Source organism: Corvus cornix, chromosome 3 (assembly GCF_000738735.6).
Source record: "Corvus cornix cornix isolate S_Up_H32 chromosome 3, ASM73873v5, whole genome shotgun sequence".
NCBI lineage: Eukaryota > Metazoa > Chordata > Aves > Passeriformes > Corvidae > Corvus > Corvus cornix.
This window is the reverse complement of record NC_047056.1, coordinates 47,444,405-47,732,762: the sequence shown is the minus strand read 5'-3', so window position 1 is coordinate 47,732,762 and position 288,358 is coordinate 47,444,405. Positions and strand designations below refer to the sequence as shown.

The following is a 288,358-nucleotide window of genomic DNA, read 5'->3' as shown; positions in this document are numbered from 1 at the left end:
CTTTTCATTTTATTTTTTTAAGTTTTTAGAAGGTGGAGGTTAGCAGTGCTTCCTATAGTAATGTCCAGGTAACAAATTTAGCACCCTCCTAGTGAACAGCAGGGAGGAGAAAATACTTCATTAGGAGCATTTAATTTGCCTAAGAAGACTTTTCAATTGAAGGGAATTTATTATTATGAAAAATCAAAAGGCATTCAGCCTTTTTGGTGATAAATCAGCTTGTTCCAGTCAGGCAACACTTCTTCCAAAGACGAGGGCATTGATACGCTATTTAAACGGAAAGGTGTAGCTGGCAAAGGGAATGTGAGCTTCTAGCTGTGTGGTTGCCAAGACAATTGGGGGTGGGGGGGGAGGTTTAACTTGAGTAATCAGAACATGAAAAATTCAGAGAAGGGAAACTAAACTGGTGAAGGGTCTGGAGTGCACATTCTGTGAGGAGAAGCTGAGGGAGCTAGAGTTGTTTAGTCTGGAAAAGAGGAGGCTCAGGGGTGACTGTATCACTCTCTACAACTCCCTGAAAGGAGGGTGTAACCAGGTGGGGGTCAGTCTCTTTTCCAAGGCAACCAATTATAGGGCGAGAGGACACAGTCCTAAACTGCACCAAGAGAGGTTTAGGTTGGATATTAGGAAGAAGTTCTTCACAGAAAGGGTTATTAGGCATTGGAATGGGCTGCCCAAGGAGGTGATAGAGTCACTGTCCTGGGAGGTGTTTAAGAAAAGGGTGGGCGTGGCACTCAGTGCCATGGTCTGGTTGACACGTTTGTGTTAGGTCGTAGATTGGACTCGATTTCAGAGGTCTTTTCCAAAGGACTGGATTCTGGGATTCTGTGAACTTAGGGACTAGATGGGTAAGTTAAGCCAGTCAGAAGCCGCTGATGCTGTTGTTTCACTTGTGGTGGCAAAGACAGAAGTTCCAGTGTCAGTTTTTCACTGCTGAGTGATGTAACTGTTCCTGGGCAATAGTATGATACTGGTGAATAAAGTTAAGACAGAGTAACAGAGAATGTGGTTTAAATCCTCTGATTGTTACGCTGGTCCTTAACTACACTTAACTGCACTTGGAATTTTTTTTTTTTTTAATCTTTCCAATGTTATTTCTGTCTGCACAGTGTAATGGTGGGAGCATTGGTGTGGAAAGACACAGCTGCCCTCTGAGACTGTTTACAAATACTGCAGTCTCAGTAGCTGCTCTGTACACTTCTAAAACTAATACAACCTAACAGGTGGTACAAACATTGGCTGTCCCAGGCGAAAAAAAAAAAAAGCTCTGTTAAATAAGATAGTAGTATATCTATATAGTATCTTTGATTCTGTAATTACGTACTAAGGCTGTGAACTATAATTATTTAACCCACCTCCAGTTTACAATTTGACAACACTGCTATGTAAGCCTAGAGTTGTAAGAGAGGATAATTTCAGGCTTGAAAACTCCCAGCGTACATGTGTCCAAAAGTCCATTCTGCACTCTCAACTCTGTGATTTTCAATTACTGCACACAAAGGTCATGATTTTCAGCCCTATTGTTCTGCTCTCCACTAGCTTTTCCAGCTTCTGATTTATTATAGTAGAGAATGAGATAAGAGCCAGTAAGTTAAAAAGTGTGTATGTTTTGGTGGGGGATGTGAGCAAAGGCTACAAATGCTTTTAGTAAAACAGAAAGATCTCTTGGTGGCTGCTTTTCTGAGGTTTATTAGTTCACCTGCCTTCAAATGAGTCCTGCAGGTGCTTTGACAAATGAATTGAGAGATTTCCTAGTAAATTCTTCTGCTTCTTGTAAATACTTCTGTGCTTTATGTAGATGATTTGTAACTTCCTATAACAAGGTGTCTTTGTAAATCACACCAGAGACCCCTGTGCCTTCCAAAAGCCAGAGTGTGGCTTGGATGAGGAAATGAATAAAAGCTGAAGAAAAATACTGACAAGTGTTAATAGAAAATTAAGGTGTTGAAATTCTAAATGTGTATTGAGGAAAGAGATGTCTCTTACTCTTGCTAGTTTCTCCCACTTGTGTCAATATGTGCTGTTTGCTCGTGGAGTTGTAAGACCAGTTATCTCTTCTGCCAAGTGCCAAGGTCCTAATTTGAATCTCCTCCTCATAAGTCTCATTTCTGTTGTGGATTCTCCCTGAACTACTACTGATAACTGAAGTAATACATCAGACACTTGAGTTTGGCTCATCCCAATGCCACCTCTTCCTTGAAAGATAGTTTAAACTTGCCATAGAGACTTGAATTATTCACAGCTCGTGTTGACGTGATAATGTATTTGATCTCTCCCAATAGCTGGAGAAGAGAAGACAGCTGTGGGTGTTTCCAATGCATGAACAAAGTGGGGAAGATCGTGTTCAGAAAAACTAAATAAACATTACTTATACAATAATCAGTTTCATTTCACCCTGGATATACTTAGGGTATTTTGTATACAGCTCTGAGATAGGCAAGTGTAATATTTTTACAGTGGGAAGAAGTGGGGAACACAGCATAAAGTGCTCAATTTGAGGAGCTGGAAATTCCCAAGCTCAATTTCAGGAGCTGAAAATTCTGGAGTCCCTCATTTCAATCCTTTCCTTGTTCAAAAACATGTTTTTGTTTTTTTAAAGATCTTGCAGGTCAGAATTCAGGGCAGGAGGTATTTAAAAGATGCGTAGATGTGGCGCTTAGGGACATCGTTTAGTGGTAGACTTGGCAGTGCTGAGTTAATGGTTGGACTCTGCTTTTAGAAGTCTTTTCCAATCTAAACAATTCTATGATTTAATCAATTCTGGAAATGTTTCCTTCTCTATGTAAAGTATTCCCATGCATTATGTATATGTGTGTACATGTATGTGTCTTAAGGGTGGGAATAGTACTGCTATCACTTACTATGTGAATTTCTTTGTAGATATTCTTACATTATAATTTCTTCTGAATTGGTGACTGTCAAAGCTGAGCTCTACATTTTAAGATTCACCTAGTTAATTATATTCAAAATTAATACCATTAGAAAGCTAAAGATACTGATTTTTTTGTTTGTTCCTAACAGAAAAGGGGTTTACAAAGAAGAATTTTCAAGTTTTAGACATCTTTTGCAAATTGTTTAGGTGCTTGGTGTTCCAATGTCATAAAACATATTCTGAAATGTTTCTGAAGTCAAAAATGAAAAGATAGATTATTTCTAAAGGAGCACAGAAGAAGTTTTGCTAAAATCTTCACTTATTTTATAATTGAGAATGTTTTGATATGTGTTTTTTTCTTATTTACATAAATGGATGTAGTGGCAGGAGTAGAGGCTTTCTGGTTCCTTCTTAGAGCTCCTAGCCTGTTCTCTGGCTGGACCGTAGTAATTTCCTTTTTGCATCGGTAACTTTTTAGCACCGAGTAATTTCAGAAAAATCAGAGGAGTTGAGCAATATTTTACCTGCACTTGCTCTTCCCTGTTGGTACAGGAGGATAATTTTTTATTCAGCTGTGTTTTTCTCTGTGTTGTCCAATTTGGGAAAGAGTTTTCTATTTGGTCTAACATTTCTCCTGTTTGTTTTGTACTTTAAAACTTTGTCTGTGGCTAAAATGTGCTAGTATGCAAAAGTTCCTTGCTTTCAAAAATGTTGGTGTCACCTCTTAAAATTCCTGATGGAAAGAACTTAAGAAAGCTTGTTAAATTTTTAGAAATGTTATTTTACCTGCTGGGAAAGTTGCAGTGCGTCTGATGATATAAGTGATAAATGCAGTCCTGGGAGACCTACAGGTTGTCAATAACCTTTGATTGTCTGTGGAAGCACATAAAGTCTTAATAACTGACTCCTTAAAGAGACAACTTGTAGTCCACTGTAGTTTGTAGTAAGGGAGGGCTGTTATGGTCTGATGGATATTTGGAGGCTTGTACAAAATGAGGTGGCTCTTTCAGGCTTGACTAGAGTTGGCAGATACCCATAACTCTATAGATTCTTTTATTGGCAAAAGCACAACTTGGCTAGGATTGATGTAAATTGTCTTTGTGTTAAGATCATAACTAAGGACATATTTCATTCGTTGGTCAAACCAAATGTTTAGTTCAATTTTTTCGGTTTTATTTTGTTTCAAATCAGAAATACAAAAGAGCTGATACAGATATGAGTTACAGAAAAATATTTTAATAAATAGATACAGACATCTGACTTAAACAGCATTCATTATTAAAAGACAGGCCTTTCATTTTGGGATTTCTAGTTGTTGACAAGATCATGTATTTAATTTTAAAGGGAATTTTCAAATGTCACTGCAGACCAAATATAGAACTAGTGCTAACAAAAGACCTCCACTTCTTTCATTATACTCACATGCATATATACTTCCAGTATGCTTTCTATTTTCTCTTATGCAGTGTTTGCTAAGGAATGGGCACTTTCTGATGATACTTACCACACAGACAGATACCCAGGCTTGGAGGCTGCCTCAGATTACTTTTTATTTTCCTTCTATTGCGTGAAGTTGAACTAAGAAGATTGTCTTTCTTAGCACAAGAGAAGAAAAAAAAATGTTCACTATATCAGGTTATCAATGTTGTCATTTCTACAAGCTTGAGAGGTGATAAAATTTAACAAAAAGAGTAGTGTCTTTTTCTGAAGCATTTGTTAAGGGAATGAAGACAAGAAAAATACAGAGTCATAATTTTGAAAAGATTTATGGAAGAGCACTGCTTACCTTTTTTGATGATCCTTCTTAAGCACTCTAACAGTGAAAATGTGAAAGCACAAACACTAGTCATCTCATTCTGTAGTTCAACATATAATTTTAGGGAGAAATTTCTAAATACTCTGAAAAATCTAAGCTTATACTAACTAAAACTATTTCCTATTAAAATAGATTGTTTTCTGGTGAGTACTTGTATGCATTTTACTTAATTTTTATCCTTTTGGTTTTTAACTCTTTGATGTGAACAGTGTTTCTTTCTGTGCAGAGGAGAGAATGTTTTCTGTTAAGTTGTTCATGTTACTGAAAGAGCTTAGAAATAAGAGTTTCAGCCAAGGACAGGGTTGATTTTTCACAGTGGCCATGAGAGAGGGGAGCCTGGAGCGGAGTGGGCATGGCCAAGATATTTCTCTATTTGATGCCATCTTATGTCATGGCCACTGACAGGGACTCTTGCTTCCCAGGATGAAAGGAGTGTTCCTTTTCTGGGGGAGCAAGTGGCAAATGGAATGGTGGGTAATTAATGCTGCTCCCAGTTGGAATGTTTGTCCACCATTGGTTTTCATTTTCTCAGGCTTGGGGGAAAAACAGAGGATCTGGGGGCCATTTTGTTCTTTGTCTCAGGGGCTGCACAGCACTGGATTAGTTGGTCAGTGATCATTTTTTGTATGTAAATTACCCTCTTTTTTGTATACTTCTGTTATTAATATTGTTGCTCTTACTGTTCCTTTTCTTATCTCATTGCTGTTTCCAAAAATTGTTCTTATATCAACTCAGGATCTCTGCCTTTTGTCTCTCTCTGAGCAGAAGGGGTGGGAAGTGGAGCGGAGAGGCTTTCATTTTGGTGGGAACACTAATACCATTCCTAGGCCACAACACAGAATAAAATCCTTCTGAGTTCATTTAAAATGAATATAGCAAACAAACCAAAGCAAACTCATTTATGTTGACATTTGTCTTGACCAATCTGTATGCATTGTGTAGTAACTTCAAACTACGTTTAACGAATGAGTTAAACAAATTTTCACTTCCACTTTGCATTTTCAGTGTCTGGTTTTATACTGTGGGTACAAGACATATTTATAGTAAAGTGGGGATTGAAAGGTGGTGAATTTGGGGCTTGAGACAGTTTAGTGCTAGATCAAAAACATGTCAGCCATGTATGTGGTGAATAATCTACTCCTGTTCCAAATTGTTTAAAAGCTCTGAAAGAATAAAATAATCTTTGTCCTGAAAAGATTCCAGTTGGATTGGGTCCTTTCTGCTTGCTTATGCTATTTGGTATTCAGGCAAACTTTAAATTGGAACAATGCCTCTGTCTTGTTACAGCACAAACACCTGCATGGGCTTGGGTTAGATGGAAGGATGCACAAGCCTCTTCATGCTTGATCCACTTCAAACTGGTACTACATGGTGTGGCATAATGAGCACAGCAGCATCATGTGAGCAGCCCATGTAAAGAAACTGAACGGCAACTCAGAAAACCTTTGTTGTAAACCTTAATAGAAAACAAAGCAAACCCACTGTGGTCAGTAGAAGTAAAAATAGCTGTATAGATGACAGCACCACAGTATGAGCTTGTCTATTGAAGAGAACTGAAAGCCATGTTCGTAATGCATGCTTTCTGGATTCTGTCTCAACCTGTACAAATAGATCACAGCTGGAGTATTTGCAGACCCTCACATCTTTGGGGCATGCGCAACAATGACGTTTAGTATAGATCCACTTTTCCTTTTGCTGGCTCAAAAGTAATTGAAGTACAGGTCAAAAAGAACATCTGACTGAAAATACTTATGTCAAGATAGCAGGACAATTGAAACAGGAAGAGAAGGTGGAGAATAATAGCGCGACTCAGCAGTCACCAAAGCATGGTAACCTTCGTTGCTGATCCTGACCTCTTTACCTCTTTTCCTTTCAATTCCCCATGTTATATTTTGGGAACATGTTAACTGAAAAAAAAAAAAAAAAGGAAGAGAAAACAGACACTAATGTAAGGATACTAAAATAGCTCTGCAAAATGGGATATTGCTATTGCAATCTGAATGCAATTTAAACATTTTTTTAAATGTTAATTTTCTATTTTTAATCTTTTTTCCTAACTGAGCACAGATAAACCTATGAAAAATGACACTTGGCATGCAGTGATTTGAAGATCACTGTCTGTCCCTTGATGTCTTCATTTGACAACATCTATATGTTACCAGGTTGCCATGACAACTAAGTACAGTTGTAATTGCAACCCTGGAAAGGTAATTCTTTCACTCAAAATGTGGCATACATTTAGTCTGCCTGAAGTTTCAACAAACCATCTTTTAATGACAAGTATTATGAAAGGCCTGAATGAGGTGGTTTCTTTAATGTCAATTTTTTTATTATCTCGTATAGCTTAGCCAGAAAGATATGTTGGCTTTTATTCAGTGGAGTCTGTATTTTTTAACCTTTTTATGTCTTATTTAAGTTTCACATATATGGTATCAGCTGTGAATCTGAAATTAACATATGAAAGCAAAATACCACATGAAGTGTTCAGTTATTTGTATTGCCAATTCTGAAAGCAGATCTTGATATATTCCTCACACTTACTATCCTTTGGCTTTGTATGGCTGACTGTATGTTTTTTAAATTGAAAAAAAAAAAAACCAAACAAACCAAAAAGGAAAAAACAAACAAAACCAAAATAGAAACTCAACCAAATACCAAAAAGGCACACCCATCAAACTTGAAAAATAATTGCAAGGGTTTCTACTCAGCAGGCAATATAGCCTTTATAGTACCACAAAGGCAATCTTAAGAATCAGAAAAACTGCAGTAATTTTAAAAAATTTCCACCTGATTTTTATGCCTGTGGGAAGAGAAAAAGAATCAGGGAATTATGTGTGCAAGCTGAGCCTTGTTATTCATCTACAGTCCTGGATGCTGAGAGTTAGCACCGTGACTGCATTTTGCCCTGTTGACAGCCTAACCCATCTTCTGCATCCATGATGATGTGCAGTCTCTCAGTATCCCTTTCCATGACACAGGGAAAGTAATATGGGAGTCAGCAACACCACTTAGTAGTGGGAAAAGTCACCTTCCGTGGATGTTTTGGAATTCGTTTAGTGCTATAGCATTGGGGTTTATACTGTCTGAGGGATATAAACTAGCTCTGGAAAGTAAAAGCAAATGTGGTACTAAGCTTTCCACATTAATTTCCTCAAACTGTGATACCACTCCGTGAAGATGTGGTAGGAGCATTTTCTAGGTTTCTGAGTTCTTGCTCACTAAACGATAGTACTGTTATTGGGATTTCTAGCATAAATCAGGCAAGTTTAGCCATCAAATTTGTTAGAGGTTTAGTAAAAGCTGAACATAAATGGTCCGGGTTTAACTTCATATGGGATAAATGCCTGCATTTATCTTTTGTCTCAGCAATCTCCAACACTAAAATCATCCTCCATAAGACACATGGAGATGTTTGGGATTCTTTTTTTCCTTCCCTCAGAAACAAGAGCAGGGTGAGGCTTTGAATGTGTTTTGAAAGTCAAGTTGATTTTACTACAACAGCTTTGACTTTTCAGCATACACTTCAATTGTCAGTTGAGAAATAGTTTAAATGCATCGAGGCCATTCACACTCCCGTGTTGTAGTTCAATCCCAGCTGGCAAACAAACTCCAGAAAGACACTCACTCACTCCTCCCCAAGTGGGTTGGGGGGAGAGAATCAGAAGAGTAAAAAAGAGAACTTGTGGGTTGAGGTGAAAACAGTTTAACAGGTAAAGCAAATAACACACACAAGCAAAGCAAAACAAGGAATTCATTCACTAATTCCCATCTGTAAGCAGGTGTTCAATCATGAACAACAATGAAGGAAGGAAGTGAAGGAAGTCCTTCTTGGGAAGACAAATGCCATAACTCCAGATATTCCCCCTTCCTCCCTCTTCAGCCTTCCCCTTCAGCCCTGAAGAAAGACTTTGTGCCCCCCCCCCCCGCCCCCAGCCGACTTGCTAGTGGGGTTGGCTGACAAGCAGAAAAGTCCTTGACTCCCTGTAAGCACAGCTCAGCAATCATGAAAACATACCTGAATTTTCAAGACCTTTCCCACCACAAATACAAAGCACAGCCCCATACAAGCTGCTGTGAATAAAATTAACTCTCCCCCAGCCTAAACCAGCACGTACAGATATGGAGAGTTTTTTAATAGGTCTCCTTGCAAGTCTAAATATCCATGATAATTTCAGAAGGACAGGTCCTCTGCAACAACTGTGGCACAATGCCAACTGATGTTCTTTATCTGTTCTTTTGCATTTGGAATTATTCAAAGTATTTTTTATTTGGCTTTTTTTTTTCGTTGTCTCCTAATGAAAGAGAGGAAAAAACCATGGTATCATTCAGGAAAAGAGAACTTGTATATTTTGAAACAAGTCACAGAGGCATCACTTGAGATGTCCTAAAGCTCAATATAACCAACGTACTGAGCTAGGCTTCCAGTATTCTAACACACAACGTAGCAGTATATATTGCAGAGAAAGAATCATGATTGTTTAATTTGAAATTAGCCTTTTATCTCTGAGGCCTGTGCTTTGCTGTATCATTTGAGCATTTTGTGTGATCTGGTGAACAGTGTTCTTATTGTTTTTGCAGATCACTAGTTTAAAAAGCCATACACACCTACACAGGGTAGAAAAACAGGCATTCTGTGATTAAAAGACATTGAGCATCAAACACGGAATACCAACTGGTAAGGCAAGAGGATTAGGGATGGGACAGCAATCCTCGTATCTCTCAATGCATCTTGCTCTGAATATTCATATAGGGAGATACTCTCGTGCCTCTGAATAAACAAACTAGGGTGTGCTAGTGTAATTCAGCTCAGAATTTGCTGCTTAGCATATATGAAAGATATGAAGGTGTTTTATGTTGAAAGTTAATTTTTGGCACTGGATATTTATCTAGTCAATCCCTCAGTTACTTTTTTTTCTATAAACTTTAAATATTCACTTAAGCACACAGGGAGATCAACAAGGATCTTATATTCTGGTTTATGCTGTATTTGTTAGTTTTCTTTATCTTGAAGCCATTGAGATATAAATTTGGCCCAGTGTTCTTGCAGGAAGACAGGTTGTTTATTTTGTAAACACATTATGACTGTCTTCAATTTTTTATTCCAGTTGCCAGTGTTTCCTGCCAGAGGCACTGTGTTATGCCTTCAAAGTTTAGAAGTTCTCTCAATCCTGTAGTAGCTCCACACCATTAGTTTGTTGGTTCGGGTCTTCACCTTCACTGTTATGCTCTGAATTTTCTCTTTGCATATGAAGGGACAGAATCCCTTCCTTCCCTCTTTTTTGTATCTGTTTGGTTTGTAGTTGCATGTTTGCTGAGTACACGGTCTTGCCCTCCTTTCATGAGAGCTGTGCTTTCTGACTAACCTGGAAATCACTTACATGCTATTGTGCTCTGCCCCCATGATTGCTCTGTATCTACAATTTACCTGTTTAGGTTGCGTGATAGGGTGTAGCTTATAGATATGTTTATGTTGCATAGGATTAGAATGTAACTTTTTCATAATTTGCACAAAGAATGCAAAAGTAGGAATCCCTTTAGTGTGTTTTCTCAGTTGCCTCAAGGTCCTTCAGATCCCCTCTGTTTTAAACCCACTTGCTTTCCCCCTTTCCCCCTGACCCTGTACTTAGACAGGACTCCACTTGCTAGGAAAGCAGGCTCTTCATTTTCTGTGTTGTGCCAATGCTCTTTAGGGGCTCAGTTTATTTAGTGTTATGGTGACTTCATCAACCACTTCAGCACTCCTCTGCACAAAGCTTTAGACAAGCTGTGCCCACCGAGGCAGCTTGCTTAACCTCCTGCCCTGGGGTCAGCGCAGCAATGTCAGGAGATAATCGCTTCACCTGAGCCCACTTCCCACAGAGACGTGTTACAGTCCCCTTTCCCACGGACGCACACTCCTCCTTAAAGCAAATACATGTCAACATCATAATGGTGCCAAAAATTCATAAATTATATATAGACTGCCTCTATCATTATATTTCTTCTTTGTCAAGGAAACCTCATTAGGATAGAGGTGAGCTAGTCCCCTGCGTGCCTTTCTGATGTTCTGGCATCTCAGTCACAACACACCTTATAATCCTCATTAATTGAGACTTCAGCATTCACTCAGTCAGTGGCCCCCTGTCATGAAGTTATTTTAGGTCTGTTTTCATCTACCCCATGTAAATCTCCTTTCTTGTTACATGTAGGAAAGCTGTACAGAAAGAAGCATTCATAGTTCCCACTTCTTAAGTGCATTCATCTATGAAATCTGTGTTTCATGTGTTTCACACATGAATATTAAAGGAGAGGATTTACATGAGGTAGGTGTGAATTAACCTGTAATGCTTTTACAAGTCTCTGCATCTGTGTGATCATTCAGGCAAAGGGGTTGTTGCAGTGTCTGTATGAAAGAGAAGCCACTTACTTGCAGTTTTGTTATTACTGTAAAGCCGCCTTGGAGAAGTTTGGAGTTCGGAATGTGTTTGTCTGCCAGTCAGGTGGAACTTGTAGCTAAAAGAGGGTAACGACTACGTATTTTGTGTTGCCCATTCAGCATGTATGAAGAAGTTGTTTCTCAGGTAGAAGTGTGATATAGATAGAGCGTCTTGCGTACTCTGTAAGAGTTCTGGTGTTTAATATGCATATTGTGATTAGTACAGTCCTCACAGCCTTTGGTTATAAATGTAGAAACGGACTCATCTGTAAGAATCAAAGTTTCAAAATGTACGATCCATGCCTATAAATCTGAGAACCCATTTTGGCAATGACAAATGTGTTTGAAGGGAAAACAGTATTTAAATCAGAGGGTTGCACATTTTCTTGAAATTATAATTCAATAAAGAAATTGATGCTAATTAATGTTTAAATCTCTCATCTTGTCAGCTCTGTGTGGTGCCTTGTTTGAAGTGAAATGTTTTTCGACACAGCCTCCCTAATGCAAAATTTGTTTTCCTTAATTCTTTGATGTTGTTGTTAAAGGGAAAGACATAAAAAAAGCACTTTTTTTTTTTTTTAGCAATAATAGTAAAGGAGGGGAATTGAGTTGATTTGATATTCGTATTACTTTATATGCAAAGCCCCAGAGGATTATCAACAACTCTGACCTATCTTCATCAAGAATGGAGGAACACTGATTTATATTTTGTATTATAGTTGCACCTAGAGGCCCCTTTCAGAATCAGTTTTATCAAATTTCATGTTACACATGTCAGTGAGCTCCTGTCAGTCATCTGTCCTCCAAAAGTCACAAGTAGGCCAGGCAATGACTATAAGTAAAACTGGTGTTGTGATAAGTGCCCCTGTCTGTATTGCTTTGTGGAATTGAATGCAGCAATGGTGGCAGCATCAGCTCGAGGTGAGTTGGAGGAGGAGAAAATGGTGACCGTAAAGGCTTCCTTCGAGAACATTGGTACTGTACCAATTTTCACTGCTTCTGCACAACATACTCCTAATGCAGAGTAGTATAAACACATATGTGTTTGCTTTAAATGCTGTGATAGTGCAGTGCATTGTAATCTGCTGTTTGTCTTGCACCTGGCAGATGCATAAAACAAAATATTCCAGGTGCAAGTGAAGCAAATAATAAAATATGCATTATGAAATAATAGTATGAGGGTATGTTTCTTGGGGAATGTATGTGTGCATATAGACATTGTATAAGTCATAAGTAAACCAAAATTATATCATGCAAAAAAGCAGTGTTAAAGTAGCTTTATTAAGGTCAGCATACTTAGCTTTTAGGAGCTTGGAGATGTTGTGAAGGTTTTCCTCCTGGTCTCTGTTTAATCTTTTCTTCCCCTCTCCTGTTTATTCTTTGTGCACAGTCCCTATACCTGCTTTATTGCGCATTATTCAGTTCAAATAGAACAATTTATATCCTTGTGAGGGTCTTAAGTTGTTTTATCATTATACATGTGATATTAAAAATTGGTATCATTATCATTTATAGATTAATTTTTCTGGAGTTTTATCACAGAAAGTATAAAAAATTTTGTGAGTAGTAGGAAGTCTAGAACTGAGGCAAACAGATTAATGTCAAAATAGGAATTTATTTGCCTGATCTGAGATGTCTGGGATCATGTTTCTCTGGGTACTGTTTGGTTCAAAATACAACTCCTGCTTGGATCCATAGCTAAGAAGTTTGGATCTATATCCCTTCTACAAATAAGGACCAGAGTCTTCAGCTAAGAACCTCAGCAATGTAAAATGCAAACATTTAACCATCTAGGAAAGTTAACATTCTCATTTTGTCCAGTATTCTGTCTTCTCACTCAGTGAATATGTAAATGGAGAATTAAATTCACCATGGCAACATCCTTAAGACATGACTCTTTTTTCTGCAATATCTCTCCAGCTTTCATAGGGACATCTGAGCACGAAACAAATGTCACAATGATTTTTGTGGGTATAAGTAATGTTTACAAATCCCCAAGGGGAGGTACATGATATCCAAACGCATTTCACATAGAGAGTCAAGTAAAACAGTATCTGGTCAATTTTAAAGATATATTAAGCGGCTAGCAGTCAGTGTGACACATCGTTTTATTATCTGCCTTATGTCACTGTCAGGAATGAAAACTGTGGGACTACCCACAAATGATGACTGAGTTAACAGGATACTCAACAGTAAGGGAAAGTTATTTTTCTTTAAGTCAGACAGAAGATACGGAAGGACTGGTAGGGGTGGGTGGCTCTTGGGTTTGGGTTGGAAGGTGTTTTGTATGTTTTGGTTTAGGGGGATTTTTTGTGATATTTTTGGATTTAGTTGGTTGGAGTTTTTTCCTTCTTGAGACACAGTACAGAAGAAAGTTGCGTAGTCTTACAAACAGAATAGCCTGTATTTGAGCATATTGTCTTCTATTTTAAAAAGAAATCAAATTTTGGTAGTGTATACTGAAAGGTTTAAAGCTTTTTCTCTGAAATTACATATAACAAAAACAGTTATAAAAGGAAAAGTTACATTAACTCTGGTGTATCTTTTTTTTAAATATAATACATTTTTTTCAAGACACTCTGATCACTCTTGAGTAGTATAAGAAATCATAAGCTGGGCTAAACTTGGTTACCAGATTTGAAAAAAATAGACATCTACACTAAAATAGACTCTTCTTCTCTACATATAGCACAGAATTAGCTAGAATGCATGATACATCTAAAGACTATGTCAAATGTGGTGTTTGTATTAAAAGGATGTTTCATTTCTAGTGTTCTTAAATGATAATCAATTGCATGAAGCTTAAATTTCTAGATGGATTGATTCATTCTGTCTGTATTATTAATGATGAATTACAGTTGCAATGCTTGTTTATATTAATTATGCATCTTCAATCAATAAACATCTTCTAGAAAATATTTGAAAGTGCTATCAAATCTGTTGGTATTTTCCATGGATTAATTTGTATTGTATGATGCTGATTTTCTGCTCAGAAATTTTCTCTCAAAATAGCAATTATTATAATGGGAACTTTGTGTGGAATATCTTTTATTAAGAAACCTGATAATTACTGCTTTCCCTATGATATGATATATTTTTCCTTATAAGCCCTGTCATTTGTCAACTTGACAATTTGGAAATTTTCAGTCCTCCCTCACATCCTAAGGCAGCTCTAAATGTAGTATGATAGTGCTGGAGAGCAGTGAGTGTAGAGAAACCATCTCACAGAGCTGTCTGAAAATCAATAATACTCATTAAAAATAAACTCTAATCTGTATTGCTACTCCCAGGTATTTTCTCTCCTTGGATTAGGTTATGTTGCATTGGAATGTTCCTTCTTTCTTTGCTAGCTGTGTGCTGTAAAAATGTTAAAGCATTCAGGCTATTTTAATCATCTTTTTAAGTACTGCTAATACTGTTGGTTAGCTGATCCTCAGTGGAGCACTATTAGTCAAATGAGTCATTTCCCATGCTCTAGCAGTAAGTGTCATATTTAGAGATACTAATAGCACCTTCAGTTTGGGTAGATGTTGCACTCTTATTTCAGTGGTTTGGAAAGGTCTCAAGTCTTGCTTCCTTAGGAAGAAATTATTTGCGTGATCTCCAGGCCAACCTCTGCTGGAAAAGTGGGCTTTGGCAGTGGGTGTGGGGGGGTGGTGCAGAGTGTGCTCCCTTCTTGGTTGGTCTCCTCTTGTGTCACACATTTGTGTGTTTCAGTCTGGGACTGCCACTTGGGTCAAGGGCAAGCTTTGACAAGGCTGTGACTGGAGCTCCAGGCTCTGTTCGGGCCTAAAGGAACTAATTGTAGTGTTAGCATGGTATGTCAAAACATTTGTACAGTCAATATTCATGGGCTCTTTAATATAACGTGGTTTTAGAGTTTCCTCAAAGTAAGTCAGCACAGAACATCACTGATTGTACTTGTAATTACTACCAGCTCTGCTAGCAGAGCCATGTGAACACCCACTGTTTGCAGGAAATTTTAGGGTTGTCCAGCCCTTGCCCTGCCCAATTCAAAAATGTCATTGTTGTCAGACAATACATCACCGTTAGTGTGACTGCTTTGATGGCAGGGAAATTCCCTCTTGTCTCAGGGTGATATGTTAAATAGAAAATATTAGTAATGTCAACCTTAATAAAATAAAAGGTTTTCTGTATGGGTTCTATGGGTTTTTTTCTTATATTACATATGGAAAGAACTTTTCCTTTAAATTCAGGCACTCTTTGGTAGGATTTTGATAAAGAAACTTTTTGATTGCTACAAGATCAGTTTAGCTTAGTAGCATGACAAATACAAGTGGCTGTCCATTTCAGACCTTGTCCTGCCTCTGTCATGTTGCCACCAAGTGCTGCCATTTCTGAATTAGTGAGAAAATAATGGATCTGCCAGAGCAGTTTAAATATTTAGGAAATGCAGCCAGGCAGGAGGAGTATTCTATCAGTGTTGGGGCTGCAAGCGGAGAAATGCTTCTCCTCAGTTTTATCTTTTGCACTGTATAGTTAATGTTGAAGGTCTGGGTATATTGGCTTGCTGTACCTGTCTGATATCTATATGTAAATCTGTTTTGTATCCATAGTTAATATTTCATTTGCCTGCAAGCATAAAAACTTTAGAAGCACATTGCTTTTCTCTTTGATAATGTTGGAAACAGGCTCAGGGCTTTTAGTCTCTGATTAATCAGGAGAGTAAGGAATTTTGCAGGAATGCCACCTGAATTTAGTTAATTGCATGTGGAGGATAAATCTGTATTCTAAACGCAGCCTTCAAAGGCCCTAAGTTGAAAGGTATCCATGCTGTGCCTACATAATTCAGATGAGTATCCTGTGTGGAATATGTATGTTACCCTCAAAGCTAAAAATTCATGTATACTTGAAGCTAATATTGCCTGTGGCTGTGCAGGTAAATAACAATTTACATCAGTATGCTTTGTATTACATCAGCATGTTTTGTGATGAAGAAATAAAATTGCAATACTTTTCTGTTTGTGAGCAAAACTAGTAAATTCTATGACTTTTTAAAATCAGTTCATGCATATTTATATTCCATTAAAAGTTTTGGGAGGTTCTTTTCTCATATTCTCCATATAATTCTAGTACTGACAACATGACCTCTGGTTCACCTCTTTATTGAAAATGTGGCTAACAAAATATATTTGTAGATAAATAGATCTAGACATTACAAATATATATATATATTACATTTTCAATTCATTTAAATGCAGAGGTAATTTTTGAAAATACTATGAATATGACTGACTACATCTGTAGAAATGATACCATGCATGAGTACTTCTGGGCTTTAGAGGAAACTAGGAGAAATGTGTGTTCTGGAAATCAGAACACTTGTTCATGTAATTTAATGTTTTGCTACTGAATTATTTGAAGGAAAAAATAAAACTCAATGCATCTGAAGCAATTACTCAGAATGAAGAAATAATCACAAGATAATTGTATAATGCTTTATCAATGATTATTTTCTTCTCGAGATAGATTTTAATGTTTTGGGTTCTTTTTAGCCAGTTTATATGGCAATTTTTTGGAGTTCAACCTGCCAGATAAACAAGCAGAGAAGGTTAAAGGAAACTTGCCTTTTGGTATAGGTAGCTGCTTGTATGGTAGCTATTTGTTGAGGGCTGCCAATTTTGCTGCAGGCTTCTATCATTTGTGGTAGGGTAGGTTCTTGTTCAGGTAGACTTCAAATGACTTTTCTACATTCTTCACTGGCATTCGCATATGCAAGGTTGCGGAGCAGAAGTGGTCGGGCTTCATCATCTTCACACTGCCTCTCCAAGGCTTGTGTCAGACGATTGATGAATGCTGTATAGGGCTCTAATGGCCCCTGCTTTATTGATGTATAAGTCACTTGTGGGTATGTGTCCCAGTTTGAGCCAAATTTGTAGGAAAATGTCCAGAATGAACGTATCCTCTAATAGAAGGCAGATTTCAGCAACCCCTCCCCAACCAGGTTCAGAAGGAAATTTCTCAGAGGAAAGGGAAACAAACAAAAACTATTTATTTAATAAGCAAGGTGCATGCAGGCACCAAAAAAGAATGAATAATATTAAATAATAAAACCTCTCACTGTGGAGAAAACCTGAGTCCCTTCTATAAGTGTGGCTCTGCTCTCTCCGGAGCTGGGATGCTGCATGAGCCCCTCCACGCCACAGTGTAGGGCCTCCTGGTGATGTTCTGGTGTTGCTGAACAGTTCCAGAAGAGGAAAAAGCCACAGTCCCAGGGAAAAAACTTTCTTGCCTCAGCTAGCAGGATAGCTAAAAATCAAAGAAGTTTAACTCTCCGTCTCTCTCCTGAGAAAAGAAGCCAAGAGCTGGGAAAAGCAGGAAGGTGCTTTTCTTGGCTCTGCAGCAGCAGTGAGAACACAGGGGAGTGTGTGTGTTCTTGAACACAAAACTGCTCTGAAGAATTCACTCAGCTTCTCTCTCCCCTCTCCTGAGAAACAGCTTAAAGGCACAGGAAGGCACAGGATTCATGTCTGGGCATAGAGCAGGAGATAGGGAATACAGCATCATAAAGTCACCCCAAGACAGTATGTCAGGAGACATCAGGATAATTCTTTTTAACCCTCTTAGATTAAAGGAGGTAAAAATATTCAGGGGGTGGATGTACTGGTACCCCAGAGATTAAGAAAGGCTACACCTCTTTCTTTTGTCATGGGAACACTCCTCTGTGGGTTGGAGGAAAGGAAGCTCAGGTGGAGAGAGCTCCTTTGGCAGCAGGCAGGCATTTGTAGGCTTCTGCAGTTTTATCTTTTAGGTCCAATGATACAAGGCTTTGATTTGGAAAAGTACATTTGAAGGTGCCTTTACTATGCATTGACTAGATTGAATGAGGAAGATCCAAAGGCCCTTAAACTTCAATTAAAATTCCTGGAAGACAGAACACAGTCTGGATCTCTTGTTAGGGTAAGCAGTTAGGGTAGCTTGTGAATAATTTTGCATTTTTGAGAAAGCACAGTCCTCAGGCCCAAAGATTTTGAATCTTGATTAGATTCAGGCCTCATGGGTCGGTCTTATGTATTCGGTGCAAGAAGTTAAAAGAAATTGCTGTCTCTTGAAAAATGAGAGTCAGCCTTTGCCGAAGAATCCCTTTAATTACATTTCTAGTATGCATTTTTTCTTTTAAATTCATTCAGCATAATCTTCATTGCTGTCTCCAAAATAAAGCTTAGTTTAGTTAACTGGCTGCTGGAAGCGAGCAGGCTCTTACATAGCTGCCACATGACTCTTTCAGTGATAAGATGGGGAGTGGGCTGTGTCCTCTGTGCAGAGCTCTCAGGACATGTGTATTGCTGCTGGCAAGAGCTGCTGCACTTTGGTTTAATACTTGATTTCCTTCTGTCTATATTCCAGACAAGCTCTGAGTATTTGTGTATGTTTTCAGGCACAGCTCTGTCAGCATATTTTGTCACTATGCAACCCCCCTTTATTTCTTTGCAATATCCAAGCATCAGTGACGCAATGGTTTTTTGCAGTGAATGTTAGACGGCAGTGATTTGTTTGAAGCCACCAAGTAAGTCTTCAGCTTTGGCCAGAAATGGATTTTTAAGCTAGATCATGGTGATAGACTGGCAGAGTAAGTAGTACAGAAGAGTCATAAATGATATTAAAGTAATAACTTGGCAATTCTATTCTTGTTATTGAACTGCATGTCAAGTTGCAATAAAAATTATGATTAAAAAATACTTTTAAAAAATCTTTCATTAAGGAGAATTAAAAGGCTGAGAAGTTCTGACCAAATTTAGTTTCATGATTTTAAATACTTTAGAATAACTTCACAATATATTATTTTAAAAAAAGATAGGTCCTTTGTGAAAAATGTTATTAGTGGAGTCCTTGAAGCAAGTGTTAGAAAATGGCTTTTCCATTACTTTGGAAGCTGCATTAAAGTACCATGAAATTCAGAGCTTCTGATTTTATTACAGACATTTTTATACTAGTATTTAAGCATTTCCCTTATAGACCTTACATCTAACATCCAGCATTTTAAGAGAACTGATATACCTGGAGATGGGTCACCAAGTGATCATTTAGCAGCAAGTTATAAATCTATCAGATTTAAGTGTTGTAAATACTTGTATATCACTAATTTATATTAAAAACATACTAGGTTTTAATTAAAATTCTAGTATACATAGAACTTGCTTATATAAGAGGAAGTTGTAGATTTAGCGCACCTGAAGCAAGTTATCATACCTTCTATTATTTTTTTTAAGTTAGGTGGATCTTTTACAAGTTAAATGAAATTATTAGCTTCTGTCATATAAATGAATAAACTTCCAGAGATCGTTCCAATTATAGTCATGATTTTTGTGAAAATTTCTTTCCTGTTGCAGTGTCATCTGCAGTCTATAGAAAAAAAAAAAAAAAGACTTGCATTTTATTCCTCCCTGGAGACAGTTTAAAAGAAAGAAGAATTAGTAGGTAAAACAGAGCGAGTCTGAAATACAGCACTTGTGCTGACTGCCCACCCTGCCCACCAGTCTCTTGTTTTCAGCAAATTCACTGAAGCAATATTTTTTTAGGCCTACAGATTATTTAAGGTTGCTGTGGCTGATGACTCCAAGAACACAGCTGCTAACACCTGGGTTATAAATAGGGGAAGAGCAGATACATACCTGTCTCCAAGCCAAAATACTCTACTCAAGGAGCACTTTCAGAAAAAGAACAGACTAGGACAACAAGAGCAGTTTTGAAGAAGTATGCTCAAGTGGCACTGCGCCAGGGCAGGGCAAGAGGGGTTACAAAATAAGAGCAAACGCTTTTCTTAGTATCCAGAACTATGGCTTACAGGAATCCAAAATGAGGGAGAAGCTAGGCAACTCAAGGTTAGATGGGCACTGCTACACGTTTGCTATGACACTTTTTTTTTCTTGAATATTGATAGTAGAACATGGTATTACAGGTCACTTCCTTTTGTGAGATGTTTGTGTGCCTGCCTAACACATGAGGCAGATGTATTGTTCTATTCCTCAATTACTCGTCAGGTGACTGCTCTTTGAATATTCTGGTCAGTGTTAACATCACAGAAAAGTATCTTACAGCCATAGTGTTTTGTTGTCTTCTTTCACCATGTTAAAGGACAAGGCACGGGTAAGGCTGGTCGGTCTTTGGATGGTAGATCTACAAGGAGCTTGAGACAATTCATAAAACTGGTTGGTGAAGGCTACAGGGGGTAAATGATTGCATTAAGAGAACATCGCATAAGGTTTTTTCTCTTGGAAAAGTTATAAATCTCAGGTTTGATCGTTTGGAGTTTTGACATTCTATTTCACCCTTCATAAGGTTCTTTCAGAAGTAACAACTACTGATGCTCAGACCAAATTTGATGTTAGGTAATTTTGTCTGTGTTGCAATGCTTCTAAAGCAGTGTAATCACATCCTCTCACAAAATATGATCTGGTGTTATTGCATATTTTATAAAATAATTTTTCCTTCTTCCCTAAAGCGTATGTCTTGAAGGAGAATAGGCAAATTGTTTCTGACAGAATAATTTTAGGCAAGCTAGCAGGGAAATAAGGTTGGCTAATGCTTTCCATCATTAAAGTCTGCTTCCTGTAGGTTATAGTTCTACCAGACTTAAATTTCTGGTTTGGAGTTTTCCATGCTTGCTCTCTGTTTTAGGACAGGTGTAAACTCTTTGCATGGAACAAGGTTTACAGGTGTTACATACACACCTATAATTATAAGACCAGATCATTGGAAATACATTTGGGTTGAATTGGTGGACTTACTGTTAAAATTTTGTGGACTCTTGCATGGTTTAAACGAAGTTAAACATTTTGGTAAATTAATGTGGCAGTCTTGTGTTTGGATAATGTAAGAACTGAAAGCTGAGAAGTCAAAAGTTACCAAATACTGTATTATGTGTAATGTTCTTTCCAGAAATTTAAGGTCAGTCCTTAGTATGGTGAATTCATAAGCTCAAAATGAATTCATTTGTTCAGTCACCACAAGCTAGGGGAGCCACCCAGAGGAAAAGCAATGACCTCTATTTCATTATATTCTTTTATTGGATCACATTATTGTGGTTAGGAAGGAAAATTATCTAGATTTAAAAATTTTTCGTTTGCTATGAGATCATATGAAATATCATTTGGAAATATAATTTCAATTTACTTAAATGCCCTCTGATGGATTGAAAACTGAAAGGCAGTAATCCAGAACTACCAAATGCAATGACAGTGCACTGATTATAGGGAGCAGGATCTACTGAGGGCAGCTCCAGTTGTTGGTACTCCTGCCTATGCTGAGTGAATGGTTTCAGTAGTTATTTCTTGTGAAAAAAGGCCACATGTTTATGAAACATGTTGGTTACACTAGACTGAGAGAGGAAATAAATAATGGAACACAAAGCAACTATTAATACAGAGAGACAACAACAGATTTAAATTTGTTATACAACATAGGTAAGAAAAACAGTTGCAGATTTAGTTTTTTTTAAAAAATCATGTCCTGGTGGGGGTATCTCTTTTTGTAGTAAAGATATAGTTTGGTGCTATCAGGTTCTAGTGCAAAAGCATCAAAGCTGCACAGCTTGGAGTTAGAAAGTTATTTACTGAAATAGAAAATCACAAGTTGAACCTACAATAATGAATCATTGGTTAGAGATTGGTCTCTGACTTGTAGAATAAAGAGGTCTAGAGTGCCTCAAGTTCACATCACTCACATTAAACCCCTTGATGGTGTTCCTGCTGTGTACACATTGGTCTCCCCTGGACTATATAAGGCACCTCTGCCACTCCTAGACATACTTATGAGAACATTGGGCCTGGACAGAAGGGGAGAAATTCAGTTTATAACCTTAAATAGAAGATTAAGCCACAGCCCACCAGAGTGGGCATAATGGCAAGGGCATGACAGAGAGCAGCTTCTCTGATAGGGGAGTTGATGCTGGCAGAAGGTGACATTAAGTATGCCGCCTCATTCATACTGCCCCTTGGAAGGAAAAGCTGAAGTAAGTTCCCACAACATCACCTCAGTAGTGTCTTGAGTGAATACTTTCTTCAAAGAAAGAGGCACAGATAGTCAGTGGGATATCCATTAGAAATCTGTGGTGTTTGGTGACATGGTCCCAGTTGTTTGTGTGGGCTGGAATGACTTTGAGTCTGGTCATTCTCTGTAATGATACGTGAGTAATGGGCTACGAAGAACTATTAATAAGTATGCTAAATTAAGATAAGAAACCATGATAGCTTGTGTTGGACTAGTTCCAAAAAATTTATAACCTGATGGATCATTGGTCTTTTATATACATATCTCCAATGTCTTCCACACCATTGAGATTAACAGTGTATGCGATATGCCTTGAAAAAGCCATGAGTGACTATGTTGGTAAGAAATTCCATCACTCTGATGATTATTGTTCTTCCCAAGCTAATGTAGTTGATGATTATTAACCTGAGAATTATTAGGTATGGGATCAATGATGTGTGCCATCTGTAACAATGAAATGGTAACTTAAAATGGCAGAAAGCATTGTTGTCTAACACTGAGTATTAATAAAAAGGCTTCCATTAGAAATACTGTAATTGACAGAATCAAGGAACTAATGAGATTTCACCTCTAGTTCTATTTCAAACATCTAGGTTTTGTTTTGGGATCTAAAATAGAGATCTAAATCTAGATAGAAATTCCCAAGGAGTATCAGTGCATGTTGTCAAAATTTAGCGAAGTCAAACTTTCAAACATTTTTACAAAACCAAGAAAGTTTTTTGTTTGTTTGTATTTTTTTTTTTCCTTATCTGTTTGATTTGGGGTTTTTTTTGTTGTTGGTTTTGGTTTTTTTCATCTCCACTGTACTTCCCATTCTTTTTTTAGGAGCAAAGGTTTTCCTGACATTAGAAGCTGTTGTGGGATAAATAATAAATTCTTTGGACAAAAAAGTCTGTTAAGCTCTTTGGTCAAAATTGCTATTGAAAAACACTAGTGTAGTCATAGAAGCATAGAATAGTTTGAGTTGGAAGGGACACTTTGTTACAGCGGGGATTACTGTAACACGCATATGTCAAACCAGGAGTCCCGTGGAAAGGAAATATATATGGACAGATTCGTGGTAGATGTTTCAGAGATGTTTATTTCTCCAGCCGCATGGCCGGGGCTCTGCTCAGGAACTCCTCCAGTCACGGGACCCAAGGGTCCTTGGCCACACCGGGGAACACAAACCAACCAATGGGGAATGAGGCTGACCAGGGGCAGGGAAACCCTGTGTCTCCCCCCCAGGGCCCCTCTCCCAGGGCTCCATGGCAGGGGGAGTGTTGCAGTGGGGATACTGCAACACGCATATATCAAACCAGGAGTCCCGTGGAAAGGAAATATATATGGACAGACAGATTCTTGATAGCTGTTTCAGAGAGATGTTTATTTCTCCAGCCGCATGGCCGGAGCTCTGCCCAGGAACTGTTCCAGTCACGGGCCCAAGGGTCCTTCTGCCCGCGCAGGGAACACAAACCAACCAATGGGAACGAGGCTGAGCAGGGGCAGGGAAACCCCGTGTCTGTGCCCTCAGGGCCCCTCTCCCAGGGCTACACAGTGGGGGAGGGACCCCAACACCTCACCCGTTTTATTTTAATAAAAGGAGAATGAAAACAACTGGATAAACATAACAAGAACAGTTTCAAAACAAAACAAGCCACCCTCCTGAGTCTTTAAATGTCCAAACAGATTCTGTGGAACATCTTAGGGCTGACAGAAGGGAGACAGGACTCTCTGAGCATGCTTTGTGGGGAAACTGAGGCAGGAGAGGGTTTAACTTCTTCCCTCCCCCTTTTCATCCCCCACTCGGCATTGGAAAGGGATTTTTGGGGAAACAATTGGCAAAAGCATGGTTTTGTGAGGGAAACCATGGATGAAAAAACGGATTGGGAATACACTGGGGGTAATAGGACATAGGGTAAAAGGGAAAGGTGGGATTAGGAAAGGGAAACTGTAGGGGGGGCTTACAATGGAGATATTGTCTAACATGACTACGATTTTTTGCATATATACTGCCTTTTACAGAAACACCATCAGGCCCAGTGACCTGCGATGCTTGTAACCCTTTTCTCCCTAGTACAATATTAAATTCCACCACCTCTCCATCTCCCAAGCTTGGGATGCATTTTTCAGGGTTATTCTTTTTAATAGCAGTTCTATGCACGAATATGTCTTGCTGGTTGTCACACCTTGTTATAAAACCATAATTTTGCTTAACATTATACCATTTTACTATCCCTAAGGTCTTAGTTACTATGATCTTTTCCTTTTTCCGAGTGGCTGCTGTTTTCTGTCTCGCTGCGTCTTTGCTCTCTCCTTCGGTCGCTCCCGTGTTGGAATTGTCAGGGCTGCTGGTGCCCGCGCGCTCTTCCCGGGGGCGCGTTCGGGGCCGCGCGGGCCGGGCCGGGCCGCACCGCTCAGTTCTCCGTGCGTCGCCTCCTCTGGTCGCAGCTTCGCTGCCGCTGCCGGGCGCTGCACCCACGTCTCGGCCGGGCCCCCGAGCGACGACTCCCCCGCGCTCCGCTCCAGCGCGCGTCTCGGCTGGGCGCGGCTCCGCTCCACCGCCATCGCCGCCCGCCGCCGCCCGCGCGCCGCCCCTCTCGGCCGGGCGTTCCGGGCGCTCGCTCCACCACGCGCTGTGCTGGGCCGGGCAGGCACCGCCGGGTCCCGCCGCTCCCGCCGCGCCTCGCTCCGCCACCGACACTGCGGCTCGCGTGGCTCCGCCCTCGCATGGGAACTGCCTCGCTGCTGCTCGCAGAGCGCTCGGTGCACGTGGCCTGGGTCGCACGGTCCCTGCACCAGGCTTCCCTTCGCCAAGACACAGCTGACATTGTTCAACAGTCTCGGTAACTAAATAATATTCACGAAAATATTCTTCCATCGGCATATATTTTGACTCCAGTATTAACTGTGTCCAAACGGTTTTCCAAAAGCCCTTGGTAAGAATTAAATCCCAAGAAACATAGAAAAAGTTCTTAAACAACCATGCCAGGAAGTGTTTCAGTTCTTTCTGAGCTTGAATCAAGCTAAAATTTACAAATCGTTGTTCAAGAATCATTTTAAGTTTAAGATAAATGTCCATATGCGGCTCTGAGAGCCAAGAGTCTTCCCACCGTTCCTCCATAGTTTAGATACGGAATAGCAAAGCAAAACCAAGAAGAGGAATCCAAAGTTTCCAGGGTTTACTCACACAAATCAGTCGCTTAGGGATCGGGGATCGTTCTGCTCTCAATTCTCCACCATTTGTTGCAGTGGGGATACTGCAACACGCATATATCAAACCAGGAGTCCCGTGGAAAGGAAATATATATGGACAGACAGATTCTTGATAGCTGTTTCAGAGATGTTTATTTCTCCAGCCGCATGGCCGGAGCTCTGCCCAGGAACTGTCCCAGTCACGGGACCAAGGGTCCTTCTGCCCGCGCAGGGAACACAAACCAACCAATGGGAACGAGGCTGAGCAGGGGCAGGGAAACCCCGTGTCTGTGCCCTCAGGGCCCCTCTCCCAGGGCTACACGGCAGGGGAGGGACCCCAACAGGGGAGAGACCCCTACAACACTTAAAGGTCATCCAGTTCAACCCCCTTGCAATGCACAAGGACATCTCCAACTACATCAGGTTGCTCAGATCAACATTGAATGTTCCCAGGGATGGGGCATTTACCACTAGTCTGGGCAACCTGTCCCAGTATTTCACCACTCTCATGGTACAAACCTTCCTTACATCTAATCTAAGTCTACCCTCCTTCAGTTTAAAACATTAACCCTTGCCTCATTGTAAGAGGCCCTGCTAAACATTTGTCCCCATCTTTCAAGGCACCCTTCATGTACTGAAAGACTGCAGTAAGGGTCTTCCCAGAACCTTTTCTTCTCCAGGCTGAACACTCCCAACTCTCTCAGCCTGTCTTCACAGAAGAGGTGCTCCAGCCCTGTGATCATCTTCATGGCCCTCCTCTGGACTCACTCCAACAGGTCCATGTCCTTCTTACGCTGGGAGTCCGGGAGCTGGATGCCACACTCCAGGTGGGCTCTCACAAGGGCAGAGCAGAGGGGCAGAATCGTCTCCCTCACTCTGCTGGCCGCGCTGCTTTGGATGCCCATTGGGACTCTGAGCCATTGACCGCTACCCTCTGCATGCAACTGTGCAACTACTCCTCATCCACAGGATAGTACACACATCAATCCATATATCTCCAGTGTAGAGATGTTGTGGGGGGTCATGTCAAAGGCCTTACATCCAGATAAATGGCACGTGTAGCCCTTCCCTTGTCCACCAATGTAGTCACTCCATCAAAGTAGGCTGCTGGGTTGGTCAGACAGGGCTTTCCTGTGACGTACTTACAAAAATACAAATTTTTGTAATTTGTATAATACAAATGACCACAAAATTAGAGTGGTCATTAAGCTGTAGCATATTGCTTAGGAAAAATACTCCACAATTTGATGGCAATATATATGATGTTGTTATTGGATATTGAGGCAGATTTTCCAAGATGAGAGTCACTATTACAAGGCATTTTCTGTGACGCTTTCATTTAAGATTGTACTTGGTCTACATGCAGTTGCCAGTGAGTCCCTTGTTGTTGTGTGAAAAATACACTGTAAAAGTTTCCTATGAATATGTTTACATCAGTCACTTTGTATGAAAACAGAAATTCCATCTGAGTAATGAGCTACGGAGACAGGGCAAAAGAATGAGCAGTAGGATCTGTGCCAGTAGTATGTCTTATATGTTGAGGAGAATGACTTTCTAAGATTAATTCATTCTAAGCAAGAGGAATCACCTTGTTTTATGACTATGCAGTAATCTCAAGGTCTGTACATTACATTTTGTCATTATGAAAGGCTTCTGAAGTCATATAAAAAACATGACCTGTTAGAACAATCCAGTGCGCAAAGCCTATTTGCAAAAATTGTTTTATAAATCATGATTCATTGTGTGATTGTGATCAGTATGTACTAGAAAAAAAAAATCTTTTTCAGTGTTGCAGTCTTTTATGGCCTTCTTTTTATACAGTTAAATTGCTTTACTACTTTGTTCTTTATCTGAGTTTAAATAGTTCTTACATCTTTGCTTGCATATTTTCACAGGATCTATTTTATAGCAGTGAAACCTTTAAAAGAAAAAGGAAGTGTTTTTTCTTTCTTTTGTGCTTTATAAAGCCTTTCACTTGCACTCATGCATTAATGTTTCAACCACAAGACTAGGCATGTTTTAGTGAAGTATCATCCTGCTCATTTTTGACCCAAATTGTGGACGATGCCTATTGGTAGAAGAAGATTGCCTAAATCATCTGCACCACTGGTCTGGGCTATGAGTTGTAACCCAGAGGGCGGCAAACCAGTGCTGCTAAGCATGAATGAGAGCTGAAGTAGAAATCCTTCCTCGCTGCTTCTTTTCTGCTGCACTGTGCCTGAGCTGTCACAGAGGTGGGAATGATTTGGAACATCATAAAACTGTCACTATGCCCCTTTCCTTTGAGTTACTGCCTGATACAATTGCAACTCTGTGTTTCTCCCCTTGGGTTTTGTATCAAAGGTAGAATTTAGTCTCTTCTTGTACGCAGAGTATAGGTGTTTTCAGTCTTTGTGAAAACTTCATTTTCACTGACTCTCAAATGATTTAGAAGTATAGTTCTGGTCTAAAACGTGATGACAACACAGATTTGTAACTTTCCTTTACATGACATGAGATCAATTTACACCCCAATTTTTTTCATTCTTCTGTGCTTGAAGTACTTGAAAATATTTTTCTCTGCCAGCAAGTGCAGATAGCTTACAGACCCTCTGTATTTAAATACCCTGTGTATTTAAGAGTGTTGCCAGTTACCAAACTTCAACAGTGTAAGGAACAGCAGATGGAGAGCATAATAACTTTACTATCTCGGTAGAAAGCCAAAAAGCATCAAACTGTTTGACACGTGCTCAAGAGCACATAGAATGATACAGTTTTTTTCCCTAGGGAAGTTATAATCTAAGATCTTATTTGACCCACAAAATGTGAAAGGTACCTTGGACATACACCGTTTTCAATAAAAAACGCGTTTGCTATAACCTGTTTACATTCAAATCAATACATTCAGGGATCTATATCCAGCATAATTAAAAAATAAGTAGTTATAACACTTCGCTCTAAAAATCTCTGATATAGAGAACTCTATTACTGAACTGAGTAAGACTTACAAATCTTTCACTTGTGTGCAGAATCTTGAACTCTTCTGCCGCAGACCATCAAGCTAAATGTCCTTCTTCTGCATACTATGATTAACAGTGTGCAGGCCTTTGAAACTCTGAGCTAAGGTTTTCTAAACATATCAGTGAATGATTTTTCTTTCTTTGTATTCCAATGACATGACCTCTGAATCAAATCATGCAAGGCTTGCCTTAGAATTAGTCTCTGATGCTTTGAGAGCAAGCCAGCAAGAGATGTGTAAATTATGCAGAGAGCAAATCCCGACTGTGTGTCGTTTACTTGCACAACAAGCTCAACTTTAATTAAGCCAGGGCCTAAGATCCTTTGCCAAGTTGCTTTCAATACAGATTTTACAGTTCATAGAGCAACATCCTCACCTCTATGAAGCCTTTTTAACCCTTCCAAGCCCTGCCTGTGGTAGAATGTGTGTGATAAAGGGCAGTCGTAATTCATCGGCTGACAGAAGCACTCTTTGATAAATATAATAATTTTGCAGATTGCAGACTTGAATTTAAAGATGTGGAATTTTAGATTTCTTTGGTGTAACAGGTATAATGATTGACATGACCTACCGCTGTAGTGTTGGTATTAAATCTACAAGATTATCACCTCCTAACATCAAATGGGAAGGATTAGAAAGAGGTGACCTAAAGGGCACACCTAGGATTTGGAAGTGAGATAAATTCTCAAAACTCAAGAATACTGAACCTCCCATGTGAACTGTGAAGGTGTTTCCCACTGACTGGAATCCATTCTAGGGTTGCACATTACCGTGTGAATTCTTTCCTCCTTGAGCAAATAAAATATTAATCCATTTTGCTTATATTCTACAGAGCTATATTTTTCAATTCTATTACAGCTGCCAGCTAGCAACTGTCAGTGTTTCATTTTAGAGGGATTATGGTTAGAGTAATTTATATTCTAATGTGTTAAACATTATTTCTAAAACTGGTAGGGTTTGATTTCCAGTAGTAAAATTCAGTGGTGTTCCTAATAGTAAGGTCCACCTAAAATCCTCATTTTAACAAAGAAGAAATTGAAAAAAATTGATCACATTACAAAATTTAGTGATAGCTGCAAATGGTTAAACTTGGCACATGCTGTTAGTGTTTTGGACTCAATTTATGAAAATCAAAGAGAATTTTTAAAGAAGAAATGCAAGTAAAAGATTGGAAGGATTTTCTTTTTTTTTATTGTTGTGTTTTTTAAAACCACTGTACTAGCTCTGATAAAGGACTTAGTGCAGAAGGCGAACTCAGAAGTGCGTATAAAAACTAGTCAAAAGTTGAGGGGTGGGGCAGGAAGGATGGTGTTTTGGTTTATGCTTTTTGGTATTTGGGGGAGTGTTATGGTTGTTTGGGGGTTTTTTTTTCAGTATTAGATACTTCGGGAATGTTTAAGAGCTCTTTCTCATTGTCTCTAATAAACTTCAATAGCTTCTCCTTCCTTACGCAGTTAATCTCAAGTTTCTGTTAGACCTCCGATGAGAATGGGGATTTAGATTTTTAAATAAGACTAAAGGGAAATTTTTGCTGTTGACAGTCTGTTGTAAAGATGCTACTGTGTGTCAAATACAGCCACATTTGGTTCTGTCCTTGGATTTCAAATCCTTTCATTTATTTATTAGCAATTTCAAAAATAATTTAAGCCTTATTATACCTAAAACCTTTTGAATTAAGCTCTCTAAGGCTTGATAGTGATGGTTAAAATTACAAACTGCTGTGAGTCCTGGTCATTGAGGAGCTGAAAGCCATTATCAGGTAGTGGTGTTTGTAGCACACTGATCATCTTCAGATCTAATGCATGCCGTGATATATTTTAATGCGAGATTTCCCTTTAGTGTGATCTCTGGAATGAGATTGCACTAATATTAAATGTGTGTAAATATTAATGCCTGGTTCAGATTATATCTTCAACGTTATCTTGCCAGCGTTGTTCCCGCTCTCATTTCTGTAAGACACTCAATGAATTGCTTAAGTTATATGTTTGTGTTGGTATTTTAAAAACTCCATATGGTGCTGAACATTAAGTAAGAAATATTCTACTGGTTCCTTTCAATTTTCAGCTCCTGGTCATGCAGAAATTCAGCAATTGTTAGTTCCCCACTAGTCACCCTCTGTTTTACTGAACTTTTCTCTAGGTTTTTTGGTTCATGAATTTGCTATTGATAGTTATGTAAATATTAGGTATGGGTATATGGTGAAAATCCAATATTTAGTTTTCAGATATACAGGCACAGTCTCCACAGAGACATCATGCCTTTTTGTTTCTTTTTTAATGACTGCACGCATCTCCATATCTTTTTTCCAGTTCTTTATTTTCCTTTCAGTAACTTCCTTTAACATCTCTTTTTCTAGTCATTATCTGATCTTGTCATGAAAACTGCAATCTCATCATTGTGTCTTAACTCATTAGTCAAAAAAAAATTTCATGGTTTGCTTTTCCAGCTTCATAAAACTCTTGTTCTCCTCTCCCAAATTTCATGCAATATTCTTCTCTCTACTCAGTATAACTTATGGGCTAACTCATCTTAGGAAGGTGAAGCCTGAAGAAGAGAAAGATAATCAGGGATATAATTGTAATTTTTGGTTAAACATGGGGGAGGAGGGTTTAAGAAAAAGAAATTGGTTTCATCTTGGAGGTGTGCACACAGAAAGAACAAGTAACAGCAAATATTTGGTTGGACATACTGGTGTAAAAAGGTGCCCCAGTATTTCCAGGACTGTTCACTGAAGTTCAAGTTTTTGGATGAGCTGGGAGAGACAAAACGCTGGCATAGTTCTTGGTTCTTTTGCTGGGCTTGTATGATGGGGAACAGACAGAGAGTTATCCACTACTCAGGTAATATTAGCCCTTTCTTACCTCAGGCTCATACGAGGAATGGTTTTAAATATGCCCTAAAGAGACTATCAGATATCTTTAGTGTATTGGATTAAACGCAACTTAGATCTCATGTGCATTAATGGCAACAGGGCGGGGAGGAGGAGGAGGAAGGAAAAATAAAAAAAGAGACCTTCATAGGATTATGCCTGTATCAGCAAAAGTTATGCCCAAGAAAGAATGTCACACTAGTGCTACAGGAAAAAAAAAATAAATTAATTAAAGTGACATTATGTATGAGGAATTTTTATTTGTATTGTTTTTATTTGCTTTAATTTTTCATTCATGCATCACCCTTAACCTTTAGGGTAAAAGGTATTTCACATTAGCATAAATATTAAGCAGATGCCATTTCTGCTACATAAAGAACTTTCAGCTAATCATTTTTCCATGCATTTAAATAGGAATATTAGAATGAGGGTAATTACTTCAGTTTTCCATGAGTGATCCATCAAGACATTGAATTTCACTGTATTTTGTTGCACAGATTAGTAAGTATAGAATTAAATTACAAACCAGTGTTAGAATATTTGAAGTGTTTTGACAAGTTTGATTTTTTTTTCTTAACGAAGTTAGGGTTATATTTTGCAAAGATACAATATATATTTGTCAGGAAAATGTACATCAGATTGGATGATAGGAGAAAATTTTAGGTTTAAGATAGTTATATGAAGGAATAACCTAGAAGTGTATTAGAATGTGTGAAAAAATTATCTAGAGAAGTTGCTTTAGAAATAAAATTTTTCAGATTAATATTGTTGTCATTATTTGATTTTACGTCAAAGATAGCACTCTTGGCATTGGGGAAAGGCAGTATAGCATTGTTGAAGCAAATGTTATTGTAACAAAATCATACAACTTCAACATAAATATCTCTGGGAGTTTCAGATTTAGCTATCATCAAATAAAAAGAGCTTTTATTTGCTTTTCCACTTTTTGGCCATTACACTCAGAGAAATTTTATTGTCCAAGTCTTTACAAGGGGATTTCACATTAAAACATCATACTGAAATAAGTGCAAGAATGTACTGTTTATCCCCATTCCAAGTGCAGAAGCAAAGCTTTTTTTGTGCCCCTCTCTGCTTGACTGTATGCTTGAAAGCCAATCATCAGCTAAGCAAGTGATGGGACTTGGAAAGAAATTTGCTTTTTGAGGCAAACAGACTGCATTGCCAGAATAATGTATCAGAGGAACTGCTTATTGCATGAGAGCAGATCTGATATTAACAGGATGCTTTGTTGGTTGGAAAAATCCTAAGTAGGCATTGACTTCTCTTGCCAATATCAAGATTTATTGGCAAGAGACATATTGACTTCGGCAAATCCATGACATTATTATATCTCGAAGACTAATAAATCTTGTTACCAGCCAAAAACATAAGTCAATATAATTATGCTTGATGATGCATGTTTTCCCTAAAGATCTCAGTGTCATGTTATACTTCCAAGAAATATCAAAAGATCAAGGGAAAAAAAAAAAAGGAGAAAAGTCAGTATAAATAGCCACATTCACATGAACGTATGTCTCATAGTCTCTGGGCATTCACGAATTGCCTGTTTCTGTGCCATTTCATATGCTTTTTGAAACAGTTTTTTTCCTCTTCAAAAGTTGGACTCCTTTTCAGCAACAGGATTTAATTTTTATTATTGAAAAATAACCAGATGACACATACATGTGTCCACAGGAATTTCTAAATTCACAGATAGTCTTGTTTCGAAATTATGTTGTAAAATACGTGGGCCTATTGGGCTGCGCAGGACTGTGGTCTGTTGAAGAGACCATGTTTTATAATTCACAAAGGAAAACAGTGCTCCAGTGTACAATTTAGGTAAAAAATCAAAAACATGCTCCTCAGTAACCTGATTTATTTTGAGCCAATTTATTGTTTTATGAGAAAGAAAGTAGTTTTTATTTTTAAAAACCTTCTGCTGTTGATTATACCAAAGATTTCTTTTCATTGGGCGTTGTCTTGGATTTTGTTCTTTACAGCAGAAGGAAGGTGGGGAGGCCCAGGAAGGCTGCTCAGCTGTCCTGTGGTGGGAGGGAGCCCCCCCCACCACCCCTCCTGGGGATGGCATGGTACCCAGCTGGGATCTGAAACATGGATGCTCCTTGTTGGGAGGTGTGAACAACATAACTGCTCAAGATTCAAAATTTTTGCACCTAATATTTCACCATGGGAACAGCCTCACTCTGGGACTGAGTTTGTGGTTGTACATTAACTTCTGGTTCTCTGGGAGCTGTCATGAAAATTTCTTTGCATGGATTAGTTTTGACTTCTTTCTCAATTTATAACTGATTTTTAAAAGTCTGAAGAAGCTTCTGTCTGAAAATATGTAAACACTTCTCTACTTCTCAAACTATTACATATTGCAGTTATATCTTTTTAATTGTCCTCTTGCTCAGCTCATCATTTCTTCATTTTCTTTTTTGAAGCATGGTATTTTCTAAACCTGTTGACATAATCAGCATTAGCAGCTTTTGTTTCTGATTTACAAAGTAAGTGACAATCCCCTTATTGTGGAAGCTTTGCTTTAATCTGTTGACTTGCAAAAATATATTACATCAAATATGGAAGCTGTATCACAGCAAACATGTACATTTCTGAAGAAAAATAGGACGGTTCACAAAATGTAACCATACATTAAATTACATGTTTGTATTTTTAAAAAGAGGACATTAAAAAAAAACCCTGATGTGAAGACCTACAAGCACACAGCAGGAATGGTAACAACTCTGCACAGTTTTGTAAAAAAAAACCCCAGTTATTGAAAACGCATTTTAACGAAATTGAAAATACTGATGGGGTTGAGGAAGAAGATAAGTTTAAGACATTTATTGAAGAAGGAGGACAGTGTTAAGAACAGGTGGTCTGTCAGATCTGATGTAGTTGGGGTCGCAAAACAGTTTCCATATAATGTGAGAGGTTGTAAAGTATTGATGGTTCCATAAAATCAGGCATCAAAATCCCTTCCCATATTCTTCCTGTTTCTCCTGGTAATTAGCTGGAGGATTGCTTTGCTTCAGAACAAGTATGAACTGTCAAGTACTTCTCAAAAGCACAGATTAGACCAGGGACATTTAGCGTGTTACAGGATCATATCAGTCAGTATTTTAATATGTAACCACATGATGTACTTATATGTTATTTAAAAGTTGAGACAGTTGGCCTTACATAATTCAAAGCAATTTACAGAGATTGAGGTTTCAGTTTAAGAACATGAAGATAAATTTAAAAATCTGCATACAAACGCTCACAGAATTACAACAGCTTTTTTAACCCTGTCTGTCCTGTGCTACTCAGAGGCTTTCAAGGTGGCACCCCCTCCTAGAACTGGGTTTTTCTGCTAATAGAGACAGTATTAGCACTGCAGGAAGAAAACAGTTGCCACTTCATTTGTAGACTCAAACAGCATGGGTTTTTTTCATATGAATTAGTACATGTTCTCCAAACTAAATTTTGTTGGATTACCCTTTTATAAGTACACCAAATATTGTACTTCATATTTTAAAGACAGTTTGAGAAATATAGTTTCCCTCTTAATGTGTTATATTTGTCCCAGCACAGAGCATAGCACAGGCAATTGTATCAAAGAGAAGAGGTAATTAAGTGTTTAGTAAAGTCTAACTTGGTAACCTTCTGTTGTGATAATCCTTCTCCCTTTCTCTTCTGACTTGATGCACACTTGTCTTTTTTTAGGTGGTGATTCTCTCTGGCCTCTGCATTCCTTTGATAGAGATCACACCTACAAGTCTGCACACTAATCTGGGGGGAATCTGTAGCAATATTGCATGATCCTGTTGTGGTTTAGTGGACCATCACATTCTGGAAAATGTGAATGTATCAGATTAACTAATGTCTTCTCAGAAGGTCCTAGGAGTGCAAAGGAATGTGTAGGAGATGAGGATGAAGAAAAATTTATGGAAAAGCTGTACCAGAAAAAGGGGAAAATATTTATACTGTATACAGATACAGTCAAACTTTTTGTGAAGGTAGTGGGGATTAAAAATAACCCCCAAAACTGTACAACAAGAGCGTTCCATGAAAATTAAAGACAAATCTTTATCCAGCTGAGGGATATTTTCTGGAATCTGTGTATCTCTGATGTTACCAAGGCAGAACTGTGATCTGCTGAGGTACATGTGACACAAGAATCTCATTCTTTTACAAAGCACGTGGGTCAACTCTGTAGTAGGTGCTAGTACAATTCTAATGCAAAGGCTGTAAACTGCTGAAATCTGTAATTCAGCTGCATGTCTATAACAAAATAATTTTTCATATTTCTAGGAGTTCTTCATAGCAAACTTCACCAAGTCCTTTTAATTTTCATTTCCAGTTGGTTATAATAAAGATAGCATTGGATGGCTGAGACAGTATTACAGTATTACATTATTTTAATTTTACTGACATATATTGTCTTTTTCATGGTGAAACACAAGATTTCTCAGTAGATTATGAAAAGGTGAAAGCAAAGATGGCACCTGCTGTTCTTTAAAGACTTTAGAGTAGCATGGCTAGAGCCAGTTTACACTGCAAATACCAAACCACTGCTATGAATTTCCTGATGAATTAGTGATTTTGTTTTTTGCTTATGCTGTATGGATAGACTCAAAATACAGAATCCTGTACAGTATCCCTGATCTACTGATCAAATCATTTTGTTTATAAACAATATAAGATGTATATGGTACTGTGCACATAACTAGACTATAAACCTTTGCTGTCTGCTCTGGTAGGGGTTCAATTTGTAATCTTTGGTTCAAGCTATTGCTCATTCTTTTTATATTCTCTGCTCTCGGTTGGCTGAGTCCCAACACAGTTTGTTCTTTAAGCAGGCACTGGGAGCAATAGCCATTAACCTTTTTAAAGTGGCTTTTTAGCATGTCATGAGTTTAGATGTCTTGCTTCTTTCTGCCATTAACCTTTCTGATGGGACAGTGCGCTGTGTTTTGCTTACTTCAGCATGTCATGCACATTTTCACCCCTTGCCCATTTGCTGGCGCTGTATTTCATTACAAGAAGGATGGGGGAATGTGGTGGGGAAAGGACAAAGGCAGTGCATGCCAGGCCTTTTCCCTACACACAGGAGCAGATAGTATGACCCTAGTTAAGAAAAACAGCCCATTAAAGACGTATCCTTGCTTAGGTACAGAAGCAGTTCCTCTGACACTGTCCCTGGCATTTGCTACAAGGCCACAATTGTCAACCATAATAAGCCATTGCAACCAGAGCCCTCAAAACAAAAGCTGTTCATCTGAGGCCAGCATCAGTGAAAGGTTCAGTTATTTTTGCTTTACTGAGCATGAAATGGAATTGAAAGGCAATATTAAATGGGTTATTAAACTTAAGACATGGTGTCTTTTGATCTTCTCTTGCAATTGCCCTTACCACATGCATATATAATGTATTCTCAATAGGGTTAGTCTTTTGTACGGCCTCTGAGTTTCAAGAAATGTTAGCATTGTAATTATTCAGTTGTTATTTAATGATAAACTAAAAAGGTTCCTTTGGAAATTAAATGTTTGTTTTCTGGTTATTTTCATCCTCTTTCTACACAGGCAAGTATCTACCACAAGTGATTAAGAATTAGAAAGAATAAACATGTTTCTAGCACAGTTTCCCTCCCTCTCAAAAATCCTTAAAGTGAGAAAGATGTACTTTTGTTTCTCTTCAACCTTAACACTTGTGTCTCAAGGTTTTGGTTTATTTTACATATATATGGCTTCCCATATGTCCTACTGAAATGGTTCCAGGACAATTGACATGTGTTTCCTGAAAAAAACCCAACAAAACAACATGAATTTAAAAGGAATGCCATTCTCTAGTACCATCTTTATCAGAACCTCTACTCCAGTAAACATTGAACAGTGGTTTCAACTGACTGTAGCTGGCTTGAGGGCAGGCCCAGGGGACTTGCATGAAGCACATTTCTAGTGCTGGATTCAGCGTTTGTTCAGCTTACCTAGAAACCAGAAAAGGCTGGAACATCAAACAACAGGAATTACCAAAAGAACATTTGCCTGTTAAACCCAACAGCTGGTAAAGGTGCCTGGTAACAGCATTTCCACTGTTTGCTCAAAAAACTACAACCAAACTGGGCTTGGAAACTTCCTTGTAAAAATTTGTCATTTACTTGGCAACAAAAGTATTTTCTAGATATTAGTTATCTCCCTGAATAATTGAAAGACTTATGCAGACTGGTCAGTTATCATCAGAAAGGACATTAGCACAAAGCAGAAAATGGAGGAACTGACACTACAGCTTACTGGCAATTAAGCAGAAGATAGAGCATGAGTTAATTTTGCTAAATGAAGCTTAGCTGATATCCAATTTGTGTTTAACCATTTACCTGGGAGTTCTTGCTAAAGATTTGCAATACTGAGAAGAAGGGAAAAAATATTTTCCTTGTGGAATGAAAGAAATATTATAAGATAATTCCCAAAAGATATTGCTAGAAATGTAATCACTTCTACTAGGATTTGTCTGTCTTATTTTGACAGTTCATATTGAAAATGTCATCTTGACTTAGGAGTGGCTGAGAAATATGGTGTAAATGGGCATACCTGTATTAGAATTTTTGGTATGTTTAGCTGCAATGTATGAATAGTAGAGAAATTTCACTTTTTCTTTAATGATTCTAAAATATTTTTATTATCTCTTTAGTACTGCACTTAGCTCTGGAAGATCTGTCAAACAATAAAATAAAAAGAAGTGTCAATACAGTCAAAGCACTCACGGATAACCTTAGAGCAAGAAAATATTGAATGGAATCAAAGATGCCTCGGGGGGGGGGATTTGGTTTTAATCTAATGAGTTGGTTTGGTTTATGTCTGCTGACAGACAGGTCAACTGCCACAGCTTCATTTTAACACTTTACAAAATCATCTTTCAAATTGCTAGAAGCACAAAAAAACATGTAAAGTCAATTTTCGCTTGAAAATAAATTTCTGTATCAGAAGAAAAGGTTAGAATTAAATGCTTTATCAGATCAGGTTTGAGTTGCTTGGACCAATACAGGTGATGTAATGTTACTCTAAAAATGCTCTGAAATTAGGATTCTATCTTATGCAGAACTAAAACTACTTATTTTCAGATATTTAAGGTCCTATCAATTGTTGGTGTGTTCTATGCCTAGGATTTTGGCTTATCGTAGTGGTCTTTCACAGGAAATATAGAATGTGACTTCTGATTGTGGGGGCATCTCAACCTGTATCTAAATCCTGGATGTACTATTCATAACATTTTTCAGTCATAGTGATGCCACCTAAAACACAGAGACTAGACAAGAATAAGAGAATAAAAGTAGGTATTTATTTGAAGGGCCTTCAGAGGTACACCCCGGGCAGTCAAAAGGCTACACCCAAGATGGATCCTGGGTCATGGGTACTTCACCCTTTTCTAAGTTTGGTGTATTTGCATATCAGGGTTAATTCTCCAGTTACAACTTCAGTTAATGATGTAATTACCCTAAGTTTGCACCCCCTCTCAAGGCTTTAGTTTACACATTTTGGGGCCTGGAACATTCTAGGTGTCCTTGGAGAGCAAACCTAGAGAGGCTTTGTTATGTCTAAGCAGCACGAGAGAACAGTAGTTAACAGGCCACACAAAATTTCAGAGTTACACACTAGGCAGTACAGGATTTGAAAAATATAAAAGTTAAAACCTAAGGCATCAATTGCATTTTACAGCTATACATACGGGGAAAAAAGTATTTGTGCCAATGATTTTGTGTATTTTCTTATTTTTATTTGCAGTAATGAAGTCCCATGTTCTATTTTTTTCACACTAGGCATTTTCTTTCCCACTATTAATTCTTTCATTGTTCTTCAGCACAAGTGCCAGAGTCTGGGGAAATGCACAGAAATGCTTTTTGTTCCAAACACTGACACTAGTGATCCAACTTTGTTTTAAGGAAATGGGTAAATCCAGCCTTTCTTCATGGCTCAATCGATTTCCTTTTGAAAGGGAAAACCTATGCTTCTTTTACCTTCAGACAATATGTCAGTATTTCTACTGTGTTATATAGACAATAGATTTAGAGGGATTTTTCTTTTCCCCCATAAACCAACTAGACCCACACTGTCTGGTTGGTCTGAAGTTCATGTTTGAAGTATGCTACAATTAATCCTTCAAGAACTGGTTTTAGCATTGCAGTTTGTGCTTCTGGCTGCATATGGTTGGTTGTTCTCACTACTTCTGCTCTCTTCTCTCACCCTGATGCTGCAGTATAGATTCGCCCTGGTGGTGAGGGCTCTGTGCAAGCCGTGGTACTCGGTGTGTTGTGTTCCAGTGACCCTGTACAGCACACAGTGAAGAGCAGGTTTTGAGTGCTCGCCCTAGTGCTGCCTCTGTGTCTGAGCTGCATGTCATTCACACCGAGCTTGCTGAGGTGCACTGAAAGAGCAGCAGTAGTACAGTGCACAGAGGTGTTGGGAGTGCTTTGTGATTTCGTACAATAATACTTTCCAGTCTAATTAAGACATGAGATCTTAGAGGTTTGCTCTAAAACTGACAGAAAGACAAAGTTTCCAGTTTGTGGGAAACCAGTTTGGGTCTAAACTTTGCATTAGGTCAAATGGGGCTAGGATGCTTCAAATCCACTCTTAAGCTTCATTGTAAAGCATTAATTTACTGTAGGAGATGCAGGGAGTTTGAGCATCTCTCTCCCCATGCAGCCCAGGGAATCCTGTAATGAAGCCAGGCTTGTTTTCTTTAAACAGCCTTATGTTCAAGAAACACAAAATGTTTTAAAAACCCAAAAACTAAACCAGAATCCCACCCAAAAAAAAAAAAAAAAAAAAGGTTTATAAAGATTTTTACAGTTTCATTTTTAAAAGATCAGTTGTGATTCCCTGAAAAATCTTCAGGCCAGTTCTGCCTGATGTGAATTGCAGCTCTCTGACACTGGTAAGGGCAGGGTCACAAACAGGTGAATGTACTGTCTTCATCACATGTAGAAACTATATGGTGACATCCAAGAACTGGACACATTTATTTTGTTTTTAGCTCCCCATCTTATATTTTATTTATCTGATTTTCCTTTTATAATTCACAAAGCATATCTATTAATCACACCAATAAAAGATGAATAATATTTAATCTAATTGCACATGTTTTTAAGAGAACCTCCGTTTGATGTCTGAAAACCTCCACTGAGGACAGAAGTAAAAGTTTATGTTGGTTTTCTGGTCTAGGATGGTATTCTAAATATGAGAGAGTATAATAGAGAATATAAACCAGGATATGGTTGTCAATCCATCATACCCCTCACTGTGTTCCCTTGGTAGAACAGTGGCTTCTGTAACCTGTCAACAAATTTAAAGGCAGTTTAAGCTCAGCAGCTTTAAAAAGATTGGAAATTGTTTTCTTTTTTATTTTTTCCATTTTTAGGGTATTTCTAAATCTCACTGGTGTCTGTTCTTATATGCAACAGGGATTCTTTTTCACTCTGAGGCAAGGCCTGAGGCTCTAATCGATGTCTGCAGGTGACCTGCAGTAAAGGCTTGTCAGAATAATTACATCTTGCTGTGGATAGGGATAAGCATTCCTTCTCTTTTTTAAGATTCTTCTCTGAAAACTACCTGCCCTAAGCTGACTATTCTTCACAATGGGGGCGAGGAGCATAAAGCAAAATTAGCTATGCATGTCCTGCTGTCAGCCTGAGATCTCCATCGTTGACTTCTGTAAACCTCCTTGGCAGGAAAACAATCTATTCTTCCCATGCTTTGCTTTATGAAAACAATGCTTGTCCATTAAAGTAAGGAAGAATAAACAAAACAAAAACCCTCTGTCATGTATCAGTTTATATCAAATTGTCCCAGAAACCAAACCCCACATGTTTATTAAGATGTGTCTCCCTGTTGCTGTGACCACCTGGTGTTGGCTTGAATTGCAAAGAACAGACAAGAAGTGATCGAGTGTGGATTTTTCCTCTTTTATGTATTATACTTTAGTTTAGTCTCAGTCTGGCTCCTAAATAGAATAATCAATGCCATTATCTCTTCCTCCCTTATCTAAATCACATCAGGAGATCAATAGCTACAACAAAGGCGGCCAGTGCTTTCTTTCCACTGGGACTCATTACTTTGTTGCCCAAGATGGGGGTATAGATATTCTCAGGAAGGTTATCTGGTGTTCCCTGGTAGTTAACAACAGCTGTCAGTTATTAATGGTGCTCTGCAGCCTCACCTTTACAGTGCTCTGACTGATAGCAGGACATGTTTATAACAAAATGAATCTCTGCTGCCTTTTTTCCTCATCCTCCTGAATCTTGTTCATTCTTTAGTTTCCTTTCTCCCGTCCTGTCTGCTGCTGCAATACTGGGCAGTATGTTTGAGAATATCAAGTGTTGGGGGCCTTCTCATTGAGATTCCTCACAAGTGCAGGTTTGCTTTTATACAGGCTAACATCTGCTGCAGTATTACGAAGACTAATTAAAATAAATTCAGATCCTAAATTAGTCCTTTCAGTAACATTTATTACACAAGACACTGGGTGATAAAGTCTATTATATGGTTAAGCTGAAGCAGAAGTCATATTTTTATTGGATTTGCTGGCCAGTCAGGAGCAATCTCTGCAAAGAAGCTTATATTTGCAATACAGTATTTTCCACTAGACTAATAAGGAAGTCTACCACAATGTTCTCGTGTTTATGTATACATATCAACTAAATGTAAAAAATCATGTATAAAAAAAGAAGAAGAAAAATACACTTCTCCTGTTAGTTTGGATTACACACTCCATTTTTCTTATCAAAAACAGCGAGTCAGTTTGCAAATCCTAGGTGAACTGAAATGACAAACAATTCACACATCAAGTCATCAAATCCTCAAAGGGGTAGGTATCCGCTAATTTAATGGCCTCACTCTCTGCAGTGGAACAGCCTCAGTTTAAGTGCAGATCCCACCCTACACAATAATTCTGCTGTAGGGAAGCTGGCCTGGAGCTTGGGTAACCCCAAATTTCTGTGTAGTGATGAGCAAAGAGAAGCAAGGCAATGGTACCTGAAGTACAGTTTGCATGTGTCAAGTGGTTACAGCAGTTAGAAATACATGGATAACCAGGACTGTATTTATTCCTTGTTGTGTGTGCCAGAGAAGCAGAACAGGGTGCTAAAACAACAACATTGTCGCTTTTCTGACCTGCAAGGCTGTAAATGAATGAAAATGAGGGGAGAGCAGTTGTGAAACTGTGCCCTCCAGAAATGCTAAGCTAAGGAGCCAAAACATAAAGCAGTCATGCTGCATCTTTTTTCTAATACGACATCAGAATTTGCTTGTTTAATCTTATAGACCTGACCTTATGCCTAGTGAAAATAATGAAAGTTTACTGGTTGGATTTGATGGGAATAGGAGCCACCTTTCTCTGCAGGAAAATGAGGGGGTTTCTGACAGATGGATGAGAAAAGAATGTGGATATTTCAGGCCTTCAGACCATAAGTGAACATTACCATGATGTGAAATATGTAGCCATAAAAAAGCTTATCTTCATAAGGAGCTGAATTACTTGTATTTCCAGTTGTGCTGCATATTAGGAGAGGGGTTTCTCTGACTCTGTGTTAATAATTCCTTTTAAATTTTTGTTGGATAATTTTATCTATAGTCATGCTTATTTTTTGATGAAATAGACTGAGAAAGAGCAGAAAACATTTTTATTTTTGTTTGGTTGTTTTTCAATGTACCTATGAAAATATATATCAGGAATTCAGAGTGTTGGGGGTATTGCTTTCCTTTGCCTGCACAGCATTTCAAGTGCAAGATATCTTGGCCTGGACCATTCCCATTTTAGGTGCTTGTTATGGTCATCTTTTTCTTTAAGTATTTGGACTTTTGCAATTTAAAAATTTTGCCTTTGACAATTAATAACTTGGCATCTGTACTGCTACACAAAGACTTGGCATGCATGGATGGGAAATAAGTTAGTTGACAAATACTTGCATTTTTTTCTGTATGAAAGAGAGGGAGGCCTTCCATAAACTGTTTGCTTTGATAGCTTTTAGTCAGGGCCTAAAACACAGCTCGAGGACATATTTCCAGTAGCTCTCCATTGGTTACTTTGTTTTCCATACATGAAAGAGCAAAGCAGTGCAGGAGTTAATAAAAATACAGGTCTGTAAAAACGGCATAATCTGTTGCAGACAACTCAGCAACAATATTTATGTTTTCTTTTACTCTGACAGTCCCCAGATTATAATATACAGATTGAGTATTTCCAAGGACACTACAGGGAAATGTGCAGAGAAATCAAAATGGACTTTGGTAGGACATAAACAAAAACTGTCCAAAAGATAACCTTGTAAATAACCAGGCTTCAGAATAAGAAAATCTTGGCAAAATACTTAAAAGGAACATAATGAATGAAAGAAATGAGAACAGAACTGACTGAATCTGTCTTAAATTATAAAAGCACAAATGAAATGGGTTTTTTTGTGTTTAAATTTCTTGAGAAATCTGTGTAAAATTTCTTTTTTTTCTGATTTGTTTGTTTATTGTTTTGGTTTGGGGTTTTTGGTGGTGTAAATAAAATGACTTGTATGTAGTTTGTTGCCTAAAATTAGTCTAGCAAAAAACGTGAACTGGTAGTTACATTTTGGACTGGCCATCTTTGTTACATGGGTGATATTGTGTCTTCATCTCACATGAAAATGAAAGGCTTATACCTGTTAGAGCACAGCATCCTTTTCTTCATCTGACAATGTTTTTGAGATTTTCTCTGCTGATTTCGGGACTTTCTATGCCATCCACTGTCTTTGCATTACTATTGCTGTCAGTACTGTTCAAGACCAAGGAAAGATGAAAGCAAAGATCTTAAAATCAAAGTATGCTCCTCTTAACTGACACAAACACGTCTCTGCAGTGTAAAACTGGGAAGCTATATTAATACACACCTTCACCTTTGCCACACTGGAAAGTGAGTGGTTCTGGATTTTGGATTCAGTCTCGCAGGAATAGTCCTGAAAGTCTGGTCATACAGTTCCCAGCCCAGTGTTTGGCTACAGTTCAGCAAGAAGCTGAGAAGGGAGGAGCGAGGCAGAGAGACAGGCCCACCACGCAGGAGCGCTGGTGCTGATGAGACGTTTCACTAAGATGATTAATGCCCATTTACAAAATTGGGCTATTTACAAAATTGAGCATGCAACTTAAAAGACTGCCTAGGTTAAAAGGAACTGTCCCTGCCTGCTGACACCACTTTTATGCCACACTGTTCCACGATGCTGTAATTATGACTGAGCCTTGTGCATTGGCCTGTCCCAGGTGGCATTAGTCCAGGTCCTGCTCACTGCAACTGCTCCTGTCTCTCCTGGTGTGTTGTGCCAGGCTGTGGGAGCAAGGGGACGAGGGAGCTCTTAATGGAAGGCGAGAGCTTTCCATTTATGGCTATTATTTCACTGTGATTCTGGGGTAAGAGCCATTATAAGGGTGTTTCAGAGCACAACAGGAAAAAACTACCATAAGTAGGAGTAATGGGATAAGGTTGAGCAAAGGCAAATGGAGGCCGTTTCCTGACAGTGAGATCTATTAGACTGTGGAATAGGTAAGTTTCCCAAGGGAAGTGATAGAAGTCCAAGCACTTGAGTCATTTAAAACCATAGTAGACAAAGAGCTCAGAAGTATGTAATAGGGAATAATCTACCAGTGGCCACAGAATAAAAGATTAATGTAGTATGTCCTTCCATCTCTAGTTTTCTGGAATACATACAGACTGACAGCAGCTTTCCAGCTTAGTTTCCTCCTAAACATATTTTGGAAAGCCCCATTTTTAGAGAAAGAGCAATAGCTGCAGGTGTCTCTTAAAGAACTACTGCTTGTTTTGTAATGTTGTTCCACAACCCTTTCTGTAGATGTTTCCTCTTCAGGTGACAAGTTTCAGGCTTTTGCAGTTGAGTGAGCTCCAGCGCAGGGGACAGCTTCCTTTTCAGAAATGACATTTTTCCTCCTTGTACCCTTGTGGTTCATCACACCCTGTACCCAGATATGCTTAGCACTGTTAATATTAGTTAATGTTAGTTTCAGGCTCTTCTTGTACCTTGTTTAACCATTTCTATAATTAACCTAAAACATCAAAATAAGGTTTCATCTCTGTGCTAACCATCTCCTTCACCTTACAACCATATCTTGGCACAATGGAATGGGCCTTGCAGGAAGAGCTGTTCATGGTCGTACAGTGAAAGTCAGGGGAGGGAAAGCACCTCATGCATGAAGGGACAGTAGCAGTGGGAAGCACAAAGAAGGTACCTGTGAGAAGCACAGCAAAGTCCAGAATTACTAAAAGAGCAAGAGATGGAGAATGATGTGGTGCCAAAGGAGAGCATCCAGGGTAGGAGCAAAGGAGTTTGTAAGTGTGCTTGAGCATGAACATGTGATGCAGAGGGATAGTGATGTGAGCAGTGCAGTGACCTAGAGCAATAGACCCAAGATAATCAAGTTTTTTATAACTTGGAGGTAAAATGAAATGTGATGAACAGGAGTCACTGAGGGGAGGGCAGAGAAACTTGTGAAATACTTCTGATTTTGGAAATTCCACTGCCTCCATTGGGCAGTATTGATCTTATGATGCACTGAATTAAAAACTGCATCTAACCTATAGCCTTGTCCTTCTTTCACTGTTGCATTCATGCCATAAGCTTACATTGAACCACAGAGTGCAGAATTCACAAGCAGGTTGTGCAATGTATTTATGACTCGCTCCTCCTCTCAGGCTTCTACCCCTTAGTGGATATTGACAGAAAATACTACTAGCAGAAGAAATGGCTTGATCTAATCTGCAGTGTTGTTTGTGCTAGAAAATGGAGAAGAAAATTGAAATGGATTATGTTCAATAAGCCCTAAGGGTGGGCTAATATACTCAGAAATCTTTAGCACCCTGTAATGATTTGCTGTCTTCAAAAGGTTGGTTTCTTTTTAACTGTGAGTTGTATTTTTTAAATGTTGCAAAATTAATTTTTAACAAACCAGATCTGAATATTGCTTTGTTTACTCCATATTTTTTTACCTTCTTTCCATGGTTTATTTTTTAACACTTATATGTTTCATGTTTGCCATTTATATCTAAACACGTGTTGCTCTCAAGATTCTCTAGCTAAAAGCCTGATCTGAAACTGAAACACATTAACCATCTCTGAACTATGTACATATCACATTAAATCTTTTTTATCTTGCACTGTGTTTTATTTATATATAAATGATAGGTTTTATTTATAAAATAAATACATAAATATATAAATAAAGGGTTTATTTATTTATTTATGAGGGGTTTACTTACATATTTAATTTTATTAGCTGTGATGGTTGATTCTAAAATTTTGACCTCTAAGATACTCATTTGAGCAGCACATGCATTTCACTGATGTAAGTGGTCAAGATTTTGAAGACAATGCACTGAAATGCAACTTGGTATGCCAAAAGAAAAGACAAAAATTTTATTGATCTTTTTCTAATTCAAAACCTCTATTTTGCTTGATGTTTAATCTCAAATTAACAATAGCATCTTAAGACCATTTTATGTCTTTTCTGCTATCTATATTAAGCAGATGTATTTGTTTCTCACTAGTTTGTTTTTTTTTGCAGAGCAAATCCATAAATGTTCTGTCTCAGAATTGATTTGTATAGAATAATAATAAAACTTAAGTATCAGCATTGTACCTGAATAGCTCTTGCTTTATATGTATCTTGTATTTGTAATGCTCTTTTACATTTAAAATTATAAAGAACTGCTAAAGGAGGAGCAAAATTCCAGTGACTATACTGGTATTTATCCACTACATGAACACCTTTATTGTATCATTTATATGAAAGATAGGTATATTAAAAAGCTTATGTTATGGTAGGATGTAGAGTGTATGCATACTATATACAGTCCAGTAGAAAGCTGTGATGAAATGTGTAAATGGATTAACACAGCGTATGTAACCATAGTCTATCAATATATGTATTTCCATGTTATTTCTTGCAAAGTGTTTTCCAAGAGGGAAAACTAAAAGCAAGTGAATGGAATACTGATTCCGCTGGTGGTGATGGCATCTGATCTAGAGAGATGGCCAGCAAACTCAAATTGTTATTGGCTCCTGCCTTCTAGGCAGCTATTTTTCAGTGCAGGATTTCCCATAGAGACCAGAAAAACAGCTGGCAGCTATCAACTTGTTATTAAAAAGACTTTTAAGTGTCTTCTTCTGTCTAGCTGTGATATAGTGCGACTTACTTTAAAATGTAGCTAATGAATGCACAAACTTATTCAAGACCTAGAACTCCATTTAGCTGGTAAAATCCTGCTATGGCTTTAATTGTTTTAAGGTTTATGTTGGGGATGTGAGTCTGTGAAGAGCTCAAAAGGGGGTGGGAGGAGGGGATGGACTGTGTTCTGGAAATTCTCTTTCCAAATTGTGACAAGAATGTTTCGCTGGACACATTTGCACAGTCATTAGTGAGCAGGGAGCCCCATGGTAAATATTACAGAAGGATAAAATACAGCAAACTGCAGAAAAATATACCTGAAAAAAAAACCCAAAAAACAAAATTGGGTGTTGAAGGACATGTTGGGCATTTAAAGCAGGGGAATAACTGAAATCATTATTTTTTCTGTTAATCAGTTGGAGCAGCACTGCAGATGTAAACTCCGTGTCATGCTCACTCTACACTGTGTATGGAAATGGTGTATCTGCAGCAGAGTCAATACTGAGAGAACTGGATTGGGGTGATTTTGAAGATTCATTTTAAAAGCACGTTCTGTCCAAAGCAGAAAGCTGTGAGAAAATGTAGTTGCCATCAGCTGGATTTTTATTTCTATTTCTTTTGAAAGGTGCCAACTTATTCTTCAGTTTTTCATACTTACCCCTTTCATCTTCTTTATTTTTGTTTCCCTCCACAATTCCTGGAGCTCTCTCTGTATTGCCAAGTATCTAATTCGGCCTTCATATCTGTTTTAGCCATCTCTTTCTTATAGCTACATTTCAACAAGCTATCCCACTAGAATATCCTGTCTGAAAACTCAGCCCAACAGCTGAGAAGAGTGAGCTTGGATGGACGGATAGATAAACAGTTTTCCAGGATAGCTCTTAGAGCCGTCTATTTTAGCAAACTATTTAAGCTGTCAGCCTCTGTGTATTTATAGCCTACTTATCACACTGGTATCTGAACACCTATCAGTTTAGCATTAGAAATCCAGTCCAAGTCTCAGTCCAATTGTGGAGACTCACTGGATGTTCCCTACTTGCTTTAGATGAGTAGAATAAAAGATGTGATATACAGCCATGCTTTGCCTTTTCCTTCTTAGTCTATTACCTGAAAGCTTGATCTAGGACTTCCTAAATTACCAGAAAATACTCTTTTTGATGATTCCTTAGAAAGGGTAGTTTGTAGTTGTTCATAGCTCTTATTTGAAAAAGTTTTACCTCTTTCTGAAAAGAAATTTTCATTAAAAAGTCTTGCAAAATTTCCAAATTAAAATGTCAATTTCCATTTTTCCCAGAATTTTTCTCCTTTCTTAGTTTTTTTTTACCCCTTCCCATTTCTTTTATCTGTGGAGTTGGTTTTTTTGTTGTTTTTCACATTACTGCTTGGGCAATATGTTAAAGAGAAGGTGAAGATTTTTTTTTTTTCCCAGTAAAGAAAATGGATAACACTTTTCACCTGCCAGTCAGAAATACTAAGCTTTGAAAGTGAAGCTGTTCTACAGAATACTGAGCTGAGAGTCATCTAGAGAGAGGAAAATGGAAATCTTAAACAAAATTGAAAGTTTCACTTCTGATACCTTGGCATTGGTTTGGGTTGTTGTTTGGTTTTTTCTTCATGTAACAGAAGTGTAACTTGACCACCAAGAGTGGGAGTAAGTTTTTCTTGCTTTTGCTGTTCTGATTCCCTGCTTTATCCCACTGTGGGGGAGTGGTAGAGTGGACTGGGTGGGGGCGTAGCTGCCAAGCACCCTCAGCCCACCACAGTCTGTAACTACCTAACTTTGGAAACAATATAAAAGGTTGAGTCTCTCCTGTTGGAGATAAGAACTTGGTGTCAGCTCCTCCCTGCTACACAGCTATATTTGCTACTAACATACTTGCTGTATTCGTGGGCTTATTGCAATAAAAATATAATGGCGAGAAAAGGACGTGCATATAAATATAAATCTGTAGAGGTGTTAATGACAAGTTGCTCTCAGAGGAAACAGCTGATCAATGTATAGGGAAGATGAAGGGGTGTGATCACGATCAGACAACAAGGTTAACAGTATCAATCAGGTCTCCTAAAATAGACGGAAGAGTTGCAGTTTCACGTCTTCAGCTACAACCTGGCCTTGTTTTCTGACTTCAAATATAAAATAGCAATAAAGCATCCATCTACCTGACATTCTTTTATGCTCTCTTTCAATCATGGAATGCAAAATGTTTCCTTTCAGGCTTACCCTGGTTTGACATTCCTGTTATTGCCTATCACTTTAAGGAGTTGAAAGGCTGGGGATTGATTTCATTTTCTTTTAGCTCTCAAGGTTTTTTATGTGGAATCTGTTTCTCACTTGGTTTGCATTTCATCTAAGATAATGCTGGCTATCAGTGCTTGAATAATAATTGAACTGAAGCAAGCTGTTCAGCCGAAGGTCTCAAGCTGGGAAAGCTGTGTATGTCATGTGTGGGTGTTTCAAAAGAATTTAACATTCCAGAATTAAGTTGCAAGCAAACACAAAGGTAGGGGGAAATCCATGCAGCTCTGGCTGTACAGCTGCACCACTGCTTTCAGTAGTTCCTCACTGAAATGAGCTAGCCCTTCACGTTGTTTAACAATTTTCATCAATGGTATGTAGTAAAGCATTACAGCACTGAGAGGTGGAAAATTACAAATTGGTAATTTTGAAATATGGATGAGCCTTGTGGAATTGTTTCTCCCGCCCCCTCAGATGCTTAGCTTCTGTTGAATGGGAGTTTCATAGGTACCCTGCTTGAAATGGAACTTTTTTTTTTGATACCATTAGTGCTGCTTAAATATAGATGCTGTTTGTAGCTTTTATAATTATGTCGCTACACCTTTAGTTGACAATAATACTCTGTCATTACTGTTCCACCATCTCTGGTAATAAGTATTTGAAATTGTGGCTGAACTGGCAGAAAAAGCAAGCTTATTTTACAGTATCAGTCTGTAAGTGGGTGGGTGATCACACAATTTGAATATTGCTTATATTGAATGCCACTGTTTGACACATCCTACTAGAATTTGGCAGATCTTGGGAGTTGGAGATGTACAGTTTTGGGATGCAGTTTGGTTTCACCTGCAGAGATTGATGATAAGTACCAAGTACTCAGAAAGCAACAGGACTGAGCTGTGACTTGGGGTAGAGGAGCAGAAAATTTTTCACTTTTCACTTAACAGATGTGTAAGAAACACTGGATGCTCTTTTTTTTTTTTTTTTTTTTTTTGCATTATATTGCTCTTTGAGCCATTCTAATAGTCCTTATACTCACCTATACAAACAGTTTTTTCTTCATCTTGGGAAAAATTGTATTAATGGTCCAAATAGAAATCACATCTTGTAAGTCACAATCTGATGGCTTGGAAACATGGGTTAATTAAAAATTCACAGACTGTTTTTGAAAAGCTTTAACTTTCTTCTGGCATATTTAATCCAGACATGGCAGTAAAAAATTCACCAATACATAAGCACTTTTACATATTTTACTATTTATTCACATGCACAGCTACTGTGCTGCTAGTTAGACAATGTGACTTCTATGTGCTCTGGAGATGAGTTACAAGGAAGGACGTGTTAAATATTAAGGAAAGGTCTTTCTATGAGAATTCTTCCATTTGCATAAAAGATGCCACAAGACACAAAAATGGGAGTTAATCACAGAGGTTAAACTATAAAAGAAAAATTCATGCTTAAAGAGAGAGAGAGAGATTTCTGTTGTTAGCTATCTATGAATTTATGATACTGCTGATGGATATCTTTTAAACCTCAGAATTAATGAGCACCCTGAGGACAATGAATGATAGTTGGTTAAAAAGGAATAGAAAAGTGACAGGGCAGTATTGAATAGAGGGGTTTTTGCTCTGCAGGGGTAGGCATGCTAAAATCCTTTTGCTGATAAATATCAAATAGCTTCTGTTTTGAAAAACATTATGCTTCAGCCAAATGAAAAATTACACCAACAGGTTACAGTGTAGCCAGTACAGCTTAGTTCCTTTATAATGTAAAAGAGGAGAGGTAAATAGCATCACTTAAAACAAAACCCCTAGCATTTTCTTTACCTTCGAAATTTCAAGGAGAAATGCTAAGCTTTTAAATGTTGGATTGTACCCAAACTGTTAGTGACTTCCTTGTTTTGGGAAGAGGAGAGTGGAACTGGGCTGTACTGGAACTGTACTTTGCTGTGTACATAAAGTTAGGAGTGTACACATTGAAACATCCCTTCCTGGGCAGGTGACCGCAGAATCCTGTAAAAGGTACATTTGGAGCCTTCCTGAACTGTTAAAACGTTGCAATTCAGTATTAAGTACTTGCTTAGTATTTCTTTTCTTAGGTTTAAAGTGCTTCTCATCAGTTTTGAGCTCTGCAAATCAGCAATGAGGTTTGCTGCTTCCAGCACTGCTCATGCTGATCCACATGATCTTGATGGGTTGGTGGAGATTCTGACCAGCCTCAGACTGGCATTTTTTTCAGAGTCTGAGTACAAAGTAATTAGTTACACCTACAATAATCCTCCAGCTTTACAAAACTCAGAACTCAAAATTCAGCTTTTTAAAAGTTGCAAACATTTGCATGGGCATCTCCTGGTGCTGGATGGTCCCTGTCATGGCGCAGGGGTTTGGATTCAGCTTCCCTCTCTTGTGTGGGTAGATGCTTCTGTGGGTGCAGATTGTTGGGTTGCACCTGGTCTCTTGCCTGGCTGTACCAAACCAGTGGCTGTAAAAGTGTCAGCAGCCCATCAGTAGGTGACTTTTTAGGTTGTAAGTCTTCTACCTACCTTATGGAAGAAGAGAGTATTGCATTTTACAGAGTTGTCTTGGTCGTAGGACAATGGTGTTTTTCTCCATATCATATGCCTTCATCTTTGCTCCATTTGTAGAATCTCAGGCAACTGCCTGCAATTTTTCGACTTACACAGCATTTAATTGTGAAAGCAATTTATTTGCTGAAGTTTTTCCTTGCCTCTAGAAAAAATTTTAGCCTTTAAAACATCAGTTCAGCAATTTGTTGAAAAACTCTGTATGAATGACAAACTCCTTTTAATCTCACTTGTCTGTTCATTTGTCTGTCTTGTCAGCCCTTGTCATGAGAACTCCTCTTCCATATGGGTATTTTTTCTTTATCAGTGCTGAGCAATAAAGCTAATATAAAGCCCTGAGACTTCCCTGTTACGATAGGGTTAGACAAGTAATTTCAACAAGCCTCATATTTTTGAGTCTCCGGCTGGTCAGTCTTCACTTTGCCAAAACAAACTTGTGACAGGTGAACAAACAGACGAATATGTGACTGCAGTAAGTAGGAAAAAATCTTCCCTCTCCTTGCAGATGGGAGTTCGAATGGTGAAGAGAAGGAATGTATGCAGTGTTCCTCTGGCTGAGTGATGTTATCAGGGCAAACAACAATGCTGCATCTCTTAATCGCAGCAGCAATCAGCAGAGAGGTTAATATGTGGATAATTGCCACCTTTAGATATTGAATTTGGTGTGACTGCTTCTGGAGTACTGTGTCTAGTCCTGAAGTCCTTGGTACAAGAAAGAAATCAGCAGTTTGGGAAGGTCTCAGGTGAGACCCTTGTTGGGACTTTCTGAAGGATCTCAATTGGTTCAGTTGGCCAAGGAAATGGTCAAGAAAGAACCATATTATTTTAGATTAGTATTACACAAAGGACAGAAATGTGATGTTAGAGGGCCTTGCGGTCCAGCTGACAAATGTATCTAACAAACAATTGGAAGGTAGAAAAAATTGAGAGAAATACAGTGATTAATACTGGTAAAATGTGCCACAATCAAGGACAGATTTTCTGAATGATGTCAGGGGTAGAACTTGATTCAGTATTTTCAAATTCAAACAGACATTAGTTCCAGGAATATCAGAGGTTCCTTCTAACCTCTCATATGAAAGTCTTTAAAAAAATCATCCATAGTACGCCTTCCATCTTTCTCTTTAATTCTTCTGTTCTTTTTACTGTGGGATAACACTGTATTTCCAGACTCCCCAGCAGCTTCTCTTTCTGCTAGGCACAGAGTCTGTATTGGATATCTGGGCCAGTCAGATCCTGACTGGGTTTGATCTGAGTGCAGAAATAGTAATATAAAATGTGAGAGTAATGATTTGATTTTTTCTGGGCTTTGAAACTGCTGTCTTAGAGGACAAAGGAGAATAGAGGCACATGAGGGCACTTTTTATCCTTTTTTTGGACCCGTCACAGATTCTACTTGAGAAACAAGTCTGTGCTAGTGTTAGGTTTGAAGTGTTATCACTAGACTGCCCTACTAGTAACGTAAAGGTGCATAAAGCTTTCTGTTAAGCTACCTTAATTAAACGTGGAGTTTTTAAATAATCATTCCTGAAGCCCATTCCTTCACTTTACAGTTCACTTACACTCATTGCATGGATTTCTTGAAAACAATCCTTACTTCTCCAGGCAGTCTCCTGAGCCTTCTCCAGGCCTATGGACGGCAGCTATGCTGTGTGATTTTTTTTTTTTTTAATAAAGGTGGTTGAGTGCCTGCAGTACTTCATGCTCAGAATTGAGAAAATGGCAATATGCTCCCAGCAAGCATCAGAATATTTAATCCCCAGGGCTAGGAGGTGGGGTGTCTATTTCTATATTTATTTCTCAGGAGGTTTTAATGTCTTGGGTTCCTTTCACAAAATAGGGATGTTTGCACTAGGTATATTTTTTTTATGATGAGGAGAATACAAACAAGACAATAATAACTTCTATTTTCATTAGCTACATCTCTGCCTGTCCTGACATATTCTGATGAATAACCCCTAGAATTTCAGCAGCAGCAACAGCAGCAAAAACTACCAACCTGAGGTTTCTTAGCAGGTTGAGAAACAGGGAAGGAGGAAAAAAAGGAATATTCTAAAATTATATTGACTAAGGCAGAATTTGGGTCTGCTTCTGATTAATGTAACCAAAAATACGCTTGAGAAATGAGTAGGAAATAATTTATGTTCTCAGACATACAGTTTGTATATCCTCTCTCCCAGTTTTCAAAAATATGAAACTCCTGAGTATGAGAGCTGCTGTAATTTTAAAGCTTCATCTGCTCTGTGTGTAAATGGTATAAACCAGCTACAACTGGTGCGATTTGTTTCAAACACCCTCATTTTATGGAGAGTTGGCTGACAAGTGGCTTTAACTAATGGCAGCGGCCAGGAGGGCAGCTACGCCTACAACTTTCTCAGCAGTGCTGAGTTGTTATTTGGTCTGAGACCTCAAAATAAGTATGAGCAATTCCTGCAAAAACATTTAGTGGCTAGACAAGCCTTTGCCTTATTTTTTTTTTTTTTCTTTAAAGTATTTCCAAATTTGATCCATACAATTATATATCTGTCCCAGTGTTTCTGTCTCCAGCAGTGGAGAGTATTAGATCTTGGAGAAAAGTGCTAAAACTCCCACAGTGGACAATTATGGAATAAGCTGTTCTAAGGAAAAGTTCTTTCCTAACCGCAGGATGCCTTGAAGTATTTCTGTTCTGTTTAGTGTAATTGGAGATCTTCATATTAGTCCTATAAATGCCAAATCCCTTTATTAATCCTTCTGCAGGATTAGTTTTTTTAAAAGTCAGTTCTGCACAGTGGCTGTTCAAAAAAATAGAAATTCAACTTTAAAAAAAACCCTCTTTCTGTTTTCAAAGCAGGACAGGATCTAACTGATAATTTAAAAATGTATTTCTCTTCATGACTAGCCTGCTATGTTCCAGTTGAAAGACAAGCATGATAATTAATGCTGGTCGTAGGAAACTGAATAAAATATGTTTCTGCTAGAGAGAATATTCTTGAGACTTTTTAAAATGTTGCTATTTTTTATTGACCTGTTCCAGTTATTCCTATAATTCTTTGTACAAGACCCACTCCCTAATCCTTTGAAAAATACCTCAGATGCTCTCTTCAGAGCATTATGCACCTTTTTTTTTTCTGCAGGTTCATGATCTAAGTTTTAAACATATAATTCACTACTAATCTTTATTAGAAATAGGATAATAAATTCAGGCATTAAAGATAAATATTAGGTAAATTATGAGGCTAATGTGTTCCCAACTAAGTAATTTTCTGATAAGCATTGACATTTCAGAAGACATTTAATTATTGATGTGCAGTAGATCAGGAATGATTAATCAAAAGGGTATTGTAAGTTCAAATGGATATAAATTGTGAGTTTTATAATGCTGACATTATTTCATTTACTAGGACTTTAGGTTAGTAGTCATCTTGGATTAGACAATGTAGGGGCACACTGTGGGAATATTAATTTTTTTTTCTAACTTCCCACAGATTCTGAATTGGCAGGAACTGGGCAGAGTTTCCAAGTCTAAATCCTATGTCGAATTTCAATATAAATGCATGCCTGAAAGACTGTTTAACATGTATAATGGTGTCAAACACAAGCAATCTTTTAAAAGAAAGTTACATTGGCTTCAGTTTTCCAGGACTGCTGGGGAGGTGGTGTTTAACCTTCTAATGATCTTAACAGCAAGACCTATGTTGTACCATAAGGTGGTGAAAAATACCATCAGCTATTTTTATCTAAGATGGCATATTTTGAGGTTACACTGCATAGTTTAGATGCCGTAGATTTGATTTTTCTAACACAAATTTTTCTCTGATAGTGCAGTGTTGATACTGCTTTCTCATGAATATGTAACAGCATAAGAAAAGAGCTGGACAGTATGTGTTCTATAGTAAGAAATCTATTTTCTCATCATTATAAAACACAAATATGTTCCTAACAGAACTATCCATACTGTAAGTATGTTTAAATCAGCTGTTACACACTGGTTTTATGCAAAAATACGATTCTTTTCTATTCAGTTTCTGAACACGCTGTCTATTGTGCAGACTACGTGCTGACAGATCCATTCCTGTTAGGATTGGGTCTGTGGTGATGATTGCTCAGCCCTTGTGAAGGTGTGTAAAGATGTGGCCTTTCAACTCTGAAATGAGTTTGGGTTTCAAAGTCAAACTCATCTCTAAGATGCCTTTTCCAGCTCAATAATCAGCTTACTAAAAACTTCTAGGTTAGCACAGTACCAAAGTAATCGGGCATCTAAAGCTTAAAAAAATAAAAAATCAACCAACCAAAACCAAAAAACAAAAACAACAACAACAACAACAAAAATGAAAACAAAAACAAAAATTAAAAAAAAACACCAAAAAAACCCCAACCTCCAAAAAAATGGAAATATGTTAGTGCCCTTCAAGCAAATTATTTTTTAAGTGAAAATTTGGATGCAGTTTTACTAGAGCATCTGTATTGGGAAATGTCAGCAGATAAGACTGTTTGAGCAGTTTGGTATTTTCTCTCAATCTGACTCGCTCAATTATTCCAAGCAGATAGGAAGCCCACTATTAGGACCTTTGGTTATCTGTTCCCTTTAGTGTATTGGGGTAATACCGCTCTTCCCACAGCTTCCATGGCAACTGAGGAATATTTAGAGGTTCAGTTCAGTGGCACACATCAGTGACGGTAGGAAGAAGACAATGGCTGTCTGACAGTAACATCTCTGTTCCCAGTTACGCTAGAGAGCAAGCTAATGGAAGAAGAAATACCCTGTTTCTACCTCAGGTGAGAGTGGTCCTGGGTTTGCCAGCATCTCGTGCATGGAAGTGTCAGAGACTTCTAGGCATTTTTGATTTCCCAACATACCATTGAGCCATTACGAGAAGTCATGCAGATACATATCAGTGCATTACTTTTTTGCCTTTTTTTTCTTGGAATAGGTGACAATGACAGCTGTAAAGCCAATATTTTGTTTAAAAAGGTCATGTCCCTAATATGGCAAACTTCAGCCTTTATGATAATGAAAATTCATGTAATTGTTTTTATTACTATGATATCTGTGCAAAGACTGTGATAGCATCTTCAGTTTGGAAGAATTAAAGATCAAAATATCTTAGAATTTGCTGAAAGGTCTTCAATAGGTTTTGTCTATGAGCTTGTAATTTTCAGTAAATTTTTTGTAGTGCTGGGCTGAACACTGCAGTATGACAACTGTTCTTTTTCTTTTTTCTCATATATCTCCATTAAAAGAAGGAATATATTTTGGGGTGGAGATCAGTGAAATTTTTAAAAATTGCATCAAGTTGCAGTTTTAGAAGACACAGAAGATTTCTGTATCAAAAAAAAAAATCATCCAACAGCCTAAGTATTGAACCTGGCTAGAAGTTATCTAACCAGCTGTAAGGCCATGATTGTGTAATAAACCTTTCTGTTCTATAGCTGCTGGCATGGGATTTTTTTAAAAAATTGTTTGACTTCCAGTACGCTTTCTTCAGGCTTTTGGTGCCTTTGGTACACCATGGTACAATAACATAATTTTGAGCTGGAAAGTTCTGTATGAGTGCATATATTTTAAAGATGTGCGAGGAAGATCCCCCTTATAATCTTAGTCATGTGTGCAGATGCCTTTACAGAGATTCCTAATTGTCTGCTCTGATTCTTTCATGACCAGCAGGTCTGCTCCTGATGTCTGAAGCTGAGTTATTACTTTCATAGTGGCCTTTTCCTGTAGGCATTAGTCGATTTTTCAGGGGGGTGTGCTCTTTTCTTAACTGAGTGCTTGAGTTACTTTGGTGCAGGCCAGCATGGCTGAGATTTTGCTCAGGGTCTTAGCTTAAATTTGGATAAACAATGATTTTGTTAATTGCAAAACAATCATGTAATACAATGGAGCTTTAACTAAATTAGCAAAGGATAGAGAAATACTATTCCCTCATGTGCATCATGTGGTTCACCTGGTAATGAAAGGACCAAACACCAAGGACTCGCTGAAGATGAAGGGTAAGATGGTGTGTGATGAGGACATTTTATGCTTAGTGTCACCCCAAACCCAGTTCTGATCTCTAGGGTTAAAGAATTCAACTGCCATGATTAACCAGTGTCAAGGAAAGATTGGAAACAGCAATCAATACTCAATGGGATAAATCTTGACGGTTGCATATAAGTTTGTGTATAGCAATTTTAAAATTGCATATTTTAATGCATGAAATGCTAAGATTGGTTTGTAACTTCAGAAGACACTGCAGAAGTTATAAGATAGTTACTGTATTTTATAGAGTACATCTTTTCTTCTTTTCTGTTTGTTTATTTTAAGAACTTAGAAGCTTAAAAAAACCCCACATACTTTCTTTGGTAATGAAGTTGTTCTGTGGGGAGTGAACTTTGTATCCTAGAGCAAAACCCACAAGCTACACACTGCGTTTGGTCAGAGTTAACTTCAGATTTTTGTTTAAGCTTCTCTCTGCAGGGATCAGATGTCCACAGTATTCTGAAGTGGGTCGCATTTATCTAAAGAGGTTTTTGCTATTTTCTTGTAAAAAGGCTCATGAGCGCAGAACTCATGAATTTGGAATGGGCAAAATACAGAAAAGAGTAAGCATTTTGCACTTGAGACATATTGGTGTATTCAAGGATGGCCTTATTTACCAGTAGTGATTTTCTACTTCCTTTCCTCTTACACTCCATGAAATGTGGTTTAATACTTCTGATCTATTGCATGGTGTTTATGGTGCCTGGCTGCATGGGGAGGTGCAGGGGTCAGCGTGCCTAGCTGAAGGCAATCTAGTAAGGACTCATTCTGGTGCTGCTGAGTTAAAATTAATCTGCTTAGGGAGAGAATTTGTCTTACTACTGTTCTTTAAACAGATGAGAAAAGGCTACTTCTGTGAAGGGTTAGAGGCTCTTCAGTAGTCAGAGTTGTCAGCCAAGTGAGTGCTCTGTTTGCTTTCCCTCTGCAGGGGCCTGTGTGCAAAGTGGAAATACAAGGTTGAAATGGGATCTCTGCAGTCATTTATGTGAAAGTTGTACGATGATGCCCCTAGATGAAAGAATACATAAAAATTCATAAGATACATGAGGAGCAAATTTCATTAATATTTATCAGCCTTCTTCTTTGTGGAATATACAGATGTTAGCTCATTGTTGCATTTAAATGCAGTATACTCAAGACAGGAAAGGAGTAATGGGCAGTAAATTCCAGCAACCTAATGCTTCTGAGTCCATGGCCACGCAGCCAGAATTATAGTATCCCCTCTTTTAAAACAGCATTTCCATCTACTCTTTTCCTCATGTGAGTTTGTGAAAATTAACCAATTTTATTATCATCCCAACTTAAGTATGGCATTAAAGCACTTTGTTTTTTAAAGGTTTCCCTTCAGACTTTACCAATTGCTTACCATTGCAATGCCAGCAAGACTGGAAAATTAAACTATGGTGTTATTATTTGTATTAACATACCTGGGTTTTAATCTACTGTACTCTTTCTGAGAGAGGACAAAAGTTCAACCTGTAGCTCATCATTCAGTGCTGCTCTAGAAGTGTAGCTGAAGGGGGAAGTGTTATTTGGAGTTACAAATGTGCTAAAGCCTATCAAATTCTGCTGTGGCTATTCTTGTTCTCATGCTAGGGGGTAATTACTTGGAACCAAGGCTCTTGGCAGATACACTTTGTGCCACACCAGAAAAACAGGCAGAGCAGTGCAGTGTAATAAGCAGTTTTGTGTAACACATTGTTGCAATTAGCTAGTGCCAAGACCTATTAACAGCGCTTTCTCCCATTTTTATCTCCCAGCCAAAAACAACAGTAATACCACTGGAAAACACAAGAGAACAATTACAACCAATCCGTCAGTTCTAACTAAATGACAACACATAATCAGTTCCTGAGGAGTCCTGCACTGTTTGTGGTGACTGACAGGGCTACCCTGAAGTAAAAGCAGAGTGTGAGCAGTCCTACTGTGGCAAATCCACTTGTGCCTCAAACTTAGCAGTTTCACCTGGTGAGGTTCTCACCTGAGGCTTCCTTGAACAAAACAGCATTCTGCTCTCCCGGGATATGGGAAAGATACCACCACCTAATTCTGTATAAAAAGGGCCTATCTTGGTTGACAAATTCCTGCAATGCCACCAACTTCTTGTGATGTCCTGCTATCTGCAGTCATCATTTCCTGTTGTAGGCATTTGTTTTCATGACAGCCTCCAGGAGCCACATGGTTTTGCTTTTTCCTTCTCTCTCCTTAGCTATTGCAAGTCCTGGCTGGGTCAGATGTTGGTTTCCAACAGTGCGCGCCTTCTCTTTGGAGTTTTTGGTTGAGCAAAATGCAATAGCAATTGAGAGAATTTCTCCTCAGCCTATGTTTTACGTCAGATATTTGTGCAGATCCAGGATACACTGAAGTGCCAGAAACATCTGTGTGAATTCCTGCTAAGTGGGCCCTCCCATTTCACACTGGATTACTGTGAGAGTCAACTGTCAGCTGTAAGATAGCAGCTAGACCCATACACATTCTCCAGGCTATCCGACAGACTTCAGAGAATTATAGCATTAATCTCAGTGTCAAAGGTGGAAAAAAAAATTAAATAAAGCAATCAAAATTGATGCACTTCTCTCCACAGTGGAGGCTGACTCTAATGGCCTGTCAGAGGCACAGTCTGGTGTGAAACTGTGTGTGTCAGACGTGGGCAGTGCTCGCTGCACAACAGGCTGTTGCACAAATGGTACCAGAGAAGCAGTTTCAAAAAGGCCTAAGGAAAAAAAAAATCAATGATCTAGAAAAACAGAGTTGAAGAAATGATGATAGGACTGTAAGAGTCCTGAAGGAATTGAGGACTTTGACCCTCAGAGGATTTTAACTAAATGGCTGCTTAGTTGATTGGATTTACTTGAGGAGAGAGGGGTGGAGGAGCAGGGAGGAAAAAAGCTTAAATGAAGCTAGATGGAGAAAAGATTCTCTAATAGATCAGACTGAACAATAGTAAGAGCTTTATTACAGCCTTGTTAAAATTCCCCCAGCTGAACAGTTATTCAGTTATCATGTTAAGATCCCACTATAATGTGTTCCTAAGGGGATTTTTTCAGTCTCAGAGGTTGTATCCATGCCGTAGTAGAAACAAATCAGTATTTCTCCAGTTTATGTGCTGAGGGAAGGCTGAACTCTTTCCTTGTGAGACATCAGCACAGCTGTGCAGAGCTCATCAGCCCAAAAAGAGTCAGGTATAAACCATTTCGATCAGACTTCTGCAACTATCTTTTCATCCAAGCCATAGAGTGTCTTTAATTTCTTGCTCTTTCCTGTGTAGACCCAATTTGATTCTTTTTTCTGCTATGAAAATGTCACTCTGGTTTTCCTTCATTGAAAGGCATGTGTATGTGAGTCATCCCAGCAACTCTGGATCTCATTTCTTAAAATCTGCTACTAAAAATTACAGCTTTGTATTATTCTGAATACATTCCACTGCTCCAAACATCAGAGTCTCCCTCCTCCCTTTGGCTGTAGCTCAAGAGCATTCTAATCTTACAGTAAGGCACTTCACCTCAAGTGATGGCTCTCCAGCTTCAATGATCTTTCGCTTTCTCCAGCCGGGAAAATAAGTGGTGGAATCCCAAATGTATGTGATTGCCTGCCTGCGCACCAAGGTGTTGCTAAAGGGGTACTTACTGCCTTACTTGGTACATTCCGTACAGGCAAATATGTGACGCTGTCGCACTGGGTCTAGGAGGAGGGTGGGTAGGTGTTCCTATGCAAATGCAAAGATAAAACGTAATGCAGAGGACGGTATCAGGTGAAAATGTGTCAGCAGATGGCAAGCTGCTACTGCTACTAGTACTACTGGGTTTTTTTGTTTCCGTAGCAAAAAGCCTGTAGAAAAAATTACCTTTGGTCAACTAACTAAGCACAGAATGCCATGTGGATTCTTTAGGGCAACCTCTTTAGTTTTACCTCTTTATGAGAGTCATAATGGCTGAGTTTGTCATGTGGTATCAGCAGGGAGGTTCGACTAGATGACCTCCAGGAGTGAATTATCAGTGATGTTTATACAAATTATTTCCTTCCATAATCTTAGCAGCAGCACTCTGAAACTGCTCTTTTTAAAATATAGCACATGTATAAACTATTTATTCTTAAAATTACTAGAAGAAATTTTTCTGTGTTTGCTTTAGTGCTTTGTAGAATGCAGATGGACCATTATGTTGACAATTAGTTTACAAGACTTGTAAATATGGGGGTGAAGTCTATGAATTTAAATACTGATATAGGAATTAGCTTTGCTTCAACAAAGACAATTCATGATAGTTCTTTTGGAAATGCTGCAATCTGTTAAAGCTAAAATGACATTAAAATACACATATTAAATATGTATTAGGTAAATATTAAGACTGAAATATGCAAATGTTGGAGCCTGTAATTGCATTTTTTGTTTTTCCTGATGTGTCTATTGATTTTTTTGATGACACCGAATTTTCCTCTTCTGATCTTTTAATACTTAAAAAAAAAAGTAGCAGTACCAGGGTTAGTTGCATTATCATCAAATTCTCAGTGGGTTGTTCCATTGAACTAGTGACTCACCTCACCTTCAGTATTTACAAAGAACATTTGCTGTATCTTAGATATTAAGGGAAGTAAATAGGTATATAAAACCAATTTCCAGTCAAATGTCATTTGAGACTTTGGAGTAAATAATGCATTATTTTATGCACTATCGTTTATTATTTGCACTGAATAAAAATAAGACTTTGACCTTCAGTGATTCAGTTTTTTTCTAGGACACAATGAAGACTTACTAAATGTAATTTAATGGTCTAGGACATGGGCAAAAAGATGTGCAGATACAGACTGCAAGGAAAATGCTAATTATCTTTAATTTAATTACAGAAAAAGATCATGATGAGAATACGTAAAAACGCTTGAAATGCAGCCAAAACATTTTCCAAAGAACATTAAAAATGATTGCTGTTTACTAATCACAGATGATGTAGACACGAAGCTGCAGCGAGAAACACGTTTAAATTTCACCTATGTGGGTAGCAGCAGAGAATCTGGGCCAGATGTACAGAAAACTGGGACCTTAGTGTTATAGAAGAGTAATTTGTTTGAGGCTGATGCACAGACTTCCCCATTACCTCCAAACTGTGCCAGCTGAATATGTCAACAGCCTCCATAAATGACAAATGTCTCCACACAGACTTCCTCATCCCTGAGTACTGATGCGCACAAAATTGCATGATCTTTGTGAGGAGTCCTACAGCTTTCAGTGGCCCCCTTTTGTGTTCCCTATATAAAGTCTGAAGAATGCAGGTAGGAAAGAAATGGTGGTGCATGACAGCAGCATTACCTATGCAAAAACTGTGGGTGTTTAAGGATTACTGTCTCTTACATGCAGCTGGGAGCTTCCTTCATCATGGCAAAGATGGAATGTTTCACAATCCTGCATTTTCAGGCAAGAAATACATGGTATCCAGGGGTGAAGGAGAAAAGTGTAGAGGGATTCCTTGTGGAATATAGGATACCCCAGGAGGGCTTGGGCATCCCAGGGCTGTTGCAGAAGTACCCCTGATGGGGCCTCAGGCTGAAAACAGGCTTGCAAGGCACCTGCCAGCCAGCAGCCTTGAACAGCCTTGGGAAAAGGTATACACTGGTCAGCTCCCCCACTGCTTAGAGGCTTTCTCATGGGAAAGGGGTGTGAACTTTGGGAAAAAAGTATAACTTGGTGTAACTGAATAATAAAACCAGAGCACGATGCTCAAATCGTATCGGTGTTTGTATCGTGACTCTGGCTGGATTCCCCTGCTCCCGGGACGCCCCTCCCCCCCCCCCGCTACAGAAAAGTCTGTTTATTGAAAGAATTGTTTATGGCAATTGATATTTTTATCTCAGGACTCTGACTTCCAGTTCCCTTGGAAGTACTGCTAATTTCTGAAAAGTCTCATTCTTACGTTGTTTTATCCCAACCTGAATGTTGCCTGTTCAGACAAACTGAATCCCAGAATGCTAATTTTTGTCCCTATTAAATGTAATATTTGATATATTTGATAAGTCACCAAATTCAAACGAGGATTAGGATGTTCAGAATTATAGTTTCCTTTGAGAATTGCTTAATTTTTTCCAGTTTTGCTTAGACCACTTCTTTACCCATGTTCCACTAAGGAAACAAAGTGTAGGTAATTGGGCTGGCTGTTTGTCTGGTTGGCTTCCAGTTGTCCTTCCTAGTTTGAGGTAAATAGGAAGAAAAGACAGCAAATAAAAATATCCACAGAGACACACTAATGAGAATGGATTGGACCTCTCACTCCTGTTTAATGTCCAGGTGGTTTGTATGAACCAATTATTTTCTGTAGAATGCTACTATTTCTCAGACTGCTTGGTAATCTGAACTTAAACTTCCCAAATCTGAAAGTGAGTTAAGTACAAATCATAAAGTAAGACAAAGGAGAAATCTTCAGGTAATACAGGGACAATCCTGAGACACAGGATCAGGATAATCTTCCTGATGGTCTGTAGTACAGTGCTTGAAAGTATCACCTCCCATTCATTCCCTTTATTATCATCTTGATAGATGAATTGATTACTCATGTGCCAGTTAGTCTTAAACTGAGAAAAAGACAGAGGCCCGAGATACTGCAGACGAGAAGGGCAGTACTGGAAAGGAAAGAAGGGACCAGGGGGCAGAGTGTGGGCTGAATGAGAATGAGGAGCAGTGGAGGTGAGCCTTGGTCCTGCATCCTGTACATGCTTTCTGCTAACAGTGAGAGCTGGCCTCTCACTAACCTACCCCTGACATCTGCTGAAAAACCCAACTGGAGAGTAATGACCCACGGACCACAGTTAGAAACCTCATGCAGCCTTGGCTGTGGATTTGGCAAGTGCTTGCGAGACATTTTCAGGGAGCTTTTTTTCTGACCTCTCAAGCAATGAGCACTATGAGCTGGTGTGGGGCTGGCCTCCATGCCCAAGTGGGAACAAGGGGACCTAAGGGAGTGAAACAAGTTTGTGTCAGAGCCCCTGGAAGGGTGCTTGGCCTGGCATGTTTGGGGAGAAAGGTTTCATTGTAATTTAGGGCAAATCTGAAAACTGTGTGGTTCACAGACCTTTCAGGCTGTGCAACAGATGGTGTTGTTTTGGCTGGCGCAGGAGGCAGGTGTTTAAGCAACTTCCAGAAATTATGGAGCTGCAACCAGCAGAGTTGAAAAGAGTGTAGAGAATTAGAAAGCATAACACATTTACATGGAGGAAAGGAGAAGAGGAGCTTTGAAACTAAACTTGGACTTCAAAGGCAGCAATCTGACTTGTTCACTGTTTCTAGGTAAAGTCACTGGTGACTGGAAAAAGGGAAGCATTGCATGCATTTTTAAAAAAGGTAAAAAGGAAGACTCTGGGAGCTACCAGGAACTAAGTCAGACTCCCCTCCATGCCTGGGAAGATCATGGAACAAATCCTCCTAGAGGATACGCTAAGGCGAATGGAGAACAGGGACATGATTCAAGACAGCCAACACAGCTTCAGCAAGGTCAAGTCCTGCCTAAACAACTTAGTGGCCTTGTATGATGGAGTGACTATTTCAGTGGACAAGGCAAAAGGCATGGATGTCATCTGTCTGGAATCTGTGAGGCCTTTGACACAGTTGCCCACAACATCCATGTCTCTATATTGCAGAGATACGGATTTGAGGAGTGGACTGTTTGGTGGATGAGGAATTGGTTGGATGATTGCATCCAAAGAGTAGTGGTCAACAGCTCAGAGTCCAGATGGACATCAGTGACAAGTGGTGTCCCTCAGGGATCCGTATTTGGACCAGTGCTATTTCAGGTCTTTATCAATTACATAAACAGTAGGATCAAGTGCACCCTCAGCAAGTCTACAGCACCAAGCTGTGTGCTGCAGTTGGCACACCTGAAGGATGGGATGCCATCCAGAGGGACCTGGACAAGCTTGAGCAGTGGGCCCATGGGAATCTCATGCAGTTTAACAAGACAAAGTACAAGGTGCTGCACCTGAGTCAGGGCAACCCCCCATATCAACACAGACTGGGGGATGAACAGCAGCCCTTCCAAGAAGGACTTGGGGGTGCTGGTGAATGAGAGGTGGGACACGAGCTGGCAATGTGCATTTGCAGCCCAGAAAGCCAATTGGATCTTGGGCTGCATGAAAAGTAGCATGGCCAGCAGGGTGAGGGAGGTGATTCTGCTCTTCTACTCCACTCTCATTAGACTCCACTTGGAGTACTGTGTCTAGCTCAGGGGTCTTCAGCACAGGAAAGACGTGTTGGAGCAGGACCAGAGGAGGGCCATGAAGATGCTTAGAGGGCTAGAGGGCTGAAGCACCTCTCTTATGAAGACAAGCTGCGAGAGGGCTTATAAAAAAGATGGGGACAAACATTTTAGCAGGGCTTGTTGGAATAGGACAAGTGGTAATGGTTTTAAACCAAAAGGGGGTAGATTTAGACTAGTTCAAAGAATGAAATTTCTTACAGTAAGGGGGGTAAAACACTGAAACAGGTTCCCCAGAGGGCTGGTAGATGCCCCATTCTGGAAACGCTCAAGGTCAGGTTGGACGGGACTCCGAATAACCTGATCTAGCTGAAGATGTCACATGATCTTTAAAGGTCCCTTCCAACCCAAACTATTCTATGATTCTAGAAGGAAAGGAGGTATGATGGTATGACCTCCTTTGGGCTTCCTTGGGAATGGTGTGAATTGCTGAAAATACATAATCTTGTCAGGACTGAGACATTGTAGTTATGATCTTTTATTGTTGATGTTTTCCATCTTCATATATCACTGAAAGAAGAGATTTGCTGGCTGGGAGAAGTAAAAGTTGTGAAAAACGGGTGTAGATGATCCCTGAGCATGGTGATATTTATCCACCACAGCAGTCAGAGCAAAGAAAAAATGTTTGGCCAGGGAATGAGTCTTCAGTCTGCAGAGTATCTTGTCTTCAGCGATTAATGCCAACCTGTCCATTTCTGGGGTGTGTTTCTGTAGTTGAATTTCGGGTTATAAACCCTTGTTGGGCACACCTCTTCCAAGTCATAACTCCTGCTCTGATGGCAGACCTGGCCTGACTTCTCCAGTGTCTGCACTGCAGCTTCACCCCTCTGCTGTAGTGTCCAGGGTGGATCACAGACCTGCTGGGCTGCAAACCCTGGGGCAGGTGCCCATGCAAGGCCAGGTACTGCCTGGGAAGCCTGCTCGGGAGCATCCTGTTTAGACCATGATCAGCATTTGTGGCTGTGGCCAAATAGTGCTGGCTAGCTAACAGTACTCATTTCCTGATTCATTTAATGCTCACTTGACTGCACCTACTTGTGCTGCAACTATGAGGACATACCTGATATGCAAGTGAAAGTCCCAAGGCTTGTGGTACAGGCTTAATAGAAGGGCAATATTGAATCTTATTAACTCTCTATTCACGTTAATTTGCCCCTTGGCAAGTACCTGCTGCCAGTCTGTCCAGTTTATTTTGTGATTCAGGCATAATTTCCCACAAAGGGACACTTGAAATTAAAAAAAAATAGGGCTATCACACTCTGTGGGAGTAAAGAAGTGCTGGATACACCTGCACAGTTTTCTTCCAGGTCAAATACAGATATTGCTGCAACCTCATCAGGTCAAACAAACCTTAAGAACGCAGAGAGCAGCACGTATGATGCACATACAGTCATTGGTGTGTGCCCAGCTTCTGAGCCCCTGACTGAGAGAATGACATTTTTTGGTATTGTTTTCAAGCTGTAATTTCAAGGGTTATTTCCTCTTCTTCTTCTTCTCTGTCTTATTTTAGTTAAATTTATTTTCATTTCATTGTGACATATTTCATCATTGTTACAGTGAAAGTAAATAGTAGCACGGTTGCTATATTAGTTGCTATGTACAGATGATTAAAGTAGAAAATATTATTCTACTCATTTCCTTTCACTAAGTTAATGAAGAGTCATTGAAAGTCTCAAATGCCACTTACTGTTTAAGATGCACTTTGTGATTGTGTCAGCTGCTCACTTGGCAGATAGTATAAAGAACTATGAGCTACGTGTCCCATTTAGGGAACTGTAATAATACCTAGGTTATTGCATCATGGGGATTCTTTTCCTCTAAGGATTGGTGTGAATAGGTTTTGCAAAATATTTTAGAACTACAACTCTTTTTACAAATTTGTCAACCACTTGATCTGCTCTTGAAAATATGTGTGGATTATAACTGGTGTATATGGATGAGCAGATAAAATAATCTAGGAAATATAATGTCTCTTTTCTAATTTAGACTGCTGCAGTTAGTGCTGAATGTTGGTTATCATCTGCTAGGAAGATTGATGCTCAAATTGTCTAAATAGGCAACTTGAAGTCTCCCTTTACAAAGAGAGCTACAAAACTGCTCATTTTCCAGTGAATGAATGATACAAATATATATTATTCTTGAAGTATGGTTCTATATTTTAAGTAATTTGGGGACTTACCTTGCAATAGGACATTGTGTCTAAAATATTATGTCTGCATATGGCAATGTTGTGATACCACGTGTGTTAAAATAGGTGCACTACCAATTGCCTCTTAGACATGTCTGTGGAGGGTGAGCTGTTTTTGAGCTACCTCTGGTCTGTGCATATTGGTTTTGGCTGAATGCTGCCTGGGATTCCCAAGCCCAAAACTTTCAACATTTGAGATTGACTTACCAAATGACAAAATAAACTCAACACCCACCCCAGGAAAAAAAAAAAAAAATCTTGCATAGAAACACAATGCAAAGACTAATTAAATTGTTTTTTTCTAGGGCAAAATGCTTACAGATTTCTTTTAAATTGTCAGTCTGCATAAAAGCATAGGTATTTATATTTCATTTCTTGTTGTCCAGTCAAGCAGATTTTCCCCTCTTTCAATTTGCATTTACTATAAGAGGAGCTTTGAGGAACCCTTTGTGATTTAATTTGACATTTAGTTTGTATATGCTGCACAAATTTAGAATATGTGGCACTTAAAACATACTAAAGGTCTTAGTCTTACTGAGCTTAAAACATACTAAAGGTCTTAGTCTTACTGAGTTTTGCTAGGCAAAGAATGATGGACAAAATAATCTCATCATGAGTCTTTGGAAAAGTCAAAATATATTCTTCCTTCCAAGTAGTGCATTTGTCTTGCCTCTGGCCTAAGTTCTCAATAAAATGTGAGATTTTGCTTGGCAGTTGGTGCGAAGTTAGCAAGGTGCCTTATTTCTTGGCGAGTGTTATTGACAAGAGATTTGAATAGAAAATTATACAGTTACTATCATTAGTTTAGAAAATCTGAATTGGTTTAATATTCAAGAATAGATTGGTCTAGTTTTCCTTTTTTGAAGTGTGAACATACCATAGCATAATTCAAGTCTGAAGAGAGATCAGGAGGCATCTACTGCAATCTTCTGCTCAAAGTAGGATGAACTTTGAGTTCAGATGAAGTTGCTCAGGATTTTTTTCCAGTTGGTCTTGAAATCCTCCAAGGATGGAGACTGTTCAGCCTCTCTTGGAAATCTGCTCCACTGCTTCATTGCCCAAGCAGTGAAAAAAACCTTTGTGTGATAAACAATCTGGACTTCTCATTTCAGTTTATGCCTTTTGTCTCCCATTCTCCTACTATACACCACTGGGAAGAGCTGGCTTCATCATCTCAATAACTTCCTTGTAGGTGCCAGGAGCTGCTGTCAGGTCTCACCAAAGCTGTCTCTTCTCCAGATCAAGCAAGTGTAGCTCCCTCAGTTTGTCCTCATGAGGCAAGTGTTCCAGGCCTGACCATGTTGGTAGTTATGTTCTGAAATTGGTTGTTTATCAGTGTCTCTTGTGTATTGGAGGAAGTGCTGACTGGAGAGGGACTGTGGTTATGGGATTCCTGTTCATACAGCCCCGGGTGCTGCTGCCTGTCTTTGCTGCCAGGACACTGCTGGCTTCTGGTCAGCTCACACCTGCACACACCCAAAACCAGTGCCCTCAGAGCTGCTCCCCAGCCATTACTGTTGCAGGAGTTATTCCTCCCCAGGTAGAAGGGGTTTTCATTTGTCCTTGTTGAGTTTCATAAGGCTTCTGTCAGCTCTCTCCTTCAGCCTGCCTAGGTTTCCTGGAATGGCAGCTCTTCTCCAAAGCATATTGATGGCTCCCAGTATTCTGGAGTTAGCTGCAAACCTCATGGCAGTGAGCTCTGCTACCTCCTCTGGGTCACTGATAAAAATGTTAACAACAGGTCCCAGGACAGACACCTGCATCTAACCAACCTCCTGGCAGAGCACAACCCATTGACCCAACTCTCTGAGCCCAACCAGCCAGCAAATTTTGTATAGGCTGCATAGGCTGTAACATCCTAACATAGATTCAGGAGTATTGTGGGAGATGTGTTGCAAGCCTTACTGAAGCCAAATGGGCCCACTTGTTTCCTTGTTTGGCCTTTTTCTTCAGAAGTATCTGTATTGTTTCCATGCTTCAAGTGCTGTTTGCTGACATTCTGTGTCCCTGTTCTTCAGAAATTTTTGAAGCAGCTCTTTCGACTGGATAAGAATGTCTTCTTCTAATGAGTGACTTTTCACTTTAGTTTTATTGATTGAAAATCAGAATGAGTGACAGTTATCATTTAATAAAAGAAGTAAATGGAGATTGTTATGAAAAGGAGTACTAAAATTTCATCGTTTGTTCAATAAATAATGACTTGCTGTGTCATTTAGGCTTTTTAAAAATGCCTATCTCTAATGGAAGTTCTTTCTATTAATTATAAAGTCAAATTATAAAACAAACTAGCGGAAAGCTTTACTTTCATAGCAGTGTCTTGCAAAAAGGTCATTCACCTTCAGGCACACTCTAGGCTGATTTTTACATCTTATTATTTATATTATTTATATTTACATCTTATATTCCTACAGATATCCTGTCCAGCTAAGTCCCATTAGAATACAAAATTGCTAAGTAATTGCAGTCCCTAAATTACATAGTTTAGGGATTTGACTGTAATCTTTGGAGGTAAGAAACTCCACTATGTCTGTATGCACATGCACAAAAACTTGGGTCTTTGAGACCAAACTGCTGAAGAACCTGAATTTCATTTCCCAATATGGCAGACACTGCAGGTCAGGCTTCTAAAGCTGCCTGGGTACCAAAGGATTTATGCAAGCACTAAGATTGTTAAAAGCATCTGTTTATCTATCTCCATCATACTTTACATGTCTCAACTTCAGGCATCTTAAGCATGCAGTCAGATAGAGTATCCTAGATTTCCCCAGCCATCCGGAGAGAGAGATCCATCACACAGTAAATTCTTCAGTGCAATCCAGATACCTCCTAGACAGCTTGTGCACTGCACAGTTTTAGATTATAGAGTGGTGCTGCAATCAAATATTAAATTATATTTTTGCCCAAATAAAATGATTGTATCTACTTAATCATTTGATGTTTAAGGCCTGAAAAATCTAATGCTTGTAAGCGTTTATAAAATCAGGTTTAAGAATTTTTTCAGTCCTGATTTTTATTGCAAAAGCCTGACCTCTGATTCTGAAAGACCTTGCAGACTCCTTTTTGCATGTAAAAGCAAAATGGAAAAAAATTAAAAGCATTCATAAATTATGTTAAAACATAGTTCTATGTATATTGGAGGGGATATTCCTTTTGTAGTGTTTGTGTGGCAGTTTTCATGAGGGTAGCTATCTAGTTGTCCTCTGCTATGTATGCAAGAAAACAGAGCTTGGACACTTCAGAGCTGGAATTGAAAGCAGAACATATGCACAAACTGCAGAACAGCTGCCTTGGCCAAAACCCACTCTGTTTTATCAGTTCAACTGCATTTTTCTTCATGCATTCAGATAATAAGGAAACAATGTATTCTAATTTCTTCATCCTGTTAAAAAATAAATATGTATGAATCAAAGACTAAGATTTTATTAATATTAAAGGAAAAAAGTGTGCTTAGACAGGTCAGAGGTACTAAATGCAAATACTCCAGAGAAATATTTCACATTATAAGGAAGTCTTTATGCATGCAGTAAAAGACTGCATAAACAGGCTCCTTTTTATTCTGTGTGGTAAGTGGTAATGAATTTCTTGTAGAAAGGTGTCTACCAGGAGCTATGGGACAGGATAAATTGCAGAAAGATTCTTGTTTGGGATTTGAGCTCATCAAAATAACCAGATTGTGGGCTCTGAGTCTGCAGCCGTTTTTCAGGTAACGGCACCTAAGGCTGGAAGGTAAATAGCTCCCACCTCTGTCAGCAGGCCCTGCAGAGAGGCAGTGAGGACCTAGGTACCGCTGCTGTGAGCAGAGCTTGAAGCAGCAGCCCTGGCCAGGGGTGTGGGAGAGGAGGGGAGCGAGGTGGGGAGGCACTAATGGGTACCCAGAGGCACACTGCAATCAGGATGAGCAGCCAGTTCTCAGGCTCCTCAGCTCTGTCACCCTTCAACTTGAAAAGCTCTGGGAAAGAGATAAGTCAGGCAGTTAAACACAATAATTATATTCCTTCAAAAGCAAGTGAAAGTGGCACATGTTCAACATGGATCTCCTCCCCCCTTCTTGATTGTAACAGAAGATTTGGGCGGATTTCCTATTCGGAGGCAATCAGTGAATGTGGAAAGCGAGGGATGAAGGATGCCCTGGCTGACCTTCAGAAGAATTATTGTTTCTTTCACTCACAGTTTCTCCCCAACCCCACCCCCACCTCCCTTGTACAAGGCTTGGGAGCTACAGAAGCTTTTTATTTAAAAACAGGTGCATAAGTGGAGCTCTCTGCTGCAGGGATGTAATTGATTCAGGACAACAGTGCCCCTAATCAGACAGCTGCTTTTGTTGTCTTGCCCTTCTGTATGAGGGAATAGGAAAATAGCTATCACTATGTGTCTTAGTCAGGAAATATTCGGCAAATATTTGTCAAGTAAAGTGTGTTTAGAATATTGCCTAAAATTACACGTCTATTTAACACTTTCCCCTCCTTTTCTACTCCAAACTGCCAAGCTTTAAAGGATACAATTTAATTAGCAATGGCATTTTAATACAGTTACTTGCACTGGCTGTGCTCTATGCAAATAATTTATTTTGTGGAAATTGTATTGGGATTGAAAATGTTTTTTCTTTCCCAAGAGGTATTATAATTCCTAATTGGCTGAAGCTTTGCCAATTTAGAAATGTGTTCAAAGAAACCGAGGCGCAAGTGAAGGGTAGAGGGGGATTAAAGTTACTGTCACTCTTATGCAAATGTCTGTCACCCCACACAAGGCTCACAAATTAAAATTGAAGTGCTGGTTTGCTGCTGCAGTCATGCTTTTGGAATAATCAGTAATGAATTCAGTTACATACCACAACTGTTTCCTAAAACCAGAGCATTATTCTTGTATAAAATGCCACATTTATATTGTTAGAGAAAATTTATACCCATTTCATCCTACATTCAGATCTTTAAAGTTACTAGATATGAATCAAGTGCCTTTGCCTGCCCTGAAGATGAGTTTTCCATGTGCAGCATCATGCTTGTCATTACAGATTAGTGCACCATTTAGAGGGAAAGGGAATAGATAGAATATATAAAATATTTTGCATATGCATAATCAACACAATTGCAAATAAAGGCAAAAGTCTTGGGAGGCAAAACACAGCTGTAATGCTAATGCTGAGTGAATAATTTTCTTGATGAATTTAGCCTCTGTGTCTGCTCACCAAATAGCCTCAAACACATTGTAATTTCTGGAAATTTGGTTATTCTTTAGAATTGCTGCACTGTTTTGTTGGGGGTTTTTGTTTGTTTTATTTTTAACTCTTTGGATTGCATTCAATTTGTGATTATAAAAAATTTGCTATCCAGCCTGCAGGCTTTATTAGGTAGTACTGTCTATCATATAAACATACCTCATTTCTATCTACTGCTTGTAGTGGTGTAATTCCTTTAAGAATACCCTCTGCAAACAGCTGGCCCATAGCAAAGAGTTAGAACTTTATTTGTAGTGGTTCATGGCATGTCCTAGGAAGTTTCTTTTTGTATGGAAGAGAAAATTTTAACATTTATGTAGCTGCAGTCTTTGAAGGAAGCAAAAGAAAGTGGTGGTATTCTTCCCCTGGGACATATATATATATGCTTTGCTTACCACACTTGGTCTGGTTGGACTTGCCATCTTTCTGTGAAAGAGAATGTTGATTTTTATCTGATGTTAATAATTTAATTTATAGACAAACTGATAATGACCACAAGCATTTTGAGAAAGACAATTCTTGCAGATTCTATATGAAAAGTGTTAGTCTTTCTGGTACAGTATAAGCAACTTCTTAGCAAGGAGTAAGGGAATAAGCATTTTTTCAGAGCAGTTATTGTCCTTCCTGGAGTGATTAGATGATTGCTTGACATTTCATGGTGGGAAGTATTTACTTTAGTGGTAATAAGTTTTATTTTATTTTCTTATTCTAGTTATTGTACAGTGCTGTGATGAATCCTATAAGGCAGTTCAGTATTGACACAGGCTGCCCAATGATTTGGGAATATTTTCTGTGATTGTGTTCCAATGGATAGCAGACAAAAGCCATTACACAAAGTAAAAAGCTATGAACCCTTTGAAGCATTTTCATACCAAAATAAAACCTCATGTTTTCAAAAGCGGTAAATCAAAAAAATGTGTCCTTGCAACCTGAAAAAAAAACCAAGACCGTAAATGGACTTTTACTAGTTCTTGCAATTTAAAACAGTTTAGATGTACAAGCACCAAACAACAGGCTGCTGCTTCTTCCAGTAGTGTCTGTATTCTTGCATTTGCTTTTCCATAAATCCATTAGTCAGGCACCACTCTGCAACAGCCTCTGTACTGGATTTTATAAACCATTACAGTCAGTTATTCTAAAATCAGAGAGTTATGTATACCAGACAAAACCTAAACACGGTGTTTATCAGGGGCTCTGTACCAGTGGTAGGGTTGGAATCAAGCTCCCATAAATACAATATTGTTAATGGTTCTGATTGTATAATAGTCACCCTCATAACACAGGGGAATGAATGATTGCCCAAAGCAAAACAGTGTGTGCAAAGAGCTCATTGTATGCCATTTTCTTTCATGATGCATTTGATGACCAAGTCCAAAACCTTTCTAACTCCATAGCTGCTATTCGGGAACATGATTTGTTTTGATGTGAGGAAGGAAGGTCAGACTCATTTAACAGCACTGCATATTCCCCACCTGTGTCTTTGATATGTTTAGTGCATATATCCTGATTAACAAATCATGTTCTTAAGACCTTATTTGAGAAAATAATATGGATGCAGCTTTTATATGTCTTTGATGGACACTGTTTTCAGGAATCATTAGCAGTAGATCAACCAAACAGATTCTATCATACCTGTAATTTTTGTTATCCATGTTATGGCTCACTGTCACCCTACCCACAGGCATTCATCTCCAGTGAGGTAGGCAGTATTGCTCTTTGTCCAGCAGCTCTCTCAGGTCTCGGGGTTTGCTTGGAGTTAATGCTGTTCCCTTAGAGGAACAGCTTTAACTAACCAACTAAATAACTTTGTAATTTTTTAATTAACAGTACACCTAAGTAAAGTATATTGGCTGTTGTTATTCTTCTACATCACAAAGCAACAATTTACAAACTGGAACTACCTTTCTTTTCCCCTCTGAAAGTAATTATTAGCTACAAAGCTGTAATAAATCAGAGCACTTAAGGATGCCTCAAGGGAGCTTTCATGTTTGTAAAACCTCGTCAGTCAGGGTTTGGTTTTGCAAAACTCCAAATGAACCAAAGTTTTTTATTTTGATTTTAATTGAACTTTCAGAGCGATGAAGCTGAGAAGATTTGGTTTAAAATTTCTTTTCAGGGTTTTCTTCATTTTTGTAATATTATCAGATATCTCAGATGTCAGATATAGTAAATCAATTCTCTTCAATTCCCAGACTGGCAAACATTTAAACTGATACGGAGAAAAGAGACACATTTTATATCTTTCTTACTTCTAATTAAGTGTCCCCAGACCATTAGTTGCTTATGTTACTCTGTATTTGGGGATGGTCTGCCCGGAGCAGAGAGAGAGCTTGCAGATGGAGATGCATTGTGCTGTCAGCAGAGTGGCAGAGCTCATGCCAGGCTCAGACGGCACTGGAGCTGCAGACATTTCATGTGCTCACAGAGGTTACTGCAAATATGGGCACCTTGGGTCATTGCATTACAGCAGCAACTTTATTTTACATACTACAGATCTACAGATGTATTTCACACATGTGAAAATGCCTTGAAGTACTTCTGCTAGAGGACACAAAATATCCTGTTACAGTGAGTAGGAAGAAATCTCTTGAAAGGAAAATTGTCACAGAATATTGGCAAAGACTGTGCAATTACAGTGACTTAGGCAAAGAAATGTTGCATCTCTATTCCTGAGTCTTTAGTTTTATCTCAGTAGAATGGATTTTTTTTTTCTTAATAGGAAAGTAATTTTTTTTTTTTACACTGAATTAGGTCAGAGTTTCCAAAGTTGATGTATACATTCTTCTAACAAACTGAATGGGACTTAACCTAATGGCAGTTTTTGGTAGGACAGACAAGGTTAAAAGCATTGATGGAGAAGTGGAGAGAGCAGAGTTATAGTCTATCTAGAGAATATCTATTGGAATAGTTGGGGTTGTTTTATCAAGGAGATTGTATTTACAAGCCGTAAGTTGGCATTTGCCACTTAATGTCTTTCTTCTTGTTCAAGAAGTGTTTGGACAATGCTCTCAGGCACATGGTGTGATTCCTGGGGCTGTCCCATGCAGGGCCAGGAGCTGGACTTCGATGAGCCTTGTGGATCTCTTCCAACTCAGGATATTCTATTACTACAGCCAGTGAATCCGCTAACCATTAAGTACCTGGGATGACAAAAAGCAAATGGGCTGTGGAGGGGGAGGTGTACGACAAGTGCTAATGTACTCATTAAGGTATATGAGGACTATCAGAGGTATAAAGATTAATTGGCATATCTGCAGAAGAAGGAAAACACCCCTGTAGCATGGTTCAGGTGGGCAAAGCCTGGAGCTGTTGATTTCTCATGTTTTTAGTCTTTCTTGTCCATTGCCCCTCTGCTCCACTGCAGCAAGAAAAAAGTTCTCTTTCAGTGTGTGGTATATATTGTAAGCAGTTTTTTTGTTGATTCCCTAATCTAGAACTGAAGCTGTTACTGTAATTCTTACTGTATTTGTAGAGTAGCTTAGAAAAAAAGAAAAGAAAAAAGAAAAAAAGAGTGGAACTTAAATTGGTGCTGGCAGAGTGGTTAAATGTATTTGGAAAATGAAACCATTACTTTAGAACAGTCTAGACCTAGGCATAGTGACAGCAATACTCAGGACCAGCTATTTAAAAACACTAGACCCTCATTAAAACAGACAGCTTTTTTACTTTTATTGAAGAGGCATTGAAGTATGAGATGGAATGGCAGAAGAACAATGAAAAAGGAAAATTAAAGAACTGCAAATAATTCTCCCCTTTCAAATTCTTTGTAATTAAATGCCTGGATAATTTCTACTACTCAGTAACTGGGATCAGCTAATGAAGAGTCCACAAGACAGTTGGGCTGTAGCTCTGCTGTACAATTGGTCTTGTGAAGAAAATTGTTACCCGATAGTAACACAGTGTTACTGAAGCTGACTGATAGTAAAACTCAGCTGCCCTTGATGGAGAAAGAGAGCAGCCAGGATCTTGTTCCCCACTTTTAGCTAATGGAGAGACTTCTAACATTATTGGAAAGAGAAAGATATTCTGCTTCAACTTTTCATGGAAACACCTCAAATAAATAGAATTATACATATATATGTAAGCTGTTCTGATCTAAAATAAATTCATCAGATTAACAAGGGCATGCTGAAACAACTAAGTCCGTGGTCTGATTAAAGAGGGTGAGTGGTAACTCTGAAATAAAGACAAGTTATGTAAATTCAAATAATTCCCTTTTTAATTTCTCTACATGTATATTGGGAGAACTGTTGGGAAAAAAATGGTTCTCAACTGCCAGTGGATTACTCATAAAAGTATCACAAATTACTAAAACAGTCCCACAGACTTTAATAGCACATTCCCAAATGACAGGAATGTTCTCCACTTCTAGCATGTTAAAATCTACACACAAAGTCAGGCTTTGAGTGAAAAGGAGCAGGCATAAAAATGACTAGATGAAAAGGTGAAACACTGAAGAACTAAACCAATATTTTACTTTGGGCTTTCAGTCTCTACTCAGCTGAGCAGTGAGAAGCACAAGCTCCTTTTTTGATTCTCCACCAAACTTCAGTGCCTTGGTTTTGGCTTTTTTTTTCCTTCAGGCTCTCTTGGAGATGTCACTCCTTCCTCCCTAATAAGTATTTGTGAGTCATGCACATACTAACTCCAGGCTCAGCAATCCTAATTTATAGGCTTTGTAGCTGCATGTGAAAATGCGGTACAGCTCCCAGCTGGCAGGCTGTCCAGCTGCCTTCTGGGACAGCCCCTTGGCCTGCACTCAGGCTGGACTCCTTCCAGCAGCTTTAGTCACCCCTTGCTAAACCTGCTAACAAGGATCTGGTGCCCATTTTTGTGTGAAGGGTGTAGTGACAGCAGCAACAGCTTGTTATTTTTAAGCTTGTTTACTGCTTTTGGCAACTCCTTCCCCAGTTCAAAGGGGCATCTGAGAGGTCATAGTTGTAGCCCTTCTGCTTCCCTTCTCCACTGCAGGCACGTGCATTGTCTGTTCACCTTGCTCAAACAACGTGAACCTTTTAATCTCCCAGTTCAAAGCCAAAATGAGAGGAAGGACGTTCAAAAGCAGTAATTACTTTGCATTTTTCTATAATGTCATCATCTTAAAAATTATATTCATCGATGCGCTTCTGTGAGAAAGTCAAGGACATCTGGTCATGGAAAGGCAAGTGAACATCTAGTTTGACCATTGTTCACCATGAAAAATTACTTTCTGTCAAAATAAGATGTTTACTTTGCATTGCCTTATATTCATAAGTCTCAGCTTCTTTTACTCTTGCCAAAATAGTTTTTATTTTGAAAAGAAAATGTCAGATAGTTGAGAACTTGAAGACTTTTTTCCGAATTTCTTGCCATTATATGGAAGATGCATGAGTGTCATAATGATATGGAGAAATGTAAAAACCTTAAAATAAACTTCTTTTGGAACTGGAATGATCCAATGAAATGAGTAGAATTACTATAATACGAATCATGGTTTGGCCCAAAGTCGGAGTATTTCTGCAAGTTTTGGTAATTGCATGTAAGGCCCTTGTAATTTTGTCAGTGTATAGTACGTGCAGTCAAGTGTTGTCATTTCCTTCAGGCTAGCCCTAGTCATGCTTGTTTCCATTATTTTCTAAATGTCCTTTTAGGGCTGAATGGTGGAGGGCTTTTTCTTCACCTGTAAAGAAACACAAAAACAGGGAAAAGGGTCCCATAATGCTTCCTTAAAGTGGATTGTTGGCAAACCCTATCTAGTTTCCAGAGAAAGCAAATATACTCTTATGTTTTCATAGCACAGAAGCTATGATCTCAAACCAGGAATAGTGCCAGCAAACTCTGGCACTATAGAATAAGCAGTTTACTTGCTCAAACTCCCGGGCCATATGGGAATCGGCACTCTTCTCCCCCACAAATACCTCTGTTACTTGAAAGAAGTAGTCCCAGTGTTGCACATATTGGCGATCAAGGGTTCATACTTTGAATTCCAGTTGAAAGGGTTATTTTATGTAAAGCCCAATACCTTTCCTTCACTCAGTCTCTACTAGGTGTTTCAAGCTGGTTAGTAACAAGGTGCAATTAAACAAGTAAGAGATTTTTTTCACAGGTTTTTGCAGGATTAGATTGGATGTAGTCTGGTAAAGTTAAATAAATTTTATCTTTGATACATTGGGTGTACCTGATTTTAGACTTCAAGATTTTGAGTAGGCCTAGCACTGCTTGAATGGTGCTGACTGGGGGAGGTGTCAAATCCTCTGTCATAACTTAAATGCTAGTGTCCGTGCAACATCCACCATAAAGTTTCTTCAAATCTAGGGCACAAGGGCACAAGGGTATGTGTTTGGTTGCTTGCCTTTAAAGTAGCAGGAACAAGTGTAAATGTCAGGGGATCACCTGAGACCTGTTACAATCTTGTGACACAGCTTGGCACATGCTGTTGCAGTTGAGTCTGCTTTGGACCACTGCCAGGCTGGAAGAGAAGTTGGGGGTGCTGTAAAGAAGCTGTATACATCCTCCTCAGTGGTACTGTGTGGCTGGTCTTTGGGGGGGGTTGGGGATTATTTTATCAGTTTCCTTACTTTCTCTATTGGCTTCCTGTAATTCTCTGAAGAGAATGGAAAAGCTTTAATAGGTAATAAACTAAGTCTTTTAGAACAAAATAGTGAAAAAATTACATTCATTTCTCCAATTATGTGGTGTTGGGGGGTTATGTAGTACTTGGGGGAGGATATTTAAATTTTTTTTTTAATATTTATATTTTTCAATATTTATTGCATAAGTGGGAGCATGGGAAACTCAGATGTGATCCAGAGTGATAGGGACTGTAAAGTCCAGGGTTGCAGGTTATTCCTGCTATGGGTGAAGGCATTGTAAACACTCACAGACTTCACAAAGGTGCAGAGACATCCAAAGCGATTTTCTCCTGGAAAAGAGTCAGAATTAGCTGTCTTAGTGCTTATCTGCAGGGAAAATTTGCCAGTGTAATTAAACTGCTCTAGTTACACAGGTATAACTGCTTGCTCAGTCACTCTTGTCTCAGGAGTGCCCAGGCAGGGAGTTTACACCAGAGTAACCACAGCAGTGCGCTGCCCTACGAGTACAGCGAGGCCATTTGCCAGCTGGTGCGTGCCAGGTGGCTGCCATCTGAGATGCTCAGGACAGCACTGCTCATGGTGAAAAACATTGCTGAGTTGTGCCAGGGCCTTAGGCAGGACACACATTCCCATCAATGCCCTGAAAATAAACATTTTACATCGCAAGTCAAATCCCTTCCCTAAGTGTAGAAGCTCCAGCTGCCATTGAAAACCTCCAATCACAGCTTTCTTACGCAGTTCAGTTTGAGAAAAAGATGAATGTAACTGCTAATATTCAACAGGCTTCTGAAGTTTGATCCTTAACTCAGTTCTCACCATCCCTCTTTTCTACCACCCTTCTTTTTCTCCACCTCGTCCTTGGCCACAGAATGACTCCTGACTGAAAAAAAAGTTAGGAAAAACATGAGGTGACTAGCTGGAAGTGGCAGCTTGGATGCAAGGAAAATTCTGCTTTGCTGAAGAATTTCTGTTTCATCTTGGTGAGACAGTCTCTATGCAGTTTGACTTCTGTCCTGCAAGGGTGAGGAGCAGCATGTCCACAACTCTGTGGAGAGTTGCAGGTTGTGGTAACTATGTCAGAGAAAGTGAGTTACACAGGTTGTGCAAGATGAGAGATTGTGTCAGTATCTCTGCTGTGTTGCATTTCACAGGAGACAGGGACTGAAAAGTTGTTCATTCACCAGCCAGGCTGCTTTTCTGGAGTGAATCCAGCTGGTCCGCCCTCCCTATCTCCTACTGAGCAGTAGTCCAGAGCCTTAACTGCCCAAAGCGTATTTCTGTTTGCCCTAATGCACTCCAAAGCACCTTTCTGAACAGGGAAAATGTCCCTTGGAAGAGCTTGTGATCTCTGATTATTACAGCCTGAAGAAATAATTGATTTTAAAGAAGGAAGGGTCATGAAACTTCTCAGGTCATTTGTCTTGCAATGAGGTTTGGCTGGAGAAAGACAAAACTCATTCAGAGAGACAGACTGAAAAAGAGAAAAGGAAAAGGAAAAAGTGGGGAGTGGGGAGGACACTCTAGGTTGCTCTTCATTTCTTCCTCATCCATGTGTAGCATCCCTTCTTTGCCTTGTCTGGACTGTAGTTACTTTTTTGGTTAGTGGGGTTTTGCAGGGTGTTCCTGAACTGCTGAATAATTGTGTTTATCAGCTTGCGTAATTTCCTCGTACTTATCTTACAACAATCTCTGTCTGAGGAGGGAAAAAAAAAGCATATCTTACGTGGGAATTTTATTACAAAGCTGATAAAGGCACCTACTATCCAGTCTTTCCTTCATTTCAAATGGGACAATTCAGATTGTGAGTTTAGTTCAAGGATATGTACAATGAGGGTAATCAAACATCTTTATATAGCCTCAAATTTGTGTCATAAAGAACTGCAAAAAAGGCATCCAAACACAACACTGGAAGTTAGATAGCATTTTATGTCTACAGTGTAATCTGGCAGTCATTTTCCTGGCCTACAACAGATTTGGAAGTGCTCTGCTGTGGTTTGTACACCCTAGAAAGAAAGACATCCTCATGAACATGCCTACATGCTGATGTGAAATCTACCTTCTGTGTTCCAGTATTTCTGTTTGCTTGTGTCACTGTAAGCATACAATATCCCCAGCACAAAAAGGATGGGATAGGCTAATGCTTTATCTATAACCATCTGTGTTCCCTCCAGCAGCCATACTGCTTTTTCAGCGTTAGATGTCTGGTAATGGGACAGACGAGCCATAGCTTTTTATCAGTATATAGATTGTGCTGGGTCTCCAGTCTGATCCTTGCACAGAGTAATGGATGGGGTGATGGAGAACACTTAGCAGGGGGGAACTACTGGGTCCAGTCCTTTTCCTTATCCAGACTTTGGTCAGGTTTCTCTCCCTCCACAGGTTAGTGAGTAGTCCAGCGGAGGTGAGGAGCACCCACCTCTGTTTTCTCTTAAAAGCTGTCTCCAGTTAAGTGTCCCTTCTATTTTTCTTTTATTCTTACTCTGCTGAGAATTTTTTTCTCCAGAAGTAGTTTGTTTCTCTTACTTCTTTCAAGATGCGAAACAAAGCAGCACTCTGTGCTTCCAGGCTAGTGACAGATCTTTGTTGCTTTTCGTGAGGAGGCAGCCCAGGGGGGCATAGTCTGACCCAAATCCAATAGGTGTTATTGTCCAGAGAAGGGGAACAAAGCTGGTGAAGGATCTGGAGCACAAGTCCTATGAGGAGAGGCTGAGGGAGCTGGGAGCATTTGGTCTGGAGGAGGCTCAGGGGTGATCTCATCACTCTCTGCAACTCCCTGAGGGAGGATGTAGCCAGGTTGGTCACTTCTCCCAGGCAACCAGGGACAGGATGAGAGAATACAGTCTTAAGCTGTGCCAAGGTGCATTTAGGTTGGACATTGGGAAGAATTTTTTCATAGAAAGGGTGATGAGACACTGGAATGGACTGTCCAGGGAGGTGGTGGAGTAACTGTCCCTGGAGGTGTTTAGTACAGATGGACATGGCACTTAGTGTCATGGTGTAGTTGACATGGTGGTGTTCAGTCATAGGTTGCACTCGATGACCTCAGAGGTCTTTCCCAAGGTAATTGATTGTGCAGTTGACATGTGCATAAAACTAGAGCTGCTTTTGCAATTGAAGCTATTTAAGGGAAAGCCCACAGTATCATCGGCGCTTCCTAGGATTTCATGAGTGGAGCTTGCGTGCTTGGTCTCCGTGTTGACTTAAACAGCGATGGTGGGGTCGTTTTGTTCCGAACTTGCTTTGCTAAAAAAAAATAAAAAAAAAAAAAAAAAAGGCAAACCAAACACACGCGGTATTTCTGCAGCCGTATAGATAATTGTCTCCGGAGCAGTGCTGAGTTTGGTAGCGAGTTTTACGCTGTTACACGTGCGCCGCGGACACGCGTGGCTGCGCTCCGTGCGCTGCCCGCTCGCCTCCGGGCAGGGCCCGAGCCAGCGGCCGCTCCGCGAGCGCGCGCTGCCACCTAGCGGCCCCCGCCGCGCCGCGCCGCGGCCTGCGCACCGCCTCAGGCACTCGGTGGCGCAGGAGCAGAAATAAAGGAGTTTTACAAGGAAGCAAACCCCAGTCTGACTGCCCAGCCCCCGCCCAGGCTGCCCGCGGGCACTGTGCGTATTGCCTTGGGTGGTGGAGGGTGCTCACCGGGCTGCCCACCCTGCAGTGGGGTCTTTGGGGAGCTCCCGCATCATTAGGTGAGGGATTGGCTTTGCTATTCGCTTTCGTATTTCCAAATGAAGTAGACATTTGCTGAAGGAATACTCTAAGCCCACCCGGAAAAGTCCACGCCAAATAGTCTCTTGCCCACCAAATTCCGAAAGAGTGAAAGAAAAAAGAAGAAAATCACAGAACTTAAACAGGCTGAAGAAGAAGGGAAACTATGTTTTGCTGATGTGCAATGTACAAGATCACAACGCAAACACGACATAAAGAGCTGATATTTTGTCCTGACATAATAATCATAATTCTACTTGCAATTTGTTTTTTCAATAAATGAAATACCTCTAATCAGGATGATGATGCGGCTTAAACAATGTAGCCATTCAAACTGTTCTTTCAAATTGTCTGGCATCTAGTAATTGAAGTGAAGTTATGTCATTGGCTTTTCTCAAAGCCTAGATTTGAAACTACAGATTTAGTAGCCATTTACAGTTGTTCTGTATAAAAACATCCCTACGGTAAGGTTGCTAGCATTAGCACTGTATTTTGTTATTAACCACTGCAAGATCGCTGGGCTCTTTGTTGCACAGGAAAGTTGTTTCATTGTGTGCTTCCTGCTGTGCCACACTACCTTTCTGATATCAATGGAACCCAGCACACTGGGAGACAGAGGACATCTTGAGCTGTTTATGATATTCTGCACATATCTGGACAAAAAAATAGATGAGGCAACCAAGTCCATTGTGGTTTATGATAGAGGATTGTGGATATAAACAAAATGCTAAGGGGTTCTATTGATGTTAAGAGATTTTGATTTCCCCATTGCTAATGCCAGATATGAAAAAAAAAAAAAAATTTACCTTATTACATTTTATACCTTCTAGGTATTAGAGTTTATGTCCCTTCTCTGTGATCCTTAAGTACTTAGAACAAGCTGATTTTCTTTGTGAAAAATGAACTTCTCATAAATAGTGTGATTCCAGGAGCTGAAGCTTAAAAAATAAAGCTCTGCTTATATGCCAATGAGAAAGTACGAAGTTATTAAAGTTATCTTAATTAAACTATAGTATTACTGTTTGTGGGGGTTTTGTGTCATTTTTAGTTATCAAAGCCTCTAGGGATGTTACATATAGATAAACAGGAATGAGACTTAACCAAAAATACTGCTAAATCTTGTTCTGTTAAAGCCAGATGCTATGGGAGGGGTGGGGGTACAGCCATACAGCCATTGCTTTTGCCAAGAGCCAGGTTGGAACTATATTGACATCTAGCCTTGGACCCTTTTTCCCTGTCAACTATCAAACCCTGACTTAGCTTTGAAATAGTACTGTCAAGAAGTTTGATAAATATCTTGCTGATTATTTATATACTTTATATAATTCTGGCTTATTTTTGACAAGTAATCAGTCTTTGCTGCAACCTAGCTTAGACTATAAATGTTTTTCTCATGCTTCCAGGTTGCTGTGTTAAGTTGAACACAAGGATTGTCTGCCAGCCCTTGTGATGGAGAGAAAGTGATGTTGTATGAGAAAATAGTGTTTAAAAATCTCTGTTTGCAAGTCTGAGCACGAGGAAGAACACTGTTTACTGTTTTTTACTGAGGACTTTACACAAGAACAAATCAATTTCTTTTCTATTTCCAGTCAAGATTTGTTGACTGAAATCTACTTTACCTGCTAGGATTTAGGGTTGTAAATCCACTAATTAGCAGCAGCCTCCTAATGAAGGGTAAGAAAGTTGAGTAGGAAGTCAGCAACATGAACAACATAATTTACAGAGCCAGTAGAAAGTTCAGAATAAAATGACTTTTTTTCTCTCATTTTGTCTTTTTTGGTAAATTAACTGGTAGCTTTTTTTTAAAATCAGTATCAACCTTTACTGCATTTTTTCCAAAAAACACAAAATATTCATGTGTGGGTAGGCCTGACTGAGCAGCATGTCAGTGGTTTTCTGTTCTATCTTCTAGCACAGGCAAATCATAAAGTAATGTGCTGTATAAGAAATTAATGTAAGCACACACCCACTTTTCCCAGAGCTTGCTGGCATCACTCCTGCAGAAATAGCAGAGCTGTATAATGATTTTCTCTTCCCGCTCTGAAATGGTAGAGCCCTGTGTACATTGTCTGCAACATACACCACACTGTATATTGTCAACAACGTAAGTACACAAAACTCAGGTCAGATGTAAATAAGGCAGCTAGCAGACATCAAGTATTTTCAAAAGAAGTTCTTTTGTTCTGATTTGGTTTGGTTTGGTCTTTACCTAAGCTTAAAATAACTGTTGTCAGTCTGTACAAGATGGTGAAGTCTGCTAAGGAAGAAATACTGAGCCACTTCCTTGGAAAACAGCTAAAAATGCATTTTTTTAAAAACAGTAAGTATTTCATTGTGCAGTCCTTTGTTTGAGACAAACCCTTGCTTTGCTTGTATTGATGCCCAGGTGTTACGGTCTGTGCATGGGACATATGTGCACAGATCCATTCTTGAGTTAGTCTGGCTACAGGTGGAGAGCAATGTCATCTGCTAACTTTAACGCACAGCCCCAAAACCATAGATCTGATCCTAGGAAATGACTTTGTGCTCTTCTGCTTGCAGTAGTTCTGAAGTGTTTCTTACATCTCACACAGGAGTTGACCTTGAGGTCCCAGCTTTGTTTCGGCAGTGAAAGGTTACCTGCTACTCCAAATTCTTATTCATACCAGAGTTTTCTGCTACAGAATCTATAAAGAAGAAAAGAGCAATGGGAACTCTTCCTGTCAGCATCCAGATTTCAAAAAGCATCATTGTTCCTGCAAGTGAAGAGGGAAAAAAACCCCCATAAACAGCTAAAAAACTAAAAACAGCACTTCCCTGCTCTTCCATTTTGGCCAAAGTATCTGGGAACTTGACAAAGTTTTAGTACTTGTCAATGCTGAGGACTTGTGTAGGGTTCCTGCAGGGTGAACATGCTGACCTCTGCTTTGAATTCCCAAACCTGCCATGAATTTTACCATCCTCATTAGTGTCCCAACCCCTCTGAAGGGGTTATACAGCTCTTATAGTGCTATAAATTAATGAAAACAAGAACTGAAGAAAATTGAATAAAGGGGTGATAAATTTTTTCCTAGGCAAATTTTCTCCTGATCCTTACAAGTCTCTGTAGCATAGCAAGCAAGAACAAATGGTAAAATTTAAGGTTCCCTTAGCACAGCTGTGTCCAGATTTACTATACAGTGTGCATTTGGAGTGACCATCAGTCTATCAAAAAGGTTGGGGACATTTTCATCCCATTTTGTCTTTATCAATAACCAGAGTCCTTCCTATTGTGTTATCATATGCTCTTCTGTAATAAATGGGAAAAATAATTCCTCTCACCCCTAAGACTTTTTAGTTAGAACTGTTGCCATTTCATGAAATAATTCTCAAGTGTAAAATTGAATCCAATATTAGAGAGTTTACTTAGAGTTTAGAACTGTAACTTTTATGATCAAAACTTGGTATTTTGTGACCCAAGTTGTATTTTGGGGTGTCAAAGGAGATCATGTGCACAGATAACAGGAGGGGACCTATAGCAGGGTTGTGTTTGACCACTTAACCTTGGTCACAAAGATTCAAAAATAATTATTTTCAAGGATCTTCTACTGTGGTATATAGTGAGAACACAATAGTTTTTAATATCCAGTGTTTAGAACCACTGTTGCTTCTTATGCCCATACTACACTTTTAGCTCCTCTCTTACATTTACGATTGATAAGTCTGATTCAAATTCCATTGGCATTAATGAGGAATGCTCATTGACTTCAATAGTCTTTGAATTGTGTCTAGTATCAACTACATTAACATAATGAAGTGAGAGGCAATTGTTATGGATGTATTATTTAGCACTGATTGGGGAGGTATTGTCAGTTCCCAGTGTCAGATGGTGTTAGATGTTATTTTATAAGGGCTCGATTATTAAATTAATATTGTAGGTTATAAATCTTTCAGTTGTGCTTTCACTTCGTATTGTGGAATAGTCTGTATTTGTGTTATAGTTCCCCTAAAGCATAGACTGGAAGAGTTCAGCCACTTTATATAATTTCCAAATCTATAATCTCTTCTTCTGTGAGGTGGCATTCCTTACAAGCCGGAGTGAAGTGAGGGCCTTAATGTGCCTCACATTCCTCTCCACATCCCACAGTGAGATGCACCCTGCATTGCTGCTGGTAAGGCTTTGACCTGACAGCGCCTTCTTGGGCATAAAGCATTAAAACAAAGAGTATCACAGTACTGATGGCACATCCTGGAATAACTTCATCAGGCCCTGTTCAGGGGTTGTGATCAGCAGTCACAGAACAGGCAGTTGCAATTCAGAATCAGGACACTTGCAGGTCAAACACATATGGCAGTGCTCTGGCCTAGCTGTTTATCATGACAGTGTCAGATGTTGCCCTGTCATGAGAGGATCTGCCTATGCCCAGGATGTGTGGGTTTGAGATTTTTAAATCACTATTTAGTATTCAAGTCATACTTGATTGCATTTTGAGTGAAAATTCAGAGCCACAGTGCTGTAAAAATAGGAGACAGCATACTTTCTACAGTGATAGTCTCAGTTTTGTTAATACCTATGGGGCAGTTAAAAGTAGTTTTGTTTGTTGGTGATCAGAGTTTTTCTTCAAAGAGCTGCAGGGAACATAGAACTCTTCTGCAAGTTAGCTGCAAGTCAGCTGTTTGCCTTAAAGGAACTCATAATTTGGTGTTAGTAAAGTCCCAAATGATTAACTGTCATGTTAACCAATGCATAGACTTGTTTCAGCAGCTAGAATTTCACTTTAGATTCTGACTTTCAGACTGATGGGCTTCTGTGCTGGTGCAACACTTCTTCAGTCAGTGAAAGTCCATCTGCAACCTTATTTCATGTTGCAAAACCCAGACCTCCCTAAGTAAATCAGATGTGAAGTCTTCCTCTGCTTGTCAGATAGGAGTGAAGATTCTGGAGAATAATGTGACTTAAATTTTGGGACAGAGAAGTGTGTGCATGTTGTATTGAGAAGGGTAGTATTATAGTGGACTGTCTCAGTCACCCACAGGATAAGGGAATTCTGAAGTGTGACAGCAGTGGATAAAGAAGGCTCCTCTCTGGGGTGAGCTGCTGCACTTCCACAGCTCAGAGAGGAGTATGTGACTGCAGGAACAAGCTCGCTTCAGAAATAGAGCATGAAAAACAGAATATACTTGTGCTTACTACAGGAACCAAACCTCAGAGCTAGATGATGAACATGTGAAAATGTTCAAACCACATTTTCTGGGGGGGATCAATATAAAAGAACTTCAGGAAGGGTACATAAAGGTGATTTACTTCCCACCTTTCTCTGGCTTACTGCAGAAAAATGTAATTGAACTTCAAGTGGTCTCTGAATTATTTGGCCTTCTGTTAAGGCAGCAGAGAAAGATCTTTGATAGATGTTTATTATGATCCTGATGAAAGATCTTACACTGTGTAGCATGAGAATCAAGAGATTAAAAACAAAAGGGGGGGGGGGAAGAAATAAAAAATAGACTTTTAAAGATGGCTTCTACGATGCACCATTTCACCTGTGTGGTTTTCCTCGCTATATCTATCCTGGGTACCGACTTACAGGATCCTGCAGTGCACAAGCTGCCATCACTCACCCTTTGCTCTCCTTTTCCACGCCCCCCTCCAAATATTACTTCAAAACTAAGAACTCAGTCACTTAGCGTTTACATCACAGTTTTTCACCACAATATTTCTAACTGTGGAAATTGTTTTCTAGTTTTCTAAATAACTAATCTAAGATGAGGTAATTTTCCATGTAAATTAAATTTCGTAACACAGTCTCAAATGCTTCTCAAAACAAAATGACTAAGTAAAATACATGGTAACGTAATGGAGCTACAAAAATTCCTTAGTGCTTACAGTGGAGACATATTTCCAACCCACTGTGTTCAATGAACATGGTTCAAGACAACAGATAAGGTATTGGAGACATTCTGTTCGTAACTGGAAAGCCCAGAGGGTTAAGGATCCTTTGCAAAAGGACAAAGATGTCTGTGTTCCACAAAATGCCAGAAGAATTATATTAATTTGCTGAGTTGCAGGGTTCAGAGAATAAAGAAAGAAAAATGTACCTACCAATAAGGAACAGTTTGCCAGTTTTTACAAATCAAAGAGCTTGAAAAGCGCTTATAATAGATTTACTCCTGAATGACATCCTTTGAAGTTGTTTATTTCTGGACAGATACAGGATGACCAGTATCCTGTTTTATTTAATTTTGTTTGTATAAATAGTACACGGAAACTATTAACTGGGGAAAAGTGCTGATTAAAGGTGCATCTAAATTTATTCCACATTGTTTGAGGATGACACAGGTCAGGATATCTGAGATCAGATAATTGGATTGTAAATTTGATCAGTGTGTTAAACAGCCCAAGTATATCCCAGGCCAAAGTGTGCAGTCAGAGTCCATCAATATGGATGTTTCAGTAGCCTGGGCGACTCTATCTCCTTTTCATTTTGGCCCACTGATCTAATTAAATGCTGCCTGCAAGTGTGTAACTAGTTCAGGTTATAGTAGCATAGATAGTATGCTGTTTTATATATATATATAAAATTAGGTGTTACGTAGAATTTCCTAGGCTGTAAGAAAGTGGAAGGTTTTTCTTACGTTTTTAATTATTTAAACAAGCCAGTAGCATTACTGGTCTCTCACCCAGTAAAAACCACCGGCTAGGAGTTTCATGCCCCAGCTGTTAAGGGCTCACCCCAGCCATGAGGATGAAGTGCCACAGGCTGACCCAGCTACCTCCCACCACTCCAACCACAGCAGAGGGTGCTGGGGCTCCCCTAAGAGCCGCTCCCTGCTTTAATCCATGTGCTTACCTAGTTTTGCCTGTGTGTTTCTCGAAGTTGTGAAAAGAACCTGCAAGCACAGCAAGGGCATCAGAGGAAGATGTTAAAGTTAGAAGCTTGGAAGAAAACATGAGCTTTTAAATGTTAAAACTTGTAGCTGTGGAGAACATTCATCTTGATGCAGTTTCCAAGGCAGTAAGGGCTGCAGCACGTGCGGTGCTCCCAGCTCATTAGGAAACGTCAAGTGGTGTAGAGGGAATGCTACCTCAAACCTCAGTGTGTCAGAAAAAGTAAAAGCTGGCAAAGTAAAAAAGGTTATCCAATGAATCCGGTGAGGGATTGATGGTCATGTAAAGGTCTGCATCAGCATTTATTTCCTGATGTCTAGACCTTTAAAGATTTTGAACCTTCACAAGGTTTACCTGTCAAGGCAGCTGACATAAGCTTTAAAAATTGATGAAATAAATGGCACATCTTGCACTGGAGGCTCCCAACTATCAGGCAGTCATTAGGTTATTATGGATTTCTCCCCTCTTCATCTTAAGGCAGAGGTTTGTTTCTAAACTTGTTTGCCTCTCAGGGCTCAGATAGGTCTTCACCTCTGTGGAAAGAAAGACACAGCTTTTATATTTTCCCCAGAATCCCCATTTCTTAGAAAATTATCCTGCAAATTCTTTTGTGCTTTTCTTGGTGCTTGAGGGAGGAGTGTGTTAATTGTTAAAAGTTGCAATTATAAACCTATTTGAATATGTTTTTTAACTTCTTCCTATCACTGTAGTTTTGTGCATTAATCTGGTAATGCATTGTGGCTGACCCTATGTTTTTAATGTGTGGCTTATGATGAACTTTAGCATATTTATATATGCAGCAAGCAGGAATCCACAGTTACATTCCATACACAGAATGTAACTTCATACACCTTAGGGACTTAAGCTTCACAGACTTTCAAATACAAGCCTCTGGCTTGAAGCTGTCTTTCTCTTGGCTGCACATAGCACCTAGTAAAAGTTTATATCTGGCTCGACATTTTTGAGGTGTGGCAGACTTAGAGATGGTAATACGAGTAGAAGTTTTACAAATGATTGTGTTAGAGACGTGTATGAATCCCTGAGTTCCTTTATTGTATGTTGTGGGAGCATTCAGTTAGCTGAGGCATACTTCACTTTTGAATCATAAGGAAAATGCCACTACCCAGCTTGCTTGCAAACTTGCTCGTTTGCTTAGAAGCCTCATTGCATCAGCAAAAACAACAGTGCATGTTTAGAGTGCTCTGTGGAGCACAATGTTTCCTTTTCTGCGTTCAGTAATTTAAATTATTGGAGTGATACTTTTGACAAGGAAGAAATCATTTCATTGTTATGGATCATTTTTCAAGTGAAACTGAGTTTTGGAATAAAGTGATGGTGAGTAAACTGTATGAGTGGGGAAAGAGGGTTTATTATTGTTCTGAGTTTTATTCAGCAGTTTCTGAAAAGTAAGATGGAAGTGATTTTGCTATTTTGTCTGCAGGGTTATATGTCTTTTATTAAGCGGAAAACATAACGTAGCCATTACAGACAGTAACAGGCACGTTTGCTGTTGTGTTCCGTGGGGAAGTGGAATGTGATTTCTCTTTTAATATCAAGATACAAATCTGATTCACAGTTAGTTCATATGGCTTTCAGAAGAATCCGAAAGGGAAACATGTCAGCTCATTAAACAGATGCATTTTGTCTAAGCAGCTGCTTTTAAGATAAGTGTAACTTAGATTTTCAAAATCATTTGTGGTATTGCTATCTTGGTATTTAAAGACGTGGGGTTTTTACTTCAAAAAAAAAACCAAAAAACCTCAAAACAAAACCAAAAAACCTCAAAACCTAATTTTATTTCAGATGGGGGAAAAAATTTTTAAAGGTGATTAATTCTGACTGTTCTCTTTATGAAAACTGTATTCTGCATGTTCTGTAAGTAGCTATTTTTATAAAATTTTTTTTGCCATCAAAATGCAAATAATCTTTCAGTCATTGAATTATTGATTTCATCCAAAGAAAGACTGTGGGTTTTTTGACTCCAAATTTTGCCTATAACAGCAGAAAGGCCAGGCAGAATAATGCAGCTTAAGTAAAGGGAGGTACTTATATGCATAGCTGCAGGTTAGGACAAGTAAATTTTATTGTGCCTTCTCTTGTTGCTGATGGTAATCAGGACATTCATATTAGCCTGACGAAAAGGAAAAATCAACTGGAGGCTTTCTAAAGTAACTTAAAGAACACTTTCTTTTCTGAGGGAGAAAGGGAGCCTGATCTATCTGGTAAAGCTTATAATCAGTGCGTCTGGCTTATTGTCTCAGGCACTGCCACAGGCAGCCTTAGATCAGTTTGAGGAAGCCACAGTACAACCCATTTTACTACACTTGCTTACAAAGTGAATTGTGCTGTGTTGGTGTAGTACAGTATTCCCACAAAATCTTTCAGTTTCCCTATTCTTAAAGTGTCAGTAATTTCTTCTTACTCTACTGGTGTATTTAGTCGGACACTGTTGCAGCTGTCTCTAGGTCTTTCCTCCATGGGCAGCACTGCAGTTGGGAGAGCGTGATTAATATAAACCCTGTTCAAATTTGTGAGGGCTCATTTGTAGTTCCTTTTTTTAAAAAAAGCAACTAAAGTATGAGTAAAAGGTGACAACCGTTTGACTGTCCCACTGCTGAAAATACAGGACTACACAAACAACCTGCATATTAGGAATGTATGAGTTAAGCTAATCTTTTTCTATATAATTTAGCTAAAGACTGCAAGCTGTGAAGTTCTTCATTTTGCTGTCTTGTATATGTGATTTGTGCAACCATCATTAGCTCACGACAGCAGGTTTGCAAGTGGAAATGATTGTCCTGTTGAACCTTTAGGCCACAATCATGTAATCTGGTTGTAAACCCAAGAGTTTTGTGGGTAAAGACAACCTCTGCACTTGTCTGAACATATATATTGAGTGGGTTCCCATGCATGGAAGTTACCTTTGCAACTTAGTTGTATCAACTTCAGTCCAGTGACTGCTTTGGAAATGTGTCTCCTGCATGATTTATTTGCTAAGTGGCTTAAATATCTCTTTAAATATAAAACTAGGAAAATCTCAGTTTGTTCCTTTTTGCAGTGACTGGGGGTTTTTACTACCTTTCTCCCAAAACAGTAGCACTTCCATCATCATCTGACTGTACTCTATTCTCAGATGAGCTCTCTCTGCCAGGAACAGAGCCCTGCACTCAAGACTGAACTTTAGATACACTGCATGAAAAAGGTGCAATTAAATCTTCTGTCTGTGGGATTTCCCATTTCTTGAAATCAAAAATGGGGCTGTGTTTGTGTGAACATTGTTATTTTAAAGAAGTATTTTAAAAGAAAGGTGCCTGGGAATGTTGGTTGTAATTTCAAAAGAGAACAGCAAATGCATTGTGTTCCTGTGGAGGAAGCCAACTGGTTGTCATGAAGAAGATATGCTGGTGTTCACACTGGTAGAGAGGTTTGCAGTAACACTACTGTGGTGAGCTGAGATCTGGAGGGGATTCTCAAGTTGCTCTTCAAAGTGCCTCAGCACTGGAACCTGGTGAACTGGTTCCCCATCTGTCTTGACTATGGAGTTATCTAGCCAGCTTGGTGAGAGTGAGTCAGGATATCTGGTCCTCATTGGATCCTTGGTCTGAGCCACATCCCCTGTCAAAGATAAAAAGGAACCACTTTCAGGCATGCTGAATGTTTCAAAGGCAGTAGAGGACCCATTCTCCTAATCCACAGGCATTTTGCTTCCACTTTTGAGTTTTAGTAACAAAATACATAATAACAGAATGTGGTTTATGATGTCATGATAGAAATTGTAACAGTGGTAGAAGGGTGTTTAACCATATAGTCATTTTCATTGAAAACTGGGAATGGTAGGGACATCATTAGAGTAAAACGGCTGTTGGATGCAGGGCCACCAAATCCTGTGGAAAGATTGGGGGATTTTTTTGTTTGTTTCATATTAGATGCTGATTAGCTGTCTCTATTTATATCCATGGGTCAGGTTTGGACTGTGATTCTCATCAAGGGATGAATGATGTAGAAGGTCTCTTGACTTCCTTCGTGGCTGCTGGTGTCCTGAGGTCAGGAGTCACTCCTTTGCACTCAGAAGTGCCCTGCCATCCTCATCATTGGCTGGATCATTTCATTTGGGGTGCAGCTAGTCACCAAAAAAATCTTGCTGATCGGGACTTTCTTCATGTAAATTCAGAACTGCTCTGTTGTGTCAGTTGGTGTCAATGTAGCATTTGAAACAGGTTGAGAGGGGCACAGAATGGATGGACTGTTAATTGCCACGTCGTGGTTTCTGTTGTGGGGTCTGTCTAACCATATGAATAGGATGTGCCAGTGTTTGCTATTGGCAAGTGCAGTGTAACTCTGCTAAGACTTTTGGGGTGTAGCTCAGAAACTTGGTTCTGCAGAACTGTAAGTTAACTGTGTGTGTTGCCAGCTTCACCACACAATGGGAAGAGTGATCACACTTTCCTTTAATTAAAGTGCTTAAAGCAAAAAGATAAGCTAAACATTCTTCAGCAATAACATAAATAAAAGCACTAGTAGGTTTTAAACATGAATGCTGAACAAATCATGGTTTAAAATAAAAGCAACCCTTAGCTCGGGCACAGCAAGGCAGTGGACTGCATCTTCTCCTTGTTCCGAGTTCTGGATACATTGATGTATCAACTTCCTTTACCAAGCAGGGGTCCCATCGTTTTTGAGAGGCCTGTTCTCGTGTGGATATAATCCACCAACATCTGAAATTCTTTATGCACCACTGACCAGGTGGAAAGTTCAAATTCACATGCATGAAGAAACTGCTGATCCATTTGCATGATAAGCCACAATCATGCTGGGTTTATGTAGTTAGTTAGTAGATAGTGATATATTCTGCCATAGTAATTGCATATAGATTGTCTTTTTTCTCCCTTCCTCCTAATCTTCTCTCCCATTTTATTACCTCAGTTTATATTTTGTGTTTCTTTCACCCCATCTATCAATCTGAAAGTGCTGTATCTGCTGCACACCTATGTTTATTTTCTGTTGAGACATCCAAATTCTAAAAGTCTAAACCAAATATTAACAGGTAATCTGCTCATCTGGAAGCCAATAATTTTTTTAGCATGAGGTTGAAGACTATATTCTTCCCCGGAGAAAAGACATATATATTGATGTGTTTATGCTTTGCAATAATAATATTTGTCCATGTGAGAAAGTGTGAAGTTTTTTTCTCCTGCCACACCATATGGCTTATGACTATTTACAATCCAAACAGTAACAGCTGCTGCTGTGTAAGAGAATCCATTCCTCTGAGCTGGAGAAGAGCTGAGTAGAGAATGACAAAGTGTGTGTCCACAGATGTATTCCAAATATCCTCATTTACCACTCAGCATCGTGTCTTTCTCCTCTTGGAAACCATTGGAGCTTTTTTCTTATATTCATAGCTGATGTGGAGAGCTTTGACAGCTTTGTTTAGGAGTTTGGGAACAGATAGGGAAGCTGTGTTCGATAATGACTATCCAAATGGGAGAAGGGAAGGACATTCTGGTTGGGTGCTCAGCAAAATGAAAATATGAATCATGCTCTTAACACCTTTCAAAGAAAATCCAATTGACTCTCTAAATAGTTGACTCTCCTAATCAATAAATTAGAAGTTTCTAGTTGGAAGAATAAACCAGGTAGTCTCTAGAACTTTAAGATATGTGTCACTTCATGCCCTTCATTGATGGCATGCTTAAAGCTTGGAATTCCATATTAAAATTATGTATTTTGCATTCCTTAGATAGTATCAGTCATTTTGGATTTCTATCAATTACCTGTTTGAACCTCTTTTTTTCCCTGCATTTTTCTGCGGGCCATTTTGGTAATTCCTGGATTTTAGTATCAGGCACTGTAAGAAAAGACCTTCGATTGTCAGTCCTTCCTGTCAATAGCAGGAGGACAGTTTCCAGATATTACACAAGTGATCTACATGCCTGGCCTTTACCTATAGTGCTCTCATTGAAAATAACATTTAAACCACGTCCATGCCTGTCAGCAGGTTCTCCCATATTTACACCAAGTTGTTCATGTACCTGCTCTTTCCCAATGGGTTAGACAATTGGCACATTATATTTGTTATGACTTACCTCACAAAAGCATATTCCAGGGAGGATGAAATGTTTGGCAGGGTATTCCCTGGATATGTTCTTCCTGTCACACAATAATCTAGCAATGCTCATTAGCAAAGAAGAATTGCAGGCTTCTTGCAGTGGTTTCTTTATCTGCCATGAAGGTTTGCTGGTAAATAAAGCCCACTGGATTTTGTCCAACTTAAGAGTGCATTGAAAGGTGGCTATGAATAGAAGCGAACACACCTTCTAGCAGCTTTTTCTGTTACACTGAACCCTTCTAATTGAAAAGCAGTAAAATTAAATCAGATTGATTCCCTCACAGCATATAATGATATATAACATTTGCATTTGGGGTTTTTTAATGTATCTGTAGTAGTCCTGTGCCACTGGGAATTTTTCATGTTAAGGCTACAGCTACCATAGAAACAAAAGGACTGAGAGGAACTTTCTGAGCTTTACTGGTAGTTAGCCTGGCAGCCCCAAAACTCACTGCTTCAGCAACCCTTTAATTTAGATGCCCTCGTGGTCATCTCACAGAGACATGTTTTTAACTTAAATAGTTTTCTTCCCTCTGCTTGTTGTGAGTGAGTCTCCATCTCAGACTCCACTTACTAAGGTCAACAGCCTCTGCTCCTCTCCTCATGTACAATAGATGCTCTGCTGCCGTGATTACACTGCCTGCTTACAGTTTCTCTGTCATGGCTGTGCAGTGACCAGAAGGGTTTTGGAGACACCCTTGTGACCACTGAGAATGACCTGTAGGACACATCCCATGTGCCATTTCAGCATATACATAAAGTGGAACTCCAGGTAGATACAGATCAAATTCCTTTATTGCCCAAGCAAAGCTGCTTATATTTAAGGAGGAATCTTTATAAATCTAAGGACTGTAATATGGCACCATGTAGTTGTGATTCCATAATTCATGTGCTGAGTCAGCTCATTCCCATGTGAAGAAAGAAGTTACTTGAGAACATGCTCCTTGGTGTAGATTTCATCTTGCTCGTCCCAGATAAAATGAAATTACCAGAAATATTTGTATCAAAAGCCATAAGTGCAGGCTTAATCTACATCAGTGTTACAGCAAAGAAGTTCTAACATATTCCTACTGGAAAAAAACCATTGATAGGTGCCATTTTCTCCCCCATTTCTGCTTCACTAGAAGAGAAAAATTGCTTCAGCTTCCTTGGTTCAATGCAGCTGTGCCCAGATTAAACTTGGAACTGCATGGAGAGAAATCAATATAAAACAACTGACAACAAAAATGGCAGATGGGAAGAATTTCTCTGTATAAACTACAGCTATGTTTTGTCATGGCCTTTGCCTGCCAAAGCTGTTCTGTGAGCAGTAACAATGGATTGCATAAACAAATTTAAGGGATTGATGGAATTTGATTTCATGCTTTGTTCTTGCTAGCTGTCTGCTGTGTTAAGCAGAGAATCCATTTCAATACTCACTATGCAAAATTCTAGAAACATCTGTGAGTACTTACTTCTAGGGTGCTGCCTAGGGATAGCTGAGTTACTTGGCAACTTTGTGTTAGAGCAATCAGTGTCAAGACATCACCTGGAGAATAAAATTATTTTGCTGACCTCTGACATTATTTGATGCCTTCAATACCAGATACTGAAGCCTCCGTTCTTCTTCCAATCCTGTTCTTAGTTAATGCAACATTGAAATGAGAATTTGCTGTTGAAAGCTGTCTCTGCTTCCTAACACAGAACCCATGAGTGGAGACTGAATTTACAGTCATTCCTTTCTGCTGCCCCATGGCTTTGGAAACCCTGTAGAAATAAATTGAAGAGGGTCTGTGCTTTACTACCAGCTTTATAAGACAGTGAAATGAGTCTCTCCTGCACAGTCAGCCTTGCATACTAAAATTGCTTTGCTTTGGGACTTCATAGATGTTGTCTGCATTTTGGCTTCAGACCAGCAAGCTAGAATCTCAGAGAGCAATCTCTCAAATCCCATACAGTTGCTTAGCATAGCAAGTTAGAGCAAGGAGCTGTGTTTGGACAGTGAGGCACCATGTAAAGTATGGAACCAGTTAATGTCAGAAACCTGTACCTTGATGTGAATCCTAGTGCTACGGAAACACACCTCTCAGAAATCTCCTTCTGCAAGTTAGACTCATTGATTTGCCCAGAGACCTCTGCCAGGACCCAAGTGAGAGATCTGAATGCAATTACGCAATAACCTTGGGAAAGCACACCCAGTAGCATCAGGCAAGCACCTCCAACAGCGATTGTTTGTATGGTTTTTCCTGCCATGCCAGAAAAGATTGAGCAAGGGATGAGGTAAAAGGGCATGTGGGGAGGTCTTGAGGTCTTCTCTCTGCATCCTACTCAAAAGCAAAGAAGGTTGCTGCTCCTCCCATCTCCTGTGTGTAAGGGATCTTCTTTCCTGTGCTTCCACAGGCTGATGATATGAGGGCTCATTTTGTTGGGAAATACAAGGTAGGGATAGTAAGACAATGTGACAGCAGAATCTTACAAGAGAAGATTTAAAGTGAAAATCCTGTGTCTTCCTCCTTTGCCCTGCAGAAGTGTCCCATCTTAGCTCTGCCAAAGAGCAGGGATGCCAACAGCAGGGAAAGCTCAGCAGCGCTGAGACTATGAAATCCTTGGGGAGCCTCAGGCCCCACTGTACCATAGGAGAAGCATTTTGGGCCATTTCCCCCAGCATGGCGGTCACTCCATATCTCGATGGCACAAAACAGTCAATCAGTGGCCCATGTGACAGTCTGACAGGCTGAGAGGTGTGCACAGGCAGACAGGTTAGGAAGACTTCAAGCATCTGCATGATCTGCTTTAATGCAGGCCATTTTAGATTTTAAATGCACTTGAACGATCATCCTAGATTAATTCCTGCAGCGTGAATTGCAGTTTATAGTGCTGTCGATCTCATTATTTCTTCAATTTCATTCTTTTTACTGTGAATTTTATCTGGAAAAAACCAAAAAAACTACTGTTCCTCACTTTGTTCTGTCACTGGATAAACTTACTTTCTCCAATACCTTTACTAAACCAGTGGTGCAGATCCTGTGTTAAAAACCTGCAGCTGTTACAAGAATTTTCAATGTACATCTTAAAAACCCATCTTTTGCCTCTTGATTTAATAGTCTTCTAAGCCATTACTTCAAAAAGGGATGTTGCCTATTTTTTATTTCTCAGGTTCAGTAGTTAGTGATAAATGAATCTCAAGAGAGAAAATAGCTGAAGATGATGAATAGAAGAAAAATGTTCATTATTAGCTCAGGCAGAAAATGAATCCCATTTCAGAAATTCACGAAGTTGATAATAGTGGATTTTTTTTTTTATATAGATGATTACCCTCATGACAAATCTATCACTTTGCCTTTTCAAACAAGTATGATATGTTTTGTCTTTTTTTTCCTCTTGACAAGGGAATTCATGACATAATGTCACCCTGTTGGAAAATGTGTATGTTTCTGGTAATTACTGGAAATTATGATGTTCTTAATTTCCATATTATGCAGGGTGGCTGTGATTAAAAAGTTAGACATTGACGTGCAAGAAGGTGCTGGGATAAGTCAGTTTATTTCTCCTAGCTGTAGCAGACATTTCTCTGTGTGGAGACACACTACCACTCGTGTGCTTTTTTTAACTGTTTAACAGCAATCCCTGTAGAAAGCAGAGCTGTGATGAGATGCTGAGTTTCTCTGCCATCTTTGGTGGATGTACTCCATCCCTCACATAAATGTGTTCAGGAGCTCAGAGGTACTTTTTTACTATTGCTACACAAAGAAAAAAAAAAAAAAAAGAACTGTCTTCTTCCCATTTCCCAGTCTATAGGTTTTATTTTCAGAGACATGGAGATGGAACTTCATCTAAGCACCTCTGCCCACAGTGTTGTGCTGCAGTGGAAACTCAGGCAGAGAATGAGGTGTCAAGGTGTCCTTCTTACCTCTGAATCAAAACAGCATCTCTGCCTTCTTAGACATAGCCTGCCTTTGGACTTCATTTAGTATCTCTATCCAAATTACTCTGTGAAAAAGTCAAAGCCAAGGGTGACAGAACCACTCTGTCACCATGTGTACTGGTCACTCCTTGCACTTAAAGAGTGAAGTCACAGCTCGTGTTAATCTTGCCCAGCCCTTTATAACTCCTCAGCCACATTTAACATGTCACATCTGGCTGCCCTTAGGCGCGGTCGGCATCTTTATTCAAAAAGTGTGGTGGAATGCTTACTAAAATGTTTGCCAAACTAAAAAAAGTGAAGCAAAGCCAAGATTTAAGGTTCCCTTGGGAAATGGAAAGAGAGGCTGGCAGCGGGGGTGCTTCTGAAAACTGCTGGGAGAGAAGTATTCAGTAAAGGAGGAGGAATCAGAAGCAGGGATGATCCTCTCACCAGTATGTCAGAACAAGGCAAGGTTTGCATTAATGGGTTGCTGCAACACAGACAAATCCTGAGAGCTTTCTGAACTTAGAAAAGGGTTTTTTTCTGACTACTCATGGTAGAGAAGTAATCCTTTAATGCAGTGAGAATTTACAGTATTGCAACACATTTTTCATTCTGCAAGTAGGAGGAAAAGCCTAAGTCCTGAGAAGCATTATAAACTTACAAACTCAAAGTAATTAAATAAAAAATGAGTCACAATATTTCTTTGTGTTTTCTGCCCCTTTCCCTTCCATTTTGCACCTTGTTTTGCCAGTTTTTTTCCATCTAAAATTGCTAATCCTTAAAAAATTATTGCCATGGAAAATACACACTTCTGCAATTGAGAAATTGAAATATTTTATAAAGATAGGATGTGTTTATTGAAAAAATTTGCAGTTGACTCAACTTTACTCTTGAAAATAGTCCCTTTAAATCCATGCAGAATGCAGGTAAAGGCCTCTTGGTAGTCTCTTTCCCTGGACTTTGCTAAGGAATTTGGGCTCAGAACACAAGGTGAAAACCTGTTATACAGACTAGACTACAGTATCATCTAGGTTGAGCAATGGCACATTCTAGCATGTGGCCCAAAGTGTTCCAAACTTCCTTGTCCAGGGGGAAAGGAAGAGCAAAGAAACCTTGTGTTAAGTGCCTAGATTGAATTCCAGGAAGCCACTGTGTTATAACTGAATGATTGATAAAGGAATAACACACTATAAAATGATGTGAAAAAGATGAATACTGTTCAAAAAGATTACTATGCTAATAAAGGGCAGGTTTTGCTCTGAACTAATTATAAAATCCACCTCCTGCAAATGACTGAATAGGCTCAAGTTGCTTCTTCCTAGAATTTCTTTGCTGTTGGTTATCTTTTAGCAGGAAAGCTCATTACATGCAGTGTAGTAGTATAATGAAAAGCAAGAGAAGGAATTGTCATCAATTCAAGAGGATTTCGGTGTTTTTAATCTGACGAGCTTTCTGGCAGTTTCATTTACCTTTCAAACATGCAAAAAATGTATTTAGATCTTGGATGCAATGTACAAAAATTTCTGGGAGATGTTTTTAGCCTGAGCAAGCACCAGTCAAGAGAAGTGGAGCCCTGCACATACCCTCTGGAAGCTGATGTGTGATGATCCCTGCCTCTGCTCCAGGGTGCATACTGGATCACTTTGGCTTATTGAAAAAGCTCTTCTGGGTACAACTGACAAAAAAGGGCCTTTCTGATATGATTCCTGTGAAACTGTTAAGCACAAGGAGTTGTCAGGGTGAAGTTGTTGGAAACACAGGACAACTGAGCCAGAGAAAGTCAAAGAGCCTCCATTCAGTGCTTAGCTAGGAAGGTAGCAGAATGCAGTTGGTACTGCATAAACAGGACAGATGTGTGGCAGCTCTCTCAAAAGGTTTCTCTTTCTCCTGCAAGGCCCTCATTCTCAAAGTCACCTTGCTTTCACACAGCTTTTGTCTGATCTCACCTCTCTCATCTAGCATCAGAGGCCTTTTGGTCATACCAAAGGCTGTCTAAAACTTTTGCTGCCTGAAAGAAGCCGTTCTTTATCTTTCTGAAGCATCTGTTCACCATCTAATTTCAAAGCATAGCTGAAAATCCTTTTTGTTTGTTTGCTCTTTTTCCCCATGCCAGTTCTTTTAAATTTCTTAATCACTTTGTTGTTGTTGTCTAATTTGTAAATTTTTAGATGTGGTCTTTTTTTTTCTTTTGAGAGAAAAAAGACTGCCTCAGGTGCTGTCTTATGCATGGCAACATATATCAGAAATTTGTTAGTTAATAATACTTAGCCCCCCTCCCACATACACACACAACTTCCTCATTCTGTTTAAATCAGTGTAATGATTTGGACCTCTTTTGTTTCACCTAACAAAAAAGCACAAGAAAGAAACCAGTTCTTTGAGAAGATGAAATAGTTAATCATGATGGATTTTCACACACATCAGTTGTGATCAATTTTTTTAAGGTTTTTTTTCCCATAATGCTACAACTCCCCTGTCTGACAGTGGGATGCTTGTCATGACTCTGTAATTCATGGCATGCAGAGAATGTATGTGCTCCTTAGTGCATGGAAGAATAACTTTGGTTTTCCTTTCCCATCCCTCACCTCCCTCTCCACCCCACTTCTTTCTTCATCCGTATTTATACCATCAATGACAAAATAAGGAGTTACCTCCTACCATTTACTTCAAGGCTTAAGAAATTGGGGTACATAACCAGTTGGGTTACACTTTTCAGTTTATGTGGATTTTTTTATTCTTTCAATTTATAAGCTGAAATCAGGAAATGCCTTCCTCTTAACAACCAGCCACAATCCAAGGCTCTTAGAGAAGAAAGAGGAAGGGCAACAAAGCTGGTGAAGGGGCTGGAGCTCAAATCTTATGATGAGCACTGAGGGAGCTGGGGGTGTGTAGTCTGAAGAAAAGGAGGCTCAGGGAGGACTTTTTCACTCTCTACAACTGCCTAAAGGGAAGGTGCAGCCAGGTGATGAGGATTGGTCTCTTCTCCCAGGTGACAAGTGACAGGACAAGAGGGAATGGCCTCAAGTTGCACTAGAGGATGTTTAGATTGAGTATCAGGAAAAAAATATTCATGGAAAGGGTTGTAAAGCATTGGAACAGACTGCCCAGGGAAGGGGTTGAGCTACCATCCCTGGAAGTGTTCAAAGAGTGTGTGGATTAAATGATGGTTAAATGGTGAACACGGTGCTAGGTGCTAGGCAGATGGTTGGACTCAATGATCTTAAAGGTCTTTCCATCCTTAAAGACTGTATGATTCGATAACTCTCAGAACTTTTTCTTTCCCTTCCTTCTCCCCCCACCTCTTTCTCTTGAAATCACTGGTCCAGACAGTCTCATCTCAGCCAAACACATCTTTTAAATGGCATGCATACATATCTGATCTTATAAAATTAATTTTTCAAGTAAAAGGATTTCCAAGTAAGATTCAAGTCCTTAGTATGGGTGGGAAAAGCCTTGAGAAGAGATATCCAAACACACCATGCTGAGCTTATGTCAGATGCTGTTTCCCCTGAGCACTTTCTGAGCTGCGTTACTTGAGCCTGCTTTCACCAGTCCAGCTTTGCTAAACATTTTACCATGTAGTTGGCCTGCAAGTTGTATGCCCCTAAGTATGTTTGAAATCTGAGGCTTAGACAAAACAAACTATGTTTTCACCAGAAAACTGATAGTTGCATCTTATTCATCCTTAAATAATATTTTTGTACCAAATATTTTTTTTCTCCTACCAAGTATTTGGGGATAAAATCTTCTTTTAAAAAATTGTAATAATTATGAAAATAGCATTTAGGTTTTCCAAAATGTTTGAACTATGGAAAATTCATTCTCCAAGAACAAGAAATACAGATGATGTAAGTGTAGCAGTAAAAGTAATTGAAGTTGTAAAGGTACGAAGACCAAGAAGCTCTACTAGAAGTATCCGTGCAATGTGATAGTTGCTATTCTTCCCTCTGTAATAGATGGCTGTGGCTGAGCACAAGGGTTCGGATGTATACACTCAGTTACTGTAAAACTCCTCCTACTGAATCCAGTAATCCTAAGAACTCAATTGAAAGGTTTGGAAAAAATATGTAAATGTAGAGTTACATCTGTAGCAAATAAGAATTCTGCATCTATCATCAGTGCAATAGTTTAGAGGGGAGGAAACCTCATCTGAAAGCAGGTACAACAAGTATGGTTTGCCTGAGTTTCTCCTTTGAACTTAGAGAAAAATGTTCTCCACCTAGGTTAGCAGGAGCCAGCTGCCTTCTTGCTTATACACATGCATGTCTGGTCCTGTGGAGTGGGCAGAAACTAGGCTTGCACTGAGCAAGTGTAATTTAAATAACAGGTTTAATTACACTCCTTGAACTGGAGTGTCAAGTTTGTGACAAACGTGCAGTAATTTCCACTGCACCATATAGAGTCAGCAAATGTTGATCAACAGGTGCTGCTTATTTTGTCCTTTTGAAGTTTTGATTGAAAATAACTGAGATCAAACCAGTTCTAAGAACAAGATATGCCTGCAATGGATTCTTAAAGTTTATTCATTTTACTAATTCATTGTTTTTCATGGTACATACTCTTAGTAGCAATGGAAGTTGAAAAGCAACTGCTGTGAAAAGATAATATGGTTTTAAAGTCAATACTGTTGACTGCTGGAAAAAAACCCAAGAAGTTAGTAGCTTTTGTACAGACTTAAAATTTGTGTGTGGTGACAGTTGATTTCCTGGATATCTGTGTTTGTCAATAATCGCATCCTATTCAGGGGACATGTCATCAAACCATTCTAAAGGCTAAATGCTGTACATTTTTATTAATCAGTCAGAGCTGTATTCCTACAGCATTTGACAAATCTGCCCTTCTGTCTTCCTTTTTGTTTAGATTATGAAGGAAGCCTCTTATAGTAAAATTATTTTGCCTCTGGTTAACAGAGAATAATGTTGTTAATGCAAAAAAAAAAAAAAAGGAAAAAGAAAACGTTGCACAAGCAGTTTATTTTTAGAAGTAATTTTCTAAACATTTCATTTGTTTTATGTCCATTACCAGCACTAAAATTGAATGGTGAATTGGGAATTATGTTTCAGAAATAAATCTTTTTTCCTCATTAAAATATACTTTATGCATTTTTAGGCTCTCTGGAGAATTAAAGCAAATACGTGATTCTCAGGAGGACTTTCATTTGCTTAAAAGTGAGGATTTTTCATTTTCATTTTTTTACTGAACATGGTAGTTTAAAAGAAGTTATTCAAGCAAAATGGGTTGTTGAATTCCTGTTCTTTTGTTTTTCCCAGTATCTTTTGCTTTTCCAAAATACTTAAAAAAAAAAAAAAAACCCCACAACACTTCCATATATTTAAATGTTTATTTGGTAGTTAAATCAGTGTTAGAAATAAGTAAGTTACTCCAGAACATATTTTGAAATTCAAAATCTGTCAATTTTATTTTGTCCTTTCTAATTCAGGCACACTTTTTCTGTTTGTTCGATTTTTCTTCCCTCTTCCCCTAAACCTCTGGAGCATTTCAAAGAAATACATTGATGACTGCAGGATTTTTGCCTTGTTTCTATACTCCAATATTTGAATTCAAGAAATAGGTTGTATCTAATCTGTTCAGTTTTGATGTCCCTGATGTCAAAAGCCAAGGGAGATAACAATGAATGCCACCTCAGTCTCTTCAAGATGAGAAGCCAGTTTTGTGTTGTCTTATATCTGCCCCTGTGTTTTCCATAATGCTCGATTAATAAAAAAGGGCTCATCTCTTGTGCTTTTAAATTATTCAGTTTTCAAAAAAAAACCCATTCACTGAAAAAAAAATTTACTTTGTGTAAATTCCCTGCTCTTTTCTTTTGGCAAATTTTAGACAACCTTGCCAATTTTAATCATACTTGAAAAAAATAATACTTGAAAAAATACTTGAAAAATACTTGAAAATTTTTGGGTTTAGTTTTCCAGCCATGTTTGTGAAGACCTATGGAAAAAACTGAATAGAAAACACGTGAGCAGATTTTTGCTTTTCTATTTGCAACATGAGGATAAGCAATTCCATTAATCAATTGTTGAATACAGGACCTGATAGCAAGACAGACAGTGAGAGTTTCATGAGCCCTACTGATTGTGAGCCATTGCAGTTAATCACGGTGAAAGGGCTGTGGCTCTGCGCATTCTGCAGGTCCCCAGCCTGGTTCCCTTATTTTTATACCTTTCCATCTGCAAATTCGCATCCTCAGATAGTGTCTTAGCATCCATAACTGACAAGATTGTGTACTACCTTTTAGTGTATTGGTTCCAACCATCACCTACCCCACCCCCTAGAAGGGACCCTCCCAAGAAGATTTATGTCATTTCTGCACCAGAGCATCCTGTGTGAATGTGAGGCTTGAGCTTTTCCCCACACATAAAATGTCATGAACTTGTTCCAAGACTTGACTTGACAATTGCTACTCAGTAGTGTGATATGACATCTTGACTCCACACTTCTCTTGGGATTACTTCAGAAAGAGAAGTTGCAGTTCATGCCACTCTACCACAGGGAGAGTGGAATTATGTATGATTCCTCCAGGCTTTCTGCTTCTCTTAAAGCATTAATCAAAAAGCAGTCTTAGAACCAGAAGGCTTAGGGGATGATGCTGTGGAAGTGTTCATGACTTTCTGTTGCAAAGTGGAAAAAAGATCTTCAAGAGTCACAGCAGGACTATCTGTGCTGGTTTTGCACTGATACTATTTTCTCCTCAAGAGATGATAACAGCAATAACTCCATTATATATTAGTCACCTCTTTCTGTCACTTATATAAATCTTATGTGCTCTTGTTCATTTAGAAGCATTCCAAAGAAAGGCTGGCGGATTAAGAAAGACCCAGTTGCCTGGTGTTATAAGTACTGGCCTTGGCTTTGCCCTTAGTGACCTGAGAGGTACCATAGGTTGAATTTTTATTATCAGTACTTCCCCAATATAACTATTTTTCCTCGAACCTCACATACTAAATTGATTATGCACCATGTCATTTTAAAAGTATGCAGTTGTTGTTGATTTATATGGTCAGACTGGCTGCCAACTCAGCAATTTCCATCCTAAAATAACAGATCCAAAAAAACCCCAAGTCCTACAGTCGGCTGCTTTATTTTGTAATGAGTCAGCTGCAGATCTGTGTAACCACTAATTTCAGCCCATTTGTCCAAAGGGACAAGCAAAAACATACAATTTTCTAGCAATTATAATCAGTGAAGAACTCTATGTGGAAATGGTCAGCAGAAATATCAAGAAAAGGATTTAGACCAGGAAACATTTTCTGCTGTTTTCTACATGCACTCTCTCTATATTCATATATATGTTTCCAGTAAACAATTAGATGACAATCATAGACCTAGTTGGCCAGTTTTAGGAAAAGAACATTAAAAGCTGAAACAAAACAAAACATGAAAGAAAACCCAAACCTGATGAAGTCAATGAAGTTGCTGAAGGTTTCCAGCTAAGTGTATAGTTAAGTGAATGGATGCTGGCAAGGCACTGCAAGTTTTAGTAGTGTCTCTTAACACTGTAACAAAATGAATGAAAAATTTTCTACACATGGTTATTTCAGATGTAAACCAGAGAGGCCTTCGTGACACGTGTGATTCTCTGCCACTGAACAGCATGCAGACTAATGGAGAGCAGTCAAAGGCATGGTAAATGTACAGTATTCTTAAAAGCAAGAAGAGATAGAGAGGCAGCCCACAAAGCTAAATGTTGGGGTTCCTCACCCCTGGCGTGGGGTCCGGGGGAGGGGACCCTGGAGGAGAGGCACGGCCTATGGGGTCTCCCTGCTCCCTGGTCAATCCTGTTCCCCATTGGTTGTTTTGTGTTCCCCTGCCCAAGGAGGACCCTGGTTGCCCCGTGACTGCTCAGTTCTTCGGCAGACCCCCGGCCATGCGGCTGGAGAATAAAGATCTCTGAAACTTCTCTCAAGAATCGCTCCCTGTTTCTTTCCATGGGCCTCGCTGTCCTATACATGTTGCAAGAGACCCCACTGCAACGGCTAAATAAGGCTGCTACACTGTTCCTGTGTATAATATGATTCTTGGTATTAATTAGGAAGAAGTAAGAGAAGAAATTAGTCTATGTTTACTTCTAGTAGTTCAAGATACAGAGCTTGCTGATCTCTTCCAGATATTATTATAGAGCTACCACATGTTGATCATTTAAAACCCACTCCACTGTAGTGCTACAGTCTTTTCTTTGTGACTGGAACATGAAAAGCTGTAAATTCAGAGACAGAAATGGCATCCTCAGAGTTTTCTAGTGGTAGCAGGAAGCTGAAAAGAATCCAACCTATGTAGTATAGCATCTATACTAATGGGATAATGGAACCCATTTCCATTATCTTCTCTTTTGGTACTATGAAGGGCACCAGGCACTGAGGTATCCTTTTTTGTTGTGAAAGAGCCAACGACCATCTGACGATCACTGCGGATACTGGCTTTTATCATTCCAGTTACTTATGACCATAGTCATATGTGACTGTGTCATTTTAAGGTGACCTATAGAGCCTTATACTTGACTAGTGTGTTGTTTCTGTTAATGATGCATAGTTAAGCCTAGAGCAGTAACATAATGAGATGAATCAAATAGAGTTCATTTGTAGGGCCTGTGAAAAAAACATCTTTAACAGACCTTGCATTTAATGAGAATATGGTATTGATTAAATTAGATCCACAATGGCATAAACAATAACACTGAGTTTTCCAAGTGTGCTGATTGAGCTACTACTTCAGATTTAGGCTCTGGGGTTAGAAATGGGGTGAATGCATATCCATAAATAGTCTTTGCTTGGCATCGGTACTAATTAGTGTAATTATATGCCAATGTCATTTGCTTAATTTATGAGTTGGCAGCATGGCTGAAAGTAGGGGTTTTTTCTTGCCTTTTCTATTTAGAATTTGGTTATTAGGATGAGGTCGTTAGTTTACAATTAAGTCACTTTATTTCCTCTAGCTTTAATATTAATGGAACACTTCATCACTGGAGACTGCATCTTGCCTTTCTGGTAAATAGAGGGAGGAACTCCTATGAGGTTTAGCTTCCCACTCCGTCATTAAAGCTGCAGGAGGAATTTCTTATATGTGTTATGTGAGACAATGAGGCAGTTTCTTATTAAGTCATTTTTATACACACATTCCCATCTTCATGCCTCCAGTGGGCTTTTTGGATCTTACTCCTAACCCTCTGCCAGCACAATCCACTAGTTCAGATGTGGAAGAAGGTTTTGCTTTGCAGGGAGGAAAAGAGTAAAACTGGCTGTAGTGACAGAGTTTTGCCAACCCAAACCAGCCCTAAACATTCAGTTCTAGGATATGTGTCTGGCAGCAGTTGATATCAGGTCCCTCTGATGAAAGCTTTTTATCCTTGATGTGGAAAGGGGATAAGGGATGAGACCTGTTCTTTGGATCACCCTCGACTATGAGTGTGCCACATAAATATCACATGGTGATAATGTTGTTATCACCATGTGATGCTTAAAAATAAACAAGCAAAGAGATCATAAAAAGCTTGGAGAGATTAATTTTTTTTCTCTCACTCCATGCCGTTCCCTCTAGTGGTAGTTCAGAGGAGGAGCTGCTGCCTTCCCTCAGAATCTGCTGCAGAGCACAGCAAGCTCCTTGCAATGGAACTGGGCAGAAAATGTTTGAGTCACCTTTCAGGACGCAAGTTTATAAGCAGTTGTTCCTGTCATTTTAAATACTGTATTTCCAGACAAGTAGTCGTATCTTTTCATAGGTTTTCTTTTTCTCTGCCTGAAATTAAATAACCTACAGCTCCATGCCACTATTGTAAAGCACACACTTCCCTTTTACAGCTCTCTTTGCCAGCAGTATTCAGTCAGAATATGAGGCGTGCTACTATAATAGAAAATTGTATTTTAATCCCAGTTCACTAGTTGTGTCTTTTCTATTTCTAAGTCGTTCTAGATATGTTTTAAAAGAATCCCAAATCTAATGCCCCCAAGAGTGTGTGCTGTGGCTTTTTACCAGCATAGTTGTGTTTCATGTACAGTTTATATGTCCCTGCATATAAACTCTGTGCCTGAGCCTTCTGAACCAGGTATCTTGAGTTCATTGAAAAAGCTCCTCTGTGCAGTTCCTGATAGAAACCCTGGGTAGCTGCAGTGCTGACCATGTGAGGATGTGTCAGAGTGGGACCCTTGCCAAGGCTGGCCTCCTTCCACCCTCTCTGTTTGTCCCTCAGCCTCTGGAGGAAGGTGCACCCTGGAGAGCTCTGCCCCTTGACAGCAGGATTAGCTGTTTTCACAATTTGTTGGGTTGGGTGGGAGTGCAGAAAAGCTGAAGCTGAGCAGCTGGCAGGGCTCTAAAAGCAGTTAAAGGGAGAGCTGGGGATATTGCCTGAGAGTGGAAGTCTTGTGATGGCATTCCTTCTTCCATCCTACATTCCAACCTTCTTCATTCATCTCAGATGTCTTTCAGAAATCTTCCCAGGAGAAACAGCTGCCTCACGCTTAAAAGAGGAAATATTCAAAAGCTCCTGAGGTATTAAATCTTGGAGGATTGATGCAATTTCTCCTCTTTGACAACACAAACAGTGTTTAACTAATTTCTTGCCACAGTCAGGGGCTGAAAGACTGCCATAAAGTTTTATGTTTATTTGAATAAAAGATGGTACCTTCTGCAGGTTCTCAATGATCTTAAAAGTGGACAGCTCTTTGATATTAAATCATATAGCTTCACAAGATTTGAAAAACCACATTGAGAAAAGGATTGCAGTGATGTGATGGCATGTGTGTTCAAATTTTTAAGGTCTCTAAGTACTTTCAGCTTGTTCATCTAAAGATAGCACGTCAGTGGGTTTTTTGAAGTAGCCCCTATTAGTTAGAAGACTGATAGATAATTAAACAAATATTAATTTTTTGACCCTTTGAGACCATAAATATCTTAGAAATAAGAAATACGTGAAAACAAAAATTATGTGTCTTTCTCTCCTATAATGGCTGAACTTTTACTCTACAGTCATTAGAAGGTAGAGACAAATATTGGTCTGATATGAGGCTGACTCCTAGTGATTACTCACAGACAGAAGTAGCAGCCTGACAAGAATCTGGCAGAGAGGCTGAAGCCTGAACACCTATACACGTGGATACATCCATACTTGTATTGTTGTAAATAGGAAACTTCAGAGTTGAACTTGAAGCAGATTAATTTAATTGTAAGTAAAATGTTGGGTCGATACTCTGAGTCATAGACATATGGTCCCATTCTTGTAAGAGTGTGGGTCAGCTTGTGTTAACACTTGAGATGCTGTAAACCCAGAGTAGCTTCCTAGAGGCAGTGGCTTTAGCATAAAATTTGCCAAGGTGTAAAGGGGAACAGGTACCTGAAGAAGGGTGGTTAAGACATGGAAGGGAAATTAATTGCCATGGTATACTCTGTAATTTTGCCAGAGGAGGTAGAGATGACACAGATATTCTTTAGAAAGATAAACAGCAATTGTTCTTAAAGACAGAAGCCAAACTTCCATAACTAAATGCAAATTAAGTACTTTTCCTTCTAGATATTTCTTCCAACTTGCTTGCTTCACATGTTTGACAGCATTTTGAGGATAGCTGTGTTTGCTTCAACCCCTAGCATATTATTTAATCAGTTTTCAGTGTTGTGCCCGGGTCGCTGCTGTTAAGTGTTTGCTTGAGTACCAGCTGTATGCCTGGCACTGCCTGAGAACATGAGGATGACAGCTTGGAAAACTGCTAAGGCAGCTTAAAAATCAGTGTGTTTTCAAAGTGGCATGTTGGAAATGGATCTGCCACATTCACGTAAAGCAGAGCTTTTGTGGAAATTTGGACAGAAGAGGTGATATGGGGCAAAAGACAAAGAAACTCCAAAAACCTGATAGGCAGGAGGTGGGAGGAAAGGGGAAGGTGTTGCAGGGAGTAAGAAGTTAAGATAAATTAAAGGTAAGTGTGTATATATATATATATTTGGTAATATTTTTATATAAACTAGATAAATTAAAAGGACCCATAATTATACTGAGCTTGAAGGTTGCTGCTGTGTTTTGATTCTAAAGGAAAGCTAATGGTGAAGCAAAAAATGGTGGGGTGGGAGGAGGAAAGAAAAGAGGTGATTAAATTTTCAGGCAAGAAACATGTTTGGTTGGCAGCACTTTGATTTGTATGTTTTTGTGCACACAGGAAGTTAGAAAGAAAGAATGGAGAGGCTGCAGTAATTAAAATGGGAATATGTGTTAGAGATGAAGTAAAGGATTGCACTCTAAGGATGGAGATGAAAATGTGGATTTTGAAGATGCTGAAGAGATAAGTGTCAAGACTTGGAGATGGTTTGGACCTAGCTAAGGGGAAAGAAATTAAACAGAACCTCCAAATGTGGGCTGGAGTAATAAAAAGAGAAGTGGTATTGTCAACAGAACTAGTAAAGTTTTGTGAGGAGAGGTGAATTTGTTTTGACCATAACCCACCAAAAATGACAGAGAATTGCAGGCTTTTTTGGATAGCTTATTCATACTTAGACAAGTTCCCAGCAACTGAGACAGTTGCCAGCTAGTTTAAAACAATCTTACACAGATTTGTAAAAGGCCTCACATTTCATGTTGAAATGGTTGGTAGTTTGGGGATTTTATAGGTTTTCTAGATACCAGTGGGGTAGGAGAAAAGGGAAAGTGTAATTGAAAGATCCTGGAAGTTGGTAAGAAAATTTAAGGCAAAATGTTAGTACCTTGACTAGGTAGGTTGTATGTGCAAAGTGCTCAAGCAGGGACCTTAGACCAGACGGCCCCACTATTGTCTCTTCAACCTTACCTATTCTCTGCTTCTGTGATCCTGAAGTCAGTACTGCATTTGTTTGTGCATTCCAGATGGGTTTTGGCCTTCCTTGTTTCATTTCTACTTACAGTGACAACCTTTCTATATTCATTCCAAGTAGCCTGACCCTGCTTCTATCTCCTGTGTATTTCCTGCTTATGGTTAAGTAATAACAGGAGTTCTTTATTCATCTAAATATGATGGTTAGTATTATTCTTGATGCCTTCCTGGACCACAGTTCAGAAAAAAGGTGTTTCTCAGCCATTATTGATAAAGCTACATAGAGCTGTTTATTCCAAAAATTTTTATAGTGAAACAAAAATTACAAGTTTTAGTCTATACAGCTGAAAGTCATGGTTCTTTCTTTCAGGATTGACAGTAAGGTTTGTTTTCTGCCAGCTGTCAGGTCTAGGCTATCCATGAGAAATCACCTCCTAATGAACCATTGTGGACTACCCAAGTGGAAGAGTCTGACAGCTGTTTGACAGACATGCATCAATAAAGTGGCAGCATCCTGACTCAGCTGATAGACAGTGTTGAAACGATGAGTTGCCAATACTATCATGGTATTCACAAAACTAAAAAAATAGTGAATTATGTATTTCTTCCCTTCTTCCTTTGCTATCCTCTGCTCCCAAAGTGGGATGGCACTGCTGATGCCAACCCTGCTATTCCTTCTGGGGAGGTAAGAGCAGCCCCTTTCCTTCCATTCCTTCTGTCAGGGCCCATGCAGAGTAAAGTTCAGCAGGGACACACCTGGGATCCCAGCAAAGGCATGTAATTTTAGAAGCAGAGAAGTTAGTATGGCAAAGAGATTCCTATGCCAGTGGGATACTCACAGTAACCTGTCTACTGTGTGACAGTACAGATTGAACTTGAGGAGTGTGTTCCCTTTTAATCAACATACATATGAATGTACTACCTCTTTTTCTTTGTGCAAAAGAGAGTCTGTAGTGTGGTTAAGTTTCAAAGGTTAAAATGTATTTATAAACCTAATGCTTCCTCCAGCTGGGAGCTGGAGCAATTCCTATAGTTACTCAAGGACAGTAGAAGCTGGTCTGCGATAAGAGCAAATTATTCATGCAAAATGTCTGGAATACAGATTGCATCCTTTATTTCTAAACTATTAGAGGAAGGACATGCACATGAGAGGTGGAAGGAAATAAAAAAAAGTAAAATTTTTAGGAAAGTCAGTCCACCTCCTGCCCCTCCCCATAGCAAATACTTCCTTGCACAACATCAAGGCCACTTCAGTAATTTATCAGCTGTCCTGACTGTCTGGGGAGGTCCTGGTAAACTGGAGGTCAGCAAATGTGATGCTGTCTACAAGAAAGGTCGGAAGAAGAATCTGGACAACTACAGGCCTGTCAGTCTGACCTGGGTGCCAAGGAAGGCCATGGAGCAGATCATCCTGAGTGCCATCATGTGGCACATACAGGACAACCAGGGGATCAGGCTCAGCCAGTTTGCATGTTTGAAAGGCAGGTCCTGCTTGGCCAGCTCTGTCTCCTTCCATGATAAAGTGACCCACTTCATGGATGAGGGAAGAGCTGTGACTGTTGTTTACCTGGACAAATCTGTGATTCTGTGATCAGGAGTTTTGCTTTCCTTGGCATTACTATATGCTATCATCAACTTACAGTATTCATTATTATTATTGAAGAAAACTGAGCTAGAAACTCCCCATTCTTAAACAAAGCATTGCTTGCTAATCAGGGTATTATATTTCATTTAAGGATATCACAGTGTAATTTCCTGCTAAGCAATCTGTTATACTGGGGTGGGAAGGAAGCTTTAACTGCTGCTGCTACTGCTGTTTTGAAGTGCTGGTCTGCATTTTCTGTAGGTAAAGTTTGGGGTTGCCTGTTTCCTATGTATGTAATGATTAGGGAGAAGGTGCTTTAGAATGTTCTGATGAATTTCCTCATGAACCAGACTGCGCTGTTCCACCCCTTCTGGAACACTGTTCAGGATTTGTGGCAGTCAGAAGAGCAGAGAGCAAATAAAAGTGGCAGCTGTGGAGAAGCGCCAGCAACAAAGGTCTGCCCTTACCCCTTCAGCTCCAGGTTGAAAGTTATTCAGACCATGACAGCTGAATATTTCTTTTCTTTGTAGCAATTACTCCCAACATAAGTTTCCTCTAGGACATAATTGGGGCACTTGCAGTGGGTTTTGCTGTCTGTCTGCTATGAAGTCTTGCATGAAATGTATAAATGGGTCAAGAACATTAAAATCTTGTGGGGAGCTGTATTCAGGCTTAGCCCGGGATTTGTGTGTGCATGCTCACAGAGACCAGGTGTAAGGCATGGAGTCCTGCGTACATAGTCTGCCTGCTGGCAGATGGGAGGTCTGTGCATACTAAGAAGATTGACTTCTCTCCACTTGGACAGTAACAATACAGGAACATGCTAGGGTAGCCAGAAAAAATTGAAACTGGATTACCCTATACTTGCTGCCGAGAAATGCAGAAGAGCATCTCCATTCATACAATGTTTTTCTGCTCAGGCATTTGACTAAGGAGGCATGAGGCAGCACAGCTTTACTCTTGTTAGAAATAAAACAGCCCTCACCTCCTGACTCAAAAATAGGGCTCTGTGGCTTCTGCTTGGCTGAAGCAGTAGTTCCTGTCTTGTATCCTTACGGTTTTAGTATTGCTTACCTGTATATAGCTTTGCTTATCACAGTCATCCAATCCTTTACAAAAAAAAGGCTGGTATTTTTTAAGGAAGATAATCATCTAAAGACTTTGTATTTCAAAGCTCAAACCATGAAACTCATTGAGTTCTTGTCTTGCTGCATTTTCAGGTTGACTTGTCAGATCACTTCCATTGTTTTGGTGGAATACCAGATCTTAATACTTACTTGCAATGTCCAGGACCAGAGCTGAATGATCCAGTCCTTAACCACTACCTCTAAATCCACTGTACCTGTCTCTAGCTTTTGCTGTCACACTGCAGCCTGTGCTCTGCTCTGCTTTGGTTGCCTCCACTATTCATGCTTCATGTTGTTCTCTGGTTACAGTGACTCAGCTTCCAGCATGGTTCTAGTGCACAGATGTTAATGCCAGAGAATCACTGGTATCACCTGCACAATACTATGCCAGGGATTTTGGCATGGAGCCCATTAAGTCTATGATTTATGTTGGATCAGTGCTAGGGGTCCCAGATGCAGTCTGGTGGAGAGGGTTCGTCTTTGTCTGTCCTTGAGTTACAGAGGGACAGTTGTGGAACCACAAATAGTTCAACTTCAGCACTTTAATTGCATTTCTTGGTAAAGACTGAAGTGGACAAAGATGAAGAGGAAAGCTATGGGGAAGGGAGCACATTCATCACTCTCCAGGCACAATTCATCAGGAATTACATTTAGGATGGCTGAGCAAGGCTGCTTTGTCTAGCTCAGTCTCTTTCCTGTGTGCATGTGCACCTGTTCACATATGTGTATATATATACACATACATACACACACAAACCCAAAGACACCCTCAGTCTTTGTATAAATAGAATCTGGGATGCTCACTTGGCTCCTTTACGTACATGTAAGTGCTTCCAGGTATAACATAGGGTTTTGGGGAGCACAGTAACACCACTGTGCCAGCAGAGATCCATGAGCAGCCACCACCCTCTGCTAAAGCAAATGTGTTCCTTGTCCTGGTGAGATGTCATTTCTCATTTACATCATCCCTCTTACAGTACTGCATCCTTCAGGCTGGGGTCCTAGGAGGGCAAAGGAAAAAGGATGGCTTCAGCAGAGGGGTTGGCTTATCTCAAGCTGGTTTCTGAATGTCCAAGTGTTGTCTCAGTAGAAATGTAACCCATCAGAGTATCCATGTCTGCCACTACAGATCCCATTACTCAGGAGGTGCCATAAAATTTTATGTATATTTACTATAAAAGTAAGAGATGCTTTAAAAAAACCAGAAACATGGCCTGCTTGCGTGATCTGTAGAGTGAAGTAAGTGAGCATGAGCACTAATGAGCAAAGTGTAAAGCATGGTTTGGAAAACATGCAAATCAAATAAATAGTACATCAGATTTCAGGTGAGAAAAAGAAGAAGGAACAAAGATGTGAGAGTTTTCCCTCAAGCCAATATTGTTACTGAGCTTGGTGAAAAGGAGGAACTGTTCTGAAACACTGAAGCAACCCAGACCCGAATGCATTAATTCCATGTTCAAAGACTATATTATTGTTTGGTTTTAATTTTTGTGACCCACCTGCACATCAGGGGTAGATCATTCTTGCATTCATAAAAGTTGCTCCTTCTCTCCCTAGTGGTGCCACCAAGAAGCAGAAGGCTGTGCATGGGTTCACTGAGCTGGAACAGCATATTGATATAAACAGACCTGGGACCTGCCGAAAGAGATGCTGCTTGGCAGTAACACCACCTTGAGTTCAGACAGGATGTACATCTGTGCCTCATTGATAATGTAATAACCTTCATTACATTTTTGGCTGAGAGCACCTGTGCACAGCCCAAGATGTCAGCCCAGGGCAACCATTTTGATTGAGGTGATATTAACAGCTCTCATTAAAACTGATGACTATAGCAGTGCCCAATAGCGCTGCTGTACTAAAGCATCTGTCAGCATTTCTATTACAGAGCTCTGTTTTCAGGAGTTAATAACTTAGCCATAAAAGTTTTCCTACCTCTGAGCTGGAACTTGAATACAAAGTATCAGACTGAGGTTTCTTCAAAGAAACATAACTGTTACCAGTCTGACTTTCACTGTTTTTTCTGAGTCTGCTTTTGCTTTGTTAATAGTGCAATGGCATTTATCTGGCAACTGTAAGATGCCAAAAAAAAAAGTAATCTGTCTTCCTGGGCTGAAATGAGGGAGCTGGAAATGCCTGAAAAGTCTTGGAAGTCCACTGGAGCAGGCATCCTCCATCTGCCCTGGGAGGAACTGAAGCAGTCTATTACCTAACCTTTAACATTAGACATTGTGCTAAAGTGTAGCAATGTGATTAACTTATTTGTACTTGAACGCTGGTTTGTTTTTTTGGTTTTTTTAACTGGTTTGAATGTATAGACTCTAGAGTAGTATTGCATGTCTGCATAATAATTGTCTCAGCAATAATGAAGGAATAACTATTTCAGATAAATAGTCCTGGTTAAATTTCTGTAGGTAGACATGCTCATTCAAAATAGTAATTTCTAAAACTTAGGCATTCTGATTTTGAAATGTAAATTTTTCAACTAAGCTATTCCTGAATGATGTTCATTTTAAATATAGTTGCCTCTGGGGAAAGGCCCAAAAAGACACTTATATTCATTTAAACATGTAAAGCCAATGCATAAATACAGACCCTGAAATGTCATCTTTCCCATGCTTAACTTTACTGGAAAATAACATTAATGTGTTTCAAGGGATTAAATCACAATATTTAATTATACAATTCCTTACAGACACAGAATGACCCACTAAATCAGTGGGGACCGCAAGACAGCAAATACATGTCAGCAAAAAAGAATGTGGATAAACAGCAATTATGAAACAGATCTGACAAGTCAAAAATCCAGCTGAGCTCTAGAAGTCTATATTTTGGCACCTGGCTCTTTGCCAACACCAGTGTTTCATACTTGACACCTTACATGGACAGTGTGTGCTTCTGCAAATATTCTTGCACAATTATGTGCATCTTGGTGAGCCAATGTCCCCCTTAGGGAAAGGAGGGGGTGGGAGAAGGAGAACAAATAATGGGAACATTAATGATGCTTCTTATTAGTCATATATTATATAATCACATAATAATTTAAGTTGAAAGGGGTTTATGGAAATGATTTAGTCCCAACTGCATACTTGAAGCAGAGCTAATTCCAAGGATGGCTCAAGCCTTGTCCACTTTTGACTATCTTCAGGGGTGCTAGTTCTGCTAATTCTCTGGGCTCCCCTTTCCGTGCTGAGCCACTCTTCCTGTGAAGAATTTTGTCTTTCTGTCTAATCAGAGTTTCTCTTGTTGCAGTTTGTGACTGCTGGCTCTTGTCCCATTGTCATTCATCTCTGAGTAAAGTTTGGCTCTGTCTTCTCTATGTTCCTGCTTTCGGTAGGTGAAGACTGGTTAGGTTGCTTTTCTGCCTTCTTTTGTCCAGGGTAAACCCAGCCTCTGCTGCATTTCTCACTACTTTATGAGTATTTCTCTTGTGATGTGTGGCCAAACTGGCCACAGTGGTTTGAATATGATTTCAGGTTCTAGAGAAAAGAGAAAAAACTTCTCCTTAGACCTGATGGGTATTATCTTGCTTATGCAAGCTGATGCAAAGCTAATCTCCACCACTGCTAGGGTGCATTGCTGGCCCACATTCCACTGGTTCAACAGGAGCCCACAGTGCTTTTCTGCAAGGCTGCTTGTTGGGCAGGTCAGGCTCTAACAGTGCCACCTTCAGTCTCTCAGTAAACTGATGGGTGATATTGTAGGGGATGTTGGGGTTGTTTTGTTTTGTTTGTTTGTTTTAAAAAAAAACCTCACACAAGAAAACCACTCTGAGATTTCCATGTATTTTTCTTTAAAAAGCATTGGAGATGAGAGGAGAGAGAGGGAAATTAATTCCATTAGTCTATGGAATTAAGGCTATCAATGAAAGGAGGTCACTTCATCAGTAAGTTATATTCAGTCTAGAACTGCTTAACACATGTTTATAAAGTTTCATCATCCAGAAAATTTGGGATGTATACAGGTGGATAAAACAGGCTAGGCATCCTTTCCATGTATGTTACCTAAAGCACAGCACAAGGGTATGCTAATCAAGCATTCCTCCAAATGCTTCAGCAAGCTAGGGGGATAAACATTATGATCACTGTAGAGGGGATAGGAAAACTGAGACACAATGGTTCTATTTCTACCAGAGGTCCATGCAGTAAGTCATTAAGGAAAACAATCCTCCTAAGCAATGTAGCAATCTGTCACCTAAGCTATATATTATGTGTATTTTAAATCTAGTATCTTTACACTTTTAGTAAAAATCATTTGAAGATGGTTTGAAGAATGCATGAGTGTTCTGCATATTTAAGTTATGAGTTAACCAAGTGGTTCTTATTTTTGCCTTTAAAAAGCAAACACTTAGGAGAGGGTAGATAAACTACAAATCAACAGAAAAAAAAATTCCATTTTCACAAATGAAAGTAGGATTTATGTCTTAATGCTAAAATGACTACAATTTACAGGAAAAAAACCCTCCACATTGCATTAAAAAAGAATCAAACAGCAGTAAAATGGGCAGTAAATCAAAAGTTAAAAGACCAAGAAAAAAAAGCTGTGATTTGAGGAATGTGGCTCTCAGAATGCAAAGACAGATCCTTAAAGCTTCACTTTCTGGAGAAATCAATCTAAATAATGCCTTTGTGATCAGTCCTTCGCTGAGCAAATAGGCTGTGCTCCATGTATTGGGTGGTTTAGATTAATTGACATGGAGTCTCCCAGCCAAACCAGAGAGATGGGAAAGCAGATCAGTTGCTTGGCGCTCCTCTCTAGCTGAATATGGCCAACAAGCTGTTCATGATGGCAGCAGATGTTCCTGCCTTTGCCTTACTCCAAAGTTTGCTGTATGGACTTAGTTCATGATCCAGTCCTCCCAGCTGCAAATTCCAGTGCAGGCAAAAGCCCTTCAAAGTAGAAAAATTGGATGCTGAGGCATCAAGACCTGGAACTAGTTGGTGTTTTGAGATAGGAGAACAATATCTGCAGTGTAGCAGTGAGGGTATCGGAACTGCTTCCCCTTCCAGACTTTGTCCAGGCGTGGCTCTCTTTTGTTTCAGTGCATAAACACTGAGGTTTTTGTGGCTGGACCCCACTAAAATTTGTACTTCACAAAGTCCATGTTTCTTTTGATGTAGGCCATGAGTTTTAGGGGACAAGGTTCCTCAGGGCCATGATCCAGCCCTATGGAAAAACTGCTGGCATAGGTTTGCACAAGCAAATAATAATAGAAGAAGATTTTTTTATTTATACTTCTTTTATCCAGAGAAATCCTGGTTTTGCTAATGAAGGGCTTCACAAAGAGCAAATTAAGGCCAGCTTTGTTGCAGAGGAGATTATCTCAAGGGGCAAACAAACTTCATCATTTGCATCAGTGAGTAGGATACAAGAGCAAGCTCCTCTCTGGAAGCTCTGCTTCCCTTCCGAGCCTCTGAAAGGCTGTGTTGAAGCCATACGGAGAGCATGTGTGGAGCCTGCTCCCGCCTGCCGTGGGGAGCAAGCAAGGCTGTGCTGGCCAAAGCAGGGAGCTCCACCCAGGAGATATGACTCAGGCTGTGGGACTAGAGCCTGTGCTCCAGGGGAATGGCGTTCAAAAATCACAGTCTTAAGTAAAGAGATCATAATTCCTTTTTAACCTGGGGAATCTGGGGGGTTTGGAGTTGGTTTGGGTTTTGTTTTTTCTTTTAGAAGAACTAGATGGCACATTTAAATACATACACATGATGTATTTAAAATACATCAATATTGTAAAGAAAATAGGTAATTTTTTTCAATTGATCATGCAACCTTGCTATAATAAATATATTCGTTGTTTAATTTTTAAGTATGGAAAGTTAAATGACTAGTTTTAAAATGCAGGGTTTTTACATATTAGAGGAAGAGAAATGGACCCATCTTCAATTTTATATTCCTTTTTGTGTGACTTTTTCAGTGTACACAAGTTCTTAATGATTTGTCTAGTTTACTTTTAAAAAATCAGAAAATATCATGCAACATTTCAGAAATTCTGATCATTTTTCACAAAACCTTTTTTTCTTGCACGTATTGTACCATGAGGCTGTCTCGTCCTATAGAGGAGGATGGCAGAAAGCACACAAGGGTGTTCCTGTGGAAATATGACAGTATTTCTATATCTATTACTGCAAGGGCATTTTTAAATATATCATCTTTTATAAATGGGAATTTTGGAGTCCCATTTGGGACTTTCGGCTTTTTTTCAAGCTAGCAAGAAACCTAAGAGTGGTTTTTCTACTGAACAATATTCCAGAGCCTTTGAAGCTCTATTCCTGATTTTCAAAACTGTAAGTGTTTAAATCCATTTTGAAAATAGCACTTGGGTTGCAAGACCAAGGTTGCTTTTGGAATGTCTTGCCTTTCAACTACACTACACCAGAATCACAGGATCTGGTTAGAACGTGTTTAAAATGTACAATGCATCTGGCACCTAATGCAAGTGCTTAACAATTGTTTAATTTTTAAGAGGATGCATTGCAAACTCCATCTTTTTTCTTTAAGATTGGTTAGTTATTTTTCCACATGCTTACTGACATTTTGACGGAATCTTAAGTAAGCCTTGTATGGGAAGCAATTCCTCTGTTTTATGCACCATGCTAAGAGCAATTTGATTATCCCTATGGCTGAAAAAAAAAAGTCTGTGTCTGTCCTGAATTGAAAACAGATCTACATTAAAGAGCATTACATCAGTATCACTGATATGCTAGAAATGACTCAGCTGGGAAGTACATTTTCAAATAAAATACAATGGAATTACGAGCAATTAATTTCTTCCTTTGAGCAACAGAGATACACAAAATAGATGTTTTGTTCTTTAAAAATACCTTATGCTGTTAGTTAGAGAATAAGATAGGAATAATGTGCTTAAAGAGTGGACTACACAGGTAACAAGGTAATATGTGCTGCAGAGCATCAGGGACTGTTTGCTTCAGCCACACCCATGTAAGCAGTAGATGTTCAGCCAGTTAAATGGTCATCACTGCTTCTTCCTCCAGCTGAAAATATGGCCTGACAGCTCTAATCATGCTGCTACCTTGATAACATCATATCAGGGTCTAAAATGTACTTTAGATTGCTCTTACTGTGCAAGAGATTACAACTCTGTAGGGCCAACATATTTTTAATTCATATAATACAATTCTATGAATTCTACAATTTTAAGGATTGAGCTTATTTGGGTACAAAACAAAAAATTACTTACATGATGAGCATTTTTACCTCTCTTGAGGAACAAGGAGAGCACAGTAGCTAGAACAACTTCTTGATAACCATCAAAATGTATTTTAAAATCTTGTAGAAAACAGGTTTTCCATAGCCCTTTCTCATTTTAAACATTATGTGTGATTGACCTAATTTTTTTTTTTTTTAATGAAAGGAAGCCTCATTTTAGCAAATTAAAATGCAGTATGTCAGTATCTCAAACTCTGAAAAATATATAAGGCATACTATAATCATTACCCAACTAGGATGTATTTAATGTCCAGCTCGTGCCAGAGGGGACAGAGCAAAGCACAGAGAATTCTGCTGTAGCAAGTTACTCACTTTGAACCTGCCTTTGACTGTTTCACCTCCCTTAAAAAAAGTCAAAGAGTTAAGTTACACTGCTTTGCTATTTTAGTCCATTGTTTTGGCATTTTCATGTGAAATGAAGTCTCTTCCTGGCATCTGGGACAACAGTGACAGAAATTAGAGTTAAATCATCTAGATATGTGTTGAGTTCAAAAAGTGGTTAGCACAGATGGGACAACCACTTTGTTGATTGCTTTTGGATGGCCTGCTTGGGACAGGACAAGACTGTGGGAGGCAATAAGCCTAATTTTTAAGGAAATGAGGCTGTGAATCAAAGATTGACTCCCTGCAGGAGGTATGAGTTACATCCAGTGACTAAAGCCATGTGAAGGATAGGGAGCCAAATAGCTGACAAAAGTGGAAAAAAGGATTTTTGTTGATTCATTATAAGAGAAATAATGAAAGCTAAAAAGATTTTGGAAAGCTGGAACAATAGTCACTGGGAGATTTTCTTCCTTTCTTTTAGAGCTGTTGGGAAAGTGGGAGAAAAATCTGACTACTCAGCTACCACTTTCTTTTTTCAAAACCTGTTGATCATAAATATTGTGATGGTGTTAAGAAAATTTATGTTACATGAGATTCTCAAAACTGAAGTAATGATGCATTGGCCAGGAGGTGATGTGTTCTTTAGAGTGTCCAAAATTTTGTTTTGTTTTGAGAACCTGCCAGCGTCCCTTAAATGACATCAGATTTTTGTGTATGCCAGGAATTACTGCAGAGTACCATGGGACTGTCTTTGCTTTAGAATCAGCCAGATTTTTTATTTGGGTTTTTTTGGTGGCTTATTTGGTTTCACCTAACACTGAAGTATCAAAAATGTTGATTGATAGAATTAGTAGATTACCAGTGTCTCAAACCATTTGAGCAATGGGTGGTCAAGGATCAGTTAAGGAAGTAGATTGATAGATAGCTCTTCCATCTCTGAAAATCCAGATCTTGTCCTTGAATTAATTTTTGATCAAAGTTAAAGACACATTCCTTGTTTTTGACTCACTGGAAGTGCTGCTGCCAGTCTTGTGGTGGCAGAGGAGCACAAGGGCCAGAGAGATAGCACGGTCCTGGGGGTAAGATTGGGATGGGCTGTTTGTGCTCAGATATGTCTTTCTGCATTAATTATGTAAAAGGAAGAAAACTCGAATGTTTTACCAGTGCACAAGCTGGGCTTTTTAAGAAAATGTACTGCACTGTTATTATTAATTTAGGCTTATGTGTATGCTGTTACAGAAGAAAAATGACAACATTTGTGAGAAAAAAAATCCAACCTCTCTGCATTTTTTTTTTCTGTACCATTATCTTGTTTGTGTGTGTTTGTAAGATTACCTGGTATTCACAGAATCTGAGTTAAAAACGTTTCTGCAAAATCACCAAAATTTCACAAGTTACTCCTGACCTTGCATGCTTTGCAGATTATTATCAGGCATTAGTCACCTCTACTCTATAATCAGAGAGCAGGAGAAATAATCAGCAGAAAAAAAGCCAAAAAGTGTCAGTATTGTTTTACTAAATTTTTTAGGTACAAGTTGTTAACATAAAATATGTTTTCCATAACAGACCAAAGGAAGGTGCTGTATAGATTAGGGGAGAAACACAGAACAATGCAGGGATGTGGCTGTTGTGCCATCATACCAACTAGTGTTACCAGGTATCTCTTAGATCAGGGGAGATCCTTACCTTCTCCCTGGGAAATCTACATTTGTCATTTGTTAGATTAGATAGCGAAGCTTTTGTGTGGAAAAATACATCAACTTTACATAAATTTAGTGGAAGCAATTTGGCTGCACCAGCCCTGCCCAGGGTGCAGTGCTGAGTTGCCTGTTGCAACCTCTGATAAATCTGCCATGATAAATCCACCAGCTGATTGGTTCAGAAGGTTACTCCATACACTCAAGTGACTCTTATTTCTTCATCTAACATAACTAAAGCCCGGTCTTGCTGGATATGGCATTTAAGAATGTGCTTAATTGTAATAAGATAAATAGTTGAATTGAGATGACCCACATTTTTATTCTTAAATATATGAATAATCGTCCTGTTGGACTGGCACCGTAGCACTTTCCAGCATCTTGTCAGAACAAGACATTGGTTTATTATTCAGCAAAACAAAGTAACATGAACCATGTATGGGTATGTCTGCACTACACCTGGAACCATTTCAGGACATCCAGCTATAAGACCACAGGTTTTGTCCACCGTTATGGGCCTTTTATTTCTTTCTTGGTTGGTTGGCTGGTTGAAGGAATTTTTTTTTTCATGTGTGTTGAACCACCATTAGAGTGGCTGCAGAATGACGTTTAATTCTATTTGTAACCACCCCCAGAGATAGGGATCTTTCCACATTGCCATTACTAACAACATGCATTCTTTCAACTTTTCAGAAAGCTGATACTCAATAAAGAGTAGCTTTCTAGTTTTGACTGGCAAATGTAGCAGAGAAGAACAAGAATAATAAACCAGATCATGACTTTTTGTTGACGACATCACCAGAACTTTCTATATCCTGTGTATCAATTCATATCCGTATCTAGTATAGTACTTCTGTTATCAAAGCTTTTTTCAGAAGAAAGAAATAAAATCCTCATTTTCAATAGAAAACATTTATTTTATTCCAAGATATAGTCTGTGTGCTTATTTTTTCATGCATTAACTTCAGGAATAGGAATTTATTTTATTTATAATTTTTGGAGGATTCCTGTAATCTGAGCATTCTAAAGGGAGAGGGGCGATGTGTATTGATTAATTCTCTATATGTTTTTATTAGTTAGCATCAATGCCAAATGATTTGAAGGCAGGTTAGTACCTTAGAGGCAGCTATCATAAAGGCTTTCTTCATTTATTCAGTTACAGATCACATGACATAAAGGACTAATTGTCAAGAACTCAGGTGAGAATTATACATTCTGTTGCATTCTGCAATGTTTCAAGGGTCTTGTAGTTTAGATCTCTTTTTGCTTGACAATACACCAAGTTTTTAAAATTCAGTATATATGTACATTTGGGCATGCATGTAGAAGCTAAGATGTTACATTTGTTGTCTCTATTACCATTATTGTGAGCATCATTGCAATTACTGCTTCGAGAAACCCAAAATTTCTCTGGTCTGCAAGAGATATAACCTTTTTTAGGCTGTCAAACCCAAAGAGAATTTAAATTTGAGAGCTTTCAAAGGAATTACTGGTGACATTTTAAAGTTTATGACAGAAAGACTGATAATAGAGCTCTGTCTAAAGCAAAGGCACCAAAATGAGGCATCATGTTTGCCTTTTCACAGTCTGTTCAATGTCAGCTTCCTCTCAGGAGGATCCACTGCAGTGTTAATAACATCAAGATTGCTTCAGGTAATTCTCTGGTTTCCTTAGGGTAAATTTCAACCTGAACTAGACTGTTTGAAAAAGTGCAATTTACCTAAGTAGTCTGTAACCTCTTCTTTTTCCTAATCTGATCTGAATTCTCACCCCTTTGTCGCTCACCTTAACCATATTAGACACCTGATAACAGTTAACATCGTTAGCGAATGAGAAACAACAAAACCTTTACATGCATTAGCGGTCTCTGCAGTGCACGTTTGCTTTAGGTTTCTCTTGAAGTGCAGATCAAAGCATTTCCTGGTCCCTATGGTTCATCTGCTGTGCTTTCTTATTAGGCCTCCAAACACAGGAAGTTTACAGCTCAGGCTGCAATTTGATTCAAGTATAAGATATGTAAGTACAGGGAAAGTATTTGCCCACTCTTAAGCCAGTAATTATTCCATAGAGTAATTTACATTTTGACTGGTGTGTCTCTGAGTCTTGCTTAAAAAAAAATATAGCTTTTCCCTTTTGCCTGGTATGCATCATTATTTACTGTTCTTTGCATGTCAAAGTTCATCTGGTAAGACAATTCTATGAAGGTATTCTGCAAGGAATACAGGAAAAAAAAACGTATTTTCTTTTTGAAGTGGCTGATACTTCTGCTTATTCTTTGGGGGCTGGAAATTACATCCCTTAGGGGAAAATAAAGTCCCCTTTGGAACAGTTGTTCCTATCTGTTGTACAAAAATACAGTGGACTAACTTGGCTACTGCAGTAGTTGCCTAAGCCAGCAGTTCTTCTGTCAGTCACATAAGGTTTTGCAAGCACTCAGAGCAAACCTCACTGGAGAAGCACTGCCCCACACTGTCAGGAAAATATTGCTGAATTCCATTATATGAAAAGTTAAGTGTTCTTCACGCATGAAGACCTCTTTGCAAATGTTTTCCATTATCTAAACTGTTGGCCCAGATCCACTGGCAAGAGCAATAGTGGAAGTGTAGAACAAGTGGTGAATAGGGTTGTCTCTTTTTGGTTTATTACATTTCTCATGGTATTTGGTATTTTTACTAGTCCCTAGTTGCTGAATACAGGGATTATATGGGAAAGACAACTTTCATTTAAATAAAATAAATGAGAAGTTGCATCAGTGGTAAAATTCAGCCATTGCTGTTGCAAAGAAACATTTGAAAACATACTCTGGAGGTGCAAAACTCCAAACAGAAAAAGACCCCTGAAATCTGCCATTTGTACAGTAATTTAAGCCACTGTAGGACACTGGGGAGTGCAAGCTACAATATTTGAGAGTGGGATGTCCACAGTTCAGGGTAAGTGCATTGCAGACCACCTGTTCTTGCTAGCTTCAGCGAGTAGTACATAGACCAGTAGTAGCCAGTTCACCACATCAATGCAAAACCTCTTTTGCCAAGTGAGATGGGAACAGATGAAGTTGCTGGGGGACTGGGCACCTGCAGATAACACCAGCTGCATGTTAAAAGTGATATGCAGCATCCTCCTGCTCTTTTAAAATAGCTTGGAAAATCGGAAGGTGGTGGTGTTTACAAAAATGAAAAAATTCAAACTTGTAAATACTAAGCCAGTAAGATTTAGTTGAGAAGATGAAATAGTTCATATCATATCTGTTTGCTAGGACCAAAACAAGACCAAAAAAAACATCTTAAAATGCAGGCTCAATACAGTGAGTGGTGTGGGTGAGCAAGGCAGCTCCTAAAATCCAGCTGAATACTTGAAGAAACTACGTTGATGTGAACCAGTGCAGGAATTATGGGCTGGCAGCAGGGAGCCGGAATCCCCAGGGCAGCACTATTCGGCTGTTCCAGTTCTGAACCCGTGCTCCAGGGGGCCCTGCGCAGCCAAAAGTGATGCTCCCTTCACTCACCATCTGCTAGCCGGGGGTTGTGCTGCTGCAAGGGCTGTGAAACGCCCCTCTGCAGTCCCGCATTAAATAAAGTATCTCAGGGGCAGCCTCTTCTGCCCAGGACCTGCGCACTTCCAAGAGTCACTGCTTGCTTTTTACAAACCACAGATTGTTGTAGGAGTGATGGTTTATTTAGACAGAAGCATTTTATTTTCAAATAAGAAGAGAACCAGTATGAACACTGGTGCATTCTCTGTGTGTTGTGTTTGCATGTTTGTGATTGTTTCTGGATTTAAAAAAAAAAATTAAGTTAAAAGTGGTCCATCAGGGGCTCATAGTGCTTGTTATTTGTTTTCTGTTTGTGAACTGAGGCAGAAGGAAAACAGGTTTTTAGTTATTGGCTTTATATGATCTTGCTGCTTCACAGGTTTAAAACAGCTGTACTGCACGTCTTATAGGACTCCTGATCTTTGTCAAATTCGGGTCTGTATCTCTGCTGTGCTCCTCTTCCCATAGTCTTTCAGGTCTTACCTGCAAAACTGACACACATTGCAAAGAGTGAGAGCAGCTGATTCACTTCACTGTAAAATGTTTGGACTGTCCAACACCTTTTGCTTCCTTTAAATAAAGTGTGTTTCCATATCCCTGAAGGGAAATTCAGACTTCCACCTTTTCTTTTTGCTGCTTGGGTTTCAGCTGTACTTGGTCATGTGGCCTCTGACACTGTACAAGAAAAGCAACCTGTCCCTTTAACAGTTCCTGTCATTGAGACAGGAACCCTTCTTCAGGGAGATACTGGGAAGTTTTAACCAGCAGTATTCCTGTGGCAGAAGAGGCTTGAAATGATGCTTCTCAGAACTTGGCTATCCTCAGGATTCACAGACTTATTCCTGATAAGCTTTCAAAAAGCAGTGATTTGGCAGTTGAAGTTTTGGAGTTGAGAGAAAGATTTTTTCTTTCTTAGGCAGCCTCTAGTTTTTCTGTACACAAGTAGACACAAGACAGTTTTCTGAAATAAGGGGAGGCAATACAATGAATCAGACTTGCCTGTTAGATGCAGTCGGTTTTGTGTACTAAGATCAATAGAAACTGTGACAGGTCACAGAGTAAGACTTAAGTTCTTCAGCTACCTGCAGATTTCTATAAAACGCTGGCCTAGTTTTGTCTCATTGATGGCTGGAGTCCAGAATATAGAAAACTGCTTAGTTTTAACAACAGTGATCATTCTCACTTCAAAGACCTTCAAAAATATCTGTGTGGCAGACCTGGGACGCCTCTTAAAGATGCAGTCAGAGACTGCCATGGTCATAATCATGGCCTGTTTCCACAGGGCACTATTACCAAGCTTATAAAAAGTCATATCCAGCTTATTTAGCTTTACAAGGCTTTAACTTCATTCTAGCAGAACCGCATGAGCCTGTTTCCCCACACAGCCCCATGAGAAGGAGAGAAAGTTTAAAAGGGGGCCCCAGCTATTACTAATGAATACCTGAACTGTGCCCACAAATGCTGCTTCTCAGGGACATAGGAGAGGGCTTTGGCTGTGGCTCCACATCAAGGAGCAGCACTGTTTGAGTAACACCTCCCATAGAGCAGCCTTCTTTCTTTCCTCTTGACCATCCCAGGCTATGCCAACAAAAGTGTTCATGTGGCTTCCTGATGTACCTGATCACAGAAGTGATTTGGAAGGAAAAAAAAATTTTTAGGTTCCTTTTCTCCCTACTCAGATCAGCTCCTTAAAGCGTTTTACCACACAGCTGCATAAATAGTTGGCCTTGGCAGAGCACAGGGCGGGAAGTGAGGTGGGCACCAAAGTCCAAAGGAGGAGAGCCAGGGCTGTTTAAACTATCCTTGCCATCAGAGAAATGCTCCAAGAATCACTTGGTCCCAGCTGCATGAAGTCCAAAAGCACAGGTCTAGATTGCAAGCTGCTTTCAGTGTGCATGAAGAACCTGTACAAAATTGGGAGGCCACTGCATACAAATATGAGACAAGCTCTGATCTGTTTCTTTTGTGGGGGCTGTTCTCAGTGCTATGGACCATGCTGATTGTTCAACATTATGTTACTGGATACCAACCAAAAGTAGCTTCGTGCCTCTAAAAAAGGAGCTTCCAGAGGTAAATCAAAGTGACCTCTGAAATGAATGGTGCAAGCACTGAAGTCCCACAAACATCCATCGTGGCGTTAAGATCAGGTCTGTGCAACACCCGATCCAGATCACCTAGCAACATAGATGTGTCCTGTATCAGACTTGGGTGCATGCTTACTCAGCCTGCAAAATAACCTGCAAACCAGCATGTATTCCAGACTTCTGTTTATGCTGGATTCAGAGGACAGACTGTTCCTAGTCAGGAGTAATGCCTGCCAGAATAAAAAACGTTATCCTTCAGAAATACTTCAAAGCAAATTATACCCAAATGTAAGTTTGGACGGATTTGGTGGTTTATGCCAAATATCTAGGTTTTATTTTATTTAGTACTATGTGCCCTAGAACCAGAGTTAGCACATTGTATGACAACAACCTGATATTCCGCACAAGAGTTTACAACAGGAAAGAAAAAAAAAATCAGCTAAAAAAAACCACAGCTGAATTCAGTTGGTTAAAATCCAGCTAACTCTAAAACACCAGTAGTTCACAAAGTCTGGCATGTTTTCTCTAATTTTAATGCCTTAGACTTAAAAAATGCTCTGAGACAGCTGAATGAAAAGTACTAAGAGCTTCTTGTTTTGTTTTCATGGTGGTCTTCTTTTACGGAGGGAGAAACAGTTAGTTTTGGTAGCTACAGCAATGGAGAGGAGCATCCCTATATATTATTGAGTCGATGAGTGTGTATTTTTTAGGTACCCAGGAAAAAGCTTTTTACACGATGAATTAAGCTCTTTGCGGTTTCAGAGTTTTGAAGATGTCTCTGGAGGTGGTTGTACCACAGTCTGGGTGGACGCATTACTGAATACCTGCCAGGTGTCTGCCTCCGACTGAGCAGGGTATTTTGCAGAATCCTTCTGGAGGGAAAACTGGTCACAGAGGTCTCTTTGAACACTTGGGATGATGGCAGAAAGGAACAGACCAAATTTTTATGGAGTACCGTCCTACAGGTCACAGAAAGCAATTTGCAAACATTGAAGAAATGTCAGGGAAAAGAGAGGTAACATGGTCCATCCAGCTCCAAAAGCATCTGTGAAAAATTACATAGCCCAGATGGCTGAAATTATTTTCACATTCATTGCACATGTAGTCTGGTTTTAGCTATCTCCAGTGCAGTCATTCTGCTGATCTATGGAAGTTATTCCCCCCTCAGTGCATGAGCATGTTTCCCATTCACATAAATAAGAGTTATGTCTTTGTATCCAGGGAGAGGGGATTTTATTTGTCTAGTGCCAAAGCAGCTTCTCACAGGACTGTTTTCCTCCCACATTCTCAGTTGTGTTCAGCTCTCCTGACCTGTGTTTTCTTTGTTTTGCTCTGTTTGAACTTCTATATTTTAAGTAATGATGTTAGTAAACTATGAAAAAGGTGACAGGCTAGAAATGGGATCCTTACTAGGTTAAACCACCTCAACATAAAATATGAGAGGTGGCTAAAAAGAGAGAAAAAAATTGGAAAGTTTTGCAGCATAGAAGTAATTTGATTTTGTGTGATGATATCACCACATTTTCCCCTCTCCTTTCCCCTGGTACCTATCAATGAGAACCTTGTTTTGCTGTGTGTGGGAAAGTTTGCTCTTATTTCCAGGGCTGCTGTCAATTGCTTTTAAAGTATCTGTCATAAGGTACTATTCAAGCAGTGCCAGTGATGACTATGGCTACCACTGCTAAAAAGTTCTAAGCCATGGAACATGGGTTTCTTTAGTATGAGTTTAGGTGGTTTAATTAATGGAGTGCAGTACTGATGACCAGGGTACCTAAGCCCCAACAGGCACTGGTGCTGCGCTAGCAATCACAGGGTCTCATTTTGACACCTTCCATTTATTTTCCAAGACTATTGATGGGAAGGTGGAGCTAAGGTTTACTCAACGTTAGGTTTGATGTACTGGGGTTTTCTGAAGCAAAAGTTTGGAATAGTCAATTTTTGCCATTTGTTCTTCCCCTGTGCAGTTCACTTGGTTATAGGCATGCTGTGATGATGTTAGGTGTGCTGTTCTCCCTGTGAGCTTCTGGAAGTGTTGCTGATCTGTTTCTTGTCCCCTCATTTTTTTCTTGGGGAAAGGAGAGAGAGATGGGAGAAGAGGAGGAAAGCAGCAACAAAATTTTAATTATTTTTAATTGTTTCCTTTTTTTTCCTTTTTTTTTTAATTTTTAAAATTTCTTTTCATTCCTCTGCTACTGTTACTGATGAGGCCTTCCAGCCACTCCAGCCTGTCTCATTCTATGTGACAGAAGCTGTCATATAACTTTCCGATGATGGTATTTCTCTTTACCTTTTCTGTCTCTTCTCTTTGCAGGCAAGTTTTCCTAGCATGCTCACTGCCTGGTTAATCAAATAAATTGACACACAACCGCCCTGGGAAACAATTGTATAACTGGAGAGAACAGGGAGAAGGCAGGGGAGGTTTCAGCAGCATACGGTCAGTAGCAATGTGGGATGAATGAGCTCTTGGATAGCACTGCAGGCCTGTTAGCATCCCCTCAGCTGGCTCCTGTATAAATCAGGGTCAGCTAAAACCACTGGGGAGGGGGGCTGTACTTGTAATCTAAAGTGACTGCTCTATAGGGTGCTTGGTCACTGTGGTTCTAGAATAACTTGGCATCGGTGTGTGGTCTTTCGTATCCTCTGTACTGATGAAAGGCAGCTTCCCCTCAACTCCTTGTGGCGCTGGACAAGCGTCCTGTTTGCCTGGCCGCTCCCCGGGTTATCAGGGGCTGCAGAAGAAGCAGATTAGGGCCATTCACACCGGCAGTTTCCTTAGTGCCTTTGCGAGACTGATAACCCCTGGCAGTGACGCCAGCAGGCAGCAATCTCGTCCCCAGGGAGAGCTGCCTGCCCTGCATGTGTGTTTATCCCCGCAGGTGTGGCTCCTGGAAACCCTGTCTCTCCCTCTGGTTTTTGGCGCCTGCAGTAGTCTCCCAGACTGGTCATCACGGCTTGTCCGGCTCCAGCCATTCCCCCTGGGGAGCCTCTCTGTGCAGGATCTCGGGGAAGTGTTGCTCAATAGCAGCCTCATGCTTCACAGGTGCCTTTATGGCACTGCCAAGGGGGTATGTGCTGAGCCAGCCTGGCTGTGGCACAGCACGGCCCGCACCCTAATTTCCTCCCTGCTGCCTGGCAGCCTGTGGGGAAAGGTGTTGGCTTCAGAAAACAAGACGGGCTAGGTGAGCAAACAAGAAGAGGCATGAGAACAGCTAGGTGTAATTCCTGAGCAGTGCAGTGCTGCCCGTCAAGAGGCAGGCACAGCCCGAGGAGCCTGGGTTGGGTGACGGGGAAGCGCGCCCACCCCGGTGTGCGGCCGCAAGCACGTGCTGCTCCACAGCCTCGGCCACAGCCACGCCGGGAGAGCGCCTTCCTTTCCACAAAGGCAGCACTGAGTACGGGCATGCCCTTCTTCTACTGTCCTCACCTTCGGGAAGTTGCGAAAGCAAAGTTTGAGGATTTTTGCACATGGCTGTGAATGTATATTAGCTTGCTTGGCCCAGGATATAGTGAGCCACTGAGAAGGAGTGTTTACTGAAGTGTACCCTGGCATCCTTATCCTTCCTTTGCAGCTGCTATTTACCAGACAGCATTTGTGGTGAATGTAGCTGGCAGGAAACATCGTCTGGAATGAACTGGATGAGTTAAAGAATTTTTCACACTAACATTGTTGCAGGCATTTGAAAATACTTCACATGAGGGCATATTTTTGTAACACCGAATTAAATTAAGATTGCATGAAGCTGGCTCAACTAAATTGAATTTACCATCAAAATGTTTGGTGTTCTTGTTTTGGGTCCCTGCCTTGTTTACAACTCCTCTGTGTTAGGCTCTGTGTTGCAGAGAGATCATCTCCATCCACTCTATTCACACGTCGTATCACAAATGTGGCAGCAGCACAGCTGATTCATCAGCACTAGGTGGGGGGGTGTGCTTGGGGGATGGGGGGGTGAGATTTAGACTTTCTCTTGGCAGTTAAAGAAACTGATTATGAAAATGCATGTATTCCTGTTTTAGTCAAAATGGCCTGCTATGACACTATTTCTTTAAGACACTTAGATTGCTTAACTAGAATGGGAATGTCTTCTTTAAAAATTGCCAGAATAAAGTAGCAGGATTGTTCCTTCTATCGGCTGTTCTGAGATTCAGAAATTGCTTTCTCCATTCTGGGCTTTTACTTGACAGTCAGATATAATTATTTTTCTTGCAGTTTGGTAACCCATGACTGGAACTTTATTTAACTATCATTCCAGAAACTGAGAAAACTGCTTAAAAATAGATATAAAAAGAAATCAGATCCCACAAAAACAGACAGCCATTAATATGCATGTCACCCCACCATGCTGAGTCTTTGTTTGTAGGTTGTGCAATCTACTCCTTCCTTTACCCATTGCCTTTGTTTTCTTACTTTGTTTAGATCTCATGTAGTATTGATATTCTCTATTTTTTTCTTGAGAAAGTTTCTAGCAGACTGTGGCTGCTATAGCTGTATGGGAACAGACTATTTTGGTCGAGTTTTTTATTTGACTTGGGACTCTCTAAAACCCCCTCCTTGTCATCAATCTAATAGAGATGTTCCGAGAGTGTATTAGTCATTACTGGGGTGACATGAAGTAGAGTGTAGTTCTGGAGACGCCCTTCCAGTGAAAGACACTGAGCTTTAAACCTCCTCACAGATGTGCAGAGCTGTATTAGCCATGCTTAACTCCCTTGCATGCTTAATAGGCTTTTTGCCTGTAAATCCCCATGCGCCATTGAGATGTTGGATCTTTGTAGTAGGGCTGGGTTTAATGGGAAGCCTGGATGTCTCCGATTTATCTCACAGCTCCTGCCCTCAGTGTTGCTTATGGGGGTGGGTGGGGTACATTGCTGCTGCCCCCCGGGTAAAAGCAGCAGAGGGAAAAGATCTCCCTGCCCAGCACCCAGAAACAGGCTCAGAGCTGGGGCTTTGTCTCCAGAGCTCTGACAGCAGCATGGCCATGAAACAGATGAAGTAAACAAACCAACAATACAGGCATTTTTGTACAGAATAGGTCTATTATTCTTCCTGACAGCATGACTTGGATTTTGAGTTCTCATTCTTTGTATTGTTCCTTACTTAAAAAGAAAGAGAAAGCAGAACAAGGAATAATACAAATGAGACAGCCTGGGGCTTGTGCTTGCCTATAGGATATTCTTAAGGTTCCATTGGCATTACAAATTGGAACCATTTTGTAACTAGGTCCCTGAACCCAGCTGTATTTTTAAAGCAGTCGGGCCTCAAAGTCTAACATGCTGGTGTGATTGATTCACCCAGGACTGTTATGCAGACCAATAACCAGGAATCCCTAACCAATCACTTACCAACACCAATTCATTGATCACTCCGTGTACGGCGTTTTCCTTAGCTGGCCGATGGGGCTTGCAGTCCTACAGAGTAGCATCTGTGTATTAATGCCCTCTCCTTTTCAGTCCCAGGTGAGGTTTAGGCAGGAGGATGTTGGGTGGGCTGCGGCAGGGATGCACACTGCTGCTCCTGGGCACACTGAGCAGGGAGCCTTGTCTGTGGCAGGCTGCCAGGCTGGATTCTGCCCTGACTGTCCCTGCCAGGCAGTGGCTTCTGGAGGGAGCCTGTGGCCAGAGGGCTGCTGGAAAGGTGCATGAAACTGTCAGGGTTTTCAGACAGCAGTTTGTTGCAACCCTAACTCAGTAAAGCTTCAAAAAATTTGCATTAGATGAATTATGACCTTTTTGGTCATTTGGACTGGAAATCCATACTGTCTGCTGGACACAGAAAAGCCAAGATGGATTCTGGGAGATAAGCCTTTTCTTCCTTACTCCAGCAGAGGCTGCTTATGCCTGAAAAACTGCGCTTGAACTTGCTGAAGTATCAAGGGTGGGGATGTTTCGCAAAGATGCATCAAAAGAATATGGAGTTACACACCCCTGAAAGCACACAAACTCCCTGCCAAGGGATAAGAATTTTGTCCTATCTGCATGGTAACTTCCTCACCTGGCCAAGGAAGTCTTCTGGAACATTCCCTTGGCTTGGGGGGAGGTATGGCTGCAGGGAAGCCCTGCCTGTGGGAGAGCTGAGGGAGGGTCTGTTGAAACCCTCACGCTATCCTCACACTGAATTTTTCAGCTCTGGGCAGTCATAGCAAGGGAAAAGCAATAAAACCATCATCACTGAAATGAGATGCACTGTTACAATAATCAAATTAGCAATCCTGATCCTGCTTCAGGAGAGAGTACATGAGGAACAGTAGGCAGAAAATTGCTCTGTGCTTAAAAATTATTAGTTACTGATTATTTGTGTGAAAGACATAATTTCTTGAGTTGTTCCGTACCACTTCTGTTTTTATCTCTGCACTTGTGATTTTCCAGGAGGATATATAAATCCTTATTCCACTTTCAAGACTGTGTGTAAACCTCAGTTTAACTGGGCAGTCTGGAAGATCTTTCATTCCACTAGATGCCATTTCTGTTTACACATCTGTAGCATTTAAACATTGCAGGATTGTTTAAATGCATTTAACATTTAATGCATTTGTGTTTATGCTTAAATGCATAAACAATGCATAGATTTTGTTTAAAGGCATAAACACTGCATGACCAGTTCGTGGTCTTAAATAATTGGGGGATTTGGCCTGAAGCAAGCAAACTGACAGCAGGGGAATTAAGGGGAACCACAGAACATCTCTCCATTATTGACAAGTAATAGATAACAGAATAACTTCATTGGCAGATAAATGAATAAATGACTGAGAGTCATATCCATTAATGGCAACCAGCAAACATTTTCCCCACTTAGTCTCTTAATACAGTTTGTGAAGTCAGTGCCTGGATGCCCAGGAATGCCTCTTGCCTCCCTCTTGCAGCAGGAGGTGGGAAACTGGAGTGGACAAGCAGTGAGAGAAGGGGGAGGAGGCATGAGGCACTCCAGTAGGCAAGCCAGATGCAATTAAAAAGTCTTTGACTGAGAGACATGGGAAAAGGAGGAAGCGAGCTCACAAAGGCATACAGAAAGAGAGGCAAATGGGAACAGACACAGATTCTGCTACAGGAGAGCATTAAAATGTCCTGGTCAGGATATGCAGAGGGGGAACATGAGGGAACACACAAATATTTGGTCCAGAGCAGACTGTGGCAACCAGTGAGGGTCAAGGGATGGAGGCACAACAGGAGAAAAAGGGTCACACATGAGTTAATGCCTCATGCTCACAGACCCAGGTACCTGAAAGGGTTAGAGAAGTCCACACTGGGAGCAACACAAGGTACACACAGGATTGCTGCCATGGTCAGCTGCAGGAACTTCTTGTGTGGCCCTGGGAGAAGTTCAGTCCCTTTCTCCCCATGCCTTTATTGTCTGATGCATAGCAGAGGCAGCATATGCAGTGAGACTGTCCTCAGCAGTGCACTACACAAGATCAATGGCAATACAATTTCCTCAGGAAATATATTATGCATTTGTTATTTTCAATGAATACAAGGTGGGAGAACTAGCTAAAGGTAATTCACTGGCTTACTTCCTACTCATATTTAAAATTTGGAAGCTTAAGCCTATTCTTTCTGACTTTGTGGCTGTTCAGCAGAGGTTGTAAAGCTTTGCTTTCGGTGGGGAAATCGATCAACTTGAAAATCGAAAATTGTCTCTGTCTGACACTGCCATACAAATAAGACAGAGTGCATACTGTTCTTTTTGTCCCTTTTATGCTATAGATTTCCTAGTGTGGGGTAGTTGTACCAGGTTTGTGAGTGCACACTCATCTCTAATTGGATATTTGTCATTAAACATTTATAAAATTCACAAACATACAAAGCATATGGAAGTCTTGTTAAGAAGGCTTTATTCCCTCCATGACTATATACAAATATTTGAATACTTGAATCAGACTGAATCATGAGGTTAAAAACAGATTGGTAAAGTCTTCATATTTACTTCCTAAATTTTAAACCCTGTGAAGGCATAAGGAAGCATTTAAAGTTAGCTCACTTTTATCTTTTTCTCTGATACCAGAAGGAGTAAAACAAGGGGGTTTTCTTTCCTTTTCTTTTAATGAAAACAGGAGATTCTCAAGACTTGAAATGAAACCCTGAGAAGAGGCAACAGCTTGTTTCCTGCTTCCTTCCCATTTTGTTTCTGCCAGGGGCCCTCAGCTGTTGGGCTCAGCCCCCAACCCTCCTTCACCCTCAGCCCACATGCTGTCCTTTCCCTGGTGCTTCTGCCTCTCACTTCCCGTGGATGGTTGGCATTGTGCTTGGATGGGCTAAGGTTGCTCCTGCTCCCTTTGGCCACAAGGCCGTTGGCACTGAATGTAAACGTGGGTGTAAAATCCTGTGAGGATTTACATCCTTACATCCTTATGACTGTGAGGACGGCAGCTGTTTGTAATATGCATCTCACCTAATCTCAGCCCTCATTCGTCTTCCCACAGCAGCAGGGATGGTTGGTGGAGTTGGGATGTTGTGCAGTTCTAACCTGTGCTATTTGTCCCTGTAATATTGAGGTCAGGCCCTCTTTGTCCTCATAGGAGTGTAGCAGAACCAGACCCTCTGGGAGTTGCCCAATTTAATAGCTGCAGATGAAAATGCCACCTACAGCAGCTGGAAAGAGCTGCTGCCAGAACACAGCTGTGCTTTGCAAATGCAGGAATTGCTGAGTTGCAAAGGTGAGCTTGTGCAAGTAATGGAGTGTGGGGCAATTATTTAAAATAGTCACAGTCACCATCATCTGTAGAAAATGGTTTTCTGCCCCTTCCGGTACTTCAAAACAACTACACCATTTTTACTCTTGTAAGAAAGACATCAAGACATTTTTAACCCGAAAGGGTGAAATCTGAGAGCATCACTGACTTACAACAGTGTGGTGGGACTTGATATATGACACTCCATCTCAGAATCATTTTTCCCCTTTTGAACTCATAGTGATATGTCTTTGATAGAGTATTTTGTTTTTTTAATTTGCTTCCAAATAGACCTAAAAAGGTATTTTAGAAAATTATATGCAGGGACCTTGCTAATGGCCTAACATTTAAAATCTTTCAGGAGCTCGTGTGAGCATATGCCTAAGAGAAATTTTTCTGTGTATGTGTATGTAGGGACAAGTCACAGTTTTCAACACATTTGCTTGCTTTCTGCATTCCAAGTTCACTTTCATTTGTGCAGCTACAAAGCTTCTGCTGTTTTTAGTCCTAGATAAGATTCAGAGGGCCGCGACAAATTGGCGGTACAATCCTTATCAGCCGTTTTCATAACCGGCAGAACTCGGGTTGGTCCAGTCTGGAGGGGAAGCTGTGAAGGGACCAGCCTTGGCTGGGCCAAGGCTGCAATCTCTGGGTGAAGGGTACCCTCAGGGTGATGTTGGAGCGCTGCTGGGGAGCAGGGCTGGCTGCTCCCTTCTCAAGCTGGAGAACCTATGTATTCCAGGCGCAGACCTGCCACCCCGGTGCTGTGGCAGTCAGTGTTAGCAGCAGCCAGCACATGGTGGTGGAAGTGACACATGTCTAGCAGGAAAGGAGGAAGGTGTTTTCAAAGGGGGGGCTGCAGCTGGACAACTGCAGCTGGGTGGCTCTGCCTTTGTTTGAAATGTAGTGCTGGGAGTCAGCAAGGCCTTTGGCTCAGCTCCTCTGAGCCTTTGTATGTGCCCGTCAATATACTTTTTCATATTTTAGGGAGTGGTTACCCAGCATTTTTAGGACACATGGCTCTTCCTCAGGAATGGGACAGTTTGGCTTGCTGATGCTTTTCATCTGGAGTATGAAGTACTGCTTTGATGGCTGATGGGGGTTTTGCGCTTTCTGGGTCTGGATCATGATTGAGAAGTGAGTGGCACAGATGCTTTGGAGAATAGTCTAGGCTTTAAAGAAGAATAAACTTAATAATCCCTGTCAAGGCAGTTGCTATTCATCAGTGTCAGATGGTAAGTCACTGAGATCACTCCACCTTCATCTATTTCTATACTGTATCTTCAAACTATAGATTACATTGATGCTTTTTAGAAATCTATCATATGGTTGATTATAACTGAATTTTGTAGTTCCTGGCATTGAATATTTGATTGAAAATAGTTACTTTCCAACTGGTCTCATCTGAGAAATAGAAGCATTACAGTTCTGCTGCTCCATGTCTTCTTATTACAAAAGGTAAGAAATTAAATTAGACAGTTAATTATCACTACAGGTAACTTTTAGGTGTTGGTTTATACTTTTAATTTATCCCTTAGAATAAAATTTATGGATAAATATGAATGTGAGGAATGTTTAAATTTAAAGGAAAGAGAGTAATAAATACAAATTTTGAGCAGTAGGATGTGGATAAAAAGTTAGTTGTGCAGGGTATTGTTTTCTCTCTCTGCTTTAAAAACTAGTGAAAACTTGCTTCTTGAATTTAGCTTGAATTCAGGTTGTTTTCCACTTGCTATATCTTCTGATTAGTCACCTATTGACATTGTTTTAGAGGCAAAAGAAATTGAATGTTGCTCCTATGTATTCACTTGGTCTAGATCTAATTTTCTGTTCAGGGCACCCATATGGGAGAACATAAAAAAGGTTCAATGATTCATTGGGTGGCTGAAGCTGTTAGTACTCCCCAGGGATGGTACATGAAATGAAATCTCAATTAAGAGTGACTTTCCCTTACAAAGTAAAGCCTTTGAATCAGAGCATACCTCTGAGCCTTTTGTCTGCCAAATGGGTGGGGTTAATTCAGTTGAGAAAATGTAGTCAAGATGTGAAAAAAAATGCCTGGGGGCATCCAAGGCCTGTTTCCAGTGATGCATGGATGTTAGCAACATGCTGAGCTTTAAGATCCCAGAGCACAATACGACAGAATATTCCCTTCTCGGTCTCTGGGAATTAAATTAGGTGTCAAATCAAAGGCCTTTAGGAAAATAAAATCAGAAAACATTTGGTTTTCAGTTGGAACTTTTACATGACTTACTAACTTTCTGTGTGTGAAAGCTTATGATAATATGCTTCTTTGCTGGCATTGAAATGAGGACTTGTCACTATTTTAGTGGCAGTGCCTTTTGTATAAGCCAGTTGTAACTTTTAAGTCTGAAACTTCAAAAAAATTGGGACTATACTTCAGCAAAATGAATTCTAAAAATTTTGAAAGTATAAAGTAACCTTTATAGTACTTTACAGTATATACATGATCTTAAGATTCTTAATTCCTAGAATTATGTGTACAACTGAACTAAGTTATTTTTAAAGTTCCAGCAGAGACCCCTGTTCCTACTAAGTACGTGGGTTTCCACAAGTTGATCATCTCACGTGTTCTGTTACATAAGAATTTTAAATGAAAAAAAAAAAGGAGGACTGAAGCTGAATTCCCTGAACTGAGAAAGTAGACAAAGTAAATAAAAGTAAATATATTGTAGTGGTGCTGTACATTTGGTTTACATTAATTTGAAATATACCACTTGAAATATCTTGTATGAAGGTATCACTATGGAGGGAGGATTATATATCTCTTAAGTGCAGATTGTCTGTTTTAAGATGAAATAATAAAAAAATTAAAGAAACTGGATCTTATTCTATGGTTCTTCATAAAATATGAAGAACATCTTTAATGCTTTCAGTTTTCTCCTTCTCATAGTCTAGTGTAAATAGACAGTATTCTTGATCTCAGCTGCTCAAGTTTAGGCTAGGCTTCCTGAATAATGAGAATTCTCCTGTAAGCAATTCTCCCCCAATAAATTTTTTGTTTCTTTTTATGCTAAGTGGATTTTTTTCAGTATTTGAAATATGCTGAAATTGTATTTTTATGCACTGTAAAATCAAGAGGACTAAAATCCCCTGCTTTCTTCTCCATTTCCATTTTAAAAAAAAGGGGCCCACATAACTTCATGTGTTTATAGAGGGGCAAGGAAATGTCAACTGTCATAAATTCTTAGGTTGAAAATCTTCCAACTGAGCTAGTGCTAACTCCCAGGCAGTTGGTTTTTTCAGGACATGTTTTGTAGACCTAATAACTAGGCCTCTAGGTTATTTAAGGTGCTCTCCTCTGACTCTTCATAACTGGTTCAGATTTTTTTGAAGTGCGGTGTCAGGAATGAGTCTCATAGCCCAGATGATGGAGGTCTTGAGCAAAAGATTGATTTTATGTGTCACCTGTTAGTAAATCTTTATATAATGGTTGCTTTTCTATGACAGCAAGAAGAAAGTCGACTCATGTTCAGCCTGAAGCCTGCAGATCCTCTTGTGAGAACTGCTGCAGGGCCAGCTGTCTCCCATCCCCTGCTCATCCTCCTAACTTGTTTCTTCCCAAGTGAAGTGTTTTGCAACAATATGTCTTTTTTGCATACTGCTTCCCCTTTGTCTTAGGCCATTTTTCCAATTTCCATATCCATCTGTGTATCTAATCTGCTCTCTGATATTCCTGCAGCTCCTTCTAGCTTTCTGCAGTCTGAAAACTCAGAAATCAGGTTACATCATCCTCATGAGCAGACATGGTCCCCTCTTTCTCATGGTTTTCAGTGCTTTCTGCTGTCCTCTGCAGGCTCAGGCACTTTTTGCAGATTTCTGCTGAGCACCGTGATCTGGAGGGGATGGTCACTGAGGCCCCAGAAGAGCCTCAAAATGGATGTCTTGGTCACAAGACTCAAAATGTGAACAGTTCCTAAACAAGTATGCTGTAAAACTATTGAATAGCGTCAAAATGTCTCGATGCATCTTTCCAGTTTGATGAGGAACTACTGTAAGTACTTTTTGATATGGTTTCCCTGTCATGCACAGACAGTTTCATATACACCATTCCCTTCATGAATATGCCTAGTGAAGTAGCACTGGGAACCATATAAAAATGGAGATGTATTTTATTTGCTTCCTTCTTATTTGTAAGGTGTTGTACTACTGAACAAAAATTAACTTTATTTGATAATAATTTACAAAGTTTCTCGCACAAGCAAGTGACTTCAAAATCTTTACATGCTTACAAGTAGTATGCGTGATTGTTTGTTCCCGAGCACATTTTCCTGCAAATTTAGGTTGGACATCAGTGGGGCCCCTGTGAAATCTACTTTTGGATCATAGAGATAAACATTTACTTGCCTTTTCTCTGTCTTCTGCATTGTTGTGCCTAGATCTGTGCTATTGACCTTGCCAGACTTGCGTGGAGGAGGATTTTGCTGCCCATGGCTGTGACAGCCAGAGGGCAGAGGCAGCGTGGACCAGGGTGCCGGTGTGGGGCAGCCCTGCAAGGGGCTGGCGAGCCTGCGTCAACCCAGACCACTCCAGTGACCTCTCTGGGAGTGAGAGGACTCAGTTTCTCTCCCTGTCTCATGCCCAAACCGCATCTGCCATGACCACTTTCTCTCACATACCAAAGATATGCTTAGTGGCCTGTGGTGTTTGTGTTTCAGCAGCATTTGGGTAGTTAGGTCTTTCTGCTTACCAGCAGGTTCTGCTGTGTGTGATACTATTCAGGAAGAAATCTTTATTCAACCTGCTTTTATACCTGATGTAGTCATCTGTAATAGGTGTTGAACAGTATCAAAACCTTTGTTATTTTCCTCCCTTTTTAATGTCCCCAGACTAACTGGGCTTTCTCCTCTTTCTGAGTTTGGGATGAGTGTAGGTTACCTCTGAAATACAACTGTAGACCTCTCCCCTGCCTATCATTCGCAAAAAACCTGCACATTTTCTACATTAGTATTTCAGCTATGTGAATTCCCAGAAAGTTTCTCTTGTGCCAGTTAAATCTCTTACTTTTTTTAGCATTAAGACATCCGGTTCCTCCTGCTTTATTCCTCATGGCTATTTTATTAGCACACAGGTTTGTAATACGATGGCTGGAGTGAGCTGCTATTTGTTCTGTCCCTTTTGTGACCTTACAGTGAACTCCAGTATCTCTTTTCCCCTCTTCCCCTCTTCAGAGTTTGTGCTCTTTTTTTTTCCTCTTTCCATCACTTCCCTGGGTTTTGACTGTTGTCTGCACTGTTTTAGTTGAGAGGGGAGAATTTAGTTCACTTTGTTGTTTTCTGTCTTTCTTCACTAGATGAATAACAGCAGAATAGCGGGGAATCTGTCACGGAGTCATTATTCCACGATCAAAGAAGTAAAAGCATTCTTGGCAGTGTTCTCTGCACAGCCTCCGCATGCAGCCCCATCATGTCCATGTGCATGTGTGCCCACATGTCCATGTGTGCGCCTCTCTGCCCCTCTCTGCCTGGTGCTTTACTCTAGTTGGGAGCATCTAAGGTGATGCTCAGGCAGCCCCTGCACCTTCTTGCTTAGCCCAATTATTGTCCAAGTTTTTCCCACTTTCCCTAGGAAACTATGGGTTTGTTTTTGTGCATTTCCTGTTCCATTTTTTGAAGTAAGAGAAGCTTTCCATCCCTCCTGAAACAGACCAGAACTCTGGGTGGCAGGAGGTCACTGAGGCACCTGAGCACCTGGAAAGGAGCAGGAGCACTTCTCGCACAGGCAGGGCACGCCTGAGCTCCTGATAAATTGTTAAGAGCCGACAACAGCAAGGGAAGAAACTCAAGATCCTAACCAAGGGAGATAAAACTTCTAAATAGTTTTGAAAAAAAACTCGGGAGAAAAATCTTGTGATGTGTTGAAAGAGTTTGTCATCTCCTTGAAAATATTGTGGCCACCTCCACCACTTGATTGCTCCTTCCTCCTTACTTTAAAGATGGTGCAGTTTAGTGTGGTGTACTTGAGGGCCTCTGTGCTGCTTAAGTCACCTGACTCCTAGGACTTTGCCATGAGACCTGACTACTAAACTGACCCAGAACAAGCAATTGTCCCACATACTTTTTGCTAATGTGTTCCCACACATTAGCTGTGGCTGCCATTAGGACTTACTGTTCAATGGCATTCTCTGCACGTTTAACCATCCATCTGACACCATAACTTTTCTAGTTTGTTTCAGACTCTGGTCGAAACTCAGCAAAAGTGATTTGTAACTTTTCTGTATTCCTGAAGATGTTTAGGCACAGATGAAAATCAGTGTGGTGAATTTAAGACTATTAAAAACGGAAGAAATTTTCTTAACTGACTTTATAAAGACTGCATTAAGATACTTAGCAAGGTCTCAGGAGTCCACGAGCCACAAGCAGAAAACCGCAGCTTCGGAAACAATCTGTTAGGAATTAGTGGTGAATTCACAGTGTTTGTTACCTGCATTGCTGCTAGTAAACAAGAGGAAGCATCTGCTATCTATTTAAGCAGCAAAGATTAGCAGTAGAGATTTCAAAAGCAGTTAGTTTACTCCATTGATGTTGATCTGGAAAGGCCTTCTGGATCTAGATTGTTCTAAATGTCTCATTTCTCATTCCCCCCTTTCACCATATTGCCATATACTTTTCAGTGTGGGGGAGCATGAAATCCAGAAAGATGTGAAATGAAGAGATGTCACTGTAAATCATATAAACCTAGGTTAGTGTAGTTGTAGTTAAATACTCTGTGATTCTTCATCTTTAGTACAGTGTTAGTAAATTATGACCATGGGTCCCTTTGATATAGTATCCACTACTTCTATAATTATCATTAGTATAATTTTACATGGAAAATGCATTTGAAATATGGCTGTCTGACCCTATTCTACCCTCCACAAGGATCACAGTGCTAATAAAATTTTCCCAACTGTAATACTTTTAGTTCTAATGTATCAAGTTTCCTTGCAAAAAGACTTTAAAAATAGATGATATTTTTCAGTTTCTTCTGAAACTCTGCATTTTGCATGCACTTTATAGTACAGAATTATTACTTTACAGCAAGCCCTCCCATCTTGTCACATAATTTGGGACTTTCTTACAGAGCATTTCCCCTTCCCATTTACAAGAGTGTCTCCTGCTGCTTATTTTTTGCTGTTGTTCCTGTAATGTTTTTAGCAGGTTTATTTCTGTTATACTTCACTGTATAAAAGTTGTCCAGCAAAATAGATCATTTCCTAAAATATCTTTGCTTTCGTAGAGTCATGGAGCATGTGATGTGCAGCCTGTACCTGGTGCATGATTATTTACAGCACAAGGAGTACGGACAGCATGGTCCAGTTGGCAGTGCCCTGGACCACAACTTTGGAAGACCTTGATTTCCTTTTTGGCTCTATTACTTATTTTCTGTGTTTCTCATTGCAGATAACTTTAACTTCGTGCATCTTCACCCTCTATTTCTGACTCAGATGTAGAATGAAAATGCTTTTAATCTATAAGTAATGTTTAGTACAATAGGAAAGATCTTGTTCTTCTGGTGATGCTTCTGTAATAAACATGCATGTTAAATAATATTTGAAGAAGTAGCAAAACATGTTAAGAAACTGGAACAACATAGGAGATCTATTTGGGCAAACATTTGTCACAAGAAATTTCATCATGGTCCCACTAGCTGTAATTTCCTACTTCTGTATTTATTCCTGCACTATTTCTTTCTAGACTTTTCAGAACCTTATGTGTAGACAAAAGCTCTCATTTTACTTCATATGTTCCTCTGACTTCAGTAACTCTAATTTTGGTAACATTGTCACTCATTATTACTGCAAGAATTATAATATCTTGACTTGTGTGTGGCTGGCATCGTGGAAGTTCAGGCAAGTTGCTTTGAAAAGAGGGAACTCCCTTTTGCAGCTGCCAAGGTAATTTTCAGCTATGATAAAGTCCAACCACTGATGATTTTATATTGAGTTTGGTTTTTAACAGAGAAGATAGTCATACCGGGGGGAAAAAAAGCTCTTTTCAGATAACTTTGTATCCATGTCAACACTAATTTTCTGTGTTTTGTGCAAATTGGATTAGTTTTCAGACAATTTAAAGCAATCCCAAACGGCTAATGCTGAGAGGCTGCAGGAAGGGAGCACTGGGATTTCAGAGGAGACCTTGTCTCTGTTCAGTGCAACAGGGAGAACCCTGCCTGGATATTGAAGGAAAAAGGAAACTTCTTGCTGTTCCTTTACACTGCTCTTGTTTCCAGGGAAATGAGTGGGTGAATTATGATTGGCATTGTACCTTTTTCAATACGCAAACTTAGAATTTACTACAAATGTGTTTAGACCCTTCTGGCAGGGAAATGAGATACATAAAGCATAAGCTTTCAGCTCAATTCTTCTTTCAAAATTTGTATTTGAGGGGAGGGGGTGTTTTCCTATCAGTGGAGTCTTTAGCTATGGTTTTTGCACTTTTAAAGTTATAACAAAACTGACTCTGACTTTTGTGGTATGGCAAAAGTGTGGAAAGGGTTTCTCCTTTTTCATCCTCTGATATGAAATACTACTGCAAAAAAAATTATTCCAAACTTTTCCAAAGTACTTTTGCTGCAGAAAGCTCTAGCACAAAGAGGCCTTTGTTTCACAGGAGTATTTAAACCTGTGGTAAACTCTTGCTCTTTTTTTGTTTGGGTTTTTTTCCCCCCAGACAGGTGCCATGGAGCTCTTTGACATTTTTAGAGCAGATGGGATGCCATTTTACTGTTGTATCTAATTGACAGAACCTTACACACTCTCTCCATGCATCCTGCGTTGGAAAGTGTGGGCCATGGAGTTTTAGAGACCACTTCTTTCCTCAGCAGCAGCTTGTTTAACTCACTGCTGGATGAAGAGTGAGAGTCATAACTCACTAACTGGCCTGTGAAACCTCTTGGGAGTTCATACCTTCTTGCTGCTGAATGTGCCCTTTTGGCTGCTTGGTCACTTGCTGTTGACTTGGCTACCATACATTGTATTAGGCATATTTCTAGCCACAGATGTTATTGTGTGCATATGTTTTAATGTAAATAGCAGCACTGTCTGTGAAATCCCATAATGACAGGCGTAATTGAGTATGTGTAAAAAACACGAAGATGTCTGTGAAATGCTGTCTCTGGGAATGTGTGAATGCACACATCCTTCTATGCCTCCTCCCCATTTCAGACTCCCAAAGGAGGGATTTTGCAAATGTCCAGTTCTAGGATTCCAGAAACGGTGAGGGTCTTATTTCCAAAAGGCTGGTGGGTGAGAAGGTCTCAGAGAAGAAAATATGTCCCAATTATTTCTGCTATCTTGGCATGCCACCGTCATTGCACATACGAAAACAGAATAACTGTTTCGAGTGTACCTTCTCCTAAAGGTTGTACACTCCCTGGCAGGTCTGGTTTACACAAGAAAGCCGTATTTGAAATGTGTTTCCAGTGTTTAAATCCTGAAAGATTACATATGTTTCCCCAGCAATTGCCTCTTTGGAGAAAGCAGGTGATGATTTCACTTTCAGATAGGTAGCTGTAATTAATAGTTATCCTCACTGGATATGACCAAGAGGGGTAGGAATATCTAAACAAGTATTTAATGCATTTCAGCTGGAGTATAAATGAACAAACTCCTTGCCCATGAGCAGCTGTAATATTTAGGATTATGAAGCATATTGAGTTTGAGATTCTTGGCTTCCTTGTGCAGCAGCCTGTCCCTCTGGCAACTGCCATCCTCAGTCATATCAGTTACATGCTGCCACAGCCACTCAAACATCTTGTGCAAATGTTAATATTAAAAGCAGGCCAGGTGGTTGCAAACTCTGGAATAGATCTTCTGTTCAGTAGCAAAATCATAGGATTTACAAATAGCCTGCATAAAAATTCTCCGGTTCTTCAGGTGACTGTGGTTGTTTCTGTGGCACTGGCATGCAAAGCATTTCAATGCCCTTTGTGGTATCCTTGATATGTGTAAACTCTAATTCTAACTTGCAGCATTGGATCTTGGCCTTTTGGCATGAGTGCCATTCAGACATCCTTTCGAGTAAGTGCTGGCTGCTGTGCAAAGGGCTTTCACAGTCTGGTTTTAAAGAATTAAAATACAAAAAGTACTCATTTAGAAAAGAAAAAAAAAAAAAGACTGGAGAAATCTTAAGAGGTTATGTAGCTGACTCCAAGCCCCAGAGCAGAATCGGTTGTACCAAAATAATGGGATGTTGGGAGGCTCTCAAGAACAGGTTAGACAGGTATGAAGGCACCACACTGACCCCAGGAAATCAATTCCATTACCTTTATGAACCTTGCAGTTAGAAAGCTTTTTCTAGCATTTAACTGAAAATTGCCCCAGCTGCAATTAAGCCTGTTCATTCTTGCCCTATCCCCAACAGATAGAGAAGTTTGTTCTTCTTAGTGAATCAAAGAGTTTACATATTTGAAAATTATTATTCTATTCTCTGGTAATCTTCTTTTGCCTTGGATAGAGTATCCTCATTCTTTCAATCTCTACTTGTAAACATCTCATTTACATGGTTGTCTTCTACATTTTCTCTCATCAGTCCATGTCAGTCTTGACATCTAGGGCACACTGGGTCAAAAGACAACCTGGAACTCCAGCTGACAGCTTGGGCTTGGTGAGCAGTGTATAGACTGTTACATCTTACACATGGCTCTGTATCCTACTGGCTGTACTGGGTATGTCCTGCTATGAAACTTGCTCTTCTGCAGCAAGATGACTTTTCTTGATGCACTCAGGAGCTATTTTCGAGCACTCTGAGCTGTCTCTCATCTGTAAATTTAGTGAGCATATTCTCTATTCTACTGGCCAGTCTGTTAATTAAAATATTGAAAAACAGATCCCTGCAAAACCTCACTCAACATATCTTTTCCCTTTGGTGCCAGCCACTGAAAACGAATCCCTGAAAGTGTTTCTTTCAACCAGTTGTATAGCACTTTATAATGGCAATGGTTGAATAAGGTAGAAACCTTATTAAATTCAATATGTATTCCAGCTGCTGCTACTTCTTATCCACTACCAATTATCCTCCAAAGTGGGAAATTAGATTGATTTGACAAAATTAATTCTTGTCAAATCCATTTGGCTGTTTAAAACTCTTACAGGATAATAGGGTAGAAAAAGAAGCATTATATAACTAATTTGTGTGTCTTTCCAGCCCTGTGCTTGCCTTCCCTTAGCCTTCTTGAACTCTTTTCTTCATGAGCCCTCATTTGTAATTACCATGGCACAGGAGTGAGAACAAGACATGGAGACAGCAGTCATTATTACTGCCAAAATCCTTGCATCTTGAAGCCAAGCCTGGGCATTCTTGGATGAACATGAGCAGGTTAAACTTATTTGAAACCACCAGGCTCACTAAGTACTCTGATACTGTTTTGCCCTTTGACACTGCCCTGAATTGCCTGTCATACCTGAAGTCTGTTACAATCCTTTCTCATGCATCCATATAAAACAATTCAGCTATTTAACCTCTGTTACCTATTCATACTTCTTTGGGAAATGGGTGCTAAAATATTTAAAACCAGTTTCTCCCTTGCTGAAATCTATTTACAGATGAGGATGATATTGTACATGTTTGGAGGTGCTGTGAATAATTAGGTCCTTTGAATTATTTTCTGTCTACAGATAAACATAAACACTAGCTAGGCAAGTACAGGCAATAGAATGCATAAGTTTAAATCATGTTTTATACATTGAAAACTGCTTTAACTATCCAAGAGGATAATTATATTTCTTTTCTATTCATAAGAAGTCCATATCTGTTAGTATTTATTTGGGAAATGATAGGAGTTAAAAAGGTATCACAACACTTGGCGAATGCTTTTAGGAGGTAAGGAATTTGTCTTTTTGACAAGTCAAAAGGCAGTCATTTCTTAGATCTGTCTGCACCTGCAGTTTACATATACAAATATAATAAATTAATAATAATATACAATAATATAATTTTCATCTCTAGGAGTTTTAGATTCCTATATAAACCCAAAATCTGGTGAGTAATGAAAATTGTCTACATGAGACCCAATACCTTGCTGACATCTTACTGTGCTTATGTATTCCCTAAATGCCTCATGTTACCATGGGAAACCTAAGGTCCACATAGGCTTTTCAGACTTCTTAGGCAGTTGCTCAGATAGCATACCCCTTAGAATCATCCATTAAAACCACCCAAAATAATTCATGGAACTGCAAGTCATGTGAAATGAAGTCATGGATTGTATCTAGCCCAAAGCCTTGTGAGCTCACCGCCCATCCCTGCTGCTGCCTCCTTAGCGGCAGAGACAGCAAATATAGAGTGAATCCATAAGGTCACTTGGCTTGTCCCTAAGGCACAGAGTTACTTCTGCTCTCTCTATATTCCCCTCATTAATATAGCAAATTTTTTTTATTCCTTTTAATTCCCTTTCACATATTCTGTCCTCAGTGACACACAGCAATGACTGAAATGACCAGTTTGCATACACAAATAATGTCATCGTTTTATGAGCCAGTATTTCAGGGCTTAAAAACACATACATTTATCTCATTGCCCTGAGTTACACCCTCTTGAGCTTGTGTCTGCAATCTGGCTTTCCCCTTGGTGCTTACACACCCTTCATGCTTTCAGATAATCACTGCATCCTTTCCAGTCCCTTTAACCTTCATCTAGCCAAGCGACAGTTGTTTGTTTAAATTTATTCTCACAAATCACATCTTCCCACAGAAGTCAAAAGGAACGTGTGATGCTCCTCTGGGATGAAGTGTATTAGTCATTTTCAAAAACCCAAATCTCAGTTACTTCTTGTTAGGCATATGTTGCTACAGGATACACATTGTACTGAAGAAGCATATTTGGCCTCACAAAACAGAATTGCCTAATTATTAAATCCTTGCAAATGAAAATTCTTTTTCTTTTTCTGAGAACCAGAGATACCAGCCTACTCTACATATACTTTAACAAAAAAACTTCCCTGTAAAACTTCATCAACATGGAGCCAGTGCAGTAAGCTCACTGCCCTCAAGGGCTGTTATATCATCATTAATGCAGTTGGTTGAGTTGTGGACGGTAAATTACTCACACCACCACACTCACAATAATCCTTCTGTTCATGAGCTTCCCAAAATATTTGTTGAGATAATAGCTTGGAGGTATGTTTTCAGCAATGCTTAAGCCTGTTTTCACTTGTCTTTTTTTTTTTTTAATTACATTTTGGGAGGGGGTTACCCAGTGCTTAAAAGCTGGAGTGTCAAATAGATGGCTTCTTCTCATTTTAATTACTTTGACAGGCACCTCTCCTTTCCAGCTGAGCTACCCTAACTGGAAGCAGCTGCTCCTTGGAATTACTCCCCATCCTCGCTGTGTTACAGAAGTAATAAGTGTCTCCCGCCCCTTCAATGAATTTATGGACATGAAGTGCAGTATGTGCCTGCTTGTATAGAGATGTTTCTCTATATGTTTAATGAAATTTTATGAAGTGAAACATGTCATTAACAATATAGGAAAAACGAATTGTATAGATTGGATATGATTTTCCACTTCTTTCTTAACTCTTGTTAGTGAGTGCAAAGCAGGTTTTATTATATTTTTCCATGGCAATTTGAAACTCTGATTTGAGAGAGAGTCCAGGGTGATTGATGGTACAGCTTGCTGGGCAGTGAAGAATAAGTCTTCTCTAGAGCAGCACAGACTCTGTGAATCAAGCTCATGCCTGTGTTTACAGCCACAGCTGAAATGAATACTTATCATCTTGACTACATTGTCAGAGTCTTGTGATTGCTCCAGATTTCATAGCTGGCTTGATGATTTATTTAACATCCTAACACCTGCAGCCAGTGATGTAAAAATTCCAGTTTGCTGCTGTTTCTTAAATAATGGAAATGTAAATTCCGGGTTTTATTTTTCAATAAAAGGATGAAGATGTGACCTAAGTGCACCCTAATTACTTAGACAACTGAAGCTGAAGCACTCCAAAAGTCTTAACTTTTAAAATTTCATTATATTTAAATGCAAGTGTAATATTCAGGTGCCTGACATCTGTGATTTTTGAACACTAATCATTACAACAGAAATTGCAACACAACTGCTTTCCTGCTTGCTGGTCAACTGCCATTTGTTTTTCCATAAACTCACTCTTTATGTACATATCTGGGCTTGCTGCATGGCACACAGCTCAGCCAGGGGCACAGCTCTGACATCAGGAGGACACCCATGTTTTAGTTAGGTGTGGTACTTTGGAGAATGGGCAGAAAGCATTTAAAAGGAAAGATAGGGCAGCTGTTTGGAAAGTGAGGGAAGAGAACTGATGAGAACTCTTTCTGGGGATGGAAGCAGAAGGAGAAGCTCTGATGATGGAGCAGGAGTTATCCCAGCAGAAACTGATATGAAAGAAGAGGTTGAAGCCAGTAAATTGTTCTGCAGTGGCTGCAGTAGGGAGAATTGACCTTAGGCTGACATGATATGCAAGTAAACATCAAATTATCACATCTGGTCATCTGTGGCTAGCTGAGAGCATCAGGCAGGTTTCTTTGGTCAGCATCTGCATTAACTAGGCCCACCTACTCCTTCACTGCCAATATATTTTCATGACTTAGGACATAGGCATAAAAAGTGGAAAGTCCAAGCTCAGTTCTGAATCCTTGTGGGACTGAAAGTCAGGCTTTGGTAGGGTCTGTTTTCTGCTTGTTCAGATGGGGGTGAGGGGAGGGGGAGTGTATTAGCTTTCAGAGAAACATCTGAGGAAAAAGTTTTGTTCTGCTATGTTTTGGGGCAGTATTTAATTGGTAAATTGGGGAATGGGTGTTCGCTGGAGTGTGGAGGAGGTGACTTTTGCATGGAAGTGATCTGTTCTGAAAGAGAAGCTAAGCAATTTTTCCTCTTTTGTTTTCTTCCAGCTGTCTCCAGTTGACATGTTTGGGTCACATGTACTTTGTTGTAATAATATTTTGCTAAGGGCAACTCTGTAAAGTTTCATCTCTATAACAGGCAGATAACTTTTTTTTTTAAGATCTACATTTGCATTTCATGCTTGGTTGCTTTTGCAAAGATACAATTAATGAAATTGAAATTAATGAAAGCTCTTGGGTTTCTTTTTCCAGGAAGTATTACTTTTAAAAATGTTGGTTTCCCTTTCTAAGGGAGATGCAATAAGCATCATCTGTGAGGTGCATACATTTTTATTTTAAAAATTTGTGCTGGTCATAAAGTGATACAGTAGTAATATAGGTGTCACTCTGTGAGATTGGTCATCTCTGTTGATGCTCTTCCCATCTTACCACAGCTAATTTGGAGTGATATTTACATCAGCACTGAGCGTCTCTGAAATACATGGTTATCACACACTACTGAGTTGTACCTTATGCTGCTTTTATGATGTGCTTTAGGATGAGATCATCAGACTCCTTTTCATTAGTATTTATTAAGAGTTTCAACAAAGGAATCAAAGGACGCCACATTTGGAAAAAGGAGAGGCTGAAGTCCTATTCCTGGTTCTGAGGCTAGCTTTTCATGTTTTTTGCTACCACAGTTCTAAAATTATTTGGGAGAAGAGCAGCCAAAGGACACTGAGCTAAATACTTCTGTCTTTATGGGCTTTGTAAGTCTCTTACAAAAAAGATTTGTATGCATCCCTTCTAGCAGCTGCTTACGAAAAAAATGCAAAAGTGCAGTTGAGCAACCTCCCATGAATGACAGTGCAGAGACTACACCTAGGTATCTCAAAGAATGCTGAACTCCTTTCTGAAAAATTAATTAAGATTCTGAAAACATTTTGTAAGAAGTGCTGCAGAAAGCTAAGGAAAAAGTGAATGCTATTTCAATGTTGACAAGAAAAAAACAACGCATCAAAACTGGCTTTGCTGTGCAGGTAGAGAAGAGGGGATACTGAGTTTGGGTGGAGAAGGCAGAAGTGAGTAACACAAAAAACAAGAGTCTTAGTAATTTCTGGAAAATCTCCGGACAGTGCCTGATATTGTGGGAAGCAGCTGGAGTCCTGATCTGCGGGCAGTTTTGGAGTGGCATGCTGTGCACCTAAGCAGGATCATGGCTGTGGTTTCCCTCAGCCTCACCAGCCATGCTCCAGCTCCCAGAGCCCCTCCACTGGCTGGGCTAGTACTACCGCCTCCCAGTAAAGAAATGCGATGCTGTGCTCCATGATAGACAGGGGAACTGGGCAGGATATGAGAGGCCTCTGTGGAGCATATCTTTGGGCAGGAAGGGAAGGATGTCAACCTTTCATTTCTCCTTATGAGTCAAAAGATATCCTTCCAGGAGGGCTGTGATGCTTGCTGTGTTAGGTTTCTTTTCCTTATATGATTTGTCATGTAAAGTCACAGCTACTGTATTTTAAATGAAGCCTGCCAAGCTTAGCAGTACTTCTGCGTCTACTGAGTGCGGTGCTAGCCCAAAATATTAAGACTACTGGAATGATTTCCCTGGGCGTAGGTCTCTCCCACCTTCTAATTTTTTAATCTAGCGGAGTACCGATATCTAAGGCAATGATAGATTGGGTGTAATGTGTAGAGTTCAGACTTTTATCAGAATAAAGCAATTTGTTTTCTACTAACTGCTTTCTACTATTAAACAGACTTCATGTGATTTGTGCTGGGCATATTAGTGTGCTGCTCTCGCTGGGATGTGATACTCTAGTCATGAGGCTGACAGTAAGACTGGGAGCTGGCAGCTAAGCCTCTAAAAGAATAATTAGTGATTTCTGACTGTACAGCATATAGTATATGATGTAAATATAGTCCATTTTAAAGACATTGGATAGGTACTGTCTGTATCGCTTCTAAAATCAGGAATATTTTCTGTAGTTATCTAATTGGCAGAGGGTGCTGAAATGTGATCCTTTTGGAATATATAGAAATCTGATGTGCAAATGGATGGATCATGGATGCATGATGGACCTTGTACTCTCTCCTAGTTTACACATGTACATTCTAGGAGAGCCTGGGACAGTGATAGCCTGTTTGTCAGATCGACTGATGCGTCAGGTATGTGTATTCCCATTCTATCCCACAGCAGAGAGCACCTTCTGGAGCTGGCATGTCTGCTTTCTGTTGGAGAGCAGCTGCTGGCCCCTTTGGCTGATCCCTACTCTGAAGGACCATGCTATCAGAAATAATAGTCCTTAAACAGTTCTTAAGGAAAATAATTCAAAAATTAAGTTTAGGGGAGAGGTAAAAGAAATTATACTTTAGAAGGACTTTGAAAAAAAATGTAACAAGGACAATGAGATAAAATCATTCAAGATGGATCTTGGTAAGTTGATGGGATGGAACCTGCAACCACTAAGAGTTGCATTTGTAATCAACGGCTGTGGTGTGAAACTTCGTATTTTTCAATTTGATGACCTCCACCAAGGGGGAAGAGGGAGAGAGCTGAAAGGAGATGCAATCACTGCTAATAGTGTGTTCCATTGTAATGTGCTTGTGTTAAGAGTTTTAGGGCTTTGGCAGGTCACCTGCAGGATCTAGCTGTAATTTTTATTTCTCCCTTTCCCTGCAGCCTCTCTACATACAATGGCTTGCTTATTTTTTTCTCTGAGGCTTTGATGTTCTGATTTGGTCTTGATATACTGGGCAGGGTGTTGTTAGTGATGTTGAGAAACCTCATGTGTTTTTGTTCATGCACGCAGAGTTAATTGCCAGGTCTCTGAGCAGGAAGCCATTTCCCTCAGGTCATCTATCGGGAACCCATGAAGTTTGGTGTCCATTTACTCTGTGAAGCATGATCCCCTTTCCAAGGCAACCTGATATCACCCTCTTGTATATAGTTTAAAATTGATATCAAAGTGCTCGAGGTTGTTTATGGTATAGATTTCCTGGATTAAATGCCTTTGATGTGGCTGACAACAGCTGTGATAGTCTGGTTATGATAGTGCATGTTGGCTTTCCCAGTTTATTTTGATGCGTATTTCAATTTTTCACTATTAAATGCTTTGCTGAAACCCTTGTGTCACTTTTATGTGACATTGTGGTGAGATGGCACACACTCCTTTGGAACAGAAAGTTTGTCATCTTTTGCCGTAATGACTCAGAGGTTTGTGTTTGCGGTTCATGCTTTTCACAAAGAAAGAGTTTGTCCTAGTGAAGGCCATCTCCCTAAACCCTCAGTAAAGAAAGGAGAAAGATGAGCTTCTCTGTGTCCACCTTAACCTGGAGCTAGGATCCTGCTCTGAGTATTCCTCTAGAAGAAAGTCCATCTCTCTTGAATACAGACAAGTGCTCTCCTAGTTGGTTAATCCTGCCTGGCTTGTATATGTGGGGAACTCTTATTAACTTTACACCCACGTGTAGCTGATGGTGTGATAGGAACATATGCACAGTGCGTCTGCCGTAACTCAGCAAGACTAGGTTGACCACGTGTCAATTGTTTCTATCTCCTCTTCAGAGATTTGCAGAACAAACACAGGGAGCTTTGTAGCCACACTGCAACACACTGGGGAATCGTATCAGGATTGCTGCCCTGCTGCCTAGTGCTACCCTGAAGGTGCACAATGACTGTTTTCCAAGATTTCTGAATGTTACACACCTGGTCAGAGCTCCTGTGAAATGTCACAAAAATCTCAGAAAATTGACCATATTTATTTCTTCCAATAGCTGTAGAGAGGCCCAGCACAAGATGCTTTTAGAGAGCAGTCTTTTGTCAATGCTTGAGTTATTGTCTAGGGAACTACAGATAAAACTGCAAACAAAAACTGCATTCTAACATGCCAAATTTCAAATAATTTGTAATTTTTTAGTAGCAGTTGTAACACAAGCCAAATACTGCACTCACAGCTGGGCTTCAAAACCCTTGTAAGATCTGAGTTTCTGCTTGTTCTAAAACTCCCGTACTTTTGTTGCAGCTGGTTTTTGTAAAATACTCCTGGGATTTATTTCTGCAAGACATTGGCTTCATTAAAATAGAGGAACCCTGTCCTATCTAGAAGGAGAGGGTGGCTCTACTTGAGGGAAGAGCAGAGAATTATTTTAGCATGTCATATTCATTGATTGTCTTGAGAAAATGGCATGTTGTGAATGTCTGGAAATGCATAAATGCTGTAGTTGCAAGACCACAGAAGGTGGTAGCTATTGTAAACTGCCATGGATTTGTTTTGATTCTCTCATGTCCATTTGGTTTTTAAAGCAACTGCTCCTGGGGTCATGTGATTTTGCAAGGTCTTTCTTTCCTTATCTCACTTTCTTGAAATCAAAGGCTCTGTGTCTCAGATAAATTAAAGTCAACTGGCTAAGGGGAAGACAGCCACAGCCGTGCATCATGCTCCTCTGATGAAAGCTGCTGCCTCCACAAAAGGGATGACATAATGGCTCAGGAAGCAACTCTGGGACCACCACAATTTACAGTCTAGTTTCTGTTACCTGTACTGCAAGGCTGAAAAGCGTGGTTATTCAGGACCCACTATTCTGTAAGTGGTGTAGTCATCATTGCACAGAAGCAATGACCGCAGTTGGCAGGGAGGGGCCAGGCAAGTGGGAGTACTGCCCCTTGCACCTATTCAATCTTCATCTGTTGCCACCCAAGACACAACAGTGAGGGGGTTTAGGCTTTGTGCTGCAGAGTTGGGGTTTTTTTGTTTCTTCTTAATATGTCTCCATCTATAAAAAAGACAAAGTACAGAAGATAGTGTGTATGAGGAGCCCAGAATACTTAAATCCTGAGATCAAGTGTGCTTTGTTCAGGTATTTTAAAGTAGATTGACATTACTACTGTAAGTTTCAGAGGGTCAGTCAGTAAATTACCCTTGACTAATTAAACCAGTTTTGAGTTATGCAAGCCATCTCAGAGTACCGAGAGACTTCAGACATGCCTTTAGTCTCATACTTCATAGACTTATAGTTGTGTACAATTTAAAGGTCAATTGGAAGAGATTTTATACCTGATTTGGGCATTTCATTATTTTTCATTACTAGCCAGTAAGATGTCTTACACAGGGTGTATCCTACATGTGCATCCTAAAGGAGGGTGAGTAAAATTGTGCATATTTTTACATCATCAGTGGTTTCTCCACCACTTTCTCTCAGCATCATTCTCTTCTAGGTTTTCTGCCTTTTCTTCCTACCTTGTTTTCTCTGTTCAGTGTGTGCTGTTGACGACTCCAGCAAAAGCTGCAGTAACACAGTGCTTAGAGAAGTCTTGTCCCTTTCTTTGTGTAGCAGTTGATGAGAAAGGAAGTGTTTCGACCAGCTTTTCTCTCCAGTGCTAGTCTACAAAGTCAAATACACAATCTTGGCTTTGAGGACAGAAAAAGAGCATTGCTGAGAACATTAAGAGAAGATGAGTGCAATAACCCCACTTTTCCTTTATTCCTTCTCCAGATACTATGTTTAGCCCTGACAGCAAATGGTATCATTTGTTGCTCCAGCCCTCCCAGGCCACTGGTGCTGTGCCCTCAGTGTGAGCCTTGTCAGCTGTGGGCTGACAGGAGCCTGATGCCAGGAGATCCCAGGGCTGAACAGAGAGCCTGGACGGGAGCACAGGTTCTAGGGCAGGCTCTGAGTTGTGTTTGGGTGGTGCAGGGCATGTAACATACAGGCTGGCAGCAAGCGGGGCTGGAGGGATGTTGGAGGATCTACAGACTGCTCAACTGTGTGAGGTCTCAAAATGCTTGGCCAGTGTGTGACAGCTGCATATCCATTAAATACATCACTTTCCCCACCACCCCGTGCAGACAGGTGCTTCCAATAAATGGCAGCTTGAAACAGTAGCTTTTCAAGAAGCATCTAAACATTTTAAAGCTTAGGAATGAGCACTAAAAGTAAAGGATTTCCTTGCTGCTGGTCACAGCAGACGCTTGGAGTGAGGTGTGAGGTGGTGGATAGGCCTTTGGGTTATTCTTCTGCTGACCTCTGACACTCCTTCCATCCATGGGCAGTGGGGTTTGGCCACTGTTATTTAATGTGCCTTCCCCAAGAATTGTGTGTGCGTGCATGGGCACTTAGCAGTTTTCTAGGTAGAATGCAGGAGCATCGCTGCTGCTGTCCGTAGTTAGTAATTATTTAATTTGACTATAATGGGGATTGGGGGTGGTACCAGGTAGCATAAGCCACAGACTAGGAGGGGCAGCGTTCCCACAGTCCTTCCCCAAGGACGATGGGTGACAGAGCACCTCTCCTCAGGAGAGTGATGCGGTCCGGTACCCCAGCTCTAAACCTGAACTAACAGGGTGCCCCTTCCCCTGCCGCCGTGTAACGCGTGCGGCTGACACTCTTCCCAGAGGCTTTCCCCGGTGTTAAGAAAGCGCTGTTGACTTGGCCACCGGAGGTCCCGGCCGTCAGGCGAGGCACCGGCATAGGGGGTAACGGGAACAGCAGCAACAAGCGCTGCGCCAGCGACCACGCGTGTCCCGACACCGGCTCCTGACTTTTGGGGTGCCTGAAGCCGCCGGGGCTGCGCTGGGGCCCTTTGTTGCCGCCCGGGGGGCGACCACATGCGCCGGGTGAGCCCACGGGCGGGTGGGGAAGGAGGGGCTTTGGGCCGCAGCGGCACCGCCGGCCGCCCTGTCCCTGGGTCGAAAGTTTGAGGGGCGGCGGCGGCGGGCGGCGGGGCCGTCCCGCGGTGTCCCGGGGCGGGCCGGGCCGCAGCGGGGCGGGGGAGGATGGCGGGGCGGGGCGGGCCGGCCGCGGCGGCGGCAGGGAGCCGGCGTTGATCCGACGGCCGGGCCGGGGCATGGAGGGGGAGCGGGCGGATGGCCCCGCCGCCCCGGCGGAGAGCGGCACGTCGGAGGTGTTCGCCCAGCTGTGGGCGGACGTGATGGGCATCCTGGTGAGTGCGCTGGGGACGGGGTCTGGGACCGGGGCGGCCGCGGGGGCAGTCTGCCGCGGGACGAGTGTGTGGGGTGGGGTGGGGTGGGGTGGGGGGATGGAGATGCTGCGGAGCGTTCGCCGGGTCTTCCCAGCACCTGCTGCGAAGTTTGCCCGAGTTAGAGCATGCCCACCCTGTGCGGGCGCATACGTCCCAGAAAAACTAACTTCACGGGCAAAGCCAAGGGCTGTGTCGGTGACCGCCTTCATCGCGGTTCTGGAGTAGAGCTCTCCGGGCTGTCGTGGTGGAAGGGGCGGAAGGGCCGCGCCGAGCACCGCCAAGGAGCGGGTCCGGGCAGGGGCTGCCCGCTGGCGGGGACGCACCCGGGAGCGCCGGTTCAGCCGGATCAATGGGCGCATTGTCCCCCTGTTGTCCCGGCGTGCCGCCGATTCAGGGCAGTTTGGGCTGGAGGCGGTGTCGCTGCAGCCTTTGCATCCCACGCACGTGTTTCGGGGTGAAGCCCCGCGCGTGGGGGCCGCTGCCCCGGGGCTCCCGGGCACGGCCGCCGGACCCGCAGCGCTCCCGGGGCCCCGCGGCACTCCCAGGCGCCGGCTTTGGAGCTCTTACTCCCGGTAGTTTTTCGGAGACGAGTTGCTCGGTTACGGCCCATGGAGTTTCTGCGCCGGTGATCTTCTGAGGAGGGACTAATCCTCGTAATTCACTGGTTACAGACAAAAGAGATGGCCCCAGTAACGAGGGCTCAAGGAATTACGTTTAATGGGTACGTAGCGTACCGACAGGACAGACTGGATGGCAAACAGTAAAATACAGGAAGAGTCAATCCTTTATTTCTACTTGCAGCGAGAGAATAATATTTACTTTAGGTCCAAGATGATAATTACCGCAGAGGACTGCCACTCAGCAAAAAAACAAATACTCACGTTATATATGTACTGGAGCTGGCAGCCTTCCAGTGATACAGGAATGTGGTAATCAACAGTGGAGTGCCTGTTTATTCATTTTAAAAGCAAATGAATAGGCTTGATGCGTGTTAGTTTTTGTTGTTAACATTTAACCAGCAGACATTCAAGAATATTATGAAAAATACTTTTTGAAAACTGCCATGGAACATAATTAATGGTAAACCCATAGGATTTAATTCAGAGGAAATGTTATAGAATTGAACAGAGAAATTAATTAGCATTTTATGCTGCCTTTTTTTACCACGTGGAATTTACTGTTAATATTCAAAGTCAGGTTAAAAAACCCGTGTCACTCCTTTTCTTCACAGAAATTCTCCATTGACATGACATTCAGTTTAATAGCACCCAACTGCGTACACTTTTTTACTGTTAATGATTTTAATCTAAGAATGCAAGCAGAGTCAGTTCTGCCAGTTTGTAAGGAGCACACAGTTGGTACTTTATGAACAGTCTCTTTCTCTCTTTTTCTGGCAGGTTTCAGTACTGCATTTAGTAAGAGCAAAGTGCTATTGGATGCCTGGGAAGGAGTGTTTGAGGAGGCCAGACCAACAGCCTAGCATGCTGAAGCTCAGTGCAGAAAAAGATCTGATTGTCACACAACTAATAATTTGAATAGGTTTCTTTTGGCCATACAAGCTAGTTTCCTTCCTGGGAAAACAGATCTGTTTAATTACTATTTGTCTTCTATTAAAACTATACTAAAATTATGTCGTAGAGTTGGTCAGCTTTACAGAAAAGAATCATCTTGTGACTATGAAGTTGCTGGTTTATATCAATTGCAAACATCACCCAGTATTATTAGCATTTCTTACTTCAGTGTTTTGTGTTGCAACACAGTTACAAATACGAAAAGATACCTTGTGTTGGCTCTCCTATAAGAGGGAAGACAGAAGCTCTTCTCCCTGCAAACTGTCAGTTTTCTTCAGATTAAGATTTTTAGAGTTTCTAGTTCTTGAGGCTGCAAAATAAGGTCCTAATCTGAATTGAGTGCTCTGTCCTTGTCTGAAGGCAAGGAAGAAGTTGTTCCAGTGCCATTTTCACTGCTCATCTTTGTGGTGCGTAGAGCTTTGTCTCTTTCAAACCTGTGTTGTAGAAGGCAAGCAGTAAACTAGACTTGTGGCTTCCAAATGGAAGTCTATAGCTGGTTGGTTGTAGTCCGTGATACCACATCAGTGGCCTGTGTAGGTGGCTTACTTCTTTTGCATTGTCAATTATGTGAGAGTATGGGTCTTAATTTCCTGGGATCTGTAGCAGTTCATGACTCAAACTGTCTAGGGAGCACAGATGTAGACAGCAGAGTGATTCACTGGGGACGGCTCTAAGAATGAAAAAGTTGGTGCAGTGATAGGCTGGCCAGGTTGGCCCTGCAACAGCCTGAAAGCTACCAAGGGAATGCACTAGCAGAGGGAGAGAGGCGGGAGAGAAAAACCAAGATCTGCTCTTGTGAGCCTCCCACCTGCAGTGCTCCATCCGACTCTGGGGTCCCCAATACAGGAAAGGACATGGACCTGTTAGAGCAAGTCCAGAGGAAGGCTCCCAAGATGGTCAGAGGGATGGAGCATCTCTCCTGTGAAGAAAAGGCTAAGAGATTGGGATTGTTCAGCCTAGAGAAGAGAAGGCTTCAGGGTGACCTAATTGCAGGCTTCCAGTACCTAAAAGGGAGCCTGCAACAAACATGGAGAAAGACTTTTTATGAGGGCATGTAGTGACAGGACATGGGGGCTTTAAACTGGTAGAGGGTAGATTTAGATTAGATATTAGGAAGAAATTCTTTACTGTGAGGGTGCTTAGGCACTGGACAATTTGCCTCAAGTTGTGGGTGCCCCGTTCCTGTAAGTGTTCAAGGCCAGGTTGGATGAGGCTCTGAGCAAACTGCTCTAGTGAAAGGTGTCCCTGCCCATGGCAGGTGAGGTTGGAACTAGGTGATCTTTAAGGTCACTTCCAACAGACATCATTCTATGATTCTGTGATCTTGGAAGGAGAAAACTAGAATGAAATGAAGAAAGAAGGTGATCATCGAAAGTTTGTTGATTGAATGAAAGAGAAAAATGCATTCTTAAGCCATGATTGTAGGATGATGCAGGGTGGAAAGAACCTCAGGCAGCACCTAACCTATCCTCAAGCCGAAGCAGGGAGAGCTCTGAGGTCAGGTGAGGTTGCTTGGGGCTTTATCCAGTCATGTCTTGAAAACCTCCTGGGACAGAAACTGCACAATCTCTCTGTGCAGCCTGTTCCACCAATTTGCTGTCCTGACAGTAAAAAAGATGTTTTTTAGAAAAGTGATAAAATGCCTGATTCTGCCCTCATACTGAGAAGTTAAAGCAGTGGGGAAGAGGAGGGGAAGGTGTTGCCTTCCTCCCGCTGGACCTGCTGAAAGCCTTGTGGAGTGTGGTAGTGTCTGCTCTAGGTGCTGAATTAGGAGGAGAGGCCATAGTGTCAGCCCAGCTGGTATTCAGTACTGAAGTTACTTGAAATACAAATTGAGCCCCTCTCCATATTTATATGGATAAATATATTTCGTTGTTTGTGTATTTTTACTTATGTTCCTTCAAATAGGAACTCATTAGGAGGAACCTGTGGTGGCAGATCCCAGGTCTGCAGGGGAAACAAATGGTTGTCAAGTGCTGCTTGTAAGGAGCATATTTTATGGACTTTGAAGTCACATAATATCTCTATACTTGATAAATACTGAGTGTATGCTTGCAGCTGTACTAGGATTTTGCTGAAGTAAATGTGGCTTTTCCCTTTTGCACTTTTCTAATGAAATATTCCATAGGTGCAGCTGTGGTATAAGCACCTCAAGCTATTTGTGCTGTTAATGGAACTCGCTAGATAACAAAATTATACCCAAAAGCTTTTGCTTAGTCTGTAGCAAGCACGTGTTGGAATGTATTGAATAATTTTAATTTTCAGTGTTTCAAAGCAACAGTGGATGGTGGAAGTGTATTAAGGTTTTAGAGAGCAGTGGATTGTGAGTAATAATAAATTCTCTGCATCACCAAAGCTCAATGCTATAAAAACGGGTATTTTTGGCATAGAATCATGTGTTGATGTGGCGATAGCAAAGTCCTTGTTGCTAAAGGTGTGAAGGTTTGTATGTGATGAGATCTGAGAACAAATTGTAATATGAAGTGAAAATCATGAACTTCATTCTTTTAAAGATGTGCTTTTGAAACGTGGGCTATTGACCTTAGTAAAGGGAAGACATTCCAGTGCCCCTCTTGTTTATGCAAAGTTCTTCCTTCTCATATAGATAGGAGAGATCTGGGTTAAATCGTGACATTAATGAAATCACTGGCAAAATGAAACAATTTTAATAGAGCAGGAATTTCACTAAAGAAAGTGTCTTTTTTGTGTGAGAAGATTTTGTCTTCAATGGCCAAGATGCAAAAGATACAGCAGAACTTGAAAGAGATGCCACAAAATTAGAAGTCTTTCCAGCTTTTTATTTCAAAGCGGTAGCTAGTTTCTTGTTTCAAACTACTGAATCAACTATAACAAGTGAAACAAAAAGAAAATTATTTCTTTTTTGATAGTATTTTGCAGTTATGCTGAGAGAAAACCAGTCCTTTCCCACCATCTGCTGTTAGTTGAAGAGAACAGAGTATTTTGAGGACAATAAAGCTCACTTGGCTACCAAGAGCCCTACTATTTACATATATAATCTATCTTGGTCTCCATGTTTAAGTGACTATTTGAATTTCTTATCAAAGTAATAAAGAAAAAAACCAAAAGAGAGAAAGACACCAGCTGATAATGGTACTGTGATAACATGTAATTGGATACTGGCTAACATACTTCGGGAAGAGGAATTTGATATTAAGCCAGGGAGTCTGGATATCTGGAAGGATCAGGGAAGTAGATCCCTGACCGATAAAAGCAGTTGTAGAACTGCCAGGAGGAGTTGTGGCAGCTAACACCAGCCAAAGATTGCTTCCAGGATAGCTCTTCCTTAAACCATCCTTAAATCACTGTAACCTCCAGTGGAAATCTCTACTCTGTTGCTCTCCCAGTTTCTCTTTGGGTGGCTGTTTTTCTGGTGTCAGATTGGCACCAAAAGGCCACTCCTGCTGAAATCATGGACACAGCACAGCTCTGTGGAAAACTGCAGGCAACTGAATAGGTGCTTCAGGTAGAATGTGCTTTTGAAAATGCAATATACTCATTTTTTATGATTTTTATTGAAGACATGTCAGCAAAGTGCCTGTGGCACTGTGTAATTAACTGAAAAAGTGCTTTGGGATATTCTGATTCAAAACATTTTTGTTCCAACTTCTATTTGGAGCACGTTTTCTAAATCATATTCCACTTGCAACAATGAGGATAAACCCAGAAGGCCTGATCTCTGCTTTCAAACTAGCAGATATTATTTTTCCTATTTTACAAAACCACAGAGGGTATTTTGCTTTCAAATAAAGAAGTCAAAACAGAGAGCGACTGACTGTCAGTTTAGGTGTTGGATTCAATTCTATAATTTAAACTTAACCTGTTGCATCTCCTTTCCCTTTCCATGAAATGTTATGCCCAGCAATGCTAATCCCTTTATGAAGAAAGACAGCTCACAGAGATAACCTTTGGTCTTTGCTTTTTCTTGCACGTCAGGGCACATAAAACAGATGTCTCCATCAGAGAGTTTAGTCCCCATAAGACCCTACGCCATGAGGAGTGATAAGAGCTTTTGGTTCTGGTGCCTTCTTCATTCTTTCTTGAAAGCAAATTCTTTCTCCTGCTGATTTGCTGTGAATACCAACTTGGAAATACTCTTTTTCTTCATACTTTTTTATCTTTTGAAAGTCAGTCAACCAATCTCTCTCTGTTTTTTAAGAGCAGTGGAATACAAGATCGCCAGAATTTGCCTGTAATGATGCCTTCTTCCTTTTGTGGATATGAAAAAAATGGCAGTCTCTAAATAGAACGAAAATGTGAAGATTGATGTGGAAAATGAGATGGTGTTGCACATAAGCACTTAAAGGATTTTTATTACATGGAGTGCAATGTACTGTGCTACACATGTTGGCTACCATTTTCTATAGTCAGGTGAGAACCTCTTACTTGTAGCATATCTTAGAGCAAATGACATTTTCCAGAAGTAGATAATGATTAATTTAACTTAGTCTGATGCTGTCTAGAAATCTGTGTAAATAAGTGCTGATTGTATAAAGTGCTGTGCAAACAGGAGCAGAGTGTAGGGACCAGGGCGCAGCAATGCAGCACGGGGTCACTGCTGGATGTGGCACCAGGCCAAGGGACAGAGGGAGTGGGTAGTGCCCAGGGCAAAGGAGTTTGAGTCAGAATTTCTCCTTCCAGACCCAGTTGAACTGTTTCAGATTTGGCCCTGGGCTATGTTCCTTCTGGATTTTTTTCCTTTCAGAGGTGGCATTGTGGAGGAGAGGGTGCTCAGTGCTGGTGCACCCCGCCCCGCTTCCTGCACCTTTCCGGTCCCCCTCTTGTCATTTGGAATCTATGGTTGTAGCTCTTCATTAATGCAGCAGCCTGGGCTTTCTTCTTTTCTACTTACCCTGTTGTCACAGTATTAACGGCTGTAGTACACGCTGCGTTCGTACTTTAGGAGGTTCAGAAACACAGGATGAATAGGAATTACTTTGTAATGACCCAGCAAAGTGATTTGTCACAATATCTGTTTTAAGTGCTGCTAACAATTTTCCTCTTGGTGATCGCTTGGTGCAGCTGATGACTAGTGAACCTGGCACTTTGTCTGATGCCATTACTAGTGGTGGGAGGAGGAGGAACGTGGTTGTGACTGCAGGGATGCTAAGATGACTTTGCAAGGATCTGAATTCTGTGTTTTTCATGGGACAAAAGGAAGAAACTGGGTTTCATATGTGCAAATCTAAAAATCTAGTTTCTACTATAAAAACATTCTCCATTAAAATACATGTAGACATGTTGTGGGATTAGATAGAAATATGAAGGGGTTTTACTTCTGCGTGACATCAAGAGACTTAACTCACTGGCAGGGAAAAATTACAACACCTTTTGGGCACAAGAGTTCACAACAGAGATTTCCATTATTGAAAATAACGACTTTAAAAGGAGCTACCTGTGCCCTCTCCCCCAGAGTGCAGTTGCTGTGGTGTGGGTCAGGTGTGGGCATGCTGGCTCTGCTTTCATCTTCTTGAGGCAAGGGGAACATTTTTCCTGGCTTACGGTAATAGCAGAGCTTTCTTGTCTACTGCCATGTTTTGAAACACAGACTTATAAGACCAGGTTTATTTGAACTAAGATTAGTATAATAAAATACCTAATGGTTTAAGTTCTAATGACACCTGTATAAGCATTTTTGAGCTACATACTAGTTTTAGAGGCACGTTTCCTGTGAAGAGCTGAAAATTGAGAGTGGGGATTGTATAACCTATCTGGAAAACAGTTTTAAGCAGGGCGTAGCTGGAAAATTGGATGGACAAACTTAAGAATATAATACAACAATAATTTATAAATCACATTTCAGGCTTTTTAATGGAAAGTCATACAATAATTTGGAGAACTGGTTTCTAATATCCATGTCACAATCTGAGTGCGATCTGGTTGGAGTGCTGTTATGGATCTGATCTGCTACAAGCCCGTTAGACTTTGGTGATTTGACTTCCCTGTGACCCTGCATGGACATGGGGATATGCTCTTGAGGTCAGTTTGTGCCATCAGGCCTCCAGATGGAGAAAATATGTCTGTTTTCATGTGCATGGGTAAACATACACCCTGAAGGTTACAAGCATGGTAATACAATTATCAAGAATACATCCTTTAATGTTTCGTTATTGTCGCTGTATTTATGATGATATGCAGTGCTTTTTGCTCTTTGTGGGTAACAGCCTACTAATATTTAATCTCATGGTGTTCTCCACCTGGAGTATATTCTTTGTGTGTGGGAGTGTGTGTAAAGGAGATTAGGTAACTGTTTAATATAATAATAAAAGCAATGCTTTGAAAGCTTTGCAGCAAGCATGACAAGAGCTAATAGATGATAGTGGAAACAGTACTATGCTTGTTACAATATTAAATTGAGAGTATATGAGCAATCTTTTGATTGTGAGATGCTCCTAACCCTCTCACCTGCAACTGAAGATGCTTTGTGCAGTGCTGATACGTATGATGAAAACAAAAGATAAAGAAAGAAACAAAAGATAAAGGGTCTGCTTTCAGCACTGTTTACATAGAAACTTCAGGAGCCTAAGGCACAAGTTTATTTATAGCCGAGCCATGTCTGGCCTGTAGGCTTTTAAGAAGAAAGGAAAATGCATCTTTTGTTGTTCTTTCACAAGTTCAGATGAGTTGAGCCTCCTGCCCCTTTCAATGCCAGCATAGGCTGACCCTGCTCTGCAGAGCTTGCTCTTGGCTTCACTGTAACCCCAGTCTAACTCGATGGAGGAAAATGAGAGCTCATTGCACCATGGTGGCACTATTAAAAGTTCCGTCGGCGAGTGCACATCCACAGCTGGAGCTTGGATGAAAACACGTGCTAGAGCTGATTGTATATCATTACATTGCACTTCAGAAAAAATGGCATTTTAGGCTTTTAAGGTATTTGGCTTGCCAGAATAATATCTTGTGATTCATAAGATATACCTTTAGAAATTATATGTCACTGCTTAAGAATCTGTGGGTTTTACACATTTTACATTTGCAGGGATGTTTGTATGTTTGTGTTCTGCCTGTTTATTATCTCTGTTTATCCATATCTGTTACAGTTCTGAAACACTTTCCTTCCCTTTGGATGCTGTGCTCGCAGTTTTCCAGCAGACACATCCTGCATATTGCCACTCAGCCAAAAGGGGTTTTTACACCAGAAATTTCTAGTGCAATCCTAGGGATGGAATGCAAATTGAAAACACTTATTTTCTATTGCTAAATTAAAAGTCATCTCTTTCACCATCCATGTCATACATGCTTTCATATTGTTATCAATATCACTGCATAGACTTAACGTAGCCTTTAGTTGTACAGAATAATATTTGATACTTGTGAGTTTTGGAGCTTTCAGTGGTTGGCCACTTTAGTGCAATAGCTCTGAAAGCTGATGATAAGTCCTTTGCATTTAAACTGCAGTTCATAATCTCTGAGGATGAAAATAAGAAAAATCCTGTTTTATACATAAGTGTGTTTGCGTTCATACATAATATCCACCACAACTTGGAGGTTGTGATTTCTACTCTATTATTAGGTTTCTTTCCCACCTTAGAATTCATAAATAACCATTGTAAAACAGGAAAAGGTGTGGGCAGACTACATGTTGTATGTCAGTTGTGGTTCCTGTCTTCAGGTTTCCATCTTCAAGATGACTGTATGTTTACACTTGAAAAACATGATGCTTCAGAGTGTGTTTGGGGATATATCATGTTTTATACAAAGGTTGGGGAGAAAGATTTCCCTGTGCAACATTTTATCAGAGGACTGGTAAAGATACTGTATTTCAAAACCAAGAAACCTGGTAAGGAGAGGAAATTTCTAGAGGAAATTTTTCTTCTGAGGTTTGGGGGAAAGGTCTGTTTTGTTTCTTGTTTAATCAGTGGAGACTGCTCAGTTGTAGGTAGTGCAAAAAGGACTGCCCATCCTTAAAAATTCTGTTTTCCTCTCTAATTATACCTACCTTTATTTGGAGTGTCTTACAATGAGACAAGAAATGGAGTCTAATCCTGTGCAGTCCTTCTCCACTGTAGTGCCATGTTCTGAAGTGTAGTGAATTGAAGGGACACTGGGGTGTTTCAGTTCAGTGAAGTGTATTGTTTCCCGCTCAGCCCAAACCCAGCAATGTATTGTTTAGATTTTGTGTCAGGGAGTGAGTATATATGTGCAGATGGATAAACTTTGTAAAACCTAAGCTTTGCATGATAGCTATCTAAACTCAGGAAATTAACAGAGAACATAAGGTCAAGGACCTCACCAAAATACTGGCATGGTAGTGATGATGAAGAGTAGCTTCATCACACATACGGTGTGTGGTCACACATAAATGAGAAGGGAAAGGCATCCTTCTGCATGTCCTTGTTATCCTAGTCATGATGAGTCTCACTGGGTTTGGTCAGTGTGGAGTTTGAGTTCCTAATTACCAAAAGTAGGAGGAAAAAAAAAACCTGTGGATGTTCTCAATGCTGCTTTTTCTCTCTGATGGAATGGTACTTTCTTCAAGTAATCTTTGCCAAGTTACTTGTGGGTTTTAATTCTTGTCTCAAGTGTACATAGAATACAAAAGATTGTACAAATCTTCATTTTTCGTCTGCCAAACCTAATAACAACTACTGCAGAATGCTTACAGATAGTTATTTTTTTTTATAAACTGCCATGAAAGAGAGAGGAAAGGGATATAAAAAGGTATGTTAACTCCTGCTGACCCTTCTGCCTTTCGTAGGCAGATCTGTTGCTGGGGGCGCTTGAGCAGTTTACAAAACCAAAAAATTAAAAGACTGAAGCAGGGGTTTTTCTCCAGACATACGCCCCTCTTAGGAAAATACCTCTCATATAAAGCGGAAACAGAGGATGACAGGGGATGGAGGTGCAGTGAGTCAGTATCCAGAGCTGTATTTCTGTGGCCAGAAAAGTGAAAAGAGTCCCAGCGGAGAAGGGTAACTTGCAACTGCTAGGAAGGGGGATTTAGAAGGATCATGTGAAAGGAAGAATTGCCGCCTTCATGGCAGGAAATGACTGGAGCACGCACTGGGACCTTGGCAGAGGAAGGTCAGTGTGCAGGCTGGCTTCGTGGAGGCCCAGAGGAGGTGGCTGAATGGTGTGGACATCAGGAGCACATGGGAAATAAATAATGGAGACTTAAGCTTGGTTCAGAAATGAAAAGGCTTATTTCAGGCACTGAGTAGGGATATCAGAGTGCAAAGTAAGCCTTCACATCTAGTTGGTTGCACCTTGTTTTGTTTTTGCTTAGAGACAAATGCAGGCTAAAGGTGGGTAACCATTGATGTGTGTATGAGTAATGTAAAACTAACCCATCAAGGTATTACCAGCAGATGCTTTGAATGGGTAATTTGTAGCAGAAGGCTGGTTAGCTAAAACAAGCTGGGGATGAGAGTGCAATTAATTTTTTCATGGAGACAGTCTGATGCCCTGTTGCTCTGGTTGCATGTAACTCCTTCTGAACCAGACTGCACCTCTCCAGCTTTGAAGAGATTGCCATATCTGAAAATACATGATTTTCCTTTCCTTTTGAAAGAGTCATACAGCAAAATCTTTGTTTTCTTTCAAATCCTAATTCTCTGTGAATGAAGGAGCTTATTTACTGTACATCCTTTGTTTTGAAACTGATAATTGTACGTACTGTGAAAAGTGGTGTAACATCTTGCTCCGAGAGTGTCCCGCTGGTTTTGTGTTGCTTCAGATGCATCCTGGTACAGAGGTGGTCGTGCCACTCTTGCTGGGTTTATGGGGTGGTGTTCCCTGAGACTGTGGTCACTTTTTTCATCTGAGAAGCAGAGTCTGTGAGAAAACTCCTTCCATCTGAGACTTTCTTTGCATGTTACTGTCACTTTTACAACTAGGTGAGATATTTTTCTTTGGCATGACAGCTGTTTTGACAAATGGTTAGTTAGCAGGATGTTCTCCTTTTGATGTTCAAGTTGCTATGCATTGAGATGTTGCTCAAGTGAGGGCTTAGCTTGCCAGCTAAGTCCAAGTGTCTTTATCTACAGCTGTTTTCTTTCAGCCTGTGGTTCAGGGCCTTGGGTCGGTGAGAATCAGCTACCAGGTTTTGTAGAGAGACAGTGGTTTTTGCGAGCTTCATTAACACTGGGGTTCTGCCAGCTTCTGCTCTCTATGATCTCTTTAGCCATATGGCGCTTTTCAAACTGTTCTGTGCTTCAGTTTGAGGTGCATCTCTGTGATGTGCAACACTTGAGTAACTCATTCAGTCTCCAGTAAAAGCAACATAGAATCACAGAATATTTATTGGAAGGGACCCATAAGGGCCATTTAGTCCAATTTCCTGCTCCTCACAGGATTACCTAAAGCTTAACCATAAGACTGAAAGCATTGTCCAGATGCTCCTTGAACTCTGCCGGGCTTTGTGCTGTGACCAGTTCCATGGAGAGCCTGTTCCAGTGACAGACCACAGTCTTAGTGAAGAACCTTTTCCTAATGTCCCATCTGAACTTCCTCTGATGCAGCTTCACTTCACATCCCCATGTCTCTTATCAGTGGGCAGAGCCACTGGACTGACAGCAGCCACAGGATTAAGCACTTCCTTGAAACAGGCACATGACATCCTTTCATGTCACCCCTTCAGAGAAATATGGGCTTGAAATACCTGGGAGATACAGCAACCACACAGTTATTCAAACCCAGACTCCATAGGATATGCTCTGTTGGTGGGCAGAAATATTCCTCTTTTATTTGTATAAGAGGCCTATTTAGCCTAATTAGAAAGTACTTTGGCAATGATGAAGCAGTGTGAGCACACAGGAATGCAAAAAGCCCATCTTTTCTGTACACAGATAAAGGGAAATGAGTAAATAAAATATGGGATCCCAGAGTGGAAAGGATTATAAGCTGGCAAGAGATAGAGTTCTTTATTGCTAGGTTGATATCCCTAATTGATATAAACATGAAGCCCTGTGCAATCTGTGGTAGTTAAAAGATATGCATCTAAATAATATTTAAATAGATTCTTGCATTTTTAAGACCCACTGGAGTGTAATTGTATTCAACTTAATTAAATGAACTGAAACCCCCTGATAACTGTGCTTTACTGTTCCTAAATAAAACACTCTCCAAAGAGACTTGAAGAAGCTTAGTTAAGGCGATAAAAAACCTGAGCCCAGCACCATGAAGTTTTGCACGAGCAGTTTTATATTTAGTTCATCTGTATGCTACCTGCAGTGGTTGAGACTGTGTTAACAGTGCCATGCCTCTGTTAAGAGTCAAAAGCTGAGGCTTCACTGAAGTGGTTCAGGGCAGAGTCAGCCTTTCTGGTTTCAGATTATTTATATGAATGTGGGGTGTCTATTTAAGATAGTTTATTAATACCACCCCTCTGTGCCAGCACAGGGCATGCAGTCCCTGCAGGTTTGCAGGGATAGCACAGGCAGGCGGGATGGGCGGCATTGGTGAAGGGGAGCCTGGGCGCAGCTTCTTATGGGAGCTACAGGAAACCATTTCTGCTGCTAAGATTACAGGGGGAAACATGGATTGCTGCCATGCTCAATTACAGTTGTTTCCTTTCCCGGTAAAAGACGCCCCGTCAGGAAGTGGTAGGAGTGAGGGCGAGGTTAGTCCCTGCTTATGTAGAAGTGTCGGGTGTATCCTCTAGGCTGCAAGCTGCTGAATTTCCAGCAGGAAGAAACAGAAAAGTAGCAGAGTTTGAGAAAGCAGTTTAAACATCAGCATTCTGGCTTTCCATAGCTAGAAGCTTGCACCTCTGTGCTTGCAATAGTAAGTCAAGGACTGCATCTCTGGGGCACGCAGTGCTCTGTGCTGATGGGTGCCTCAACCAAGATTGCTGATTTCCGTACCTACTCCCAAAAAAGAGGAGAGATCCTGTCATGCCTTGGTGTACAGAGAAGTGTTTTTTCATGCTTTGTAAAAACAGAGTTTGAAGTGAAGGCAGATATTCTGAGATTTCCTTTGCCCCTTCTGAAACCTTAACATGGATAGCAGGAGAGCACCTTCCTCTTGGAAGTCAGCCTCCAAAATGGCACAAGTGGGAGTAAGTAATTGTGCTTGCTGTCACACCCATCTTCTTAAGAGCAGGATTTCTAAATGCTGGGCTGCTCATTGCCAAGCTGGGTGCTGTCCCGTAGTTCTTGCCATGTAAGCACAGATGAGATGATGGGCTAATCCAGCCACGAGAAACGTGGGGTGACTGCATCCCTGCTGGGCTTTTCCAGTGCTGGATTTCCTTCGGAGTGGGAGGGGACTGTGCTCTCTCCTCGACTCTTCATTAGCTGTAGCTGGGGGGAAGGTCCCACGCAGGATTTAGCTGCTGGGGTGCTAAGAAATGAGGGAAGGCATGGAGTGTTCTCTTTTACTGGTGCATGTCCAAAGCCTGCTGGGTTTTGGTAGGCTGGGGGAAACTGCTGTCCATAGGGACCTGCCCAGGATCTGGGGCCTGGCTCTCAAAGTAAAGCAGCAAGGAGTGCACAACAGTACACTGAAGAGGCAAGGGAAATGGGCAGGGGGAACAGAGAAAAAAGGATGAGAAGTTTTTTTTGAGTGAACTTTCCTTTTTCTGGACAAGGTGTGTCCTCCTTCTGCCAAACTGTCCAGGGGAAAAGCATAGCAGAGTTTAAACTAAAGGCAGTCATTCTCTCCTGCCTTGACACTTGGAAAAGTCCTTTTGTTAGTAAAACTAGCACATAACCATTACCAAAGTTTGCTTTCTCTGACCAACTTTAACACCTTGGGGAAAAAATGTAAACAAGACTTGCTGAGCTTACACACTTGTCCTGAAATACTGTTGACTACTCTGTTTTGCCTTTAAATATCCAAATATTTTTTCTTTACATGTTTTCTGTTTAGATTTTTTCACACTACTATTTTAATGATTACTCACACCTCAGTTATGTAGTCCCATATATTACAGAAGATTTGGTTTTGTCATACTGTGCTGCTACTAAACATAAGGAAAAGAGCTTTAATAAGAACTCCTTCACTATTGCAGCTGATATGGCTAACTCCCTGAAATACTTATTTCATCATCTACTTGAGATGTTTGGCTTTTGCATATCTATTTTCTTAGACCCTGACTTACCTCAGACATGAAGCCACCCCCGTAATATATGCTAAATTTCCCAAATCTGGAACCAGAAATTCACCTCCATCTCCTTAGTGCAGGAGATAATCTGCTTTTATCAGATATATGTACATTTCTTAACCCTTGCCATTCTTTTGTTTACCATTTGCCTCTGCTCCAAGACTCAGGCTAGAATCCACTGCAGCTGGTGCACATGAAGTGACAAATTTTCACTCAATCTGAGAAAAAGTCTCAGCAGACTGTGCAAAAGGAAGAGGCAGTGAGAGCAAGGGAGACAAAACTAATGAGAGGTGATGTCAGGTGCAGCTATTGCATGGCTTAAGGAGTTAACTTACTCTGCTCTACAAGCTGACAGTGGCAACTTGTACCTGACTGCTGACCAGTCTGTTGGGTAGTTGTGGCCTTTTGGGTATCAGAGCAGACAAGGGTTTTGAGTTCCATTTTGATGAGCTTAGTGCAGAGCACGTCAGGGAAAGGAGGATAGAAGATAATATACTGTTATTAGGGAAGTTGGACATTAAGGGTGCTTTGAACTAACTTTCATGAATAAAATTTGCATATATTCTTGTCTGTCAAGACCTGGTTCTACTTGTGATAAATACTGACATTTTAAGTATGTTGGAATGTACATTTACATAGATGCAACTTTTTGGTTAGCATGCATATATTTTTATTTTTTCCACAGAGGACTCCCTTGGTTGCAAGCTACAAAGAGGGATCCCAGTAGTGTGCTTTCAAATTTATTTTAATTTACAGAGGGAAAAGCAGAAGTCACACTCAGAATGTTTTTTCCAGAAATGCTTTGTTGCGCCTTCTTGACAAAGACTTTGGGGCTTTAGAGTAAAAAGAGGGGGTGAAAAAGACTATTGTGCTACTGGTGAAGGAAACACTTTATTTGCAGAATTTTGAAAGAGTAAGGGGTTTTTTTGATGTAAAGATAAGGAAAAGTTTCATATATATGTATATAAAAGAAAAAAACCTTACATAATGCTGTAGTTTAATCTCAATTTTCTGGGTCTAGAGTGACCACTCTGAACTCAGTGGGTTGTATGAGTTATTTCAGATAAGTGCTGCAAAATCTTTGATATCAAAGTATACCATTGTGCTTTCTGCTTATTGTACAGAATCTATAACCGTTTTAACCATGCTGCAGAGAGCTTGACACAGTAGCATCACATCTATTTTTGTAACTCTGTCTGTAAAGCCGCATAGTTTAATGACTCAACCCTCAGATGCCATAAAACTTAATGGAAAGTCTATTGAATCGGTCTGCTCTGTGTGTTCTCTTTGTTCTCACAGTGTCCGGCTATAGAGAGGTCAAGGGAATCATGACAACTTTTCAGCATCCTCAAAAATAGCTGTTCTCAATATAAAAATGTCATGACTTGTACACTGAGTATTTTATGCCTTCTGAAATCAAGGCAAGTGCTGGCTGCCTGGCCTTGCACTTCTGTCTCATTCACATTTCTGACCCTGCTGACTGTCAAGACAGACTTTGAACCTGTCATTGCATGGATAGTGGAATTGTTAACTCTGCTGAATGGAAGACTGTCCTTTCTGAGCCCTAAGAATAGAAGAGAATGTTTCTCTAGAAGCTTGTTGGGTTCATTTTTAATGCAACCATTTTGAAGCTGTGCCAGAAGGCAAAACATCAGCCCTGTTCCTAGTAGAAATACATTGGTAGCAAGGGACAGGTAAGAGGGTCAGAACTGTGGAACAGATAGGATTATCATGAAGCTCTGCAGGTTTTCCTATAGATGCCTGTCCTCACTGTGTATTATTGTAGAAAATGAGATGCAAGCTCTAGCCAGAGAGGTGGATGCAGGCTTAACTCTCTGTTTGGAAAAGGTTTGGATCTGATTTCAATCTGCCTCCTTAGAAAGCACCGGGAAGGAACCTGGAACACAGTGTCTCAGATTAATCAGCTGTAGCCTGAATTCAGGTATTAGTATATTTTGGAATGCAAAGAGTTCTGCCACGAGTCCAAGGTCACTGAGGGAAGGATGCAAAGTTTCTCAAGCTTTTATGATTAGTAAAAACATTTAAAAAGGGCTGGCATCTTAGTCAAAGTTGTCCCATGAAAATCTGATAATCCCTTGCTTTCTAGCTAAGCTAGTTCTGCTTAACTTTAAACATCTTGTAGGATGTGTGCTATGTAGATGGAGTCCTGTCAAAAACAGGGTGTTTATTAGGCACAAATATGTTTTCCCTCAGTAGATGTTCTCATTTCACTGCTTTTTGGTCCCTCCTCCCTCTTACCCGTCTCCCCTCCCCAAACAAGCCTGTTTGCTCTGGCCCACGTTCTGGCTTTCATTTATGTACTTCTTAGAGCTTTCCAAACCAAAGGTATTATTGAAATGCAAGGTCATGTTCCACAAATTTTTAGTAGGCGTCCCTGTTAAAATCTAACTGCCAGAAATTAGCTGCTAATGTTTACAGTGACTCTCCACACAGTAGTCCTGTGTTTCAGGCATGGAAACGGATTTTTCTCATCTTGGCCTGTGAAGGTCAAAAAACGTGCCTTTGCCAGGGCATGATTGCTGAGCGTTGTGAAAGGGCACCTTCTCTTTGCCAGTGCCATTTCCACATTCATTTATACTTTAGTAGGAAAAAAAGTCAGATTGTCTTCCTTCTAGTTTCTGACCCGTTCCTAAGATCCCAGATTATGCATGTGCTGTGGCCATAGCTGCAGTGGCTTTTAAGTTCTGAACTTGTGTAGTTGCACTGTGTGCTGTAATATGCATTGCCATGTACAGATGGAGACCCATCTGTCTCGCTGAACAAACAGGCTTGTAGCATCCACATCTTTTTACATTTCTGAGATTCATGCAGTTACGTGAATTTCACCCAGGGGCTGGGAGAGTGAGCACATATATCCAGTAATCAAGACGTCTTTTTTGACATTCCTAATATCTGCCAGAATAGGAGGAGGACACACTGGAATACGCAGCTTTGTAATACATTTTTCAGATTCTGAGATAGAGAAGTATAGAGTAAAATAGTTGTATTTTTGGAAGATTTTTCTAAAAATCTTGTTTATGCAGAAAGTATGCATGCTCTGCTAGTGCCTAATATTTAGATACACGTGCAGGTTCATCAAATGTATTTGTTACTTAGCAAAGTCTGTTACTCCTCCTTAGCTATTAGTGTCTTCATTTTATTACACTATTAAAATATGAATGTATTTTTACTTAATTTTACAGCCAGCAGAGCTCTCTAGCAAAACATTTTTCTCTTTTACACTTTCAGATGTCAAATACAAAGGATTCTGCCAAGGCATTAAACTAACTGATGTGCAGTGACCGATAAATTCTAACTTTATAATAAGTGTCAAATCGTTCCAACTTTTCTTTGTAGTCACTCCATTAACAGGAATCCCAGTGGATTCCTTTGGTATTCACATGCATATCAGAACTAATTCTCTGGGAATTTCAGGGCAATTCATCATCTTGCTCTGTGTTTTATGGTGCCAAAAAATGGTGCATGCATACATTATAAAATGGAAATTTAGGAACATACTTCACAACTGAAAATAGAAATCTGAGATAACTTCTGTTTACATTAGACTATTAAATCTTCATTTTACGTTTAACCCTTTATAAATAATGGATTGTTTACTTTCCTGGCTATCAAAACTATTTTGTGGAAAGGTATCAGGCAGTAGTGAAGTCTTAGGGGTAACATGTAACTTTTACCAATAAAGTGTTTGGGGAATGGTTTTCCTGCTCAATATTTGTATTGCTCACAAATTTTTTTCCACTAGAGAAGATCTGTGGGATTATATAGCTGGAACATTGCAGTTTGCATGGTAATAAACACAATTGGTGTAAAGCACTCTTCATGCTAGCGCTTTTTTTAAGTATTAAATTTTTAACAAAATGCAAAAGTTTATTATGAGGTCTTGGTTTTAAAAGTGTTACTGACAGTTCAGAGCATTTCAGAGGCTTCTGAATTACAGATATGTCAGTAAGAACAAATTTGAAAGCTATATATTTTTTCATTGCTCACATAGGCTGTTTCAAATATGCAACCCATCTATATCAAAATGGGACATAGTGGGACATAGTGGTACATAACTGATGGCTCATTGTAAATTGCATTGGCTTACTAATTTTTGTATTAAATAACTGTATGTTTTTTCCTACCTGTGAAACTAAAATGGCACTCCACATTTGTCTAAACCTATGAAAATTTACACTGGGTCTTACTCTTTATGCATCATTATGAAATATTTTAAAAATACTGTTAGTATGAATGCTTTTATTGTTCTATTTTATTAATAATTCTAGAGATTTTTTTTTAACTTTTCAGACTATTCCTTTGACTCCCTTTGTAACACAATGCATGACTTACCTAGCTGGAGCTAATGTTTTGTGTATGAATATTTTTTAAATACTCTAAAACAAAACAGAAATGCAAAGCACACTCCTGGTGATTTTGTGTGAGACAGTTTAGAATTATTTGGAGAAGTCAGGGGATCAGTTTAAAGAATAGACAAAATGCCATGGTTCAAAATTCATCTTCAGATTAGTTATACTTGTGGTTTGGTGATATCTAAAGTATGTCTTCTTGGCCAGTATTAGTGCAGTAGAAAAATGAAGCAACTTCTCTTTTCTAAGTTTTGCCATGTTTTTAGTAGTGATTGAAGAATAAAGGAGGATGATGGAGGTAACTCTATGTAGGGATCAAATTTGAGGTCATATAAATCAAATATACAATCCTTTGTTAAGTTATGACACTTACATGAAACATGAGTGGATGGTGTGGGTTGTGAGATGCTTGCTGTCTTTCACTTGGGTTGATTTGTGTATCTGTATTTCTTTTGACAAAACCAATACTTTCTGCATTGCCCACATGCATAAACTCATAAAAGCAGCTCTTGACCACAGACACAAATGATTCAATCGGTATTTTCCACTGCAACCTTCTGGCAAGCTGAGGTGCAAATGCAAGTGTTTGTGGTTTTGTTCTAGTTTTGAAGCTATGGGGCTTCAAACCCCAAAGCTGTCCACATCTAGTTAGGAGGGTGCATGCTGCCTTTTTGGAGTGGCAGCTGCGTAAAGCTGCCCTCGGTCTGGTAACCCAGCAAAAGCATGTGGCAAGGCTGTTCGTGAGTATGTGTGTCAGCTATCTACTCTCGTCTCTAAGATCTTGTGGGATTTTTTCATCTTTTTTTGGACATTAAGCTTGTTTTCATTTGCAGCATAGCCCCCTCATGCAAGCCTCGAGTGCTGCCAGCAATCCCTGCTGTCAGTCAGGCAGACTGGTGCCTGCAGCTCGGCTCCTCTGGACACGGCGGCACTGCTGGACTGGGTCACTTGTGAATAGGCCTTTCTTTGCAGCCACGTGCTTGCTGGCAGTGGGGCCGCCCACGTTCTGCAGGCTTTAACTGGGGTGCTGCAATCAAGCTAATTTTGCTCTAGGGACAGTCAGAAGCCTTCAGCCTTGTGGAGGCTACCTTTAAAAATAGCACAGTGAACTGCACACCAGTACAAACGAAAAACGGGCACTTGTTCAGCTGCGTTGGATCTACTGGCAGTGCCATTGCTATCCTGCAAACAGTCTGTGACCACAGGTCTGAGGAGTTGTGGGAGGGTGTGGGGAGGAGCAATGGAGTGTGCTGAGATCCTCAGCTCCTTCTGGCTCTCAGCTGAGCTAAAGTTCACATAATATGTTTTGATTTGGAGTACTTTAGACAATTTCAAAGTCATGAATTACCTTCAAAAATTACACATATTTTGGAGCAGGTTTACTTTATGAAATGTATGGTTTCCATAATTGGGAGAGGACATGGACTGATAGGCAGTTTTCATATTATTCTAGTAAAGTTATGCTTTCCTGTGTTGCTCTTCTATCGTTACAGTTTCCACCTTGAATATTCTTAACTGGCAAAAGTTATCAAGGAATAAACAGACTCTGCCTGGGGAAGATACTCCAAAGTGAGAATTTTTGGTGACCCTTGGAGAGGGATGTTTGTTATGATTGAGTAGCTGGGATTCAGATGTCACACTGTCTCTTTGGAAGTCACACAGGTTCTCTTATTGCCCACAAAAGTGAGCCAAATGAAGGTTAAGTTTTGGGGTTGCTTTTTCAGTTTAATGTTCTTTTTTTTCCCCAGCAGTGCAGCCCTCATCATTCCTACTGAGTGTGCAAACACTGTGAAAGCAGCATGTGAGATCAGCAAGCATACCACCAGAGGAGTGTCCAGTTGCACTGGGAAATTTTTAGAACTTGTGGTACAGGCAAAGAGTCCAAGTTTCATGCCCAGCTTGTTGGGAAGTGATGGAGGGCAAGGAGGTGGTTGGAGGAAGACATAGGCTTCTGCTGTGAGCAGGTAGCACTGTGGCTCCAGTAAAGGTGGGGTAGCACTGTTGTGTTCTCAAAGGTGCTGGTTTTTTAACCATATAAACTATACACTTGCTTAGCAGTGCGGGAAGTTGTTTGTCCAAAGCTCTGGAAAGGCTGAAGTTCCCAGAGGTGTATTTGTATAAGGACCCCAATCTTCTAATGCTTGAAGCATCTCCTAGGTGAGACCTTTGGCAGGTTGAGAGATAGGAATTACAGTAAAAAAATACATGGGGGGTGGGGGGTGAGAAAGTGTAGATACATATTTAGTGTAGTTATTTTGCTTCTGCTGCTCCAAGAAGTTACATGCAAATTGTATCCACCTGTACTGAACACAGTAGTTTTGAGAAAATGCAAGCTGTTCTAAATTTTGGGAATGTGAGCTGTGCAAAGGTTTCCAGGGAATCTGCAGAAGTTTCAGGAGATACCTGTTTTGCATGTGGAATTACACTTTAGAAGAGTAGAAAGTAGTTTCCACAGACTCTGAGGCTTAATAGGCTTTCACTTTGATTTAAACTGGAAGGTTTTTTCCAACTCTCTGGAAGTGATACTTCGGTAGAGCAAACCTACCTCTTCAGGATAGTCCAGAACCCTGAGAGTGGGACCACATGCTTGTTTCCACGTAACAACAGCTTCAGTAAGGTGTGGTTACTAATTAACAGTTCCTTCTAGCTCATATGCTATAACTCAACCTTGCAATTTATCTATATTATTAGGATAATTATTTTTTCATTATTTCTCTGTTGCTTAGCTTTTTCTTAATAATCAAGACATAAATTTATTTCAGGATAGGCGCAGAGAGCAGATTGTTACCTTCTAAAGAATGCATACAGTAACATTCATGCTCTTTCACAAGTTAGACAAATAGGGACGCAAGATTATTCCATCCCATCTTTTGGACCTATCTTAAGTGTGTGCATATTGTACCTGCCCACCCCCTCACCTCACAGGTGCAGCATACATATCTGATCTTTAGAAAGGTTTCTCATGACACTTAAAATCCAGCCTATTTATTGGGGTTTTTTGTTCTCATTTTCTTTGTTCGTCATTTTTAAAGTATGAATTTGGACTGTAATTAACAGATTGTTGCATATAGATTTCTGGCTATGCCATTTTATTAGCAGTGTAGCAATACTGCCCTGCAAAGCAGACATTTGGGACTCAGCAAACCATGTTTCCACCTCCAGTACATCTTAAAAGACCAACTGGCAGAGTGTCTTTGTGGGTGTCATTGTTTGCAGTCTGGCTGATTTGGTGTATTGGCAAGAAATGTAATGGTTTTAGTTGCTGTTAGTCGTCACAAAGCAGGGCTACTCTCAGTAAAGTCAGTGAAATGTGTGTGACGACTGGCTCCCAATTGGAAGAGTGGGCAGCTGCTTGGGAGAACCAGGTGCAGTATGAGTATATGTTGGTGGGAGGGAATTGAGGCAGATAGTGCCTAGGGATATGTTGTTCCACCACTGTGCATTGCAGTCCCTGCCTTCTTTCTCTCTGTAGGAATTAACAAAGTCCCACCTGATTGTGAGGAGCTGTTCTGGTACTGCAGTTCCCAACTTTCTTGCTGTTAGCGTGCTCTCGGATAGGGATGGAGAGGATGACCTGAGCACAATGTGCTGGATGTGCTGCAGGGAGGGAGTTTCCTTGAGTTGTGGTGCTACCTTTGAATTAGGATTTTAGAATTGATTAACCTGTTTTCTGTGTCTTCCCTGTAGGATGGGTCACTGGGAAATATTGATGATCTGGCACAGCAGTATGCAGACTACTATAACACCTGCTTCACAGATGTGTGTGAGAGGATGGAAGAGCTGCGCAAGAGGAGGGTTTCCCAAGACCTTGATCTGGTATGTAGAAAAGTTACAACTGTATTAACAAATAGTTGCCATTCATGCTCCAGATGAAGAATCAATATTACAGCTTGAACAGTTCTACCCAGGGAAATAACTCTACGTGGTTGTGTTCATGCATGCAAACATTTCAGCCAACTCAAACACTTGGAATTAGCTGGATTAGGTTTTTTCTAGGTATTTGTTATGATTCATTAAGCCTTGGAGTCTGCATTTCTTATTTCTCCTTTAATTAGAGTACTTTTTGCTTGCATACATTTGGTTGCAATCCTCAACTCTGAAGCAAGATGACAAAAGCATTGTTTCCTTGCTCCAAGACGCTCCCAGTGTGAGCACAATGAAACTGTGCTGGTTTTCAGCTGCACTGTACAAACTGTAAAGTGGCGCTTCTCAGGAGTCCAGGGTACAAAAACTGGTTCCAGGCTCCCAAATGTAAACAGTTCTGCGAACCCCTTTCCATTATTATGCATTATAGAACCTGTAGCAGGTAACATTGAATCACAGAGCCTTTCAGGGTGGAAGGGACCTCAGGAAGTTCCTAATCCAGCATTCAGCTCAAAGCAGTGTCAACACTGAATTCAAACCAGGTTGCTCAGGGCTTTATCTGATTGAGTTTGAAGACCTCCAAGGATGGAGACTTGGCACCATCTCTGAGAAACCTGTTAATTCTGCTTTGCTGTCTTTATAGTTAACTTCTATTTTTAAATTATATTCTGTGAGATCCTCCCCATAGCAATTTATACCTGTTGTTCTCATGCCACACACCTTTTTGATAACCTCCCCACTGGTGCCAGTAGATCTTCTTGAAACTGTCTTTTCTGACAGCTGAATCACCCAACTTTCCTTGCATGGCAGGGGCACAAGTCCTTGAGAACACCTTGGTAACAGCCATACCTGATGATGTAGATTATTTAAGGTTACTTTCTTTTTGGGATTCCAGGATAGCAACTGAGAGGCTTCCAGAGCTTGTAGAGACTACAAACTTCAGTTACACAATTAATGGCTGCAGAATCAAGGCAGGGAGTCATCCTCTGCCCCACTGAAGTTTGTTAGTTCCTTTTTTATTTTTAAATGGAGAAAAAGCAAATGTATTTTGCAGATCTGTGGCTGCCAAGAAATTCCAAGGGTTAAACAAAAGGCTATTGCAGGAAATTCTTTTGTAGACACACCCTTGAGGCTTCTGTGCAGAGAAACTGATGGCACAGAATTGTGGTCTCGCGAAAACCCCCATGCTTGGCAGGCCTGGTATTCTCGGTAGCTGTGGGCAGCAATGAAACCCCCTTTCCTGGTTCTCTTGGAAGGCAGCTCCTGTGCTGGGTAATGGAGTGTGCCTTATGGCGGGAGAGGTGTCCCTTCCATTTAGACAGATGGGCCTAATTTGGCTGCCTTCGCTTCCGAAGCTGCAGAAGCCAGGCTGGAGAAAGCCATGTGAGCTTAATTAACTCACATCAAAGGTGCGGATCTTCACGCTGGTTTTTAAATAGAAGTGAGCTAACCCGAGACAGACCATCGAGTGATTCATTCTGCTCCAGAGAAGCTACAGTCAGAGAAAGTGGCTGTGTGAAAAACAGCTTGGAAATTCCTCTTCAGTGTCTCTGATACTGCGTTTGCTTACTCTAGTGGTTCAGTGATGGCTTCTTGAACTGTCAGGTCAGACAGAAGACAATGCAATTGAAAATTAAATTAGTGCTCCATTTTTGCTACATCTGTCACTCTTATAATACAGTTTCTAGACATAAGATAGCCATTCTGCTGGTAACATATGAGACTATAGATATTGGCTCACTTGCCCAACACCAGCATCCAGACAGTGCTGACTGCAGCTGAAACTTGCTCTCATCAATAAATAGGCAGGCTTGACGTAGGTACACAGGGAGGGGGAAATGGCCATGCAGACCAGAATGTGATTTCAGTGTGATGGAGTAGTATGCCTGTTGATGATCTGCTGTACAAACAGGAGTTGGTTTAAACAGCAGAGCTGCTGAAGTTACTGCAGAAGTGGTAATGTGAAAGACAGAACAGAAGAGTGAGTCATTTGTTGTGGTGTTTTTCCTCTCTTGACACCCTGAGGAAAGGTAGTGTATTGGCAGATGTTTGGGGATAGTGAATGGGGAGTAATGCTGGGGGAAATTCCAGCTTCATAGCACATCCAAGATGTGCTAAGATAGCAAAAAGAAAAATGCACCAGATAGCAAATATATGCAGCTCCAAAATTTTTATACACCATTATTGTTGGGCTGTTAGTCTAGGCTGACCTTGCTCTGCCATACATTGCTCTTCTAGCAGGGATGAGGAAGGCAGTGCTGTCTGTACACCCTCTCTTCCCAGCAGTGGGGTTGTGCCAGAGCTGGAGGTGTCCTCCCCTCCCCAGTGGTCTTCTCCCTCTCTTTAGTGAAGTGAACAGAGCAGAACTGAAATGCATGGAGTGTGAGTGCAGATTTTCAGGGGTTTGCTGGAGTGACGGTTACTGAATCCATATGGAAAGGCAGCATGAGTGCATAATACTTAGCAGAAAGTAAAAGGCTAGATTGCTGATTTTACTGAATGCTCTGAACAAAGAGAAAAAAGCAGGTCACCCCATGGGTTGAAGTGTCCTCTAAACCGTGCACAGAGAGGCCCTGTCAGGAGGAGCAGTGTAGCAACAAAGACGTGCCTGAGCTGGCAGAGCTTTGGCAGGAGCATGTATTTAGAACTGGCTCACCCAGATTGCCCTTTGTAGCACGTCCATTGGAAGGACTGAAATATGAACTGTTTATTGCTGCTTCTGTACCCTTTGAAATAATTTTAAGCTGTTTGGGTGCAAGTGTTGATATCTTGATTGTATATTGTACTTTCTAATCAGCTCTCCAACGTTTCCTATCAGACCATGGCCATTTCAGTCTAGATATCCTGCTCTGAAATTGAAATTGGTAAAATTGTTTGGGAAAGCAGCATATCTTGTAACAAAACAGTGGGTGCAGATGGAGCTGAACACAGAGTATTTTCCAAATGGTAATGCTGTCAAGTTGTCCCTAAACACGATAACTGCTTTTTGTGTTTGGAGTTTTGCCTATGTTTTTGTAATGGAGAATGTGCTTGGGTTTGGACACTAATGTTTGTGAACAGCATGGGAGTTGCCCACATTTCCTAGCATTTGGCCTATTCCTGTATACCATGTGGGCTTTTGGCTGAGGAAAAACTGCAGGTGGAGTAGATAGAGTGGATTTTCAGGCCCATAATGAATGTATCACTGGTAATATTGAGGTGGACATCTGCTAAAATGCAGTTATGGCCAGAGAAGTGACTCTGTGAGGATGGTATTTTGTAACTGTTCATATGACATTCTTGTCTTTAATTGGAGAGGCATGAATTAGACGGATGAACCACTCGGATGTATAAGGAATTGGCTGGATGGTCACACTCAAAGGGTTGTGGTCAATGGCTCCATATCCAAATGGAGATGAGTGACAAGTGCTGTTCTCAGGGATCAGTATTTGGATTGGTGATGTTTAACATCTTTGCTGGTGACAGGGAGAGTGGGATCAAGTGCACCGCCAGCAAGTTTGCTTACAGCTCCAAGCTGAGTGGAGTGGTCAACATGGTGGAGATAAGGGACGCCATCCAGAGGCACCTGGACAGGCTTGAGAGATGGGCCTGAGAAGCCTCATGAAATTCATCAAGGCCAGGTGCAAGGTCCAGCACATGGGTTGGGGCAATCCTGAGCACAGGTACAGGCTGGGAGGAGAAGGGATGAAGAGCAGCCCTGCGGATAAGGATCTGGGGGTGTTGGTGGATGAAGAACTTGACATGACTGGCAGTGTGCTCACAGCCCAGAAGGCCAACCACATCCTGGGCTGCATCAAAAGGAGTGTGGCCAGCAGGTCGAGGGAGGTGATTCTTCCCTTCTGCTCTGCTCTGCATCCAGAGCAGGAAAGAACTGGGTTTGTTCAGCCTGGAGAAGAAAAGGTTCCAGGGAGACCTCACTGCAGCCTTCCAGTACCTAAAGGAGGCTACACGAGAGCTGGAGAGGCAGTTTTTACAAGGGCACGTGGTGATAGTGGTAATGGCTTCAAACTGACAGAGGGTAGGTTTAGAAGAAGAAATTCTTTACTGTGAGGGTGGTGAGGCACTGGAACAGAAAAGCTGTGGGTGCCCTATCCCTGGAATTGTTCAAAGCCAGGTGGGATGGGGCTTTGAGCAACCCCATTGCAGTGAGGTTGGGACTAGATGATCTTCAAGATCCATTTCAACCCAAACAATTTTAGGACCTGCTTCTTTTGTGTCTCTGGGGTCATATCTGCCTGACTCGCTGACAAAAACAGGTTTGCCTTGCCTGTCAGCGGGGCAACTGACTTAGCCGTGAAAGAGCAAACTGCATTCTGTTGTCTCATCCATCACTGACAGTGGCCAGCTAACTGCTGCTGCCATGGTCTGTATTGTAGCTGATGATCTTGAAGTCAAAGAACAGCTTGAGATTTTCTGATGGACTCTGACAGCTGCAGTTGGGGCACTCAGAAGTTGCATCCATCTTTTGTCTTGCAAATTATATAAAGGTAATGTCACTGAAAAGCTAAATGGTAGAGTAGTATACCTTTTCCCCACATTCTTGCAATTAATTTCAATGTTTAAAAGGGGTAGTGTTCAGAATCTCTGTACTTTCTGGTAAAGCACAATGCATGCATTTGGGCAAACTAATTTGCCTAATCCCATGTGTTTTTACCATACCTGCATGTGTACACAGGCAAAGCCAGAAAATAGAAATGGTCATAAAACCATCATAAGTTTCTTGTCCTGTTTCCAACATTCATGTAGTCTTCCTAAGTCTTGTCTGTGCATGGTTTTAAAAGATGCTCAACAAACAGTTGTTTGATTACAGATGGAGTTGACCATCTAGATAATGTCATCACATATAAATGGTATGTCCAGCAAGAAAAAGGGGAGGAAAAGAAGCAAAAGTAGAGTTATTACTAATTTGAGTGATAGCGTAATAAGAGATGCATATATATGTGTAGTACCAGACAAATTGTCTAGTTGGCAGTATCATCAGGCTACTTGAGAAACTAGCCATCCTTTGCTGAAGCACGCTAAAATACCCAGAACAGTTGCACTCAGTGATTGAAGTATATTTAAAAAATCTTTGAGGGAGTTAGTTAGCCACCAAAGTTGGAGTTGGGATGCTGAACGTGTTTGTGGAGTGTGCCCGTGTCTGCTCCACACCTGACGCTAGCCATGTCTGCCGTTCTTCGCATCTTACATTAAAATTTCAGGATCCTAGAACAGACTAATTATTCCTGCTATGAAATGAACACCTCTGCTTTGCAAATTCAGTACTGGATGCTGTTACCGATGTCCTGAGAGGACACCTCTGTATCTCACTGGAACGGGATCCCACTGTTTCGTTTTGTCTCGCTGGCTGCAAGAGGCCTTCCAAAGTATAAACAACATCTGAGTTTGATTAAAAAGGTATCTACAGCACGAAAGAGCTGGAAAACACCCAGATAAGATTTCCTAATTTTTTGAGAGTCTCCAGGCCTTATGGGGCAGACACGCAGAAGAAAAAGTAGCAGTAGAAGGTGTGGACTTTCAAGCATTATTGTGGGGTTTTTTTCTCAGTATAGATTGAAGTAGAGGGGGTTTAGCTTGAATATGAGGTACATAAAGTAGATTCACATAGAAAATATTTGATGGAGATTTACTGTGTGTGCAGTCTCAGTCTCTCAGTATTTTAGGCTTATCTTCATAAGTTAAATTCGGAGTGACATTTGCATCATTAATGGAGCTTTTCAAAGGTAGACACAATGGAACTTCTGGAACAGACAGGCTATTTTTAGTGTCTCATATCACACACCAAGGCAGCAAAGGCATTTAAATATAGAGCTAGCATTAAACATGAAAATAAAGGAAGGCTTGTTCCATATGCAGCAAAGTGAATACCATTCTTAAACAGTTCGCTTAGCACTAGCAGACTAAGTAAAAATCTCTCCACTTTCTGTGAGCTAATGATCCCCTGCAGTCTCACCACTGTTTTTGTTGGAAGGCCATTTATGAACAATCCCTTAGGCAAAATCTGTTCATTTATAGGCCGGAGACTCAGTGGACTCTGCAGCTGTGATCGTTTAGGTGACCTTATCTTCCTTTCATACTCTTGGAGGATCCTTGCTTTTTGGAGTAGGATCTTCTGTTTAACACTTCTGCTCTTCTGAAGTATTTTTGGTAATGTCAGTGTTACAGGAAAAATAGGTTGGCAAAGGTAATTGGGGGGGTGGGGGTGAGGTTCTGAGCTGGTAATACTGTTACGAACAAAATAGTATTTATGTTATAAATAGAAAAGATAATCACTTCTAGCAGTCTGGTAATTGTGGAGGGGAGAAATTCTCTTTAGCTTTATAAGTGTTTTTCTAGGTATTCTTAATCTTCTAACATAATTTGTAGTAGTTTTCTTGCCCCTTTACATACAGCAGGAGTTTTACTTTGAACCTTAGATCAGTTGAATATATTCTTACTGTGCTCTTTTTTATCACAGAAACAGCACAGATCTGCTGGAACTGACAGACTAGATTTGTATTAACTCTGTGATTTAATCTCAATGGAGCCTGAGGACTAGAGGGAAGGGGTAACTGACTGACTAACTTTAGCTCCCTTTGTGTATTTTTTTTTTTCTTTCTCCCCTTAGAATTTAAAAGTGACAGCAAAACTGGAAGTGTACAGTGTCATGCTGGTAAATTTCATTGCAAAGGATGCAATTGTTTAAAAAGACAGCAAATCAATTTAATTGTCATTTAAGAAGGTGCATCTCTGAGGGGGGAAAAAAACCCAAACAATCAGAAAAACCAAAACTAGCAAACAAAATCAACTCAAACCCACCCAAACTCCGTGGTGAACAGTCTCTATGATGTGCAGCCCAACTTGCCATTCACATATTACGAGATTTCCAAAATACCCAGCTGCGTGGCATTACTCTGGGAAGGACAGCAATGTGTATTGGCTGTGTTAGAAGAGTGTCAGACTTTCGTAATGTGATAGCAGCTAAACCAACAGAGGAATGAACCTAAAAGATGTGATGTCTTCTATTAAGATTACTCCTCTTTGTCTTTGCATAGCGTCAGCTTGACTCCGCAGGCAGCCTCTCTGTGCTCTCCTTCTGTGGTTCCCCAGCAACTGCTCACCAGTCCATCTGTGTGTGTTGAAGACAGCTGGCAGCACTTCAAATGTCAGCTAATTGTAGCCCTAGCTTGTGCTTCTTCTAAGTCCCCAAGTAGGGGAACACCAGCATGTGTCCTCAAGGAATAGTAAGGATATTGCTCAAGGTAGATGTCTTGAAGTTAGTTGAAAAGCCTCACTTGTAAGAACCATAACAGCCTTTCAGGTCATTAGGGAAAACAAACAGGTCTTAATAATAAATCAAGAGCATGTTGTGATGAGAATGAGAAACACATCGTAAGTATTTGTGCACATCTGGATGTGCTTTGGAATGTCTGTTTCTCTGCAGCAGAAGGACACTCTTCCAACAAAGATGCCCAGAGGAAGGCAGGCCTCCATCTGTGAATTCAAAGGCACTGATTTCTTTTTTTTCTTTTTTGCTGGCCTGGCCCCTGCTCTTCATGATGTAGGTTCTGATGCTCCACAGCTACTCTGCTTTGATCTATCCGTGCTTTATCTTCTCTCAGTGTTGTGTAGGTTTCCTGTTTCAGCAGTGTTGCCTGAAGCACACAGAGAAATGCTCCATTTCAATCAAGATGCTCTGTGAATTTTGTGTTTGAAGGAGAACTCAAGCAGTTTGAAGAGACATGATTTCTTTGGTGCATGATCAATCTGTTTTCCACAAAATAATGAAAAGGAATGGCTATCAGCTGGAAATCAGTCTTCCTGACTCCCATATGTCATATCCCTCTTGATTTATATTTTTAGATTTTTCCCCAATGATTTAGATTGCAGCTATATCTTACATAAAGGAACAAAGTAATCTGGGATTACTACATCCAGATTTTCCCTGATTCTAAGGTTTCTTTGGTTGTTCAACCAAATAGAGTTGGGAAAGGCAATAATCCTGTAAAAACATACATATGAAAATGAATGGGTAATATTTTAAAAAGAATTCCATTTCAGCTCCTTATCAGAGGGATGAATTTCTTGCATTGCTTGTGGGCATGATGAATAAAATCAGTCATGGATTAGAAACTAATTAAAGAAGAACGACTGGAAATGATTAGCAAAATTTGGAATTCGTGAGCTCATTATGAAACACCTGCTGGTAATTTTTTTGTTTATGTCAATGTCTTTTGCCTGTTGCACTAGAAGTTCCTGATAAGACCACAGTTACAATTGTTTGGTTTACAATTCATGTGAAACTAGTAGCAGTATGGTTGTGTACCCAGGTGCATTTAAGATGATAGGAGTAACATCCGAAAGAGTCAGTGGTTATAGATGTGGAAAAGTAGACAGGCTTTTCATCATATAAGGCTTTGTTCAGAAGCCGTCCAGATAAATTAGGAAGATAAAAAAGCTAGCAAAAAAAAAATCAGAATTTGGGAGTATTCTTTAAGACAAAATAGGCTGATAAACAGTATTTGAAAGAAGTCCATCTCCCCTTCCCTTCCCAGGGGCACACAGTTCAAGCTTCTGACAGCTTTCTGTCTTGGTGTGTCCACAGATCACAGAGTATTCTGAGTTGGAAGAGACCCACAAGGGTCATTAAGTCCAGCTTTTAAGTGAACAGTCCATACAGGGATTGATCCCACAACCTTGGCGTTTCTGGGAGGTTTTTTTGGCACCAGGCTCTAAGCAAATGAGCTAATCTCAGGGTCATGGTAGCCCAGCAAAGATTAAGCCATAGTTGAAGTCCATTTTGACAGAAGAGAGAGATTTTAGAGTTTTGAAGCATGTGCCAAGTGCTGAAAGTCACACAAATGAGAAGTAAGAAGGAAGCCAGTCATCAGAGTAGCTTTATTTTGTTCATGGAGTTAACAATTGAAAGCTACATAATTGGAGCCTTCAGTTGCTAGCCTGCACAGAAGCTCACAAAATAGTTTTATTTCTCCTTTGTGTCACACTTTCTACTCTCAAAACCCTTTAAAAACATTAATTAGCCTTTGCTGCCTCCTTTGAAGCTGGTAATTTTAGTACCATTATCCCTATTAGGCCTCGCCTCCCTGAGATTCAGCCACTGATGAAGATTTACTTATGTAATTCCCTAATTCCTCCTCTGTAGCTAAATTTGCAACAGAGTAGCCTGAAATTTAGAGTAAGTTCAGAACAACTTAATAATACACAGCGGTGTACGCCAGTGTAGCTGTAAACAAATCCTGGCCACAAGAGCCGGTGAAGCAGTGCAGGGCCAGTGGGCGACAGACACTATGGGTGATCTGCAGCTCAAGCCTCAAATCCAGGCTGTTAGACCACACTTCAGAAAAAAACCAAAATTCAGATGTACTTCAAAATCATGCCACACTCTTAAAGTGTTCCTGATCTAGCACCTTTCCTTTGCAGCATGAACATGGAGGTCTGGTGAAGAGTATGGCTCTCTTGGTCAGTAGCTGACTGCCAGCCATCTCTCCTTCCTACCATCCTGCCTCTACTTGAAATAATTATATCTGATGTATGGCAGGGATAATTGAAGTGCAGAAACACTGTGGAAGAGACTCTGATTTCTTCAACGTGTTAATTTCACTGGCATAATGTCAATTGGTGATGACTGAAAAAAATGCTCTTGCTAAACCCTAAATTAGATATTTTATTCTGAACACCTGTGGGAAAGCATGAGAAATGAAGGGCATGGTGTGCAAAGTAGTAGGAGGTAGTGGTTTGATCCACTGTTGTAGGAAACCAAAGTTTGGCTCTTCCCTCTGCCTGAGGAAACTTGGAACTCTTATCTCCTATCTTGAAGCACAGTGCTCTGCAATTTAATATTCTGTCTTAACCTTGTCTTTTGATCAACCCTGTTCACATATGTAAGCAGTTCCTGGTGTAGCAGTGGGAGTAGCAACATCTCAGCTTCCAGGTGGGCATCTTCACAAAGTTAGTGAATCTTTTCTTTTTCACTTGCAGGTTAAAAAGTCCAAATATTTTAAACACTGTTCAACAGGAATGGAGTAGGAATGTGAATCTTAGTCCAATGTTTTTTGGCATGTTTTTTTTTTTTTTAAATATTATACATGTATATATAAAATAAATCATAATATTTATATATTTATATATTTTTAATTATTTTATATATTTTTGTTACTTCATATCAGAATGATACTCTAAAGGAACTAAGTTGCTGACCCTCTAGCAAAATTCAAATTTATTTTTCTTGATTGCTGTTTTTTACTCCATAACTAGTTTGGATAATATTTTGTTTGTAGGATAGACAATAGCAGAAAAATTAACTCTCTTGATCTCTTTGTTATGAGTAGCCTCTCAAGTTAACAGCAAGACTAGAACTTAACTTAATGCTAGGCCAGATGAGCATTCTGGGGGACTCAGTAACTTTGTTTTTCCTCCTTTGAACTGAGTTATATTTAGCCTTAGTGTATTAGTTTTGTTGTGGCTGTTGAATTGCAGGTGGTACCCGTAAACTCACACCTTTGCTCTTGAAATACATACAGATGTTTTGTAGCAGTCATCTTAATTTTCTAAGAAATTTTAATGTTCTTCAAATTTTCTTTAGACAGTGGAAATGGAATAACACCAAGAATTGCATCAACTCTACACTTGTATTTGGTAACATGGAAATATGAAGTATCTCATAAAGCTTTCCGTGACTGAATGACAGGGCGTATTTAGACATGGAACACATGTTGTTAAAAACATGTAGATAAACAAATTAAATACATTCTTTTCAGTGTTTTGCATTGTGGCTAAGGTAAACAGTTTTTACAGAAGCTGGGTAACCATCAAGTTTTCTAACTGAGATTTTGGTCTGAAGGTTGTAAAGGACATTAGGAGGAAGGAAAGGTGAATGTAAATTTTGGCAGTTGGACTTGCCTTTTTCAGAGCTTCCTGCTCCATTTTTCCACTCTTGGAGGTTTTATCTGGATTTTGGGGTTTTTTGAGGCACAGGAGGTGGTATGTGCTCAAGGAAGGAGCCTCAACATTGGGGCAAAAAGTGTGGGGTAAGGAGTCCAAGAGTGTCAGGAGCGGGTGCCCCAGGAGCTGGGACCTCTCACTGCATTTGTCAGGTGGAAAAAGAGGAAAGAATGAAGTTTGGTCATTGCTTGCTTATGAGGATGAGGAACAAAATGTTAGAAGGTTGGGTGAACAGGTCACTAGAAAACTAAGCTGGAGTAAAGAAAAACAGGTGATGCACTCTGGTGGCTGCAAAGGGCGAAAAGTGCCACAAGGCAGCAAGATATCTGTGCTTATGTGAGGCCTGAACTGTCCCCATGGACCAGAAAAATGTAATAGTGCAACATAATTAATGATAATAAGTCATAACTAAAAAAACCACAGTAACATTTCACAACTGGTCATTTTAAGGCACAAAAAAATGTTATAATCTGTTAAGAGTTAGTGCTAGAATGGTTGCCATTGCTTGCCAAAAATGTCTTCACTCACCAGTGCACTCTCCTTCTGTGCATCTGTCGTGGTCACTGGCCAAAATGCAGGCTTGATTTGATGAGGCACAAGGTCAAAGGACAAGATTTTGAATAGCGGTTTTTACCTTTTCATTATAGGTACCGCAGGAGAAGTGGTGAGCCACAGTCAAGGCTCTGATTGCCACTACAATAGGTTGCTCTGGAACTTTGCAAGCTCCAAGATGAAACTAATGAGGAAAGAGAAATGAAAGAACAAAGTCATGGAAAGGTTGAACAGTTTTTTCTTAGAGTGCTTTGTACACCTGAAAACACCTAGGGGCAAAAGAATAAAATTGAAGTTAGCCCTTAGTCCAGCTTCACAAAATGACAGAAGGAATTAAAACTGTTAACTTTTAAGAAAAACTGCAGAATTTCTGGAAAAAATCTAAGAATACAGAAGGTATCTACTGTATCATAGCTTCATTTGGAGCAGTGGAAGGGCACGAGTATCCCTAGGGTTTGCATCCTTAATGCATTTCTTCTGCTCTTAAAAATTACAAAAGTAGGGATACCTTCCTGACCATAGTTCAGTGAGCAAATGGAGACGAAAGCAGCAAGATGTTTTATCTGAGTGATACGGAACATCTGAGGTCTGCAATGAAGTTGAAGGAAATGGGCATTTTGCCAAAAGTCACTTTCATGGGGAAGCATAGCAAAGTATGGTAGGAAACGCTCTGTGCTTTCCTCTATATCCATGCTACATGCAACAGGAAATATTATTGTTTTCCCTAAATAGTGCGAACACAATTGATTTTCTCTTCTGAGTGATCCATTGAGTTCTTCTGATTGAAACTATTTAGATTTCTAAAACAAGCATTATTCTATAGAGGCCTTTGTTGGCAGTAAAAGGGGTGTAGTTAGGGCGAGACATCACCATTGGGCTTATAACAGATTACCTGTTGTTTCCTTTCAGCCTTTCACATAAATGGCTTTTTTAATGCTTTTCTGTTGTATCTTGAGGTCCTTCTAGCAGTGATGAATGTTTTATAATTCATTATCGTTGACATACTGTGAGGTGATTCCTTTGAAAGGATATTTCTGGTTGCACCATAGCAGCTCTTCAAGTATGAAAGCTTTCTTTAGAGATCGTTACAGCACTTTTCAAGTCTCTACCTATAAACTTATGAACTCTCTTAAAAAGCTAGTGCTCTTGAATTTTTTTCATGATCTCTGAGACATGTTTGTTTGTAGCTTTTGTTACACCTATTTCCCTTTATCCATTTATGACCACAGTCCTTTTCACCCTCTATCAGTCTTGAAAACAGGAATTTTTTCTGCATGAGATCACAAGTTTGCCATGAGCTGAGGCCTAACAATTTCCATCTTAAAAAAAAAAAAAAAAAATTTAATCTTACACATTAGACAGTGCCATTCTGGTTCCTGCTGCCAATGCAGTTTTGATATCTTATCTCAGGAACACCTTGAAAGTTAGCTACTTCATTTACTTGCAGGGAGGGATATTTTGTAAGTGAGAAAATCCTAAAAATTTGGTGGGAGTGTTTATCTAATTCCTTTTCCATGTAAATGTATGTCCTATCATGGTAATACATTATGCAATGTAACATTTATAACAGAAATTCTGACCCCATAGCACATAGATTATTCATAGCCCAACCCCCCCCCCCCCCCCCCCAAAATGGAATGATACAAAATGACCTGTGTTTTGTCTCACCTTTTTAACTGGAGGGAAATGACATTTTTTTTTCACTTCACGCCTAATAGAAACACCAAAGGAGATTTGGAAATTGAAAAGGGTGTCTTAGATAAATTGCTCTTTAAGCTGTCTGAACAGCGGAATGAAAAGAAAATGAATACTTCTTGTGAACAAGCACGAGTACTTAATGTAATTTTAATAGCTCCTTTTATTAAGAGTGGCCTATTAGAAGTTTTTAAGGAACCTATTGATTGTCCCTGTCTCTGGCTTTGGTAGAGTTCAGTATCTATAGTAATAGTGTGCAAAAAGTCATCTTATGCATCATACTAAGAAAATTAACTTTATTTGGCACAAATCACACTGCTTCCCCTGGTCTTACCTGCTGTTGCTCATCTCAGGACTGGACAGGTGAGCAAGGCTTACAGAAGTTGAACCTGTTTCTTATCCTAGTTGATTACCTTCAGAACATGGTAAATTCTTTTGAGCAAGAATTTATAAGCCTGCAGAAAGAGGTTACACAAAAGAAAGACGTTTCTTGAAACACAAGCATATCAGTCTCTCTACCCTTTCTCTTACCAGCAGCTTCAGATCAACACAGATGCAGTTATATTGAGTGGCAAGATATTTTCTAAATGGGGAATGTTATGGATTATTATCACATGTAAGGCATTTATACTGTTATAATAGATTTTTTCCCTGGGTTTGAGCATGAGACTTTTATTTCCACCACTGTGTCAGAGCAGCCAAGTGGCAGATGAAGGGCTTTGATTACCCATGCTGGATTTGTCAGCCTTTTTCCCAGGGCAGATGGAGGACAAAATACCTGAGGAAGATGCATTGCTCTAGATTAATCACATGTCTAGCCTGCAGTGAGAGCTCAGATATTGCCTCTGTGCTGCCTTGTCACAGGAGACATAAAGTTATGGGAGGACATTCTGTCTTTTTTCTCTACTGACTCTCCTTCCATGACACCATGTTTGTTCTCTAGGCTGTTCTTATTATTAGTGGCGATCATCTTCCCCTTGCATCCCATTCCTTAGCAGCTCAGCCTGTGCCTTCCTGCCTTCCTCATTTTACTCCACCCATGCATCTTTTCAAAGCTTCACATTTTCTCTCTTCAGTACTCAAAGTCCTTACAGCACCCTTTCTCCATTCACTTTGTCTCACATGCTTCATTTTCTTTTCCTTGAGTACCTCCTACACCCTGCTTTTTTTCCATCCTTCTATAGTCCTTATTCTTTCTTGTGTTTGTCTCCCTGGTTGGGATGTTGTTAACTCTTGGAGAGCAGTGCTTTTGTGCAACCATGTATGCTACTTCTGCAGAATATCAATAGAAAGAATAGAAAAGATCAGAAATCTGTGCAAATGCAATCCCTTGAAGACTAGTGAGTTGAGGGTAGTGCACATGTAAAATGTTCCTTAAAACACAAAATAAATGAAAAGTGAAGCTGTTTATTTAGCTTCTCTGCTTACAGCTTTGGATTAGACATCACCATAAGCAGAAGCAGTCTGCATCTCAACTACACCAGATTAAGTTTGCAGCACCTGCTCTGGGATAAAATTTCCAGTTATTGCAGAAGGAGGAGTGGAAATTCTCTTTGTAGTTATGTGTGAAATGTATAAACCAGAAGTAAAACACAAAACCAACAATATCGGAATTTTTTTGTTGTGGTTGAAGGTGTGTTATCAAACCTGTTTTGTTTTAAGTACTGTTGGTTTTCATGGAATTTACCTTGGTTTTGTTTTATAATTTTGAGAAGTCACCTGGTGCATCCTTTGCCCCAAGACAGATTTAACTGTCCTTATCACGCTCGACAGATGTTGATCAGACCTGTCTTTAAACTGTTCCAGCATGTTAATTCCACTGTCTTCATAGGAAAACTATTTTAGCATTCATAATATTTGTAATACAATGGTGGTTCTTTACACAACAACATGACACTAAGGCTTGTGCTTCCCTTACTATTCACTCTAATCCCTACATATTTTTCTGCCAACCTGTTAGCTCCCCAGATGTTCCCCACCCTGAATGTCTTTGTCTGGGTAATTCTGTTTAAATGCAGTACCTTTCAGTTCTCCATATTGCACAGCATCTGATTCCCAAACGTTAGGCCAGAATAACCTGCTTTTTCAATTCTTTCCCTAGTAGTGGTGATGGGTTGACATGTTTGGTTCTTCAAAATGGAGCCTTAAATGAAAACAACCTTTGTCTCTCTAATGGGTAATGATGCTACCTTCCAGCCCTATGCTCCTTGGTAACAGAAGCAGGCAACAGTCTATTCTTTACACCTTTCTCATTTGATCTTTCACCAAAAATCAAGCATATATTTATTGATCTAATATTTATATGTGATCCAATATGTATATATTCATACAGATTTCACTAGCTTTGGCAAGAATTAGTTTTAGGGTGTCAGTTTTTAATTGATCAGTCCCATTATATCTTCACTGATGTAGGTATTTTTTTCAAATCCTTCTGAAAAGAATATGCCACTGTGGATATTTGCAGGAAAGGGTCAGTCTGTAAAGAGTGACAGTGGAGGGTCCAGAGAACACCCTGTATTTACATGTGACCTTGCAAAAAAATGGAAGATAACTTAACCTGTCTCAACAGAGGTCATGTGCAAAATGTTAAATAGTTTGTTCAATGCAAATTCTATTCCTTGGATTGATTTGGCATGTTCTTGCTATGTAGAAAATTTTGCCATCCTCTCAAGTGAAGTTACCAGTATTATGAAGTTGTTTTATTCATAATGCCTTCTTTAGTCACTATTTATTGATTTCTGTAGTAGAGCCTTCTATAAATTTAGTAATTAATTACTTGATCTTGAACCCTGAAGGCCCTATTTATTGCTTGAAAATTAAGAAGTCAACTCAGGCTGTAAGACAACTGTTATCCAACCTTCCTTTCAACAGAATTGACCTGTAAATTTAAGTGGGTTATTTTTTTCTCAGTTTTATGTAATATTAATACCTGCTATTTTGTATATGCTTTGAAATTTTCCTGAGATGTTTATAAACTAAACACAGTTGCATTCTTCCTGTGCCTGATGACTTTGAAATCAAATTACAAACGATATTGCTCAGATTTACATTTATGTAATAGCTTTGTGATACAAAATTATTTCTGTGACTTGTTTTTCCTTGTCAGACATTCTTTTGTTCTATGGAACTGCATTTTAGAATTCTGACTTTTTTATTGGTTCAAAAACAATATCCTGAACATATCTTAGGATGGGGAAAACGCTATTTTTTAATACAGCTTTATGTAATTATTTATATACATAAATACATATAAATTTATATTATGTATGGTTTTAGATATTTAATATAATTTTTAATATATTTTCTGCCAGTTTCTTAATTCACAGACTATTTTATGATCTGGTTTTCATTAATATGAAAGAATACCCTATTCACAAACTCCTGCTGAAATTACTTTCATATTTCCCCACCAACGCCGCCCTTCCTTTCCTCTGGAAAATACCATTCTCCATCAAAAGTTTAAAACCATGCAGGAAGGCAGATTTCTGCTGTGCTCATTTGATTTGTCTGTAAAAATCATTTTAGAAGTGTAAGGACATGCCATGTAACATACCTTCTGTCCTTTGTCATCACAACATCTCTTTCCGAAAACACGTTTTAAGGTAGTGGATTATGACTGCTCTGAAGAGGACAGACTTTATAGGAGTTTTGTCTTGGTACTGTGGTGTTACTGTGTAGGCAGACAGATTATTGTTACATATGATTCGCATCTGTGCATTGAATGCTAAAATATCCATTTTACAGATAGTTTAACAGAGGTATTCAGGTGTTAAGTAATTTTTTGGAAGACTTTGATGTAGCATCTATTGATGAAGATAGTTTTCTTGATTGCATATGGAACAAGCCTGTGATGAAACAGTGGAATTGACTGGATTTGACTAATGACAAATGATGTCTCTTTAGTGACACTGAGAAATAACACAGCAAGTGGGTGTTCCTGGTGTTTGCTGTACAGGATGTTCTGTTGCTTTTGGTCTCCCCATTTTCTTGACAGTTTGCTGTGGACCATTTCTGGATTTTCATTTGCCAAGACAAATTTTCTCAAAATTGCAAGAAAATAAATTAAGCTTGCAAGTGTTGAATTGTAGCAATGTTCATTCTCTGAACTTGATGAAAATTTCAGCACATTCATTCATATGTGCTTTCTGCACTCTCCAAGTGCAGAAAGAAGCACTTACCAAAGGAATATAAATTAGCATTTGAAGGAGTTGCAGCAAAAATTAAGGACATGCTGTTTAAGAGATGCTAAGTCAGAAGAAGGAAAAGAAATGTATATTCATGATGCTGTCCCTTTAATTTATCTACAAAAGGTAACAATTTTGTGCAGTCAGGAGAGATTTTTCTGGAGGAGCAGAAAGCTCTCAGTGAATGGTTCCCATTTCTCATTAATGCATGACAGAGCCTAAGTCTCCTTTGCATTTCTAGATGAGGGCCTTATCTTAAGCAGTCAGCAAGGCAGTGCTGATAATTTGAAAACATTTGTGTATACTGGGAAACTGACATATAGAAGTATTACATTATAGCTTCAGAGGGAATTTATGGAGGCCATAAATGTATTGGTTTAATTAGGGGCACAGTGCTAACTGCTGACTCCTCCCCTCCCCTCCCCTCCCCTCCCCTCCTCCTCCCCTCCCCTCCCCCTCCCCAGGTACGCTGTGATTCCAGTTACTTACACCTCCGTATGTCTTTTCTGAGGTGTGTCAGCAGCTTTGACAAAGCTGTGAAATACAGTAGGTAAGAATTCTTGTTTTCAGGCGAATATATTGAGAAACAAATGATTTAAGTAACTTCCTGAGATAATACAGAAAGCCAGTAGCAGAACTAGAAGAGGGACTGAATATTTTTATTATCTAGATGTCCTTCTTGCTGTTTTGGGAATGCCGTTCACAGAAAGTGAGAGGGGAAACACTTTCGTTTCTGTGCTGTGTTTATGGTGGGTTTAGGTTTTTCACTTGTGTTCACACCCCAACAGGACTCTTTTTTTTATCTTTTAACAGTTAATTCTCATTCTTTTCTTTGGGCACTGTAGGAGGAATGTTACGAATGTTTTTGGCAATTCAAGGCAGAACAGGCACAAGTAATAGCTGCGTTTTACTTTCTGTGATGTCATAGTCTGGGTCATTCAAGCTCCTAAATCCTGAAGAGCCTTGTACAGAGTGTTTGCAGCCAGAGCACATGAAAATAGTGGAGAGGACTCTTTTTCTTTATAGGTTTGCTGGATGAACGCTGAGTTACTCAGCGCTGCTGAGCTAGTTTATTGCAGGAAGTAGGAAAAGCCTTGCTCCCCATTGGAAGACTACAGCAGTCTGAGTAATGTCAAGTCTAACTTGGACACATCAGCACTGCACTGCTGCTGATTATGTCTCAAGCTGTTTCCTCTCAAGGAACACCATCTTCTGAAGCAATCTCCTGTGTGTTAGGGCTTTGTGCCTTGTTCTCTTCTGGCCATCACACCATACTTTTCCCAGTTTTTACTGTTCAGGTGCTGATCTGCTCCTCAGCACTACCAATGAGAGAGTTCAAAGCAGTATGACAGATGCAAACCCAGTGGCTGTCCTGGTGTGAGGTATAGTCTTAAGACTGAGTAGGTGTGGGATTAATTTTTCTCTTCCTGGGCATAGCAGTGCATTGTGTGTTTCATGGTAACTACATAAATCATGTCTCTTACATATGTAGCTGTGGAAAAAATCCCTGGGGAGCAGGTCCTACAGCGACAGGGGCAGTGTATAGTAAAACAGCTCTCAAAGGCAAATATTTCACTTGAGGCAATGCAAAGTGCACAATATGCAGAAGAAAACTCTGGAGGAAAATCTTTTCCTCTTTGAAGACTTTTACTTTCCCTTTTCATAGTGTGGAGGATATCAAAATGTATCGCTTTGTCGTATACCTGGAATTGGAGAGATGGGAGAAACAGCTGGAAAGAGGAATGGGCTCAAATTAGCCTTGCATGCCAGTCCCTAATACTGCAGTAGTCTTTCTGTAACTCATCCTATTTTACATGGAGTGCTAGCCAAAAATTTCATTATTTTTAATTCTGTTGAAAATAATGATTACAATCATATTTAGATCTACCAAGAAACTGACTTTCAAGACAGTAAAGCAAATAGTTCATTCATTTTTTATTCTGATCAGCTAATACATTTCTTTTTTGCAGTAAACTTCAAAATGTCTTTCTGTTCTCTAACACTGAGACTTGAAGTGATAGAAAGGAATGGTGTAAAAGACGAGCATTTGCCAGTGCTAGAGAAGCCAAGGACATACAAAGAAAACAGATTAATCTAGTGGCAAACAGGCAGAGGCCATGAAGAACAGTTTTTGCAGCAGATATCTTGCCTAGCCAGCAAAGGGACTGGAGCAGGCGTGATCTACTGAGATAACCTCACATTTTAGTACCTAAACAACAGCAGCAGCATTTTGAATCCTTGTAGGTGTTTCAAGGCCTTGTCAAGGAGGGGGCAGCTGCGGAAGAGTTGTGAGAATCCGTTCAACTGGAAACGTTGTGCTGTTAAAAGTTGGTGCTTCATTAGATCTGAAGGGAACTGAAGGAGTGAGGAAACAAAACTGTTAATATGAAAAGCTAATAATTGAGTTTATGTATTTAATAATGTCTGATTCAAGCTGAGAGCTGGGAGGCAAATTAGTTACTGCTTAAAAAGTTTAACGATAAAGATCATGTTAAATAAATTCTATCACCTTATTTAAGCTTAGGTTTGGCATTTTAAAAGACAAAGCGAGCCATATGTGATATGAAAACAGGCTCTGTTATAGTATATCCTTTTTCCATGGATTGTTTTCAGGAAGCTAGAATTGAGTATGTGTCAAGGACAGGGAAACACAAAAAAGGAGCATTGCTTCAAATCAGAAATTATTCACTTTTTGGCATTACAATTTCATTAAGATTTGGAGTTTGTTTTCAAAAGTGCAGAGTACCAGTAGATTTTTGACATTGAAGGAATTCTGTTAAATCCACTGTTGCAGTCGTAGGAGCCTTTGTGGAATTTCAATGCACGAGGGGTATACCTGGGTGTTGGGATTCCCATGAATTTATAAGGAATGTTGAATTATGAAGCAGGCTTCCCTATCATTGCTGCAGCACCCACTCTTTATTAGCAGTGACCAGTTTCCACCCTCTTGTCTTCTTTCCTTTTGTGATCTGAAGCACTAATAAAGAGTGGCCTCTGGGTATGCTGGGACAGCAAGTGATTTACTCTTTTTCCAAATTTAAAAAGAGATATCTGTCCTCTAAAGGCTTGGGTAGTTGTATAGAAACTGCAGTTTATGCACAGTAAAATGTGAAAGCTGCAGTTTCTACAGACACTGCAATACTGTGCAATGAAAAATGAAGATGTCCTGTGTTATTGACTAACTTGTCTTACTGCTGGTACTGTCTTGTGTGATCAGGATTTAATCCTGTAAAGCCTGCAAAAACATGCCAAGGTTTAAACACACTAGTGCTGTTGCCAGCCATGTGCTTAAATACCTTCTTGTCCTAACCCCTCAATTTCTCTGAAATATTACATTAAAAAAAAATATATATAAGAATTATCATAGATTAAGTGAAATGAAGAGCAGATGAGCCAGAGAATAAAAATTGATGCTGATGAATTTCAGTGTCTCTTTCTGCTTTGAAAGTCAGTGGACGTGCATAAACCCATAGTTTCTTTATAGAAGTGAGTAGCATGCTGAGCACGTTGCAATACACTTGATCTAATCCTTATTAGATTAGAGGGACCTGTTGGTGTATGTGAAAGTCTAGTGTAGCATATGGGATATTGTTCTATAGTTTCAGCTACATTTACTAATGTACTATTTTTATTTCACTTGTTTTTTAACAAAACCTTGCATAATTGACAACTCATTCTGTATCCATTGGCATTCACTTATTCACAGACTGCACATAACCTTGAATAAGAGACAGTATTGTTGAGAAGTCTGTATTTAGAACTGGATCTGGAACAATAAAAACTTGAAAAGAAATGGTTTATTCACTAATAGAGTCTCAGGATGTTGTAACTAAACCTTGTTAGGGCCATAACCTGGAAAAAAACCCTAAGGTACAAAGAGGAGTGTGAGCAGGAAAAAAAAAAATTAAGCCTTCGGTCAAGACATTTTGTTGCTGTCCTGATTAGGGCAGATTTGTTTCCAAGAAGTCTGGACTGCTTTCCCTGCTGAAGACCGTTGAGCAGAGGAATTTCTACCATGGACACTCCCATAACAGTGGCAGCACCTGCCCAAACAAGCAGGTCTTTGCTGCAAAACCCCAGGCATTTAGAAAGCCTTGCAGGTGTTTGTACAGCTTAAGTTTTACTTCGCTCAGGTTTTCCATACCATGGTAAGTTAATTTAGTTGGAGTGCCTACCAGCAAGCTGAGTCATAATGCTTACACAAAGACATTTGCAAAGACAGGGTGTTTGATGATTTGTTCGTGGAGCTTTGCATTCGTAATTTACATTTGCTGGAGGGAAGAGGAGACAAGATTGAGCACGCTCCCTCCCCGAAGCAAACCCTTGGCTTGTTGTGGGCAGGCAGCTCACAGTGCGCTTGCTCCCTGGGATTGCAGCAGTGACAAAGCAGAACTGAAAGTGCTTAGCTGCAAATTATTAACTGAAGTGGTTTGACTTCACTGGCTTTTCCTGAGTCTAAAGTTTGACTGCCATTTGGTTTAGATTGCAATCGAGAATTGTTATTGCTCACAGCAATACTGCAATGCTAAGAGGCACCAAGGTTTCTGGACTTGTGGGTCTCATTTACTAGATGTTTAGTTTATGTTTCTTTTGTACCTTTGCTACTGCCTTTCTCTTTGTGGGTTTTGTGCAGTTGGTTGGGGTTTTTTATGGTTTTGCTGATGGTATTTTATTCCAGGTATTTTATCCATCTCCAGGATGAAATCTGGCTCAACACTTCTTACCTTGAGGATTACAGTGTACAGTCTGCTTTGGTCTTTCTCTTACTACAAATTTCCTAGCTGTCAACATTTTCTTTGTCCATTCTAGTCTCATGCTTTGTTATGTCACTGCCCATAATACTTAATTTTTCTTTCTGGTTTTTGGTTGGTTGGTTTTTGTCTGTTTCTGTTCAAGGTACACACTTACTGGGAAGATTATTGGGAAGACCTAGTTATATGAAGTAGGAGTCATGATGAAGCCCCAGGTTTCTGCAGCATGACAGTAATAGGTGGCCTTTATATTGACCTTAATTTAAGTGAGCCTAATGTGGATCTTGCTTGCTCTAGCTGCCCTTCAATGTGTTGTGGTTTAACCCCAGCTGGCAACTAAGCCCAGCACAGCCACTCACTCACTCCCCTGCCCTGGTGAGATGGGGGATCCAATCAGAGGAGTAAAAGTGAAAAGACTCATAGGTTGAGATAAAGACAGTTTAATAGGTAAAGCATAAGCTGTGCACACAAGCAAAGCCAAACACAAGGAATTCTTTTACTGCTTCCCCTGGGCAGCCAGATGTTCAGCCAGGAAAGCAGGACTCCATCATGTGTAACAGTGATTTGAGAAGACAAATGCCATCACTCCTAGTATCCCCATCCTCTTCCTCCTTCTTCCCCCAGCTCATCATGTTGAGCGTGATGCCATATGGTATGGTATATCCCTTGGATAAATTGAGGTTAGTTGTCCCAGCTGTGTCCCCTTCCAGTTTCTTATGCACTCCCAGTCTGCTTGCCGGTGAGATGCAGAAAAGGCCTTGACTCTGTGTAAGCACACCTCAGCAATACCAAAAATGTCCCTGAATTATCAACACTGTCTCCAGCACAAATCCAAAACAGAGCCCTATACTAGACACTGTGAAGAAAATTAACTCTACCACAGCCAAAACCAGCACATTCTCCACTCTATCCATTACCATTTATGTCATTCTCAGGTACCGCACTATCCAACACATCCTCATTATTTGCCACCCCCTTCTCATCCTTTGATACAATACACAGGTATTATTCCCCTGGCCTATGGACTATCCCTGTAAAACATCCATAAAGGTCCACTGTGTTTACTCAGGACAGGAGAGGTGGTGTGGTGTGTGGAATTATTGGGCACCAAAGCCAGTTCAAATCAGTTTGCTGCTGCCCATGGAACTGCTTTTTGTAAGACTTGTCCTCCACTGCTTTGTGTGGTTCCTGCCATAGTCATTCCTCTGATCTGCAACCCAAATTATGGGTTACAATGATTTAAACCTATAGCCATTACAGTCTCTGTCCCTTGTCCCTTTGAGCCAGACCATTGAACATTTCAGTGGAACTCCTTCCCTTGCTCCTAGCCTGGCTAAGACTTATCCATGGACTGCAGTCCCTTATGGCTGTGCTGGCTCCAAGTGGAGCCTTTATCTCTGAGCCACGGTCACTTTAGGGATACAGCTGCCCTGGCATGGGCCTATGCACAGTCTCAGTTGCTTTAAGGTGCATCTGCTCCAGTGTGGCCTTAGCCACAGCCCCTTCAGAGATAAACCTGCTCCATCATAGCCTTACCCATGGTTGCAGTCCTTCATGGGGAATACCTGCTCTGTTGTGAGATTATCCATGGCCACACGCTATCAGGTGCTCCAGCATGGATTTATCCACAGCCACTGATGCTTCAGTATCTACCTGCTGCAACAGACTTATCCCTGGGCCTCAGTCCCTCCAGAGGTGTTCCTGCTGCTGCACTGACGTAACCACAGCCACAGCCGCTTCGAGATCTGCCTACTCCCACGTGGACTCACCCACAGGTCGGGTCCCTTTGACTGAAGCTCACAGCAGAGTCCCAGCCAGCCCAGGCAGCAGCACAGACATGCAGTGAGTCCCTGGCCACCTGCCAGCCCCGGCACATCGCCACTGCTGTTATCACAATGTTCCCAGGCACAGCACAGTGAGGTGATAAAGCAGCCACAGCAGCAGCGAGAGCAAAAACCAGCCACTAACGAGCACTAGACTAATGTACAGTCAGGCAAGCAAGGCTCCTGACAAGCACCTGCCAATTAATAGCTAATCAGCAATTACAGCTATAAATTCAATCTAGCACATTCCAGTCAAACCTTGTTTGTTGTTGTTATCTTGAACCCTGCAAGACCCATGTTGGGCAGCAGAAAGGACTGTTGTGGCTTAACCCAAGCTGGCAATTAGGCCCCGCACAGCCACTCATTCGCTCTCCTACAGTGGGATGATGAAGAATTGGAAACAGTACAGGTGAGGCATTACTCCCTTAATGTCCTAGTTTTGCGTATTTCATCAGGACATTCCTGTAACTTATGTCCAACTCTCGTGCTGCTGGAATGCCTGCGTAAGTTCACTGTTTAATGCTAATAGCAATTTTGAGTGGACCTCCAAACAAAAGTAGTTATGCATTGCTGAGGCCTCTGTTTTGCTTCATGTGTGTTTGAAAGACAAGTTATAAAAATTCAAAGCATGCTGGCATTTTTAATGCCATAATTTGATTACCTGTGACTGCAGTACTCCTTTATAAGTAAAACATGGCCCTTAGTGGATAGGGGGAATAGAAGGTGCATGTGGGAGTGCAAAGCTGTACAGGCTTTGCTGGAATGAAGTGCATGTGCTACATGTACTCACAGCGTCACTGAAAAACTGTGGGTGGCTCTTGGAGTGCGAGACTGCCCTGCACTTGCGCTTCATTTGTTTCTGCAAGGCTAGCTCTGTGTATCCATCTTAAAGTCACGTGTGACCCAAAGTCTGGTGGCAAAAAAGGCTGGTTTCAAGTGGAACCTGGGAAGAAGTCTGCTGTAGTTGGTGCTTCAGGAGCAACTTCAGGAATAAGCAAGGAGAAGATGTTACGCGAGAGAATAATTTGTAAGGCTTTACTGCGGCACTCTTAATTCTCCAGTGAATAGTTGTGGATAATGATTGCAGATGACTTGCTTGGAGCAGTGGTGGCAGCTTTCTTTGCAGATTCCTCTGGCCTGAGTTATCTGTAGTGACTGAAGGACGGATTTTTGCTGAGGTTCAAATGCTTTGTCTGTAAGCAGCATTTAAGTGTCATGATTATTTTTTCTCTGCAGACATTCGTGGTACTAAGTTTGTTCATCATTCAGCAATTGGCCTTTTATTTGGAAAGGACCCTCACTCAGCCTGTGATGGGATAACCACATGTTGCATAACAACCCAACAAGGCGTACCAAAACTGTGCCTCACCATCCTGTGCTAGCCTGAAAGTGGGGCGATGCACTTAGATAAGGAGCAGCTATCAGGCCCAGGGACTGCACAAGCTGATCTTACCAGGAGGCTGCTGTGGCCCCGGGGGAGGGTTCTGGCCTCCACTGACCTCTTCTGGGGAAAAACTCTGCTCCTCCTGCTTTGAGCAAAGAAAGGAGCATTTTACAGTTGCTTGATGGACCCTCAGAATTCAGATTTGTTGCCCTTTAGATTTAAGCATCACAGAAACTTTTGTTAGGTACTTTTCTTCTGTTTGGCCTGTGTGCCAGGGCAAATCCCACCTTCTACCCCAATTGTTGGTCATGTGCAGTAGCCCACTTGTGCCTTTTCAGCAGAACGGCTGAGCTTTGCAAAAAGTGGCTGGAGCTCTGCAGCTGGGTTGGCACCTGGCCTACCGGGAGCTGTTAATGGCGTGATTGAAGCCTTTAATTTAACCCCTTACCAGCAGTTGTGCTGAGTGGTGTTGGAGCTGTCAGATGTCACTGTTCCACCATTACCCTGCAGAGCAAAGTATGCAGCAGTAATCCCACAGAGCAAGGTTCCTATTAGCTGCACCACCAGCTGGGGCTGTTCCTGTTAACTACTCCATCTATGGCATATGAATTTCTATCCCAGTCTTACTTTAAATGTAAATAGAAAATGAAGAATATTTCTATTAATGGTTGTCTAGATAGAAATTTTTGTCATGAGTGTGTAGAAGGCAATAATTACTTCTTAATAATCTCAAATAGGGATGTTGTGAATCTTCTGTGTAAATAACCAAATTGTGCCAGATAGTCTAATGGCATTCAATAATATTTTTTTCCCTCTGATGGGAACAATCTTCCATGTTGACTTTGAGCCTAAAAAATGCATCAGAGTTGATTTGAAATTTAGTTCTGTAATGATCATCATGTGATGACCAGTGATGAATATTAAAGTAAGGTTCTGGCCCAAAGAATCCATCAAATGTAGGCTTCAATTTCAAAGGTAAAGAGAGAACAGCTAATTTAAAAGTTCTCTTATTAAAGGTAGTTTTTATAGCAGGAAGAATGTATAAGTACAGACTAGCAACTTGTGGTCTAGTCCTTTTTTTGCATTAATGTGATTAATTTGTTTTCAGTTCTTTTGTTCAAGAAATTAATTTTTCCTCTCACATTGTAGGAGCCTTTGAAGTTAGCATCCACCTGTCAACCTTTTTCTCTCTCTCCTTATCCCCTCACATCCCTGGAGTGTGTTTATGCAGGTTGAGAGCAAGAAGTGCAGTGCCACCTCTAGGGAATGAATTCATACTATCAGTCTTAATTTTCAGGTGTTCAGTTTCACATATCAACCTATGAAACAGAACCAGTTTGATTTCAAGTTAAACATTTATTCTGTTCTTTAAATGGTTGTAAAAGTCGTATTTTAAAAATGTGTATCTATAATAAAACCTTTCCCAGTATGACCAGTTTCTCTCCTGCTTCAAGTGCCTTCTTAAAAACGATCCTGAAATAAAACTGTTTCTCCCGAGTGAGTTCATTGTAATAAAGAAATGTTATTAGAGAGTTAGTTCCCAGTATGCTGACACAAGTTTGTCTGACAGGAGTTTTTTTTCAAAGCTGTTCGTCATTTGTATTCCTGCTGTTTCCATTGTCAAAGTGGCTGAAATGGGGGTCAGACCCCACCAGCCCTCCATGTTTTTAAGTCCTGAAATACACAGCATATCTAATGTTGTTGCAGCTTTTTGACTGTGGTCCTCTCATGAGATAATGAACATAGAAATCACTAAGGGGGAACTGAACTGAATTTAGAAAATTAAAGTGATAGTGCAAATCAGCAGAGTGAGCCTGCCCACCCTAAATCACAGAGAATGGATGGCTTGAAAGCTTGGGTTGCACGGCTTACTGCCAGCAAAGACCTGAGTTCAGGATGTCTGCTTTTTCAACCTCTGAAAGAGGAAAAAAGAGGTACAGTGTTACTATCAGTTGGAAAGCAAGAATCTCTTTTGCCCAAATGTTTATAATTTTGATGTAATTATTTTTGCACAAAAAGATGCAACAGTAGGCTGTTTGAATTTCTTCATGGAAATATGAGAAAGCCAGTAAATGTGCATGTGGGCACAGCCTCATGATAAGACTGCTTGCCAGGGTTAATGTGGCTCAGGTCCTGACTCAGCACTACTCTCTGTTACATGGTTCTGTTGCCTCTTTTTCCTGGTGGGGTTGGTTTGGGATTTTTTTTTCTGTGTTTTTTGAGGGGTTTTGTGTTGCTTGTGGTTTTGGGGTTTTTTTTTTGTTTTTGTTTTTACTGGATTCTTTCACTTCTCTAAAAAGTTCAAAGTTAAATCCATTCCCTGAGCAATAGCACTAAAACTTTCAGAAATTCTGTGCTGGGTGTGAGAAAGTCTTAAATCGATTTTGTTGAATTAAGGGCTTTAGTCGTGCTCTGAAAGGTTTCATTTCATGTTTTAAAAAAACCCATGGAGCAGGTATATACACATCTATACATACAGACTTTTTAAAACTGGAAACATGGACGTGCAGGTTTTTATAGAGGCTTTTGAAGCCAAGAGGAAGTCAGGAGCTCTGAAGAGCACAACCTGATAGCAGCCACAGGCAGCCCAAAGACCAGCAGCTGTAGAAACTAAGTAGAGCCAGATTTCTTCCACTGCCCACAATGCTGTTGAGTTCTGAATTTTGGGTTTACCTTCTACAGCTAAAGAACCTGACAGAAGGAGTTGAATCTTTTTCATATGTATTTGGGTTTGGGTTTGAGTCTCTGCAATGTGAGGTGTCTCAAGTAAAAAAAATGGAGATAACTGTCTAATTCTCCTGCGTATTGCAGTGAATGTATGATGGAAATTTCTGACTCAAAATGCCTGTCAGTTTGTCATAAATCAGAAACAAAAAATTAAAAGGTGTGGGGAAGTTTAAAACTAAAATATCCTTTGCTTTCCACTGCATAACCTTTATAATTTTTTAAAAATCTTTATTCTTTTAAACAAAGTAAAGCAAATCACTGCTCTTCCCAAAAATTAATGCAAAATTTTGGCTTTTTTTCCCCCCTGAAATGGGGGACTTTATTGCTGATACTCCATACGTGTGTGGTAATACAAAAAGAACTTTTGTAGATCTCTTAATAAGCAGTGCTTTCTCTTGATTTACCTCCTCCTCAATTTTACCAGGGTTTTTAAGGCCTTAGTAACTCAAAGTCGACTTAGTTTCTAATCTTCTTGGTAAATTATTGTTTGGTGCAACATAAAGTGAAAACAACATACAGTTTTTAAATGTTAGCTATCACAGTGATGATGTGAATGGGGGTATACTTGTAAAAAGTCATCAGTATTACAGTAACAACACATTTTACAAGAATCCCTGAGCCTTGAACGTATTGATTCATCCAGCACAAAAGCTTCTGTTCATTTGCAGTATAGATCATCTGAAGTTCCATGTGCTCGAGACATGGATATTGGCATGTAGGTACACAAGTGTAGTATCAATACAAATATGACCGTGGACCTGTGTTATCCTCTCTTTCCATGGTGTGTCTGAAAGGATTTATAGCATGGCTGTAGAAGTTTTCCTGGAGGCATTGGTCAAAGTCTGAGCTTCCCCTTCTCTTTCCTTGCTGCTTTTCAGAAAGAAAATACGTCTTTTGTTGTTCTTGGAAATACTGAAGAGAAATTGAGAAAATGGCAAATAATCTTAATAGAAATACAGTACATCTTTGTGTACATGAAAATGAAGAATTGGTAAGATCTGAAAAGTGTTTTGCAGAGGGAAATGGAGAACATCACTGACCCGTAGGAGTAGGTGTCCTGAACTTGAAGAGCACATAAAAACAAATCAGGACCATTGGTATTCAGAAAGAGGTTTGCCATATTCAGCCATGGCTTTCATGGCAAGGAGATACTCGTGGTTGTTTTCTTATCTTATCAGTGAGTGCTTCACTTCAAAACCACTCGAAATTCCTAACCCCACAGTTACAGAAAGCAGGCTGCAGGGTGGTGGTGATAGGGATGTGTGGCTCACAGAGGTGCTGCTTTCCTCATTAATTGAGGTTGTTTGTTCAGGAGGTGACTGTGGCCAAAGTACAGTGTGCTGCCATTAGCCGTCCTTGCCAGAGGGCCAGCACCTGGGCAAGGAATCTGTACTTGGCTGACCAGACTGTTCCTACCCCAAAGTACCCTATAACAAACTGTTGTTTGCCTGCTTGTTTATTCATTTCTTTTCTCTCTTCCTTTTGTTGTGCTTTTCCCGCAGGATAAAACCTTCTCACTGAGGGAAGTGGTCGCTGTTCCCCAGGCCCATTGTCAGCTCTTGAACAAGAAGGGCCCCATTTGGGCAGTATCCAGTTGGGCTTCACCTCGTGCCTCCCTTGTCTGTGTCACATCCTGAGTCCTCTTTGGCTTCCTATTTAACCATTCTTGATGTGGTTTGTTTGGGGTTTTTTCATTCCTCTGAAACATTACAGCTCTTCCTGATGCCAAAACCACTCTCTCTATCTTAAAGTCCTCCCATGGAGGACCATGGAAACCCATGTCTTTCACTGTGTTTTCCAACATTATTTCACAAAAGTTCTTTTTGGCTTTATCTGGACAATAAAAGTCAGCTGACAAATGTAAGGATTTTTAGGCAAAGATGGCAGGTCTTACTCATCCTTTTTATAGAGCTCTAGTGCAGAGGCAGTTCACAAGAACACTTTGGTATTGTACCATTTGAGTAACGAGTGTAAATGCAGCAATCAAAGACCTGCTGTGTCTCAATCACATATTGGCCTTTATATTAATATGTTTTTAGCACAAAGATAGCTGCCATAGTTCTGGGCTTGCTTCATCTTGTTTGGAAAATTGATCAGAAGGTATTTGATTTCCCTGCTGCAGAATGCTCTGTTCGCATATCGATTTTCCTTTCTCTGAAACCCATTTCTATTGAGGCTTTTTTGTGTTTGTGCCATAATTCTGCTGGACTCTGCTTCTGTTTATTACAAGTAAATTTATGTGTTAGCACTGCCTCACTTTTTGTTGTTACAGGGCTTTACAAAAGCTGCAGTTTCTCTGTAATTGCTAATGAATTATGTTTTTCAAAATCACTGTGGAATGTTTTTCAGCCCTGTGGCTCCCAGCCTTTTTGTTGACTGCAGTGTATTTAAGATGGGTGAAAAAAACCCTTCTGCTTTTATTGTTGGCAAAGGGAAGAGAGAGGGTCCAGTGTTTGCCCCGAGATGTGTTAGGTTCGATAGATTCTGGTGTTTGTGTCAAGCTGAGAGGCAGGATTTGTCTTCCCTCTCCAATACTAAAAGCAGACATGTGAGAGTTCCAACAGTGTGTTCTCTCTGAAGCTGCATTTCATCAGTAGTTAAGCTAAGTGTTTACCTATGTCTGCGCTTCTGTATGAGGCATTGGGACACTTGGATTATTGTTTCATGCATAAAAGTATTTATTGTTTGAAATTTCTTCTTTTTTTTTTTTTTTTTTAACCATCCCTCCTGCATAACTCATTTGCTTGATCCAGAGTTTTGCTGCTGCTGCAGGATATTATCATTTAGCATGTGTCAGCTCAGGCTCTAATGTGCAAGAGCAATGGTGCAGAAAAACCTTCTTTCTTCACTGAAACAGATAAGGGGATGGTCCAGAGGTTGTGGTTTGAAACTCAAAATGGCACTTTAACTAATCTGTACCACTAGAAAGGCACCGAGTTGTTAGTTCCCTGAAACAGTTGCTGAAGTGGTTGACACAGGAATAGGTCTTTTTTATTTCTTTATTCTGACCTGTGCCTCATATCTAGTGACTTGTAGGCAATTTCTGTTACACACCTGAATACCTGTGCTGTCTCTTTACAGGGGTTTCCCTGTGTCTTCCCCAGCACCTCTGCAGAGGCTGAAATGTAGAGTGTGGTGGGGGACTCCAGGCAGAATCACTGCTTTCAAAGTAAATCAAACTCTTACAAGCCTTCAGTGCTCTTCTGTCTTTCAGATACAGCTTTGTTTAACCATTTTAGAAGCTAGACTAGAACGTGCAATGCATGTTCAGAGCAAAGAGAGAAAACTTTGGGGGAAAGACTGGCAGAATTTTCTCACAGAATTTTCTGCTTATTTACACCTGCTGAAATGGGTTCATAAAATTATTTATACATTTATGAGCATTTTAGTCCTCTCATTTTTACTGGTTATGTCACTGAATTTTCCCAGCACTCATCTGGGTCTCACACTGCACACTTTCTGTCTGCACAGTGAGATTAATGCTGTCATGGGATCTGCAGAGGAGTGCTTAAATTTATGATTCAAATGGACACAGCTCTTGTGGCCGAAATTGTGAAGAGGTTCATGAATTCTTAATTAGAAGGGATTAATTCAGTGAATATAATTTCCTAAACTAAGTTGTGGTGTGGAGGATAGATGTAGCTTAATGTGTAAGTAATTAAAATATGCACATTCTCCCTAGAATGTGTGAGCCATACCCTGGATAACCAAGTTTCCTTTCAGATGCTCTTCTCTGCTATGCTTGTGTATTTCAGGAGCAGAATGCCTTCAGATAGGCTGTGATATGCCTCTTACCTGTTACATTACATACAGAACAAGTGAACTGAAGTTACCATGGAAGGAAAAGTCCCTCATGAATTCAAAACCTGCCATTCCAGGCAGGAAATGGTTTTTCAGCTTCTTTCCTGTGTATTTTGTGCTTTGTACTTTCTTCCAAGTTGCATTTTTCTGACTTGGCTCATAAATGGTTGCAAAACTGTTTTGAAGATTTTTTTTTGAGGAAAGTGTATAAAACCAAAATCACAGTATTTAGAAGCTGGCAGTAATTTGAAAAGAAAATGTATGCAAATGATCACATAAATTCAGGTACAAAGTAGGCAAAAAAAGCTACCTGTGAAGGAAGCTTCTTTCTTGAGCCCTAAGGCAAACAACTAAAGGCATGAAGCATAAGCTACAAATCCTGCTTGTTAAGCTTACTACACACGTTTTCTTCCAAAATGAGAGATTTGTAAAAAGCATTTCACCAACTTGCACTTCTGCACCAGGACTCCCAAGGCTACCACTGTGGCTCTGCACTGTGGCAGTCGCTCTCTGTGGCACCCACAGTGCAGAAGGGTTGGCGATCTCTGGGCCGTGCAACACCTGCCATCCATCCTTTCCTCCAACTGCTGGATCAGAGCTTCAGCCAGGACCTCAGGGCCTTGTCCTGCGCCCATCCTCTTGATGGCATTGGCTTTGGATGAAGGAGGAAACAGGAAGGAAATAGGACTGCTAAGAAATGGCTTTAAAGGTGGGAGAACAAAATTCCTCTACGAGCTGAGATTGTTTTAAATCAGATGTAGGTGACTAGATGGAGGAATCCCTAGTTTAAATTCAGTGGGCTTACTCTACAGGATATTAACATTACTAATTTTTAAAACCTCCCCCTTCCTTTTTTATCAGTATTTGAGATTCTGTGCTCTTCTGACCTTGGACCTCAAGGGAAGCTGGACGAGCTGGTGCTAAGCCACTGTTTGTTTTCCCTCTAATGTGTTCCCTGGGGATTGGATACAGTTTATGAATATCTCAGTTTCTCCAGAATCTTCAGATCCTAGTTGCTGATTTTAGTAGTGTATTGGACAAGTTTAATATGCACCAACAGTTTTTGGGTACAAGATAGGTGCCCTGCCTAGGGCCCCTTAAATCCGGAAACCATACAAGTAAATCAGTCACTTTTGGGAAACACTGGATTTAATAGCATAGCTTAAGGAGTCTGCACTCGATCAGGTACTTTCTCAGATCATCGAGTTTCTTCAGAACACTGTGTAGCATGTAGGTGATGTGAATTTTCTGGTACACCTCAGACAAGTTTTATGGGCACATGTGGAGGGCAGTTACCTGAGGCAGCAGACTGCTCCACGGAAAATACCTATCGTTCTTGTGCCTGCTTTGTCTAGACAAGAGCTCTGGAAATGCAGGCTAGGGATGTTTCTTACTCCAGCCACTGTTCCTGTAAGCCCAGGCTGTCCTCTGTTTCATTTTTAAGTTTTTGTTCAGAATGATGGAAGGTGTACTTTAATGAAACTAACCTCTAAAATTATTTTCTGAAAAGATCGTATAGCGTGCTTGAGAACATGCCAACAGTACAGCATTTGCTCAACCTTCTAGAATTAGTCTTTGGTAAAAGAGGGCCCTGATGCTAATGGATTAAAGTCAACACAACCTGTGGATTTTAAAGTGAGGTTTAATGTGAGGTTTAATGGATTTTAACCAAAATAAATAGAATTGCTCAAGGCTGATGGAAGTTCTGTGGTCTCTGATACAGATCTAAGCCAGAAGTTTAGTTGAGAGTACTATTTCCCTAAGTATTTTCCTTTGGTTTCTTGTGTAAGTAGAAATAGCAAAAAATATCATTTCTGCTGGAAAGGCAGGTAGGAATATTAATCATAACAGTGCAGGACTATCAGATGTTTTGCATTCCAGCATTGCTAAGTAGAGCTCTAGAGGAGGGAGAGGAAAGTTGTCCTTGCTTCTGCCCTCCACAGTCATCTTGGTCCTATAAAACCTTGGTCCTGTTCTAACAGGGTGGGCTTGACAGCAAATGAGAAAAAAGAAAGTAATACAGCCAATTTTTTTAGGATTTAGTTACATGGGATGCAGCTGACTGTCCACATGAGTAGTTTTATGCTGAAAGTAGTAGCTTTTCGTCTAATTGTAGTCTCAGGCTTCAACTTCACAAGCAACTGCTCAAGCAAAAGACTTGTCGTGGGAGGCCAGGCAGTATGTTATAAATGGTAATTTACAAAAAACCTAGCATGTTTAAATAATGAAAAACCAAAACACTTGCAGCAAGCAGCTTTTTAAGACAACAGACAAATCATCAGGAACTTGGGATCTAAAGGTGTGTTGGGGACACGATGGATTCTCTTGACTGGCATACCGAAACATAAAACCGATAAAATGCTCCTTTTCTCATCAGTGCAGCAGAGTGTGGACAAATTAGGTGCTCATGAATGGCAAGTGTTTGGATTGTGGACCTTGACTTTCTCTCCCTCCTTGCAAAGAGCTAGGCAGGGGTGGGAGAGTGTCTGAGGAGGATTTGCAGCAATGTGCCTGCAGCCTTTTCCAGATGCAAAACTTAGATTCCATTTTGACAGAACTAATGGAGAATGAGAGGGATGCCTGGTGCCAAACAGCTAATTTCATTTTTCTGATCTGCGAACATCTGTGGAATTCCCCTGGCCTTGGTCCAGCTTCTGCTTGAGAGGAGTCCTGTTGGATCTGTCAGTAAGTGGATGTGATCGCTTTTTCGTGTCCACTTCCACTCAAGGACTTCATTTCCCTTTGTGTGCTACAAAATCAGCAAAAGCAGATACGCAGGGAATGCATGGTCAGGAAAAATCCCCCATAAGGGCAGTGACCCAGTGTCAGCCTTGCACCCAAGCAAGGACATGGCCATGAGCCATCCTGTGCCCTCCCTGGCTGCTGTGGCCAGCAGTGCAAGCTGACTCAGTTGTGTGATGGCAGAGCAGGCTCCTTTCTACTCTAGATCTTGCAGACTTCCTGAGAATGGAGTTAATCCAACACCACTTCATGGCAGTCAGTGGTAATTTCCTGTTTAGTATTAAAAGGCTGCATTTCCAGAAAATTGTGTCTGGTTGTGGGTTTTTGTTTTTTTTTTTTTTAATTAAGTCCTAAGAATGTTTTGTCACCCTTTGTGTAAACGAAGGGCATAGGAAGTACAATTTCACAGAGATAAGAGTTTTACATGTAGGCTGAGGAACGCATGAACAAGAAGTCCTTCAGTACTGTGAAACAAATCTATGTCTTTTTTTTATTATTTTTTTTTTAAGCGTGTACACTACTGCTTACCCAGCTGTGATGAGTAAGTTCCAGAATTGAGTTTGCAATAACTTCACAAGGGCTAGGACTGGCTGAGAATAAAGTAGGAATAAGTAGCTTACCCCATGATTTCACGTGAAGATCAACCAACAAAGTGTAGTTCTCAGTACTGACAACTCGTATTATCTTCCCCCATTCTAACTGGAGTTTTCCCACTGATTTCAGCTAGACATGTTCATAGTATGTGCCTTTTAGGCAGTTGGCTTCCAGTCTTAGATACCATCAGTGGGACTCCCTCATGTAACTTGAGGTAGCTGAAACCCGTTGGGCAAGTTGTTCTGTAAACGGGTATCTGTGTGTCTCCATCAACTGCAAAGGGAGCCTGGATGACTGAGTTCTGGAGTGGATGGTTCTATCCTAGATGTTTGTAGAAAAATGGTTTGAACTCCATACTGTTGAAAAGTTCCTGTGTGAGAAACTGGTCTTGCTGAAAGGCATCTGCATCCTCTCAGATTTTTTTCCTCAGAGAATGTTCTTTTAATGCAAGTTTTTTCCTGAAGGTAATTTCTTGGAATTGCACTTGAACTTATATAACAAATTTTGCAGTGATCTAGTGAAAATAAAACACCTCTCTTTCTATTTTGTTTTGAATGACTTCTGTTTGGCAGTTTAACTTTCTGTATTCTCCAGCGATAATATGAAATTATGTGTTTTACTGGATTATTTCAGAATTTATTCTGAAAGCAGTTCCTTCTGGAGTAGTTAATATTCCTTGTATGAACTGTTTTGAGATAGTTCTTGGTTCTGTTACTCTCTTTCTTTTCCATTTTTGTCCCCTTCAGATTTCTTCTTTCCGGTGTTTGGATATTTCATTAACTTGATATTTGTTGTATTTCAGGAGAAACCTGATGCCAGCCCCACATCTCTACAGCTGCGATCCCAGATTGAGGTAAGCACTTAGACTTTGATCATCCAATTTTGTTTGTTTGTTCTTTAGTTTGATATTCTGCATAAAATGGGTAAAGGCTTCTCTAGTGTCTGCTCTCAGTGCTGCTTGTCTTCTCTTGCAGGAGTCCCTTGGTCTTAGCAGCACTGCATCAACACCCGACACTGAAAGAAAGTAAGTGAAGGCACAGGAAGTGAGAAAGGAGGGAGGGGGAATTTGGTATGTTTTCTTTTTCCTTGGAGTAAATTAATTTTAGATTGTACTGATGTTTCTAGATTTCAGATCCAGACACTATGAATGAAACCTGTTTGGGAACCTGCTCCTTCTCTTCCTTCTCTTCCTCCCTTTTGGGTTTTTATTATTTTGGGTTTTTATGCCAAGGGAGGGGTACTGTTTCTCTCTTCTGTCAGCATTTGGGGTGTGCATACACCAAGACGACTGGTAGTCATTTCTGAGGAACATCAGTGATTCCACATTCTCTGCAAATTAAACCTGCTTTAAAAATTACTTTCTCTGACTAGACCTAAATGCAGCCAAAAATGACAGGTGAGGGGAAGGGAGAATTACAAACTTACATTGCATTCCTTTTCCTGTGCACTCCTGAGTTTGTAAGTGTGCTTTTGAAGAAGCTGCCAAGGGAATGAAGTATTTAAAACCAAGTTAAAAGGAGCTTTAATTTTAGCGTCCTTAATAAAAACCTCTCTGTGAGGACTGAGAGGGTTTCTGTTTACTGTCACCTCCTGCTGCAATGTGTGTGCTTGTTTTCTGTGCCTTCTTCCTTTGATCCCAAGATCTTGGATCCCTGCTGCTGAGGGTAACGTGCAGTGGTGCATGAAGACAACTGACACTGTATGTCCAATTGCCTGCACTTTCATGAGGTAGTGCCAGCTGGACCAGTTCAGAGGGAGTATGTGGAATCCATTTGTGATAGGACATGCTTTTGGAAGGTTTTACAGTCCCACAATTGAATATCCTCTAGTGTTTCATCACTGGGCAGTAATTGGAAGCTTTCTGCCCTTGCTTTTGCTAGGTCAGTAGAAGGACTGTCACTCCCAGAGCAATTCTTGGTGGATGCAGCATATGGGATTTGCCTGAGCACTGACCCTATAGAAGTCAGTTGTGTGGAAGTGTACAACTGCTTAGGGGCTTCCTTGGGGCTTGTCTGGAAGCTGATTGATGCTAAAGGTCCCAGAATGTGATAAATTGTCTTTTAGAGGTGCCTTGTCTTGCTTTATCACTCAGAGAGAAAAGCAGAGATGATTTGGTTGAGGTAGATGCTCATTTTCAAAACAGCCTGAGACAGGTAAGGTGAATTTTACCTTGGGTACCATCACTGCCCCTGTATTACATGCTGGTAAAAGAGAAGGCCTAGAAGTCTTAGAGTTTAATACTTTGTGCTTCAGATATTGAAATATGGAAAAGAATCCTTGAAGGATACCTGGCTGTCCCAACATTATAATGAAACTAGAAGTGCCAAGTAAATGGGAACTGTAATCTGGGAAGTAAACCTGCAAGATTATCCTATAATCATATGACTTTTCGCTCAGCCTCAAAGCACTTTACCCATGGGTAAATATCATAATCCTACCTCAGGTAATAAGAGATAAAGATCTCGCAGGAGGACAGCACAGAACTTGGAAAAAACTCCACTTACATGTTCTAACCAGCTTCTAAGTCATGCCTCTGTGTAGGTGTTCTACTACAAATAACTGAGTGAGAAGGCAGTATCTGCAAAAACTTCTCCTGAGTGACTCCTCTGAGACAGCCCATTTACAGAAATTATATTATCTTCGTTCAGATGAAAGGGACATGTGATTTTTGTGGACCTTTCAAGAATGGAAGTGTGCCATTTGACAATTTGTAGAAGGGTGTATGTGATTAACCTGATCATATATATGAAACTGGTGCAGGACAGGTTGTGCCAGATACTTGCACAATAAGAAGCAAGGCCATGTGATGCATGATAATTGGACAAGGTGTTGAAAATAATAAATTATATCTACTCAATACTGTACAAATTATTCAAACCTGAAATTATACAGGCCTGTGCCTATTTGTGACAGCCTGCCACATCAGTGCTGGCCTCACCCCTCTAGCCTGGAAGGCTGAATTGTCACAGGAATTACCTCTTCCAGGGAGGCAGAGTTTATAAAATTGATCTGCAGGAAAATGACCACTTCAAGCCCATCCGATATATCTGTACTTGCTACTAACATGTTGAATTAGATATTTTTCAGGGGAGGATGTTGTGTTGGCCCCAGGGGCTTTTGTGGGGGTTCAGTGTTTAGTATATGGCTTTCATCAGAATTTTCTGTATGGGCATGCTGCTAGACATGGGAGCTTGTCCCTTTGGGGGACATTGTTCTTATGTCCCTCTCATGCATGAAAGATGTGAGGTAAACCTTCTACAAAACTTCTTTCGTTGTGAGAAGACTAGTTTGCCAAATATGAAACTTGATGCAGATGTGCATTGGTTTCTGATATTCACAAAGAGATTTGGGGGGCAAAAGGAAAGATTTGTTCAAAACTAGATATACAGACTTTCAGGAGCGGAAAATGTGTTTTCGTGAGTACTCTTCCACAAGTAAAAGCTTATCCAAGAATAGTTACAATTCTACATATTGAAAATCCAAATGTTTTCCTAGGATGAAATGGGTTGTTTCTGGTCTGGTGTTCTGAGCAAGTTGCTTTAGAAAATAAAGGCAGTCCCAAGGAAAAATCTGTATTGAAATAAGGAGACAGCAACTGTCTGGCTGGAATGTGGTCACTCTTGAGTAGCTCCCTCACCCAGCAGTGCTGCCTGCATACCCTACTGCTGAATGCTACCAAAGTCTAAAGTTTTAAAATAACACATCTGGATGGTTGTTTAATTTGCCAGAGTTGAGACATTCTGGACAGAAAGAAGCTTTGAGGGAACCTGGGAAAAGCAATGTTTGCTTTAACCCGGTTTGGTTTTCCTTTTCTGTGCTGCTCAGCTGGAAGAGAGAGCCCAACAGGGTCCACTGTACACCACACTGAAAACAGATTAACCTTGGTGGTCTGTGGTAGGAAAAAATCCTGTTTGTGTGGACAAGCAGTGTATGTTCAGTCTCGCCTTGAGTCTTACTAACCCTGCTGCCCCGTCTGGTCTAAAGTCAGTGCAGAATTAGTCAGTGCCCTCAGTCCGGCAAGTTGCTCAACAAGTATCTGTCTAGTGAGTGGTGGGTTCTGCCACAGATGAGCAGCAGTAGGGCCTGTAGGCAGACAAAAGGGATTAAATGAGCCTGGAGGCAGAATTGTTTGTCAGTGTGAGTCACTGTCCCTCTCAGAAGGCATTTGGGGCAATACTACCTTCCTCTGATGCTGACAACACTGTTCCTCTTAATTAGATAAAGCTACAAAAAAATTAGATGAAGCTATATGTGAACCTGCTCTATGCGTTATATGTGCCCTACCAAATATGCCTTTTTTTTATTGGTTCTGACAACAAAAGCAAAATCTTCACTCAGAGGCAAAAGCCGCTGAGATTTATGTGAATAACATCAAGGGTGCTGATGTGGCCTGAGAAGCTATCCATAAACAACAAAAAACAAAGTCATGTTTATTTAAGCTTTGCTTCACAATTGCTCTGGTTTTTTGGCCTTACTGGAGTTCCTTCTATAAATTGAAACAGTTCACGAGGTTTCTAAGTCATATCATATTCAGCAACTAATGCTGAGCATGGAATGAGGTATTTGTAGCTTTCTGCTCTGAATAATAAATTTCACTTCCCTCTGCCCTTTCCAAGATTTTCATCTTTTAAACTGCAGTCTTGCTGACAGTTGTGGTGCTAGTGTAGCTTTGCTGTTTCGCAGTGTGCCTTCAGTAAAGTGGCAACAGCATCTTTAACAGTGATATTATCCATTTTAAACAAAAATCTCCCCAGAACCACAGGTGCTTCCATACAGACACATTGACTTCTGTTTTTGCTAGAAGAATCATCAGTGTAGAAAATATGCAGTAAATGTGTTCTTTAGCATTTACTGTTACTTCTCTGACCCCATACCATGTTCATCTAGGGATGTATTGTATATACAATTCCTATTATTTCAAAGTGATGGCAACACCCCAAGGATGTTTACTCAGATAGGGGACTGAGCAAAGTTTTCTCATAATTGTAAACAGAGCATTTAAACAATGTAACCCAACTTTTAGCCTGTTCCCATTTTTGAGCATTCAAGTGTACATGACAGACTGATGAGCTCTGCATGTTTGCCAGGAAATCCAGGTTAAACCCAGTCCCCTGAACTCAGGCTTCTGCATCCTGACTCTCATCCTGTTTTTAGAAGAACTGGGGGGATGTTGCAGAAAGGAAGCTGTGTGTTTTCCCTCTTTGGAAGTAGATCTGTTTGCTGTCACTGTTTGCTCCATCAGCCTTTGGGCTGAGTTTCAGATGTGGTGTATCTGAGAACTGCCGGGAAAGAAAAGGAAGTGAGTGAGAGGCTCAAGAGCACTGCATACAGATAGAATGAGGTACAGACATTCCTATATACTAATTTTTTTCTTTACAGTTGCTAGAGAAAGAAAGGATGAAACAAGGCTCGAGGTAACAGTTGTGTCCTGTATCTGATGTTTCAGTCATTCCCACCAACTTTGTGTGGCAGTGGGTATTAGGAATTGTCACATCCTATGTGAATCACCTGCACTTTCTTGAACTGTACCACTCAAGTGCACTCCTGAGCAGTGAATGGTCACACTTCATATCAAGTGCCACAATTCACCCTGCTGTACTCCTCAGACTGTGACTCCGTACAGTTCAAACATTCTTGACCCTGTAATACTCAAGACCTAAATCCAAGACTCTGCCAGAGCAGGGAACTGGCCAGAAACATATGTGTCAGGCAGAAGGAGAAAAGCAGGCATGTGTGGTGTGCAGGTGACACGGGGCAACATTGCTCAAGGGCTTTGCATTCCCCTGGTGTGGGGGAGCTTCTGTGCTCTGGCAGCTGCATCCTCAACTCCCTACTTCAGCTGCTCCTGAGGGCAAATGTCTGTCACCCTCTGTGTGTGCAGGATGTACCAAGCCACTCACACGTTACATTCATTTGTTTGAGTTTGGCCAGATCTCTGATGGTTTGTTGGGAATGTCACAGCTGGAGCTCCTCAGGCACTGTGGCTTTCTCCGAGGTTGTTAGTGGGCAAGCAGCGAGGCCACAGCACAAGTGGCTGCTATCTGCATTGTATCTGTTGTCACTGAAGGAGAGACGATTGACTGAATCTGTTTTTAAGAATTTTTTGCAATGAGTGTGCCATAGTACAGCCGTTCAGTGTCCCATGGTATAAACTGCAAGTCCGTATCAACCTAAGGCTGGCAGAAGGCTTACATTTCAGTGTTCTCATCTTCCGCAGTGATTTTCAGTGAAAGCTGCAGAAAGGTTCATACAGGCCTCAATTCTGCCTCTTTCGGTACACTAATCTACTGGCCTTTGCCAGTAGTTTTTAACACTTGATTCCCTAGTCTTCTTTCCCTGCAGCATCCAAACTGCAGGTCAAGATTTGAATGCAGTAGGTTATTAAATCCTCCCTCCAGGTCATGGATGGGGGGACTTAAATTCTATCAGCTTAGATTCTGGCAACTTCTCAGATGCCCAGATTAATTCTGGCAGGTATTTGTAAACTCATCTGCAAAGAAAGAGGAGTGCAGGTCTGAAAGAGGATGTGAGGCAGAGAGAGGGCAGAAACTGAGAAGAACAAAGCAAAAAACAAACAAGTCCCCCAAACTGAGGTAGCTAAAGGGTGCACTTAATTGCCAAGAGAATAAATTCTTCCTTTTGCATAGTTTAAAAATGGAAAAGAATATTGGAAGAAAAAGAAGTAAGAGCTTTTTGTACTTGAGATGTTTGCACTTAAGATACATTTTTTTTATACCCTGTTCTTGAAGAAATCGAAAAGAATCAGTGAATGTGTATGGCCCTGTTTTCACTTGTTTGAGGCCTGATTTAGTCAAAGGCAAATTATTCATGCTGCCTTTAAACAGCCTTCTCAAGAGAAGTAGGGCAGGAAACTCCCACAATAACCCACACAATGGGAGTGAGAGGCCAGCCAAACGCCGCCTGGGACACGTGAGGAGGGAAACCAGTGTGCCTTTGAGCAGCTGGAAGAAGATTTCAAGCCTGGAAATTTTGTGCAAGGAAGTATGAAGGGCTCATTTCACAAGGAAGTCTGACTTGTCACAGCGAGTTGAGATGGCACATAGTGAGCAATACGCAGGGAGCAGGGAAGCATTGCCTGCAGCGTTGGGCCCTGCTCTTTGCACTCAAAGAGTTTTTAGCTGGCAATTATCTGCCCCCTGGATGGGACCAAGCATTCTGTTATTAAACACATGACGTACCCCCATCTGCCTGCTGCCAGTCCCCAGACCGAGCCCATGGGACCGGCTTGGTGACTTCCATGCTGGTGATGCTACAGAGTACACACACACACACACACACACACAGCCCACAAGCAGCTCAGTGTTTGTTTCCACTGAGAAAGTTTTGACCTGCTTAAAGAGCCATTGCTATGGAAACCTAATGAGAAGATAATTGAATGAAACCTCTTTGCTTTCCATCCCTTTCTCACACTGGTGCCAGCAAGGTCAGAACCTTGCAGGCCTTCTTTCTCTTCAGGTTCATGCAAATTTGATAAAAATACCAAAGGCCCATTTTCTTCCCTTTGCCAGCTCCAGTTAGATAAATTACCTTGTATTCAGTCAGGAGCAGTTACAAGTCTGTCAGTTTTTCATACTGATTATGTAAGTGGGCCATTTCTAATGCACACGGATAACCAAATGACTTTGCAGCAGAGCCAGCATGGGCTTTTGCATTGGTTTATTCACCACTCTGAATATGCGTAATATTTGTATACTAAAAATCACATCTAAACCATTTTCCTCAGTGTACTATAAATAATTATTGGTAAGGAATGAGAGGGGCACTATCAGTTTATTGAAGACGATAGCAGTAGTGGTTTCATCATCATATGGTGCTATGCACCTGTGGATTTTATGATCCATAAATGAGAAGCAACCATTTGTTAAAGCACATCTGCATTTAAAATATAAATGGCCATCACTCTCAGTTCCCAGATTTGTTCTGTTTTGAGAATGATGAGATTTCAAAAATCAACAGGCACATTCATGAAAGCAGCGCATGGTGTCATTTGTTTCCTTTCCCAGTTCTGTGGAGTACCAGCACGTTCTTGGGGCACATATGACTGTGTCTCTTGTAAAATCAACCACTCTCTATGCAAGATTAGCCCTGGTGTTGTTCTGTCTGAGATCAGAATCAGTCCAGAGTTAACAGGAAAGCTGTAGCCTAGTTAAAACCAGTCTTAATATTATCAGACTGGCTTAGTTGGCTTGTGATCCAAATGTGTGCATTGGTTCTTCCTTGTGCACCAAGTTTTGGAGCCACTTCCAAGTTTCAAAGGTATTGCTTAGGTGTAACAATTTTATCCCCACTGTAGCACTTCTATGGAAAGATAAGATTCAGAGACCATTTTAGATGTCAGGCTTTGACATTGCTCTTACAAAGAGCCCCAGGCTCCAAAACAAGAACCAAAAGTGCCCTCCAGAGGCAATCCTTATGATGTCTTCAGTGTCTAAGATGTCTGGTCAGGTCTCTTATCTTTCAAGCAGCCTCCTATAAAAGCAGTTCCTTAAGTTTTTGAAGTTGTCCTCCCTTTCTCTACCTACTGTTGGAAGTTTGTCCAAATAGTTAGGAAATGTTAGCTTCTCTTTTCTAATTCTTTCCAGCATGTGCCTGTTCCTGTGCCTGCTTTATTAACAGGCAGTAAGTTAATCTTCTTGTAGCTTTCCAATTTGACAGGCAAAACTTTCCTAGCTTTCTTTTGTAAGATAAGTTGTCCAGTTCTCTGGCTATTCTAATAGCTTTCTCTTTACCACATCTAGTTTGAACTCATCTCTTTTGAGCATGAATAATGATGGTTGTACAGCCATTCCCATATATATTTGTTTTTCATATTCTTCATACTGCCATTGGAATTTCCTTTTAGAAAAAAGCCTTTTAGGATTAATGTGTAGGTTTTTTCTCAGTCATCCTTTTCCACCTGGTATCCCCAGGTACTCTGTCATTTGCAAACCTCCAGCATTTGAAAGACTGACTTTTGTGTCTGTCTTGTTTGTGCATTTGCACATTTTAGTGTTGAATGTGTACTCATTTCTGTTAAGCCAGTCTTTCTAATCAACAAGTTCCTTGTCCAGGTTCTCCCCTCCAGCTGTTGCTACTAAATTTTGTGTCACTGATCACTCCCTGAGTGGCCTGATGTAATTTACTAAATTTTGCTGAAACCCATCAACTCTCTAAGGCAGTAATATTTGGGTACTCTCAAAAGTAGCTCCATTTTTAGATTATGTATTGTGTTTTCTATTTGGGGGTTTTTTGAGCTTTTTTTCGCATTTATTTATTTCAGCAGTTTGGCTTGAAGAGGCACAAAGTACTGGCCTAGAGGTGGTTCAAGATTTGTGAGATAAATGAATTAAAGTTTTGACCCCATCCGTTGCCCATTTCCAGAGATTATGGGTTGATAAGAAAATACTCCTTCCCTCTGGCTGTAAATCTTGGTTTTTTCCTCGTGTGAACATATACCCATACATTTCTTCTGCTTTATGTGGTGACAGAGTACATTTCATGTGAAAGCTTGCTAATGAAGTTGTACATCAGACCACAACAAAAATGAAGGCCTCCGTGGTGGAGTAATGGCATTTGGCTCCCTTTCAGACACACAGTGCTGAAACTTCTGCCAAGTGTCACTGCATCATTAACTTTCAGTACAAGTTATCAGTCTATGAATGGAAGAGCACAAATCCCTTTCAGTGCACGTTCACAGAAGCGCTGCAGATTTAACAGAGTAAGGGAGTGTAATTTGCAAATCAAACATACAGTGACTCCAAGGTAGTATGGATTTTTCACCAGACATCTAGGAAGTAAAATGCTTGATTGATTTCACTGAGGATTTTTAAGCATCAGAACTGTCTGGTGGAATTAAAAAGCAAGTGCCTTATCAGGCACTACGTGGTAAGTTTTGTTGGCATTTCCATCTCTTCAGAGCAGCTGTTAGCATTTTCAAGGTCAGCCCAGGCATGGAAGATTTCCTTTTTAAAGAATGCGTGAAAAGATAATTGGAATTTGCATCCTCTGATGAAACTCAGCATACTTCTTAAATCAGTTATAAATGAGAAGGTGGTCTGCTTGCTGTGGATCCTGCTTTTCTCCTCACCCCCTCTGGTTCAGGCACATCAGAAGTTTGCTCCTACTGCCCTTCCCCTTCTTTGGAGGCTGGTTTATGGTGAGTTGGTGGCCTCAGGCTAATTCCTACTGAACGGATGTCCACATCACAAACATTGCCACTACACCTGCTGCTTACTTGCATCGTTGTTGGCAACTGTGCAAGAGAAGAAAAGGATTAAAAGGAATTTGGAGGCCACAGAGCACAAGAGACTGCCTTAGAAACTGTCCACTTTGAGGGTGATTTCACTAGTAAGGCAGTTCTGATCATTAAGAGATTTCATTTTCTAAGGATGGTGATTTGGTACATTTCACGGATACTAAATTCATTTAAAATAAATAGAATAACTGCTTGATGGGTGGAGTCTATGGTCATGTGAAAAACATGTAGCGGATTAATTCTGTCAGTTCCAACAGAGCTTGGCTTTCATTAAAAGAAAAGTCTCCATATACAACTCCACATACTTTTCATCTGATTTACCTTTATTTAGAAAAATACTTGCTGAAAACTTTGCTTTGAAGTAAGTGTCTGGATGAATTCCTGGCCCTGTTGAAGGGCTTTCTCTAGAAATTTTTACCCAGGTAGCCTTTCACCAGGCTTCTTAAAAATTAAACATCTGGTGGCATATTATTGGCTTTTCCCCTTCAAGAGTAAACACCAGCAAGGAAAATAGTAAATGTCTCCCTCCTTCTGGTACACTAAAAATTTGAAGGTTTTTTGCCTCAATTTGTTTGCAGTTTGTGCTGGATTAAATGTCTGATCAGTCTGAGTTTCAAGGAGGTTGCATTTCAGAGCTTCACTTTGCCCTCCTTGTCTAGATGAATTACTAAATCACACTGAAACGTCATACTGTCTCGTTTCCCCTTTAATGATATCTTTGCAAATTGATGAGCATGTGTTTCCTGCTTACAAGACGTTGGCCAGTAATTGCTTACGTCTTCTAACACCGACCTGGCTTGAACTATAATTTCCCTTCGAGTGGTTTAGTGAATTGATCAGAAACTCTTTATTGCCCTCTGCTGGGGGTCTGAGAGAGCTAAAGGAGCCCGTGCAGGCAACTGTGCATGGACAGCCACAAGAGCGTGTCATATGTGTGTTATTATATGGCCTCATTTAGAGAATGGTTTGGCCTGAGGTCTCCTTGGTGCGCTGGGGTGTGCGTGTTTCCATCCTGCATGGCTGCAGTACAGCCACCACACAATGGGACGTTGGCGTGTCATGGGTCCGAGCCCGCAGCAAAGGCACCGCAGTGATGCTTTGCACGTGGAGCCTCCAGCAAAGCTCTTGATGCTGGCAGAAGTCATTTCCCTGGCTTGCTGCAGCGTGGTTTAACTAGCAGTTCCCACAGGAAGGCTTCAAAGAAGAAAGCAAGGTTTGGTAATTTCTGTTAGCTCCTTTTATGCAGACATTAAAAAAAAAGGCCGTGAAGCAGGGTGATGTTGTCTCATCAGAGATCTCACAATGAACTGTTGGCACTGAGTTGGAATCCATTCTAGAAAACTGGTTCAATGAACATAAAGAGCAAGAACAAAAGAGTTATTTACTATTTTAGTGGGTTGTTTATAAAGCCCATATTCTAGACTTGACTAAGTTTGTCCAGCTAGCTTTTGAAGAAGCAAGCATACAGTGAGGAGAAAGCACACAGGAGGGATTTGGGAGAAAGAAGCTGCAGTCTCCAGTCAGCTACAGTTGCACTTCATAGGGTCTGGAGAAACTTTCTTCACCTTGTCTTTAAATCTCTACTACTGTCTTCCACACGGTGGCTTCTGGAGGTGTAATGAGCACATATTTATAAAGCATTGTCAGATAAAAACTGAATAGCCTTAAAATTGGTGTACAGCTAAACAAGTGCAGCATCCCAGTTCCAGAGTTTTTAAGGCAGCAAAATTACTGTTTTGCAAATGCAAGTGGGGAAACTCTGTGAATAGTTGTTTTTCTGAGGAATGCCTAGACTCCTTTGCCTTAACCATTGGTTTCTGTCAGTATATATTTTTCTGTGCTGGTCACAAAAGGCACATTTAAGAAGGAAACTCAGTTACTGTGGTCAGACCAGTAGGTTCAGTTTTTGTTTCCAACTTGCTGTGTTGGGGAGAAAAGGGAAGAGAAAACAGCTCATGATATATTATTTGGAAACTATAATTTACTGTAACCAGACAGCTCCCCTGAAATGTGAGAAGCCTGCATCAATAAGTCCATTTCTCTTTTTTGTCCTAGGCTCTCCATTCATAAATCAAGTTCGGAAGAAGGCTCTGTAGGTCAGTATATTTCATTTTATTTGATACTCCTATGGAATTCTTAAACAGCTTTTGAGTTTTGCTTGTGCTGGGATGTGAAGAGCTGGCAGAAGTCAGCAGCGTTTGTGTGTGTGGAGGGTGAGTCTCCGCAGCTTTCAGTTTGATGCTGAGTGTCTCAGTGATCACTAAAACTGCTCAGCCAGCATTGTCATGTGATAAATACGCCTCTTTTGACTTGTTATATTGAACTGAAAATGTTTGCATGTTAGATAACTGCTAGCCTGTCCTTTTGTATTCCAAAAAGTACCACCACCGGTAAATAATGGGGGTTCTTCAATATTTTTATCCATGTCATGCTAGAGTCTCTTTCTTTGTTCCTGAATTTTTTTTTTGCTTATTTGAAAAGAAAAATAAAATTGGGAGGTTTTTCTTGTTTGTTTCCTTGTAATGGTATTCTAGGGACATTTCCACACAGTCTAAACTTAAGCTGTATTTCAGAGAGTCAGCAAGCCCAGCTCTAGGGCACCCAGGGCAAGATCCTAAATACTAATAGCTCTTCGTCAGTAGCATTTCTGCCAGATCAGGCACAGTATGTTCATTTGCAGGTGGCATAAACTTTATAGCATGTGCCCTGGCTAATTCAACAGAACACAGTTATATATGCCCTACCTTGAGCTAAATCCCATTTTTCTTTCTAGACCAAATTATTTACTTTCAGGTCATCAGTCCATATGGAGATCTGATACTAGTGGACATGGAGACCCAGCCTTGTACAGTCCAGGCATATAGACAGCAGGAGTCAGATGTAGCTGATGATCTCATGCCAAGTAGCAGAACGTGTGTATGTGCACATGTGTGTGCATGTGTGTGTATATATGTTAATGATTTCTCTATAGGTAGGCACAGGCATACTAGAAAGTCACTTATCTCAGTTGTGGCTTAAGCTCCATAATCGTGATTCAGTTAAAGAGAATAAACCAACAAAATACTTCAAAAACACTTCCAGACTTGACATGAAGAACTCAACAGACATCATAATTAATGTAAAATATTTTCTGTTTATAATTTTAAATATCTAAGTTACTGGCTTATCTCAGTCCTCTATAGCATTGGCAATCATAAAAGAATGTGCATTCCCCTGAAATAGCTACATCAACCTAGTTCTAGTACAGAATAAATGAAGAAAACCAGAAAATTTGAGGGGTTTTTATTCTTGTTTCTCATTTAAAAATACAATGTAATGCTTGAAAGCTTCTCTAGAATTTACTAACTAATGTTTCTTTCTAAAACTCTTTTTCCCTTTCCCCTCATTCTCCCACTCCACTTTCCTTTTAGGGAAAGCAGACTGGAAAAAGAAAAATAAGTTTTTTTGGCAGAATTTCCGAAAGAACCAGAAAGGACTAATGAGGCAGACTTCAAAAGGTAAAGCTTTTTCAAGGGTACACATCCTATCTATATAAAATGTAAGGAGCCAGCATCACAAAGGAATAAAATGCATTTGTTATAGTGTGGCAGCTGGGGTCTGTGGCTCTGGAAGGTTTGGTTCGTCATGACAGTGCTCAGAATGAAAAATCAAATTCTTGAGACTGCAGACATGAGGCTGGGATGCCCTTGGTCCTGTCTGTCAGTGATGGCACACATGCAAAGTGATGCAGTAAATATACATTTATAAGTAATATATGTAAATAAAAAAAGATTCTTTTTTTCCCCCCTAGTCCTGACTTGATAAGAAAAATACTGTTCTGTTTTAATTAGAAAGATGTTTCTCCTTTTTTGGCATTTTGTTACTTTGACCTGTTTGCTTTAGGCTTGAATCCAGCCTCTCATTGTAGAAGACACTACAAGAAGGTAGTAAAAGTGCCTCTGGTGACTAGTGGAAATGCCAGATTGATTCCACTTGAACTGTCAGGTGTCTTTCTCTAGTTCTTCTGCATAAGATGCAGCTGTGGATTGCATTAAGTATTTCTCTTCACACAGAAAATTTTTGTTTCCCCGTGTGTATCTGTTAGATTCTTATGTTGCAAACAGATGCTTCTCTATGTCTGTGTGTGTTCAGATGGATTGTGAAAGATGACAAAAGCCCATTTAGTAGGTCCAGAAGGGGCACACTTTCAGTTAAGTGTGAGTCCTTGCAGTTCTCGAGGCAAGTTCTAGTTGTCTGTGCTGACATGCCAAGCACATACCAGAAGGAGAGTCCAGTACATCTGGCACCATGGGCCAGCTTAGTGGGCGATTAGACAGTCTGGACAGATCACAAGCAGTGGCCAGTCCACAGCAGAGAGCTGCAAGGGCCCAGCGCAGCATTCCTCAGCAGGCAGGTTCTGGCAGGTGAGTGCTGGACTTTTCCAGCATTAGCACTTTCTCTTTTAATTCTTATCTTTCAGGGTCAATAACCATGTGATGATGGTCAGTTTTTTATTTCTCCTTTTTGTGCTTGCTTGCTTTCAGTGTCAAAGCAGACTTAGTTTTTTAGTTCTAATTTGCTTCCTATTACTGCTCAGTTATCTCAAAAATCATTCAGTTCTTTAAAATCATACCATGAGCCTGCTCTGGGGAGGGTCTGTTTCTGGCCAGCCAGATCCACATGGCAACCAGATTTCAGAGCACTGGGAAAAATCCAGTTTCAGTGTACCCTGCTCTGTGCATGAATTCTTACATGTGTCTAAAATATTTTTGCTTTTTTTGTGCAGGAGAGGATGTCGGTTATGTGGCCAGTGAGATCACAATGAGTGATGAGGAACGGATCCAGCTGATGATGATGGTGAAAGAGAAGATGATCACCATTGAGGAAGCACTTGCTAGGGTATGATGTGTGCATACTTCAATATCCTTGACAAACATGTTTTGGAACGTAGGATATATCAGTCTGAAGTTTTACTTTGTTCACAAAACAGGAGAAGGTGGAGAAGGCCTGCCTGTTTACCCCATTGCAATAGGTATCATAAATTAGATAGCAATTCCTTTGTTTATTGAGATTTAGCTCAACCAGAAATAGATATCCAGTACATGGTAAATTAATAGAGTCCTAAAAGCATTGCTTCTCTCCCTTAACAATAAAAGGTGGTAATCAGAGAAAAGATTAAGTGTAGACTTTTTCATTGCAGCTGTCTAAAGTGAGGGAGAGGAATCTCTCTCACTTGTACTAGCTCTTACTTATCAAGTATGTTCATAGGTTTAAGTACTAATAGAAATGCTTCAGGTTTTGCTGAGCTTGCCTTACTTGATCCAGCACACTTATATTTCTTACTATTCTCCTTTAAGCTAAAATTTCTTCTGCTTGTTTCTTAGTCAAAAAGGTGACCTTTTACTTTAATAACCTTCAAGAAAACATATTTAGCCATTTTTGGCATATGACATTATGTCAGATATACAACGCAGTGGCTGTCACAAGGGTTTCTTTATAACCTCTAAATGTTAATAAACCACAAGAAAAAGAACTATAAGATACTGCATTTGTGCAGCAATAGGGCCAAGGTTTTAATTGCTCAGGAGCCAAAAGAGGGTTAAAGTTTCCACACAACCTTTGTGTAAAATACTGTGATGGAACACAGGGTATTCTCTATGGGCTCCGTTAGAGAAAACATCATATAGATTGGTTGGCAGTCAGATAAATATCTTTATCAACACACTACATCGTGAAATAGATGATTGTAGAATATAAATTTATGTTAGTATCTGAAGAAAGTATTGCTTTGCTGGAAATCATATAATGAAAAAAATGCAAAATTTTAGAATTATTGTGTTGGAATATTGGGAATTCTTTTTCTTCTCTGCTGTTAAAATTTGGTGGGGTTGTACCTGATCTGATAGCTCATATATGAACTGGTAGAGTTTCCCTCTAGTGGTCTGAGCTACTAGCAACATTTTTTATTTTTTTAATACGGGTTCTTGATCCTTTCAACACTTTGATTCCTGTAGTATTGGTTTTGTCTGAAGCCTTTTACTGGAAAATGGGAGAGATTTTTTTTTTTTTTTTTTTTTAATTACAAAGGATGGTTCCTAGTCTTTAGTGCAGATCATTTTCTTTATGAAGGAAATTGGCAGGTCACTGTGATTTAGTCTGTCCACTGTAAACTGTGCCTCTGAGATGGGGATGTGTAATTTTTGTTTTACTAACAATAGCTCATCAAATTTCAGTATTTACAGATCATTTTCTTCTAAGAAAAAAAAACAAGTCATTTTTAGAACTTCTGGTTGTAAGTCAATTTATTTTGAGTAAGTGAGACATGCAGTGCAAAAGTTCAGTTTTTCCCAGTTCCACAATGATACAGGGAAAAAAATGAAATTACATTAACTCTTGCTATTTTAATGAAGATTAATATCTTCTTGTCACTGGAAAATATTCTTTCTGTCTTTTCAAATTTCAGCTGAAAGAGTATGAAGCCCAGCACAGGCAATCAAGCAGTGTAGATGGTTCAGAATGGCCTGATGGTTCTTACTCGACACTTGATGGGTCTTCCAATTGTAATGTAAGTACCTGTCATTGTGATATAGCTCCCCAGTGTCATCTAATATTTAAATTCTTTCATTGAAGTACCGAAATATCCTGATTTACCTGGCAATTTCCTTAATAGCAAATGTGTCACTGACTTTGCAATGCTCCGTTCTGTCTGCAGCAAATCTTTAACTTGCATTATAAATCTTCAAAATCTGTTGGCATAGACTTCAACAGTCCTATTGTATAATCTCTCTTTTTTTTTTCTTTTTTTTCCTCTTTTTTTTTAATCTAGCTCTTTGTCACTGAGCTTTTGAAACACAAGTGGTCCCCAGCAAAAATCCCCTTGTTACAAAATGCACAGAAAAGGGCTTTTAGGTCATTAAACGAGAAGTTGCTGGTTCACAAGTAGAGTTTCTCAGTCTTTTCTAGCCCTTGACAATACATTCTAGATGAGGGTCTGACTAAGTCCTAGCTGCCTGCTGCCTTCAAACACTTCTGTCTCTGCATTAGCAAACTCATAGCCCAGAGTTTGTGGCTTTTGTCATAAGCAGTAAGGCAGCTTTCCTCCCTTGTTTTTGCTTCTGAGCTGTTTAACTTCTGTTGTTTTTATGGGCACCAGACAGTCTTTGTGTTATGCCATACTGAATTAATTAATTTTTCCTTCCAGATATCTTCATTTCCACTGAGTAGTTTATTCCACTTCATTTCTCTAATTGGAAGTTCACAGATAAATCTTAGAGAAGAACACATTCAACTGTCAAATTCAAGCTCTTTGTAACCCATAGAATTGAATCATAGGCTTTTGAGACCATTGGTTGATTTATTTATTTTATTGTCAGTGGAATTTCCTGCGAACTGTAGCAGCCGGTTTGCTCCTCCTTCCTAAATGAAAAAGGGAATGCAATGTCATTTTATGAGATGTTTAACATATTTGGTAGCAGAGAAAGATTTTGTTGTTTGTGTTCACAAAAATATGCCCATCTTTAGTTACACTGGAGCAGAGGGGAAGTGATGTTGCCTTATACTCTGTTCTGATATATCAAAAATGTACAAAGAATAGAGAAGGAAGCATCCTGACTCTCCTGCACTGATTGTTTAGCCAGCTGAAAGATGTCTTGATCTTTTCCCCATTAGTATTTATAGCTTGAACTTTCCCTTCTTAAGGCTTTTGTCCAGGGTACCTATAGCATAAAACCCTTAAAACTCTCACTTACCATGGTCAAATCTCAGAAGGATACTGCATTTCTCTCTTAAATCTTCTGGTAGTGGTTTATGCTTGTGTTGAATTTACTGAAAGCTGTGTGTATCTCTTGAGGACTGAACATGATTCAGTATTTCTTCTCTAAAGGAATGACTTGGCACCTTTTCTCTAAATTTTTTTTCCTAAGCCATCTTTGCATTTTGAGCCAAGAGCTGTTCTGGTAGGATTTTAACCAACTTTCTGCTAACTTCAGTGGGGGATCTCTATTCAATCGCTGTAGATAATTCTCAAGATTTTTGCTCTTGCCTCCTGGTTTTTGTCTCGATTGCCTTTAACAGAAGCTGTGAAACTGCTTGCCTTCAAAGGAAAACAAGATCATCTGCAGAAATGAAACTACATGTTAGAACAAAACTCAGCTTGACTTTTTTTTTTTTTGTGGAAAAGAATGAAACTGGGGTTAACTGGGGTGAAGGACTTTGGGCTGTAATTAACAAAAGGGAAAAACAAACAATGAAAAGTATCAGGTATGTCTAGAAATAGGATATGTGTTCACCCAGATTTTTTTGCCAAAGGACATCTCTACTAATCTGCAATGACCAGCTTTTGAGACATGCAAAGATGATTCCATTTTCAAGCCCTTTCTTTCCCAAATGGTTTCAGTGCCATTTGTGTGATTTGTACTCTGTGTATTTGGAACCTCAACTTAAAATTACCCCACTCATTTTATATAGGCCATGAAGCAAAGATGGTTTTCCATATATTAAAAACATACTTTTAGGTAGCCCGCTGCCTTATAACCTCAGAAAGTAATTGAAAATACAAGTCCCTGAAATAAACGTTTCTGGTTTGAATTTGAAGTCCTTGGGCAATGGTTCTTCTGGTTCTGTTTGCTTTTTAAATTTATTTATTTATTTTTCAGTCTCACAGCCAAGTTGTTACTAGGCAGTTTTTAATGAAACAGTGTGATCATTTTGTAAACAAAACAAAAAACAAGTTAGAATCTAAGCAATGAGAGAATCTAAAAATGAAGGCAGAATGTCTGGAGTGTTCTAAGATTTTAAGTAATTCTTTCCTTTCAAGCCAGCTCTGCCCACAGCACACAAATAATATCTAAAGTACATATATCATTAGTTATTGTTTTCCATTTTAGGAAAAGACCACTTTTTAAAAAAGCTTTTATAGCTATCATGTGTTTATGACTAACATAACTGGTGTTGATTTAAAGATTCTCATTGATTTGAGGATTCTGTTTTCCAGGTTCTACTCTTTTAAATTACTGTACCAGGAAATGGAAGCTTGCGTTTCGTACCCATAACAAAACTAAACCCTAAAAATGAACCACAAAGGAGTGAGGAGTAGAAAGGTCAGCATCCCAAGGGAGGCAGCCCCATGTCAGTGCTGTGCTGTTAATTGTATGTCCTGTTTGTTTGTTCATAAGAAACAAATAAACAAACAAAAGCCTTGCCGAGTCAGTAGGTGACTTGGTTCTTTGCCACTTTAGAGTAGTTTCTAGCTTTCAGTCTCACCACTGTGGTCCCGTTGTTTCACAACAAAGTATGTGTGTTCTTTATTTGCTAATGTGGGTATGCAGTTGAAACTGTTTTTCTTTTTAGTCAGATGTATCAAAGCTCTAAAACACCTCATCATTTTCTTACAAGTTTATTTCTGAATATTTATGTTTCATCTCTGTTGCAATGAAAGCAGTCCATAGTAACACTAGACAAGCTTTCATTGCCTTGTGCCAAGCATTAGGATGTAAAGCAGGTGCAGATTACAAATGGATCCCTTTCTGGATTGTAGATAAGGCCCTATTTGTCCTCAGGAGTCAGAACGTCCAGGGAAAGAGAGGACTTTAAAATTGTATCACATTCTTTACACTGAGGTGCCTTTTATGCTTCTTAAAGATAGAAGCGCATTTGATAACTTTTGGGGGCTGACATTCTCAGTTCATCTAAAATAGGGTTGCTTCATCCCCAGAGCCCTTGCTGGGATGGCTCCAGCCCAGCTTGGAGAACCAGCACTAGGAGAAGTCAGTATGTTCAGTGTGTCAGTCACTTTCTTTCCTGTGCCCTCTGCTAAAGACCACTAATCGTACCAGTTGCCATGTTTTGTGTCAGAGTGGGGAAATGGAGAGAAGCACAAGGGAGCTTGTGACAGAAGTGTGTATCGTACATGTGCTGACACTGACACAAACCACTAATTAATTTCAGTGTCAGTTTCTGTAGATGCAGGTTAATTACAACTTCACTTATCTCTGGACTAAACTGGTTTGTTGGTCTCATCGTCTGTATTTTGGTTTTGATCAGCAGGTAATGCTCAGCCATCCAGCACACCTCTAGGTAGTGTAGCTGGCCTTCATTTGAAAGGTGCTACAGTGAGCTGTGCCATGCTTGTCTGACCCCACCTACCAGATGTGCCTCAGCAGCCTCAGGAGAGAGGCCATAATATTTAGGAGTGGGGAGAACAAAAGCAGCATCTCCCTCCAACAATATGGCCCACACGTGGGCAGTGGAGGGGCCTGCAGTGCTGTTTTACATCCCTGCCCCCCCAACACTTCTTTTCCCAGGATCACTACATTACCAGTAGGAAACTGGCACCCAATTTGTTTTCTCTGAGGAGAGTGGCAGCAGTGGTGCAGACCTGTAAGTAGGCTGTGCACATCTGCATCTGCTGTGAGGCCAGTGCTGGGGACGATTCCCGCTGGTGTTGCCTGTTTTTTTCCGTCTTCTATCAATCCATTTTTTAACAGATGGCAGTGCGTTGAGTCCACACAGCAATAGCTCTAGCTGGACTGGGATAATCATTTGTTGCTCCTGTTCTTACTATTATTTCTTCTTTTTTTACCAAGTGGTTAAATGGGGCTAAAAGTTGAAAGGCTGTGCAGAATTGGGTTTGTGTCTGCTACAAGCATCAAAGGCAGAGTAACAGATGAGAATGGACTTGGAGTTGTGTTCATTTCAGTCCCAGAGATGCTGAAGCTGTTGAATCAGGATTGTGTTACCCATTGTACAAACCTGACTCGGCCAAAAGACTAAATCTGATATAATTATCTCTGACTCATGACTGTCATTACTGTGTTGTTTGGTAAGTGTGAAGAATAGGAAGAAAAGAAATAATGAAAGTGTAACTTCTCTAGCACCAATTACCTCAAGAATAAATCTAAGCACAATTACAGCAAATCCACATTATTCAGGGTTATACTATATTTCAGTATGTGGATGCTTTCTAAATGCAGCTATTTTTAAATTTATTTTTATTCATAGTACTGATGGGTTCTTAAAATTTTTAGCCATTGATTGACATTACTATTGCTCATAATACAGAACTGTTAGCATAAACAGGAAAAAGTCCGTTTGGTATAATCAGTTAAATTTGTTAGAAATAAGCTCAGAGTCCATGTATATTGGGAATCAGCATTGGGTATCCATGGAGAGTAGAGTATGATGAGGTTTGTTTTACTTTAAACAGTAGTATTTAATTTGAAGCAATGTGAATATTTTGAAGTGTTAGCCCTGGTTTTGCTGTTATCCCAGGACTCACCATTTTTGGTAAGGTTTCTTTTCCATAAAAGGCTAAAGGGTAGAAGAGCATTTCTGTTTTTTAGTTCTTCTTGGAGAGCTTGTTGCCGCCTCCAGGCCGTGCATGCTCTTTCAAGTAACAGAGGGGAGCTGCTGCTGAGCATGGCTGTGAATGAATGCAGAGCTTTCATCTTTGCTCCAAAGAATCTAGTGACCCAATTTCTGTTAAGATTTCCTGAAAGGCACTGATGTGCCTCATTGTATTGGATGGTGTATTTATTATTACTACCCAAATTCCTGTAATACTGTCAGTGCTTAGTAACAGTTATGATGAGAAAGAACCTATAATAAGACATGCTTCAAAATGGTAGTGGTGAATTCCCACGCTATGTGCCAATCACAGGGACTGTCCTGGGAGGCATTGGCTGCCCTCCTTTTCCACTGATCACAGGGACGGTGTCCAGCACCTCTTGGTGAAAGCTAGTAGCAGAATTACAGCATGTTTTGTTACGATCTTTCCCCTCTCTCTATCTCTGCATAAGAGCAGGAATTCCCACGGGTACAGTAATACAAAAACCTTCATGAGAGAAGTGCAAATCATCATTACAGTTCCCATGACACAACCCAAAGTAAGGTCAGTGCTGGGGAGTGATGATAGCAAAGCAAGAGACCATTGATGTGTTTGTATTTGGTTTTGTAGAACACTCTAAGGAGTTTTTTACTTATTTTTTCTGAAATTTTCCAGAACACTTCAGAATTTGCAGGAGAAATTGCTGCGAACTATTTAAGAATAAAACTGGGTCACCTCTTTAAGTATTGTTTACCATGCAAGATGCACCCTTGTTGTTATCAGATACAGCTTGGCTAGGTATGTGTCCCTAGTGGGACTAAACATTGTCACTACAGGATTGTACTGAGCAGCTGGCAGTAATGTAGCCCAAATAAACCTCCTGCTTGCTGCCAATAGGGGTTTCTCCTCTGTTGTAAAGTCTCTGAGAAAAATCTTCCTGCTGTCATGACTCAGAGCTTACAGTAACACCCAAGCAGTGGCTGCGGTTAGGCGTGTTCATAACCACTTCTGTTTGCCTGCATTCGGACAAGCCCTATTGACTTACTTTATTGCAAAATGTTTGGTCATGTGTTTGAGGAGGATGGGAGGTGGGAAGGCAAATTAATTTAATATTTATTCTAACATACTAGTTCACTTTTTTGTACTGTTTTTGCCTTTTGGCAGCTGCCTAATTTTTCTGCTTATTACCTAGAGGGTGGGGGCGTGGTACCAGCTTTTTCCTGTTCTCCATGCATCAGCCAGCAGGAGATGCTATAATCCATAATGTGGTTTCACTGCTCCCCTCTTTTCTGAGACCAAGCCTATTAAATTAGAACAAAGCTTTGCTCAGTTCGAGAATTAGGAATCTCAAAAGCCATGTGTTTCACTGCCCTGTTTGGCAGACCCAGGCTGAATAATCTTTGCTTGTGGTACAACAGAAAATTTTAATTGCCTGCTCATTGGTTACCACTTGTCCCCCTTCCCTGACGCTGGTGTTTCCTTCCTCATGCTTTGGATGGTAACATTAACAGCTTGATTGTTTGAAGATACTCTAAGAATGTAATTTAAGTTACTACAGCCTTCACTAAAGGGCTCTCATTCTTTTCCTTTGTTTCTCTGATATGAATTTTGCTGTGTTTCATATATTGCTGTTTCACCCTTGGTTTTCCAAGAAGTCGAGAGGTGGGTTTCCAGTGGAGTACTCCATTTGTTAATAGTACAGCCTATGTCAAAGAATAGGAATTCTCCCTGGATCTTCATAGCCTTGCCAAAACACAAGATTCAGTTGAGAGGGTCTTGTTAAAGACTTTTGTTTCCATGTATAGAGGAGTCTGCGGGAGAATTGGAAAAGAATGATGTATTGTAACAGATACAGAATAATGTAATACAGAGCTTCATTCTGCTGCGTATACCTATGACAAGTGGTACATGAGTACAGTTGTAATGTCATTAAAATTAATTATGCTAATCAGTGAGAGGAGTGCTTCACCATGAGGAAATGTGTCTGGCTTGCAGATACAAAGGTCGGCAATGTGCTTCACAAAATTAAACTGAAACCTGGAAACAGTTAACAGAGAGGAATTTGTCTAAGCAGCTATTCTTGTATCAAGACAGACCTCCTGGGAGAATTAAACTTTTATGCTCTCGTTACTTATGACAAATATTTCCCACTGATTTCAGCAAGCAGTGTCGTCACCAGCTAATGTGTAATATATCTCTCACCAAAGTAGCCATTGGATGCTCCTTTGATTTTCTTATAAGTAATCACAGACCAAACCCAGACATGGTTACCTACGGGGGCTGACACTGCACATTTCAGACTTGCACAGCCCTTGCAATTCATGCTCTGGGCAAAAAAATATTTATGACCTCTGTTAATTTTCTTTAAAATTTTGGAGGCCATCATTTGTAACTTCAGGATGTGATGTAGCTTATCACATCTTAGCTTTCTGCAGTTTTCTATAAACAGCCTCTGCAAGGATTAGAGGTCTGTGAAACTTTGTTAATGAAACCCAAAACCTTCAAAACTCAAGTTGCAAAGTCCCAAACTTAGATCAGTTTCACTCATGGCCATGAACTTTTAAGGGAATCTGGGATACATTTCAAGGAAGTCGCTGTCATGTTTCACTTGATGCAGGCTTGTATGTTATTGAAACTGGAGAACACTAGCTGGTTTTATCTGAAGCTTAGAATTTTCCATAGGGCTTTACATCAGGCTTTTGGGGTTGAAGTAATTTAAGGGTAAGAACTCAGCTACAGGACACTAGTAAATCTAGCTTACATGATGGCTGGAGAGTAGAAAAGTTGTGTACAGTCACTAGTACAAAGGTGGAGAAATTGAAAAGGGCTATTTGACTGGGGGGCTCATTAAAATCAGCCAGTCATCAAAGGGAATAGATGTTTAGTCCAGTTATGATTTCACAATGTGATTGATTTGCAGTGAATCGAGATTAACAGGCCACTGATAGTGTGGTCCTGATTGAGGGGAATCTTCCTTGCCTTAGAGAGAATGCTGTTGTGGTATGCCTTTGCTACTGCTTTCCACCCCTGGACAGCACTGCTCCCAATAAGTAGCAGTTTTGGTCCTTGTTTTCTTGTGCTCCAAGAGAAATGTCCAACTTCTGGATTTTTTGTGAGGTTTGGGATAAGGTGTGGTTGCCTGTAAAAGGAATGCCAATGTACTTGAGCATCTCAGAGTCTGTTTCTTAGGAAGGGAGATCAGAGCCCAGCCTAGGTGGAGATGTTGAAAGGAGCACTACAATACTTCATAAAGCCACAACACAGCTAATTATGGACGAGCACTTCTCTTTCTAGTTCTTATTTATGTTCTTTTCTAGCACTGAAACTGAGGGGAAAGATCAAAAAAAGTATCTAAGTTCACCAAGTTAAAAAACATTCAAGCAAGGTTTATTTTTCTTTCAAATTAGTCCTTCATAAAGGGAAATTCTCCAGGGATTTTTGTCAAAAGAATTAGAAAAGAGAAAATAAAAAATGCCTGGTAAAGGGCTTAAGTTATATTTCCTATAGACACAGCTTCCACTCTAGTGGTGGTGTTGGAGGGTCACTCTTCATCCTTGCTTTGCAGAGATTCTCTGTATTTTTTTCTTTCACTGAAATTCCATAGACAGTAATTAAGGAACTGGAGGCCAGCAAGAGGTCAGCAAGCCTTCGTCAGTGAAAACAGGGATTGTTTGCCATGTACAACACTCCCTTTTTTCCTTGTGGTGAATAGAAGATTTGCTTAGAGCTGATGACTTATGCCTTTCTTGCAAGTTATGCAGCTAGCAAGTAACTGGGGGAATCAATCAGTGAGCAGAAAACAGCTAATTGAGTCCAGCATCACGCTTTTTTCTTCTTTACATATTCAGCACTGGAATCGGAGCCAGTTTGGTGTCTGATAATGTAACTCCAGAGACGAGGCATTTTGTGTGCAGGACTCAGAGCGAATACAATACTAAAGAAGAAGTGTCTGCTCCTAAATTTTAGGGTTACAAAGCTGACAGCGGTTGAGGACTCGGGGGAAAGTACTCGAAACTGAGCTTTAGGCTTATAAATGCCGAAGCTGGTAAGTCACTGAGCATGTAGCATGATGTGGAGAGGATGTGCCTCCTGTTTCAGGGAGGGAGAAAGAGAAAAGGCTTTTGTGGTTATTCTTAGGCACAGCACAGCATGCATAGCTTTTCTCAGTTTTCTTTTTCCTTTCCGTGGGCTTTTAAGTTCTTTTCTGTTCTATTTTTCTGTCTCTGACTTTATCCAGGCATCTTTAATAAAAACTTTTTAAAGTTAGAATGGTTGGGATTTTTTGGCAGATGTAAAGCCTGCTGGAAAGAAGAAAGGACATGTGTAGCTACATCTCCTAAAGGGAACAGCAAAGTCTCTTTGCATTTATTATAGAGCCTGTAGTTCTGAGGTGAGCTAGCCAGGGCTGGGGGATGTGATGTGATATGTCAGTGAATCTAAATGTAGTTTTTTGCCCCAATTTGCTGAACAAGAATTGTCTGGTAGCAAAAAAGAATTGCAGCTTGAGCTTAATCAGATATTAAAAGATTTCCTTTTTTCTTAGACGGAAGGTTTCCAAGAGATTTCAGTTTGGGGCTGAACTATTACTGGGCATAAAGCAAATTGTAAAATTTTAACCTCTCTCTAAATGGCTTCATGTAAATGTCATGTATGTTTGGGGTTTTTTATGGAGCTGAAGCAAATCAATCAGTTATGATAGCTTTAACTGGATGTTGTCCTAGCATTTCTTGCACATTTTTATTGGGACATGGCTACCAAGCTTTGCATGTTTTTAAGGGCTGCTGCTATAACCCTGAAGTGTTTCCAAACAGTCCTGTCGAAAGCTAGCTACTTACTTCTGGTTTACATTTTGCCAATTAATTCCAAGTACGCTAATAAATGTTAGTTTTCTCTGTCTCCCTCTCTCTCTGTGAAGCACTAACTCAAAGAGGGAGGTTAAGATTGTTATTTCTGTGGCGTGTGAAACGGGCTGGATGTTAGAGAGCAGCAGAGCAAGGCGTGTGCCCTGCCTCCTGAGCAAGCAGCACCAAAGAGCCTGCGTGAGAAAAGCAGGAGAGAAAGCAAGAAGGGTGCCAGAAGCAGAACTATAGAGAGCTCCTCTAGAATCCTCCTAGAATGTCAGAGTACGTGTGCTAATTTCCTATTTGTTCCTGAGCATAAAGGATTTTTCTTTGATCTTTCATATGAGATGATGCAAAGTGCGGCCTTTGGAGGTGCACAAGTAGGGAGTTTTCCAAGGTGAAGGGATGCGAGAGGTGGCAGAGGGGATTGATTTCTTACGGATTTGACAGCATCTTCATTGTTTGTGGCCACGTTTGTTTGCAGCAAAAAGCTGGGCAGTGGGTATGGGCCTTGGCCTCTCTGTAGTTTTCCAGCCGTGTGGTACGTGGTGGCTGCAGTCCTCTGCATGCAGTTCTTGGTATTTCCAGATGCTGTTAATATATTCCCTGTTTCCCTGCAGTCCTTCGCGCGTTTGTGCAGCCAAGCTCTCCGAGCTGGCGGGTTTCCTCACCGTGAGAGCATTGCAGATGCAGGGATGCACTTGCTCCAAGGCGCTCGGGAAGGGCGGCTCCACCCAGCCAGCCCCGCCAAGGGGCCCCGCAGGCTGCACTGGGTCCCCGGCAGCCCGGCCGAGGCCTGCGCTCGCTTTCAACCAGCGCAAGTTTTGTGCATCAGCTTTGGCCAATTTGCTATGGTTTAGGGCTGTGGAGCCAGCTGTCTGCAATCTGATGTAATGTTGCCCTGGAAACCAGAAATGAAACACTTAAGCATTCACCACAGAATTACTACATACAGCATTAGCCAAAGTAATTAAAAGTTGAGCCATATGGGCTTTCGGATGGAAAAATTTGGAGCGGAGGAGATGGAAGTTAAGTTGTTCCTATTTGCAGTACTGCAAATCCATTTGTTGTCCCCTTGAGGGCACAGGGAGAGGCCTGCCTTGGCTGTGCACAGGGGTACAGGGAGCTGGAGGGGCTCTGGCTGCTCTGGCTGTTTTATCAGCCGTTAAGGACACCAAGGCTTGGCCTGGTGGAACAGCCGTGTGCCAGGGCCAGGAGGCGTTGGCAGAGGGGGTGCAGCAGGGACTCCTCCAGTGCCAGAGAGGCTCTGGCTGAGCATCTTGCAGACACATCCACTTTGTAACAGACCACATCTACCCTTCTGCAGTGCTGCAGCATGCTGGAGTGCCTGTGAAGGGGGAAGAGGGCAAGAGGGGGCTGGCAGCTGTCTACATCCAAGTCCTGTGCCAAGGCCTCGCTGCTAGAGCTGTCCAGGAAGCCATTTCCCAGCCCACCACACTTTGGGGACACTGGGGTAATTTTCTCATCTGAAGTCAGGGACAGCTACCAAAAAAAGCAATTTGTTCACCGTGAAAGATGGGGAAGGTAGAGTGGGTTGGGGAAGTCAAAGCCTGGAAGTTCAATGATTTCCAAATATGTCAGTTATGGCCTGAATGCTTTACATTTCTGTTTTCTGTTTAATATTAGCTGTAAAAGAAAGCATTGCTTGAGCTGGAAAATTAGGCTCTGTTTCCCATGTGCCAAAGTGGAAACTTTTGATAATTCCAAGGCCTTTCTTAAAAATTTAATTCAAAAACAGGAAGCAAGTGAAGAGTAACCCTTTTTGGAAATGCATTCATTTTCAAGGAATCGGCATTATTTGACAATAAAGTTTCCTGAGTGGCACCACTGGTGTAGTCACCATTTTTAGGCCTTTTTGCATAAACTTACTGTTTTTCTCTGTAGAAGATTTCTCTGTCATATGCTACCTGATATGATAGGAAATAGGCTGCTGGAGGGAGACTTGTCTTTCATCTACCCACAAAGCACGAGCTGTTCTCGCCTATCTGCGAAGCACTGGCGATAGACAGGATCTGTCGCTGCTTGTGGAGGACCCCAGCTCAAAAGGCTACTAGGAGTCCTGAAGCATTGGGGAAAACCAGCTGGCACTTAATTATGATTGCACTTTTTTTATTTTGAAGTATGGTGCCCTCTGTACCACCCACTCGGGTTTGATTTCAGTACCTTGCGCTGAGGCTACTTTGACTCTTGCTTTTGCAGTGGTAGTTGTGAATGCAAATGTCAGACATTGTAAAAGCTCTTTTTTCGTTGTTGGTGTTGAGTGTTCATAACTCTGAGGGGGCCCAGTTCCTTATCAGATATCAGTGGTGCAAAGCAGGTCTAGCTGTTTATTCTTCAATGAAATCCTGGGTGGGAGGACCAGGTATGAGCTGTTCTGTAAGTCTAGCAGAGCTCACAGTTTCACAAGCAGTAGTCTTGCAGACCTAGGGTGTACAAAAGGTAATGATGGAAAGCAATCCCCTAGAGTAATTGCATTTAAAATAAACATATCTTGAGTGCAGAATATGCATGATGGTTGCTTTCCAGGATGCACTTAATGGCCCAAGAAGTCTTGCCTGAACTTCTTGATTACAGTCAATAATCCATTCATCATCTTATCTAAATGTGTCTGTCTTGTTTGACGTATCACTAAGTTGTCCCAGGCATAATCTCTGAATTAATGCTCATCTTGTTGCTTAATTTGTCTTGATGTAAACAGCCCTGGTACTCTTTACAGTCCTATTTTTCCTGAAGGAAATTTATTAATTACCTAGCCAGTCTGTAACCACAATAAACACATTCATGCAATTCTTGGATGATAGAATGACAATTCCTACAGCCGTTAATGTGGTCAGTTTGGTATTCCTCCTTATTTTGGAGTAACACAAAGTTTGTGGGAAATTGGTAATTGACAGTGCCCTTGCAGAAAGTCGCCAAAGTTTGCTCTGGTGTGGTTCTGGGGCCTTTGTGAGGTGCATGCCTGGGAGGTAGGCTTTCAGAGCTGCCCTGGCTCTTTCAGGCTCTGTGTGTGCCTTTGGAAGTATACCAGTGCAACTGCTAAATGGTGTCCTGCCCCGTGGCATCTGCCTTTAGTACCTCATCCTGATATTTAAGTGCACTACAAAAATACAAAGCATTTTTATGTTCAGCCTCTTATTTATCCTCCAGATAATCAGACAGCATTTTTGCTGGGAAGAGAAGGGGATGGCTTTTTTTTGTTTGTTTGTTTTTACTTGGCTTGCATCTGTTGGGGATCTTTATTTTTAAAAGTTTCATTAAGGAGGAGAAAAAAGGATGAGCACACTGTGGAAGCCCAGATAGCTGCACTGACAGGAAGTTGCATGAGGGTTTTTAGAGCTGACCATTAGGAATGCTGTGAATTGGCTGGGACTATGAGTGAAAACAAAGTAAGGTATACGATCCATACCGTGCTCCAGCTGGAGCCTGTGCTGTGCGCAGGAATGTGCAGCGGCGCAGGATGCCAGGGCTGTCCTGGCCAAGCCGGAGAGCCCTGCTGGCCTCCTCTCCTCTCCCCTTCCCTGCCCTTCCCCCTGCTGCCTTCCACATTCTGAACTGATTAAAACAGAGGAAGTAGCACGTTGAACATTGGATCTGGCTCGAAAATCGAAGTTGTCTTCTTGTTCACAAGGAATGGATTGTTTCAGCTTGTTGTGTCACTGCTGCTGGAGAGAAGGGAATTTTTTTTTGTCTCTGTAATGTTTGATACTTGAGGGAAAACAGCTGGAACTGAGCATACTGGATCAGATGCAAAACGAAACGGGATGCTGGGGAATATGGACTGCACTGTATATCTGAAAAGGTCAGAGTTTTCCCTTGGTCAGTGCTGGAGGAATGCTCTGTCCATCTTAATTCCAGCCTCGAGAGCCTTCAGGAGGAGTGTAAGGAGCAGGGAGGAGGAAGGGAATATTTTGTAGCTGTGGCAGTCCGTGAGTGAGGCAGATGAGGTCTCCTCCTTCCTTTCCTTCCCATTCCTTTCTTGTGCTGCTGTTTTTGATTTTCTGGGAAGACTGGGGGGAAAAAAAGAGAAATCATCAGTGACAGAGCTTCATTTTGGAAAAGCTGTTTATAACCAGGTTTAAACAGCGAGTTCTGAGATGCCAGACAGACCAGGGACTGACTAAACCACGGGAGCATAACTGGTATGGTAAGAAGAACCCTGGAAAAGAGCCCTGCCTGAAACATACTGGAAGAGGACGTGGAAGTAGTTATTACACAATGCATGTGAAGAAAGACAAGGGCAGGAATGCATTTCAGTGCCTAGGATCTTACGTTGCACAGATTTAGAAATCAAAATGGTATGTCATGCTTTCAGAAAAAGAAAAAAAAAGAAAACGAGAAAACCCTCAGTAATTTAAATGTTTCTGTCTGACCTGAGCTGAAAATATAACACCAGTTACAGAGCTGCATTGACACAATGCAGCAGATGAGCTGGGTTAACTTGACTTGAACGAGCAAGCTGTGGAACTACTGCTTTATTAATATTCCTTTTGTTTCTTTGCCAGTCAAGAGAACAATCCGATGATGAAACAGAGGAGTCGGTGAAGTTTAAGAGGTTGCACAAGCTGGTGAATTCTACTCGCAGAGTCAGGAAGAAACTCATAAGAGTTGAAGAAATGAAAAAACCCAGCACAGAAGGTAAAAAGCAACATGGTTAAAACTGTATGTGTTTCTCTTGAGAGGGGACAGAAAGTGGAGGGTTGAGGGAGGGAGGGGTGGAGTATTCGTGAGGGAGGGTAGGAATGACTGCCTTGTCTACTGTGCATGCCTTAAGTTACTGAATTTTTAGGCTTTAGAAGGAGGAAAGTGACAGCCTAGAATGTGGTTGCTGCCGATCTGGTATTCTCAGAGCAGCACTGGAGAGCCCCTCATTAAGAGATCAGAACTTGGCTTATGTTTTCTGCCACATGCTGGGGAGGGAATGAGCCTAGGAGCAATCCTAGCCAGCTGCCCCACAAGCTCAGCAAAGAAGTAAGTGGAGCCACTACCACACTGCTCCCTCCTCCCAGGCTTGGGGTGGCACACAGGTGAGCTCCTGCTCATTTTGGGAGGGTAGCAGCTGGCTGGTGGTGCAGTTGAACCACATGGCATCACCCTGTGGCAGAAATACAAAAACTCTATCAGACATTCTTGTGGGATAGCAATTGCCTCGTGACTTCTACTTCTGGGGGATCCTGTCTGCAATTTGGCTTCTGAATGAGCCCTGCTCCCTACAGAGAGGGGGAGAGAAGGGAGGAGGAAGAGGAGACGGGGGAAAGGGAAGCAGAGTTCAGGCCCTGGGAACACCATGCTGCAGAATTAACTCTGGATGACCTGTATCCATGTGTGAGCACTCAGATTAATGGAGCCTGATCCTCAGGAGCCTCTCTGCGCAGCTGTGCTTGCGTCTTCACTGGAATTGTGGGCATCTCTCTACGTTGGTGGCCTTCCCGGCATTGTATGCCAATTCCCCTCAGCTCTGCAGTGAGCTGAGCTGTCTTACGATTCTTTGCTAGTGCATTTAAGGAGAACACGTGCATCTTGTGTATGTGGCAGGAAGCTGCTGGCAGATCTATGATCTAGCCTGCCTCTCCTACATTATGGATGGTGTTACTGGCTGGCGTGGAAGGCACAGCCCATCTAGAGCTCTGGAATGGGCAGCTGTCTCTGTCTGGAAAGGTTTTATCACCTCATATGGTGAGCATAAAGCTGGGATACCTTGGAAACAAAAACATGGATTTTGAGATGAGACAAACAAAACAGGACTATTTTTCCACTGCTCTGGGGAAAGATGGCCCCCAGAGAAATCTGTCCTACCTCCTCCTTCTCTCCCCAGGAGTCTGGGAAAAGCTGCAGGGAGCAATCAGGAGGAGGCTCCAGAGATGGGAGCACATGCAGGAGCAGGCAGCCCAGGGGCTGCTGGGCATGCAGATGCCTTCCTGCAGTTGGACCAGACTGTCTCCTCAGCATATTAAATATCTGTCTTGCTCTCTGTATCCTCTCTTACAGTGCTTCACCTCCTTATTTCCTTTTTCCCTCAGTCTTCCTCTGAAGTGTGCCACTCCTTCCATGGTTTTTATTTCACTTAAGCGTGCCACTCCTTCCAGGGTTTTTATTTCTACTGAATTTTTCCACCCCTGCCCCCTGCAGAAAAAGCACTGAACTAACAATTGTATCCAAAAAAAAGTTTGTTCTCCTTCCTTCTTTCTCCATCTGCTGCCTGTCTTCTCTAGTTCTAGGCTTCTTTGATTAAATTATCTGTAACTCCTGAGTTTGTACTTTATCTATCACTCTGGAGTTTCTGTGTGGATTTGCTCTTGGAAAACTGTTGCAGAACCAGTTATTGCTAAATAACAACATGGATTACTTCTGCATAACTTCTGTATAACTAGAAGGCCCCCTAAGTAGCCAAGTATACCTTAGCAGTAGATACCTATGACTTTTCTTTCAGGAAATTCCACACCCAAGTTTTTATATGGCAAATTAAAAGTGCTTCATAAATGCCATCCATCCTAATCTGTAATAATATAGGTCTGTATTCCCATTTGGATATGTTAGAGGGCTATGCAAGATCACAAAAAATAGGGTGGTCAGATTTGGGATTGCAGTCTGGCCTTCCAAATTACCTGCAGTTGACTGGATGTTTGCTGTGATTCTTTGAATCTATGTTACGAATGTGAAGTAATGTGAAATCTTAGGTGACTACGTTCTGGGGAGATGGCTACAGTATTTGATTGAGTAACATCAGTAAAATTTAAATAAATTCATTACTGTTCAACAGCCTTTAGTTTAGTGTAAGAGTAGACTTATTTTGAAAAATGACATGCAGTTTCCTAGAAGAAACATTCTGAATAATCCTTCTCAAAAATTTCTTCACCAAAAACAACTTTGCTGAATTTCCCTTGTGTGTTCCTGTAGATTTTAAAGGAAAGCACACTAGTCTCAGATTCTTCTTCCACATTTCTGTTACTGACTCTGTTATCACAATGTATGTACACTTGGCTGAGCTGATACTCACTAGAATGTGCCAATATCTGAATCCATATGTATTTTGTCTTAATCTGCTCCTAAGTGAGCTAAATAACTGAAACTTCCTAATTCCTGGGCACCATTCTTATATAGCACTTAAAAATGCATCACATCTACATCTGTGTCATTATGGCTTTGTGTCATGGACTCACTCCAAATAACATCTGTTACAGTGTTGACACACAATGCATATTTTACAAGCAGTTTAAAAACATATTTACTTAGTGGACTAAAATTGTTTATCAGTACATACTCAGTCCCAGGAGAATGTCTATTTTCTCTTCAAATTAAGATGTAGAGGGGGAGAAGAGCAAGTTGGACAGCCCAGGGAAAGTGGTGTCAAAACCAGACTCCAATCTACAGACCTACCCCAATAAATTTCTCAAGAGTGAAAGTTCCATGTCAGATGTGGTCCACTATTCCTTTAATGTCACAGTGAGCTTTATCTTAGTAAAATAACATCTTAGGTTTCAACAAATGTATGTCAAATATGTTTTGCCAACAGAGTGAACTGAAGGTGGGGCAGGAATCCTGTACAAGGTTGCTAATCTGTCATCTGAAGGGTATCCCTTGTTATTGAATGAGCTAGTTTAGTAAATCGTAGGTAGTTTGGTAATGGTTCAAATTTAGTTCTGCTGGAAGACTGTGGAAGCAATCAAAGATGAAGGCAAAGTCAGGTCATGCTAGAAATTTATTTTGGCAAGAAATAAATACAATCATATTTGTGTGTGTGTGTGTGTCTGATACGTAGCTATGAATGCTGTGAAATTTGTCAGGGAGACAAAGCAGGATGTGTACTTTTTTTTGACTCTTACCTTGTTACTGCATCTAAAACCTGTGCCTATACTTTGCTCAAAAGAAAACACCAGAGAAAAGTTTCTTATATGATAAATGTGAAAAGGAATTTCAGTTTCAAGTTCTTTATTCCCTTTTCTCCATTCCAAAAAGGAAACCTGGCTATCTTCCCATGTCCAGTACTATGTTGCAAAATATTCCTGTGAAATATTTTCTGGAAAAATTTGGTGAAAACCAAGTGTTTCTGTCATTACCAGGACAGTGTTGAAATTGGCACACCTGCAGTTTGACCTACTTCTTTGTTTTTGCAACTGCTAAATAAATTCTGTGTGATTAAAACTGGTGCCTTTCCCCCATCAAAAACCCAGAACTTTAAATTTCATCCTGGAGTTCAGCTCCATAAATTTCTGCAAAAAATACTCCTTTCTGCAGCCACAGCAGCACTAGGTATTGGAAAACTGGACCTGAGAGGTACTTGTTTGGGTTTTAACACCTGTGTGTACTTCTGACCTATTGTAAGCTCACTAGAGCTGAGCATCATATGCAAGTATCATAAGAAAAACATGAAAAACAGATCCCAGTTCCAGCTTCTAAGGGATTGTTAGTAAGAACATCTGTGGTCTTACTTAGCTGCAGATGAAAGAGAGAAACTTAAAATAACGATGAATTTATTTACAGGATGTTGTCTCCTGTCTTTCGTTAACTCATCCCAGAATTCTCACTTCCAAATGGAAGGAAGTACTTCAGGTTTATCCACTCAAAAATAACTTTTGAGCAATTTACATCAAAAATAGTTTTCTTCCAATTTAAATGGGTGATATCTTGAATAAATACAATAAGACTCTACAGGGAAACATCTTAGAGAATTATGAACAATGACAAGCGTTCTGCTGCTTTTGTCCCCTGTAGGTGTGGAAGAGCACTCACTTGACAACTCTCCTATACTGGATGACAGATCAGCACTTTACTCTGGAGTTCACAAGAAACAATTCTACTTCGACAGCTCCTGTGAAAAGCAGCCAGAGGATGACTCGGACTCACTTACTACTTCTCCCTCATCCAGCAGTCTTGATACCTGGGGAGCTAACCGGAAGCTGGTGAAGACCTTCAGCAAAACTGATAGCCGTGGCCTTATCAAGCCTCCCAAGAAACTTGGGACATTTTTCTCTTACCCAGAAGAGGAGAAGTCCCAGAAAGTTTGCCGCTCCTTGACAGATGGGGAAATGAAGAAGAGCCTTGGCTCGCTGAGCCATGGGGTAAGTACAGAAAGCATTTGCTTTTATGACAGCAACAGGCACAAGCACCATCTTCTGGTGTCCCTGGAGGAGATTCAGAGTGTAAGGAAGCAGATCCGATTGAAGAAAATGGATACTAACTATTCCTGTTCCAGAGCTTTTCTTTGCCAGCGCCCTGCTAGGAAAGGAGCATCCCCCACAACTTGCGACCTACAATTACTGCGGCACAAAACAAAAGGGGGTGGAGGTTGTGGCTTCCCAAACAGAAGGCTACGAGGGCGCACCTCTGTCAGCGAGTTCAATATCACCTATGTGGTGGAGAGAAGCCTGTACAGTCACCTCAACCTCTCACAGCTGGTGCGTCCCGTTACTGACAGGACCCTGAGCAAGGCCGACAAGCAGGACCTGAGGAGATGCCTGCTGGAGGAGGATGAGGAGGCCAAGAGGAAGTGGGCTGCCACAGTGGATCGCTGTACTAAAAGGGTTCTCTTGAGAATCCACCAAAAGTCTGTGAGTCAAAGAGTTGCCATGAAGGTGGTCTTCCAATTTCTATGAGGTTGCAGTGAACACTTTCTGCTTTGTACTTTTAACTAATATTCAGTGCTTCTGCTTTCTTTGCTATTAGGAACTCTTAAGCACTGTAATGCAGGTGATAAGGGAAGTGCTTGATATAATCTTGTCAGAGAAGAGTTTTGTTGCCATTTCTGTGTGTATAGAATAACTCAGTGAGAGTGAGCAAATATCACAAAATGCTGCTTTTTTAATTCACCTAGTGCAGAAATAGAGATCACCAGTGAACAGAGGAGGTTTCAGATACTATAAATACATTCTTTGTGATGCTTTGGGAATCAGTATTCTCTTCTACCAAGAGATGAGCAACATTTTCAGAGTAATATTGTTACTCAGCTGTGCTCTATTTCTTTTCAGCTGTCGTTGCCTTAAATTGGCCCTTCCCTTCTCAGATTGCATCTCATCAGTTCACTCACCCAATCTGTATTTTCCCTTACATACACAGCTGCAGAAAGATGTGGAGTTTTGCATTATGTAGTCACTGCCCTCCTGCTTGCTGCTCACCACCACCAGGAGTGTCACTACTGCTCCTTCCTTCTACCATGGAATGAAGGTGGCAGCTTCCCTCAGAGCATTATGGAGAGGGAACGGGGGATGGCCAAAAGAGGAAACTGTGCTTAGAGTGAGAAATTAAGTGATTTGAACACTCCATAGGGATCCAAAGCCGCTTCCTGATTATATGATCCAGTTTTGTTATATGATGACATTTCATCATATAACATATGTTAACTGTGATTCTGAGTTTCCTAGGAACTTGCCTTTGATGCCAGATCTCCAAAGCTGAGCCAGCTAGTCTGTTGTCTAGTTGACAATGTTCCCTACTTGAGTGGATGGAAACAGCAGTGCACCCATAACATTAAGCAAGATATTCCAGTGAACAATACAGTAGAAACAGCTTTTCCTCTTAATAACAATTTTTTTTTTTTGAGAGGTCTCTGCCTAATTTCTTCAGGTATAAGGTGTAAGAGTGACAGCTGTGGTCTCCTTGAATAACCTGTGGGAGATGACCGGCCTTCATGGTTCCCTTTTTGCTCTTTGGCCACAAAACACAGATTTTTATTCTACCCAATACCAAGAACATTCTCTCTTGGCAGCTTTACTATTTCTTCTGTATTGACTGCTTACTTTCCCCCTAACAGGACACTGTTTATTGGTACAGACCTTGTACTCAGAAGATGTTGTTTTCCTGTAAGGATATTAAAATGATGAGAGAAACCTTGCTCGCCCCTCTGTGGGTTGAATAATAAGGTTATCTTGGACCAAAAAGCATACTCATATGTTCTAGAGATGCCCCATAATTAAAAATACCCTCTAAAACTTAGTAAAATAACATCTTAGGTAAATCAAAAAACATCTTGGTAAATACAGATGACATAAACTTTTCAGTTCTTCTATTAAGTTAGTCTTGTCTCGCTATAGTAATTTCTTTATGAAAACCGTCTGCACTGACCTTTGCTTAATCACAGAGATACAGTTAAAAAAGAAATGGATAGCATTTTGTTGTTGTTGAGGAACTCCGCAGTCAGCTGCTTCTCCATCCTGGTTTGAATGGGATAAGTGTTGGAGACCTGCTGCCCTTGCAGCTTTTTCAATGCACTTCCTCCTGAAACCACAAATGGCTGCCAAGCTTCAACTAATGCCGCTCCTTCCTAGAAATGCTCAATGTTTGTTTGCTGCAACCTCAGGGAAATTGCAATGCCTATGTATTCAGTGGAATTGGTCACTCTGTCTTGCCTTGCCATTCATTTTTGTCATTTATATTTGTTTCAGTGGCCTGGACATGCATGAAATTTTCAAATGGCATCAATTTTTCTTTTTTCCCAGAAGAACTGTACTTTTGATTGCATGGCCATTCCATTGAATATCCCTCTCCTCATCCACAGACCTTTTGTTTGGTGCAGTATTGCCAGGGCCTCTACTGGAATCTGAAGGTGGAAGTTAAATTTTAAATGTATGGGGAGGTCCATAGTGAAACAACAAGCATCCTTAATAAGGTGCATTCACTCAGAAGCTTTTAACCAACAGTTGTTTTGGTCTCCAGGAAGACTTCTTTAGGAGGAGCTCTGGCTGATTTGACAGACAAGTTTGCTCTGAGCAGTTCCAGATGTCCTCTCTTCATTGCTGGGATTACCATACACTGTAGCATTAGTTATAATGGTCCTTCACAGAAGGACCAAATTACTCCTAGCTAAACATGCTGTGCATTAGAAACTGATCTTATTACTTGTGGTTAGTCTCAAATGTTTTCCAAAAACAATTTTTAAAACCTGTGCCATAGTCACATTGCCTTCTGGAAAAAAAACAAAAAACAAACACTTAGAAAAATTCTACATCATAGCACTCTCTTTAATGTGTGTGGGGCCTCGACAAAGCTGGCTTTGAGTTCCACTAGAGTTGTGGTGGGTACAAATACTGTCATCCAAGTTTGTTGGGTGTAAGCAGGAAGAAGCTAGAAATAAAATCTTCTAAAAGCTATTAATACGTATGCTTCTAAGTGGTGGGCAGGAAGAGTGTTTACTTTAAAAGAATGAATTCTTATAATTGTTTATTAAGTGTCACAGTTTATACAGCTTGCTTTTTCCTAATAGACAAAGCAGCCTAGTAGTTCTCAGTAGTGGGTCTTCACTGACTCACTGAATCCTTTGTAGGTCTGAGCCAATACCTAATCAATACATAACTGATTCTACTCTGTTGCCCTAAGAACTTCTAGTTCACAAGCGTTGATCTTCTGCCTCCTGTTTATCTCAGCTCTGACTCGGAAAAGAATACTTATAGTAGGAATCTGCCTGTCTTCAAAACCCCACTCAGAGCCCAGAATTGAAGCTGTGCAAGTTAATTGTAACTGCCACACCTTCATTTCCTTGCATTGCCCCATGAGACTTCTGCCAGGGCCAGTTACTTGAGTACTGTGCAGCTGGTTGTTCATTGGTCAGGTTTTATTACCTCTTGGATTGCAAAGAAAAAGCTGGAGCACCTTATCTGGAATCAGGGCTTGCTGGGTCTCTGGGGACACAATGCTTATGGGTAGCTGGGCTGGGTTTTCCCTCCTCTTACCAAGGGCTTACCCTACTAGGCTTCCAGTGATTCCCTGTATTTCAGTGGAAATGCAGCCTATGCAGCTATTCAGAAGGTAGGTTATCCAATGCTTTAAAAGATTTAGAAGATTGGTGGTTCTCTGTTTCAGTGCTGCTGTGGACTTATTTATGAAGGCAGATGGGAGTGAAGAGATGGAGTTGCCAGCACCTTGGAAAACTTGATGCATAAGATCAACAGTTTCCTCAGACCAAAAAGTCTTTTTTCTTTTTAAAGAGAGGAGTAGGCAGTAGATGACTCAACAGCAGCAGACCTTAGGCCAAGGAGTTGTCTCTGGAAAAGAGAGACTCATATTGCTTTACAACAGAGTTCCTGATTTATAAGCTCTCATCCCTTTGTTTGTTTGTTTGTTTCTTTCCATTTTTGCAGACATTTGTGTTTTAATTGGTGTTCTCCAAATCACAGATGTTCTAAGTGAGCTAATCATGGTGATAAAACTTACCTATCCTTGGTTTTTTGCAGAGGACCTGTAGCTTTGGAGGCTTTGATTTGACTAATCGTTCCCTTCATATTGGAAACAGTTCTGACCAAATGGTGAGTTTGAGAAGGTGCAGACTTGAAATAGCATAAAATGAAATGCGCAGTAGAGTTATAATAGACTGAAGTGTAATTTAGGTCTGTAATAATAGTTTGGGGATCCAAGAAAACAGAGGATCTTTGTTAACCTCAAACTTCCTTAGCTTTGAGAATAACATACCCACCCATATCCATGTGTGGATAAGTATTTATATACAGTATGTGTAAAAAGGTAGGAACAAGTGACCAAAGCGCAGATCTGGGGGCACATCTGTGGGCTATTCTTACGTCTGACTTCCTCAGAGCATCACCCAAGGCAAAACATGTGCTTGCTATGCTTTCTTGGTAAAAATATTTACTATTTGGAATGATGAGGCTAACTTTGCTGAAGATCTGCCAGTTATTTGCATGGAAGTCATTATGAAAGAAGTTCATTATTTGTTTTCTCATTGTATCTCAGAGCTCTGGAGTAGACCAGGATCCCATTGTGCTGGGTGCTGCGCAATTGATCTCAGAGAATTCTTGTGTTTAAAAAAAAACCTCATCTCCCCTGAGAATTGATTCCATTTTATGTTACTCATGTTGATCCCACTGGTACTGTTGGTTGGCCTGTGGCCAAAAAGAACAGAACAGAAACGAGCCAGAACATTATATCAAATGAAATAGCAAACATATTTTTTCCTTCTGCCCATAGATGTTTTTCTTTTCTGTTCCAGCATTGGATCTGATACCTTTACTGTCCACTTAAATCAAGTCTAAATTGTGAAACATTTTGTATGCCAGCATTATATTACTTCTTATGCCAGCTGGGTTTTTTGGGCATGCTTTTTGTTGCCTTATTATTTTTTAACATCATAAAATAGCCCTAAATTTGCTAAACCTGTGGGTGGTTATTTTACTCATCAATTTTCAACTCAGTAAAAAAGTCAACTTCTGAACTTAGAGTGTTTATCTTTAAACATAGATACTTGTTTTGATTAGATTGGTTTTAATATAAGAAAGTGTGAAGTTTAGATGTTATACTTATCCCTGGGAGCATCAGTAGTGGGAGAGATGCAGCGCACTAGAACAATATATACGGATCAAAGGGGGTTTTTTCTTGAGAACATGTAAGTCCATTAAATAGAAGGTTTTTTTCAAAAAAAGATTAAGCAAAAAGCTGTCCTTAACTTCTTGTAAAAGACCAAAATTACCAAAGAAGTTGTAATTACGAACAACTTGTAAGGGGGAAAAAAAATGTATTGTCAGTTGAATTTCAGAGAAACTTTTTGTGAGAACATTGGTGAAGTAGAAAACATACATAAACGTAGGGAAAAAAAAAAAAAAGATAAATCTTTAATGTACAATATAGTGTACATTTATTTTAGGGTTTGCTATCTTCTTGTAGCTAAATTGAACCAAGTCAGAGACCAAACTCACTAGGCTATCTCTTCGGCCAGACGGATTTTGGTCCTTTTTTGTGCTGGAGGGTGCCAGAGTAGCTCTAATAGAGCTGCATTGCTCAGCGGTTCCTAAAACACAGTCAAACGTAAGACCATGTTTAATGTCCTGCCTGGACAATCTGAATAAGGGCTGAATCATACAAGTTTGGCAAAACATCAGCTGATCCATATTAAGTGTGTGCTTGTGGCATAGGTAAGTGCTCAGTATCTTAAGCTGGTTTAGAAAAGGTTAAATGCATTCAAAGCAGCTGGTCTTTGTCATCCACTATATTTATCTAACTTAGTTTGTCAGTACCCTGTTGTGTGCCTTAAAAAACGCAGTGCAAGTCCATGGCTGATGAATTTAGTACATTTTTTTGTGGTGCTCGGTTTTTTTGGGTTTTTTTATGGTCCACAGTAAAACCACAGAGGTTAGCAGAATACCTGTCTGAAAATAAAAATGAATTCGGGTAGGCAAAAAAAAAAAGTAAATTTGGGTAGGCAAACGTAGATATACACACATATATATATACACACAGAGAGATATGTATTTGGCTAGGATCTCAGAGTTACCTTTATTCCTGTTAAACTCTTTGTAGCATTGGCCAACATTAGCCACAACTACTGTTGCGTGTCCTGTCAGGAAGGCTTAGCCTGAAACTGTGGGGTTTTCTATCAGATCAAATACTTATCTGAAATGCAAAGGGATAAAGGCATCCTAACAGTCCTCAACACATCTACACACAATACTTTCACAAAAAGTTTACAAATCCATCCTTAAGAGTGAGCTACAGTGGACTGCTACAGTGGTTTGCACAAGGTCTCAACAGTGAATTTGGAGCAGGCAACAGGACACTGTGCTGCTGTCCTGTGTCTGCCTGGACACCTCTGCACTGACTGCTGAATGAGGGAAAAAATGGCTCTTCTCTTTAAAAGGCTTAAGCCCTGTTTTATTTTGCAGGGCAAAGAAGGAGACTTTGTTTATAAAGAAGTGATCAAATCACCCTCTGCCTCCCGTATATCTCTGGGCAAAAAGGTGAAGTCTGTAAAAGAAACAATGAAGAAAAGGATGTCAAAAAAATACAGCAGCTCTTTGTCTGAGCAGGTATGTAAGGTCTGCAGTGGAATCCACTTAATAATGTAGAAGTGTTAATCAACATTGATTCCCATGCATCAAGGCATCTCTGAAGAAATTTCTAACAAGACTATATGGTGTGACTTATTCCTGTGTTTCTTTAAAATCCCTCACTGTGAAATGGCTTCCTTTAGATGCCAGTACCATGGAAAATGCATTTTCAGATTTTCATTTAAGTAGCTCATCAGAAGTCTGTCACTGATGGCACTACACACCTCATTCTCTATTTCCATTTCTTTTCTATCATAATTTATTAAGGGAACTAGTATGTTACACAGGGTCACAGTAATATATTTAATCTGCAATTTACACCCTAGTCTAAATTCCCAGCATAACTCCACATACACAGCTCTTCTCTGCTATTACAGATCTTTTCTCCATCATAGCTTGCCCTGTGCCACAGCCCATTAAAACAGAGGCACAATCTAGTCAGAAAGGGGGCATCTATCTGACAGAAGATTTTCCTATTATTCTTTCATTACAGATTTTTATAGTCTATTCTTAAAGACAAACCTGAAGTACATTAGTTCTAAATTAGGCTTTGAATTTCAGTGGCCCAGAAACAATTTCTGTCTTTTCCCCTTTTGGTATACTTTGGGTTCCTTGCTTTAGTGGAGTGTCAAAAATTTTCGGCATTTGTTTAAAATCGGTCTTGCCACTTGGGTTGTGTAAGGAGGAAGTTCGAAAGACGCTGGGAAAGCAGAGCTCTTCCTGGTTAACACCGCCCCCATGTGGGCTCGGACTGGCTGCTGGGTCGCAGGGGATGCTCGCAGTCATGGGGAATTGGGAATGGAAAGGGAGTTTTGCTCTTAATGCAAAGCCTTACTGCGTGTAAAAGGAGCAGTTCGTAACATCCATAGTAACAACCCCAAACTGAAGAATCCGCAGGCACCAAGAGAGGCAGAAATGTGGCCAGTGTTATGCCATGCTTTGCAGCATTAGAATCCCTTTCCTGCGGAATGATTTATTAGCCATACTTACTCATAACCAGGGGCAGTACTACACTTCTGGTTATTTAATTTAAACTTACAGTTAAAATATTTTAAGGTGTAACATGATTTAATATTGGTGAGAAGATGTTTTGGTGTCTGACTGGCTTTACAGTGCGTTTCTGCAAAGTCTGCCAAAAAAAAGGGATCCTTTGAGAAATTGCTTTACAGCGACTTAGCAATACTTCTGCTCTCTGTCTCTCTCTCTGAGATTGACTTTACCTCTGAAGTCATATGCTGGGATGAGATTTTCCTAATGATTCTGCAGCATGCAAATAATAGTGTTCATCTAAAAGTTTTATGACCACACATCTCCACAAAACACTCCTGTATGCAAGCTACAGTTCCTCTGTTTTCAAACTTCATGGCACAGTTGTTTTAAAATATTTATAACTTTCAGGCATCATGATTCAAAGTATGTTCCAGTATCTCTTTCTGCATGCATTAAAACAAGCAAAAGTTATGCTGGCCACAAGTATCTGCTGCTTTGTTTTACCTGTGCTTCACAAAGGCTGACAGAATTTCAATTTAGGAAAGACCCTTTTGATTTTCTGTCATGTTTGACTGAATGAAAAGAGAAATTGCTTAAACTATTGCACATGTAGCAAAATCTTTTTATATTTATGCATATATGTTTATGCGTATTTGTACTATGCAAAGGCTGCATTTTCCAGCCAATTTTTTTTTTGTTCTTCTAGGTAAATGAGCAATGATATAAAAAATTCACTGGAAAAAAACCAACAAAACAAACCCATTGCTTCATGTCTCACTTGCATTGTCTGTTTGTTTGTGTCCATCTTTGTACAAAATCCTGATTCAGAAACCTGAATTTGGCACTAGTTGTTTTGCAAGTACTGCTGGCAAAAGTATCATGTGTCATAAAAACCCTTGAATTGGGAGCTTTGTGTAAGGTTTTTGTTTCTACTTACAATGCTAGCTTTTTCAGCCTGGTCTGTTTGCTCCCATCACCACTATCATGCCTAATAAAGTGGAGTTTCTACCACAGCTGGGTACTGCTAAATAAGTAGATAGAAGGTTTCAGCCTGTCTGGTAAAGAGCGGGAAAACAGAATCTTTTTGGAGATGCACAAGCAGCTCCTGTCAGTGCCTATGTTCATTTAACAAACTTTAATGGTCCAATCCCTTTCAGGAGTCCAGCCCCGGGATCATGCCAGGTTCCCCGCAGTCGCCACCACCAGACGCTGACTCCCTGGACAAACCCAAGCTGAAAGCTGGTGGCTCAGTGGAGAGCCTGAGGAGTTCCTTAAGTGGTCAGAGCTCAATGAGTAAGTTCAGTTATAACTGTGTCACTCCATTTCTGTGGCTTCAGGGAGCAGAGATCTCCACAGTAAGCAGAATCAGAGAAAGTCAAAGCAGAAACAGTGGTTAAAAAGTAGAAAGGCTGATGGGTTAGTCATTAGGGGTTTGCAAAGAACTGTAAGCTCTTTGGTGCAAAGAGTGGGGTTTTTTTGCTTTATGTTTATGCAGAACCCTGAAAAAGTGAAATTCGGCTTTCTGGCTTGGTCTGCTGGGTCCTACTATTACAATATAAGTATTCTAATATAAATGTAATAATGAATCTGTTTACTACTGGCCAAGGATTGTAATTCTCACTCTAAATAAGAATTACAGTCCTTGGCCAGTAGTAAACCGGCTCATCTTTACACTGGATTTCTCCTGAGCACTCCAGATGGGCTTCCCACCTTCCCTCCAGAGAAACCTCGAGAGAGTTTCTCTCATTAACTGGTTAAAGAAAGAGTAGTATTTAAAACCTCTCTGGTTTTGATTGTCTCGACACGAAACAGCTTAAATGGAACACAGGTGATGTGAACTTGCTGCACTATTCACGAAATTTCTGGACTTGGGAGGGATTCTAGAACCCCCCTGCAGGTTTCAGAGCTTGTTTTCCTCATAAAAGTTTTGTGAGCAAAACTTCCCAGAAGATGTCATCTGCTGTGACGTACCATAGATGAGACACTTGTTAAATAGCTTCTCGGTTAAATATTGAGGGGCTGAATTCAGGAAAACAGGAGTGCAAAGTAGATTTACTAACTCTCCCATCCATATGTGTGTATAAGAACTAGCAGCATCTAAGGACTTTTAACTTTGATACCATGTTTTGTGGAAAGAAGACCCATTTTCTATCTTTCCTCTGTTTCTGAAGCTTCTTCACAAAGAGCCTTTTCTGTGAACTGATACTATGTCTCCCACACAGGTGGTCAGACAGTGAGCACAACAGATTCCTCAACCAGCAACAGGGAGAGTGTGAAATCAGAAGATGGTGACGATGAAGAGCCTCCTTACAGAGGACCTTTTTGTGGAAGAGCCAGAGTTCACACTGATTTTACTCCAAGTCCTTATGATACAGATTCTCTGAAGCTCAAGGTACCAGCTATATTTGTTTTTAAGGAGTAAAACATTTATTTTGCTAAAATTCTAAATTAAGAGCTTTTTGCAGCAATGATAGAATTCTTAATCTTTTAATGAATTTATATGTGTTTTTTAAGCCCTTTAACCTGTCTTATACATTTAATATTTCCTTGTATAGCATTTTTAGCAAAATGTTATAGAACATAAGTAAGTAGTTACGTTTCTCTCCATCCAGGGAAAGACACTTGTGTCTTTAGTTTCTGGAAAATTAAAGATGTGCCATCAATTCATTTCCATTTTGCAAGGTTTTGCTTGAAAGATTGGAAAAATACTTTGTCTGCCACAAGGAAATAATCTTCAATGGAAAAGTTTTCAAAACTCTTGGAAGAAATGTGCATGCACCTGCACACAGTGTCTCTTAAAGGCATCTCAGTTAATATAACTTGGTTTGAGTTTATATTGAAACACTTTGCTGAGTGGTCACCCCCCTTTAATTTTTCTGGATATCAGCTTTGATTATTTTTAGTTGTGCCATATTCAATTCAAACTGACTCCTTACATTCATTACTTAAAATTCCAAGGGCAGCTTGGAATTAAAGCAGATGTATGTAAGGTAATCTCTTCAGGTGTGCAAAAGCAGTTGTGTGTCCATTTCTTTGTAATGATCACGAGCACATTAGGAAAAGCAACTTTGTTGGTTCTTTCTGCGTTGGCTTCCTTTGCTCAGGAGATCTGATGTGAAATTGTTCCCATATACACTGAGCATGCTCTGCTTTGCACCAATTTCAGGTAGTTGCAAGCATAGAGACTTTTGAACCAAAGAGCACTGATGCTCTACAGAGATGCCAGCAGGTTTGTGAATCTGGACAGTCGGGGTCTATTCCAGGTTCTTTTGTTGACTTGCTCTGTGTTCTGAGGCATGTCACCTGATTCCCTTTCCTTCCATGCGTAAAACAAGCGTTATCAGACATTTTTGCAAGAGCTGTGGTTAACCTTTTGAAAACTAAAGTGTGTTGTCTGTGTACATGGAAATCCAAGTGGGTGTGTTTGCTTAAATATCTGTCAGAAGGCTAAGAGGCTTTCTTGCTTCTTTGGTCTGCAGAAAGGTGACATCATTGATATAATCAGCAAACCCCCCATGGGCACTTGGATGGGTCTCTTGAACAACAAAGTTGGCACCTTCAAATTTATCTATGTGGATGTGTTAAATGAAGAGGAAGAGAAGCCGAAGCGGCCCACCAGGAGACGTCGAAAAAGCAGACCTCCCCAGCCCAAGTCAGTTGAGGATCTCTTGGATCGCATCAATTTGAAGGTCCCAATTCTTTCTCTCTCTGCTTACCCTTCACTTTTGCTTGTGGGAAGGGGACCACACCTTTGAAGTTGTTAGTTTTGGAAGCTACACACCAGATTCATAATCCTAAGGATTGTGACACCACTTAGCAGAATCAGGTCTTAGCTGCAGAGTGAAAATAGCTGAAGCCAGGCAGAGCTGCCTCTCAGGCATGATGAAGTGCTGCAGGCTGCGAGTCATGTGCACTCAGAGACCGTAAATCGTTGTACGGTATGACCACAGGCTAGCACACTCCAGAGGCAAGCCAAAAGTGTAAAATAACAATAATTGCCCTGTCTTTAAAGTGGACTTTTTTTTTCCCGTGTTTCTCGGGATAAATTGGTGTGGCTGTCATTCACCTTTCATACTTCTCCCCTCGTACAGAACCATGCCATGTTGTGCCTTCAGGTAGCATGATACCCAGGCCATGTAATACAGTACATTCCAAGCACAACAATATATGCAGCATTCCAGTTCTGGCACAGCTACCTCCCTGAATTCAGAGCAGTGTTTATGCAAACTATAATACATAATTTTGCTGTTGTGCGCTGGTTTGCACTTACTTAACTACTGCATTTCTTGCTGGTTGCAAAAATCTCTTTTAGTATTTTTATTGATAAAGTTGAATGAATATGTTGTCTTACAGCTCTTCTTATTTTTTTCCCCTTTGTGCAGGAGCACATGCCCACATTTCTATTCAATGGTTATGAAGATCTGGATACCTTTAAGCTTTTAGAAGAAGAAGATTTGGATGAACTGAACATCCGAGATCCTGAGCACAGAGCTGTTCTCCTCACAGCAGTGGAACTTCTTCAGGAATATGATAGTACGTGGGATGTTAGAGGTTTTCTGTTTTAGTAGAGCTTTGCCAAGAACCTTGTGAACCCCTTAAAGCAGAAAACTTGTTCCAGGATTTTGATCTCTTTTTTTTTTCCTAATCTAGTTATTTCCAGGGTAATCCTGTGTAACGTTAGATTTTTGAGGAGTGACTTAAAACTTCCTTTTGTTCTGCTGGAATTAATTCTGTTCATGTAAACCTTGCCACCCAACTTATTTAATGAATATCAAATGTACAACACACAACACTTTAGAATACTGTTGTTCAAGAATAAATCCTGAGATAACCTACTCAAAGTAAGAGGCTGAGACATAGAGAGTAGGAAAGAAGAAATTTCCAGATTAGAGGGAAGAGATTAAGTTTATCAAGAGTAAAAAAAAAGTCAAAGCCCAGAGGGCTGTGGAGAAGTGTAATGTGAATTAATCTTATCTGCACATGCTTTTGGTTCTTGGGCTGTTAATTGCAGGATTGTAACGGTAGCTTCAGGTTGTGTATATGGCAACACAGCAATTTTCAAAGGGAGCAAATATATCAGTCAAGTGCAAAGAGTGAAAAACAGTGACCCACCTATCTGTGTTCGGCAGTGCAGTTTTGCTCACTGAACACGTGGTACCGGGAAAGTGGTTGCAATGACGAGGAAAAGTGGAGTAAGCCATGGCAGTCAAATGCAAGGGTGTCTTTGCTGCACAGGAGTAAGCAGAGCCTAGCTGCAGCAACCTTAGACAGTCCTGAATTTGCCCTTCATCTCCAAGTGTCAGTACAAGGTTGGTATCCACCGAGCAGAATCAGTAGAAGGGATTGTGTGAGGGCTTTCTCAGCTGCTTCTGTGCAAATTCCTATGTTTTAGCTTAAACTGCCATAGCAGCAATTTAAACAGCTGTTATTAAGTGGGAAATGCTTAATTCAGTTACAGCAATATTTGTGGTTAGTGTCTTTAGACAGTGCTGTGTGGCCTGTGTAGCTTTCTTGTTCATTTCCCAAAGAGGCATCCACTCCTTCCTTGCCCTTCTCTAGCTCCCAATAAAGTTGCAGTTGCAGAATTAGTTTCCTTTCACTTATATCAGAGTAGCTTTTTGTCGCCTAAGATGAGCTTCTCTTCATTATGTGCAGACCTATTTAGAATGCTAAACTTCCCTGAAGTAAAAATTTTTTTCAGGACCCTTCAATTTTGGTTTGAAAACTTGACGATTTCATGGTTGGAAAGTACAAATTCCAGCTCCAAGTCAGGATGATGAGGAGAAAGAGAAGTGGGGACCAGACAGCTGGAATCTGGGAGGGGCAACAGCACATAGTTCCACCCCATAATTACCTGCCGTGTGCTGAGAGTAGGAATTGTACTAGCCATTTCTGACATTTTATTGCAGGGGGAAAAAGCCCACAGCGTAAACTGTATTCCTGTGTCATGACACTGGTTTTCTGTATCTTCAGCTCCAGATTTAGCTTCTTTACAAAATATGATTTCTGACAAAATATTCTGGGTAAATGCCTGGAATCCAGTGTATGCAAGCTGGATGGACCACACTTGAGTGTTGGCTTTTTGCATAGACCAAGGAAGGAAGGAATTGGCACCATTAGTCTCCTTCATGTCCCTTCATCCTTTGTTAGGGGACAATATCTAATGTGCCAGACTCACTCCTGATCCTTCCTCCAGGTCTTCTGGAAGGTAATTCAGAGTTAGGATTTTATTCTTTTTCACTTGACTTGGTTCTTTTCAGCTCTTTTCTGCTGTTTTGGGTGTTGGAGGTTTTTTTTAAGTCTTAGAAAGAACTTTGACACAATCATTTAAAATAAATTTCTGTGGTGGTAAGTTGCAGGCCCCAAGGCAGCTGAGGCACACAGAAATTCCATTCTGCTTTCATTGTGTACCATGCTGCTCCCTCACACTCTTGCTGAGGCTGTTGTTAATCGTTTACCAAACAGGATGAGTGTTTCCAACATTTGTGATGGCTTTTCCTAATGCTCATTCTTTTCTGATATAAATAATACAATAGGGAAAATCAAAGAATCATTTAGATTGGTAAAGACCTTTAGGTACAGCAAGTCCAACCAAGTCCTCACTAAACCAAGTCCCTAAGTACCACATCTGCACGTCTTTTAAATACCTCCAATGATGGTGACTCAACCACTGCCCTGGGCAACCTGTTCCAGTGCCTGACCACCTTTTCAGTGAAGAAATTTTTCTTAATTCACAAACTAAACCTCCCCTGGCCTCCCCTGGCACAGCTTCAGGCCATTTCCTTTAGTCCCATTGTTTGTTACTTGGCAGAAGAGGCCGACCCCCACCTGGCTACAACAGTCCAACAGTGCAGAGGGCATTAAGGTCTCCCCTGAGCCTCCTTTTCTCCAGGCTCAACAGCCCCAGTTCCCTCGACTGCTTCTCATAAGACTTGTGCTCCAGACCCTTCACCAGCTGTGTTGCCCTTCTCTGGACACACAAGACAATGGTGTTTGAAATGGAAGGTTGCTAAGTTCAGCCGCATTTTCTGTTTGCCTGTTTTTCACTGTATTCTCGCATCCTCTAGGTAACAGCGACCAGTCAGGATCTCAGGAGAAACTTCTCATTGAAGGCCAAGGCCTAACTGGATGCTCTCCTCGGGATTCTGGCTGCTACGAAAGCAGTGAAAACCTGGAGAATGGTAATGGTGACAACAGTGAGCCTTATAGTTCCTGCAGTCTTTTTTTTTCAGTAGATAACTTCATATACTTTTGCTCCTGTTCCTAGCTAGCACAAGCTACTTCCTACTTGACTTTGTTCTTTGCTCTGACTACCTCTTTCTGCCTTGGCTTGAGCCATTGATTTTCACTGCTACTGCTTCTAATTTGTTTATTTGCATTAGTAGGAAACAGATCACATTTCACAAATAGTCTTTCTTTCGTGATCCTAAAGCAACAGTCTTTCTCACTGCCATTCCCCTGCCTTCTCTGCTCCCAATCATATTCTCATGCCACTGTGCCTCATGAGGCTTGCACTTGCTTGTACACTGACAGTCCAAGTCTAAAGGACCAACAACAGAGAAGCCTCTGAACTCTACTGATATTAGGGGGATTTCTTTTGAACCCTTACAAAAGCTGTTAAGAAAATGTTCTTTGTTTTAGGCCATATTTTTCTGTTTGCTTTGGGTTGCATGTTGCATTGTCCTCTGATCAGAGCCCAGCTGCAGAGATTTAGGACTTTTTAGTGTATGAACACTAGAAAGTTAAATTATTGAGAAGTTGGCAAGAAAATAAACTATGAAAAAAATGCTAATGATATCAGCTCCCATTGCCTTATCCTGCATCAGGGAAAGGTGATGCACTGAAAAATTACCAAGGCAGATGATGATAATAGAGATTGCTGTCTCTGATCTAAAGAAACAGATTGTTGTGCTGATTGAGCATATGCTTTACTTCTGGGATGGTCTAAACTTGTCATTAGGGATGAAATATTAAAAGAGCTGAAATTGGTTTGAGTTAGGCATTTTCACTCCAAGCATTTGAGCCATGTCTTGGCCTCAGACTGCCTGGATTTATTGCTAGCATTCACCATAAATAGGAAACCAGGAACAGAAAAAATAGATTCTGTAAACCCCTTATAGTGGCCATTTTTCCAATTTAAAATAAGAGCTAAAAATCCTTCTCTTAGTATGTGCATTTTCTGTTAGTCTGCTACTGAAAAATAACATTTTATTGAAGAAAATAGCAATTTGCTTTGAAGCTGAATGCCTGGAATTGACAGTATACTAAATTCCTGAAAGTAGGGAGGCTTTTTTCTTGAATATGAATCCACCTCCACTTGGCATGCTGGAATAGAATCATAGCTAAATATATGGCATATGTGACAATTTTCTCTTCTTTTTATCTCTAAGTAAAATCATAATGATAGCTGTAACACTGAAGTTGAAGTGCTGCTTGTACACTTTCTTTATTTTAACAATATAATAAAACCTTTAGAAAGCAATTGGCATTGCCTGTCTGCTTGGATACTTACATTTAAACTAATATTTCTCTCTTGAGTTTTCCAGAATGTGAAATGCTGATGATTTTAATATTTTTTTTTAATGTATGACTTGCTGCATTTCTGCATCATTTTTGCTCACAAATGCATTTAGTGCTTGTTTTGAAAACCATTATGAAAAGAACATTTGATTCATTCAGAGATTTTGTCAAGGCTATTTAATCTGAAAAGTGCTTCACCTTCATTGCAAAGTTCATGGTCCATAGTTGTTTATATGCTTTTTTTTTTTCAAAATACATTCTGTTCTCATTCTCATGTCTGGTATAAATACCATAATGTGCAGATCAGCACTTCATAAAGGGGAAGTGCATTCTGAGAAGAAACCAGTCTTCACATTTTCTGGGTAATGGTTATACATAATATTTCTATGAATAGTATAGTGTCCAGTTTGGGGCTGATATTGGATCTTTTGATATCAGTTCAAGATTTCAGAGCTGCTCTTACACTTTGGCTAGAAAATGGTTTGCTATGTACTATAGCAGAGTATCTTTTGTAAGTACTTTTCTGGGTCCCACTGCAGAAGTGTTTGGATATTCTCCTAGGTATCTACAGTGTACTTATAGCAGCACTGTGGTTTTGTTTCGATTCACAGAGAGCAAGGAGCAGGCAGTCTGTGATCTATCCGGTGTTAGACAGGAAAAACCTCAGAGCAGGAAGTTACCATCCCTGATCAGATGCTTAGTCCATATAGAATCAGGGCAGAGAGAGCAAGTTGTCCCTTAGACTTGTGACAATTAGTCACAATTTAGAGGCAGGCAGTGGGCTTGTTTTGTGTGCGGGAGTCGGCAGTCTGAGGTGCATTTGGAACCCATATCAGAAATCTGGTTCTCATAGGACTGGCCAAAAGTAGATAGCTACAGAAGGGTATAGGAACAGAGCATGCATATTTGATGCTTCCCAGGACACTCTTGGGGAATGACTCATTTAAGGACTTCAAAATTTGGGTGCTGTTTCCTTGCATTCGTCAATTTTCCTGGAACTTCTTATGAATGCCCCTGGTCTTCCTTAGAACCTCCATACCTAACAATATCTGTATATAGATGTCTGTCATACTCCTTCCCAAGTCATCTCTTTTTTAGTCTGAGAAGGCCTATTAATTATTCCCTATAGGTCATTCCTATCCCTGTTCATGCCTGGCTTCTTTGAACCTTTACTTGTGATGTTGTATAGCTTTTTCAAGGGGATGTAAAGAGGTGAAATTGCACGTGCAATGTGCACACTTGAATGAGCGAACAAACCAGGCCTTTATCAGGTTGAGATAAGGGTATTCTCTGATTTGTTCAGAATCTGAAGCCCAGATTCCCATAGTACCAGGCAGGCATCCTAAGCACTTAAGCATTCAGCCCTGATTAGTCAGAAAAGGAAGCAACAGAACAGGTGGCCACATTGCCTAATGTAATGTGCATTTCTACTTGTTTGTAATCAGTAGAAAAAGCAATGAGGCCAGTATTGTCTAAGGTGCCATCATCTTCGTTGTGTCAACAGAGCAGTTTGAAATGCCCCCAAACTATAGCCACAGAAAGCAATGCCAAAATGAAGTTAATAAAATCTGGGATTTGGACACTGCATTCTGTGTCTGGTTTTGCATACATAAATTTCTGAGGACCATCTTCCATAAGGAAAAAGATACTGTGGTAAGCACTGAAAAATTTTTGCTGTAGCTATGGTACCTCTAGAACGATTACCCAAGACAGTCTTCTTTCTTCTGAGACAGATGATGACAAGGAATGGAAAAGTTCCTTCCCTGTATCATAGTAACAAGAAGTATCATGAGAGGTGGACAATGCTTTGTCCAAGAACTGCACCATAACATCAAACAGAAGAGTTGAAGTATTTCCTATAGCTTGAACTGAAAATAATATAAACTTTTCTTTCATTTTGTGTGAGGACCGCCTTTGTAATCTTATTTTTCACCCAGACATCTGTGTCCTGCACACATTTGAATCAGAAATGCCTCTATGGTTTACAGCCCTATGAAAGGCATTAGACTGCATAACTGTATCAGGGATCCATAAGACTGAGTTATTATCAAAAATCCTAGCATTAAAAATGTGGTTTAAACTTTACTAGCTATACACTTCAACCCTTGCAGGTTGTTTCCCTTTTTTTTCTTCTTAAGGTAGGCAATATTACATTTGTGGACATTATTTATATAACTCTCCACTTCATGAAAACAGCTTAAAAATATATTTTAAAATCTGTTTTCAGGAAATATTACCTTCATTTTTTAGTGTCTCAGAAGCATAATGAAATTACGCCTGACAGGAGGAAGGAAGGAGTAGATGAAAAAAGAGAAATAAATCATAGCTCCCCTCCTGATATTGCTCTTCACTTAAATCACATTAAAAGAAATTACGTTCTCAACTACTGTCCTTTGTACAAAGCCATAGCATTGAACCTAGCAGTACCTTTTAAACCATTTTGAAGCAGAGACCATAAAGATTGCATGTTTGGTTATACATGTTATAGACAAAATATTTTGAACTTCCTCCCGTTCTCACCTCATTTGTATATGTATGCCTAACAGGGTTGGAATGAACTAAAGATTTGATTTTACTTTCACAAAATTTCTCTTTTCTTGGTTTTTTTTTTTTTCTTCCTTTTCCTGTTCCTCATTTCTTCTTTTTTCCATTTCCAGGCTACTGGCCTTACACAGACATACCTCATTTCTAAAGAAATTAAATGCTGCTTATTAGATACCCTTACGGCTTCAGTAAGAGCTTATATTTCACAGTAGTAGGGTTTTTCACAACTTTCTTTTAGTACTGACATTCCTGAGTGAACTTTCCTAAAAACTGTGTAACCCCTGATCGATATATCAGATTGAAAAGAAGGCACATGGATTTTGTTGTGTGAGCTGTGACAGCAACCCCCAGACAAGAGGATGAATTACTGCACAAGTCAGGCATGTGCTAGCAAATATGAATAATAGAAAGAGAACACTCCTCTTTCCATGCTCATTACATATTGACATTAGCGCCTGGAGGCACTAAAAAATGAATGTAACATTTCTTACACATGTTTTTAATGTGATTTCAAGTTATGTTCAGAAGGTGGTGGCCTAGCTCCATGTGGAAGGGTGCAGACAGAGAGTTTCTTTCTGCTACTTCTCTGAGTTACCTGAACTCAAGGTAGCACCAAGGGAGACAGCTTCAGTGTGGGATGTGTCTCTATTAGCATTGTGGGGAAATGGTGATATTTAGCTTGAGTTGAACTGTGAACTATACAGCTTCTGAGAAAGGAGTTCCTGTGTACTCACATGCATCCTCATAAGCACGCCTTGATTTTAACTTTTTTTTGAGAGTGTTGTCCTTATATCTTCTTAAATGTAACCTCCATTTTCTTTGCTAGTTTTCTGGATACTTTGTTTTTTTTAAACTCCTTGATCAGAGTAAGAGGCAAGAGAAAGCAAGGTATTTATTTTCTTAGGTTAAAAAGGTTTCTTTCATTCCTATGCAAGGTGAACAGTTGCATATTATTTAAAAGCCAAGCACTGAACTTCTTTCAGGATAAAGCTCTGAAGGCAAAGAGTATAAGAAGAAAGCATCTATTGCTTAAAAGTACACACTATGATTTGAGACTAAGATTAGTCACACTTGAAACTCCCTTTTGAAACACTTCTCCATCTCTTAAGATCTTTTTCTATAAAACTCTGCCATCCCTGAAAGTAGCTTTCCAAAGGGGCTGATGCAAAACCAGTCTTCATGCACTTTCTTGCTCTCTGTTTTGCCATTGCAAATAGTTTGTGGCTCATTTAAAAGATGAAATAACACTATTGGCATATAATTTAAAAATTTATAAACAGGAAGTATCTTTAAAAAAAATCCTATGCAAACTAGTAAACTTTATTAACAGATTAACATTATTATTTATATATTAAACAAATTAGAGAAGAAGAAAAAAATGTAGGTCTTTTGAGTTATTTCAGGGGGGGTTGTCAAACAACTTCACACAATGAGTATAAGGTATCAGTTCTAACTGTAGGATACAGTATTTCTACACTGAACAAGGTTTATATGAGCTAAACCTCAAATCTCTGCACACTGGAGAGCAGGAAGGATATTAAGTATTTTGGATGCATTTTACTTAAAAGATAACATTTACTATTAAAGCCGAAGTTCAAATCAAATCTTTATGCTTGAAATGCCATTGAGTTCCTTTACATTTAGAATTAACAAAAAGGGAATAAATAATTTTGTTTCAAAAGCATTTAGAAGTGATCTGTTATTTATGCTGGAGATTTTATTTTTAATGGTGAATTTATTTGTTTCTAGGTAAAACTCGAAGGACTTGTCTTCCTCCTTCAAAATCAGCAAGTGAGCATAGCTTTAGGGATTTCAGCAGAAACCAGCTATCAAATTATCCCACGCTTCCACTGACCAAGTCAATAGAAACTCTGCAGCCAGGGGAAAAAGAAAGCCGGCTGAGTTGTGCACATCGTGCTCTGAAGAGTTCCGTCCAGCCTCTGGCCGTCACGGGTCTGAAGAAGAACCGCAGAAGTTTACCAGTTGCTGTATGTCGAAGCTATGAAACTCTGGATGGCCCCCAGGGTGTAGACACATGGCCAAGATCCCACTCACTGGATGATCTCCAGGGAGAACCCCATACTAACTTACAGGGCACTAACAAGAAAGTAGGTTCTTTTCCTCAGGATTCACTGGATATAGCTAAAAAGGCAACTGGCTCTGCCTTGCCACCTCAGTCTCCTGGAAGCAGCTGTAAGGTAGATGATTTCATGGCTAAGCAGGGCAAAGGAGCTGCTAATTCTCAGAAAGGAAGAGCTAAGGAATTGAACTTCTCTGTAATGGAGACTGCAGGTGGAAAGCCTGCTCCATTCCCCCTGAAAAACTGTGAAGCTGAGCCTGCCTTAGTGATGCATCATGCAACAAGGACACCTCTGGAAATACAGAGTAAAGGTTTTCATGACCTTGCACGGGCTGATTATGCTCCAGTCCTCAAGGGAGGTCTAGAAGCTGAGCAAAAAGGCATAAACGAGGCAAGAATGCAACCAAAAAATCCTTCTCAGCCGCCGCCTGTCCCTGCCAAAAAATGCCGAGAACGCCTTTCTAATGGATTATATCATCCTCCCATGACCACAAGTGGAAACCACTCAAGTTTAGAAGCACCATGTTTGCCAGTAAAAAAGACCAGCTCCTCCACTCCCATTGATTGTCATGGAGTACCTGTCCATAGGACATCTTCTGAACAGGAGCCCAGTAGCCCTCCTAGCCCGCTGCCGCCCTGGCTGTCGGAGCTCCCAGAGACTGCTAGTGTTCAGCAGCATGTGGTAAAGCTCGGTCCTGCATCAGCAAGGAAAGTCTCTTGTAGCAGAGGAATGGATCTGGAAATGGTCATAGAAAACAAGCTGCAGTCTGAAGACATTGATCTTACTGAAGAACCGTACTCAGACAAGGTAAGTGGTAATCACCTCAGTGGTTTTATTGTGCTGGCATTCCAAGGGATAGTCTGTCATTCATTGTATCTGACATTTTTTGTGGGTGGCCAAGATAAGCTAACAATCATTGGGACATTAGACATTCTATAACTCTGTTAGTCTTTTCTATCAGACTGTATGCCTTAAGTAGTTCTTGTGTTGTGGGGGGCTCAGAAATCCCAGACTTACTCTGAACCTTCATCTTTTCAGACCACTGGTGCCTTGGTGGCACTGGGCATGGAAATGTCTCTTTCTCTACTAATATGGGGGAGTAGAACTGAAAAAGGAGGTAATGATTAGATTTTATGTTGCCAAGAAACTCTGATTTGATAGCATCAACTAGTACATCTTTTTGCGGGGGGAAGGAAGGAGTCTTTTAGGGATTACTTTTTCAGTTTTCATGGAACCTCAACGAAAGCTCCTTCTTGCTCCCATCCTGCACTTCTTTTTCTGTTGCATTGTTTGGTCTGTATAGATACACTTCTTTAATCTGTCCTCTCTCCTTTGTGTCTGGCTGGGAACATTCAGCATGGTCGCTGTGGCATTCCTGAGGCTTTGGTACAGAGGTACTCTGAAGACTTAGAGCAGCCTGAGAAGGACGTTGCTACAAACATGGACCAAATCCGGGTAAAGCAGCTGAGGAAGCAGCATCGTATGGCAGTGAGTATTCCCATGAAGCAGATTTTCTTATTTATGAGCAGACTTTTAAAAGGACTGACTAGTAGTAAAGGGAGGTAATTGAGAAGTCCTGGTACCGAAGTGCTCCTTATGTTCATCCAGCAGGTACAGCATAAGTAGAGGTACTGCAGGGGCAGGGGGTACCTCCCCCAGTCCCAAACGAGGACAGTCAGAAGCTGAGAGTGGATAGCCCTCTCTTGACCAAGTAATGGCCTTAAAAGTCTAAGCAGACTGCAAGCAGTGGTAACAGAGACTTGCTCACTAAGGGTGGCATGTGTTAAATGCTTCTGTATTAAAATCTGAAAGGTTTTACACTCCTTTTTCATTTCTTAAACTATACTAGTGTCCACTCCTCCTTGGGAAAAGCAGAAGGGAGAAACCATCAAAAACTTTGATGGCTTTTTCGGGGGGAACTTGGTATGTCTGAGGAGGTAATAGGCAAAATTGGCATTCTCTTGCCTTACTGAGAAATTAAATGTATCACTGTGAAAAGTCTTGTTACTGAGTATTCTTTACTGATCTCAAACTAATTCAGAATGGTACTTGACAGTCAGCCAAACAGCTGGATACTGCCCACTGTGTCTGTATTGCCAAAATTGTTGTCATTGCTTCTGGCCAAGGGATCTGAGCCTTTAAGCCCACACCACTCTCATACTGACAAATGTGACATGAGAGAAGTTAAAACATCTGCTATGAAATTCTACCAGTTTGGAAGAGAAAATAAAAAGAAAAAAGAGTTGTTGTAGAATCAGAGATGTTTAACATTAAAGGTTCTCTTTTCTTTCTTTTTTTACTCCCCAGATTCCAAGTGGAGGACTCACAGAAATTTGCCGTAAACCTGTGTCCCCAGGACTCATCACCTCTGTATCTGACTGGCTGATTTCCATTGGTCTGCCTATGTATTCCAGCCTGCTCACAGAAGCAGGATTCAACACACTGAGCAAAGTGCCTTCTCTGTCACAAACTTGCCTTCAAAAAGCTGGCATCACAGAGGAAAGGCACATAAGCAAGCTCCTGGCAGCAGCAAGACTCTTCAAACCTCTTGATCCAGAGGCAATTTAACATTCTCAATAGTGTGACCTTGCCTGGTCGAGAATCCACTGCTTCTTCCTGCACCAGTATCACTCTAATTACTTCACGTAGCTAAAGGGATCAAGGAAGTGGCTCCCCAGGACAGGCAGATATCTTCTTCAAAGGATATGAAAGTCTTTGGCAACTGAAGGAGAAGAGAAGCAACCACCAGGTAACATAGATGTGGTACTTCGCTCCCCCCTCACACCCATCTAAAGTATTCCTATTTCATAAACTGCACAGGGTTGGCCTGAGAATCACACAGCTTCACAGAATTAGGGGATCCTTGGATATTTTCCTCAAGTTTGTGAGTGATGCTAGTACATCTAGGTCTTTCGTACATCTAGGTTCCAGGTACCTGAAAGCAGTCCTAAAGAGCAGGTACAAATCATGGTGCAAATTCCAGTAGAAGCTGTTTGGCAAATGCCTTTTGTTTATTTCAGCAGTCTAGAGATAAACACAAAGCCCTCCCCAGTCATCTTTGCTGTTGCTTGGTATAGGTCGCAGTTGCCACGAAGCCTTTAGCTAGGCTGAAGTTGATGGACTGAAATTAGTTTTCAGTGTGGTCCATCTTTGTCACTTCAATGCAACTAACCCACAGAGAGTCAGAAAGCTTCTTTTTATTTGTACAGAGCTGAGGTCATTTTTATAACTGCTTTCTAGCAATCAGCTTTTTATTTGCCTTAAAATAAGCTTCTAAGCAGTTACTTAGTGTTCACTTCCCTGTATTCACATTTCCCAAGCCTTGTTTCAACCTGTCACACTTAAGTTGCATTTAGGGTGATTGCCAGCTGAAGTAGCTTCTATAAAATGCCTCATCATATCTCCTGTGTTGTAGAGGTGCTTTTACAATGCAGGGTTATGCTAGGTTTCGGTTGTCAGGTTAACTCCTTGTTCACTACAGTCTGCATTTACTGTTGTTACTAAACTGTTCCAAGATATACTGCCTTGTATATATGTAACTGCTTTTCATTTTAATCATATTCTGTGTACTGTGTTATATTGTCAATCATTATGCCGCAGCTTTGACTTGGTATCCTGACCATATTGATTCCAAACAGTGGGTTTCTACAAATGAAAATTCACTTGCATTGAAAAAGCAAATTGTGTCCCATAGAAATCATTAGACCCAGTAATTCCATTGCATGGACAAGAAAATTCCCATATAGTCTTACGAAAACACTGTGATTTTTAGAACGGTTGATATCCCTCACCACTCTGTTAATGTTACTTCTCACTGGAAAAGAGCATTTTTCTGGCAAGTGTGATGAACCATTTTTCATGATGCAATGATATTTTTCTGCCTAACTCCATGTGAAACGTTCCAGTCATATATATGACTAATGACAGATTTTATTTTTCTATATTGGGTACACATTTTATATACCAAATACAAATTATCATGAATAGCACATAACTAGCTTTTTCTTTGGGATCTATATATGGTGCGTCCTTCAGCTTCTTGTAGTGCAAATGCTCCATGGAAGACAGAGCAAGCTTAGTCTGGCAGGCAAAAGGAGATAGTATAGAAACCTGGGCACAGGCCAGGATGTGTAGCTATTTCCAATATCATTTCTGACATCAATTTACTGTATAAAACCAGACAAGGCACTTCACTGTTTGGTGCCCCAATTATCCTAGCCTCATATTGAGCTAATGACTTCTCCTGATAAAGTGCTCTCAGACTGGTGAATGAAAAATTGTGGTTACTCCATGATTCCTTACTGTATCTGGCCCTTCTTTCATGGTCACGTTTTAAGCAGATGAATATGCATTTTACTACAGATGATAACTAATTTGCCTCCTGGTACAATTGATAGCTGTTAGGTTTACTTCCCTCATTTCGTATTTCAGCAGTGTTTACTGCTTACCATCATATGAAGGCAACTAATTCAGTGATGCAAGTTGAAATTGCAAAGCTCTGCAATATTCTCCTTGGTGTCTGATAAGCAGCATGTTCTGATATGACAGAATCAGGAGACATACTGCAGACATGTTTTGTACAGCTGGTGAGAATCTGGTGCAGCCTCACCTCGAGTCCTGTGTGCAGTTTTGGGTGCCAGAATATAAAAAAGACATTAAGCTATTGGGGAGTGTGCAAAGGAGGGCCACAAGGATGGTGAAGGGTCTGGAGGGGAGGCTTTGTGAGGAACAGCTGAGTCTGTTCAGCCTGGAGGAGACTGAGGGCAGACGTCATTGCAGTCTCAACATCCTCATGAGAGGAAGCAGAATGGCAGGTATCGATCTCTTCACTCTGGTCACCAGGGACAGTACCCAAGGACATGGCATGAAGCTGAGTCAGGGGAGGTTTAGATTGGATATCAGGAAAAGGTTCTTCACTCAGAGGGTGGTTGGGCACTGGAACAGGCTCCCCAGGGAACTGGTCACAGCACCGAGCCTGACAGGAGTTCAAGAGACATTTGGACAACACTCTCAGGTACATGGTGTGACTCTTGGGGATGGTGCTGTGCAGGGCCAGGAGTTGGACTCGATGGGTCCCCTTTTGTAGCTCAGTATTCTCTATGATTCTAAAAAAAAAAAAGAAAAAAAAATGTTTAAAAATTGTTTTTTTAATAATTATTATTTTTCTCTTGTTCCTCTCTGAGGCTTACATGGTGACTATCAGTAAGCAGGAGATGGAAAGAGTATTGAGACTTCCTGGGATTGCTGGGAGGGACCAGAACAGAGTAGAAGTAAGTGGACAGCAGTTATATCGGAGCAAGGGAAAAGTCCAAGCTGACTATAGCAATAAAATAGGAAACAAATTGCCTCATGTTGCAAGGGAAGACAAGTCATATAATGAAGCTCTCCCATATTAATCACTTTCCCCTCTCAATAACAGCAGGAGATTTATGGGAATAAGCTGAACCTGTTTGCCAAATTCTCTTTGTAAATCCATACCTTTTAAATGATTATGTGACCCAGGGAAACCAAATCATACCCATCAGGACTGGAGTGAGAAGTTTGAGATTTAAGAGTTTTAATATTTGTTTTGTTTTCTTTTAAAGACTGTGCTTTGTGGTCTTACTTGAATTGCAATTTTAGTTTATATTCTAATCTAAAAAAAGCCTTAAGCTTCTCAGTGTTTGAGCTTCCCTGCTGTGGTTTCAGTGACCTGTGGTATTCCCCCAAGCAGGTGAGGTGGTGCATTATGAAAGCCATAGCCTCTTGCATCTTCTTGCAACCCTTCAGTGCCCTAAGCAAAAGTTCACTCATTAACTCTTGGGAAGCACAGAAGAAACCTGCTGCTGGAATCCTCATCTGCTCTGCTCAGGCTCACTGTGTTAAGTATCTATCCGTTGTATCTTAGTAACTCAAACAGCTATTTAACAATAGAAGCAGCAAGCCCAAAATATTACCAAATGCCATCATAATCCTATGCTTTCATCAATAACCTGCTGTTGCTACCCAGATGGCAATTCCCTGTGCTCTTACGAGCCTGGCTGTGGATGCAGACTGGGAGCATGATCAGAAGCATTAAACATCGCATTATTCAAACAGGCCATCATCTCTAAGAGCAGCAATAGTGGTCGATTCACCAAGTCACAGCTGTGCAGTTGTACTGTATTATTTTTAGAATAAATAATACTTTTGGTCCAAGATACTTTTATCATTAATTGACACCCTTTGGGGAATCAAAACTGTCAAGCAAGTTATGTAACAACTAACAAAGTTGCACTTTCTGTATATGAAATCAATATTTAAATAACTTATTTTTCTCCATTTGCTGTTCTTAAATGATGTAAGTAGCTGTAATATACCAGTACTCAATATGTCCTGCAGTTTGCTTCAACCCAAGAAAGCTGTGTATTGTAAAGAAAAAAAGCAAAAACAAAATATGAATGTGTAAAGATTATTGTGCTGTTTCATTTAGCAAAAACATGGTTGACAAAAGGGTTTTCCTGTGTATCAAAACTTGTCTATAATTATATGTCATACTGTTCATAGATAAAAAGTAAATAAATTTCCATGGTCTCTCTCATTTTTTCCGTTGTTTTTAATTTTGCTAACATATCCTCTATTTAGTGCTCTGGTAGCGGTGTCCAGTAATTTAATTTTTTTGCTTATATCTTGGGCTCTCAACCTGTAGCTTTCCAAGCCTGTAGTTCCTCTCCTTGTAAGCACTCTCAACACATCTACAGCAGGAGAAGAAGGTTTAAAACATTTAAAATATTAAAAGCCCTGATAATCCAGACTAGGAGCAGCTGTTAAATTATGATATGATGTGAATCAGCGCTGTCCAAACTTTGTCTGTTATATCCTGTGAATGTCCAGCTGCTGGGCTCAGCGAGGTATGTGTGAGAGGTCTCCCAGGTCTCCCCTTGGGAGCTTTACCACTTGGCAATGGAATAATTACAATTGCTGGACCCAGCGAAAGGGCCCATGAGTACAGTGCTGTGGAGTTGCAGTTACAGCTCTTGCCTGCCAGAAGGGATTTCAGACCTGGTTTTCAAATGCAGCTGTGCTTCGTTTGGCTGGCAAGGTACTGTAACTCCTGAGCAATCAGGTAATGTCTTCAGTCTGTAATAAGATGCCAATGTCCAGGGTTTGGGGCAACCGAGCCTTGGGACATGACTCTTGGCACTTCCAGCTCACTTGAGTAACTTCTTGCTTACTGTTTTGCATTTGTTGGTGTGGTTAAATTCGCTGTGCAATTAATGGGTATGCTTAGCTGCCTAACAGCGCGCTGCCAGCTCCTCATGGCAACAGCTTAAAGTTAATCCTTTGTGGCTTTAGCCCCAAGGAACGGCGGGGGGCTGTGTCTGCACGAGTTGTCGTTAACCGGAAGCTGAACTCAGGAAACGACATAAAGAGGAAAACACAGAAATATTTTGGGCTGGATCCAGGCAGCTGAATCCTCGGCTCCCCTCGGGCAGCGCTCCCATCAGAACTGCGCGACGTGGCGAACATTTCGTGGGAACGAGGGCGGTGAGGGCTGCGAGCGCTCCATGCGCTCCGTGCGCTCCATGCGCTCTGCGGGTCCCTGAGGGCGCTCGGGCGGCAGAGGGCGCCGCGCCGCGGGCAGCGGGAGCGGCTGGCGCCGGGACCGGCTGTTTCCAAGGGTCTCTCAAGAAACAAAACAGAAATAAAAACAAAACAAACACTGCACAACATGAAAAGCCAGGGCGCTTGCCATTTCTGCAGCTGGAAGGAGTATTGCTTCCCTTCCAAGATTGCTGTGGTCCAGGATTACATTGGGAGCAGCTGAAACACAAAGCCCCCATCTATTGCTCTCAGCATCTTGCTGCTGTGTTTGATCCAAATGTGTGCTAACCACAGTAGCTGCTGCCAAAACCAAACACTGCCGTCCCCCAACACATACATACCTATCCTTATTCTAAAAGTTCTCTTTCCGTATGTGTTTGCACCAGAAAAAGAGATGTGGGAGAAAAGTGCTAAAAATTCTTGCTGCTGATACTTAGAAAAAGAAACTTTAAGCCTGAGCAGAAGATTCCTGTGTAAGCCCATAGAGACTTAAAAGCTATGAATGTAATGTTACATGTACCACCCGAGCTACCTCAGGAGTCCACTTAAATGGACAAAAGTACAAAACAAATGGTGTGACTCTTGGGGATGGTGCTGTGCAGGGACGGGAGTTTGACTCAATGATCCTTGTGGGTCCCTTCCAACTCAGCATATTCTGATTCTATGATTCTTATTATTTCTTAGCCTTTCCCTTTTGCAGGCACTGCAGTCTTTCACTGCATGAATGGACATCATTATTTGTTTCCTTCAATTCTGCAACACAAGCAGTCTATGCTGAGCTTGCACCTGCATGACTGTGCTAGCAGGTGTAAGCGTACTGATAATGTTCAAGTCCTGACCCCAAAGCTATGATATTACTGAGATTCTGTCATTTCCAGTGGGTTTGGGCCTGACTCCAAGCAGAAGAATTTTTGCACACATAAATGAACTTATTAATACTCTACACCAAAAAGACACCAAGCCCTCTTTAAAAACTTTTCAGGACATTTATAGAATTAGTATTCTTCCAGAAAGAGTCAGGCTAGAACAAAGCCATAGATCTTATTTCAAAGGAATATTGTTGCTTGGCCTGCTGCAGTTGAAGTTAATGGAAAATATAGGTGCCTACGGTCAAACAGAAAGATGCCTGGTGGGATTAGCTGCTTCCAAGACTAGACAGGTTTGAGTAGGAGAGAAAGGTGAGTTGGGATTACAATTTTGCACTTTAAACGGCTGTGTTGTTTACTGAATCTGCTTAAGCTCACCATCTGTGAGATGAGTCCTGCATAGGCTTGGAGGTTCTGGACTTGGCTCTCCCAAGGTAGATCCCATCCCAGGTAGGCAGAGCCCTTTGCATCCCTGACAAGTTCTACATTCCTTATGATATTATGCATATGCTATTCTGAAATTCCCACAAGTTGCATTTTTTTCATTTAGCCACAAAATGCATACATAGCTGTGCAAGTTCATGAAAACAAGACCGGTGTTTATGTCCGCAAATCCTGCCTTAAGGGGGCACTCTTGTGAATTAGGCTATCAATCTACTGGTTTGTGGGGGTTTCTGCCTTTTTTTTTATCTTTTTTTTTATGTTTTACTGAAGCATGACTAAGCTGTTACCGAATACTAGCATTCACTTTTAAAGTTCTGATTTAAGTGGCTCCATTTGCACTTAGCCAAACAAAAAAAAACACCTCCTTTCTCTGCCTCGAAGAGTGGAACCGGGTTGTCTCTCTGGCAAGTTCAGTGTTGATTAAAAAAACCATGCAGTGCCACCTCAACCCTGTGGTGAGCTGCTCCTGTACAGCACTAGTGGTGTGACAGTAGCCTGTCGTCCATTCTGATGTCCAGAGTCCCCAGTGGAACGAGCTTGGTAGTGAGAGCTAAGGTTAGTTCAACTCGCAAATGTGCTCAGGTCCTAGCAATCCTACAAAGCCAAAAACTAAATGAATTTGCAATCCTGTGGACTACCTACTATACCCTGAGGTGTGAGCAATTTTATAGCTGGCACTGGCTATCTGAAAGCAAGATTAGTGATGCTCCTGAGCACATGGAGACTACAGGCAAACACTACATAACTTTTTGTTTTCTTTCAGCAGCACTGAATTGCCTGCCATCCACAGGAGCTGCTGCATGACTAAGGCCACATTTGCTGAGAGTGAGAAGCAGGATTGCTCCTCTCCTGCCTCCCACTGCCATCAGATCTGCTGCTGTTACAGAACAGCACAGGCTGCACTTGCTCATCAAAGCATGAGCATCATAGTAGGTGTTTTGGATTTGGAGCAGTGCAATTTCTGAAGAGCAGGAGAATGGCTTAGATCAATTCAATTACACAAATAAGTGCTTATGTGCTTAATAAAGTCATCTAATGAAATGAGAGATGAGAGGCTCTCTCAATTCATTAAACCACTTCCCCTTGAGAGAGACTTTTTTTTTTTATTTAGAACATGCCCTGGGACCAACTGCTGCCTTACCTGTTTTCTTCTCCTCAGCCTGATGACAAAGTAAGGAAAGGTTTCAGGCTGCTTTCTAACCCACATGTGAGCATGAGTCAAAAATTTGCTTTTTGGCACAGGAAAACCTCTGGAAGGCATTCAAAAACTTGATTATTTTCCTTTTTTTTTTTTTTTTGTGTCTATTTTAGCGATTTTGTCAGTTGTGTCTTGCTTCAGGAATATGGGAGGCTTCTACCTGAGTCTGTGAGGATTCATGCAAATTCACATCATGAGCAATGGCCCAATCTCCCACACAATGCCTGTCCATGTGTGGATATGTCTCCCCTGGAGCTGACAGGTATAGGCAACACAGTGTTTAACCTTGCAGGCAAAGCTTCAGAGTTGTTTCATGCCCAGGAACACATAAACAAATTTGTCTGTGCTTGTCTGCATACACAGTAAAGCAAGATTCAGCCTCCTTGCGTCCCTGTGAGCTGCATCCTACTGGCTTCTCCTGTCATGTTACGTGTTTGGCCTGTGAGAAGACCAAAGCCAAGGTTTTGTCAAGTTCTGGTCATTGTTTGGTGCTCACTTAGGAGTGTGCAAAAACAAAAGCAGCTTGTGATGCCATGTGCAAGCAGCCCAAGAGGTCTAAGTGGCCTGGGGAAACACTGCACTGATCTGGTGAATACCTCCTCAGGGCCTCACAAAGATCCCAGGTTCAGCTGGGAAAGGAAGGCAGGAAAACAAAACCAGTGAGCTGGAGACCCTCCATACTGGTGCCTATTTCTGCTCATTTTTCCAGGTGTATCTACTTTGCTGAGAACTTTTGTAACTTTTATAAAGTTCTGTGAATTCAAGATGCTATTTGGAGAAGAGAAACTCAATTCAGTCAGGAGATTGAGAGAGCATCCATGCCAGATGCACTCTTTAATTCTGAGAAATACTGCTTTTACTAGGAGCATTAAGCCCTGAGGCACAAGCAGTGAAAGGCACAGAAAAGCAAACAGTTTTAGTGGCTAACAGTAAAATCCTACAGACACTGTCTTCTTGATGTATGTGAAGTAAATCTAGATAAATCCTACTTAGAGCAAACAGCAAAGATCTGTCAGGTTGCACCCTGAAGCTTGTGCAAGGTTTTCACAGTGCCAGAGTAGGAAATATTTCATTTCTCTTATTTGTTTTTTGTTATTTCCAATATCAGCCCCAATAGGGTTCCTTACCTTCTGTTTAATCCTGTGTGTGCTGTGGGAATAACATTTCCAGGCCATGCACCTCTTCTTCCTTCATGCCCTCCCAAGGTGTGCCTGAATCACCCAAGCATGGCAGTCCCTCCAAGCAGCCAAAGTGAAAATCTGTCTCTGTAGTATTCCTGGCATGTATTTGCTCTGGCTGCATTAAGGGCACAGGAGGAAGGAAAAGGGATCAGCCAGCTCATGGAACAGCTGAGGCGGTAGTGGGGCTTACTGGGAGAGAGAGGAGGGAAAGAAGGAAGGGCTGGATGAAGAAATTAGTGGAAAGCTGATGAGTGTCTTAAAAATAAGAGCAGCGTTTCTTACCTTCTGGGGACACAGAGGTCTCCCATTCTCAGGCGTATATTTGGTGTGAATTAGGCGAGGTTGTGCCTTGCCTTATTACGCATTTATTAAGTTAGTTTAAGCATATGTTTTTAAAGGAGGAACTCCTTAAAAATATATGAAGAATTTAAGGACAAGAAGAAAGTTCTCATTTATTTCCACTTGTGGGAACTACATGCTGTTCTCCCCCAGAAGAGGCATCTCTTAGCTCAGGACAATTACCATTGGATGAGGTGAGACATCAGGCTCTCGCCATGGGCCACTGTTCTGTGTTTCTGTGCTGTTCTGAGCAGGATGTGGCTAACTCTGAATTGCAACATCCAATTTCATCCTTCTGCACACCTAGCAGTGGGAACATGAAAGAGATTGTTGGTTTTCCCAGACATACAGTTTCTACTCAGTGGCTTAACCTATACAGGAAGCAGCCGCTACAAGGTTTGTCACCGCCTTTGCATCAATTATGTCTAAAACCCAAGGGCTTTTTAAAAACCAACCAACCAAAACCCAAATGATGACAGCAGACCAAATAAGCAGCCCTACCCTTGTTGCTAGTGAGCCAATTAACAAAGAAACAGTGTGAGCCTCTCAGAGCCACATTTGCACAGGAGCTCTGCCACTTGCTGCCGTTATCTCCATCCCATGGAAACCTGCAGTTTCCTTCAAGCTCCAGCTTGCTTCAAGTAAGTAATTGATGGCTGGTACAAGGGTCTGAAAATGAAAACTGTTCCGCAGGGC

At 40.4% G+C, this 288,358-nt stretch overlaps 1 protein-coding gene across 9 annotated transcripts; it reads left to right on the top strand.

Annotated features, from left to right (window-relative positions):
• The first annotated feature begins 92,078 nt into the window (after positions 1-92,078).
• SASH1 (SAM and SH3 domain containing 1) lies at positions 92,079-282,630 on the top strand. 9 transcript variants are annotated; one of them, XM_010399170.4, is made up of 20 exons: positions 92,079-92,249; positions 184,386-184,514; positions 220,559-220,609; positions 220,731-220,780; positions 232,067-232,107; positions 233,422-233,508; positions 234,777-234,889; positions 236,454-236,555; positions 250,678-250,810; positions 254,885-255,720; positions 259,336-259,407; positions 261,772-261,915; positions 264,084-264,219; positions 265,149-265,318; positions 266,406-266,615; positions 267,309-267,459; positions 269,994-270,107; positions 275,740-276,878; positions 277,428-277,559; positions 278,379-282,630. In XM_010399170.4, exons 1-20 carry the CDS (start codon positions 92,205-92,207, stop codon positions 278,637-278,639), a joined length of 4,116 nt encoding a protein of 1,371 aa, XP_010397472.1. In that variant the 5' UTR covers positions 92,079-92,204; the 3' UTR covers positions 278,640-282,630. The 9 variants fall into 9 exon arrangements, with proteins under 9 accessions (XP_010397472.1, XP_039424224.1, XP_039424225.1 ...); XM_039568290.1 differs by lacking the exon at positions 92,079-92,249 and adding an exon at positions 161,507-161,655 and having other exon boundaries at positions 233,431-233,508; XM_039568291.1 differs by lacking the exon at positions 92,079-92,249 and adding an exon at positions 161,507-161,655 and having other exon boundaries at positions 254,885-255,231.
• Positions 282,631-288,358: the final 5,728 nt, after the last annotated feature.

Bases quoted from the DNA above. Each gene is read 5' to 3' on its own strand.
- SASH1 (XM_039568289.1), top strand. From the start codon at position 161,560: ATGGAGGGGGAGCGGGCGGATGGCCCCGCCGCCCCGGCGGAGAGCGGC. The intron at 236,556-250,677 runs GTAAGTACCTGT...TTTCTTTGCCAG, and splicing joins ATGGGTCTTCCAATTGTAAT to TCAAGAGAACAATCCGATGA. The intron at 267,460-269,993 runs GTACGTGGGATG...CGCATCCTCTAG, and splicing joins ACTTCTTCAGGAATATGATA to GTAACAGCGACCAGTCAGGA.